Source organism: Chlorocebus sabaeus, chromosome 2 (genome assembly GCF_047675955.1).
Source record: "Chlorocebus sabaeus isolate Y175 chromosome 2, mChlSab1.0.hap1, whole genome shotgun sequence".
NCBI lineage: Eukaryota > Metazoa > Chordata > Mammalia > Primates > Cercopithecidae > Chlorocebus > Chlorocebus sabaeus.
In genome coordinates, this window is record NC_132905.1 from 73223055 (window position 1) to 73511412 (window position 288358).

At 39.1% G+C, this 288358-nt stretch overlaps 5 protein-coding genes, 1 long non-coding RNA gene and 3 pseudogenes across 20 annotated transcripts; 7 read left to right on the top strand and 2 right to left on the bottom strand.

Moving 5' to 3' along the window:
- The first annotated feature begins 212 nt into the window (after positions 1 to 212).
- On the top strand, positions 213 to 17631 carry CCT8 (chaperonin containing TCP1 subunit 8). The gene is made up of 15 exons (XM_007965666.3): positions 213 to 427; positions 3834 to 3924; positions 4661 to 4740; positions 6438 to 6587; positions 7086 to 7266; positions 7379 to 7440; positions 9056 to 9193; positions 10556 to 10734; positions 11533 to 11599; positions 11674 to 11761; positions 11846 to 11961; positions 12517 to 12588; positions 12667 to 12831; positions 13417 to 13536; positions 17404 to 17631. Exons 1-15 carry the CDS (start codon positions 368 to 370, stop codon positions 17479 to 17481), a joined length of 1647 nt encoding a protein of 548 aa, XP_007963857.1. The 5' UTR covers positions 213 to 367; the 3' UTR covers positions 17482 to 17631.
- Positions 17632 to 19059: 1428 nt separating this feature from the next.
- On the bottom strand, positions 19060 to 49637 carry USP16 (ubiquitin specific peptidase 16). 5 transcript variants are annotated; one of them, XM_007965693.3, is made up of 19 exons: positions 49489 to 49598; positions 48498 to 48560; positions 45992 to 46093; positions 43519 to 43697; positions 39374 to 39477; positions 37953 to 38056; positions 36866 to 37053; positions 35910 to 36005; positions 35188 to 35318; positions 34468 to 34555; positions 33345 to 33423; positions 31931 to 32022; positions 31514 to 31570; positions 30453 to 30629; positions 26713 to 27376; positions 25139 to 25233; positions 23821 to 23907; positions 19591 to 19747; positions 19060 to 19483 (listed from the first exon to the last, which is right to left on the bottom strand). In XM_007965693.3, the coding sequence occupies exons 3-19, from the start codon at positions 46050 to 46052 to the stop codon at positions 19362 to 19364; spliced, it is 2481 nt and encodes an 826-aa protein (XP_007963884.3). In that variant the 5' UTR covers positions 46053 to 46093; positions 48498 to 48560; positions 49489 to 49598; the 3' UTR covers positions 19060 to 19361. The 5 variants fall into 5 exon arrangements, with proteins under 5 accessions (XP_007963884.3, XP_007963889.3, XP_007963870.3 ...); XM_007965698.3 differs by lacking the exon at positions 48498 to 48560 and having other exon boundaries at positions 36866 to 37050; positions 49489 to 49637; XM_007965679.3 differs by lacking the exon at positions 48498 to 48560 and having other exon boundaries at positions 49489 to 49637.
- A 5638-nt stretch (positions 49638 to 55275) lies between these two features.
- Positions 55276 to 63306, top strand: RWDD2B (RWD domain containing 2B). Of its 2 annotated transcripts, none has more exons than XM_007965730.3 (5): positions 55276 to 55411; positions 59481 to 59707; positions 59795 to 59862; positions 59978 to 60340; positions 61437 to 63306. In XM_007965730.3, the coding sequence occupies exons 2-5, from the start codon at positions 59501 to 59503 to the stop codon at positions 61669 to 61671; spliced, it is 873 nt and encodes a 290-aa protein (XP_007963921.3). In that variant the 5' UTR covers positions 55276 to 55411; positions 59481 to 59500; the 3' UTR covers positions 61672 to 63306. The 2 variants fall into 2 exon arrangements, with proteins under 2 accessions (XP_007963921.3, XP_037846572.2); XM_037990644.2 differs by having other exon boundaries at positions 55303 to 55411; positions 59978 to 60356; positions 61437 to 61540.
- Positions 63307 to 65487: 2181 nt separating this feature from the next.
- LOC103217581 (large ribosomal subunit protein uL14 pseudogene) lies at positions 65488 to 69451 on the top strand (annotated as a pseudogene).
- Positions 69452 to 75369: 5918 nt separating this feature from the next.
- Positions 75370 to 142269, top strand: LTN1 (listerin E3 ubiquitin protein ligase 1). Of its 3 annotated transcripts, XM_007965753.3 has the most exons (30): positions 75371 to 75511; positions 81024 to 81227; positions 81719 to 81817; positions 83020 to 83250; positions 86244 to 86296; positions 87303 to 87483; positions 96763 to 96936; positions 97515 to 97705; positions 98945 to 99080; positions 101382 to 102191; positions 102661 to 102702; positions 108147 to 108336; positions 109139 to 109378; positions 110288 to 110441; positions 111352 to 111496; positions 111881 to 112067; positions 115472 to 115631; positions 116577 to 116681; positions 121254 to 121396; positions 122890 to 123025; positions 123229 to 123373; positions 124560 to 124773; positions 125259 to 125496; positions 125830 to 125904; positions 127866 to 128052; positions 133559 to 133730; positions 134623 to 134843; positions 137595 to 137789; positions 138959 to 139126; positions 139755 to 142269. In XM_007965753.3, the coding sequence occupies exons 1-30, from the start codon at positions 75470 to 75472 to the stop codon at positions 139815 to 139817; spliced, it is 5301 nt and encodes a 1766-aa protein (XP_007963944.3). In that variant the 5' UTR covers positions 75371 to 75469; the 3' UTR covers positions 139818 to 142269. The 3 variants fall into 3 exon arrangements, with proteins under 3 accessions (XP_007963953.3, XP_072866062.1, XP_007963944.3); XM_007965762.3 differs by lacking the exon at positions 102661 to 102702 and having other exon boundaries at positions 75370 to 75511; XM_073009961.1 differs by lacking the exons at positions 133559 to 133730; positions 134623 to 134843; positions 137595 to 137789; positions 138959 to 139126; positions 139755 to 142269 and adding an exon at positions 130603 to 132107 and having other exon boundaries at positions 75370 to 75511.
- LOC103217608 (uncharacterized) lies at positions 105844 to 198027 on the bottom strand. Of its 6 annotated transcripts, none has more exons than XR_012090610.1 (11): positions 197930 to 198027; positions 193469 to 193780; positions 181568 to 181836; positions 174271 to 180621; positions 166472 to 166512; positions 165221 to 165332; positions 164011 to 164106; positions 159843 to 159958; positions 156592 to 156710; positions 156187 to 156323; positions 105844 to 105931 (listed from the first exon to the last, which is right to left on the bottom strand). It is a non-coding gene; the product is annotated as an uncharacterized lncRNA (long non-coding RNA). The 6 variants fall into 6 exon arrangements; XR_012090611.1 differs by lacking the exon at positions 105844 to 105931 and adding an exon at positions 151101 to 151288; XR_012090612.1 differs by lacking the exon at positions 105844 to 105931 and having other exon boundaries at positions 154058 to 156323; positions 174271 to 179483; positions 180485 to 180621.
- LOC103217598 (THUMP domain-containing protein 1 pseudogene) lies at positions 167560 to 168325 on the top strand (annotated as a pseudogene).
- LOC103221019 (60 kDa heat shock protein, mitochondrial-like) lies at positions 180472 to 182587 on the top strand (annotated as a pseudogene).
- A 68-nt stretch (positions 198028 to 198095) lies between the features above and the next one.
- HEMK2 (HemK methyltransferase 2, ETF1 glutamine and histone H4 lysine) lies at positions 198096 to 213690 on the top strand. Of its 3 annotated transcripts, XR_491134.3 has the most exons (7): positions 198096 to 198330; positions 200457 to 200543; positions 201587 to 201677; positions 203951 to 204034; positions 207064 to 207205; positions 208905 to 209084; positions 213012 to 213690. XR_491134.3 is itself a non-coding variant. In XM_007965793.3 (6 exons), exons 1-6 carry the CDS (start codon positions 198197 to 198199, stop codon positions 209009 to 209011), a joined length of 645 nt encoding a protein of 214 aa, XP_007963984.3. In that variant the 5' UTR covers positions 198096 to 198196; the 3' UTR covers positions 209012 to 212187. The 3 variants fall into 3 exon arrangements, 2 of the variants coding, with proteins under 2 accessions (XP_007963984.3, XP_007963997.3); XM_007965793.3 differs by lacking the exon at positions 213012 to 213690 and having other exon boundaries at positions 208905 to 212187; XM_007965806.3 differs by lacking the exons at positions 203951 to 204034; positions 213012 to 213690 and having other exon boundaries at positions 208905 to 212187.
- Positions 213691 to 288358: the final 74668 nt, after the last annotated feature.

Here is a 288358-nt window from a genome sequence, read left to right on the forward strand (position 1 = left end):
TATGTGGCTTCCAGATCAAAAACCGCAGAAATCTATTAGCCCAACTACTGAGTCCGACCAGAGAGCACAGACTGGAACAAGCTCCCACGGCCTGGGCCGTCTGCGCGTGCGTGAGCCAGAAACCCGAGGCGCTCCCTGGGCGCGCCCTATGGATCGACCCGATCGGGGATCGTCAGCTTGGTTCTGGTCACAGAAGTTGCTCTTCTCGCGATGCTTCACATCTGGCGGCGGGGAAAGGGCGGGCTAACTGGAGAGCGAGGAAGAACGAGACACGGCCGCACGCTGCTTTCCCAGAAGGCTGTGCGTGCTCCTTGCTTCCTCCGCTTTCTTCCGAGTGGTCGCGTGAACGGCTTCCTGCAGCCTGGCCATGGCGCTTCACGTTCCCAAGGCTCCGGGCTTTGCCCAGATGCTCAAGGAGGGAGCGAAAGTAAGGGCTGAAGGAAAGGAATGAGGTGGGAGAGTCAGCATAGGGCTGCGGCGGCCGCGGCGAAGTAGGAGGGCCTACTAACGGGCTGAGCGTGCTGCCCTGGCACAGCGGCCGGGGGAAGAGAAGATTCCAGAAAGGGAGGTGATCTTGGAAGGACTCGGCCTTCCAAGTGTCCCGGGGCCTGCGGGCACTTCTCTTCTTCCGCGGCCGGGAGGAGGCTGAGGGGTCGGCGGCAGGATCAACATTGTACACCTTGAAGGTGGACGGACGTGAATCCGCGCGTGCGTTTTGCCTCCATCCATAAATGGGGCTAAGGCCCGTCACGCTTAAAAGGGGCTGTGAGGGTGAAATTGAATAACGTAGATGAAATTGTCTTGGGAACTGCGACGCCGATTGACACATAGCTCGCGAGTTATAGGATGGGGAAGAAAGAGAACTAGGCGATCCAGAGAAGAGAGTGTGGGAAAAAGGGCCGGGTCGTGGTTGCTTCCTTCCCAGTGAGAAACAGGGCTTTCAGCTTGGTTGACAGAAGCCATGCGTTGTAGCCAGATGAGTTCCAGTCCCAACTTATGTTAGCTGGCTTAATCTAAAACCTAACTCTCTTGGGTTTTGTTTTCTTGATCTTTAAATTATGGAGATTGGACCAAGAGGGTGGTGTCTTTGAGTTCTGACCGTGTAATCTGCAGGATAAGTGATACAGATGACACTGTTTTGTTTAATGGCCTTGTCTTGAACGTTATTTCAGTAGCAGTTTAAAAAAATATCTTACTGCACTGTTGATAAATTTGTCTCTTGTGCTATTCAAATTGGGTTCCTCTGTATGTCCTCCAGATTTTGTTAATTCAAGAAATAGATCAGTGTGGTCGAATTTAAGGTTATGCGAGGTACAGGGAGCATTAACAGTTTAATAGAACTAGGTTCATGTTTGTAGAATGCACTTTTCAAATAATGTCATTATAGTAAGTAAATGTCAGGGTTTAATGTAAATGTTGGTGGCATCATCTTTTGAAAATAATATGGGCTGATTTCCTTAAAAAAATCAGGCTGAGATATTAGCTTCCAATTTGGGTTTTTTTCACTAATACAGTTTTGGAAAACTCGTGTATCACAAAACATTATTTGTATTTCCAGTGCTAGTAGATTTTTACAGAACACTGAGCTATTTCATTCAATAAATAGGTACTGAAGGAACTGCAGTGAGACACAAGTCCCACTTCTTGTAGAGTTTATGTGCTTCTAAGGCAGATATAATGATTAAATAAAAGGAGAATTCCAAATAATGATGAAAGAAACTGTACTATAGTAGAGGATGACAGGAGGTTAAAATGTCTCTAAAAGAAGGATCAGGAATAGACAGAACACTTAGATATTTAGGGAAGAACTCTTAGCTCCGTGCTTAGTGAGAGAAGCCCCTGAGCCTGGGCTGTTTCCCCCCACCTCTTATTTAGGTGTACTTAACTAGTACAAAGACCCTGAGGAAGGAATGATTTGAACCTGTTTTTTTTCTTCTTCTTCTTCAAAAAAACAAAAAACAGGTTATAGGGCTGACGCTTACCAAAGAAGAAAAGAATGGTAAATTTAGAGGAGGAGCTATACAAGGATACACGGGCCAGGATATGTAGGGCCTTGTTTCCCTGAAGAGGGATTTGCATTTTATCCTAAGCGGGATGGGAAACTATTGAAGGGGTTTTTTTGTTGTTTGTGTTTGCTTTTTGTTTTGTTTTTTTTTTTTTGAGACGAGGTTGCGTTCTGTCGCCCAGGCTGGGATGCAGTGGCGCTATTTCCAACCTCCGCCTGCCGGGTTCACGCGATTCACCTGCCTCAGCCTCCGGAGTAGCTGGGATTACAGGCGCACGCCCGGCTAATTTTTGTGTATTTTTAGTAGAGACAAGGGTTCACTATGTTGGCCGGCCTGGTCTCAAACTCCTGACCTCGTGATCCGCTCGCCTAGGCCTCCCAAAGTGCTGAGATTACAGGCGTGAGCCACCGCGCCTGTCCTTGAAGGTCTTAAGTATGGGAATGATGGGATCTGATCAGATGGTAGTTTCTCACAGAATGGGGAGTGAGGGGAAGAAGGAAGAGTGGAAGCCAGGAGTTCAGACTTAAGTGTTATTGCTGGAATACAGTTCTTATTGCTGAAGATGCTTTTAGAGTAGTGGCTATTGGCAGGGGTAAAATACAAAAAAACTTAGCCCCTGTGGTGGCACGCGCCTCTAGTCCCAGCTTCTCAGGAGGCTGAGCCTCCAGAATTGCTTGAACCGGGAGGCCCAGGTTGCAGTGAGCTGAGATCGTGCCACCACACTCCAGCCTGAGCGATAGACACTCTCTGTCTCTCAAAAAAATGTAACAGCTATTAACCTTGGTTTTGGATCACAAAATCATGGCTTGTATTGTAAAGCAGTACTGTGTAATAGAACTTTTTGCAGTGTTGGACATACGCTGTATCAGCCTGTCCAATGTGATATTCACAAGCCACATGTAGCTACTGGGCATTTGAACTGTGTGTGGCTCCTGCAATTGAGGAACTGAATTTTTAAATTTTAATTACTTGAAAATTTATTTTAATTGTTTTCACTAGCCCCATGTAGCTAGTGGCTACTGTATTGGGCAGCACAGCTCTAAGGAAATGTTCTCGTGCACTGTAGATTAGTGAAATATATCTGAGGACCCAAGTAAACCTCAACTCTAAAAAATCTAGTGTGGACTTTGTGAGAGTTTTTAGTACTGTGAACAGTTCACTTTTTCAATACGTATACATTGGGATAATGTTGCAATTCAAAAAAAGTATTCAACAGTCTGTGTACTTCAGTCCCTAAACACTTCAGTAGCACATACTTAAAGAACTTCTGGCTTTACAAAAGCCCAGATTCTAACACAATGAGAAAAATATTCCACATTTCAACATTAGAAAATACCGATAAACTCTGGAAAGGTATTCGACTTGAAGTACCTCATTCCCATTCTCTAATTAGCCTTAGCATGGTTCCCTGTACTTTTCACTACTTTTAATAAAAAAATTATAAGTCTTACGATTTGATGTGTAAGTAGGTACCTGCAGTCCCCCAAAATGTTATACTTTTATTCATTCAGCTAGAGAGGAAATGTATGCATCATTTATGAATATCAAATGCTGTGTTTTACATAAATCTTGTTTGATTGTCTCAACAATCCTATGAGGTAGGTACTATTATAATTACCTCATTTTATAATGAAGAAATATTAAGAAAATTGCCCAAGTTAAAAAAGAGCCAGAAAGCTAAGATTTGTAACCAGCCCTCTTGTGCCGAATACCTCAGCTATGCTCCCTCTTTATTAGAAGCAAGATATAAGCGAAGATATCTTCTGTTTGAAAATTCTTGTTTCACTGTCCTAATTAGCAGGGTTTTTTGTTTGTTTGTTTTAACAGCACTTTTCAGGATTAGAAGAGGCTGTGTATAGAAATATACAAGCTTGCAAGGAGCTTGCCCAAACCACTCGTACAGCATATGGACCAAATGGTAATTTCTAAATTAATATTTGTAAAGATACAGTAGTAGAATTTTGTGTACTACCTCTTCTTTCAAACTTGTTCTGAGGATGTTATAGTATGGCTTTGGAAGTTAATTTGATAGCTCAATTAATAGTTCAAGTTTTTAGTTATTTCTAATTTTCAATCAACTCAGATCTCTAGAAAAATAGGGATCAATATATTACTTTTTATCCTGTTGAGAGGGTAGAAAAATTATAACACTTAGACTAGTAAGATAGTACCTAATGTTCGTTGTGACAAACACCGAATATAAAAGTGACATAGTTTAAGGAAGAAAATTCCCTCCTCCTTCTTGCCTTCTACCGCCAATTAAATTTAATTGATACAGTTTCATGGAATAAACCTACAACTAAATATACTAAATAGGTTATTTTGGCCTTTTTACATATTAATATCTGTTGAGCACTTGTTGCATGACAATCATGTTGCAAAAGAAGACAGAAATTGGCAAAAATGTGAGATTTGGCATGCTACGTAGTAAATATTGTAGGACATTAAAAAGGAAAGAAAGAATATGGGTCTGCGGTCAGAGAATGCCCATGGGGCTATAAGATAAACTTGAAGAATAGATAGTATGTGTTTTCTTACAAAGCTATTTTTTAAATATACAAATTTATATTTTTTTACTAGATTTTCGTGGGTATTTGGGTAAGGATTTGATTAATAATGGCTTGCTTTTTCTTTTTTTAACTGTTACTTTTGAGGAATGAACAAAATGGTTATCAACCACTTGGAGAAGTTGTTTGTGACAAATGATGCAGCAACTATTTTAAGAGAACTAGAAGTAAGTTGTTTCTTTAAAAGTCAAGAAATATTTTGGTGACATCAAAATTAAGTAGACTTTAACTAGAAGAAATCTCATTTCAGATTGGATAAGGGACTGTTTTTCCAACTTGAAAATTTATTATACAGGTTGTTCTAATTATAGAGAGTTCTCTTTAGATTGAACATTGTAACCACTGAAATCTTAAACATTTCTTAGGTTATTAATTTGTGGAGGGATTGGTTGTGATACATTGCTAATTGGGATATGAAATTGATTACCATTATCTTCATTCGATAGAGTGACTCTGAAGTGAATTATTCCACAATGCAAAAACGTATACATAAAACAGTGGTTTTTAAAAAGATCCAACCACTTGGTTTTATAAAAATAAAAACAGTCAGTTTATGGCATTCTGCTTTGTTCAGCTCCAGTTTTGCTATTAGAGTCTATAAAATAGATACTGCCTGCCAGCAAGGTTGTAAGAAAGATCTGGCACCTGAACAGGCAGAGAGAGCCATTCCTCATTCCCCACCTTGTAATTAAAGGATAACATATTCAGCCTCAGGGAATTTTCCTGCAGCTTAGCCCTTGAAAGCGCTAGAACTTAATCTTTTGTTTCAAATGAAACTATAGAAGAATCAGCATTTCTCTAACCTCTTAAAATATTTTTGGCTGGACGCGGTGGCTCACGCCTGTAATCCCACCACTTTGGGAGGTCGAGGCAGGCGGATCGCCTGAGGTCAGGGGTTCTAGACTAGCCTGGACAACATGGTGAAACCCCATCTCTACTAAAAATACAGAAAAAAAAATATTAGCCAGTTGTGGTGTTGCACACCTGTAATTCCAGCTACTCAGGAGGGCTGGGGCTGAAGAATCGCTTGAACCTGGGAGGCCGAGTTTGCAATGAGCCAAGATCATGCCACTGTACTCCAGTCTTGGCAACAGAGCAAGACTCCAACTTAAAAATATATATATGTATATATATATATTTTTTTAAGTTTAAAGTTAAATTTTAACTCCACAAAACACTTGTGCAAGGATTTGTCACTGTGAATGTTAATGTTGCACACTGATGATCTCAGGAGTTAACATCAGGAGTTATTAAAGTATAGTGGTGATACTGTCAAAATAATAAAATCACAGGGCTGACTTTTATAGTTTACTCCCTGCTTTCAGTTCTTACTCCTTGGCTTGTTTCTGTAAAGGTATCTAAAATTAAATCTTAAGAATAAAATCCACATAAAATTATGTTACATTTTAAGAAAACTTTTATACTCCCCCCCTTCTTCAAATCACAAATGATAGCCCTTAGAACAAGAATATATGGTAAAATAGATACTGAGACTCATGACCAAGTTAAGTGGTATCTATTTTAGTTCTCCTGAAGGATTTTAAAAAAATATTTAGGTTTGGTGGTTGTAATTACTTTGTTTTTTAATTTAGTGAGATATAATATGCTGAACCATATGTGTGGCACTGTATGTACAGGCCATCAAAAGAGGATGCACTTTGAAATTCTTATTTGATACATTTGTGCTGATCGGCATAAAGGGACTTGGATTTTTTCTTGTGACCACACTATAAGTAGCGTATAGCGGTGTGATCAAATGGAGTTACCTAATCTACAGGAAAATTGGAGTCTAAGAAATGGAAATGAACAATTTTATGTTGCTTTAAGAATCAGATGTTTAACTTGATATTACCTTTCCTACTAGGTACAGCATCCTGCTGCAAAAATGATTGTAATGGCTTCTCATATGCAAGAGCAAGAAGTTGGAGATGGCACAAACTTTGTTCTGGTATTTGCTGGAGCTCTCCTGGAATTAGCTGAAGAACTTCTGAGGATTGGCCTGTCAGTTTCAGAGGCAAGTGTTCATTTATAATTTACTCCTACTTAATTTTTGCTTACATGTACACCTGCTTAAAACATAAACTAAAATCATTATTATAGTAGTAGCTAACATGTACTGAGCAGTTTCTCTGTACCAGCAGCCGTTATAGTACATATGCTTCACATGCAGTATCATTTTAGTCTCACAAAAACCCTATTATTGAGGCCTTACAATCCCATTTTATCTATTTTTTCTTTTTTTTCCCCCACTTTATTTTAGATGAGAAAAGAGATTAAAATTAGAAAAATCTTGCCCAAGATCTCATAGCTAGTGAGTTAGGTAGAGTTAAGATTCAAATTTGGGCTGTCATCTAAGCCTCCATTCATAACTAGTAGAGTCTACTATATGTATTATTCCAAAGTATATTCTTTGTCATTTTATATCAAAAATAAACATCCATATGCATTCGGTTACCTAAGTAAGCTACTTTAAGTTATGTCAGAATAGGAAATGTTGTTGTTTATATTTCAGGTCATAGAAGGTTATGAAATAGCCTGCAGAAAAGCTCATGAGATTCTTCCTAATTTGGTATGTTGTTCTGCAAAAAACCTTCGAGATGTTGATGAAGTCTCATCTCTACTTCGTACCTCCATAATGAGTAAACAATATGGTAATGAAGTATTTCTGGCCAAGCTTATTGCTCAGGCATGCGGTAAGTAAATATCAGTAAATGAAAAGATCCAAAATAAAAATGTCTTTAACATGACTAGGTATTTTCTCTGTTGTCTCAAAATAATCTTTTGATATGTCTCATTTCTTAACAGTATCTATTTTTCCTGATTCCGGCCATTTCAATGTTGATAACATCAGAGTCTGTAAAATTCTGGTAAGTAGAAAATGCATTAATGCTACATATCTAGATCAGTTTCTTTGTGTTGTTTTTGTTTTTTGTGCAAAAAAAAAAAAAAAAATGTGTTCATCAAAACCTAAATGTTACTTCATGATTTTGGACACTTAGGACTTTTTTCGAGGCATTATTATTTTTTATTTATTTATTTTATTTTTTGAGATGGAGTCTTGCTCTTGTTGCCCAGGCTGGAGTGTAATGGCGCGATCTCGGCTCACCACAACCTCTGCCTCTTGGTTCAAGCGATTTTCCAGTCTCAGCCTCCCGAGTAGCTGGGATTATAGGCATGCGCCACCACACCGGCTAATTTTGTACTTTTAGTAGAGACGGGGTTTCTCCACGTTGGCAAGGCTCGTCTCGAACTCCCAACCTCAGGTGATCCGCCCGCCTCGGCCTCCCAAAGTGCTGGGATTAACAGGCGTCAGCCACTGTGCCTGGGCTTCGAGGCATTATTTTATAACATTTTGATATTGCTAAGTTGTAATAATACTACTACCTATTTTAAGTTTAAAAGGATATTGACATACTATCTCCTTATAAAGTCATTTTCTGTGATGTCTTGTGGGTTTAAGAACAATGTATAAACAAAATGCTAATTTTTTTTTTTTTTTTTTTTTGAGATAGTCTGGCTCTGTCACCTAGGTTGGAGTGCAGTGCCACGACCTTGGCTCACTGCAACCTCCACCTCCCAGTTTCAAGCGATTCTCCTGCCTCAACCTCCCGAGTAGCTGGGATTATAGGTGTGTGTCACCAAGCCCAGCTAATTTTTGTGTTTTTTAGTAGAGGCAGAGTTTTCGCCGTGTTGGCCTGGCTGGTCTTGAACTCCTGACCTCATGATCCGCCCACCTTAGCCTCCCAAAGTGCTGAGATTACGGGTGTGAGCCACCATGCCCAGCCCAAAATACTAATTTTTTTGTGTTCTTCATAATACTCTGAATTATAATAAGCTTAGAAGACCATTTTGAGTGGGGTGGAAATTGCCCTATCCCTCTTCAATGATAGAATTCACACTTTAATGTTAGTATTGAAATATTAAAGTTTATTTTTGATAAAATGTGCTTGATAGAGTAAAACCTATCAGTGGAGTGGTTTTGGTTTTGCACATTTGGCATTCTGATTGTTAATGTGAATTTAGCTTAACATAAGTACATGTGCTTTCCCTGAAGATCCTCATGTGTTCTATGTTTGCTGTCTCCCTCCACGTACTGCCAGCTTTCCCCATTAAATTGTAACCTTGTGAGGACAGAATCTTTGCCTTGTTCTGTGTTGTATTCGCAGTACTGACAGCTGTGGCTAGTATATTGGCACCAAGTACTAGGTAACTGAATGGCTAAGAGCAGTTCTCTGCCTTTGGTTCTTCCCAGTACGCTGAAGGACCTCTCCTCTCTAACAGTAGCTCATTCCCTCAGTGATTTCTGACTAGAGCAGAAGGGCGTGCTTTATGTCCACCACCCCACCCCTTATCCCAGGAATCACTGTCTTGGTTTATGACTTTATTTTAGAAAGGGAGATTTTTGGTATATGGAGAATCAACAGTTTGACCGTAATGTTATTTTCACGAGATCACTGATGCTTTTGGTATTCAATTCCTTAGGGCTCTGGTATCAGTTCCTCTTCAGTATTGCATGGCATGGTTTTTAAGAAGGAAACCGAAGGTGATGTAACATCTGTCAAAGATGCAAAAATAGCAGTGTACTCTTGTCCTTTTGATGGCACGATAACAGAAACTAAGGTATGTAGACTTCAAACCTTAAAAGTAATAATTGGGGTTGCACTTTCAGATTGTTTGAGTTAGCTCTTAAACCAGTAAGTACTTCTTAAAAAACTGAACATTGCAGGATCTTACCTATTTTTTTATGCCAGATTTATGTTCTTTGAATATCTAATTCAACTACTGAACATTAAACTTGAAATATAAAGATGGTGGCCATATTATTTATAATCTGACACACAGCCCTTCTAGTACAGCTTATAAATTCAGCAAGTGAAAGAATATGAGAATGCGAGTACTTTGTGTGCTCTTCACAAAAATAAAGTTGACATTCTGTAGCATCCTGAAACAAGATAAGCTAATGTAATTTGAAAATGGTAGGTATGTTTCTAAAAATACATGTTAGAAAGTTTGAAGTTTGTGTTTACAGTCAATAGTGACTGACTTCATCTCTAGAATTCTTGAAATCCAAGTTGTTGACAGTTTTTAAATTTTGTAGCATGAGCTGGGTGTGGTCTTTTGGTCCACATTTTATTTTATTTTATTCTTTTTTTTTTTTTTTTTTTTTTGAGATAGAGTCTTGCTTTGTCACCCAGGCTGGAGTGCATTGTTACGATCTTGGCTCACTGCAACCTCTGCCTCCTGGGTTCAAGTGATCTCTGGCTAATTTCTGTACTTTCAGTAGAGACAGTTTCACCATGTTGGCCAGACTGGTCTCCAACTCCTGACCACAAATGAGCCACCTACCTCGGCCTCGCCAAGTCCACATTTTAGAAAAAGTTTGAGAACCACAATGTTGTTTTGCTAATACTAGTTAACCTTTGTCAAAAGACAAACACCAGGACACCTACCTGACATATTTAAAATAAAAGTGCTTCTCAGCTGGGCACGGTGGCTCACGCCTATAATCCCAGCACAAGCCAAGGCAGGCAAATCACGAGGTCAGGAGATTGAGACCATCCTGGCCAACATGGTGAAACCCTGTCTCTACTAAAAATACAAAAATTAGCTAGGCATGGTGGTGCTTGCCTGTAAGCCCAGCTACTCGTGAGGCTGAGGCAGGAGAATCGCTTGAACCAGGGAGTCAGAGGTTGCGGTGAGCTGAGATCCTGCCACTGCACACCAGTATGGCGACAGAGTAAGACTGTGTCTCAAAAATAAATAACTAGAAGTACTTTTCCACCTAAGTACTTATCAAAAGCAGATGCATCTAGAAGGTTCTAGAAGCATTTAGTATTCTGCTGCTTCATAATATATGCACATTTATCTTTTTTTTTTTTTAGCCAAACCTTAAAATTATTTATCCAGTAAACTGTTATCTTACAACTTTGAACACCAGTGTAGTGAAATGATTTTAAAGGGAATGTTTACTTGTTTTGCCAGGGAACAGTGTTGATAAAGACTGCTGAAGAATTGATGAATTTTAGTAAGGGAGAAGAAAATCTCATGGATGCACAAGTCAAAGCTATTGCTGATACTGGTGCAAATGTCGTAGTAACAGGTGGCAAAGTGGCAGACATGGCTCTTCATTATGCAAACAAATATAATATCATGTTAGTGAGGTAAGAGAAAGCCGAATTCTTTTTACCTATGTCATAAATGTTTTTTTCGGTGGTGAAAACACTAAACAAAATAGACCACGATGACTGTTAATAAAGGAAAAGTATAGGTATTAGGTCAAATAGCAGAAGGACTTAGTTTGGGGAGGGGTCAGGAAACACCTCTGAGAAAACATAAATTGAAGCTGAGAGCTTGAAGAACCAATTACCAAATATCTGAAGAGGGAAAAGCATTCCAGGCAAAAGGAACAACTTGTCAAAGAGACTAGACACAAGCTTGGTGCATTGCCCATCAGAGTGTGGAGTCAGGAAGATCCCTTTTAATCCATGAACACATTTATGGTGCACACTAGACAACTTACCCATTTCTACCTACCACCATCCCTAGTACCTAATAAAATGTGCAAAATAAATCACTTCTGTTCACAGAACATTGATTGCACAAAGTAAAGCAAAAATTTTCTCTATGCTGTTGAGTTTTGTAAGAGTTTCCCTGGTGTTTTAGAACTGTAAACCACTGGCATCCTAAAGTGATTTCCATTCTCGCAATTCTAGAACAATGCCATATAACACAGACTTAAGAGGTGGTACTATTGGCCAGCTGGACTCACTCAGAGTCAGCAGCTTCCTGGCCTCAGTGTTCATTGCAATCCAGACGTGTTCTGAGTTAAAATCCACTGTCAAAAGAATGTGACGTGGGGGCTGGTATACAGGTTCCTCTTTAATTTGAAGTTTATATGCTATCTGAAATTAAAATCAAATGGATTAAAACTTTTATTAAGGTCTTTGTGTTTTTTAAAGGCTAAACTCAAAATGGGATCTCCGAAGACTGTGTAAAACAGTTGGTGCTACAGCTCTTCCTAGATTGGTATGTATTTTGGAAAACACTAAAAGATAGTTGAACATGATGGAATTTTTATTACAACAGTCACTTTCTTACAGACACCTCCTGTCCTTGAAGAAATGGGACATTGTGACAGTGTTTGCCTCTCAGAAGTTGGAGATACTCAGGTGGTGGTTTTTAAGCATGGTATGTAGGAATGGTAAAACATGTTTAAGTACAGGGCTTTAGCTTCTTGTATTTAATCACCAAATATATTTAATTTTTTGATAGAAAAGGAAGATGGCGCCATTTCTACCATAGTACTTCGAGGCTCTACAGACAATCTGATGGATGACATAGAAAGGGCAGTAGACGATGGTGTTAATACTTTCAAAGTTCTTACAAGGGTCGGTATTAGCAATAATCTTAGGAGTTTGTAAGGTCTGAGTACTTTGTATGTTCTTAAAAGTACAGTTGGCAGACTCATGCACATCACGAGTACTTCAGAATGAGTGGTTTATATGCAATGAAGCACCTGTTTTTGTTTTTACCTAAGTGTCCACTGCTATTGAATATGATAGTTTCCAAAAAGGATTGTACAGAGGAGTTAACAGCAACGCAGAGCTTTTAAAAACATTGCTTATGGTAGTTTTCCATTGTAATGTACTTTGAGTTGCTAAAGCAGTTCTTAGTGCTATATCTGTGGATATGCAAAAATGATACGGTGCTATTCCCATTCTTCACTTTGGTCCTTTTCATACACCAGACACTGTGCACTAAGAAAATCTGCTCCACCCACTCACTTTTACCAAATTTGTAATATGTATTTTAGTAACAATGACTGATAAAAACTCCTGTTTGGTGGGGTTACTGGAATGTGAAAAGATGAGAAAAACTGCAAACTGCTTTTAGTGAATTTTTGTGTGTGTGTTTTTTTTTTTTGGTGGGGGGACTATGTACAGGATAAACGTCTTGTACCTGGAGGTGGAGCAACAGAAATTGAATTAGCCAAACAGATCACATCATACGGAGAGGTACAGCTTTTTCTGTATAAATTGACTTTCTTTCCATTGCTTGAATAAAAGGCAATAATTAACACATTTTTGTTGTAGACATGTCCTGGACTTGAACAGTACGCTATTAAGAAGTTTGCTGAGGCATTTGAAGCTATTCCCCGCGCACTGGCAGAAAACTCTGGAGTTAAGGCCAATGAAGTAATCTCTAAACTTTATGCAGTACATCAAGAAGGAAATAAAAATGTTGGATTAGATATTGAGGTATTTGAAAAAATACTGAACTTAAATTGCTTTATTTGGGGAATGCACAACCTAAAAATAGTGTGAGTTTAAAAGAAGTATCAATGAGAAACTGTTCTGATTTAGGAGCAGATTATTTTCTTAGTTTTTACATAGTTTGTCTGATAGAGGAATGTTTCATTTTCCTTGTTTTATTGATAGCCTTCTGTTCTGTAGTGTGTAATCAGCCCAGTTCTATAGCCACTGATTCAACCAACCACAGATTGAAATATTTGGAAAAACTAAAGACATTTAAAAATACAGTATAACAACTATTTACACTGTTATATAATTTAATCTGGAGACGATTTAAAGTATATACGAGGATGCACATAGATATCCAAACACCATGCCATTTTATATAATGGATTTGAGCATCCACGGATTTTGGCATCCTTGGGGGTCCTGGAACCAATCCTCACATACTAAAGGATGACTCTGTAAGGTAGTACTGTGCTTGGTTACTTTCCATTACTATTTAAGGAGCTATGTGGGGCTTTTTGTTAGGTATAAACATTTTCACATAAGAGGATTTTAAATGAAAGGATGAAAATTGTGTTTTGACAGGCTGAAGTCCCTGCTGTAAAGGACATGTTGGAAGCTGGTATTCTAGATACTTACCTGGGAAAATATTGGGCTATCAAACTCGCTACTAATGCTGCAGTCACTGTACTTAGAGTGGATCAGGTGAGCAAAGTGAAATTTTGATCTTTAAAAATACTCATTTGCATATGGTTTAATAGTATATTTTCCTAGAACTAGAACATAGCATAGTTCTAATTCAAAGGATTCTTAGTCCTCACTCCTCACATATTAGAGACACTATGTGCCCCACTCTGATTTTTTTTCTTCTATTATAAATTGTATTGAATATATTACAACTAATTTAAAATGGACATCTTTTCACTGAAAGAATCCTTTGCCATTTTAAGTTGGAATCAGTGGAACAAATGTAATTTAAATATAACTTTCAAACTTTTAGCCTTAGAACCCCTTTGTACAAATAATTTAGAGAGTAAATTTAATGTATAATACTAACATGGAATTTGGAAGGACCATAAAGCCCTCGAGCAGACATTGCAGACCACCAACTTGAAGGAAAATGGAGTCTCTAGCTGTCTGCAGATAAGAGGACTGGGCATTGAAAATTTTTTCTGCTATGACAAATTATAGCTTGAGGTACTAAAAGATGTTAAAGGTGTTTAAAAATCATATTTCTACTTTTTTTTTTGAACTGTGGTAGACTGTTCTATATATAGAAGTAAACTTGAAATCATAATTATTTTTCCAAAAGGCATTTTCTGGCAAACTTAATACATTTCCCCACAAAATTCCAGAAGTAATTAATAAGCAATGACTATTTATAAGTACTTAATAGAAAATTTTAATTTGCTAGAGGGACAGTATAAATCCATTAGGTAAAAGTCATGTCATATTAAAGTTGGAGTAAGTCCTAAGTAGAAATCAGTGGAAAGACAATTCAACTTTTAAGTACAGTAAGGACCAGTTGGTTTTAATTATAACAAATTTATTAGAAAAACTATGATAGCAAGAGATGACCAAAAAGAACTGGATATTTAGTTTCAAGTCACTGGAAATAAGCAGAAACTAGATGTTTGGGTACCAGATTAACAGGGGTTTTTCTATCAGTTTATTAGGTGGTGTTCAATGGAAGAATATGTTTGAGTTTTTAAATAAATAGAGACCTAAGGAAATATTTTCTAGAAATTAGAATGTGGCTAAGAATAAAAGGGGAAACCAAAAATAGCAGGGACGGAAGAAGCTAAGTAGACTGCAGCATAAGATACACAAAAATTCCAACTGTGTTAGTTAGGAACTGAATGTCAATTATCCAAACAAGACAATAACAACCACCCTTGGTCACAAAGGCACTTTGAATTTTGGCTTTAAACTAGGAACTCTGCTTTATCTTATGGTAGGGGAAGTTGTTGGTTGATCTGTTCCCCCAGTCTTTGCACTCTGTGTAAAGTATGTATTTAAAGAACCCATCCAACTATACTAACCAGTTTGGGTATATAGTGTATAGTATAATGAACCTCAATTTGTATAGTATATATTCTAGAAAAGGAATTGCACATCAAGCTTTAAGCATTGGATAGTGTAGTACGGGCTGGATTAATCTTTGTTTGAATGTCTATTTCACTAGTTCTCAAAGTATGGTCCCAAAATAGCATCAACATCACCTGAGAACTTGTTAGAATGACAGATTCTCAGCCAGGTATGGTGGCTCACACCTGTAATCCCAGTTATGCAGGAGGCTGAGGTGGGAGGATCACTTGAGCCTGGGAGTTGAAGGCTGCAATGAGCTATGATCAGATCATGGCACTCCAGCCTGGTTGACAGAGTGATACTCCATCTTTTAAAAAACTAAAAATAAATAAGAAATATAGATTCTCAGAGGCCGGGCGTGATGGCTGACGCCTGTAATCCCAGCACTTTGGGAGGCTGAGGCAGTCGGATCACGAGGTCAGGAGATCGAGACCATCCTGGCTAACATGGTGAAACCCCATCTCTACTAAAAAAACAAAAAATTAGCTGGGTGTGGTGGCAGATGCCTGTAGACCCAGCTACTTGGGAGACTGAGGCAGGAGAATGGCGTGAACCTGGGAGGCAAAGCTTGCAGTAAGCATAGATGGCGCCACTGCACTCCAGCCTGGGCAACAGAGCAAGACTCCGTTTCAAAAAAAGAAGAAATACAGATTCTCGGATGTCACTACAGACCCACTGATATCAGAAATGCTGGAAGAGGCCTAGCAGTCTGTTTTAATGAGCACTCTGTCTGATTATGGTGCCCACTAAAATTTGTGAACTACTTGTTTTAGTTTTTTATTTGTTTATTTTTTATTTATTATTTTGAGATGGAGTCTCGCTCTGTTGCCAGGCTGGAGTGCAGTGGCGTGATCTCAGCTCACTGCAACCTCCGCCTCCCTGGTTCAAGCGATTCTCCTGCCTCAGCCTCCCGAGTAGCTGGGACTACAGGTGCATGCCACCACGCCCACCTAATTTTTTTTGTAATTTTAGTACAAATGGGGTTTCAACCATGTTGGCCAGGATGGTGTCGATCTCTTGACCTCGTGATCCGCCCGCCTCAGCTGCCCAAAGTGCTGGGATTACAGGTGTAAGCCACCACACCCAGCTTTTACTTACTTTTTAAAATCATGGTGCAGTTAGGTTCTAAAATTACGCTTAATGCCTTTAATTCAATCTGAAATTTCTGAAATTACCCTCAATCAGTAAGTAACATGTTACTCTGAGAATTTCAGGTTTAGGTATCTTTGTTGTTGTTGTTATAAGGTCTTACTCTATCACCCAGGTTGGAGTACAGTGGCACAATCATAATAAGCTTACCACAACCTCAAAATCCTGAGTTCCAGTGATTCTCCTGCCTTAGCATCCTGAATAGCTGGGACTGTAGGCAGGTGCTGTCACGGTTGGCTGATTTTATATGTGTATATATATGTGTATATATTTTATATATATTTTTTTAGTTTTTGTAGACTAGGTCTCTTTGTTGCCAAGGCTGGTCTCAAACTCCTGGCCTCAAACCTTGGCCTCCCAAAGTGTTAGGATTACAGGCCTGCGCCACTGTGCACAGCTTATGTTTGCAGATGGTAATTAAGATGTTTTCTGGCCGAGCACAGTGGCTCAGGCCTGTAATCCCAACACTTTGGGAGGCCAAGGCGGGTGGATCATGCAGGAGTTTGAGACCAGCCTGGCCAACATGGTGAAACCCCATCTGTATTAAAAATAAAAAATTAGCCGGGCATGGTGGCAGGCATCTGTAATCTCAGTTACTTGGGAGGCTGAGGCAGGAGAATTGCTTGAACCCAGGAGGTAGAGGTTGCACTGAGGTGAGATTGCGCCACTGCACTCTCTAGCCTGGGCAACAGAGCAAGACTCTGTCTCAAAAAAAAAAAAAACTAAAACCCATTTATTTTAGATAAAGTAAGGTGAGGTTTGTGGCACTTTTTTTTAAGTTGGGAACTAAGGGCTTAGATTTTTGTTTATGAAAACTGGATGCTTGGATGGTTCTCATTTACAGGTTTTAGAAAATTTCAGTGTTAAACTTTGTTTATATTTATGTATCAACTACTTTAGATTATAATGGCAAAGCTGGCAGGTGGACCTAAAGCTCCTAAACCGCAAGGAAATTGGGACAGAGATGGTTGGCAAGATGAATCTCACATATAAATAGCAAATCAGGTGCCAAACTGACTGACCGACTTATACTAGTGATGCATGCACATATTTTCACTTTCAGCTTTTCGAGTTATTGAAGTGCATGTCTTGGAATATTCACTAATCTGTGTGGATCTTGTTGCAGTTATCCACAAAAGCAGTAAACTTCATGCTGCTGAAAGTTTACAACTGAATTTCTAACAAGGGAGCTAGCAAACTGCTATAGTGTTTTATATGCAGTACATAATTATATCAAGAAGACTGCTTAATCTTAAATCATGCTAGTAGAAGCATTCTTTTCATCCTAAAAGTTGAGTTTATAAGCATACTTTTGTGTGATTCTTTTTTATGCAGATCATCATGGCAAAACCAGCTGGTGGGCCCAAGCCTCCAAGTGGGAAGAAAGACTGGGATGATGACCAAAATGATTGAAATTGGCTTAATTTTTACTGTAGGTGAAGGCTGTATTTGTAGTAGTACTCTAAGAATTGCCTGATGTTTTCTTATTCTCCTTAAATTAAGAGGTATTTTGTGTTTGTATTCTTGGCTGGATGTTATAATAAACATATTGTTACTGTCAAAGCCTTATTGTCTAATGACCACGGTTATTGGCTCTAAATGACTTGTGTTCCTCTCAACCTTGTTAATCACATCAGCTGTGGGACTTAAGGCAAGTCACTTATATAAGTAGAGGCCTATTACCCATGTATATCTGGTCCACTGCCTGTGTAAGTAAGTTATTGGAAAACAGCCATGCTCATACCGTTACTTATTGTCTGTAGTTGCTTTCTACCAAGGGAGTGGCAGAGTTAAGTATTTTTAACAGAGACCAAATGGGCCTACAAAGCCTAAAATATTTACTATCTGGCCCTCTACAGGAAAGGTCTGTCAACACCTGGACTAGATTTCCAGAGTGCTTTTGTCACAGCTGTGGAATGCCTTACTCAAGGTGACTTGTTTCAATAGCAATTAATAATTTGTTGAATGGAAGACACTCTACTTAGCAAAGTACCAAAAAATGCTTATAACTGAAAATAGATCTCCTGACATGTACAAAATTAAGTCAGTTTTCATAAAGCAGATCCTATTTTGTTACAATCAGTAAGGAGTGTTGAAAAAGCCAAGAACATTATAAATAAATTATTATAAATAATTATACTGAATTTTATAGGACATGTGCTACTATACATGTTGGTTATATAAGGTCCTCAATACTGTTTGAAATTGTGTGTGTATGTATTTTTCCTTGAGATGGAGTGCAGTGGTGAAAGCTCAGATGACTGCAACCTCCGCTCCTGGGCTCAGGCAATCCACCCATCTCAGCCTCCTGAAAAGGGTCTGACTGTGTTACCCAGGCTGGTCTCAAACTCCCGGCTCCAGGTTTCTACTGCCTTGACCTCCCAGAGTGCTATTACAAGCATAAGCCACCATGCCAGCCTGTTTTTAGTATTCTTTCCAAGAGATTTTAGAAGCAATATGACTGACTGGGTCTTACATAAACTCAACAGGTGCTAGGAATGATACAACTCTCATTACTGCCACAGCAGGTTAGAAGTGTTCATTGTATGTCGAAGTCATCCTCATATAGAACCTTTCAAGAAGTTAAGAGAGGCTTGGTGTCCCTAAGCTCTTTGCATTGCATGTAACTCAAACACTGGCTGACTTGGGACAGTTCGCAGGCTTTCTCTGGTATGCTGGTATTAAGGGGTTTGGTACCCAATTATACTCATAGGAGTGACACTAGTTTGTCTTACGTCTGTCCCAGATCAGCTGACCACTGGCACAGAGCAAATACAGAGTAAGGCCTTATGTACCCCAGCTTATGCACACTGGCATCAGGATTACAAAGAAACATTCCTCCCATTTATATTCTGCTGTCAGTATAGATTCTTGTAAAATGAACAGACTTGTAATGAAGCTTCATTAGCCCATCTGATGAAACATTTTTTAAAGTGTTACCTAGTAGGGTGAGTCAGTAGAAGTTAAAATCTCCTCAGTAATAAAACAAGATTTTAGGTAAGTCAGTTTATTGATGTGTTGTGATCCATCACCCAGACATTAAACACAGAGGACTTAAGTAATTCAGGATTTGCTTTCCAGAAACGAAGGAGGAATAAAAACCACCATGACAATACAAAACCTTTGTAAATTTTTAGGTATTTTTCCCTTCAATATTTAAATAAACATGATTTCTTCTGGCATGTATTTAATGTTAAGTGAACATGATTTTAATTAGTCTTTACTTTTTTATTGTTATTTCAGCCATTATAAAAGCCATAAACGTGTTACCAGAAAAAGTACTTTTGATACTATTACAGTATTCTCTCATAAAATAGGAGGTATGCTTGTGAGTTTAGTACTTTAGTTGTAGGCACAGCTTGCACATGTGTGTCGCTGATGTGAAACCACTGCCCTTTTGATTCCATTTCAAAATCTGTCAAGAGGAAATGAAAAATCAAATATAAATGGAAAGATTCAAGTTGGTTACTTTTTGGTTTTGCCATAATCTGCTGAGTGCCTGAATTTTCCAAGACATCTTACCTTGTGGAATATCACCGTGAAGAACAAGATTAGAGAGATGACTATTTGCAGTTCTTGCCTTGGCATAGGCAGTGTAATGCCCCGACCTCATAGTACCACTGTGTTCAACAACTCCATATAAGGAATAAAGTACCCTTGTATTTTCTTCTGCAACATTCTTTAAAAATGAGTAGAATCCAAAAGTTAGTTCTAGTTCCGTTTACACAGATGTCATTGGCAAGGCAAGTTTACACCATGTAAAGGGTCTTTAACCATTACTTTGAGAGTGCAGAAATCACTCCTGAGTCTACTCTTCTCCATACCTCTTCTCAGCCTGAGACACTTCCGGTTTTATAAATTTACCATCGTTCCCCTGCTAGAAAAGCCATAAGCCATAGGCCACTTGATGCAGTTACCTGGTTCAGATACCAAATAAGTTAATTCAACTTGCCAGTTTCTTTAGGAGCCTGAGGATAATTCCAAAATACCTTAACAACCCTAGCTATTAACAACCCTGAATACCCTGTTTAAAAGACAAGCCCTGAACAGGAACAGGACAGCATTTTAGGTTGTGCCAAAAATTACCCCTTACATCTTTAAATGTCCCCAAGGGAGTTGGTGAGAAGCACATTCAATCTCTCAAGTGTTCACTTTCCCCACTAGAGAGTGCAGTCTGCTTATTCTTTCAGGACTCCATATGCCATAGGGCTGGCAATAGGAACAGGCATTCTGTGGGCCAGGAGCCACTTTTCAGACAACTATTTATGTTCTCATGTAAAAAGTTCGTAACATGCATCACTGCCCTTCAGTAGTACTGTCTCTATACTCAGCTTCCCAATCTGTGCCTCCATATTCACTGAAGAACTTAGTACTTCTCCATCCATCTATGATCCTCACAGGACTTTAAATGCCATTCCATTTTAGCCAGCCACAACCAGGACTAAAGTCTAGGCTTGTCATCACTCAGAATTGTTCAACTTCATAAAATTTTTTTTGAGACAGGGTCTCACTCTGTCACCCAGACTGGAGTGCAGTGGTATGATATCGGCTCAATGCAACCTCTGCCTCCTGGGCTCAAGTGATCCTTCAACTTCATAAAATCCTTTTTGAGACAGGGTCTCACTCTATTACCCAGGCTGTAGTGCAGTGGTGTGATCTCGGCTCAATGCAACCTCTGCCTCCTGGGCTCACGTGATCCTCCCGCCTCAGCCTCTGGAATAGCTGGGACTACAGGTGCACACCACCATGACCTGCTAAATTAATTTTTTGTAGAGACGGGGTTTCAGCATATTGCCCAGGTTGGTCTCAAAGTCCTAAGCTCAAGGGACATAAATCTTATTTTTAGTCTTAGTCTACAAGTCTTCTATTTATTCAACTCTCATCTCACCTATTCTGTACTCTTTAACCTAACAGGATCTCCAATGCTCATATTCTCCTTGCTTATGAAGACTTCTGGCTTCATTCCTGATACGGTTTGGCTATGTCCCCACCTAAATCTCATCTTGAGTTGTAGCTCCCATAATTCCCACATGTGTGGGGGGGACCTGTTGGGAGGTAACTGAATCATGGGAGCAGGTCTTCCCCATGCTTATTCTTGATAATGAATAAGCCTCACAAGATCTGATGGTTTCATAAGAGGGAGTTTCCCTGCACATGCTCTTGCTTTGCCTGCTGCCATCCATGTAAGAGTGACTTGCTCCTCCTTGCCTTCTGTCATGATTGTGAGGCCTCCCCAGCCATGTGGAACTGTAAGTCCAATAAACCTCTTTCTTTTGTAAATTGCCCAGTCTTGGGTATATCTTTATCGCAGCATGGAAACTGACTAATGCAATTCCCCATATGTAGTCTAGACCATCACTATTCAAACTGTGGTCCATGAACGGCTAGTATCACATCACCTGACAGTTTATATTAAAGATGCAGAATTTAGGCCAGGCGCGGTGGCTCAAGCCTGTAATCCCAGCACTTTGGGAGGCCGAGGCGGGCGGATCACGAGGTCAGGAGATCGAGGCCATCCTGGCTAACCCGGTGAAACCCCGTCTCTACTAAAAATTACAAAAAAACTAGCCGGGCGAGGGTGGTGGGCGCCTGTAGTCCCAGCTGCTTGGGAGGCTGAGGCAAGAGAATGGCGTGAACCCGGGAGGCGGAGCTTGCAGTGAGCTGAGATCCGGCCACTGCACTCCAGCCTGGGCGACAGAGCGAGACTCTGTCTCGGAAAAAAAAAAAAAAAAAAAAAAAAGATGCAGAATTTTTGAGCCCATGCCAGACCTACAGAATCAAAATTTGTAGGTATGATTCCTACATACACATTAAAATTTGGGAACTTCAACCACATGTATCACTTACAAATATCCTCCCAATACTCACCACCAGCTTTGCCACCATTATCCAATTCATTACAAAACCTCACCCTGAATCCTATAATGTACCTGCCATGGCCCCAAACCCAGACAGCCGCTACTGCTAAGAAACAAAACTATAACATATGATCATGTACGTTGTCATAGTCCTCAATGTGACTATAATCTTATAAATTGTCCTTAGCTGCCTCTTCCATTATGCCCTTCACAGCTACTGGCCCAGCCTTTTTTTTTTTTTGAGAGTTCTTGCTCTGTCACCTAGGCAGGAGTGCAGTGACGCAATCTCAGCTCACTGCAGCTCTGCCTCCCCGGGTTCCAGCGATTCTCCTGCCTCAGCCTCCCGAGTAGCTGGGATTACAGGTGCACACCACCATGCCTGGCTAATTTTTATATTTTCAGTAGAGACAGGGTTTCACCATGTTGGCCAGGCTGGTCTCGAACTCCTGACCTCAAGTGAGTCAACTGCCTTGGTCTCCCAAAGTGTTGGCATTACAGGCGTGCGCCATCACGCCCAGCCCCAAATTCTTCAACATGGAGATTCTTTGAGATTGTTTGTGGCGTCCTCACTTTCTACCCCTGCCTATTCCACTCAGATACTTAGGAGGGTCCTGTCATTAGCCATCTCCTCTTTCTCTCTTCAGACACTATACACAAGGGATCCCATCTTCTCATATTTTAAACCACCACATATGTACTAATTGCTCAATCTTTGCCCTGGGCCCGTCCTAACCTCTCTGCTGTAGGTCCTCAGAGATGTATATCCAAATGTTTCTAGACTAAGCACATTGATTTCTCAAAGATATCTGACACTCAAATGTATCTAACACTCAAGTTTTTATCCTTTTTCTACCTGCTTTTCTCAACCTGCTTTTCTCCCTATATTTCCTACCTCAATTTACAGCACTCCCATCCGTCTAGCCAGGCCTCAGGAATCATCCTCAACCCTTTCTCTGACACCCTCAGCATCCATTTACAAAAGGCATCTGCCTCACCTTCCAGGGCCAATCAGTCATTAAGTCTGGTTAATTCTACCTCCTGAAGTAGTCTTTCTATCTCCCCCATCTCCTGCCAACTTTAAGCCCTCATCAACTACTGGCTGAATTAATGCAACAGCCACCTAACTCATTTCCCCACCTCTAGTCTTTCCCTCCTAAAATCCAGCCTCCATATGTCAATAAGTAACCTATGTCATATGCAGATCTGACCATGCCACCCAATGTTTTAAACTCCTCAGGGCTCCCCACTGTATACCTAATGAAGTCCAAGTTCCACACCATGGGAACCCTCCAAACCTTCATACCTATCTCAACTTCTCCGGCTTCATTTCTCAACTCCCCCATACCTTGTACTGTAAACTCTAGAACTACATACATTACCAGTCCCTGGCACTCAACCATCTATTTTACCCTGTTGCCTTTACTCCTGCTGTTCTTTCTGCCTGAAAAACTCATTTCATCTTGATTCATCATACTTTTACTCCTTCTTTAAATATAGTTGAGGCACGGTTTACTTTAAAAAGCCATTCCTGAACCACCAACATCGTGGGTTAAGTGTATACCACCCCTGATCTATGTTCACCAGCCTTAATATTCAACCACATTAAACTGAGATTATTCATTAATAGATGTGCTCACCTTTAGTTTTATGCCTTCAGCTCACAAGACAATGTGTGCCATAATAAAGGGGATTCTAAACGTTGAACTGAAATAACCCATTCTTCAAAATGATTCATCACTAATCTTCAAATTATAAGGTACAATGATGAAAGACCCAGCTCTACTCAGTAATTGTTATCAACTTCATACTTAAGTGAGTTGCTACTAGAGCATTAGGTAAGTAAGCTATGATTTGACTTTAAAGGACTTTCCTGAAAAAGACCACTTTCACTTACCTTACATTTAAGGGTGCAAAAAGGAGCCAAATCTAAGATTTCCGGAAACTTTATGTGTTTGTTAACTTTGCGTAGGTTAAAGCCAGCCTAAAAGAGAAGTATAACAGATTGACTTATTTTCCTGGAAAAGCAATACAGGTTAAGTAAACCAAAGTCCCCTCTGATGTCCAAAAGAGTATCAACATTAAGTCCTAGTTCAATTTTCTTTGGAGACTCAATTCTTTCTGACCACTAACTGGTTCCAAGTTGGTTTGCTTTTGCTAAGTGCACATGTATCACACAAAAAAGACACACCAACACATTAAGAAAGCTATTCCCAGCTGGGCACGATGGCACATGCCTGTAATTCCAGCACTTTGGGAAGCTGAGGCAGGAGGATCACTTGAGCCCCGGAGTTCGAGACCAGCCTGAGCAACACAGTGAGACTCTGCCTCTACAAGAAAATTAAAAAATTAGCTGGACATGGTGGTAGCCACCTACGATAGAGGCTGAGGTGGGAGGATTGCTTGAGACCGGGAGGTCAAAGCTTCAGTGAGCCATGATCGTGTCATTGCATACCAGCCTGGATGACAGAGCAAGACTGTTTCAAAAAGAAGAAAAAGAAAAAAAACTGTTCTTGTGAGAAAATTCTCAATGTTTCTGCTTCAGCCATCCAGAAATGCCAGATTAGACCAGAGGTTCCGAGTGCTTAAAACTCAACGATAGCATAATACTTTTCTGTGAAACATGCACTCTCAGCCTCATGCTCGAACCAAGCTTAGTGAATTGCTAATAAAGGCCCACCCAATTACTCAAGCCCATACCAACCACAAGGGAAAAAAGGTTCTGAAGATACTGAAAGTACTTTCGGAATTTGGAACACAGTTTAGAAGTTATACAGCTATAGCAAAAGTTTTCCAGAAAAGATGAGGTCACCAAAATGATGACAATCCGAGGCACCACTGTCTTTTCATCAAGGGTCCATAAAAATAAGATGCCACACACAAAACAGAAAAGATAAGCTAATATTCCTAAGCATGAGATATATGTAATACACCAGTCTTTTATTTTATTTAACCTGAAATAAAAGTAAGATGCCAATCTTACTAAAAAGAAGAACATGAGTTCTAGGAAATCTGAGGAGATTGTGCCTCCACCTTCACATGCGCCTCTGCCTAGCCCCTATTTTTTTCCCTTTCTGACTTCATTGACATTAGAGTTGAGAAACAACAGAAAACCAAAGAAACACAGTAATATGTTGAGACAGTACTGAATAAAATAGGTAATAAACAAAATAGGTGTTACATATTTAAAACAAATTTTGGGTAACAAGGAGTACCTGCTGAAATCTCTTTAAATGAAGAGTAAGAACAGGAGGAGCAAGAGAAATTAGCATCTGCTTTTTGGCATTGGTATAAACATGCTTCCTTTCGCCTAAAGAAAAGAAGAAATTTTTAACAGGGTGAAAATCATTTTGGACCCCTACAGCATTCAGGTTTGCTATAAAATCATTTCAAACATCTAAAGCAAGGATCAGTAAACTTTTTCTATGAAGGACCAGATAACAAACACTGTAGAATTTGTGGAGTAAGAGGCAAAATCAAAGATATTTCATAGGTACTTATACGAGATAAAAATGTCCATAAATTCTTACTGATGAAATCAAAATACTGTAATAACTGAGAATGATTACAATCAAAGAGAAAAGTGGAATTACTGTGGAGAGACACAATATTTTGGTTAATGAGGTTCAAAGTTTACTATATTCCATCATATCAAATAATTTGCAAATGTTCACCTACAAAAAATATTTTTTAGGCTGGGTGCGATGGCTCACACCTGTAATCCCAAGACTTTGGGAGACCTAGGCGGGCAAATCACTTGAGGTTAGGAGTTCGAGACCAGGCTGGCCAATGTGGTGAAACCCTATCTCTACCAAAAATACAAAAATTAGCCAGGTGTGGTGGCGGGCGCCTGTAGTTCCAGCTACTTGGGAGGCTGAGGCAGGAGAATCTCTTGAACCCGGGAGGCAGAGACTGCAGTGAGCTGAGATTGGCCACTGCACTTTAGCCTGGGAGACAGGGCAAGACTCTGTCTCAAAAAAAAAATATATATATATACACACACACACACACACACACACACCCCACACACACACACACATATATATGTATGGTCTCTGAGCTGATAATATATATATACACACAAAAAGTAAGCCTATTCTTGTATGGTCTCTGAGCTGATATATATCTATATACATACACATACACACATATAAGATTTATATATACACATACACACACACACACACAAAAACAGCCTTTTTGTCTCTACATATAAATAAATAAAATTTTACTTACAATTTTAAAATGTTTCAACAATTCTAGTAAAAATCCTTAGGAATCCATGGCCCCTCCACATCCTATTTACCCAAACTCAAAAAAAAAAAGGCAGTGGGGAGATAATGGAAATTGTCAGTATGTTTCTTTTTCCCATTTGAGGAAGACTGTAAGAAAGCACTGTCTTCCCAGTGCTTTGCACTGGGCATGTCACATTAGTTCACTGATAAATTCAAATGTGGCATACTGGGTGCAAAGGAGGTAAAGGTGGTAAAAAATAGCCACTGTGTGTCAGCATGCTGTGGTGACTGTATTCCAAGGGGATAATTTACCCACAGGGAGAGATGTCAGGGAGAAAACTGTCCCATTTAACTGCTGCTGGGATGTCATAGTGTATTAGCCACTTCAATAAAGTCCTACTTCTTCCATCCTTCTATTAAAATATTTACACAGAAGAGGACACTTATTCATGCCATCCAAATCCCAATACAATTAGAATAGGAGCACTCTACCTATGCAGGGCAAAATCTGTCCCTGAATATTAATTTTACTTACAGTGAGAGCATTAACATACCTTTCATATTTGCCTTTGGTCCATTACACTGTCTCCGTGTGCATACTTCACAAAGCAGTTTATTTGCATCTCGAAGTTTCTCGTTACGGGTGAACTGATATAAACAATGTTGGATTGAACACTCATCAGTATTGAAAACTTCCCTGTTTGCAAGAGTACAGAAAGCAGTTTCTGGATCTTCATTTATAACCTCATACACCTTTGTTCCAGGAGTATGACTGTCATTCAGAATCTCTATATTTATTTCATCAGGATGAAGAGCAGCATTCAAATTTAGGTTTTGGAAACCATTGGAAATGTCCACTTCTCCATTGCTCGCTTCCGTTAGGTAGGCACCATTTAAATTCCTAGTACATTCAGTGGGAGAAGATGTTAAAACCTCCAGATCATTATCCATGTTGATATTTTTCATATCGACTTCCTCTGTGGATTTTTGATTGTCAGTTACACTTTCTATCATTTTTTCTTGGCCATTCAAATCTTTCTGGTTGACACAATATTCTTTATGCATAACACCCTCTTGTGAAATATGGTTGGATTTAATATTTACTTCTCCTTGAAGTGACATTTCAGCTTCATATTCATTATCTTCAGGATGGTCAATAGTACAAATATCATTTAAATGAAGAACTTTTCCTTGAATTTTTTGTTGTCTTCGTTGGTTCTGGGTAAAAAGTATAAGGTATTAAAAAAGAAAGAAATAAAAAAAAAGAAAGAGAGGGAGAAAAGGAAGAAGAGAGACAAAGGAAGAAAGAGAAAGCACACACATGTACTATATCCAGTTTTGTTGCCTATCGATCAAAAATAATTTCCTAAGGAAGAGTTCACTCTCACAATCTGATCCTAAAAAGTTCCTTTACTACCACAGATCGAATAAATTGTGAAGAAATTGGCTGGGCATGGTGGCTAACACCTGTAATCCTAGCACTGTGGAAGGCCAAAGCAAAAGGATCACAAGAGACCACTTGAGGAGTTTGGGACAAGCCTGGGCAACATACTGAGACCCCATCTCTAAAAAAAATAAAAATAAAAATTAGCCGGGCACGTTGGTGTGCACCTGTAGTCCCAGCTACTCAGCAGGTTGAGGCGGGAGGATCACTTGAGCCCAGGAGTTCAAGATTACTGTGAGCTATGATCATGCACACCATACTCCAGCCTGGGTGGCAGAGCAAGACTCTGTCTCAAAAAAATAAATAAATAAATTATGAAGAAAAGTTATATAGGTCAGGTGCAGTGGCTCACACCTGTAATCCCAACACTTTGGGAGGCTGAAGAGGGCGTCTCACTTGAGGTGAGGAGTTTGAAACCAGCCTGGCCTACATGGTGAAACCCCATCTCTACTAAAAATACAAAAATTAGCCAGGCGTGCCTGTAATGCATGCATGGGTGGTGCGTGTCTGTTGTCCCAGCTACTCAGGAGACTGAGAAAAGAGAATCGCTTGAACATGGGAGGTGGGGTTGCAGTGAGCCGAGACCACACCACTGTACTCCAGCCTGGGCAACAGAGTGACTCTTCCCAAAAAAAAAGAAAGAAAAAGTTATTTAAATGAAATCAGGAATAAACCATCACCAATCATCAAAAAAGCACCCTATTGCAGAAATAAAAATATGCAAGACATGGTCTCTGTGCTAAGAGAAGTAATCCAGGCAGAGTAGTAAGACTGTTAAACCCAGGCAGTCAAATGTTATACCATACGGTGGGTCTGACTACACACCTAACAGAAATAAACGTACCCATATGAGTTATTGGGTCAAGGTTTCACTGAGATTAAAAAAAAAACAAAAAACTGAAAGAAAACTCAAGGATGTACAAGTACAGGGCAGATTGGTCAGAGGAATGGACAAAAGTATTCTGAGAAAAAAATGGCCTGAAGTTAACAAAGCAGCAAGGTAGCCACATTTACAGAAGAGAGTAAAGAACTTTTCCCTTTAAATCACTCTTGCCACTTGCAACCTACTTCCAAACAGAGAGGAAAAGAAGGCATTTCATCAAGATTCCTGTTACTGAAATGCCTAAAAACCCAAAGGGGTTAGCATTTCTGGTTGTAACTGAAAGAACAACCCGCGTGACGCTACTCTGTAATACCAGAAGAATGAAGGGCAGCCAAAAGGATGGGACCCAAACATTTTCTGATGTTTCTGTAAAAACAGAGGAACACATGAATAAAAAATGAGAAAGGAATATAAGCAAAAACTTCAAAGAAAATGAAACACAAATGGCTCTGAAACATAAAATATGCTTAATTTATATCAAAATAAATGCAAAATAAAACTGCATTGAGATAATATTTCCCATCTAACACACCAATCAAAATATGGAACTTTGATAACACACAGCTGTCAAGGGTCAGGAGCAACCTTTGTGAAGGACAATTAGTATCAACCAAAACTACAAATGCAATCTCTCTTCTCAAAATTTACCCTACAGATGACATATGTGTAGGGTTATTCACTAGAGCATTGACCATTACAGCAAAAGACTAGAAACAACCTAAATCAATAGAGAAATGGCTAAATGAATTATGGCACATCCATAAAACAGAATCATGTAACTGTGGAAAAAAAAAAAAAAAAGAAAGAAAGAAAGAAAGAATGGGCCAGGAACGGAGTCTCACATCTGTAATCCCAGCATTTTGGGAGGCTGAAGTGGGCAGGTTATCTGAGGTCAGGAGTTAAGAGACCAGCCTGACCAACATGGCGAAACCTGTCTTTACTAAAAATACAAAAATTAGCCAGACATGGTGGCACATGCCTGTAATCCCAGCTACTTGAGAGACTGAGGCAGGAGAATTACTTGAACCCGGGAGGCAGTTCAAGATCTCGCCATGTGCACTCCAGCCTGGGCGACAAAGCGAGACAAAGTGAGACTCCATCTCAAAAAAGAAAGAAAACAAAATGAACAAGTTTTATATACTAAAATGGAAAGGACTCCAAGAATCTAAGTATAAACAAACAATACAATCCAGAATGGTGTGTATGGTAAGAAAGGGTGGAAAAAACCAAGACTGCATATTTGTATTTGCTCATATTTTCCAAAAGAAACTCCAGAAGGATACGTAAGAAGAAACGAAAATGTTTATCTTTGTCATAAAAGGAAAGTGGTGGTCGGCCAGGCGCAGTGGCTCACACCTGTAATCCCAGCACTTTGGGAGGCCGAGGCGGGCGGATCACTTGAGGTCAGGAGTTTGAGACCAGCCTGGCCAATAATGGTGAAACCCTGTCTCTACTAAAAATATAAAAATTAGCTATGATTGGTGGCATGCGCCTGTAGTCCTGACTGCTCAGGAGGCTGAGGCACGAGAATTGCTTGAACCTGGGAGACAGAGGTTGCAGTGAGCACAGATCGTGCCACTGCACTCTGGCCTGGGTGATAGCAAGACTCCGTCTTGGTGGCAGGGGGGCAAAAAAAAACACTGGTGGAAGGGGGATTTATTGTTTATCTTTATATATTTTTAAATTTGTGAGCATCAATATACTAACTCAAAAAATTAAGTTAATTAAATTTACTACAAATACTTGTTACAAGCAATGCAGGATTTTTTTAAAAAAGCACGTTTTCTTCACATATAGTCAAAGCAATTTCCCTGCAGAGAATACTAAATGAGCTAAATTCTGCAACTGCCAAATGAAAGTGCTGTATCTAAAATAACAGACATGTCTAACCAACATCATTCAGACTACACACTCAATAGTTCAAAATATAAAATTAGAAGCATATGATTTTCCTACTAATTACCCACCTTGGCTTGCTTTTTGGCTTGTTTCTTTGCTTTTTTCTGTAAGTGCTTACTTGTTCCAGAAGGAATATCACTTCTCTCTTTTATGTAACTGTCGTTATCTTTTTCTTCCTCGCTATCTTGATCTTCATCCTCCATTGTCTTTTTCAGATTTTTGTCATTGACACTTTTCTTACCACTCTTAAAATATAGATAACATAGGTCAAAAACAAAATTTTACAACTACCATTTGGTGAAAAAAATCTGTGCTATGTAAATATTTTTCTACTTCTATTATATACTGGTTTTATTTTCCACAATATTTGAAAATAGACGAGACAAAATTCATTTATCTCATATACTAGAAAGCAATCTTCACATAATGAGAAAACAAGCAAACCAACAAAACAGCAAAAGGCAATGCCACATGCAAGTGTAATAGAAATACAATGAATTTTATTAGATACATGCTGTGTCACACTGTAAATATGTCCATTTCCAAATACATTTTCTAAGTGACTTACATAAGTCACCACAGTGTATTCTTTTTAATTCTTTTCTTTCTTTGCATGCATATGACAGTTTTAGAAAAAGAGAAAATAAAGTTTGGTGAGACTAATTGCCAAGTAACAAGCCAAAGGTCTCATAATTCATACGAAGTTGAATAATGATTTATCCAATACTCATAACATCTTTTTTCCTACTACAACTTAAAAGGAACCAAATTAAAATGAAATAATACTCTTTAACATTTATGAACTTAGGTGTGCAAGGGATTCGTGGTTAGTCTTAAATACCAAAAATAAGTATTAATTTTAATATAAGGAAAACACTTCCCTGTATGGAAACCAATCAAAGTAATTACTTGTACAGAATTCTGAATACATCGTCTTTTCCTCATCCTTGTTTTTAAAAGTAGTTACCCTGTTCTTTATTCAAATCCTAAAAATTATTCTACCTCAAATTAAGAAAAATTTCTGCATGTGCCAGTAATATACAAACTTAAAAAGAGTAACAGGGCTTCCCCCAGTAAAATCTTACAGGAAAATAAATCTATTTGAATAAAATAAACTCAATAGTCTTACCTGATCATCTAAAACTGGGAGAGACAAATCAAGGAAAGATTCATGAACCAAGGAGACCTTAACCAATCAAAAAAGACAATGTAAAAATGTAAATACTGTAAATGTTACATAGTAAGCTACTCCCTGCCCTGTGGGATGGGGGGTAGGGGGAGGGTTTTAAAATAAACAAAGGCTTAAGAAAATTTGAAATGAAAAATTACACAACACTGAGGACTTTGGGTTGGGGAAAATAAATCAAAATGTTTAACTTCTTCAAGATTTAAGGAGTGCTGACATTTCCCACAAAGAATCATGCACATCTGAATAGTTTAAAAAGATATCCTATGAAGGTAGAGATTTCTGTTTTTGAAATAAACAATAGATAAACTACTCTATGAATATTAGTGAATAAACCCAGTACACATCACATCTACTTACAGTTCTGCATTGATCACACATGATCGTACTAGTTAGTTCACCACCAAAGATGCGGTCAACAAAACTGGGTATTGATTTTTTCTTCTCATAGTCTAAGGAGAAAAAAAAAGTTTATCAATTACCAATTACCTTTATATAATTAATTAAACAAGAAAAACTAAAACTACTTACCTATCTAACTCTAAAATTTTATTTTAAATTTCCTGTCCCACAGACTTCTTCCTCCATTCATAATCACCATTATTTCATTTTTATGCGATAGAAGTCAGTATTATAAATTCCACCTCTGAGCATAACATAATTGAACACAATCACCTTTTAGGAATAAGACAAAAAAGTCCTTATCCAAGACCTAGTCAGTGGGCAGTAAACTGTGCAAGTCAGTGAGACTTCTATGTCTCTCTCTCTGTTAGTATAAAATGAACAGCTCGGACTAAGCTGAATGACAGTCTAGCTCCTCAGTTTTAGCTCTAACATTCTAACATTCAAGACTGATAAAAGATACCACAGTAGCAAACTGGGAGAGAAAATGCATGTAACTTGTTTTGTGAACTCTTAAGACCGAACTCCTTTGATATTTTAAAAACAAAAGAAAAACCTCAGGAAAATGTTTCAAACAAAATCTTCCTTTTATTTTCCTATGTTTCTAGAAATAATCTTGATAAGTTTAATCTAACTAAAAGCCCTAATTTTACTACTTGGGCAGCCAATTTTCCAAATACGTGAAGCCTATAAGCATTATTCAAATGACAATTTATGCAGAACCACACTTTTACGACAGAAAATGCCAGCGGGGATAATTCTCTTCATTACTGGCCAGGCTCTAAAGGGCACCAAGGAGGCAAAGAGTTGCTATGAGTTGATTCAAATCTGTGCTTTATAATACAGTAGCCCTTAGTCATTTGTGGCTATGTAAATTTAATTACAATTAAAAAATAAAAATGTAGTTCCTCAGTTTCACCAGTCACATTTCAGGCGACACACGTGCCTAGTTGCTTCTATACGGGACAGCAAAGATACAGAAGAGTTCCGTCAACACAGGAAGTTCTACTGGGCAGATCTGTCCTAAATCTTTACATGCCAAATAAGAACTAAGTTGGCTCCATGATTAATACCAACTACTGACAACTCACAGTAACAAATACAATTCATGTATTACTGCTAATTATAATTTTAAGCTTTTGAAAAGTAAAACTGTAATTCATCTTAGCTCTATCTTTAATACATAAAAAGAATACACCATAGGTTAAAATTGTCCACTTTTGGAATACTGAATAATTTTTACTAATCAATGTTGATAAAGAGAAATTATACATTAATAATTGTGGACTTGGAAATACATGTGCCAGCAATCTTGTCCTAAGATACAGAGGATTTCAACTATAGTGTTTTAGTTCAAAAAGTCAGACATTACCTTTAACTTTATTTTTTAGTTCTTCATCCAATTTTTCAGTAGAATTACCAAATGCTTTAAGTATTCCTTTACTCACTCTCTAAAAGTAATAAAATGAATATATATATACTATTAAATTTTAAATTTTATTTTCCTTAGAAAATTGTAATCAAGTCAAGAAAGTGATCAGGATACAGCTCCCCATTTTTACTAAATAATTCCAAAATCACATTTTCAAAATTAATTCAAGGACCTAAAAAAGAATTATGCCGCAAAGCAATCACTAACCATTGAATAAAGGTATTATCTTATCACTTCAAGATCTTAAACCTTTTCAAACCACAGCTTATCAGAACATGCCCGCCTCCTTTGAAAAGAAACTGAAATAGCTTGTCCTACAAGCAGAATGATTACGTGAGGGCCACAGGGGCTGACACCAGTGCTTAAAGCCCAGCTTCATTATTTCTGGGGGACCTTAAACTATGTATTGAACTTCTCCACAGCCTAGATTCTCTATCTATGGAATAGGAAAAAAATCACAGTATCCACCTCGCAGAAACTTCGTGAGAACGAAGTAAGGGAATTAATACAAAACACTGAAAACAGTGATTGGCATAAAATAAGTGCAAAATAAATATTAGTTATTATCACTATTATGAGTACTCATTAATTCATATCCCCAAATACATTATTTTATATCCTGGCAAATAACAAAAATTTTAAAATGCAACAAATGTTACCTGACTCCTACAAAATGAAAATACTTTCTAGATTCAAAAAACAGTGTTAAATCAGACTCAGAATAAGAGTAAGGGTATGCTGCACCTGGGAACTATTTTGGGAGAAACATTTTCCAATATTTGGCAGCTCTTCTCATAGGTTAGTACAATAGAACCTTTAAAGAACATTAATGCTGTAAACATCAACTAAACTTAAGCCATCAAGAGAAAGAGAATCACTGCTAATTCTCTGGATTCATTCTAATGGTGAAAACATACTAGTTGAAAAAGCTGGTGTAAGAAAAAATTTAAAAGTATGATGGCCTTAATATCTAGCTTTCATTGTTTTAACTCGTAAGATATCAAATGAGACAGACAGCTTATGAAGATAAGATTATAAAATACAATGGTCATAACATGCTAACTTGGTGTTCTTCTGCTCTCATCCCATCCAATAAATAGCGAAGCAGCTCCTGGCTGTCTTGCTGCTGATAGCCTTTAAACCGCACTGCTCTGGAGAAAAACAAAAAGACAGAAAAGCAATCTTCAGTCTACTAAGATCTGAAGCTATTTTTAGAAAATCTTAGGATCATATTCCAAACCTCAGAGAGTTCTAGTTTCTTTTCTTTTTTTTTTTTTTTTTGAGACGGAGTCTCGCTCTGTTGCCCAGGCTGGAGTGCAGTGGGGCAATCTCGGCTCACTGCAAGTTCCAACTCCCGGGTTCTCGCCATTCTCCCGCCTCAGCTTCCCGAGTAGCTAGGACTACAGGCACCCGCCACCACACCCAGATAATTTTTTGTATTTTTAGTAGAGACAGGGTTTCACTGTGTTAGCCAGGATGGTTTTGATCTCCTGACCTTGTGATCCGCCCGCCTCACCCTCCCAAAATGCTGGGATTACAGGCGTGAGCCACCGCAACCGACCAGAGAGTTCTAGTTTCTACAAATTTCTGTTTAGTCCATTAACACCCTTGGGAGATATAACTATCACATAAAATATATTTTAAAATCCAAATGAAAAAAAACTATGCATTTTGTATACAGAGGGTTGACTAAATGTAATGCTATTAATATTTTTATATTTTTATATTAATATGATTTCTCAGCATCTGAGGCACTGAAAGCACAATCAAAGTGGATACTCACTTTTTACAGACCTGAGAAAAGAGTTCTTTAGGTGTCACAATCCCCTTTTTGGTCTCTTGCATCTCATTAAGAAACTGGCTCATGGCTAAAGTAAGAGGGCCTGGAGGCTCAAGGTTTATTTCTAACGGTTCCTGAATATGGGAAAAGAAATTACTTTCTTCAGTCAAATTTTGGAATCACTGACTTTACTAAAATCTAATTAGTTAACATGTACTGTCAATGTTCCTGACAGAACTGCCCCATTTAAAAGTTTAAAATGTACATCAAAAGATACAGAAACTGTTTGGTCACAGACTGTCTTATGCAGAATTCAGCTCTACTATTTTAGTTTTAGATTATCTGGAACACTTACTACCTAAGAATTGAAAGAGCCAAAGCAAAATGTAAATAATAAAAATGGATAAGGCAATATTTATTTGATTACACAGTTCTTAAGTCACCTTAAAGATGTTAAAAATAATAAGGTAAGCCTAAGGCTTCACAAACATATACACGTTCCCAAGAAGGAAGCTTAACACTCGAGCACAGAAAATCAGAGTACACACAGAGCAAACAGATGTAAAGGCTCCTTAAAACTTCTATTAGCCTGAAACTGTTTAACTTAGTAGCCTAAAGTAAAACAAAACGAAAACGGTGGACATGAGTGTCAATTATTTAAAATAATTTAGAAAACAGACATTCAGAGAGGAAAGTTACAGATTAGAAAAGTTTAAAGAACATACTGTTAATGCCAAATCTGGTGGTTCAATTTTTACAATTGTTCCAGACATTTTCACTTCTTTTAGTAGTTCTCTAAGCACTGGTGTTTGTGACAAGTTCTAGCATGTAGGGTGAAAAAAAAAGAGAAAAATTATTTAAAGGCAAATCAACTTAAACACTTTAAGTATCTATTCTATCAAAAAAGAAAATCATGACCAACACTAAAATCTCTATTGTATCTGTACTCGGAAAATGAAAAGTTACAGACGCTTCTCTCCCAACTCTATTTGGGTCATAACTACTTCATTTCTGAACTCATTCATCACCTCAGTGGGGCATTCTCCCACCACCCAATCAGAAGTAGCTATCCCCAATCCTCTACCATGATTCTCTCACAACCACTTACCACCACCTGTAGCTACATATTTGCTTCTGTACGAGGTTATCCTGTGTTTCCACCACCCAAGTGCAAGCTCCATGAAAGAAGCAGCAATATTTGTTTCAAACCCACTGCACCCGAGCGCTCACCAAACTGTCTTACTGTTACGTAATAAAACTTTCCTTAAGTTTTCTTTGGCCAGGCGAGTTGGCTCATGCCTGTAATCTAAACATTTTGGGTGGCCAAAGTGGGTGGACTGCTTGAGCCCAGAAGTTCAAGACTAGCCTAGGCAACATGGCGAAACCCCATCTCTACAAAAGATACAAAAACTAGCTGGGAGTGGTGGCACATGCCTATAGTCCTAGTTACTCTGGAGGTTAAGGTAGGAGGATTGCTTGAGCCCAAGAGGCAGAGGCTGCAGTGAACCGAGATCGTGCCATTGCACTCCAGCTGAGTGACAGAGTGAGACCCTGTCTCAAAAAAAAAAAAAAAAGTTTTCTTTGGATACATAGAAATAAATTACGTAGGGGGGAATTAAGTAGCAGATTCTATAAGTAAAAGGATGTGTTTTTTTTTAAAGGGAAAAAAATGACAATGTACCTGCATAACTGCATTGAAGAAACACGTGTTTCCCAAATTACTGAGTCCTTTCACAGTTATCTGGGAAGGAGAATTCATGGGAGGATTCTCTTTAGCCATGTTTTCCTTCTTTTCTCTCTCTTGTTCATTTTTACTCTCTTTTTCTAATTTTTTATTTTCAAGTTCAATATTTCCATTATCTTTCTCTGCTTTAAAAAAAGAAGAAAAAAACATTTAGCAAAATGTGTAATATGGTCATATCGAACACAGACGTATACTTGGGAAACAGTATTAGAGTCCGTGAGTTTACCTAAAGACATTATTTCCTACCCACCCACCCATTTGATTTTAAATAAATACAGGTAAATTGCCATGCAAAAAAACCCCAAAAAACAAAAAAAAACAATAAACAACAAATACTCAGACCTAAAGTAAGCAATAGTTTGACAAATGAAACCAAACAGTATGTGCTTTGGTATAAATCTCCCTTTTTTACTGCATAAAAATTCTTTACAAATGAACAGATCTTACCTTGTGAAATTAAGAATATAAAACAATCAAGAACGTGGACATAAAATAAATTTTTTAATGATTCCTTGGGTCAAAAATCAATCCTAAAGTAAAAAACAAGTAATTCTGGCTCTGACAAAGATACTTGTGACAATAAAAACTTAAAAAACATGCTTAAAGCAAATGCTGTATATCAGTCAATTAATTTAATTATGCATGGAAAGAACCTAAGAAATATCTGACCATTAGAAGGAATCACAAATGCTTTACTTTTATGTTATCCCAGCAAACAGACAGAAATCTTGCTATTACAAAATTACGACAGTAAGAACAGTGTAAGGCAGGTCTATAGTAAGCCTGGCTAGGGTTATGGGAACAGGTCTATTGGTCATTACCTTAGTCTATGGCCTTCAACACATCTGACTAGACCATTTATTACATCCCTTCTAATACCTGAAACTAAAAAGTTTCATAGTTTGAAATCAACCATAACTAATGTTACTCAGCTGTATGTAACACTAGGTAGTATAACAAATCTAAGTATCAGCAGATACACAAATCAACGTTTGGTATATATTAAAGAAACAAATTATTTTACCTGGCTTTGGAGTTGTAATGCCGGCTTGTTTTCTAACATAATCAACCACTTGACCCAATTGGTTTGAACTACAATACTGGACCTCATTATCACATATGTAACACCTGTGTCCCAAAAAATCACAGAAAGAAAAATGACAAACTGACAACTAAAAAGGGGGAGATAAATAATAATTCCTGGAATCCAAAGTGTGTAATGCCAACTTATTCTATTAAAGAAACTGAACATAAAAATTCTGTTTTCCTGAAGAAGACAGTGCATATTTACTCTGGTTTATTATTAACAAGATTTGCCAGAATTATAGCTGCATGTAAGTAGTACGATGAAATACCCCAAATATTTTACTTTACTGGTTATAACATTGAAGTCAAAAGATTTTTCTACATATATTTTAAAATACAGAACTACACTAACAAAAATAACAACTTCTTTTTTGTTTTTTGAGACAGAGTCTCGCTCTGTCGCCCAGGCTGGAGTGCAGTGGCACCATCTACGCTCACTGCAAGCTCTGCCTCCTGGGTTCATGCCACCCTCCTGCTTCAGTCTCCTGAATAGCTGGGACTACAGGTGCCCACCACCACGCCCGGCTAATTGTTTTTTTGATATTTTTAGTAGAGATGGGGTTTCACTGTGTTAGCCAGACAAAAGTAACAACATTTACAATTGAAAGATGTCATTCAAGCTAGGCACAGTGGCTCATGCCTGTAATTCCAGCACTCTGGGAGGCCGAGGCATGCGAATCACGAGAGGATCACAAGGTTAGGAGTTTGAGACCAGCCTGACCAACATGGTGAAACCCTGTCTCTACTAAAAATACAAAAATTAGCTGGGCATGGCGGTACATGCCTGTAATCCCATCTACTCGGGAGGCTGAGGTAGGAGAATTGCTTGAACCCGGGAGGCGGAGGTTGTGGTGAGCCGAGATCGCGCCACTGTACTCCAGCCTGGGCGACAGAAAGAGATTCCATCCCAAAAAAAAGATGTCATTCAGTGAAGACTACTGTGAAAATGATTTTTAAGAGGTAAAAATCTGTTTTAATGATGTTACGATGCAGCATCTGTAACATACCAGCCTGATATTTATTTTCACGCAAATTCATAGCCAAAATTTTATTACAATCTTGTTTATCTGAAATTTGTTCTCAGCGTCCCTATCTCCACTATATGCCTTATAATATCACAAGGAAGAAAAACAAAGGGGTAAAGATTCTTAAGTCTTCTATGTTACAATTTTTCTGTTTGTGCAAACGTCCAAGTAGAAGCTTCTCATAACACCACATTCTTTAGCTTTGTGAAAGTGATGGTATTTTAAAACATACTACAAAAATTTTAAATTGTTTTCTTCTTAAACATATTTAAACATTTCTATTCTCCAATATTTCAAATAATTTCCACCAACCGGCAGAGGAACTGAAACTCACCATACACTCCAGTTGTCCAAACTAAGAACCAGACAGTGAGGTTCAGATCTTGGTGTGAGATAGTGCTTCATGGCATGCTGCTCCTGAGAATTTCTGCCACAGCCCTAAAAAAATCATAATCATAAACCTCAAGGCCATAAAAATTCAGCAGGAGGGGAAAATGCAAAATCTATCATAAACAAGGAAGTGGCTCATGAAACTCTGCCACTCTTAACAATCTTGAAAAGAAAATGTTAGACTCCGGAATCAGTATTTTGTTAAAACTTAAATATGCACAGGCAACTGAGAACATTTAAATCAAAAAGTATTTAGAAAACCATGCACTCGCTGGGCGCGGTGGCTCATACCTGTAATCCCAGTATTTTGGGGGGCTGAGGTCGGGGGATCACCTGAGGTCAGGAGTTCGAGACCAGCCTGACCAACATGGTGAAACCCTGTCTCTACTAAAAATACAAAAATTAGCCAGGCGTGGTGGCACACATCTGTAATCCCAGCTAATTAGGAGGCTGAGACAGAGAATTGCTTGAACCTAGGAGGCAGAGGTTGCAGTGAGCCAATATCATACCACTGCACTCCAGCCTGGGCAACAAGAGCGAAAACGCCATCTCCAAAAAAAAAAAAAAAAAAGAAAAAAAAAGAAAACCATGCATTCAAAGTACTCTTGCTCTCCAACTTTCCAGCCCAAATTAAACCACACTAACACAGTCACTCATGAAGTCTGGTTTGGATTCCTTAACAGTCTCCTAAACATTCCCCTAACTTCAGCCTCCTCCTTCACATGCATATTCTTTCAGTTTAATGTTCCTAAAACAAAGCTCTATTTATACACAATTCAAAAATTATGAATTGCTCTCTTAAACCCCTAATAAACAAGCTTGACATTCTCTGACCCCAACATATCTCTCCAGTGTTAACTCCCACATTCTCTTATTCACATACCAATGACCAGCTAAAAACACACTCAGCACTTTTCACAACTATGCAATTTTGTTCACATTATTCTATTTATCCAGAATCCTTTATGAACACTGCTACCTAACAAAATCCCACCGACTCTTAAAGATCTTGCTCAAAAGCCACCTCCTCCCAGAAGCCTATACTTATCTCCCAGATGAGAAAATACTGTCTCCTTCCTTTAAACAAATTCTGTAAAACATGGTGTAAATCCCTAGTGGCATTCCTTATTTTCTACCTTGTACTAACGTTACTGATATTTATATCCATTCTCCCCTGAACTATAAATCCCAAAGGCTCAAAGCAATAGACTTAATATATTATCAAATATTCTAGAACACAGGAGGTGGTCAAAAAGCACTATTTAAACAAGCAAATGGGAGACTTTTACCTAAAAGATGTATAGGCTTATTCATGAAAGAACATGACCAAAACTCCTGCTTCCAGCTAGTCAGATCACTGCTAAGAAACATACCTTCACTGTGTATCTACTGGAACCAATCTATCAACTTTTGGACCACAGTACAACAACCGGTCCTATTTCTACTGCAGCGAGATATATACTCTGGAGAAGGAATATACATTGGTAGTTTCTAATTCCTTAACTATGTACCAAACACTATTGGCTTAATTTATCCCATTCAACATTTAATTCCAAAATAAATGAATTAACATTTGATATTATTTTTGAAAATTACAACATCATTTGAGAACATTTGAAACATATAGTTGTCTTGACACAAGAGTTAAGAATCATTAGCTAACAGTGCCAAAAAGTATCTCGTGGGAAAAAAGTTAATACTGACATGTCTTACTCTTATGAATTAAAAAGGTAGCAAGTAAACTTTGTAACACAAAATATATTCTAAAAAATCGAAATAGCGAAGTATATTCATACTCACCATATGTATTTAAAAGGTTACAATTAAACCTTTCAAATATAAGTAAACAACATTATTTTCTAACATACAGATTTTTTTAACTGACCACAATGAGATATCAGTATACAACTCTCACAACGGCTAAAATAAAAAACTGTGACAATTGTAAATGCTGACAAAAATGAAGAAAAAGTGAATCATTCATACAGTGCTAGTAAGAATACAAAAAGTAGTGTCACTGTGAAAAAATAGTTCGGCAGTTTCTTAAAAAACTAAACATTAAATTGCCATAGGACCCAGGAAGTGCACTCTTGCACATTTATCCTAGAGAAATGAAATCTAAGTTCACACAAAAACCTGTACACAAATGTTAATAGCGGCTTTATTTAATCACCAAAAAATGGGATCAGCCCAGATGTTGTCATTCGACAGGTAAACAGTAAAAACAAGCCGTGGTACATATATACCATAAAATACATTCGGTGATTAAAAAAAGAATAAACTTGATAGACACAGCTTTGATAAATCTTCAGGTGATTATGCTGAGTGAAAAAGCCAATCCTGGCTGGGCATTGTGGCTCACACCTATCATCTTAGCACTTTGGGAGGCCCAGGTGGGCGGATCACTTGAGTCTAAGAGTTTAAGACCAGCCTGGGCAGTATACTGAAACCACATCTCTACAAAAACTACAAAAATTAGCCATGAATAGTGGCATGCAGGTGTAGCCCCTGCACTCGGGAGGCTGAGGTGGGAGGATCACTTGAGCCTGCGAGGTGAAGGCTGCCGTGAGCCATGATTATATCACTGAACTCCAGCCTGGGTGAGAGAGTGAGGCCCTGTCTCGAAAAAAGAAAAAAGAAAAAGCCAATCCCAAAATGTTGCACACTGTATGACTGACTCCATTTACATAACCTTTCTGATGAAGTGACTAAATTTAGAAATACAGAATAGAATGGTGGTTGCCAGGGGCTGGAGAGAGTGGTAGCAGTAGGGAGGTGGGTATGAGCGATCCCTGTGATGCTCAACTATTTAGTATCATGACTGTGGTGGTGAATAATCTACACAGGTGACAAAAGTGTACAGAATGTAATACACATGTACACATACACATGCACAAAAGAGAAGTCAAACTCAGGAGATCTGATTGAGATTGGTGTGTTGTATCAATCTCAATATCCTGGTTGTGATATTATACTCATTTTGTAAAATGTTACCATCTGAGCAAAACGCGTAGGGATTTCTCTGTATTATTTATTAGATCTGCACATGGATCTATAACAACCTCAATAAGATTTTCAACTTGAAAACATGTAATGAAAAAAAAAAAAATCCTGACTGGGCGCAGTGGCTCACGCCTGTATTCCTAGCACTTTGAGCGAGCCAAGGTTAGTAGATCACTTGAAATCAGGAGTTTGAGACCAGCCTGGCCAACACGGCAAAACCCCATCTCTACTAAAAATACAAAAATCAGCCGGGCGTGGTGGCGCACACCTGTAATTCCAGCTACTTGGAGACTGAGGCAGGAAAGCTGCTTGAACCTGGGAGGTAGAGGCTGCCGTGAGCCAAGATTGCACCACTGCACTCCAGCCTGGGTGACAGAGTAAGACCTCATCTCAAAAAAAAAAATACAAAAAAAAACCTGGCTATCTGCCTCATGTTGAAGCCTCATGACTTCATGACTACTGCCTAGTAGCCCAATTTCCTAACATATAAGCTTAACTTGCCACCACTAAGGGTAACTGAGAGGCCCTGACTTTAGTACCATGGTAGTAACTGTGAGCTGGTAGAGCAGACACTATGATGTGCCAGCCAGACATGCCCTCACTCCCAAAGATCAAGGTACTACTTATTCCCCCGTGTGCTGAGAATGTGGCCGGCTGAGAGCTCACAGTCTAGTCCATCCATCCCCAGGAATCAGTCTCAACAAAAGGGAGCTGCCTTGCCCGACGTTACTTCCTGCTCTAGGGACAGGCCATATCCAGTGACTGGTCTACACACAGATAGAAAGGTCTAGCTCCTTGCCTCAATTCAGGCAGAGATCACTGTGGGATTGGATGAGACCCCATTGTCACTGCCTCTTCATTCAACTTCTCCCTGTGCTTAATCTTGCTTCCCTTACTTTTATTGGTGTGGTACCAGAAAACACTCCACCACCTATACACAGACTTCAGACTCAGAACTGGTTCCCCAGAGAACACGATCTATGTTACTAGTATCCTTTTATCCATACTGTACTTCCAAGTAATACCTTCTAAAGTAAGTTCAAAGAGTTTTCTAAAATCTCATATTGATCTTAAAAGTAAGCATACCTGATGGCCACATTTAAGACATAACCAAACTGAAGGCTTTTCTTCTGTTTCTTCTTCAGCTTTATCTTTCACTTTATTGTCAGTCTTACAGTCTTGGCAAATATTCCATTCCACATTCACTAAAGCCTTTTTCAAGTTACCTTGTTCCAATCCTTTTCTAATGTGTCTGCACATAGGCTCTATTAAAACAAATAATAGAGAAGGAATATATAAGGTCAAAAATGACTTTCTTCAGTTAATCTCAAAACTTAACCTTGATTCACATTTCAAAAATGAAATTTACTCTATAAAGTAACTGTTAGATATTCTGAACTTAAAATTGTTTGATGTTTGAATAATACGAGATGAATATGTGAGAAACAGATTTGATACAAATTTGTGAAGTTTCGCTTTCTTAAAGTCCTAAATATAACCACCACTGACCCCACTACAAATTCATTTCAATTTATTTGGCTATTTCCTTTAAATTAAGGACCTTTATCATATTTATGATTCTCTTTATCTTTAAAGATTTGTAGAAAACATCCTTCATTCAGTCAATGGTACACCTACTACAGGGCAGGCACTGTGCTAGACGCTCAGGAGCCCAAAACTGACCAAGTCACAGCTCTTTTCTTGGAGTAGCTCACATTCCGGAAGGAAAGGCAGCTAAATAAATTAATGTATAAAAATCTCTGAAACATGGTGTAGCAGCAAAAGAAGAGAAGGCTAAAGTCACCAAAAGTGTCACGGGGAGGTAATATCTGTGCAATCCTAGAAGATAATAATAGTAATAAAAATTGCTGATATTAATTAAATATGTTCTATGAACTTTGTTAAATGTTTTGCATACATTATCTCATTTAATCCTTACAATCACCCTAGAAGACAGTATTATTCCCAATGACAAATGAGAAAACTAAGATTTACTGCCCACATAACTACTGAGTATCTATGCCAGAATTTAGACTCAAATCTTTCTGACTTCATGGCTCACACTTTAAACTGTGACCTCAGGGAGTGAAGGGCAATCTGAAAATGCCAATGCCAAGAATAAAAACATGTAAAAGTGCATGCTGTCTCCCCAGATGATGGAGTTACACAATGTGTAAAAATGAGCAGTTGAACCTGAGGCTGAAAACTCTGTTGGGGCCAAGATAAGTAAAGAGCTTTGCAAATCACTCTAAAGTGCTGAGTTGTTTCAGGAACATTGGAGGTTTAGAAACCAGTCAAGTGGCATAATTAGCTTTATGTCCAATGATCTTGCACCAAGGAAAGAAATATAAATGCAACTGAGATCAAGTGGAAAAACTACCAAATCTCAGTACTCAAAGAAATACAAACTGGAAAAAGAAGGTACCCTTTTTAAACTATCAAATCAGCACAGATTTTTACAGATGATACCAACCAGTGCTGATGAAGGTTCAGGGAAATGGGCACTTTTCTATGCTGCTAGGGGGCCTGGAAATTAGTAAAACATTTCTGGATGGCAACTTAGCAACAGAATCAAAAGAGCCTTGAAAATGTTGATACCCTTCGATTAAAAAATTATATATGTGTATTAGGAAAATATTTAAATATACACAGAGATTTAGCTATAAAAGTTGTTTACTACTGAGCCATTCATAATACTAAAAAGTTAAAGATTACCTAAACCTGTAACAGTAGAAAATTATTTAAATAAATTATGAAATACCCATGGTCTTTGGTCAATGCAATAATATGCCATTAAAAATGTTGTTGAAGGTCCGGTACAGTGGCTCATGCCTGTAATTCCAGAACTTTGAGAGGCTGAGGCAAGTGGATCACTTGAGGTCAGGAGTTCAAGACCAGCCTGGCTAACACGGTGAAACCCCAACTCTACTAAAAATACAAAAATTAGCTGGGTGTGGTGGAACACACCAGTAATCCCAACTACTCATGAGGCTGAGACAGGAGAATTGCTTGAACCCGCGAGGCAGAGGCTGCAGTGAGCTGAGATCATGCTACCGCACTCCAGTCTGGGCAACAGAGCCAGACTCCATCTCAGAGAAAAAAATAAAATAAAATGTTGTAGCAGGTTGGGCGCAGTGACTCTCATGTGTAATCCCAGCACTTTTGGAGGCCGAGGCAGGCAGATCACTTGAGGCCAGGAGTTCAAGATCAGCCTGACCAACATAGGGAAACATCGTCTCTATTTAAAAAAAAAAAAATTAGCTGGCTGTGGTGGGATATGTCTGTAATCCCAGTTACTCGGAGGCTGAGGCACAAGAGAATCGTTTGAACCTGGGAGGCGGAAGTTGTAGTGAGCTGAGATTGCACCACTGCACTCCAGCCTGGGTGACAGAGCGGGACTCTTTCTCAAAAAAAAAGGAGAAGACTGTTAAATGACATATAGATTATAAACATTACATTAAAATGAAAATAACAATAATGTGCAGTTTTATACCATTTTCATATTTTAAAACATTCATTTAGAGATATAAACATTAAAGATTCAGTCAATTAAATATACCTAAAGTTTCAGAGGAATCATCAATTGGAACAGTTTTTCCCTTTGTCCGTTTCTTTCCCATGCTGGCACTTTATGGATTACTTACTGACACAAAATAATAATCTAGAAAGCAAGATAAAGTTAGCTTGAACAAAAAAGAAAGTATGTCTTATATTTCTCTAGGAGACAGTAAAATAATGAAGGCACATATATTATGCGTGTCTATCACACTGTAATTTATAAAGACCAATCACATATAATCATCTAATTTTCAATAGGAACTCAAGTAGATAGAATAGTTATCTCCCCTGTTTTTCACAGCGTAGGAAACTGATTCTTAGCAAGCTTAAGAGGTTTTCAATACATGTAAAAGGTCAGGAGAGAACCCTGGTCTTCTTAAACAGGTCGTGAACAGTCTCAGAACTTGACACTCTTAGGAAGCTGACTCCTCACTACGTACATGTGAAATAATGGTGGCACTTTAATTAGAAAACTGATTTCCTTTCCTTCTAAGCTACCTTTCTTAGCTCTGCAGTCTAAGCAAATTAAATTGATAATTTCTCTAATAAAAATTAAAAATAATTCTGACAACAACCTCCTGAAGGGAGTTAGAAATTTTCCAAAACAGCTTCAAAGCTAAATACAAAAAGTGATACACTGTTGTGCCTTTTCAACACCAGGATTTCCTATGCACATCAGCTAAATGGAAATTGATTACAACTGCATTCTTGACTATTTACATTATTACATTATTGCCAAAACCACTTTGGAAGGCTATTGACAAATCTAGCTGCACATCACATCTTCACCTTTTTAGTCAACAATTCAAACTTAGAAAACAAGAAAAGTGCGGCCGGGCGCGGTGGCTCAAGCCTGTAATCCCAGCACTTTGGGAGGTCGAGACGGGCGGATCACGAGGTCAGGAGATCGAGACCAGCCTGGCTAACATGGTGAAACCCCGTCTCTACTAAAAAATACAAAAAAACTAGCCGGGCGAGGTGGCAGGCGCCTGTAGTCCCAGCTACTCGGGAGGCTGAGGCAGGAGAATGGCGTAAACCCGGGAGGCGGAGCTTGCAGTGAGCTGAGATCCGTCCACTGCACCCCAGCCTGGGCCACAGAGCCAGACTCAGACTCCCTCTCAAAAAAAAAAAAAAAAAAAAAAAAAAAAAGAAAACAAGAAAAGTGCTAAAAGTACATACAGGTCTACCTATCTAGAATTATAGATTTTAGAAATAAATACAAAAAATAGCACCCAAGTTCTTGCTTCCAATCCAACTCACTCTAATCGGGGTGGAAGGTCAGTACTACATTCATCTTCCAGTTATGCCATTTTTATCATATCATTCTCTTGATTGAAAGCATTTAACAGTTTCCCAGACCACACTCCCTAAACTTTAGCCTTTATAAATAGGGCCCATAGGCCTTTATAAATTTGGCCCCAATGCTCAGCTAATCCTGACTCTCTATTATGCCTCGACAACAAAAACAACAACAAAAAACCCACTAAAATTATAATTATATAGTACTTTTGCTCTTCAAAATCCTTTCACAAACATTATCACATCGGATTTTCATAACAACACTTTAAATGGAGACATTTCAGTCAAGGAGAAGAAAACTCAGGGAAAAAAATGGTGAAAGATCACACAGGGTAACAAAAATGAGCTAAAAGGCAGGTGTTGTCTGGATGCGGTGGCTCACGCCTATAATCCCAACACTTTCGGAGGTCGAGGTGGGAGGATCGCTTGAGGCCAGAAGTTCAAGACTAGCCTGGGCAACAAAAAAGCGACACTATCTCTACAAAAAAAAAAAAGGTAAAACGCAGATGTTTGGGTTTCAAGACCACCACTTTTTACCTGCCAATCAAGTCAGTCTCTTTTTGTTTTTTTTTGAGACAGAGTCTTGCTCTGCCGCCCAGGTTCAAATGCTTCTTCTACCTCAGACTCCCGAATAGCTACGATTACAGAGCCCACCACCACGCCCGCCTAATTTTTGTATTTTTAGTAGATACGGGGGTTTGAACTCTGGGCCAGGCTAGTCTGAACTCCTGACCTCGTGATCTGCCCGCCTCGGCCTCCTAAAGTGCTGGGATTAAAGACGTGAGCCACCACGCCTGGCCAAGTCTGTCTCTTGTACTCCACTCCAAAACACTTTGTACCCTCTGCGCCTTGATGTCTTTGATTTCTAGCCGTAATGTTCTATCTATCTAAATCTTACCAATCTTGCAAGCTCTCCATTTCAAGGAAGCCTTAGACAATCATCCTACTCTAAATTAACCTCTCCACTGAACTTCTCCAGTATTTACAGTATGCTCCAGTCATCTTGTCCCCTTATCAGATATTCTAGTGAATTTTTTAAATCTTTATCTGGGTTTATCTTATTTCTCTAAGCAGAACCTAAAGTTCTTAGAAAAATAAATGGTTTCAGGCATAGCTTTGGAACTGCCTATAATATCTAGCATAATGTTAGTACATAGTAGGTCCTGAAGAAATACTTCTTGCATTTAAATAGAAAAAAAGAATAGTACCTGAGGCATAAAGGATGATTACAAGGTGCAAAGGTAGGTACATAAGAATGAAGCAAACAAGTTCTGGTGAAAAAGAAAAGAGTGAAGAATAAGAAGTCAGAAGTCTGCAGCAGTGAAGACAGACAGCACTAGTAAATCTGGTTTTAGGATTGCAGCAGCTCAGACTCCATAGGAAACTTGAAAGACGAATTGTTAATTGCTGCAGGCAGAGGACATAGAGGCGTCACTCCAGTGCTGCGGAAAGAGCCCCAGTAAATTTCTGACAACTATAAAGGCAACTAAGGAGTCATGAGGAGAGAATACTGTGACTCCCATCAGCTCTAAAACATCAATAAACTTACTACACTTTTCAAGTAGTGTCATCGGATGAGTATTAGCGTCCTAGTGAAATGACACTTTGCAGGACTCCGTACAAAATCTAAATCAAAGATAGTCTTGCCGGCTCTCATATTATTCCAAGTCTCTTCTCTCTCTGCCCTCCCAGTCGTCCCCTGCCTACTCGGTTCCATTAAAAATGTAAGTGTGTGGAAAACTTTGTCAGCAGGTCTTAACGTGGCTTTCAAGTTTTGCGTAGATCAGTCCTCTCCTAGGTGTAGTCAACTGGATAGGTGACAGATCCTGCTTTTTCCCACCAGCAGTAAGAACACGGCTGCAAACCCAGCCCCAACCCATAGGGGCCACTCGCCACCCACCCACTTGCTCCGCGCCTGCCACACCTCCCCTCTCCTCCTCTTCTAACTGCTCCGATCCCACCGGGGAACCTCGGGGTCCACGGGGTCAAGAAGGGCGCCAGCAGCGGCATTTCATTGGCCAGCTTCTGGAACTGACAAGACACGCAGCCAATGAGATCGCAGTCCCGGAAGTAGCCGGGTTACGTGCTTAAAGAGTGGGGCCTTCAAGAAGAGAACGAAGTTGGGGCTGAAAACAGGGGCTCTCCCAGCGCAGGAAGTCAGGCGAGCGACGACTGCCAGGCAGTGGGACCAGAACTCACCCACGGCGACAGAGCCCATAACTGCATCCCCTCATGGGCCTTTGGGCTGAGTAGCCAGCTCCGTCTTCCTCCTGGTGACGAATTGAGAGCGACGGAGCAGAAGCCAGAGTGACCCCTAGAAAGCAACAACTTCCGGAACGCGGCATTATGGGAAGTGGCTAGGCCACCACCTCCCCACCCCTACCTCCCGTGACCATGGGCTCTGACGCTAGTAAATCTGCGCCTGCGTGCGGCTTGCACCGGAAGTCCGGGCTTAGGGGTTGGTTGTCAATGGGTTTTCTGGTCTCTGACGTAACCATGAAGTTATACAAATGCCTCTGAAGTGTGGGCATCTGGTGGTAGTCTGAGCCTTGGAGTTTCCCAGATGGTTACCTTTCTGGAACACATTACATTTGGAGGCTAAGAGGGGGAGCGCTTAAATTTCTGTTTCCGTAATTCTGTCCTCTCGACTTCTAAAACTGAGTACGTAAGTTGTCTTGAATTTACCTTCCTGCGCCATGTCAGAATACAAAACGCAGCGAGGTAATTTTTTTTTTTTTTTTTGAGACAGAATATCCCTCTGTCGCCCAGGTTGGAGTGCATTCTTCTGCCTCAGCCTTCCGAGTAGCTGGGACTACAGGCGCACGCCACCACACCCGGCTAACTTTTGTATTTTTTGGTGGAGACAGGGTTTCACCATATTGGCCAGGCTGGTCTCGAACTCCTGACCTTGTGATCCGCCCTTCTCGGCCTCCCAAAGTGCTGGGATTACAGGCGTGAGCCACCGCGCCCGGCCGCGAGAGTGAATTTTTAAAGCAGAACTGAAAGACAGTGTCAAACATAAATTGCGGGAGAGGAGGGAATTTTCAATATTTACTGTTCATTCTTTGAAAATTTGTAAGTGCGAGGCCGGGCGCGGTGGCTCATGCCTGTAATCCCAACACTGGGAGGCCGAGGCGGGTGGATGACCTGAGGGCAGGAGTTCGAGACCAGCCTGGCCAACATGGTGAAGTCCCGTCTCTACTAAAAATACAAAAAATTAGTCAGGCATGGTGGCGAGCGCCTGTAATCCCAGCTACTCGGGAGGCCAAGGAAGGAGAGTCGCTTGAACTCTGGAAGCAGAGGTTGCAGTGAGCTGAGATCACTCCATTGCACTCCAGCCTGGGCAACAAGAGTGAAACTCTGTCTCAAAAAAAGAAAATATGTAAGGGTACACTTTGTGCCAAGCCTTCCCTCAAATGAATTAAACATAGGCCTCTCTGCCCTGGAGTCTTAGTTTAGTAGAGAAAATAGTAATCCCTACCAAGGGTGCGAGGGTGGGGGGGTTGCAGATATCTATAGAAAAATAGTCAAAGAATGTAAACAGGTAATTCACCATAAAAAAAACAATTGGTCATAAAATAAATGTCTATTGTTACTAATCAGATAAAAGGAGTTTAAGATGGTGGCATACTAACTACCAGAGTAACATTTGGTTAAATTTGGAGGAAAACTAGCTCTCTTGCTTTTTACTGCTGAGATAAATTTTTTTGTTTGTTTGTTTTCTTTTGTTTTGAGACTGGCTTGCACTCTGCTGCCCAGGCTGGAGTACAGTGGCATGATCTCAGCTCACTGCAACCTCCACCTTCCAGGTTGAAGCCATTCTCCTGCCTCTGCCTCCTGAGTGGCTGGGATTACAGGCACATGCCACCCCACCGCACCCAGCTAACTTTTGTAGTTTTTGGTAGAGGTGGGGTTTCAGCATGTTGGCCAGGCTGGTCTTGAACTCCTGGCCTCAAGTGATCCACCTGCCTCAGCCTCCCAAAGTGCTGAATTACAGGTGTAAGCCACCGCACCCAGCTTAGTTTCATCTTTCACTTTATTCTGACAACATTATGACATTAAAGTCCAAGAGATATTGGGCTTGTCCTTGTTTGGTCTCTGGTGATTTAGATGAGGCAGGACTGAGCCCCCACGAATGTATTATCTCAAAAAGTTAGTAGCAGCTATTATGCAAAGTTCCAAGGCTCAAGTCAAATCCTGGGCATATCCACGGATGTGTGGTAGGGCATAGGCTCCAGCTCTCATGCAAGAAAGAACAGGAGTGGGATGAGATAATTTTTTAAAGCTTTATTCTCCAAGCTCCAGAAATGCAGGCTTTTTGCCCCCACCCATTTTAAAACAGAGCCTTAAGGTCATTGTACCACGTGCTTCCTGTCTGAAAGGCTCTTCCCCTTCATCTTCCGGGGTTGGTATCTTATTGTCATTCTGTTCACACCTTATTTTTAATTTACTTATTTTAGAGACAGGATCTGGCTTTGTAGCCCAGACTGAAGTGCAATCATAGTTCACTGTAACCTTGAATTCCTGTGCTCAAGTGATCCTCACGCCTCAGCCTCCCGTAGCTGGTAATGCAAGTGTGTGCCACCCCATCAGCTAACTTTTTGATTTTTTGAAGTCACCATGTCTCTGCAAAAGCTTGCTGCCCAGGCTGGTCTCAAACTCCTGACCTCAAGCGATACTCCAGCCTCAGTCTCCCAAAGCACTAGGATTCCAGGTGTGAGTCACTGCATCCAGCCTCTATACATGCCTTAAAAGTCACTTCCTTCCAGTTACAGGGCAATCTAGGTAACACAGTTATCTGATCACTCACATCACCTTACTTTACTTCTCTGTCCAGCAATTATCCACTATTTGGTAATTTTCTTTTTCTTTTTTTTTGAAACAGAGTCTCACTCTGTTGCCCAGGCTGGAGTGCAGTAGTGCAGTTACAGCTCACTGCAGCCTCAGTCTCCCAGGCTCAAGCAATTCTCCTACCTCAGCCTCCTGAGTAGCTGGGACTACAGGCCTACAGGCACAGGACCCCACATCTGGCTAATTTTTGTATTTTTTGTAGAGACAGGGGTCTCTCTCTGTTGCCCAAACTGGTCTCAAACCCTGGGCTCAAGTGATCCTCCTTGGTCTCCCAAAGTGCTGGGATTATAGGCATGAGCTATTATGCCTGGCCATAATTTTCTTCTCTTTTTTTTTTTTTTTTTTTTTTTTTTTTGAGACTGAGTTTTGCTCTTGTTGCCCAGGCTGGAGTGCAATGGCGTGATCTCAGCTCACAGCAACCTCTGCGTCCTGGGTTCAAGCGATTCTCCTGCCTCAGCCTCCCCAGTAGTTGGGATTACAGGCATGTGCCACCATGTCCAGCTAAGTTTTGTATTTTTAGTAGAGACCGGGTTTCTCCATGTTGGTCAGGCTGGTCTCGAACTCCCAACCTCAAGTGATCTGCCTGCCTTGGCCTCCCAAAGTGCTGGGATTACAGGTGTGAGCCACCGTGCCCGGCCCATAATTTTCTTTTATTTTTACCTTTATGTTTAGCCCTCTTCATCCATACACAGAAATGTGCAAATATAAGGTCTTTGAGAGATGCAACATCTTTGTGTTGTTCATGGCTATAATTAGTACCTGGAAGTGCCTGGAATATAGTAAGTGCTCGATAAATATTTATTGAAAAGAAATAGTCATGAGAAATAAAATGCTGTACAAGAATGTTCGCAGCTGCTTTATTTATAATAGCCAAAAAACTGAAGATAGCCCAGGTTTCTATCAAAACAAGAATGGAACTGGTATATTCATATGATGGAATACTACTGAGCAATCAAAAGAAACTGATACACATGATAACAGATGAAAATATTTCCCTGAGTGAAAGAACCCTTACACAAAAATATCTATTGCATGACTCCAACCATATGAAGTTCTAGAACAAGAAAAATAAGTATGGTGGGGGAAAAAAATCAGAACAGTGGTTACCTTTGGGGAGAACTGGGTAGGGACTAAGGGCATGAAAGAACTTTATGGGGTGATGGTAATGTTCTATACGTTAATATGGCTTGAGTTCCATAGGTGTATGCATTTAAAAACTTATGTGTATTTAAGGTATACATTTCATTTTTACCTTTAAAACCCTTAATTTGGGCCGGGCGCGGTGGCTCATGCCTGTAATCTCAGCACTTTGGGAGGCCGAGGTGGGTGGATCATGAGGTCAGGAGATCGAGACCATCTTGGCTAACACTGTGAAACCCTGTCTCTACTAAAAATACAAAAAATTAGCTGGGCGTGGTGGCGGGCGCCTGTAGTCCCAGCTACTTGGGAGGCTGAGGCAGGAGAATGGCGTGAACCCAGGAGGCAGAGGTTGCAGTGAGCTGGGATGGCGCCACTGCACTCCAGCCTGGGCGACAGAGCGAGACTCCGTCTCAAAAACAAAACAAAACAAAAACTAATTTGAATGATGTACATTAGAGATACTTAGAAGCTACTGTCTGCAGTTTACTTTGAAATGTATGAAAACAGATGGATTGATGAGATATGTGACAAAGCTGGTAGAGTAAAATTCTATACTCTCCAGGTCAGTGTTTTTCAACCTCAACACTATCAGAATTTTGAACCAGCAAATTTATTATTGTCAGGGGATGTCCTGTTCATTGTAGGAAGTTGAGGAGCATCCCTGGGCTCTACCTACTCCATGCCAATAGCATCCTTCCAGTTGTGACAACCCAAAATGTCTTCAGACACTGCTAAATAGAGGGGAAATCCTTCCTTCCCCTTCTCTTGAGATCTGCTCCACTGTAAAATTCTCTCGACTTTGCTTTACACTTGAATTTTTTCATAATAAATGTTGGAGGAAAAAATAAATTATGACATTGAAAAATGCTCATGAAACACCATGCAGAAGATGTAGTTTATGAACACCTACAATACATACTGTCGTCTTTTTGTTTAAAAAAAAAAAGCGGCAGGGGTCGGGGGGAGAGCTAGCAGTGATATTTAGTATTGCTAAATGTCAGTGTTTACAAATCGTATCTATGACACTTCTAAAATGAATATTATAAGGTGTATTCCATATAGTTGGATTGGGAAGAAAAACATTTCCAATTACCCTCCTGTCAGCATCTCCTTCAAACTACCCTTTTATTAAGAGGGATAAATATGCATTCACACGGTTCCTCCCAGCTTGGTTAATGGGGGAGAACACCTAAGATAGCTAAGGCCACCAGGCATCCAGGCTCAGATCTCCCTAATTGCCCTCCTCCTCCATGATTCAGGGACAAGGAGGATCACCACTGTGTGGGAAGATACTAGAAATGCAAAATTTGGACCCCCGCCCCTACCTACCGAATCTTGATCTGCATTTCAACAGGAAACCCGAACTATTCCTGGACACGTTGGAGTTTGAGGAGCATTAATAGACCAATTCTTTGTCCCTGAAAAGTGCCCACTATATAGACTGACAGTGGTGGCCGCTGGGAAATGACAACGGGATTGGCATGGAGAGTTATTAAGAAGAAAAACCAGCCGGGCGCGGTGGCTCAGGCCTGTAATCCCAGCACTTTGGGAGGCCAGGGGTGGCGGATCGCCTGAGGTCAGGAGTTCGAGACCAGCCTAGCTAACATGGTGAAACCCCCGTCTCTACTAAAAAATACAAAAATTATCTGAGCATGGTGGTGGGCGCCTGTAATCCTTGCTACTCGGGAGGCCGAGGCAGGAGAATCGCTTGAACCCGAACCCGGGAGGTGGAGGCTGCTGTGAGCCGAGATCGCGCCACTGCACTCCAGCTTGGGGGACAGAGCGAGACTCCGTCTCAAAAAAAAAAAAAAAAAAAAAAGGAGAAGAAGAAGAAGAAAACTCTGCGACTGAGAAGTACCTAGCAGGGACAAAGCATTCCCTTAGTCGTTCCAGCTGCGTACACAAACACTGGCCGACCCGGCGCCCGACAGGCCAGCTCTAGCTTCCGGCCGCGGCCCTGCGCGCGCATGCGCCGCGCGCCCTGTTTTTTTCTGATAGGCCGCTAGGTGAGGCGGTTTGTGAGTTTTGGGTCGCAGTATACTAGAATTTTGAGGTTTCCTTCCGGTGAAAATTGAGCTGTTCGTGCAGCCATGGGACCCGGGTTACAGCAGTGAGGGGGCCGCGACTCAAGGTTAGTCTCGCCTCAGCGCCAGTGGCGAGCGCCACGGGGGTTTCCCACGCTGCAGCGCCGGGCGCAACTCTTAGGGAACGTTCCCGGCATGGCTGCCGGCCTCCCCTCACTGCAGGCGCCCATCGGTCGGTTTGGACCTCCGCGTTGCTTCCCGGCTTCAGCAGCCCCGCTCCAGCCAGGGACCTCGCCCCGAGGGCAGTCAGGGTGCGAGGGCGGCTGCGTGCTGGGCATTCTTCCTGAGAGCTTCGTGGCTTGGGTCGCGGGGTACCGTGCTCTGTTTTTCAAAAACAAAAAAAAATCTGCAAGGAAAAGATATTATTCCACTCAGAAATACCAAGTTTCAGTCTACGTTCTCTTAAATATATATATATATTTTTTTATTTTTTATTTTTTATTTTTTTTTAAAATAATAGTAAAGGCGAGGTCTCCCTGTGTTAGCCAGGCTGGTCTTGAACAATTGGGCTTAAGCAATCCCCCTTTCTCCCGAAGTGCTGGGATTACAGGCGTGAGCCACCGCGCCCGGCTGCAGTCTGTTTCCTTACAGCATTCGCTGAAATCTTGAGTCATAAAATTATCTTGAGGGTTTTTTGGAAGGACTGAAATCTCTTAAGCAAAAATAATTTGGCAGATAAATGACCTGTGACATCACTCCCGTAGTTATCCATTCAAGAGTCCCTCCGTCCCGTACTTCTTTGCTATTCCATTTCATCTTCGCTACCTGCAATTCGATAGGACCCTCTCCCGACTTTGCTCACTCCCTGGGAAACTTTAAACAAATACATAGCTTCAATAAGTGTTGACTTCCAAAATTATATCTGTAGCTCAGTCTCTCGTAGACTCCAAAACTGTATATCTAACTGCATGCTAGACATCTCTATTTAACAGGTGTCTTAGTAGGCGCTTCATTACTTCAGCTCTCCATGAAGCTCTCCTGAAGCTCTCCATGACCACACCGTCCAAATAAATGGCACATCCATACTTTCAGTAGCTTAAAGCCTTGGAGTCATTCTTCCGTGTCTCATGTAATTCATCTGTAAATCCTGTTGCTTCTGTTCTCTCCACGTATCCAGAACCTGAAGTTTACCAACTTGACCACTATAATCCTATCCAAGCCACCATCCTCTCTCCCTAGTAATTGCGGTGTCTATCTGGTTACCCCACTTTTCCTTTCACTTTTCTCCGTAGCAGCAAGTGTGGGGATCTTCGTAAGTCAAACCTCTCTTGTAGCTCTTACGTATCAGTCGGGATAAAATTCAAAATTCTGGCCATGCTTTACTAGTCCCAACATAAACTGCCCCACATTTCCTTACTAAACTCTTTGATTTCCCCTGTCCCCAGCTCACTGTGCGCTGGCCAGCTGCTCTAGCACCCTCCTACCTCAAGGCATTTGAATATGCTGTTCACTTTCCCTCGAACACTCTTGGCCAAGAAAAACACATGGCATCCTTTTTCAGTTCCTTAAAGTCTCTTCCCTACAGTCACCTTAGGAGAAAGGCCTTTCCTGACAACCCCTTGTGCAGTCTCACCCCCTGCTGCCTTATTGTTTCCCTTGTCCTTGTTTTCTTCAGGTTTCTTCACAGCAGTTATTTACTGGATATAAAAATTCTTTTTTGTTTTTTTTTTAAACAGTCTCACATGTTGCCCAGGCTGGAGTGCAGTAGTGTGATCTTAGCTCACTGCAACCTCTGCCTCCTCAGTTCAAGTGATTCTCCTGCCTCAGCCTCCCTAGTAGCTGGGACTACAGGCGTGTGCGATCACACCTGGCTAATTTTTGTATTTTTAGTAGAGATGGGGTTTCATCATGTTGGCCAGGCTGGTCTCAAACTCCTGACCTCAGGTAATCCGCCCATCTCATCCTCCCGAAGTGCTGTGATTACAGGCGTGAGCCACCGCACCTGGGCTGGGCATATAAATTTGTTTTTGATGTCATGGTATCCTCCCACCAGTAGAGTTGTTTTATTACTTTCATTCATTGTTATCTTAGTGCCAATGCTTGAACGTAAGTGCTTTAGAAACATTTGTTGAAATGATGACCAGGCCGGGCTTGGTGGCTCACGCCTGTAATCCCAGCACTTTGGGATGCCGAGACGGATGGATCACAAGGTAAAGGAGATCGAGACCATCCTGGCTAACACAGTGAAACCCCATCTCTACCAAAACTGCAAAAAATTAGCCGGGCATGGTAGCGGGCACCTGTAGTTCCAGCTACTTGGGAGGCTGAGCCAGGAGAATGGCGTGAACCCAGGAGGCGGAGCTTGCAGTGAGCCGAGATTGTGCCACTGCACTCCGGCCTGGGTGACAGAGCAAGACTACGTCTCAAAAACAAACAAAAAAAAGAAATGATGACCAATAATAATAATAGTAATAAGCGGCCCGACACCGTGGCTCATGCCTGTAATCCCAGCACTTTGGGAGGCCAAGGCGGGTGGATCACAAGGGTAGCAGTTCGAGACCAGCCTGGCCAATGTGGTAAAACCCCATCTCTACTAAAAAACCCAGAAAGCAGAGGTTGTAGTGAACCAACTCTGCACCCTGGCCTGGGTGACAGAGCTAGACCTTGTCTCAAAAAAAAAAAAAGGTTTTTAAATTAATAATAATAGTAGCAAGCACACATAAAATTTACTCTGTTGCCAGGCACTTTCCACAAATTCTCATCTAATCATCACAGCAACCCTCTCATCCCAGTTACGGAGTTGGGGAGACTAAAGCACAGATAAATTAAGCCACTTGCCTAAGGTCGTGCAGTTGGTAAGTGGCAGAGCCTGGAGTTGCACCTTGGCAATCTGGTAATAGAATCCAAACACTGGTAACAGAGCCACTCCAACAAAAAACAAAGTAAATGCACTTCCTCTAATAACCACCCAAGAAGTTGTTTTCTGTGTTTCTCAACTCCAAAACAGACTAGCAAATATGTCTATGGAATTCCAATAAGTCCAGGGATTTTAAGTATGTATGAGGATTTAGTTTAAAAAAAAAAAAAAAAAGGGCTGGGTGTGGTGGCTCACACCTGTAATTCCAGCACTTTGGGAGGGGGAGGCAGAGGCGGGCGGATCATGAGGTCAGGAGATCTCAACCATCCTGGCTAACATGGTGAAACCCCGTCTCTACAAAAAATAAAAAAATAAAAAAAATAGCTGGGCGTGGTGGCGGGCACCTGTAGTCCCAGCTACTCGGGAGGCTGAGGCAGGAGAATGGCATGAACCCGGGAGGCGGAGCTTGCAGTGAGCCGAGATCGTGCCACTAAACTCCAGCCTGGGCGACAGAGCAAGACTCTGTCTCAAAAAAAAAAAAAAAGAAAGAAAGAAAAACTAATAAATGCCATGCACAGTGGCTCATACCTGTAATGCTAGCACTTGGGGAGGCCAAGACAGGAGGATTGCTTGAGCCCAGGAGGTTGAGACCAGGCTGAGCAACATAGCAAGACCTTGTTTCTACAAATAAAAAATGAAGCCAGGCGTGGCAGTGCATACCTGTGGTCCTAGCTACTCAGAAGTCTGAGGTGGGAGGATTGCTTGGGCGTGGGAGGTTGAGGTTGCAGTGAGTGGGGATCATGCCACTGCACTCCAGCTGGGGTGACAGAGCTAGACCCTGTCTCAAAAAAAACTAATAAACAATATTTACTTAAGAAACTGACCATTCAGATAATCAAACTCTCTGACTTATTCTGTACATTCTAGGTTTCCAGTGTAACCAGTCATATCCTCTCTTCTGGCTACATTATTGATACAGCTTTTTGACTACATAATTGGTTTACTTTGATGAAATTGCCCATTTATGGTAGCTCAAAATGTCCGCTCAACTATCTAGACACAGAAGAATGTGGTGTCTACTTACTATTAAAAGTTTTTTGTGTTTGTTTTTTTATAGATGGTCTCAGTATGTTGCCCAGGCTGGTCTTAGCATAGGACTTAGTATATTATATCTGAAAGTAGAGTAATGGGGAAGAGACTAATTAAATTGTACAATTTACGAAGAAATCAAATACAATTTTAGTAAGTACCCTTGTTGATGTATTCATTTCTTCTAAGATTGCATATGTAAATTGTTTCTCTTGTCTTTACCTCCTTAGAAACTTACACATGTCCAAAAATGATTGAGATAGAGCAGGCGGAGGCCCAGCTTGCTGAGTTAGACCTGCTAGCCAGTATGTTCCCTGGTGAGAATGAGCTCATAGTAAATGACCAACTGGCTGTAGCAGAACTGAAAGATTGTATTGAAAAGAAGACAATGGAGGGGCGATCTTCAAAAGTTTACTTTACTATCAATATGAACCTGGATGTATCTGAGGAAGCAATGGTAATTCAGTTTTGCTTTTGGAAGGATTGAAACATGTTGAGACTTAAAACATTGGTTAGTGCACTTTTTCTTCTTCTCTTTAATCAGGCGATGTTTTCTCTGGCCTGTATTCTTCCTTTTAAATACCCAGCAGTTCTGCCTGAAATTACTGTCAGGTACGTTACAGAAGTTCTGGCCAACTTTAGAGGTCAAATTAATCTGAGAATAAAAGCAACTCTTGAATTTGTTTTCTGTTCCAAGACAATTGTTTTCTTATATCTTTTCTGTTAGATCAGTAATATTGAGTAGATCCCAGCAGACTCAGCTGAACACAGATCTGACTGCATTCCTGCAAAAACATTGTCATGGAGATGTTTGTATACTGAATGCCACGGAGTGGGTTAGAGAACACGCGTCTGGCTATGTCAGCAGAGATACTTCATCTTCACCCACCACAGGAAGCACAGTCCAGTCAGTTGACCTCATCTTCACAAGACTCTGGATCTACAGCCATCATATCTACAACAAATGCAAAAGAAAGAATATTCTAGAGTGGGCAAAGGAGCTTTCCCTGTCTGGGTTTAGCATGCCTGGAAAACCTGGTGTTGTTTGTGTGGAAGGCCCACAAAGTGCCTGTGAAGAATTCTGGTCAAGGTTTGCTTTCACATATGTATGTGAAGTCATGTCAAAAATTTTAATAGTAAACAAGATACAGTCATGTGCTGCCTAGTAATATTTTGCTCAACAGTGGACCACACATAAAACAGTGGTGCCATAGGATTATAATGGAGCACATATACAAACCTGATACATGGCATTTGATCTTCCCACTATTGAATATCAGAGTGATATTCAGTAATCGTGCTGGGACATTTGCTTTTCTATATGAAAAAATATAAATACAAAAAAAGTACCATCTAGGTTTGTGTAAGTACACTCTATTGTGGTGGTACAATGACAAAATAACCTGAAGATACATTTCTCAGAATGTGTCCCCATTGTTAAGCAACACATGACTATTAGAGATGTGGAGATAAGTATGTCCCAGGGGTTGTATCTTTATGGGGATTCAATCTCAAGTTGATAGATATGGCAGAAATCGCATGTAGTCAGCATTTTCCCCCTCACCTGACAAGTGCATATAGGAGACATTCTGTAAATATGCTGAATGAATTGAGCTCCTGCCCAAGACACTATGACCCCATCCACTTTCATGGATCTGATCCTTCCCTTATCTTAGTGATGCTGCAAACTGTATACCCTATGAAGTAAGGGGCTTTCTAGAAGCACTAGAGTTGCCACTAGTCTTCTCATTTCTCTACTGATATCCTAAATGAATTTCTGAGAAGATCCATTAATAGTTTGGGATTCAGTAATTCCTACATTTCTAAACTACTAATACAAGGCCGTAGTAAGGGCAACAAATGAGTTTGGGGATGGGATTATGACCAGAATCATATTTCATTAAAATCCCTCTGAGATAAAAGTAGATTTCTTGGGTGGGGTGTGATGACTCACACCTGTAATCCCAGCACTGTGGGTGGCTGAGGCAGCATATCAATTGCAGCCAGGAGTTTGAAACCAGCATGAGCAACATAGCAAGACCTGTCTCTACTAAATAAACAAAAGTTATAAAAATTTTAAAAAGTAGACTACTACTAGGAAAAGGCATTGATAAGTCTGTTTTATAACTTCTGTTTTATGTGCTCTATACATTTTGAAAATGTTTACTTTGGAAATTTCTTTTCAGACTCAGAAAATTAAACTGGAAGAGAATTTTAATCCGCCATCGAGAAGACGTTCCTTTTGATGGTACAAATGATGAAATGCAAAGACAAAGGAAATTTTCCATTTTTGAAGAAAAAGTGTTCAGTGTTAATGGAGCCAGGGGAAACCACATGGACTTTGGTCAGCTCTATCAGTTCTTAAATGCCAAAGGATGTGGGGATGTTTTCCAGATGTTTTTTGGTGTAGAAGGACAATGACAGTAAGAGTAGTTGAAAGTATCTTGTCACTGTTGGCCTTTTGATTTTTTTTTCCCACTTTTTCTTGAAAGATTAAGTAATTTTATTTTAGTTCCATTCTAGAATGTTGGGGAGTGGGGGACAAGAAAAAATAGTATAGCTGAAATGCATCTGTTAAAAATGTCATGATTGAAAGCAGAACTGAGTTTTAAATTACAACCTTAAAATTGTTGTTAGGTATTTCTTCACCTATCAGCTGCCCATTTTGAAAAAGAAATGATCCACAAAGGTGATGTTGGTGCTCCAATTTGCCAGCCATTCCCAACCCCCTTCTCCCTTACCTGCCTTCACTAAAGAACCCAGAAAAGCTAATTGCTCCCCTTTCAGCCTCTGTTGCAACTAACAACTCTCAGTGGCCTCAGGACACACCTTTGGCCTTGGGAATTCTGGGAAAACTTTTGCTTCCTGATTAAAGAAACATATGCAGCTAGGCCACCTCCTCCCCCTCTTACTTTTATAAACGCCAAAGTGATGGCTGGAGCTGGAGGGGTTATTTGAACTATGACAGAAGGAAGGACTAAGAGAACCACGAAGATGCCAGTTGCCACATTGTTGAGCTGCTGACCCAACACCAGCCGCTGCCTATCTCTAGACGTCTTATGAAATAAAACCAGGTTTGTTTAATTTCTAGGCTTTTTTTTTTTTTTTTTTAATAGACAGAGTCTTGCTCTGTCACCCAGGCTGGAGTGCAATGGTGTGATCTCGGCTCACTGCAACCTCCGCCTCCCAAGTTCAAGCGATTCTCCTGCCTCGGCCTCCCGAGTAGCTGAGATTACAGGGGCCTGCCACTATGCCTGGCTAATTTTTGTGTTTTTAGTAGAGACGGGGTTTCACCATGTTGGCCAGGCTGGTCTCGAACTCCTGACCTCAGGTGATCGCCCGCCTTGGCCTCCCAATGTGCTGGGATTACAGGCGTGAGCCACCACGCCCAGCCAATTTCTAGGCTTTTTACTGGCAGTTGAAAGCTAGTTTGTCAAATAGAGTTTTTCAGAGCTTTCGTTTTGCATTTACGCCAGCCTTTTGATACATAAATAGGTGAAGTTTTTCTGAAGTGGAGTTTGCAGTTCGTCTCGTTTTGTATACTCACGCTCTGCCCCTGTTCCTGGGCTTGCCTCAGACAAGGCTGAGGCACGAGTAGGGCTTAAACTTTTTTAACAAGCGTCAACAATTCATCAAATTAGTAATTTAGAAGATTTGTTTGGCAAATTGTATTCTGACATTTTTTTGTTCTGGAAATGGCTTTCTGTATATTTCTTTTTGCCAAATTTTGACCTACCATTAAACACACCACCCAGTTTTTGAGGACCTCCATAAATTGGTTCCAAAAGCATTTATTATTTATTAATTTGCTAGCACGCAGGTTGATACCAGGTGTTGGATATTTCTTGACCAGTCAGACTTGGTTGAGGAATAGAGTTGGGGTGAGAAACAATGCATTAAGTTAGTAAAAAGTTGGAGGCAAACTATGCTTATCACAAAATGAATCAGTAACTGAAAGATAGCATATATTATGTAATACAATGTAGAAATCTGAAGGAATAAAATGGAAGAAGGCTATGTGGATAAATCTTAAATATAAAGGTTATTAAACATAAATGAGGGTCAGAATGGTATTTAAAGCACAGTGCTTCTATTGGACCTAAACCTTATGTACCTCCCCAGATTTCCTCCCTGCTGCCCATTCCTATTGCCCTGTCAGTTGCCCTGGAAATCCCAGTTCCTCTGCTGCCACCAGACAGCCAGATGAACCAGTTGTGTGTCTAGTTTCTGATTCCTCCAGTGACTAACAGATTTGTATGAAATACCCTACAGAGAATGGAATCTGACATTTCTACCACCAAAGGGGGCAGATGATGCATATATTACTTTAAGCAGCTAAAGTGGCAGCTAAACCGCTAAAACTTTTTCAGTCTCTGTACATTATATTAAAAACCAGATTGCTATGCATAATATGCAGATCTCAAATGTCACATAAACACATAGAATGCAACAGAGTAGTTTTACAAATTTTCTTTCCTGGGACATCAGTCAAATTTAGACGTTTATGATTAAGTCATACTAAGCCAGGGAAGTACAGATTTTCCAATCTTGTGATGAGAAAGTTCCTTTGAGAATGGATAAATGTAGTGAAATGTTAGAAATGTTAAGAGTATAAGCAATATAGCTTTCTTAGGTTTCTTTTTTTTTTTTTTTTTTTTTTCTGGAGACAAACTCTGTCTGGATCTGTCACCCGGGCTGGAGTGCAGTAGTGCAATCCTGGCTTACTGCAACCTCCGCCGCCTGGGGTTCAAGTGATTCTCCCACGTCATTCTCCCAAGTAGCCGAGATTACAGGTGCGTGCTACCACGCTCGCTACTTTTTGGATTTTTAGTAGAGACGGGGATTGACTATGTTGGCCATGCTGGTCTTGAACTCTCGACCTCAGATGATCCACCTGCCTCAGCCTCTCAAAGTGCTGGAATTACAGGCGTGAGCCACTGCGCCCTGCCCAGTTTCTACCAATGATTATATACTTGATATATAAACATCCTTAAATATAAAATGTTCTGTATGATTGCACATAAAAAAATTTGTTCAGCAATGATGATTTATCAACATATTAATGTAATAACTATTTTGAACTGGAATCACCTATAAAAAATGATAAATCCTGAAAAGAAACGGTTTCAAGTCAAATTATGTTTAAAAGTTACATTTTCTAAAGAAAACAAGTACTGGCAGGGAATATTGGCCACATGCTTTGTTTTATTTTGTTTTTGTTTGTTTGACGACGAAGTCTCGCTCTGTAGCCCAGGCTGGAGTGTGAGTGCAGTGGCGTGATCTCGGCTCACCGCAACCTCTGCCTCCCAGGTTCAAGCAATTCTGCCTCAGCCTCCCCAGTAGATGGGATTACAGGCGCGCGCCACTGCACCCGACTAATTTTTTGTATTTTTAGTAGAGATGGGGGTTTCACCATGTTAGCCAGGCTGGTCTTGAACTCCGGACCTCAGGTAATCCGTCCGCCTTGGCCTTCCAAAGTGCTATTTATTTTGTTATTAAGAAAGATGTGTATCAGGGAAACTAAAAAATAACAGACCATTGGTGAAATTCCATAAAAGCGACAATGCAGCCAAGGTTTAAAGGTATTTAAGGGCAGACGCAGAAATTACGTTCCCGCCCCACCCCCCTACCCCCAGCGATTATTAGAACTACTTGAGAAAACTGAGTCCATAAAAACTCAGCAAAGGGGCACCACAAGCATTCCACTTAAACACAGTCTACCCATCTGAAGCCATCAGATCGGGGAAGGGATGTAGGTCGTAAAGTTCTTTGCCATCCCTGTGAGGGGCAGAGTCGGGCGAGGGAAGATTCCAGATCAGCGTGGAAGTGTCTGCTGGCTGCCTACAGACACCCGGGTATCGCAAGGCTCCCAGGCGCTCTGGGGCTGTCATCGACAGCTAGGCTTTCTCTTGTGACCCCGGCAACTACCGAGCACTCGCAGGCCCCACAGGCAGCCTCAGAGCGCGGAGTGAAGCTCGCCATACTTCGAGCGTGCGCCTTCCTGGGCCGACGTGGCCCGGAAGCACTTGGCGTGGGTTTCCGGGATGCTGTGAGCACCAGGACTTATGGGCGGGGCGGGTCACTGCAGCTGCGAGCGCTGCCTTTCGGCTCTCGGCTATAGCTTCCGAACACCGGCTTGAGTCCTAAGCTGCGGACTCGCCTGCTGAGTGGGCATCTCGCAGGCCAGCCAGATGCTGCTTTGGGGCCGAGTTGGACTTCTTGTTTATTTTTTGTTGTTGACGCTTACTATCTTCGGAAAAAGAGGCATCGATTCCCATTCTCGGGACTTCCCAGATGTTGCTGCAACTGGGGGATTAGAGGAATGGTGCACCCTGGGACCCAGGTAGTGCCTTTGAAGTCCAAGGTGTTCCTCGATTTTAACCAGGGAATTACGGAAATCGAGGCTTTTTTCCCCACTGGGGCATTTGGTTTTTCGCATTTTGAAAACCTGCTCTCCCTCGTTCCTCCCGCCAACAAATTATATATATTATTTATATGTTATATATAACGTATTAAACATATGTATTACATATATGATTACACATATATCATAGGAAGAGTAGAAATAGCTGGATTTTAAAGTCACCCACAATCCCATGTCCAAAAAGACAATATTAAATTTTGGTTTTACATTTTATTTTCTAGTATCCTATTTTTGCATGTATGTATATGTGGGGTTTTCTTTAAAAAGAAAAAAAAAAAAAATTAGGGCCGGGCGTGGTGGCTCACGCCTGTAATCCCAGCTACTCCGGAGGCTGAGGCAGGAGAATGGTGTGAATCCGGGAGGCGGAGCCGTGAGCCGAGATCGCGCGGCTGCACTCCAGCCTGGGCAACAGAACTAGACTGCATCTCAAATAATAATAATAATAATAATAAATTAATTAAAATTTAAAAAATAAAAAAATTAGGCCGGGTGTGGTGGCTCACGCCTGTAATCGCACCACTTTGGGAGGCCAAGGTGGGTGGATCACCTGAGGTCAGGAGTTCGAGACCAGCCTGGCCAACATGGTGAAACCCTGCCTCTACTAAAAATACAAAAAATTAGCCAGGTGTGGTGGCAGGCGCCTGTAATCCCAGCTACTCAGGAGGCTGAGGCAGGAGAATCGCTTGAACCCGGAAGGCGGAGGTTGCAGGGAGCTGAGATCACACCACTGAACTGAAGCCCGGGTGACAGAGCGAGACTCCTTGTCAAAAAAAAAAAAAAAAAAAAGGAAGAAAAAGAAAAGAAATGGTGCAGCAATGACTAGCCTTGTGCATTCATTCCCCCCCCACCCCACCACCACTCCAGTCTTTTAATACTTCTTTTTTTAGCAGAATTATGGAGGACCATAGTTGAAGATGCAAGGAAAGTTCATGGGAAGGGATGATACTCAACGCAGTTAACAACCAACATGACCTGATCACCATCCACTGGACTAGCCACATGTCTAGGGCTGGAATGGGGTTTTGGAAGACTGATAAATCAACAATTAACACTTTAGCCAGGAATCAAGGGAAGGTCAGAGAAGTCCTAGGGAAATGGCAAGGGCAATGAAAGAACATTTCAGGGGTATCAGAGAATTTTACTATTTTAACAACCATTTAAGTTAAACGGTGTATAATAATCATCAGTCCAATTTATATGTTTGCTGTTGGAAAGATAAGGATTATCTGATTATCTTGTCCTGTGAAATTGGAGAAAAACTCATCTGTTGAAGTCAAGGAGGAAGATAGAATGGTCAGAGTTTTGAAGAAGTGTTCAAATAATTACTGGGAGTCCTAGAAAATTACAGAAGTGTGGTACATTTGTTGGGCTGTAATGAAGACACAACTAAGGCATGGGATCATTAATTCTTAGTGGTCTAAAGCTTCTGTTGACTACATTGTTAGTTTTCCAGGCAGTGTTCACCTTTTCTCTGGAAAAAAAAAAAAAAAAAAAGCTGAAAACAAATAATTGGCTTTGTGTAGTGTTTGGTTTCTCCAGATGAATAGGCTGAAGGAGCAGATGTACAAGAGACTTTGTGGTATTGGCAAGAGAGTGACTGATACAAAAGATCATGAAATCTAAAGTCAACAATGAAGGGAGTAAAGAGAAAAGAGTCCTTAGTGTTAGGGAGAAAATATAAGGGCCAATGCAAGGTCAAGATTTCCTTGAAGAATGTCTAGGTGGAAACAGTTAAATGAGGAATCTGGCAAGAGGGGATCGTGACCCAAGAGTGGGGTGAAATTGGGAAAATGTAAGTAGTAATATCAGGATGTGACTGTGGAGTGGCAGATGAAGTTGAATAGAGGAAAAGGATATGAGAGATGAAGATTTTTATAACTGAGAGGCCAAGCAGTGGACAGATATGCCACATGAACCTAATCAGGACTTTAAAAAGACCATCCAGGATGATGTTTGGAATGAGGGTGGAGAGCCAAGTGTTAAGTGTTTAGAGACTAAAAGGGTATGACCAGGAGGCTGGTAAGAGGACAGATGTCAGAAGGTGTCTTCTGTTGACAGCAGCCTGAAAAGAATGATTTATTGTTTTAAGGAAAGTAGAAGCAAAGAGGATCCTATTCTTATCTGCAGACCCCTGAGGTAGGTGGGATTTTAAATGATAAACAGCACTCATGAGATGCTGCTGTGGAAGCACTGTCATTAGCCAACCTGTGAACAAGTGTTGAGGGTGAATACTGGCTAATCACGGAGCTACAATTCCAAAGAATATGTGGGAAGGAAGGGCTTTGTAGGGCAGATGGGAGTAGGGGTTAGACCAGCAAGAAAGGACACAGTTTTATGTGGTAGGGAAATATATATACATGTACCTGTATCTCCTTCCTGCCTTCTTGACTTCCTGAGTCCAGACTCAGTATTACAGTTTCCTTCTAGATTCTGAAAATCTGTTTTTCATCAGTTTTAGTTTTAGTCATGCTGTTTCTGTCTTCTTCAATGTTTTCATCAATTTGTGTGTGTGTGTGTTTGTGTGTGTGTGTGAATTTGGGAGAGGCTGCTAGTAGATGCTATTTTGAACTGGAAATCCACCTATATATTCTTCTAGTACTATTATGGTTCTTTTTTTTTTTTTTTTTTTTTTTTTTTTGAGACGGAGTCTCGCTCTGTTGCCCAGGCTGGAGTGCAGTGGCCGGATCTCAGCTCACTGCAAGCTCCGCCTCCCGGGTTTACGCCATTCTCCTGCCTCAGCCTCCTGAGTAGCTGGGACTACAGGCACCCGCCACCTCGCCCGGCTAGTTTTTTGTATTTTTTAGTAGAGACGGGGTTTCACTGTGTTCGCCAGGATGGTCTTGATCTCCTGACCTCGTGATCCGCCCGTCTCGGCCTCCCAAAGTGCTGGGATTACAGGCTTGAGCCACCGTGCCCGGCCGATCTTCTTTTCTTTTAAATCCCTCTAATATAGTTTGGATATTTGTCCCCACCCAAATCTCGTGTTAAATTGTGGTGAGTTATAGCCGATATATACTGAAATTATTCTTATTGTGCATTTATTTTGTAATGTTAGCAAACTATTATATCTTGTTTTCTCAATTGACTCTCTAGGGATCCCAGTTGACAAACAAATGCTCTCCTGGCATATACTACCTATGTAGTGTTGCTGCTATTTAAATACGAAGTTTGCTTTAAAAAATTTGAAAATACTTTTTTCCTTCTTTCCAGTGTTCAAGATGTCAAAGCGAGGACGTGGTAGGTCCTCTGGTGTGAAATTCCGGATTTCCTTGGGTCTTCCAGTAGGAGCTGTGATCAACTGTGCTGATAACACAGGAGCCAAAAACCTGAATATCATCTCCATGAAGGGGATCAAGGGATGGCTGAACAGACTTTCCACTGCTGGTGTCGGTGACATGGTGATGGCCACAGTCAAGAAAGGCAAACCAGAGCTCAGAAAAATGGTACATCCAGCAGCAGTCATTCGACAATGAAAGTCATACCGAAGAAAAGATGGTGTGTTTATTTCAGAGATAATGCAGGGGTCATAGTGAGTAATAAAGGCGAAATGAAAGGTTCTGCCATTACAGGACCAGTAGCAAAGGAGAGTGCAGACTTGTGGCGCCTGATTGTGCATTGCGTGATTCTCCAGTATATAAAAAAAAAAAAAAAAAGAAAGAAAGAAAAACTTTAAAGCCATTAAAAAAAGTCATTAAAAAGTATTCGTCCCCCCCAAAAAAATACATCTTAATAACAGTTGAAGGTAAAGTACCACCAAGTTTAATAAAGACTAATTAATGCTGAGTTTTATCAGCATTTTTTATGACTGTCACTGGATTTCACTATATTTCTTATCTTGGTAAAGTATATCTGAAAGTAGAATAAAGGGGAAATCCTATCTGTGATTAATTTTGGTAATCAGATACATTTTCTCTAGTTGCCACATTTCTTTGTTTTTTTTTTTTTTTTTCTGATACAGGGTCTCACTCTGTTGCCCAAGTGGGAGTGCAGTGGTATGATCATGGTTCACTGCAGCCATGACCTCCCGGGCTCAAATGATCCTCGTGCCTCAGCCTCCCTGAGTAGCTGGGACCACAGGCATGTGCCACCATGCCTGCCACCGTGCTGTGTTTCCCAGGCTGGAAGTAGCCATATGGCTGGAAGTGGCTGAATTTCTATCCCATTGGGTTCTCCCAAGTTTGTGGGTATAAATTCTCTTGCCCTTGCCTCTCTAGAAACTTGTGAATTATAGCTGGGCATAGTGGCTCACACCTGTAATCGTAGCACTTTGGGAGGCCGAGGCAAGTGGATCACCTGAGACCAGGAGTTCGAGACCAGCCTGGCCAACATTGCGGAACCCTGTCTCTACTGAAAATACAAAAATTAGCCAGACATGGTGGCTTGCTCCTGTAATCCCAGCTACACAGGAGGCTGAGGCAGAAGAATCACTTCAACCTGTGCTGGGGGTGGGGGTGGTTGGAGTGAGCTGAGATCACCCCACTTCACTCCAGCCTGGGCAAAAGAGTGAAACTGTCTTTAAAAAAAAAAAGAGAGAAGAAGGAAGGAAGGGGGGAGTAAGGGAGGGAGGGAAGGAAGGAAGGAAGGAAGGAAGGAAGGAAGGAAGGAAGGAAGGAAGGAAGGAAGGAAGGAAGGGAGGGAGGGAGGGAAGGAACGAATGAACCTGTGAATTATCACAGAATGACTGAGATTGTCTGAGTTAGAACTGCTGGCTAGTATGTTTGCCGGTTAGAAAAAGTTCACTGTGAATGACAAGGTGGCTACAGAAGAAGTGAAAGATTGTATTGAAAAGGGGACCATGGAGCTGAGATCTTCAAAAGTTTCCTGTGACTATAAACCAGGAGATGTCACATATAGCTATGGTACTTTATTTTGCAGTTTTTAGAAAAAAAGAAAATCTATTATGTGTAGAGGAAAAATTATTGAGTACTCTGCTATATTTTCAGGTAACACTTTCTCTGACTTCTGCATTCCCTTTTAAATATCATGAAGATCTACCTGAAATTACTGTCAAGTGTGTTACAGAAATTCTCTGCCCAGTCCTATCTATATTTTTGGGCATATAAAAATGACTTGTGTGTGTTTTTTGAAGGACCTAGGAAAGCAATATGTTCTTATCAGGTCAAAGTCCTTAAAACAATCCCAGCAGACCCTACTGAACACAGATTTGAGTGTGCACTTGCAGAGTGATTGTTGTGGTGAAGTCTGTACACTGAATGCTAGAGGATGGGTTACAGAACATGCCTCTGAATATATCAGCAGGGATCCCACAACTTCCATCTCCCAAGAAAGTACAGCACAACACCCAGATCCCATTCTCACCAGGCTGTGGAGCTCTAGCCAACATAAAAGAAAGAACATTGTGAAACTAGCAAAGGAGCTTTTCCTATCTCGGTGTAGCATGGTGGGAAACCTGGTGTCATTTGTGTGGAAGGCTTACAGAGCACATGTGAACAATTCTGTGGATTAGGTTTGCTTTTTAATTTTCTTTCCTTTTTCTGTACTATGCAGCCTGTTTAGTACAAACTGAGGTTGTAATAGATGGGAAAGCAAGTGATTATACGTTCAGGCCACGGAGCCAAAAGTGATTTTTCCATTGTAATGGCAACAATGGACTGAGAGTCAGTGCCTTTTGGTTCTAGGACTGTTATTGTGGAGCTTACGCCAGTTGCTTAGCTGTTTCTAGACATAGGCTCTTAATAGGTCAAGAGCTTGGAAAGTGTTTGATAAATGTTACATTGATTTCTAAAGCTACTAGATGGTTTCTGAGATATAGTTTGATTCCAAAATATGACTCATCATCTTAGCTTATGTTTTGAATCCCATAAAAAGGGACTTTCACAGAAGTTTTGTGGTTAAAGTCCCGTTGAGAGTGACAACCCAACCATCACAAATCTGGGGTCTCCTTTCCTGAAACTGATGGATTAAGAAGTTCAGCCATTTCCACTCTTCCAAACTTTTGAGGGAAATGAGGACAAAACAAATGAGTCTGGAATGAGATATGAACTGGATAATATTGGGCAATAAAATGTGTTTGTATGAAATAAAAATAGATTTCTATTTTATTAGCATTGGTGGGTTAAAAATCAAACTACTTTTAATATTTCTGAACACATCTTACTTTTAAAATGTCTACTCTGAAAATTTATTTTCCTCTGGGTGCGGTGGCTCATGCCTATAATTCCCAGCACTGTGGGAGGCCGAGGTGGGCGGATCATGAGGTCAAGAGATCGAGACCATCCTGGCTAATACGGTGAAACCCCGTCTCTACTAAAAATACAAAAAATCAGCCGGGTGTAGTGGCGGGCGCCTGTAGTCCCAGCTACTTGGGAGGCTGAGGCAGGAGAACGGCGTGAACCCGGGAGGCGGAGCTTGCCACTGCACTGCAGCCTGGGTGACAGAGCAAGACTCCATCTCAAAAAAAAAAAAAAAAAAAAATTATTTTCCAACTCAGACGAATAACCTGGAAGAAAATTTTAATTCACCATCAAGAAGACATTCTTTTTGGTGGCACTCTTGATAGAAGAGCAAAGAAAATTTTCAATTTTAGAAAAAAACATTTGATATGATTAGACTCAGGAGGTCATGTGAATTTCAGCCAACTGTGCCATTTTTTAAAGCCACAGGATATGGTGATGTTTTTCAAATGTACTTGGGTATGGAGGGTCAATAAATAAATAAAATAGAATGTGGAAATATATTTTTAAGTGCTTGATGTCTGATTTTCCTCCTCAGAAACTTGTCTGGATGGATAAGATTATTCTAACATTGGGCATCTGTAAGTCATGCCCAATATTTACTTAGGGAAAAAAGGCTATAATTCCGTTGTATAACTCTTAATCTGTGAAAACAATAATTTATAATATTAATAATCATGAATGAAGAAGGGAGAGTTTCAAATCTTGTTTTTTTTTTTTTAACTCCCAACCTGATTTCTGAAGAGTTTCTAATCTTAGCCTTAAAAGTATTGACATTTCTTTTTTCTTTTTTTCTTTTGAGACAGTGTCTTGCTCTGTTGCTCAGGCTGGAATGCAGTGGTGTCACCTCAGCTCAGTACAACCTCTGCCTCTTGGGTTCAGGTGATTCTCCTGCCTCAGCCTCCCAAGTAGCTGGGATTACAGGTGCACACCACCGTGCCTAGCTAGTTTTTGTATTTTTGGTAGAGACCGGCTTTCACCATGTTGGCCAGGCTGGTCTTGAACTCTTGACCTCAGGTGATCCACCCACCTTGGCCTCCCAAAGTGCTGGGATTATAGGCATCAGTCATCTTGCCCAGCCTGAGTTGATTTTTAATTACATAATTAATACAGGAGTATGTTGTCCTTGTATAAAATAAAATCTTACAGATAAGGTTTAATTTCTTTTGACTGTAACTCATAACCCTGATCTCTTTTCTTGCCACTTTTTCCCACAAAAATTAACTACAATGATCACACTGGTATGTTTTCTTGAAGATCTTTATTCTCTGTATTATTATTATTATTATTATTATTATTATTATTATTATTATTTGAGATGGAGTCTCACTTTGTTGCCCAGGCTGAAGTGCAGAGGCGCGATCTTGGCTCACTGTAACCTCCATCTCCTGGGTTCAAGCAATTCTCCTGCCTCAGCCTCCCTAGTAGCTGGAATTAGAGCCGCTTGCCACTATGCCCAGCTAATTTTTGTATTTTAGTGGTGACAGGTTTTCACCATGTTGGCCCGGCTGGTCTTGAACTCCTGATGTAATCCACCCACCTCAGCCTCCCTAAGTGCTGGGATTACAGGTGTGAGCCACCACACCCGGCCTATTCTCTGTATTTATATTATATATATGCATAAATATATATATATTATTGTGTTGTGGGTTTTAAAAACACAAATGATATCATACTGTATGTATTACTTGGTATTTGCTTTTTACTTAAGAATGTGTTTTATAATTCTTCCTATATATGTACAGATAAACCTTATTCTTCTTAAATGCTGCCTAATAGCCTATTGAATACATATAATTTATTTAGCCATTCTCCAATATATAAGCATAGGTTGCTTACAATTATCTTCCTATTATAAAGTTTTTGTGAACATCCATCTCTGTGTGTGACTTTTTTTTTTTTTTGAGACAGAGTCTGCTCTGTCACCCAGGCTGGAGTGCAGTGGCACGATCTCAGCTCACTGCAACATTCACCTCCCGGGTTCGAGAGATTCTTGTGCCTCAGCCTCCCAAGTAGCTGGGATTACAGGAGCCTGCCATCAGGCCCAGCTAATTTTTGTATTTTTAGTAGAGACGGGGTTTTGCCATGTTGGCCAGGCTGGTCTCGAACACCTGACATCAGGCGATCCACCTGCCTCGGCCTCCCAAAGTGCTAGGATTACAGACGTGAGCCACTACACCCGACTTTTGTGTGCATTTTAAAATTAGGGTCCAGTCGGGAAAACAGAAATCACATTAGTTATTAAGAAGTATTTTAATATGGGAAATTGGTCAAAAGGAATTATAAAAGGTAACAGGTAATCACTGGAGGTAGCAGCTACCATTCTTAGAGCTAGGAAAGGATGAACAAAAGAAGTGGTTGGAGTCATCAGAACCTAAAAGCTTGGAGGAGGGTCCTGAACACCTTAGTTCAGGCCTATGAAGAATGTAGAGAGGGTAATGGCTGGCTGTTGCTGGATCTCTGGAGCTCAAAGAAGGGATCCCACGGTGTTGGGGCTCAAACTCCTGAGGAGGTGGCTCAAACATTGGCTATCTCAGGAGCTCAAGGGAGGGGCTCCATGAAGGTAGAATTCAGATCTCCGAGGAGAGCACTGACTGCTGCTGTGATCGGTAAGGGGTGCAATAAGGCTGATTTGTGATTGTTGGAAAAAGGATGGAGATTAAAACCACCTGCTGGCTAAAGCAATTGCTCCTGCCACGGTAAAAGGCAGCTGCTGCTGGCATGACGCTCACAGAATGGAGCAAGTCCCTTCTTCCTCTTGCCTTTGTTTCCCTCTAGTTCGCCCTGTTGGTGAAGTCTAGCAGAAGCGCCCCAGTAACATGGAGTGAGTATAAAAGGGTGACTGCGTGGACAAGAAACAATAATCAGCACACATTTACTTGTTTCTCTAGTGCGATTCTGAGTCGCACAATCTCTAGGTTACAGGATTCGTACATTTCAAATTTTAATAGAGATTTCCACATTATACTCTTTTAAACTGCACGTAACAGTTTCAATATGAATAAAAGGGGACGGGGGGGTAGATTTACAGAGAATATTGCCTAGAGCAGTAATCAAATTTTAACAAGACTTGGGAATACCGTCAAAATTCAGGGTCTGATTCAGGAGTTCCGAGGGGCCCGAGCTGGCCTAGTCTAACAAACGCCCAGGTGATACTGATGATTGCATCATGTTGGAAGTCTAACACATTCCCATCTTCCCACAGCCTCTACCATGACATTCTATTGCTACCCTTATGTGAACCGCCCCTCTGGTAATTCATGCTAGTTTCCTACCCGCTAAGCAAGGAACAAACCTAGCCTCTGAAAGTGGGGAAGACAGGAATTGGCGCCACGGGTCCAATGCTTGGCTTGCTATTGGCCAGGAATGACATCACTCAGACAGGCGTGGCTTTAACTGTGACGTGTCCGGCGGCGGATGGTCAGGGACACAGCGGGAGGCGGGAGCGGAAGTGGGGCAGCAAATGGACAGAGTGGGTGGTGGAAAAGGGCCCGGGGGAAGTTATTACAGGGAGTCCTCTTCCGGCGCCAGAGGCCGGAAGTTGTGTCCCGGACGAGTCAACTGGGGTCTGAGAGCTCAGAATACAGGTGCAACCGCGACCATGGGCGGGAAGAACAAGCAGCGAACTAAAGGGAACCTGAGGGTGAGTGGGGGGTGGCTCGGTCGACCCGGGAGCCTCGCTTCGAGGCGGCTGGCACCGCCCAGCGCGTTGCTGGAGGGTGTGTGGAGCGCCGCTGTGGGGAGGCGTGCTTTTGCGTGTCGAGTGTGACCTCTCTGTTGTGTGTGCGTCCCTGAGGGCGGTTTGGGTTATCTCTGAGCAGACTGGGGAATCGTGAGAGAAAAGATGTACCATGCCAGAGCTGTCCCCATCCGAGCACACACCCACAATATTCATGAAGAAATGATAATGTGTCAGGTTCACTGGAAGGTGATCTGGCCGAGGTAGAGGCTTGGTTGGGGGAGGGCGGCGCTAGGAAGAAGGAGAGTTGGGAGGATGTTAAAGTGAACCCACTGTGGAGGTTACCGCTGATTGTGCCTCTCCTTTGGGCTTCTCCTAAGCTAAAGCTCTTAGGATGGTATATTTGGTTTCTGGACTGCCTGTTACCCCTTTCCATCTGCAGTACCATCTTCAACTCCCTCCTCTTGGCTTACTTCATCCAGCCACACTGATCTCTTCACTGTGCCTTGACCTTACCTGGCCGGCTCCCAACGCTCTGGAGGCTCCAAACTTTGCTCTCGACACCTCAGTGAGGTTTTCCATGATCACCGTTTTGCAGCCCTTCCCCACTCCCTGTTCTTCCTACTTTGTTTTAAACGCCATTGTATTTATGACATTTATTGTCTTAGTTTACTAGGATGTAAGTATTTTGAAAGTAAATGTTTTTATCCTCGGAGCCTAGAACAGAGACTGGCACCTAATAGGCGCTCACTAAGTACTTGTTTAAAGACGACCTTAAAGTGGATTCGTGTAAAACTACACGATGAGGGGTTTTGTAATGGTATTTTTTTTATGGTGTTGGATTTATTATAGCACAGTCCAATTTTATGAGAATGCTTTTTTTCCTGTTTCTGATATAGTTAATTCTAGTGATTTCAATGTCACATTTTCTTAGATCTGTCACTTAATCTGTTTTGGAAGATAATAACAGTATTAGCAATTATAGCAACCTATTGTGTTACTGTTCTAAGCACTTTACTTGCATGCTCATTTAATATTTTTTATTTAAATTTTCTCAATGTTTTATATTTGAAAAGTTCTTATGAGGAAAAGTTGCGAGAATGTTAGAGTGACATCCCATATACTCTACCTAGATTCACCAGTTGCTAATACTTAGTTGCATTTGCTTTCTTTCTGTTAATTTATATATTTTGCTGAACTGTATGAGAGTTAGCTGCAGAAGTCGGGACTCTTAACTCCTAAATACATCAGCATGTATCTTCTAAAAACAATGCCATTTTTCTAGCCTGCAGCAATTATAATAATGGTTATAGCATGCAGAAACTGTGACTTTTGTGTAATACTGTAATCCAGGATACAGCCTTGTATTTAGACTTCTGTAGTTATCCCAATAATGTTCTCTCTTTTTTTTCTTTTCTTTTTTTTTTTGTAAGACAGGGTTGCTCTGTCTCCAAACCTGGAGTGCGGTGGTATGATCACGGCCCACTGCAGTGTCAACTTCTTGGGCCCAAGAGATCGATCCTCCCACCTCAGCCTCCTTAATAGCTAGGACTCTTGGCTAATTTTTTTTTTTTTTTTTTCAGGACAAAGTCTTGCTGTGTTACCCAGGCTGGAGTGCAGAGGCGTGAACGGGGCTCACTGCAATCTCCACCTCTCGGGTTCAAGTGATCCTCCTAGCTTAGCCTTTCCAGTAGCTAGGACTACAGGCACAGGCCATCATGGCTAGCTAATTTTTGTATTTTTTGTAGGGACAGTTTCGCTATGTTGCCCAGGCTGGTACTTTTTTTAAAAAAGATAAACCATTTTAACATTTGAGATCCAGTCAAGGATCACTCATTCCATTTAGTTACCATTTGGGTTTCTTTGATCTGGACAGTTTCTCAGTACTGTTTAAGCGGGGAGAGGAGTGTCTTTTTTAACAACATTTGGAAGAGCCTGGGCCATTTGTTTGATTAATTCAGATTCATCTAGTAGTTTCCTTATGATTAGATTCAGGCTAAACAATTTTTAGAAGGAATTCTTCATAGATGATGAGACTTTCTCAGTGCATCACACCGGGGCACTTCGTACCCGTTTGTCCCCTTATTGGTGGTATTTGTTTAATTACTTGGTTAAGGTGTTGTCTGTTATAAAGTTATCTTTTTCCATTGGCCAATAACAAATAATATGTTAGTTTGAAACTGTGAAATGTCCTGTTCTTCCACAAACTTTCACCTAATGGTTTGAGCACTCTTTGATTCTTGCTGGAATCAGTTATTACGATGGTGATTTAAAAACTTATGCTTAATTATGAAAACAATCCAAGTAATGAATTAATTACTCATATCTCATTTTAAGTGTGATGAAACTGAGGTTTAGAGAAATTAGCTTGCCTAAGCTCATGTAGACAGGAAGTTGTGGAGTTGGAATGTTAACTTTAATGTGGCAAAGTCTTCAGTAGAAGACTTTGATACTGGATTTCAGGTGTTCAGAGATAATAGACAGATGTCCGCTGTTCTTGAACTATTAGTTTGATGATACAGACACATATGTAAGCAAATATTATAATATATTAAAGAATTATGATGCAGGTATTAGAAGAAAGAATGTGGGAGAATGGAAGAGACTGGAGGAAGGCAAGTGTTGCAAACATGAGTTTGAAAGATGAGTAGGAGTTTGTCAGGCAATGAAAAGAAAGGAAGACTTTTCAGGTAGAGAGAAAAGATTATATAAAGATCGAATTGCGAAAGGCCATCACATAGATAACTTTTTTTTTTTTGAGACAGAGTCTCGGATCACTGCAACCTCCACTTCCCAGGTTCAAGCAATTTTCTTGCCTCAGCCTCTCAAGTAGCTGGGATTACAGGCGTGTACCATCACACCCGGCTAATTTTTTGTATTTTTAGTAGAGACAGGGTTTTGCTATGTTGGCCAGACTGGTCTCGAACTCCTGGCCTGAAGTGATCCGCCCAGCTGTCCGCTCGGCCTCCCAAAGTGCTGGGATTACAGGTGTGAGCCACCATGCCTTGCCTCAGAGAACTTCGAATTTGATTTGGTACTAGGGCATGAATGATGACAGCATAATTTGGAGAAGGGAGAAGGAAGTGGGGCAAGGGAAGGAAAGAGCGGCAGGAGATAAGACTGGGAAAAGTTGAGGTTAGATGGTGAAAGATTTTGTAAGTCTTCCTTGGTTTGGTTTTTAAACTGTAGACTCAGGATTGCCACCACAAATACCTCCAGAAGGTAGGCATGAAAGAATATAGACAAAAGTAGGCATAGTCCCAAAAAAAAAAAAAGTGCCATAAATAGAATTGTTTCTTAATTTTTATTGAACTATGGGTGTAGCTTTTAACATACAAAGATCATAAGAGTAACTATATTTTAAATTTAAAGTAGACATTTAAAAAAGTGCATTTAAAAGTAACAAGTTACTTAAATTGGAGCCTGGAAATTTGATACCTTCTCTTTTGTCCCTAGTTATCACTTTTAATTCTGTTATTTCAGCCTCAACTCCTTTAGATTTTAGCAATAATTAGTTTTTTATTGTGTTTTGTAATAAAACTGTTTACACATGAGACTGTAGAAAATTCTGATATCCAAGAGTCATCATATTTAGTTTTTAGAATTATAATTCACTAACTACTTCCTTTGTGGCTCTTTATTCATGTACCAATATTGAAAAAGGTGAATTGAATAATTAATTCATTTTAATAAACTTAACAAATAGAGAACAGCTGCTTTGCCTGTGGAGTAGCCATTCTTTTATTCTTTTATTTATTTATTTTTTAAATGGAATTTCATTCTTTTTGCTGAGGCTGGAGTGCAGTGGTGCGATCTCGACTCACTGCAACCTCTGCCTCCCGGGTTCAACCAATTCTCCTGCCTCAGCCTCCCAAGTAGCTGGGATTAAAGGCATGTGCCACTACGCCTGGCTAATTTTGTATTTTTAGTAGACACAGGGTTTCACCATGTTGGCCAGGCTGGTCTTGAACTCCTGACCTCAGGTGATCTACCCTCCTCTGCCTCCCAAAGTGCTGGGATTACAGGCATGAACTACCATGCCTGACCTGTTTTCTTAGTAAACTTACTTTCACTTAAAAAAAAAATAGAGAACCTTTTTTGGAATTAGTCTTAAATGCTACAGATTGAAAAAAAATGTAATGCAGGCCATCATTTTCTTTCTTGTTCACTCAATTCAGTTTAGGAAGTAGACCAGATTATTCCTTGTCAAGTGAGTTTTCCAAACACACTTTTGCTAGGTATTAGCAATTTTTTTTTTTTTTTTTTTTTTTTTTTGAGACAGAGTCTTGCTCTGTTGCCCTGGGTGGAGTCTTGGCTCACTGCAACATCAGTCTCCAGGTTCAAGCGATTCTCATGACTCAGCCTCCTGAGTGCTGGGATTACAGGCACACACTACCACGCCTGGCTAATTTTTGTGTTTTTAGTAGAGACAAGGTTTTGCCATATCGCCATATCGCCCAGGCTGGTTTCGAACTCCAGGGCTCAAGTGATCCACACGCCTTGGCCTTCCAAAGTGTTGGGATTACAGGCATGAGCCACCTTGCCTGGCCGGTATGAGCAATTTGAATCACACATTTGGATAACTGTTGGCAAGCATCCTTATAGAGAAATAAGAAATAGATGAGTTTAGATGGGTTGTGATGTCAGCTTGGTGGTCAAACTGAAGCATTTTCTGTTTAGCTGACAGTAAGTTAATTTCTTTCAGCAGTTCAAATATTTTCTTTCTCTGTATCAACTAACCTCCTTTTAGTAGAAGACTACTATATTGTGTATCAGTCAAACAAAGCACTGACTGTGATTGAAAACAAAGGAGTCTGTATTATAGATTGACCATTGTATTGATTTTTATGGTTGTAATAATGTAATTTTAGCCCAAAGAGTTTAGGCTAGGCTTTGGAATATATGGAAATGAGTGTGTCCACCCTCAAGGAACTCCCAGTCTAGAGGCAGCTATCATTAGACCTGGGCCATTGTGATTGCTTAATAAATATTTGTTCAATTAATGGGTGAATGAAAGGATGGGTTCTATTTATGAGTTAATTTTACATCTTTACATAGTATACATATGTGTATACATACTATTTATATGAAAGTTGGAAATAAAAAAATTCATAAAACAGCATTTATGAAAATTTTGCTACTTGTGATACATTCTGATTTTAAAAGTTTTAGTCAATTTCTTTAAAATTCTGTCACGGTCCATTATATTGATATCATGAGCCACTAATGGATTGTATCTATGGTTTACAAAACATTCTAACGTTTAGGAAACAGAATAATTTCTAGGATCGGTATTGATGGATTCTTGGGAACAAAACCATTAATCTTTGGGGAATTTTGCAATAGATGAAATTTTAGGCTAGGAAAAAATAAAATAAAAGCTCATTCTGACCATGGGAATAGCCAAGGAATTATAAAGTTAAGTTTTGAACCCTTCCTGGACTCTGACTTTTTTCCTCCGTAATTTTCTTATCAGCCATCAAACAGTGGCCGAGCTGCAGAACTCCTTGCCAAAGAACAGGGAACAGTGCCTGGATTTATTGGTTTTGGAACATCTCAGAGTGACCTAGGCTATGTTCCTGCTATTCAAGGAGCTGAAGAAATTGACAGTCTTGTAGATTCTGATTTCCGAATGGTGCTGCGGAAGCTTTCAAAGAAAGATGTCACCACAAAATTAAAAGCAAGTTTTCTTGTTTTCATAAAAATTATCAAGAAAATCCCTTTGCTAAAACAAAAGTCATTAGCATGTTTTATGTAAAGAAAAATGAACAATTGCTAAGTTCTTTTATAATTGTACTTTTTTCTGTCACACAGTCTTAAACTTAGTTGATATTTATTTTCTAGGTTGTAAATTAGTTTGTTACACTGAACTTTTTAAAACTGCTTTAGAATTTTGGCTGTATAATTTTTCCCGTTAGGAAATGTAACTTTGACCTTGTAACTTTAAATGAGGTATTTTTTGTTTGTAGATGTTTTATTTTTTAAAAAACAACTGAAGAGTTTCTACCATAGTAGTCTGTGAAGGAGCTCTTCAAACTAGTCTCATATGGCATAAACAGAAATAGTGTATTCTCCTATTACATAAAATAGACAAAGCTTCCAGAACAGAATAATTAATAGCCAGTATTATGGTTGTTAATCCTAATGAGGTTAATAATGACTTACTTTTAGGCTATGCAGGAATTTGGAACCATGTGTACAGAGAGAGACACAGAAACTGTGAAAGGAGTTCTTCCATATTGGCCAAGAATTTTTTGCAAAATTTCACTTGTAAGTATTAAAACTTTGCTAGTTTATTTCTGTTGTATATTTTTTGGTTGGAGTCATGGAGACTCTCAAATTTATAATGTTGATTTTTTGGTGAGGGTTATTAAATGTTATGTCAGCATTGTTTTGCAGATTGAATTGTTAACACTTCAGAAGAGTGTGGATATAAAAAAAGAGGTTGGGGCCTGGTATGGTGGCTCATGTGTGTAATCCCAGCACTTTGGGAGGCTAAGATGGGCAGATCACTTGAGGTCAGGAGTTCGAGACCAGCCTGCCCAACATGGTGAAACCCTGTCTCTACTAAAAATACAAAAATTAGCCGAGTGTGGTGGTGGATGCCTGTAATCCTAGCTACTTGGGAGGCTGAGGCAGAAGAATCGCTTGAACCCGGGGACGGAGGTTGCAGTGAGCTAAGATTGAACCACTGCACTCCAGCCTGGATAATAGAGCAATACAACATCTTTAAAAAAAAAAAAAAAAGATTGGATTGTGTCAGGTTAAGAAGAACATTTAGGAAGTCTGTTTTCAGAAATTAGATTGTTACTAGAGAATTACCCTGGTGCTTTCCAGTTTTAATAAATTTTGATGATTTTATTCTTTGTATATTTGCTGCAGAAGAATGAGAGTGAGTTGTTTAATTATTCAAGACCCAACTTTTTTTTTTTTTTTAATTGAGATGGAGTCTCATTCTGTCACTCAGGCTGGAGTGCAGTGGCGCGATCTCTGTTCACTGCAACCTTGTCTCCTGGGTTCAAGTGATTCTCCTGCCTCAGGCTCCTGAGTAGCTGGGATTACAGGTGTGTGCCACCATGCCCTGCTAATTTTTTGTATTTTTAGTAGAGACAGGGTTTCACCATGTTGCCCAGGCTGGTCTTGAACTCCTGATTGCAAATAATCCACCTGCCTCGGCCACCGAAAGTACTGGGATTATAGGCGTGAACCACCAGGCTCGGCCTCAAGGCCCAACTTTGAATCTGTCTTGAATACAATCCTATCTCATTGGGAGAAGGGGAGAAAGAAAAATTAATTATTTTATATAGTTTCTGATTTAAAAACCTCGAAGTTATTGATTTAAAAAAATGATTTCAGTTTAGCTTAACGCATAGGTGAATTCTTGATAATGGGTCATTATAGCATATCCAGAAGTGTCTGTGATTGTTTTTATGGGCTAGAGCTATTTTAAATCACATTTATATTTTTAATAGGATCATGACCGTCGGGTCCGAGAAGCCACACAACAAGCTTTTGAAAAACTTATCCTTAAAGTAAAGAAACAGTTGGCTCCCTACTTAAAAAGTTTAATGGGATATTGGCTAATGGCTCAATGTGATACTTATACACCGGCTGCGTTTGCAGCAAAAGATGCATTTGAAGCGGCTTTTCCTCCAAGCAAGCAACCTGAAGCCATAGCATTTTGTAAGGATGAAATTACAAGTGTAAGTTCTGGAATTATTCTGAATCTTTTTTTTTTTATTTTAAGTATTTAACGGTTATAAGCATAATGACAGCTTTTTTACTTGGGATTGTAGGGGAATGAGTAAGTATAATATTTCCAACTGAAGGCTGAGCACAGTGGCTCACGCCTGTGATCCCAGCACTTTGGGAGGGTGAGGTGGGAGGATCACGAGGTCAGGAGATCGAGACCATCCTGGTTAACACAGTGAAACCCCGTCTTTACTAAAAATACAAAAAAATTAGCCAGGCGTGGTGGTGGGTGCCTGTAGTCCCAGCTACTTGGGAGGCTGAGGCAGGAGAATGGTGTGAACCCAGGAGGCGAAGCTTGTAGTGAGCCAAGATCGTGCCACTGCAGTCCATCCAGCCTGGGTGACAGAGCAAGACTCCATCTCAAAAAAAATAATTAAAATAAAATAAAATAAATATTTCCAACTGAAGATTGCCATTTTAAAATTCTGTTTAGTAAAATTGACCATTTTGGATCTTTAACAAAATTAACATTTTGGATTGGATCTTTCTACAGTATTTAAATTTTCCATTTTAATTTTGAAGTCTTAATTACATTTTTAAAAAGTAGACATGTTTTATATAATCTAAACAAATAATATATCTAAAAATAAATCTAAAATTACTTTCTCTCATGTTTCCATGATCAATATATATATATAGATCTACCTTAGTGTCTTTTTATTGGATCTCTGGTATTACTATACATGGATGTACTATAGTTTATTTAACTCTTTTTATATTAAAGTACATTTGGATTTTTTTTCCAATTTTTATCATAACAAATGCTACTTCAGTAAACATTTTTAAGTAGATCTCTTCATACCTTTGTGGGAGTAATACTTACTAGAACTTCTAGTAAGCATATGTTGGGCCAAAGTATAAGAACATTAAAAATTTTTATAGATAATGATAAATGGCCCTTCAAGGCCAAGTAAATTTATACTCCCATTATCAGATGAAGTTTCTCCACACTGGGCCAATGCTTTTGCCATAACTTTCTCATAAAAAGTTATCAGCCATACCTGTTTGTGGCTTTCAGTGTGTCTGTTTCTAGTAGTGTCTCATTTCTTCCCCCTTCATTTGGTATTCCCGGTATATGCACTAGAAAAACCAGACAACAAAGTTGTTAGAATTATATTGAGAAATAAAAGCAGATGAAGTAGGAGTGAGGAGGGAATTGATAATTTTTAAATCTTTGCTTGCATTTATTCCCTTATTTAGTACTCCTATGTTTCCACAACACCCTGTGTATAACCCTGCTTAAACATGTCCTTCTGACCCTCTCTCCCCACTTTCCTTTTTCCTTTCAATTAGCCGTCCTCCCTGTGGCTCACCATTACAATTTAAGTTCAGATTTCTTGTCTTGACATACAAGGCTCTGCATGATCAGGTCCCTGCTTACCTATCTAATCTCTTCACCCAGCATCCCCCAACATGTTACTTTTTTTTTTTTTTTTTTTGAGATGGAGTCTCTCTGCTGCCCAGGTTGGAGTGCAATGGTGCAATCTCGGCTCACTGCAACCTCTGCCTCCCGGATTCAAGTGATTCTCCTGCCGTGCCTTAGCCTCCTGAGTAGCTGGGATTACAGGCGCCCACCACCACGCCCGATTGATTTTTGTATTTTTAGTAGAGACGGGGTTTCACTACGTTGGCCAGGCTGGTCTCGAACTCCTGACCTCATGATCCACCCGCCTCGGCCTCCCAAAGTGCTGGGATTACAGGCGTGAACCACCACGTCCAGCCTCCCGACACATTACTTGATTCTAGTACCCCATTTAGGTTCTTCCATTCTTCATTTCTCAGGTGTACCAAGTGTATTTTTCTAGGGAGAGGGTTTGTAGCTTTAATCATATGCTCAAATGGAGTTCTCTAACCCATCTGTAACTTAAGAATCATTGGTTGATTTAAAATGCCAAGTCATAAATGTTACAAGAGTGAAGTGTCATGAGTTTGGACACTAAGAGCTTTAGGAAATGAATTTTGAGACAACTAATTTGGCTCTTCATGGGCTTTAAAAAATAAATTTGTTCTTGGCTTTGTCATGGATGGATAACTGATTATTGAACATATGGGTTATTTCTTCCATTTTAGTTTCCCTTTAGTTGGCTATGTCACAGTTTGTTATGGCTATTGGCGTTGAACTGTCTCAAATTCCAAACCCATGTATTAGAGAGGAGTTAGGCAAATGAAAATAAAAATGTCAGCATTATAGATAGTATATCGTACTGTCTATAAGACATGGGCTCTGGGTCACACCATTAGTTCTAGTCCCACTCTGCCATCAGCTAGCAACTAGGTGTGTGACCTTGGGCAAGTTTCTGTGCCTTCATTTCGTAATCTATAAAGCAGGAATTAACTTGTACTTCATGGAGTTAAGAGGATTAATTTAGTTAATGCCTAAAATGTGCTCAAAGCTATACCTGGCACATGCAAAAGCTCAATAAGTGTTAGTTATTGTTACTGCACTTATTTATGCTGATAAAGCAGTTCCTGGAACAATGGACTCTCTTGCATTACATCCCAGGAGGAAACAGACTTCTCCACATTTGAAAACCTCATACCTTCCTCTGTGATGGAGCAGAGCACAATGTATGGCGTTCTTTGTGGGCAAGCAGGCTTACAGAAAGAGGGGAGGGGAAAGCAGAGCCTAATTTCTCTCCCAGATTCACATTCACTTCATTGCTGTGTGCAAGATAATTGGAGGAACAAGTGGTCAGGAGTATTTATAGTTGCGTGGGGAAGAGGTATCTATCCTTTTTATTCCAACAGCAGCTAACCTTGGGAATTGATAGGGAAAGAAAAATTGGTAAAATTCATACCTTTCAGTTTTGCTATTTGATTCTTCTCTTAGGTAAGATGAGGTTTATGGGGATTTTTAAAATGGATTTTATTTAACTAGGCTCTGTCTGTTCACCATTGACAATTCAATAAAACCAAAGGCTTTGGTATTTTACCCCCTTTGTAGGTGCTGCAGGATCATCTTATAAAAGAAACACCTGATACACTCAGTGACCCGCAGTAAGTTGTATTATTTCATTGTAACTCATGTTAAGGATTTATTTCACTCATAAGTAATCAGATGATTTCAATGTGACTTTTTTTTTTGAGACAGAGTCTCACCCTGTCACCCAGGCTGCATTGCAGTGATTCAATCTCAGCTCACTGCAACCTCCGTCTTCTGGGTTCAAGTGATTCTCATGCCTCAGTCTCCCGAGTAGCTGGGATTACAGGCATGCACCACTGCACCTGGCTAATTTTTTTGTATTTTTCATAGAGTCGGGGTTTTACCTTGTTGGTCAGGCTAGTCTTGTACTTGTGGCCTCAAGTGATCCGCCTGCCTTGGCCTCCCAAAGTGTTGGGATTACAAGCATGAGCCACTGGACCCGGCCCAATGTGACATTTTTAAAAAGAAGGAATAATATATGTAGAGATGAAAATAATATAATGCTATATGTGAGATGCTGTATTAAGTGCTTTTACTTGCAAGCTGTCCTGCTATTTAACTTGAATTATCTGGGAGCTACACATTTGGTTGTATTAGAAAGAGATATTTGTATATGTTTCCTGCATTTACTTTTTGACAGTTGTAAGAGGAAGTAGTTTAAGGTCTGGTTGAACATAGTTGAAGAATATAAATAGTTCTGTTGAAAGAGTAGTAAAGTATTTTGTTTACTTTTGTATTCTAATTAAAGTTTTAAGAGTCCTTGAGGGAAAATAGTCTTAGATGGCTTGATATCCATTCCCTGGGATCACCCTTGTACATGCTACTAAGAACAGTATACTTTCTCACTTATCGCAAGCCTTGGCTTTTCATCTACTTTCACTTTGTATTAGTAGTAAAGTATGTGATTAAATTTCTTTGTATGTTTACATTTTGAGGGTCATTAGCACAGGGGAAATAGAAGATAGAAATAAAGCACCTTTGGTACATACTTAATGATAAAATGTTTTAAAATGGAACTACCAGATATATAGTTTGGCTTATTCTAAATTTGTTAATATATTTATTTTGTTTTATATCAAGAACTGTTCCAGAGGAAGAAAGAGAAGCTAAATTCTACCGGGTTGTAACTTGTTCCTTATTGGCATTAAAGAAACTGCTTTGCCTTTTACCTGATAATGAACTTGATTCTCTGGAGGAGAAATTTAAGTCTCTTTTATCACAGAATAAGTTTTGGAAGTATGGAAAGCACAGCGTACCTCAGGTATATTAATCTTTTTTATCTTAAGACATTTCTCTGATTCCTTAGCCCCATCTTCTTAGTTTATGTTTTATGTTTATTGTTTATATTTAGAACTCTGCAAGCGCATCTCTGTGGTAGGCCATTCATTTGCTGAATTACTTCTCTTACTAGAATGTTACTCTGTTTTTACTTTTTTATTTAGTTTGGGCCTCAGATTCAGAATTATCAGTATGAATTACCATACTCCTTTGTTCATAGCACCTTAAAATTGGTGTGTGCAAGTCTCTTCTCATTTAATGTATTTATTTTTTCCCTTTTGTCCATCTCTCCATTCTCTACTTTCACTGGCTGACTGCTCTACTATGTTTAATATATGTGCTTTTGTTTGTGCAGTTGATTCTCGTCATTCGTAGTAGTTACGTTCTATAAACTCATCATGAATACTGACTCAGTCAATACTGAGGCATTGCCCTTACGGCAAATACAAGGTTAGGTTATTGTGAGCCTCTATTCACAGCATTTTTGTCAGTTGATAACTGATATAACCAGTACGTAACCTTGTTTTATGTGTGTTTCTGTTTAAAGCCACCTTTTTTCATAGCTGTTATTGATTCATTATCATTGAACTCACGGCCAAGAGCACTAAAACTCATGCCTGGATAAAGCATATCTAACACATATTTTCTTTGGAAGGCACATCACAGCATTCTTGTGCTTAGATACAATAGACAGCACTTCAGTTCTGCTGCTTGGAGGCCATTTAAAACATGAAATCACCAATCAAAAGCACAAAAATTTGAGAAAATACTGTGAAAAGGACACTTTTTTACAGTATGAGAACTGAAATAAGGGAATGTTGCCTTGTTCAGCCTCAGCTGGGAATGTGCACGTGGGTGACTCAGATTTTCTGCCATTCTATGCATGTCCACAAATGACTGCAAGACACTGCAAGTTTTTGTTGTTGTTGTTGTTGTTTTTGTTTTTCCAGACAGAGTTTCGCTCTTGTCACCCAGGCTGGAGTACAATGGCGCAATCTAGGCTCACTGCAACCTCCGCCTCCTGGGTTCAAGTGATTCTCCTGCCTCAGCCTCCCAAGTAGCTGGGATTACAGGCGCCTGCCACCATGCCTGGCTAATTTTTTAATATTTTTAGTAGAGACGGAGTTTCACCTTGTTGGCCAGGCTGGTCTCAAAACTCCTAACCTCAGATGATCCACCCGCCATGGCCCCCCAAAGTGCTGGGATTACAGGCGTGAGCCACCACACCCGGCCTAAGACACTGCAAGTTTTGATTTTGGGGTTACAAATACATTTTAGCAAGTAGGTGAATTGGCAAATATGGGATTTGTGAGGATTGACTGTATTTTTTAAAAATGTGCTTTTGTGTGTGCTTGAGTTTTTAATTCACATAAATAGTACTGTGTTATATTTTATTCCATTTATTTTTATTTATTGCTTTTAAAAAACGATCCCTCATGTTCCTATATGTACAACTGATCCATGACTTCTACCTGCCTTGTAGTATTCAGAAGTTTGCATGTACCTATGTGTTTAGCCTGCCCATTCCTCCAGTGATTGATCCTGATTGCCTCCAACTCTTTGCCTTCACGAGTAATGCAGCAATGAACATCTTCATTCATGTGTCCTTGGATCTTAAGAAACTGTCGGAATTGCTGAGTCAGTAAAGTGTGTGCATACCTAATTTCCTAAAATAGCGCCAGATTGCTCTCCTGAATGGCTGCGTTACTCTGGACTCAACCATCATACATGATGACTCCTATACTGCATAATCTTATCTTCTAGCCTTTACTAGGCAACATTCAGCTGCTTAATTTTTCATTAGCCTAATAGGAATTCAGGTGATACCTCTCTTTAATTGGAATTACTTTCCTTATTGGTGATTCTGCATCTCTTCAAGAATTTTTAGCATGTTTTCGTTTTTGTGTTTCTTGTTCATTTTTCCTTTTTGGAGTTCTTTTTTTCTTTTTATGCAGGAAGTCCTTTTATAATCTAAATATTAGTCTTTTTGTCTTTTTTAAAAATTCCAATCTCATGACAGATTATCTTTTGTCATTTTTAGGCAATGCAAAAAAGCTCCCATTCTGTCACCTCTGCCATGTGTCTTATGTCAGAAAGAAATCTTAATTTTGAGGTGATCAAAGTCACTGATTTTTGCCTTATGAAGGCTATTCCCACCTTTAAGTCATATTCTTATATTTTTAATTTTTTTAGCTTTATAGTTGTAGGCTTTATATTGCAGTTTTAGCTTTCTTATAAAATCTTTACTTCATTAGTAATCTACCTTTTCATTTGGTGTTAAGTATGGATCTAGTTACATTTTTCTTCATATATGGTGAGTCAGTTTTCCTAACATTACCTAGTAAACTGTTTATTCCCTGTTCATCTGTGGTCATGTCATTACAAGACATTAAGTTCTTAGATACTGCTGGGCACAGTAGCTTATGCCAGTAATCCCAGAACTTTGGGAGGCCAAGGCAGGTGGATCACTTGAGCCCAGGAGTTCAAAACCAGCCTGGACTACATGACAAGATCCTGTCTCTACAAAAAAATAATTAAAAAGTTAGCCAGGTGTGGCAGCATACTCCTATTGTCCCAGCTACTCAGAGACTGAGGCAGGAGGATCACTTGATCCCAGTAAGTCATGGCTGCAACCAGCCTTGATTGTGCACTCCAGCCTGGGGGAAGAGCAAGAACCTATTTAAAAAAAAAATCATACATTCAGAAATTTGCCTCTAACTATGTTTTTATGCATTGGTCTCTGTTTCTTCTTATACTGGTGCCACTGTCAGTATGACATTATGATACGTCTTTTTTTTTTTTTTTGAGACAGAGTATTACTCTGTCACCCAGGCTGGAGTGCAGTGGCATGATCTCAGCTCACTGCAACCTCTGCCTCCCAGGTTCAAGCCATTCTCCTGCCTCAGCCTCCCAAGTAGCTGGGATTATAGGTGCCCGCCACCTTGCCTGACTAATTTTTGTATTTTTAGTAGAGACGGGTTTTGGCCTGTTGGCCAGGCTGTTTTCTTGAGACGGAGTTTCACTCGGTTAGTCGGGCTGGAGTATAGTGGCACAATCTTGACTCACTGGAACCTCCACCTCCCAGGTTCAAGTCATTCTGCCTCAGCCTCCCAAGTAGCTGGGATTAGAGGCACCTGCCACCATGCCTAGATAATTTTTGTATTTTTACTAGAAATGGAGTTTCACCATGTTGGTCAGGTTGGTCTCGAACTCCTGACCTCAGGTGATCTGCCCACCTCAGCCTCCCAAATGGGATTACAGGCATGAGTCACTGCGCCTGGCCTTGTGATATGTCCTAATACCTGCCCAAGTTAGTCACATTTTTTGGGTTGTGTTCTTTTTTTTTGAGATGGAGTCTCACTTTGTTGCCCAGGCTGGAATGCAGTGGCACGATCTCAACTCACTGCAACCTCCGCCTCCTGGGTTCAAGCGATTCTCCTGCCTCAGCCTCTCGAGTAGCTGGGATTACAGGCACCCGCCACCAGGCCCAGCTAATTTTTGTATTTTTAGTAAAGACAGGGTTTTGCCATTTTGGCCAGGCTGGTCGCAAACTCCTGACCTCAGGTGATCCACCTGCCTTGGCCTCCCAAAGTGCTGGGATTACATGTATGAGCCACTGTGCCTGGCCAGTTTATTCTTTCATAAAATTTTCAGTAAAGTTGGGCTGGAAGTGGTGGCTCACGCCTGTAATTCCAGACCTTTGGGAGGCCAAGGCGGGAGGATGACTTGAGGTCAGGAGTTTGAGACCAAGCTGCACAACATAGACTCCATCTAAAAAATGTAAAAACATTAGCTGGGCACAGTGGGGAGTGCTGGTAGTCCTAAGTACTTGGGAAGTTGTCGTGGTAGGATCACTTGGGCCTGGGAGATTGAGGCTGCAGTGAGCTTTGATTGTGCTGCCACTGCACTCCAGCCTAGGCAATAGAGTGAGATCCTGTCTTCACAAAACAAATTCCAGTACATTTATTGAATTTCTAAAAAAAGTCTAACTAGATTTTTAATTGGGATTGTACTCAATTTATAGACCAATATGGAGAGACTTGCTTTCTTTATGTTATTGAGTCTTCCTATCCATGAACTTCTCATCTCTTTCAATTTTTATTTTTTTATTTTTTTTTTGAGACAGTCTCACTCTGTTGCCCATGCTGGAGTGCCGTGGTGTGATCTTGGCTCACTGCAACCTCTGCCTCCTGGGTTCAAGTGATTCTCCTGCCTCAGCCTCCCAAGTAGCTGGAATTACAAGCATGTGCCACCATGCCCGGCTAATTTTTGTACTTTTAGTAGAGACAGGGTCTCACTGTGTTGACAAACTGATCTTGAACTCCTGACCTCAAATGATCCACCAGCCTTGGCCTCCCAAAGTGCTGGGAATACAGGTGTGAGCCACCATGCCCAGCCTCTCAGTTTATTTGGGTACTTAAAAATATCCTACAATAATTCTAAAAAAATCAACTTTATTGAAGTATAATTTGCACACAATCCTGTAAAATGCAGCCGTTTTTACAGTTAAGTTTTGACAGATGTATACACCCATCTACATGTATATATACCCATATAACCACTACAATAAAGAAATAGAACTTTTTTTTTTTTTTTACCCAAAATGCGTTCCTTTTGTCCATCCAAGTCATCCTCTGCCTTTATCCCAGGCAGTCATTGATTTGCCTTCCATCACTACAGATTAGGTTTGTCTTTTCTATGCTTTCATATAAATGGAGCTAGACATTACTGTCTATGTAGCTTCTTTTGCTTAGTGTAATGTTTTAAGGTTCATTCATGTTGTTGCATATATCAGTCCATTTTATTATTTAGTTTCATATAGTTTTCATGTGAACATATGTTTTTATCTTTCTTGAGTAAGGAGGGGAATTGATATGTCATATGGTAAGTATATCTTTATAGGAAGCTACCAAGATGTTTTCTAAAGTTGTAGTACTCTTACCAGCAGTGTGTGAGATTTTTAGTTGCTCCATATCCTCATGTTTCATATTGTCAGCCGTTTTAGTTTAGGTCATTCTCCTGGGTATGAGATCAGGGATTGCAATAGCTCGTGTGTCAAATCTGGCATATCTGTTTTTGTTTTTTTCATCCCCATCCCCATGGACACGAGGGAAACATCTATTTTTGTAAATAGTTTTATGTATTATCTATGGCTCCTTTACTTCTACAAAGCAGAGGTAAGTAGTTGCAACAGTGACGACATGGCCGGCAAACCCTAATATATTTCTGTCTCTTTGTAGAAGATGTTTACTGACCTCTGGAATAGAGGTTTCTCATTGTGGTTTTACTTTGCATTTCCCTGATGACTAATGATGTTGAACATCTTTTAATGTGTTTATGGGCCAATTGTGTATCTTCTTTTTGGAGGTGTCTGTTCTAATCTTTTGCTTATTTTTTATTTCATATATTTTTTATTCCTAGAACTTCTACTTGGTTTTTTATATTTTCTGTTTCTTAGATGAAATTGTCTATGTTTTCCCCATTGATCCTCATCGTATTTTCCTTTACTTTATTGAGTATAGTTTTAATAGCTTTTTAAAATCCATGTCTGATAACATCTGGGTCATCTTGGGGTTGACATCAGTTAACTGTCTTATCCCTTGTGATGAGACCACATTTTACTGGCTCTTGGTATGTTGAGTAATTTAAGATTGTATACTGGACATTGTGAATGTTATGTTTTGGAGACTGGATTATTTTATATTTATCCAAAGGGTATTGTTTTTGTTAGCAGGCAGTTAACTCGATTAGACCCATTCCAAACCATTATGCCTGTGGTGGGAAATGGCTTAGCTCTCAGTTCATTTCTTGTTTTAGCTTTAAACTGCTTCTAGTTTACTTGAAGCCAGGAGTTCAGGACCAGCCTGTGCAACATAGTTAGACTCATCTCTCTAAAAAAAATTTAAAAATTAGCTGGGCATGGTGGAGTTAGCTGAACATACATAGTTCAGAGATAAGCTGTAGATTTAGGCTGTTAAAATACAGAATATAGAGGTTCCCTTCTGTGGTCCTTTCCTTTGTAGAGTCCCCTACCATTTTCCTGCATCGTCCCATGTTATCCTGGCCTTCTTTCCTGGTTCTTCTAGTTCCTCTAGCCAGAAAGATGTCAGTCTTTCAACTGAAGTTGTAGCTGGTCCTTTGCCTTTGTGATGGTGACCACAGTCACATGTGGGCAAGGCTGCCAAAATTGGGATGTCAATCTACATGGATCACTTACTCCCAGTTTGATTCTCTTCTAAAATGCATCTGTATTTCAGTCTCCAGAGCCCTCAGGTAGTTGTTTTTTTTGTGTGTGTTTTGTCCACAGAGCCTCCTTTTAGGATATTGGGCTCTTACTCATCTATATTTTTTGGTCCATTTTAAAATTGCAGTTTGGTTATTTTTGAGTTGCAAGTGTGCTGTATTTATCCTGAGTAGAAATATTTGTCAGATAAAAGTAGGATGAATGGTTTCTTCCATTATGTGGCTTGCCTTTTAATTTCATTCATGTTTTTGAAGAGTAGATGTTTTGATTTTGATGAAGTTTAATTGATCATTTTTTTTTTATGGTTGTGCTTTTGATGTCTTATTTTTTATTTTTATTATTTGAATGGCCAGTTACTAGATTGATGTCTTATCTAAGAAATCTTTGCCTAAGTTTGCAAAGATTTTCTATGTTTTATTTTAGAAGTTTTATAGGTTAGCTCCATGTAGTGGATTTAGAGTTATTTTTTGCATATACACTGAAGGTGAGAGTCAAAATTAAGTTTTTGGTTATGTAGTATTCAGTTGGTGAAAGACTATCCCATCCTTACTCTGACACCTTTGTCAGAATTCACTTGCCCGTATATGTACAACTTTAATTTTAGACTCTGTTCTGCTCCATTGATCTGTATGTCTATCCTTACACCCAATATCATGCACTCGGTTATTAATGTTTTATACTGTGTTGAAAACTTCCAACTTTGTTCTTTTTCAAAATTCTTTTGGTTATCTTAGGTCTTTTGCATTCTAGAATAATGTTTTACAGTCTGCTCAGTCCTTATGGTTTTTGTTCGTTTCATGAATGAGTGCTTGATTTCAAAGCAAAGCAAAATTTTCTTGATTTTTCTGATGTTTTATGATCAAAGTTTTTCAGCATAGCTAGAAGTTTGCTGTCTTTGTAAATGTCATGTCTTTGAAAATACTTTTATAACTTTGATTTGGTAATATTTTATATAAAATATACATAAAATATTTTGTGGGGTTAAATATGTATTTTTAAATCTCACAAAATATTATACTCTCAATCTGTGTTTAGATTTGCCTATATATTTGTTGCTTTGTGTCAGAAGGTATTTTTATTTCGCCCACTTTCCTTTTTTTTTTTTTTTTTGAGACGGAGTCTCGCTTTGTTACCCAGGCTGGAGTGCAATGGTACAATCTTGGCTCATTGCAACCTCCACCTTCCAGATTCAAGTAATTTTTGTGCCTCAGCCTCCCAAATCCTGGGATTACAAGCATGTGCCACCATGCCTGGTAATTTTTCTATTTTTAGTAGAGATGGGGTTTTGCTATGTTGGCCAGCCCGGTCTTGAACTCCTGGCCTCAAGAGATCTGCCCACCTCAGCCTCCCAAAGTTCTGGGATTACAGACATGAGCCACCATGCCCGGCCTTCACCCTCATTCTTGAAAGATATATTTGCTGAGTACAGGATTGTACGTTGGTAGTTATTTTTGTGTTGAAGATACCATTCCATGTCTTCTGATTAAATTATTGCTGTCAAAATTAACTATCAGTTTTATTGTCCTTCTTTTGAAGGTAGTTTATCTTTCCTCTTGGGCTACTTTTAAGTTTTTCTCCTTGTGTTTTTCCAGTTGCATCATAATGTGTCTTTGTGTGGATTTCCTTTATGTATCCTGCTTGGGATTTGTTGGGCTTTTTGAATCTTTGACTTGGTACATTTCATTGGCTCTGTAAAATTCTCAGCTATTATCTCTAGGTATTTCCTTTGCCTCATTCTTCTCTTGTTTTGGGATTCTGATTAAATAGATATTAAACCTCACTGTATCCTTTATGTCTGTTATGTTTTCTTTGTTGTTTTTCGTTTTTTTGTCTCTCCATGCTGCTTTGTGGATAATTTCTTTTGCTCAGTCTTCTAGTTCACTGATTCTCTCTTATTTGTATCTAACCTCCAGCTGCCTTAGTCCATTCAGGCTATTTTAACAAAATACAGTCAGTCCTCCATATCTGCAGGTTCTGCATATGTGGATTCAATCAACTGTAGATGAGGAACCCGTGGGTACGGAGGGTCGACTGTATTACGCCATTTGATGTCAGGGACATTTTATATAATTCCTGGGAATTTGGCATATGTGTGGGGGTGGGAGGGTGGGGTGTCGTTGAACCAATCCCCTGCAGGTACCAAGGGATGAACTGTACCTTAGATGGAGTAATTTGTAAATAATAAACATTTATTTCTCATGGTTCTATAGGCTGGACATTTCAAGATCAAGGTGCCAGCAGATTCAGTGTCTGGTGAGGGTTGCTTTCTCTCTTTCAAAGATGGCTGCTTTTTGCTGTGTCCTCACATGGCAGAAGGAGTAAACGTAGTCTCTCACCCTTTTATAAGGGCACTCTGATCCTATTCATGAGGGTAGTGCTCTGAAGACCTAATCATCTCCTAAAGTCCTCGCTTCTTAATACTATCACACTGGTGATTAAGTTTCAACATATTAATTTTGGAGGGAGACATTCAGACCATTGCACTGTTCTTAAACTATGAGTTGAGCTTTAAATTTTAATTATTTTTAGTTTAGTAATTGTGCTTGATCTTTTTCAGATCTGCTCTGTTTTTTCCAGGATCCTTTTTCCTATAAGTTTTTAAAAACTTTTGTTCCTTTAAATGTAATAAGCATCATATTATAAAATTTGTGACTGATCATTCTAAGATTTAAAGTCTCAGATCTTTTATTTCTCCTGATTGTGGCTCATGGTGTCTTATTTTCTGTTTGTTTGGCTATAATGGAGGCCCCAAATAAAGGCCTCTGTTACTAAGGAGGATTTGTATTTGCTTCAGTCAAAGAAAGAGAAAGTTGAATTAATTCTTTCAGCCTTCACTTTTGCCTTGGTAATTCCTTATGCCTTTTCAGCCATTTCATATTCTAAGATTTTAAAAGTATTTTTTCTAGCTACTTTAGTTTTCTTAAGGGGAGGGTTAGTGTGAATAATCTATTACTATAAATTAAAAATCTTATCAAGTTTTACTAGGTTTTAATTTAATTCAGCTTTGCTTTCTTTTAGATTCGCTCAGCTTATTTTGAGTTAGTTTCTGCGTTGTGCCAGCGCATTCCACAGCTGATGAAAGAGGAAGCATCCAAAGTGAGCCCATCGGTTCTACTTAGCATTGATGACAGTGACCCAATTGTCTGCCCAGCTCTCTGGGAGGCTGTACTCTATACACTTACAACTATTGAGGTATGTAAGAAAGGCACATTTAGTACACTGTGGAATACTTGTCTTTTAGCTGCATTTTAGAACCCTTGGGTATCATATGACTGCGAACCTATGAGATAAGAATATCTAAAACTTATTGGGAAAATGCTTTCTTGGAAATAAAATAATCTAAACTTGGCATAAATCTTAAAGTGACTAAAAATGGCATAGAGTTTTTATTTTATTTCGTTTAGTCAGTATTAATTATTTCTTTAAACCTTATGTGGCCTAGTGCAGTCACCATATCTGAATTTTATATTTAGAATGAAATATAATTAAGATTGAAATATAATTGTCCCTTTTAGAAAGCAGCTTTTATAGAAATAGAAGTTAAATAATTATTTCTAATCAATACTATCTTGTATGCATGTCGAATATATGATCATTATATGTACTACATTTATAATTTCAGTTTTAGTTTTTAATGGTGGTGAGAGATTTTAGCTTTTTTTAGGTAAAATACTGGGTTTTTCTTTTTGAGAGCCTATATGTTTTCTCTTTTAATTGAGAAAAGTATGTTTATGATGTCTAATTACTACTATAATCTTTTCTTTGGTTAGGACTGTTGGCTTCATGTAAACGCAAAAAAGAGTGTGTTTCCCAAGCTATCAACTGTGATTCGTGAAGGTGGTCGGGGTCTAGCTACTGTCATATATCCTTACCTTCTGCCATTCATCAGCAAGCTCCCACAGTCCATCACAAATCCAAAGTTGGATTTTTTCAGAAATTTCCTCACGTCTCTAGTTGCTGGGTAAGAAATTTAAATTTTTTATTTTTAAAACAGATTTTCCTGGTTTTATATTCATTATTTTCTTTTTTTTTTTTTTTTTTTTTTGAGACGGAGTCTGGCTCTGTCGCCCAGGCTGGAATGCAGTGGCGCGATCTCAGCTCACTGCAAGCTCCGCCTCCCGGGTTTAGGCCATTCTCCTGCCTCAGCCTCCTGATGTAGCTGGGACTACAGGCGCCGCCACCACACCCGGCTAGTTTTTTTTGTATTTTTTAGTAGAGACGGGTTTCACCGGGTTAGCCAGGATGGTCTCGATCTCCTGACCTCGTGATCCGCCCGTCTCGGCCTCCCAAAGTGCTGGGATTACAGGCTTGAGCTACCGCGCCTGGCCCATTATTTTCTTTCTTAAATTTCTCCAAGTTGTTTTACTATTCATTAAATACTTTTAAAGTTTTCAGAGAATTACAGTTGGTATTTTTTTCTTGAGTACGTTCAAGACTTCAGTAGTAGCACACAGCAGAAAGTTATATGGTAAAGCTCCTAGTTAGAAATAGGTCAACTAGGCTATTTTTCAAATTAGCCATTTTTTTAACGGCAGAATGCGCTAACCAACTGCACCACAGAGACATGTAACCATTTTTTATTTTTTATATTGATAAACACAAATGCCTAAATGCAGAAAATTAGCCAGTGAAATTTTTAAAACTTCCACAAATTACTATAGATGTTTAAATTCACACTTAACCATTTCAGTACATTTGTTGAACTTGAAGATACATGATTTTATTAATGATTATAAATTTTTTTTACTACACTATTATCTTTATTTGGTTAATAAGTTATCTCGAATTTGCAGGTGGATTGGTTCCATGAATAGAAAATTAATATCTCGGCTGGGCGTGGTGCTAGCACAAGCCGAAGTGGGAAGATTGCTTGAGGCCAGGAATTCAAGACCAGTCTGGTCAAGATAGTAAGACACTATTTCTGAAAAAAAAAAAAAAAAAAAAAAAAAAAAAGAAGAAGAAAAAGGAAATATTGTCTTATTTTTAACTGATCATTTTTTGCAAAACTTTTTCAAAGTTTTTTAAGTTCATATTCTCATTGGGCTATATGTATTTTCATTGGTATTTAATTTGTAGTTTAAGAAACTGCTTTAAAAATGTTTCTTCTGTCATGATGCCTTTTTGAGGTCTTTATTTTGATAATTCTGAGTTCTTATTTCTTCTTCACAAAAGAGTAATCCAGTTATTAATTATTTCTTAGGCTGTCAACAGAGAGAACTAAAACCAGCTCTTCAGAGTCCTTGGCAGTAATATCTGCTTTTTTTGAATGCTTACGTTTTATAATGCAGCAAAACTTAGGTGAGGAAGAAATTGAACAGATGCTCATCAATGATCAGGTATCTAGTAAAAGTCGTCAGTGTCTTTGCATACTGATTATATAGAATCAACCTCATTGTGTCTTGTTGCCATTTTCAGTAATAAGCCTTCCTTGTAAAAATTTTATTTTTATAATTTACCAATTGAGTAATGTGTATTTCTGACCAGAGAAGTAAAAATTCCCTACTCTCAGTTGCTAGCATAGTATGATACCTAAGAAACTAATCAGTGTCTGGATGCAGAAACCCGGTTTTTTTTTTTTTTTTTTTTGAGATGGAGTTTTGCTCTTTGTTGCCCAGGCTGGAGTACAATGGCATGATCTCGGCTCACTGCGACCTCTGCCTCTTGGGTTCAAGCGATTCTTCTGCCTCAGCCTCCCAAGTAGCTGGGATTACAGGTACCTGCCACCACACCCAGCTAATTTTTGTATTTTTACTAGAGATGGCGTTTCACCATGTTGGTCAGACTGGTCGAGAACTCCTGACCTCAGGTGATCCACCCGCCTCGGCCTCACAAAGTACTGGAATTACAGGTGTGAGCCACTGCGCCCAGCCTGTAAAAACCCTGTTTTAGAAAGATGTAATGCAGGCTGGGCGTCGTGGCTCACGCCTGTAATCCCAGCACTTCGGGAGGCCGAGGTAGGTGGATCACCTGAGGTTGGGGCTTCAAGACCAGCCTGACCAACATGGAGAAACCCCATCTCTACTAAAAATACAAAATTAGCCAGCTGTGGTGGTGCATGCCTGTAATCCCAGCTACTCAGGAGGTTGGATAATTGCTTGAACTGGGGGGCGGAAGTTGCAGTGAGCCAAAATCGTGTCATTGCACTCTAGTCTGGGTAACGAGTGAAACTCCATCTCAAAAAAAAAAAAAAGATGTAATGCAAAGCAGAATTTTGAAGATGCTATTTATGATCTTTTGTAGTAAGTTTAAATAAATCATGAAGCAATCATCTTGTTAATTCTAAAATACTCAAATTATGCTTTGTGAAAGTTTGGCTTGACTTTTAGAACCAGAGATGAGAGAAGGTTATGGAATATGGTTCTTTACAGTAGGAGATTAATGAGATTATAGAAGCCCAGATCCTAGGATTTCTCTAACTACCCTTATTTTTGTAATTTAGGAAATAGGATACCACACTCTGTGGGTTCTAGGTATCTTTCATATTGGCTTATAGTCTCACATCTTAGATTTGCCTGTAGTTAAGGCAGAAAAGCAAAACACTTAAGTCCAGAAGATGCAAAGAAAACTAGATTGTTAGTGACCAAGAATCCCAGTCAGTTTTATCACGAAAAAGGAATAATTGAGGTGAAGTCATTCAGCTCTTTTATGATATGAAAGAGATCTTCAGGTTAACTTTTTCAGAGTTCTAGGGGAAAATTTATGTTTTTCAGTTATTAAATATGAAATTTTATAGTGTTTTACAAATACTTTGTTTAAATTTTATTTCTCTTGAAAATTGAACTTCTCTATTTTTTACCTTCTGTGAGTGGAAAAAACAGTTTTTCCTCTACTCTCACACCATAGTAATCAACACAGAAGACTTCTGTGACCAAATATGTGGGGATTTCTCCCCACCCAGCAAGCAGTCCGTTCTGCAGCGGACACCAGCTGTGTGTCCTTCAATTCAATTCTGACTCTCTACCTGGAGACAGTGTCAGCTCTCACTGGCTTAGGACTCAGTCCCACAAGACTGCTCCCCACTTCTGATGCCAATCGCAAGCCCCAGGCTGTTATACCTGAGCTTCTGACCAACCAGCTATACATCTTAATCAGGGATCCCATGACCCCCTCCTGGGGTTTGCTTAATTTGCTAGACTGGCTCACAGAACTCAGAGAAACAATTTATCAGCTTATTATAAATGATATTACAAAGGATACAGATGAAGAAATGTACAGGGTGAGACACAGGAAGGGGTGAAGAACTTCCACACCCTGCCTGGGTGCGCTACCCTTCAGGAACCTCCACAAGTTCAGCTATCTGGAAGCTCCCTGAATGCTGTCTTTCTTGCATTTTTATGGAGGCTTCATTACTAGACATGAATGATTAAGTAATTGCCACTGGTGATCAGCTTAACCTTTAGCTGCCCTTGTATCCCTGGAGGTTGGGGAGGTATTGAAAGTTCTAGTCCTTTAATCCTGCCTTGGTCTTTCTGGTGATCAGCCCCCATCCTGCTATATAGGTGCTGCCAGCCATCAGTCAACCCATTAGCTTACAAAATGATATCACTTTGGAGATTCCAAGGATTTTAGAGTTGTGTGTCAGGAGATGGGGTTGAAGACCAAATATATATTTTATGATATTATACCTTTTCTTTCAGTTGATCCCTTTTATTGATGCAGTTCTCAAAGACCCAGGGTTGCAACATGGGCAGCTATTTAACCATTTAGCAGAAACTCTAAGTTCCTGGGAAGCCAAAGCAGACACGGAAGAAGATGAAAAAGCAGCTCACAACTTGGAGAACGTACTGATACATTTCTGGGAAAGACTGTCGGAGATCTGTGTGGCAAAAATCAATGAGCCAGAAGCTGATGTTGAGTCCATTTTGGGTGTATCTAACCTATTACAGGTGCTTCAGAAGCCGAATAGCTCATTGAAGTCAAATAAAAAAAAAATTGGTAAGGTTAGATTTGCTGATGAGATACCTGAAAGCAATAAGGAGAATGAAAAATGTGTATCTTCAGAAGGAGAGAACATTGAAGGCTGGGAATTAACAACTGAACCTTCTCTCACTCATAATTCTTCAGGCCTTTTGTCTCCGCTAAGGAAAAAACCTTTGGAAGACTTAGTCTGTAAACTCGCAGATATAAGTATTAATTATGTCAATGAACAAAAGTCAGAGCAACATCTAAGGTTTCTTTCTACTCTGCTTGACTCCTTTTCTTCAAGCCGAGTATTTAAAATGCTACTTGGTGATGAAAAACAGAGTATTGTCCAAGCCAAACCTCTTGAAATAGCCAAGCTTGCACAAAAAAATCCTGCGGTGCAGTTTTTATACCAGAAACTGATAGGCTGGCTAAATGAAGATCAAAGGAAGGATTTTGGTTTCCTGGTGGACATTTTGTACAGTGCTCTCCGGTGCTGTGACAATGATATGGAAAGAAAAAAAGTCTTGGATGATCTAACCAAGGTATTCCTGTTGTATATCTTTTCAAATTATTTTAATAATAGATGACTAGAATGAGCCTGCATATTGTTTTCTGGTTGTTTCTTCACTGTGAATGTCAATTTTAGGACAAGCAGTATATTCTTGATCATGATTTGGGAAGTATCTAAGGCTGCTGGGTAGATGTTCAGCAGTACCAGGGTGACAAATACTTGTAATTAAAAGGTGAATTCTTTCAATCTATACATTTAAAAGGTTGGATAAGAACATTTTAGTTTTGTTTTGGTTTCATGGGTACTTCATTTACTTTTCAAAAGTTTTAGCTGGGCATGTTGGTGCATGCCTGTAGTCCCAGCTAGCTACTCAGGAGGTTGAGGTGAGACAATTGGCTTGAGCCCAGGAGTTCTAGACTAACCTGGGCAACATAGCAAAACCCCATCTCAAACAAAAAGTTGTTCTAGCAGATTGTTTATAACTCTTTTTCTTTTTTCAGGTGGACCTGAAATGGAATTCTCTTCTTAAGATTATTGAAAAGGTATCTTAGGGATTTTTTTTTTTTTTTTTTAGTACTTATGGGAATAGAAATATTACAACCATAGTCCTATTCACACAATAAATATGGTCAGATAGTCAGGTTCTGTGTTAGAGAACTTCCTCATTATTGTAACTTTCTTCCTACAATGTGGGAAGATATGTGTTCTTTTCCTTTCCTGTAGTATTTTTCTGGTTAGTAACATTAGGGAAAAATGAACAGGCTCTGGAAAATCCAGTGTTTCTTTCCTAGAAGGTAACAAAGGCAGATTTAAACATTTTATTATCTTTTAATTAAGGCTACAACTTTCTGCTCTTATCCTAGTTACTTTTTCTACTGTAGAAATGGATTGGTGGTTCTAGCTTTGGCTAGAACACATGAGAAAATTAAGTTTTCTCTACTCTGGAACACTATGTAGGTAAATAAAAATCTTCCAGTTTTTGTATGATTGCCACTAAGAAAATTAGTGGTAAGAATAATGAAAAGAAATGAAAGAACATAAACCATTTACAAATTTTCAAAATGGCTTAAGTATTCTTTCCTAATGAGGATGTAAATGTTGTAACTAACACTTTTCCAACTGTAGAGATGTTATGACTAGCTACCTAAAATTCGTACTCCTTTTTAAAGCATTTTCAAATTATTTTTCTATTTTCATAGCTAACTCCAATTTGCAAGTTTTTTTCTATTTTTTAAATTATAGTAAAAAAACACATAGCATGAAATTTACCATCTTAACCATTTCTAAATGTACAGTTCAGTAGCATCAAGTATATTTATATTGTTGTGCAGTTTCCAAAACTTAATTCGTCTTGCAAAACTGAAACCCTGTATCCATTAAACACTAACTCCCCATTTTCCGTGTGGTTTTATTTTTACAAAATAAATACAGAATATTTATTATTTTTCAATGAGGAATATGACTTATCAGGCACACTGTTTGCTTTAGTTTATCTAGTGCCTTCTCTCCCTATAGCCAAGTTACATGAAGAGCTAAATTATCAGAAAGCTCCTTGATAAGCCTTGAATCAGAGCAGGGGGTGTAAATAATTTGGTAAGAGTAGACGAATGTATCCATTTCCAACCTAGGAATGTACCTGCCATGAAGTGCAAATACTCACATCTGTGTGGAAGAATATCCTCTTCCTGAGCAGTGATTGGAAGTTCCTAGCCAGTGTTTGCTGCCTGCGCTTCCATGACTCACTAGCCTCCTCATCTCCTTACAGCTAGGCAGCTTTCATTAGATATGTTCATACTGGCATATCTCAGAGACATCGTAAGTTCAGTTCCAGACCACAGCAATAAAGCAAGTTACACAAATATTTTGGATTGCCAGTGCATATAAAAGTTATGTGTACACTATAGTCTATTAAGTGCAATAACATTATATCTGAAAACCAATGTACTTATCTTAATTTAAAATTACTTTATTGCTAAGTGCTAATGATCATCTAAGCCTTCAGCGAGTTGTAATCATTTTGCTGATGGAGAGTCTTGCCTCGATGTTCATGGCTGCTGACTGACCAGGGTGGTGGTATCTGAAGGCTGGATTGGCTGTGGCAATTTCTTAAAATAAGGACAACAGTGCAGTTTACTGCATTGATTGACTCTTCCTTTCATGAAAGATTTCTCTGAAGCATATGATGCTGTTTGATAGCATTTTACCCAAAGAAGAACTTCTTTCAGAATTGGAGTAAATCCTTTCAAACCCTGCCACTGCTATATTATCTAAGTTTATGTAATATTCTAAATCCTTTGTGGTCATGTCAACGATGTTCATGCGTTTTCACCAGGAGTAGATTCCACCTCAAGAAACCACTTTCTTATCTGTAAGAGGGAACTCCTCACCCATCCACATTTTATTATGAGATTACAGCATTTCAGTCACACCTTCAGGCTTCATGTCTCATTCTAGTTCTTTGCCTCTTTCCTCCACATCTGCAGTTACTTCCTAAAGTCTTGAACCTCCCAAAGTCATCCATGAGGGTTGGAATCAACTTCTCAACTCCTATTAATGTTGCTATTTTAGCCTTTTCCCATGGTTCATGAATGTCTTAATGACATCTAAAATGGTGAGTTTTTTCCAGAAGGGTTTCAATGGACTTTGCCCAGATCCATCAGAGGAATTACTGTCTCTGGCTGCTATTGCTTAATGAAATGTATTTCTTATTAATACATTTGAAAGTTAAAATTACTCTTTGATGCATGGGCTGCAGAATGGATGTTGTGTTAGCAGGCGTGAAAACAACATTAATTTCCTTGTACATCTCCATCAGGGGTCTTGGGTTAACCAGGTGCATTGTCAATGAGCAGTAATACTTTGAAAGGATTTTTTTTTCTTTTTTTCCTTCGTTTTTCCCACAGTGGGCTTAAGATATTCAATCAACCACACTATAAACATGTGCCGTAATTTAGTCCTTGTTATTCCACTTATAGAGCACAGGCAAAGTAGATTTAGCATAAGCTTAAGAGCCCTAGGATTTTAAAAATGAGAAATGAGCATTGGCTTCAACTTAAAGTTACCAGCTGTATTAGCCCCTAACAAGAGTCAGCCTGTTCTTTGAAACTTGGAAGCCAGGCATTGACTTTTTGCTAGCTATGAGAGTCCTAGATGGCATTTTCTTCTAATATGTGACTGTTTTACCTCCACTGAAAATGTGTTTAGTGTAGCCACCTTCATTATTGATCTTGGCTAGATCTTCTATATAACATGCTGCAGCTTCTACATCAGCACTTGCTGCTTCACCTTGTACTTTTGTATTGTGGAGATGGTTTCTTCCTTTAAACCTCATGAACCACCCTTTGCTAGCGTCAGACTTTTCTTTTGCAGCTTCCTCACCTCTCAGCCTTCATAGAATTAAAGAGAATTAGGGCCTTGCTCTGGATTAGGTTTTGGCTTAAGAGAATGTTGTGGCTTGTTTGATCTTCTGTCTGGACCACTAAAACTTTGTCCATATCAGCAGTAAGTCTGTGTGACTTTCTGTTACTCTTGGGCTCACAGGAGTGGCACTTTTAATTTCCTTCAATAACTTTTCCTTTGCATTCACAACTTGGCTGTTTGGCACAAGAGGCCAGCTTTCCACCTCTCTTGGCTTGCAACGTGCCATCCTTGCTAAGCTTCATCATTTCCAGCTTTTGATTTAAAGTGAGAGATGTGTGACTCTTCTTTCCACTTGAACATTTAGAGGCCATTGTAGTGTTATTAATTGGCCCAATTTCAGCATTGTCATGTCTAAGGGAATAGGGAGGCCCAAGGACAGAGAAGAGAGATTAGAGAACGGTCAGTCAGCAAGGCAGTCAGAACACACACATGACATTTGTTAATTAAGTTTGCCCTCTTACATGGCAGTGGTTTGTGGCACCCCCAAACATTACAATCGTAACATCAAAAGTTACGGATTGCAGATCACTGTAACAGATATAATAATGAAAAGTTTGAAATATTGTGCGAATTACCAAAATATGACACAGAGACACAAAATGAGCATATATTGTTGTTAAATGGTGCTAATAAACTTGCTCAATGCAGGGTTGCCACAAATCTTCAAGTTTTAAAATTGCAGCATTTACAAAGCACAATAAATATAAGCCCAATAAAACGAGGTATGCCTGTACATTATGTTGAACTTTTTATCTTGCTAACTCGAGAGGCATTTTATTCAGAAGTTTATTTTGTTTACCAGGATTCTGCAGAATAGATTGGTTTTACTTGGCAAACTACACTGGGAAAGCAGGTATCACAGCCATCTAAATTCTAAAGTAGTTTTTCTTGTTTTATGGAACCTTAATACTTTATGAGCAGTCTTAAAATCATCTTTTTTGAGATAGTCTCGCTCTGTTGCCCAGCAGGCTGGAGTGCAATTTCACGGTCTCGGCTTACTGCAGCTTCTGCCTCCCAGGTTCAAGCGATTCTCCTGCCTCAGCCTCCTGAGTAGCTGGGATTATAGGCACCTGCCACCATGCCCAGCTAATTTTTGAATTTTTAGTAGAGACAAGATTTCACCGTGTTGGTTGGTCAGGCTGGTCTTAAAGTCATCTTTTAAAAAAACAATCAATTAAAAAACAGAGTTGAGTTTTGGAACCATAAAAGGACCTTAGAGATTTTCTAAGTTAATCTTTCCAACTTTCAAATTAGGAGATAGGCCCACGTTTATTAAAAGATTTGTCCAAGGTTGTAGGCTAGTTAGTGATAAAGCTTGGACTAAAATATAAGCTCTGGTTACCTACAATTTTTAAATAAAAGGATAAAGTTTTCCAAGCACTACCCAATCTGCACTTGGATTTTTTTTTTTCTTCCAGATTGCTTTGAAATGAACCAAGTTGCAAATTCCTTTCTTCTCAGCCCTTAAAGCAAAAGAAGCTCTGGGAACATGGATCAGCATGCTTTAGGGGTGGATTTACAGTTTTTTTTTTCTTGCTTCCCCACCTCATGAAAATAAACAAGTTGCTGTCAGATATCTGGCCCTAGTAACTCCATCAGAGAATTTGGGGAAATAAATCCCATTGTTCATATTGAAGTTATTTACCATTATTATACATTAATTGTTCTTTAATTTTAGCAAAATTAATGAACAAAAATTTATAGAGCATTTATAAATCTATCTTCAAAGTTTATTCATGATTTATTGAACATATCTACAGTGTTGATAGCAGGTATCAAAGAAGTTTAAGACAGTCTTTACTCTCAAGGAACTTACAATCTCATTGGAAAGACAAGATATACACAGATGAAACATTTAAATAATTATACAATCCAGTAAGTGCTTTAGAAATTCAGAGAAGGCCGGGCGCGGTGGCTCAAGCCTGTAATCCCAGCACTTTGGGAGGCCGAGACGGGCGGATCACGAGGTCAGGAGATCGAGACCATCCTGGCTAACATGGTGAAACCCCGTCTCTACTAAAAAATACAAAAAACTAGCCGGGCGTGGTGGCGGGCGCCTGTAGTCCCAGCTACTCGGGAGGCTGAGGCAGGAGAATGGCGGGAACCCGGGAGGCGGAGCTTGCAGTGAGCCGAGATCGCGCCACTGTACTCCAGCCTGGGCGACAGAGCGAGACTCCGTCTCAAAAAAAAAAAAAAAAAAAAAGAAATTCAGAGAAAAGCAGTGATCATTGTGGGCTGGAGTGGATGGGGAGACTCCATAAAGTAGGTGGGATTTGTACTGATTTTCAAAGAATGGATGAGATTTTAAGTAAAAAAAAAAAAAGGTGTGGGGGGGAATATTTATGGCTGGGAAGGTAGCATGAGCAAAGCATGGAAGTGAACATCATCCAGGCTTAGTGGGAAACAGGGAGGATACCAGTCTTCCTAGAACTTCAGGAGGGAGGAGGAGGGGGGATAGAATTGGAGCCATCAAAACGAAGGGATAGTAATATGGTACAAGTAATATTTTGGACAGAGAGAGTATTTGATCTTGCTGTTGATCTTTGCTTTAATTTTATGGTTTTAGGCATGTTCTAGTTCAGATAAACATGCTTTAGTAACTCCTTGGCTAAAAGGCAATATCCTTGGTGAGAAATTGGTCAACTTGGCAGACTGTCTTTGTAATGAGGACTTGGAATCCAGGGTATCTTCAGAACCTTACTTCTCAGAAAGATGGACTCTTCTAAGCTTGGTATTATCCCAACATGTTAAAAATGGTAGGATTTTTGTTTTCTAATAGGGGATAATCCATTTCACCTTTGTGGGGGATTCCATGGGGCTCAGCTTACGTGTTATTGGTTGAAAATAACAGGACTTATTCAAAAAATTTTTTTTTCTTTTTTTTTTTGTGAGACTGAGTCTCCCTCTGTCATCTAGGCTGGAGTGCAGTGGTGTGATCTTGGCTTACAACATCTGGGTTCAAGTGATTCTTGTGCCTCAGCTTCCCAAGTAGTTGGGACTACAGGTGCATGCCACCATACCTGGCTAAATTTTGTATTTTTAGTAGAGATGGGGTTTTGCTGTGTTGGCCCGGCTGGTCTCAAACTCCTGACCTCAGGTGATCTGCCTGCCTCAGCCTCCCAAAGTGCTGGGATTACAGGCGTGAGCCGCTGCACCCAGCTCATTTATGTATCTTAATATTGTAAGCACCCTAATTGTTTATTAATCTTCATACCATGACTTGGAAGATATTTAATATTTTTAGTTCTATATCGTAAAGGTTTTTTTTTTTTTAACTCATAAAGTTGACTCATGACTTAAAGAGTTTTCAGTGTAGCAAAGTTGCTCACCCTAACTGTGTAAACTATTTCTGTTTTCTATTAATTTAAAATTGCCTTTTTTACCTGAGGGCCTTTATGTGTGAGAGAATGTGTTGATTTGTTGATAAAATTTTGTCTAATACATAAACACTGTTTTAAAATCCAGGAAAGACCCACAGAATTATTAATCCAAAGTAAGATATTTAAAAATACATGTTAATATTTTTATTTTTTGTCTGTTTGAACCTTTTTTCTCTAGATTACTTGATTGGAGATGTATACGTTGAAAGAATTATTGTTAAACTTCATGAAACTTTATTCAAAACAAAGGAATCATCAGAAGCTGAAAATAGTGACTCATCAGTGTCTTTTATCTGTGATGTGGCCTATAACTATTTCAGCTCAGCGAAAGGATGCTTGCTAATGCCATCATCTGAAGATTTATTATTAACTCTCTTTCAGTTATGTGCTCAGAGCAAAGAAAAAACACATTTGCCAGGTAATAGCCTACTGCTCAAATGTTTTGTTGGGAATCTCCGGCTCTGACCTTCATAGTGAGTGTAAGTGCCCAGGCTTTATTAATTGAATCATAATGTGTTTGAAAGTTTAAAGCATTTTGAGTAAAGGGCTACAGTCTTAAACACTTTCAGCTTTAGAAACCAAGTTAAAGATGTGTGTAGATGTTATTTCTAAAGATCTCACTTGATATTCAAAGAAGTTTGGAATGAGCCATAATTGATTAGGTAGAATCTTAGTCCATTGAGCAGTTCTGGCATGTTCCTTAATTTCTTGATGCCTTAGTTTCCTCATTTGTAAAAGGGGGATAATAATATCCCTTTATTATAGTAAAAACATTCAATCTTTGGTGTATATCAAAATAGAATTGAGATTATCTTTTTAAGGACTAGATTCTTGCCTTATATGCTAATTCAGACTTATTTGTGAAAGGAACATACAACAATACGATCTATAGAGAGCTCTCCTCCAACCCTTCATTGTTTCTTTTTTTCTTTCCTCCTTCCTCTTTCTCTCTCTCTTTTTTTCTGCCCATCATTATCTACCAACCCTGTCTTAAATACTAACTTCTGTATTTGGAAAAGGTGTAATAATTTTTTTTTAATGTCTCCAAAAGGACAATTCTTGTAAATAAGTTCAAGCATAAAAAATGTAACTTTAAATATCTTACCATTTTATATTTATATGATACGAGCTAGCTTGTGTGATTGCATGTTTATGACATAGTTGCTTTGTTTGGCAATTGAATTTTGAATGGCAATTGAATTTAAAATTTTTCTTTTTTAAATGGTATTTAAAAAAATCTCAGATCTCTAGAGTTGCTTCAAACATTTCGTGCTGATTAGAGTTAATTCAGTGAGATTACAAATTCCTGTTGACATCTTGATTTTAGATTTTCTTATCTGTAAACTGAAAAATACTTGGCTGTCCGGTATAAATTTATTGGTTCATCAAACTGACAGTTCACATAAAGAGAGTACCTTCCTCCATTTGTCTGCTGTGTGGCTGAAGAACCAAGTTCAGGCTTCATCTTTGGATATCAACAGGTAACCTTTTTTGAGCTTGGTTTCAGTGTCTTTTTTATACTTGGTCAGTGTCCTTAAATAAGATTCCGTGATCAGTGTGAATGCCTATGAAAAATAACTTGTAGGGCTTGCACCTATAATCCCAGCTACTCAGTAGGCTGAGGTGGGAGGGTCAGTTGAGGCCTCCAGGAGTTCGAGACCAGCCTGAGCAACATAGTGAGATGCCATCTCTTAAAAAAAAGAAAAATGAAAATGACTTGTTAGGTAACAAATCTATGGGACTCTAAGAAAAGATCCAAGCAAATTTTTTCCAAAACCATTTTGTTTCAGTGACCATCCATTTAAACTGCCAATTAATTGAAGCATAATTTACTATAACATACCTGCTGGACTCATAACTTACAGACAGTAAAGTGATGGTAATACTATCCTTTGTCATACGCCGGTGTGCACTGTAGCCTCTGATGGTCACCACATGTACTGATTGTCCTTGGTTATTTATTTTTGGGGGACAGGTAGGCACTGTTTTAAGGTGTTGAATTGCAAGTATATTTTACATCTCATACCTACATCCATATAATAAAGGAGAAGAGAGAATGCATTTAGAGGATATTGGGGTTAGGTAAAATAATGCTGAATTTCATAAGGTAGCTATATTTCTGAAATACCTGGTCTGAAATAGGTCAGGTCCTCTTCATTCTGAGATAGATAGGAAACAACACTAGATTTCAGATGATAAATATTGGATTACCTCCCCAGTTTGACTGTGTTATGTTGGTGTGTTGTCGGTGGGGGAGCATCACTTACCTCTTTTTATTTTCATCATTTCTTTTTGTTCAGGTAAGCTATTATAGGGTATTTAATATGTACTGGGGTATTCAAACTAGTCATAGCATAACTACAACAGTTAAGTTTTTTGCATTATTTTTAGTCTCCAAGTCCTCTTGTCTGCTGTTGATGATTTACTAAATACACTTCTAGAGAGTGAAGATTCTTATCTTATGGGAGCTTATATTGGAAGTGTAATGCCGAATGACAGTGAATGGGAAAAGATGAGGCAGTCTCTTCCTATGCAGGTATTTTTGAAATTGAAGAGTACGTATCTCATTCTGAAGTTTGGGTTTCATGCAAGCTTGAATATTTTTTATTTTGGGGAAGAAAAACATAAATAAAATGAATATTTTGCTTTGCTTTGATGTCTTTGTACACTCATATACTGGATGTTTGCTTTTTGCAAGACACCATTTGACAGTGGCAGTGGCCGTGGTACAAAGACTTAAGACCTAGTTCTGTACTTAAGGAGTCTTAAAGAAATACACATGTTGATAATTTCCTGTAATAGAAAACAAACTTCTAGGTTTCTGTGGTTTTGGTAATAAATATTCTCACAACTTCATTTTTGTTCAGTCTTAATTGCTTAGGTAATAAATATTTTTGTATATAATGTACTCTTTTCACAGTGGTTACATAGACCTCTTTTAGAGGGAAGATTGAGTTTGAATTATGAATGTTTCAAAACAGATTTTAAGGAACAGGACATAAAGACACTTCCCAGCCATTTGTGTACTTCAGCATTATTGAGCAAAATGGTCTTAATTGCACTGAGAAAGGAAATAGTCTTAGAAAATAATGAGCTTGAGAAAATAAGTAAGTATATATGAGCATTTACATATAACATAATGCATGAATAAATATAATCTTGAAATAATCTTGATTATACTGCAATTTAAATCTTTAATTCAAGAATCTTCAGCTTCCTTTTTCCTATTTTAATGATGAGAACCTTGAAGTTTCTTAAGTGATGAATATTAAATTGCAAACCTTGAAGTTACTTAAGTGATGAATATTAAATTGCAAATTAGATGCAAATATATTGGAACCTTGCCATAATCTTGTTAACTGTGGATCATAATTTGGTGTTAGCTACTCAGACTGTCATGACATCAATATAAAAAGATCCTATGACACATACCCTAAAGAAAATGGGTGAGGCTTTGGTGTTTTATCAAGGATTCAGAATTTTCTGTTGATTAAAAAAAATTGATATCTGATAATTGTACATATTTATGGGTTACATGTGATATTTTGATACATACATAGAATGTGTAGTGATCAAATCAGGCTAAGTAGGATATTCATCACCTCAAACACTTATCATTTCTTTATGTTGAGAATATTTCAAATCTTCTAATTTTTTTTAAATATAAATCATTGTTAACTATGGTCATCCTACTGTGTTATTGTATACTAGGTCTTTTATCTTCTCTCTAACTGTATTTTGGTACCCATTCACCCACCTCTCTTCATCCCCTGCTCTCCTTGACCCTTCTCAGGGTAACCATCAATCTACTTTACTACTCTATTTTCATGAGATGCACTTTTTTAGCTCCCATATACAAATAAGAACATGCGATGTTTGTCTTTCCATGCGTGGTTTATTTCATTTAGCATGATGATGTCCAGTTTCATCCGTGTTGCTGCAAATGACAGGATTTCATTTTTTTTTTTTTTTTTTTTTTTTTGAGACAGAGTCTTGCTCTGTTGCCCAGGCTGGAGTGCAGTGGTGTGATCTCGGCTTGCCACAACCTCCACCTCCCAGGCTCAAGTGATTCTCCTGCCTCAGCTTCCCAAGTAGATGGGACTACAGGTGCACGCCACCATGCCTGGCTAATTTTTGTATTTTTAGTAGAGACAGGGTTTCACTATGTTGGCCAGGCTGGTCTCGAACTCCTGACCTGTGATCTGCCTGTCTCAGCCTCCCAAAGTGCTGGGATTATAGAAGTGAGCCACTGTGCCCGGCCTCGTTCTTTTTTTAATGGCTGAATAGTATTCCTTATATGTACCACATTTTATGTATCCATTCATTCATTGACGGACACTTAGGTTGATTTCATCTCTCTCAGCTATTGTGAATAGTGCTGCAGTAAATATGGGGGTGCAGATATACTGGTTTTCTAAATACTCAGTGGGATTGCTGGATTGTATGATAGTTCTATTTTTAGTTTTTCGAGACACTTACATATCATTTTCCAAAATGGCTGTACTAATTTGCATTCCTACCAACAGTATATAAGTTCCTATTTCTCTGCATTCTTGCCAACATTTGTTATGTTTTGTCTTTTTTTTTTTTTTTTTTTTAGAGATGGGGTGTTACTATGTTCCCAGACTGGTCTTTATCCTGGGCTCAAGCAATCCTCTTGCCTTAGCCTCCCACAGTGCTGTGATTACAGGCAGTGCCACCATGCCCAGCTTATTTCTTACCTTTTTGACAACAGCCATTCTAACTGGGGTTTTGATTAGCATTTCCCTGACGATTACTAATATTGAGCATGGGATTTTTTTTTTTCCTTTCTTGTTGTTGAGTTGTTTGAATTCCTTATATATTCTGTATGTTAGCCCCTTGTTGGATGAATAGTTTGCAAATAGTTTCTCCCGTTCTACAGATTGTCTCTTCACTTCGATTGTTTCTTTTGCTGTGCAGAAAGCTTTTAGTTTAATATAGTCCTGTTTGCCTATTTTTGTTGCCTTCGCTTTTGAAGTCTTAGCCATAAAAATATTTGCCTAGACCAATGTCCTGTAGTGTTCGTTGATGCTTTCTAGTTGTTTTATATAGTTTGAGTTCTTATGTTTAAGTCTTTAATCCATTTCGAGTTGTTCTTTTTAGATGGTGAAAGATAGAGGTCTATTTTCACTTTTCTACATATGAATATTCAGTTTTCCTAGCACGATTTCTTGAAGAGGATGTCCTTTCCCCAATATATGTTCTTGGCATTTTTGTTGAAGACTTTGTCAGTTGGCTGCAAATACGTGGATTTATTTCTGGGTTCTCTAGTACTGTTCCATTGGTCTGTGTCTGTCTGTTTTTATACAGATACCATGCTGTTTTGATTCCAGTGGTTTTGAATACTTTTATATTTCATCAGGCTCTAATTTTTTTTTCTGGCAAGTGGACGTTCAAATGTTGAACCCTAAGAGGACTTAGGACCTCAGCAAATTTCCCTGTTTCAATAAATGGTTTAGAATTATAGGTGGTGGTGTGACTTTTACCAGATGGTATTAAAGGTAGAGGATTTGCAGAAACCCTGTATCAGTCTTGTTTGTAAGCCCTCAGCTGAAACACAGTTACTAGAAGGGGGAATATATGCTCTGTGGAAGAAAGTTGAAACACCTCTTTTGGGCAGCCAGCTTCACATTCAGTTAAGGGAAAGGAAATAAGCCTGTAGTTTACATTGCTCACAGAGTAAATCTGGGCAACCCCAAAACTAGTAAGTAGAGTAATAATTTTTTGTTACTAATTACAAACGCAATATTATTTCTTTAATTTTATCGAGCTCATTGGTCAGATATTATCATTGTTTATGTTACCATGTCTTGATTAGAGTTGCTTAGCTGTTAAGTGTAGGATTAGATTTTGAACCAGGTCGCAACGCTTCTCACTCCAAAATCTATACATGGCTTTATAAAAGGGAGTTGTGACTGTGTATTAGAAACCTATGAGATGCCAGGCTTCATGATAGATACTTGTCCATTTAATTCTCACTGCAGTCCTGTGAGTTAGTTTGTATATCCTTATTGATAACTATTGATATAGCTTGAGAGAGAGATGCAGATTTTAATCCACCCCAATCTGTAGCTGAGGCCCCATGTCCTTTTACTGTATCATACTGTCTGCTATCTCTCCCATTTGCCATGGACTTCTCACCTCAGGTCTTGGGTCCCTTAGTTTTTCCTGTCTGGAACTTTTTACCAATTGTGCCAAAATGGTAGGAAGATTCTTTCAGTATCTCTAGTAACTTAGGTTCTTGTCATATTCTTAACTAATTAGAAAAAGGACCAAGTAAAATTTGGGAAAAGGGTGATATTTTGTATCAGACAAATATTCTCAGTTTTCATTATCCTTGAACATGTCAAAGCAGATTTGAAAATCAGTTAATAGGTGTTTTGAGATGAGTGGGCACAACAGTGGTAGAAAACAAGGCGGAGAAGTGAAAATAATTGAAGGGTTTGTTCACAAAGTACTTTTGATAATTTGGTGCTGTCTCTTCTCTTAGTTGCGGAACTGCTTTATTCGCTGCAGTGGTGTGAAGAATTAGATAACCCACCTATTTTTCTAACTGGATTTTGTGAAATGCTTCAAAAAATGAATATTACGTATGATCACTTACGAGTACTTGGTAATACTTCTGGCCTTTTGCAGCAGTTATTTAATAGGTAACAATCTCTTTCAATTTTTGTTTTTAAAATGACTATGCTACTTCTTTATGGCTTTGCCTTCTATAAGAGGTAACCCTACTTCATGCTAATGTTTCAGTCAGAGGATTGATCTAAATAATTCCTATTCTTAATGATAAATAGTGTATGAATTCTAAATACTTGATTTAACCTTCTCAGGGGAAGATATTTGTATTCTACATGTCTTATTAAATCAATAAATACATTCAGGGATCAGATGACAAAAAAGAAGTAGAAGCTTGTAGAAGTTGTTTTGATTTATCTGTGACTCATCCTCCCAGTTCTTTCAGATTCATCCTTTATCTTACATGTTGTTATAGGTGTGTCTTAATGTTATGACCACAAAGCCCTCTCCCCTAGATTAGGAAGGCAGGTATGAAAACAGTCCTTGTAGAGGTTATAGTAATAAGATATTTAGCTTTTTGAAATTACCATGTTGAACTGCTTTAAGAGTTTAACACTTGCCGATAGTATTTTGAGCATGCTTTGCTGTGTCAGAGGACCCAGGCTTCCTTTCCAATCCCATTCTACTTAGTTGACACAACTTTCCTCAGAACCAAAGAACCTCTTTGATGGTTCAACTTAAGGCAGCCTAGGTGTCCTCTGGGAGATGTCTTTTTCCCAGCTATAGCCTCTGGTTTTCAAGCCTAATCTCTAAGATCATCTCCCCTATTGGGACTGAAGAGACTGTGGAGTTTCCTAGGGATGAGAGCTCAATACCAACTGTGAAGGAGTGTTGAAAGCTAAACTCCCGGTTCTTTGGATAATTACTGGCAGTTGCTTGGGTACAAAGTCTTAGGTGAATTGATGCCATCACAAGGTGCCTTATTTAATTCTGTAAAAGGAATCCAGCTAGCCAGTGTTTAAACATTTTATTCAGTACACTTTCAAAATGGAATATAATTTTTTTCTTTCCTTTTTTAGATCCAGAGAACATGGCACACTGTGGTCTCTTATTATTGCTAAGTTGATCTTTTCCCGAAGCATTTCATCTGATGAAGTAAAACCACATTATAAGAGAAAAGAAAGGTATTCTTATTTAAAATGTTTTTACTTTGTAATTTACTGTAAATGGTCACTTTGGCAGCCCCTAATTAATGAATAATCTCTAGTGAATCAAGAAAACAGGTTTAGGAAATGAGGAAATTAAAGACTTCAAGGCAAATTAAATTGTTTTAGGTTAGGGACATACCTTTTTATTTATTTACTTATTTTTGAGATAGGGTCTCACTCTGTTGCCCAGGCTGGAGTTCAGTGGTGCGAACATGGCTCACTGTAGCCTCAACCTCCCGTGGTCAAGTGATCCTCCCACCACACCCTCCTGAGTAACTGGGACCACAGGTGTGCATCAGCACACATGGCTAATTTTGTAATTTTGTAGGAATGGGGTCTCTCGCCATGTTGCCCAGGCTGGTCTCAAACTCCCGGGCTTAAGCAGTCCTGCTGCCTCAGCCTCCCAAAGGTCTGGAATTACAGGTGTAAGCCACCATGTCTGGCCCACACCTTTTTTTTAAAGTAAGTAGTTTTAACTCCATAGCCTTTTGTTGTAGAATTTTATACGGTACTTTTTTTTTTTTTTTAAGCCAACAGCATTTCATGAACTTGTTTTCTTTTCCCCAGAAATCTTTCTGATAGAAATATTTTCTTTTGCCCTTTCCTAATACTCTTTTTCCATCACTTTATTTGCTATATGGAAATGACAGGGAAAGTTACTCTTCTCTTAAATAACATCATCCTATTGAAGTATGTTCTAGAAAAGTAACAAATATGTTCTGTTCTTCAGACAAAGAGGTAGATTGTGGGTTTGAGTGTGCTGGTGAAGCTCAGCATTCAAATTAATACTTAGCTGAGATTTACCAAGAGCCACTCTGAATTTCCTGATTTACCAAGAAGAATTCTGAAATGATAGATACGTGTTTGGGCATAGTAGAATTCTAAATTAAATTTTGATCATTTTTTATCTTAAAAGTTTTAAAAAACTTTCTATTTTGAGGTAATTGTATATGCACATGAATGTGTAAGAAGTAATACAAAGAATAAAAATCATATATCTACCCAGTGGTACTGTTTTGCATAACTTTAGCATAGTATTATAACCAAGGAAAAGGTGTTGATACAGTCAGTTGACTTAGTTTACATGCACATGTTTGTGTATGTTTGTGTGTGTGAGAGATAGAGTGTGTATGTGTTCTATGTAGCTCACATCTGTGACCACCACCACAGTCAACTACAGAACAGTTTCATTATCAGGATCCCTTAGGTTATCCATATATAGCCTCAGCCACCTCCCTTCCCATTGTCCTGATCCCTAGCAACCACTAATCTGTTCTCTATGTTTGTAATTATGTCATTTAAGAATATTATATAAATGGAATTGGCCAGGTGCAGAGGCTCATGCCTGTAATCCCAGCACTTTGGAAGGCTGAGGTGAGAGGACAGCTTAAGCCCAGGAGTTCGAGAGCAGCCTGGGCAACATGGCAAAACCCCATCTCTACAAAAAATACAAAAATTAGCTAGGTGTGTTGGTGTGCACCTGTAGTTTCAGCTACTCATCAAGCTGAGGTGGGAGGATCACTTGAGCTCAGGAGGCGGAGGTTGCAGTAAAGGCGGAGGTTGCAGAGAGCAGAGATCACACCACTGCACTCCAGCCTGGGCAACAGAGTGAGACCCAGTCTCAAAACAAAACAAAACAAGACAAAAAACAATATTATATAAATGGAATCATACTGTATGTAACTTTTTGACATTAGCTTTTGTAGCATAATTAAAATTTTTTTCTGATTATAAAAGTAATATGAAATTAGCTAAAGAACTATTGGAACTAATTACTAAGGAGATGGATGTATACCACACAAAAATGAATAACTTTTTTATTCACCCATAGTAATAAATTTTAAAAATGGTATGGGAAAAAAAGATTCCATTCACAATGACAACAAAAACTATAAATACTTAGAAATAAATTTAACAAAAAAATTACAATTGTAAAACTTGAATAAAGATCTCAAAAGAAGATGGGAAGATTAATTGTAAAAATGATTGTGTCAACCTATAATTTCAGTGCGATCTCAATCAATTTCAGCAGTTTTTGAAAAACTTAGTAAACTGTTCTGAACATAGTATACATTTGAAGGAAAAAGTTATCAAAAATAAGAAATTTTTGAGAAAAGTGAAAGAAACTGCATGCCAAATATAAAATATAATATTGAATTATAGTAATTAAGCAGTATGAAATTGAGGAGTAGACAAATCAGTGGATACAGTCCAGGAACCTATTCACACATATATGTGAATTTAGTTTTTAATATAGGTGGCATTTCAAATCAGTGTGGTGAATAAATAATAATGATATGAAAATTGGTCATGTGTTTGGAAGAAAAATACTGAGACCTTCTCCTTTACATTATATGTAAAAAAAAAAATATATATATATATATATATTTGATTTTGCAAAAATGAAAACTTCTTGCAACCTAAGTGCCCATCAGTGGATAAATGGATAGATAAAAGTGTGATATAACCATATAATGGAATATTATTCAGCCTTAAAAGGGAAAGAAATTCGGACATGCTACAGTCTGTATGAACCTTGAGGACATTATGCTGAGTGAAATAAGCCAGTTACAAAAAGACGGATACTCTATGATTCCTTTTATAGAGTAGTCAGATTCATAGGGATAAAAAGTAGAAGGTGGTTGCCTGGGGCCGACGGTGAGAGAGGAATGCAGCATTCGTGTTTAGTGGGTAGAGTTTCAGTTTTGCAGAATGAAGAGGTCTGGAGATTAGTTGCACAATAGTCTGAATGGACTTAACACTGCAGAACTCTACACTTAAAAATGGCTAATACATTAAATACATGTGTATTTTATGACAGTTAAAATTTTGTATATAGTATTTATGAAAGATGAAAACTGCGACAAAAATATAAAGATTACAGGGACAAATGACAATGGGAGAGGACATTTGCAAATCAACAAAAAGTATCTGTAATATGTAGATAGTTTATATAAATCAGTAAAACCCTCCAAATTGAAAAATTTATCAAAGACTTAAAGAGGCAACTCATAGACGAAATGGTCAAAGGTAGGTCAATACTGAAATGTGAAATATGAAAGGATTTGCCTTACTAATAATGACAGAAGTACAAATGAAAAGCAATGGTTTTATCCACTATATTGCCAAGAATCAAAAAGATTCATTAAGTGTGCAGCTAAACAGTCACACCTGTGCATTTTCGGTGACAGTGTAAATTGATCATGAGTTTTCAGAAGCAATTTGAAATTGCCAACATATAATACATTCAAACCTTTGAGCTTTCAATTCCACTTCTAGGAATTTAGCCCGAAGAGGTATTTATACATTTGCAGAATAATATCTTCTTAAGGATATTTATTGCAGCATTATGTGTGAGGGCAAAAATTTGGGGGGGAAAGAAACCTAATGTTCATGGATAGGGAAATAGTTATGACACATCCATAGTACAGAGTGTTAGGTAGATTTTATTTTTGTTATATAGCTTTAAAACAGAATAATTTATACATTCTGACAGAAAGTATATATAAGTGGTAAATGATAGAACAATATGTTTAGTGTCATCCCTTTTATATGAATAAAACCCAACTATATATATGCACAAATATGAGTATCAGTTCGAAGAAAGGACACACAGGCCTGTAATCCCAGCACTTTGTGGGGCCGAGGCGGGTGGATCACCTGAGGTCAGGAGTTCGCGACCAGCCTGACTAACATGGTGAAACCCTGTCTCTACTAAATACAAAAAAAATTAGCCAGACGTGGTGGTGCATGCCTGTAATCCGAGCTACTTGGGAGGCTGAGACAGGAGAATCACTTGTACCTGGGAGGCGGAGGTTGCATTGAGCTGAGATCATGCATTGTACCCCATCCTGGGCAACAAGAGTGAAACTCCGTCTCAAAAAAAAAAAAAAAAAAAAAAAGAGAAAGGACACACAACTGGTACTATTTATTTAAGTTGAATCAATTGACTCTTTTTTTTTTTTTTCTTTTTTTTGAGATGGAGTCTTGCACCGTCGCCAGGGCTGGAGTGCAGTGGCGCGATCTCAGCTCACTGCAACCTCCGCCTCCCAGGTGCAAGCGATTCTCCTGCCTCAGCATCCTGAGTAGCTGGGATTATAGGCACCCGCCACCACACCCGGCTAATTTTTTGTATATTTAGTAGAGATGGGGTTTCACTACGTTCGCCAGGCTGGTCTCAAATGCCTGACTTCATGATCTACCCTCCTCAGCCTCCCAAAGTGTTGGGATTACAGGCGTGAGCCACTGTGCCTGGCAGTTGACTCTTTTTTTTAAAAAGAGAACATAATGTCATGTGGCTAGTGTAATTTTTAAAAATCATACATGGGGAAATGTTATATATGCTCATTTTAAAAATTTATGCAGAAAAAAGGAGCAAACAAAAAAATTTCAAGTCAGCACTTGTTAAAACCTATCATAGTTTCTTTTTACGTAATTATATGTGATAGAATTATTCATCTTTTTCAATAGTCCCAAATAAAAGGAATATATGAAATAACTGTATGTTTGGAAGAAATCTAACTTGTGCTTTTTCTTTTCTTTAAACAGTTTTTTCCCACTAACTGAAGGCAATTTGCATACCATTCAAAGTCTATGTCCATTTTTGTCAAAAGAAGAAAAGAAAGAATTTAGTGCTCAATGTATACCTGCTCTTTTGGGCTGGACTAAGAAAGATCTTTGGAGTACTAATGGTTAGTTGCTTGATAATAAATATTTCATTAATTTAATTATTGCTTGAGATGAAGAACTGTTTCTCATATATAAGACCATATCTATTAGAGGTAAATTGAATTACAGCTGATTTGTTCTGAGATTATATGAATGAGTGTCATTAGACAATGGCTGTTACCATTTTACAGTACAAAAATGCTGGGCCTTGAGGGAAGACTTACACCCAGAAATACCTTCTAACTATTTCTTTTCTATCTACAGCTTTTTAAAGCTGTGCCTCATTTCTCCCTAGCCAACCAATGACTGAATATATAAAGGCAAAAATAGCCTCTGTTGTATTTAAAACACTGCACTTTTCATTTGTTTATAAATTTTTTTTTTTTTTTTTTTTTTGAGACGGGGTCTCACTCTGTCGCCCAGGCTGGAGTGCAGTGGCGCGATCTCGGCTCACTGCAAGCTCCGCCTCCCAGGTTCATGCTGTTCTCCTGCCTCAGCCTCCTGAGTAGCTGGGACTACAGGCGCCCGCCACCACGCCTGGCTAATTTTTTGTATTTTTTTGGTAGAGATGTGGTTTCATCATGTTGGCCAGGATGGTCTTAATCTCCTGACCTCATGATCCGCCTGCCTTGGCCTCCCAAAGTGTTGGGATGACAGGCGTGAGCCACTGCGCCCGGCCTGTTTATTAATTTAATCAACACTTATGAGCACCCACTACATGGTAGTTCCTGTTGTAGAGAAGACAAACATGAAGTTGTATCATGTGATAACTGATGTAGCAAAAAGATGTATTATGTATACAAGTGGCAGAAAGGAAGGAGTTTCCACTCTGCTTTGAGGGTGTTAGTGGCGATTTCATAAAGAGAAATATTTCTACTGGGTGTTGAAGGATAAATCGTTTTCCATATGGACATAGCAGGGGAAGGGCATTCCAGGTACACAAACATACAAGAGTACAGACTGTTCATTTTGGCTGGTATGTAAGATAGAAGGTTGGGGACAGAGGGTGTTAAGATACATCAGTGGATGGATTTTGAGGAATGGTAGAGATTCTAAAGAGAGGGTCCACATCAGAGTTTACCACATATACTAGCTGCTATTGAGTGAATGAATGTGTAAATTATGAAACACTATGATCTCTTTTCCATTTGCTGTTTCCAGCTACTCTGTAGCTGTAGGTTTTTTTTTTTTTTATTTGAATGATGAGTTTGCTGAATATGTCCTGCACTTAAGAAACCAAAACAAAAGCAGCATAAGTCCATTTAAATTACAGTATCATTCCCTTACTTTCCCCTCCCCCAAACTCTCTATTGTGTGCTAGGTGCTGGGTATGGAGACAGAGTCTCTGTCCTTTGGAGCTTATAAGCTCATTTGTGGACACTTACATAAAAGCCATTTGTAGAGTTCTTAACCTGAGCACTTCTCAAGAAAGTTTTTTACTTCTCAAAGTGGACTTTTTAAATATAGCCGTATAGTTCTTAAAAATTTTTAATTTTCATTTTGAATTTTACTTCAGGAGGTTTTGGACATCTTGCCATTTTCAATTCTTGTTTGCAAACCAAAAGTATAGATGATGGAGAGCTATTACATGGAATATTGAAAATCATAATATCCTGGAAGAAAGAGCATGAAGATATTTTTCTTTTCAGTTGGTAGGTGATGCTTTATACTATGTTTTTCCTTCAGTATACAATTCAGACAAAGATGACGTATTTGTGTCACAGTTTTGTAGAGTAATTATGGTAGACATTTAAGTCAGTTATTTATGAGTATATAAGATTTAAATAACATATTTTCTAATTGAATGTCAATATAATTATTATTTTGTTGTCATTTGTTTTTATCTTCATCACAGTAATCTATCAGAAGCAAGTCCAGAGGTACTGGGTGTAAATATAGAAATAATCCGGTTTCTTTCCCTATTTCTGAAATATTGCTCATCCCCTTTGGCAGAGAGTGAGTGGGACTTCATCATGTGCTCCATGTTGGCTTGGTTGGAGGTAAATTAACCTGATATGTCATCACCTCTTGTGGGTCTTTGTACATACTTTTGCATCAGAACTATCTACCAATCTCATTCTTTAAGTGATGATTGTAATTGGTTCCTTTGCATAATTTAAAACACTTTATAGATGTTGTTCTTACCAGCTACGATTTGACAGAATAGTAAGATGATAGATTTTTAATGACTACCAGCATCATTCAGTGACCAAATCTCCTGTTATTAAAATGCTTTCTCCATTAGCTTATTATAATATTTGCAGCACAGCCCTTTTAGGTTTTATCTGTTAATGACAATTATTTTGGTCTTTTTTGGTTTTAATTAGATTGTTTCTAAAACATACTGTATGAATATTGTGAGAGTAATGCATTAAATAGCAAATTCAGAGGGAATTAGTATAATTTTATGACCCAGAGCAACCAGAAGTATATTACTTGTGGGCTCCAAGGCAGCAAGTCGGTCAGGGTCGAATTGGTCTCCATCTCTGCTTTGCCTGCTATTAGCTATGTGACTTCGAGTTTTAAACTTAAACTCAGCTTTCTTTCTTTCTTTTTCTTTTCTTTTTTTTTTTTTTTTAATTTGAGAGGAGTCTCGCTCTGTTGCTTAGGCTGGAGTGTGGTGGCGCAATCTTGGCTCACTGCAACCTCCGTCTTCTGGGTTCAAGCAATTCTTGCGCCTCAGCCTCCCAAATAGCAGGATTACAGACACCCACCAGCATGCCTGACTAATTTTTATATTTTTAGTAGAGATGTAGTTTCACCATTTTGACCAGGCTGGTCTCAAACTCCTGCCCTCATGTGACCCACCCGCCTCAGCCTCTGAGCCACTGTGCCTGGCCGATTTTCTTATTTTAAAATAATAACTTACAACTTGTAGGGCTACTGAGAAGATTAGAAATGTGTATTTTATGTATCTGACTTAGTGTTTTCTTCCATAGTTTAGAAATTAAAAAGGGCATTTGAGAATAAATTATTTGTTAATGATTCTAATTCATGGTATTTAATTTTGAAGAAAAAAGTTATTTTGATGTAAAATTGTTTTATTTCTCCTGAGACTACATACTTCAACTGCTTTTCATTTTAAAATTCAAAGAAATGAAAGAAAGGCTTTTCTTTATATTGGCTTTATTTGTAGTGTTCTGGTAGAAGTCTGTTTACCTATTTCATTTTTATTGTTTTTTTCAGACAACAAGTGAGAATCAGGCATTGTATTCTATTCCACTTGTGCAACTGTTTGCCTGCGTCAGCTGTGATTTAGCCTGTGACCTCAGTGCTTTCTTTGATTCCACAACTCTGGATACCGTTGGCAATCTTCCTGTAAATCTAATCAGTGAATGGAAAGAATTTTTTTCCCAAGGCATCCACAGTTTGCTTTTACCTATTTTGGTGACTGTTACAGGCAAGTGAAAAAGGGAATGATAATGAGATTGATTCATTGGAAATGACTTACTGAAAAATTCAAAACCAAAAATTTTGATGTTTAAATCAAATAATACTAAATAATGAAAGAAAAAGCCAGAAAAGAAAGCTTGGCTTCTCAGAAGCATCATATATGCTTCTACTTTACAGACAAAAATTGAAAAATGGCAAGGTATCCAATGACTGTTGCAAATTAAAATAATAGTAATTCAGATAACATGAATGGATCACGTGAATAGAACCTGTTGAACATTTGCTTTCTTTTTAGATGAGGATCAGATAAAAGTCATGAAAACAGTTGAGATTAACTGGAATATATATTCAGGTCATGTTTCTAGTTAAGAGTGCTTTATTGTTGATGTCTAGTTTTTATTTCATTTTCTTAAATGATACTTGATTGTGAATCAGTTAAGCTATACTAACTTTCTTTTGGGACGGGCATGTTTCTTTCCTTTTTGTCATTAGGAGAAAACAAAGATGTGTCTGAAACATCCTTTCAGAATGCAATGCTGAAACCCATGTGTGAAACATTAACATATATCTCAAAGGAACAGCTATTGAGTCACAAACTTCCTGCAAGATTAGTTGCTGACCAAAAAACAAACTTACCAGAATATCTCCAGACTTTGTTAAATACATTGGCCCCATTACTTCTCTTCAGAGCTAGGCCTGTGCAAATTGCTGTTTATCATATGCTATACAAGTAAGAATTCATCCAATTGAATCAATGTTACAATGGTCTAAAAAAATAGAATATATGCTTAGTTTTTACTTTTAATCATTTAAAAAAGTAAAAGTTTTAAAAGCAGGAGATCTGACTGCTTCACTTATAGGGACACTAAGTTGCCTGATCTTTTAGGTTATTGTTTTCTATACACAATTTATATTTCAATAGTCCTGGCTATAGTAGTTATTTTAGAGAAAACTCATTAAAACATTTACTTATTATAAAATAAGTATTGGTCTTTCTGCTCTTGAGCATGACTTAATAAACAGTTTAATATCACATATTTTAAAATAATGTTCTAATTTCTAGATTGATGCCTGAATTACCGCAATATGATCAGGATAATCTAAAGTCATATGGAGATGAAGAAGAAGAGCCAGCCCTGTAAGGTTTTTTAAAATAATTTGTTTTATTAAATTCTTATAATCCATCTCACTTATAATGTCTTTAGAGGACTGGAGCAGCACAGAAGCTATAAATTAGAGTTATATTCATTCTACTATAAATTAGAGTTATATTCATATCTGTAAGATATAAATGAAATCTAGATTTCACCCAAAAGATTGTTTCGCTCTCTTAATTGTTCTTAAATCATATTTTCCGTTTGCTACTGTTCGGTAAAACTATCTTTGGCCATATGGTGGCTGTGGAAAGAGTGTATCAGTTCAAATATCTATTGAGCATCCACTTTGTGCAGAGTATTAATTAAATGCTGAAGGGAGTATGCAGTGTTTAGTGAGCACTTTCTTTTTCTTAAGGAATTTATCTGATACAGATGATACCGTAGCCTTATAGAAAATATAGTATATGATAAGTGCTAAGAAGGAGGATAGATAACATTTTTTAAAATATCATTTAGGCCTACAGAAGATAGCATGTGATGAGGGCACAATTAATGTACATCAGGAAGGGAAGACTTTCTTGAGGAAGAGGCATTTAAACTGGTCCTTTAAGGTTAGGTAGCATTTCTGCAGGACAGGAAAGACAATATACATTAAGAGAACATCATGTACAAAGGCACTGAGTCATGAATGTGAGGATGTGCTTGGGCAATATTGAGTAGTTCCCACTTAATGTATACTTTTATTGACAGTGTCTTTCTTTCCTGGAATTTAAGTTCTGTGAGGGCAGGAATTTCTGTCTCTCATTTCAGAATGCTTCCTGGCCTATAGCAGACATCATGAGTAGTATGTTGAATGAAAGAATAAATGAACCAGTGTGAATAGCGTAGGCAGGGTATAGTGGAAGATAAAGCTGGAAGGGTAGTTAAGGAGGCCCGATAATGAATGGCCTTAAAAATGACTTTTTTTGGGGGGGGATTTGGGCATCATTTGGTAGGACACAGGGCGCCATCAGCTGATTCTGACACTAGTGTAGTGTGAAACATGAATTGTAAAAAGAAGCAAGCAGAGGTGGAGGTCATTCCAGAAGTTAAATAACAATGCATGGAGGGCAATGTGAAAAGTGGAGAGATTTTGGAGCTGGTGTTTTATAAGATCTAGTGACTATCAATATGGAATATAGAAGGCTGGGTATGTGAGATGGAGGGGTTGAAGGAAAAGACCTAAGAGCAGAAGTTTGGAGAAGGCCTATGCTTGTGGGCTGGGAGAAGGAAGCCACAAGGGAAGAACGATCACAGCAGTGAAAGGAGAGAACCAGGCTAGAGTATCATAGAGAAGAGAGTTAAGCATTTTACTTTTTGAGAATCTCATAAGTTCACCTGAAAGTATAAATGAATAGAGTAGTTCAATAAAGAAGAAAATTAACTTACATTGTTGTGAAGTAATCTGAATGGTACATTTATTTTCCTAAAAAGATACAATCATGATTTTTTAAATAGGCACATAATGATTTTCTGTGTTTATCATTCTGATTAATAGTACCATTGTGATATTTCTTAATAGTGCTAAGTAGATAATATGCAGTAAAGTAGAAACTAGAATGAAGTGACAAAGTTCGAAGTCTTAATCTTCACTTTGTCTTTTATAGGATGATAAAAGGCCTGGTAGGATTTAGAATCCCTAACAGTTTCCCCTACTAACTGAAAGACTTTGGACTAATCATTTGGCTTCTCTGGGTGTGTGATTTTTTTTTCACTTATAAAACAGAAAATTGAAATAGATGTTTTCTAAAAATGTCTTTCCTTCAAGTGCTATAATATGTCTTTTTGATTTTACTGTTACGTGAGATTAGGAGTTAAAATTGGATCAATAGAGGAGAATTTTTAAAACGTTTTTTGGAAAATAGAGAAATTTTTCTAAAATGTTTGAAGTTTACAAGTACTGTCAGTTTGTTAAGGGATGAGTTATAAAGAAAACTTGTGGTGTTTAATCATTGATTCTTAGGTCACCACCAGCCGCACTGATGTCTCTTCTTAGCACTCAAGAGGACTTACTAGAAAATGTTTTGGGGTGTGTTCCTGTTGGACAGATAGTTACTATTAAACCACTGAGTGAAGACTTCTGTTATGTTCTGGGATACCTTCTCACTTGGAAATTAATACTCACTTTCTTCAAAGCTGCATCATCACAGGTAAATAAATATGTGACAACTTTCGATAGTTCTGTCCTAATATGCTTCTGATACTGTTCTAAATACCTTCCTTCCCTTCAGTTTAATAAAAGGGAAATCCTTATGTTTTAATCTCATCCTTTTTTTTTTTTTGTATTTGAGACAGGGTCTCACTCTGTTGCCCATGCTGGAATGCAGTGGCACGATCTCGGCTGACTGCAGCCTCTGCCTCCTAGGCTCAAGCGATCTTCTCACCAAGTAGCTGGGACTACAGGTGCAAGCCACCATGCCTGGCTAATTTTTATATTTTTTGTAGAGATGGGGTTTCACCATGTTGCCCAGACTGGTCTCATACTCCTGCGCTCAAGTGATCCACCCTCGTTGGCCTCCCAAAATGCTGGGATTACAGGCAGGAACCATGGTGCCCAGCCTAATCTCATTTTATCCAGCTAACTTCAGACAATCTGCTTAATAAGTTTACTCCTGTCCCTTATACCTTACCCCTCCAAGCAAAAGTAATTACTCTGATATGTGGCCAGATCAACTTTTTTTCTAACTGAATGTAGTCACCAGGTTCTTTTATATCAAGAAATAATGTTTATATAATTTAATTGTGTACTATCATAGTAATTATTTCAAAAGAATTGGATCTTGTGTTTTTTCTGATTTTTTGGGGGGGTCAGTTTTTCACTCTGTTGTGGAGATTTCACTTAATACATCATTGGCAATTTACCTTACTTGAAAATCACTGTTTGGAGAAAAATCTGTGAAACATTACCTATGTAATAATTCCAACTGTTACCTAAATGGTAAAAATACCTGAAATATTTTGCCCAAATTATTCTAGCAGCCACTAGATGTCTCTGTTGCCTCATGTTTAGGAAGTAAGACCTTGTCCAAGAAGAAACTGGAAAGATCTCTCTAGTTTTTATTTCTTTTAGAAAGATCCCCACTTGAGGATAGTTTGAGCCCGGGAAGCGGAGGTTGCAGTGAGATGAGATCATGCCACTGCACTCAAGCCTGGGTGACAGTGCCAGACCCTGTCTCAAAAAGAACAAGGAAGATCCAAATCTCTGTCAATCTTTGATTGAATTAACCTAGTAAAATATGTGCCTTGTTTGACAGGTCAATACAAAAAGACTTAGTTTATCACTTAGTGTGATTAAGTATCCATGGCATTCGTTTCCAATGTGACTTTTTGGAATTTTTAAATTATAATTTATGTTGTTGCTCATAACCTATACCTTGGTACAAAGATATCAATTTTTGCATCTTCGCATTTGTACATCTAAGGGGAAAAATCAAATCACAGAAGTAGCATTGATCCAGTTGTTAAATAGATTAGTTTTCTCTTTAGGCCTGTCACGTATTTTTGTGACTTAAGCTGGTTTTATTTGCTGATGGTATATTTCAAGAGCTCCTTATTGGGCTTTTACATCAATTTCTTAAAATATCGTTGATCTCTAAAAAATAGCAGCAGATTGAGGCTTTTGTGTGTAAGAATTTTGTTCTCATTTTATATTCAGAAATTAGGAAAATGGCCATGCATCACCTTTTTTATTAGGCTGGGATTGGGTTAGGGTGCAAAATTATACAGCAGCATTTATTATTATTGAGTCTGAAAAACTTGAACTGAGCTGTAGGCAGATAAACCAGAATAACCCACTAAATAATACTAATTATTAGGTAGGTTATTCTGGTTTATCTGCCTACCTAATAATTAGGTGAATCCTGAAATAAACAATTTTTCTTCAGAAAACTTTAAATATTCCTAAATCATGTGTTAACTTTTTTCTCAAAAAAACTCCTAGCAAATCAGATTGAACTAGAAAAAGTTGTATATGTACATGTGTATGTTTGTCTGTTTTATAAAGCTTTACTGAGATATTGCACATACCATAAAATTTACCCACTTAGCATACACAGTTTGGTGTTTTTTAAAATTTTTTTTTTTTTTTTTTTGAGATGGAGTCTCGCTCTTGGCCCCCAGACTGGAGTGCAATGGCGCGATCTTGGCTCACTGCAACCTCCACCACCTGGGTTCAAGTGATTCTCCTGCCTCAGCCTCCTGAGTAGCTGGGATTATAGGCACCTACCACCATGCCTGGCTAATTTTTCTATTTTTAGTATAGACGGGGTTTCACCATGTTGGCCAGGCTGGTCTCAAACTCCTGACCTCAGGTGTTCCGCCCACCTTGGCCTCCCAACGTGCTGGGATTACAGGCGTGAGCCACTGCACCTGGCCATACAGTTTGGTGTTTTTAGTGTATAGTCATCCCTTGATATCTGCAGGGGATTGTTTCCAGGCTCCCTCCCATGGCCCCCAACCCAGTGAATACTCACGTTCCTTATATAAAATGGCATAGTATTTGCATCTAACCTATGCACGTCCTCCTGTATACTAGTTAAAATCATCTCTAGATTAGTTATTACCGATACAATGTAAATGCTATTGAAATAGTTGCTATACTGTATTTTTAACATTTGTAGTATTTTTATTGTATTGGGTTTTTAAAAATCACTTTTTTTGCCCCTCAAATATTTTCTATCTGCGATTGGTTGAATTCTCAGATGTGGAACCCGTGGATGTGGAGGGCTGACTGTATTCACAGACTTGTGCAACTGTTACCACTATCTAATTTTAGAACATTGTCAACATCCCATTGTATTTGATAGCAATCACTTCCCATTTCCTCTCAAACCCTACAGCTCCTGACAGCCATTAAACTGTGTTCTGTCTCTATGCATCTGCCTGTTCTGGACTTTCCACACATGTGGTCTTTTGTGTCTGGCTTTTATCTTAGTATATTGTTTTTAAGATTTATCAGATTGTAGCATGTATCATAAGTATTGCATTTCTTTTTGTGGCTGAATAATACTCCATTTTATAGATATCACATTTTGTTTATCTGCTTATCTGTTAGTGGACATTTAGGCTGTTTCTGGTTTTTTTGACCATTGTAAATAAAGCTGCTGTGAACATTCATGTATAAACTTTTGTGTTGAAATGTGTTTTCATTTCACTTGTGTTGTATACTTCATTGGGATTGCTGGGTCATATATGTGTGTTTTTTAAAGTCCATTGATATTGCTGATTAATTTTTAAAATATCTACAACTTTTTATTTTGAAAAAAAATTAAACAACAACGTTGGAAGAATAATTCAATGAAAAGTCACATACTCTTTTAGATTAACCCATTTTTAACACACGGCCACATTTGCATGTACTGTCTCTGTGTGTACTCTTTTTCTGCTCATCTGCTTGAAACTAACTTGCAGACATTATGATGCTTTACCAAAAGCACTTAAACATGTATCTCCTAAGATGAAGGACGTGTTTCTACATAAGCAGAATATAATTTTTATATTCAAATTTAATTTTGATGCAGTAGTACCTAATTTTTATTTAGATACTCTCAGTTGTCCCAGTAATATCTTTATAGTTTTATTTTCTTCTTTGTTGAAGATCCAGTCAAGAACCATGTTTGTATTTGTTTGCCATATTTCTTTAGTTTCTTTAACCTGTAATTCCTATACCTTTCTTTTCTTTCTTGTCATTGTTTTGGCCAGCTGTTTTTAGCTTGTCATACAGTTTGAATTTGTCTGATCATTTCCTCATTAGATTGTGGTTAATTTTCAGCAAGAGTACTTACTGCACAAGTTGTTACATGTTCTCAGAGTCTTACCTCAGGAGCCATATAATGTCATTGTGTTCTTTTACAGGTGGAGTATTCCTTATCCAAAATGCTTGGGACCAGTAGTGTTTCTGATTTCAGATTTTTTCAGATTCTGAAATATTTTTGTTACACGTACTGGTTAAGCATCCCAGATCCGAAAACCTGAAATGCTCCAGGAGCATTTCCTTTAAGCATCATGTTGGTGCTCAACAAGTTTGAGATGACGAAGCATTTTGGATTTTCAGATTTGGGATGTTCGTCCTTCATTAGTGATGTTAAGTTTGATGATAAGAGCACTTTGGTCAACATATTTTAAAAATCAATTCCAAATCCTATTGATCCTTGTAAGTATTCATAGTGTTTAGAAAATAAAAAGGACGGGCACGGTGGCTAAAGCCTGTAATCCCAGCACCTTGGGAGGCCGAGGCGGGCGGATCACGAGGTCAGGAGATCGAGACCATCCTGGCTAACATGGTGAAACCCCGTCTCTACTAAAAAAAATACAAAAAACTAGCCGGGCGAGGTGGCGGGCTCCTGTAGTCCCAGCTACTCGGGAGGCTGAGGCAGGAGAATGGCGTAAACCCAGGAGGCGGAGCTTGCAGTGAGCTCAGATCTGGCCACTGCACTCCAGCCTGGGCCACAGAGCGAGATTCTGTCTCAAAAAAAAAAAAAAAAAAAAAAAAAAAGGAAAAGAAAATGTTGTATTTTACACAAAGAAAGGATAAATGCTTGAGGTGATGAATACCCCACTTACCCTATTACATATTATATGCCTATAAAATACCTTATGTGCCCCATAAATATCTACTGTGTACCCACAAAAACTAAAAATACAAAATTTTTAAAAAGGAAAAAGAAAATGGTATCTTTGTACTATGAGGAGATATGTGATATAGTAGAAGAATTATCTTAAAACCAATACAGATACCAAAGAACTGCAAAGTCAATGTGGAAAATGGAAGCTGTGTTATTGAGGGAAAGCAGGAGTTGTGAAGCACAGGGCTGACACAGATGCCTGCAGTGCCCCCAGTGGTGGCTCGTTTTTCTGTTTTTAAAACAGAAACCAGAAATCCATATTTTTATGTGAAATCTCCTGATTGAGAAAACAACTCTGAGAAGACCCCCAAGACATCTTGGACTACTAGTTTGTGCTGTCTGTCGTAAAGGAATGTCGGAGTTTTTGATACAGGATGAGGTCAGCCATAAAAATGGGATTAGTTTTGAGCAGGAATTTGAAAGGTTAAGGACAATGGTGTGGAAGGAATGTATGGAAGACTTGGGAGGAGAGTGAGAGAGTCATCTGTGGGAATGGTGAATAGATTTTTTTTTTTTTTTTTTTTTTTTTTGAGGCGGAGTCTCGCTCTGCCGCCCAGGCTGGAGTGCAGTGGCCGGATCTCAGCTCACTGCAAGCTCCGCCTCCCGGGTTCACGCCATTCTCCTGCCTCGAGACTCCCGAGTAGCTGGGACTACAGGCGCCCGCCACCTCGCCCGGCTAGATTTTTGTATTTTTTTTAGTAGAGACGGGGTTTCACCGGGTTAGCCAGGATGGTCTTGATCTCCTGACCTCGTGATCCGCCCGTCTCGGCCTCCCAAAGTGCTGGGATTACAGGCTTGAGCCACCGCGCCCGGCCGAATAGATTTTTTTATCTCAGACACTGTAAGCCAACGTGAGTGTATTCTAACACAGGAAGACAATTTGAGAAAGATATTAGAAACTTGTTCTAATAATGAGGGGATAGAATGTCTGCTAGTTGATGAGGAAAGGAAATTTGTTATACTTTGAGTTGCTCTTTTATACCAGTTGTCTTGGTGTATTTGGTTTACTAACAAATTCTGTGCTCTCCACCAGCTTCGGGCTCTGTATTCAATGTATCTTCGGAAAACAAAGAGTTTGAATAAATTGCTCTATCACCTGTTCAGGCTTATGCCAGAAAATCCAACCTATGCAGAGACCGCAATTGAGGTCCCAAATAAGGACCCTAAAACATTCTTTACTGAGGAGCTCCAGCTGAGTATTCGAGGTCAGTAAGATATGCGTTTATGATCTTTCTTGGACGCTAGATTCACACTAGGTTGAATTAAACTTTTCCCTGGGAATGTGGAGAATAACCCCAAAGGTAGGTCCTGGCTATGAGAATGTTGAACTTGACCATTTTCCACATTTCTCTAAATAGGATGAATAATTCGATTTTACCCTAAAATAAAGGACTGTGAGGAATTTAATATATTTTTGAAGCTTAGTGTGGTGGGACTATTAACTTTTGACTCTGTAAACAAACATTTCTTATGTGATAACATTTTATAGGCATATAAATAAGGGGAAATAAAGTTGAATAAAATGTATTTCATTCTGGGAGCTCGCATATGAGCAGAGAGGATAGATATGCATATATGTGGTTGTACCACAGTATTGGAAACAATTTACTAAGAATATGCATTTTTTAAATGCCTTGGAGATCTGAGGATGGACTGCATCTTGTGAGTATTGAGTTGGGTGTTCTAAGACTCTGCACAGCAGCACAGCGAGCTCTGGGGAAAGTAAAGGAGGCCAAACTCCTTTTCATAATTTATAACACCAAGCATCGTTAATTTTTCCTTCTTTTTAAAATATGTATATTTTATTTTATTTGTGGTCTTTCATGTTAAATATAGAATTCTGTTTCTAGGTAGATTTTTTCAGCGTCAATTGGGATTTTCACTGTAAAAAAAAATTATTTTGCCATTCTTATGGTTCATTTTGAATGTGTGGAAAGATGCTCATACTCCAGAGTTCTGGTTTCTCTGGTATGTTTGATGAGCTATAGCACTATCGTTGAGGAATTAAGGATCACTTTCTAAAGAAAATACTAATATTAGTCTGTTATTCTATATAAGAAATACATGTGACTAATCAGGAATTTGTTTTTTCCTCAGAAACAGCAACTCTTCCATACCACATTCCACACTTGGCTTGCTCAGTCTATCATATGACATTAAAAGACTTGCCTGCCATGGTTAGGTTGTGGTGGAATAGCAGTGAGAAGCGTGTTTTCAATATTGTAGATAGATTTACAAGCAAGTATGTCAGCAGTGTTCTTTCTTTTCAAGAAATATCTTCTGTACAAACAAGTACACAACTATTTAATGGCATGACGGTTAGTATTGTCTTGACTTTCTCTAGAAAAGTTGTTTTAATATTGGGTATGTCTGTCATTGTTAATATCAAAACAGACCGTAGCTCTTGGCTCAGAATTTATAGAAACTGGTGGCCACGAGTTGTGGCTCATGCCTGTAATCCCAACGCTTTGGGATGCCAAGGTGGGAGGATCACTTGAGCCCAGGAGTTCAAGACCAGCCTATTTTGTTTTCTAATTTGTGTGTCAAATCTCAATATTACTTCATGTATGGATTGAAACAGTGGTATAATTTTCATTCACACATTGTATTGGTCTATTCTCACATTTCTATAAATGCCTGAGACTGGGTAATTTATAAAGAAAAGAGGTTTAGGCCGGGTGCAGTGGCTCATGCCTGCAATCCCAGGACTTTGGGAAGCCGAGGTGGGTGGATCACTTGAGGTCAGGAATTTGAAACCAGCCTGGGCAACATGGTAAAACCCCATCTCTACTAAAAAAATACAAAAATTAGCCATGCGTGGTGGCGGGCGCCAGTAATCCCAGCTACTCAGAAACTTACAATCGTGGCGGAAGGCAAATGGGAGTCAGCACCTCACATGGCCAGAGCAGGAGGGAGAGAGGCGGGGAGGTGTCACACACTTTTAAACAACCAGATCTCATGAGAACTCACTATCATGAGACTAGCACCCATGGGAAATCCGCCCCCATGATCCAGTCACTTCCCACTAGGCCCCACTTCCAACATTTGGGATTACAATTCAGCATGAGATTCAGGCGGGGATATAGATCCAAACCATTTCACCCAGCAAATAGTTTTTGAGCATTCATTAGTTCATTCATAATCTATATTGGAATACTTACAGATGCCAAGCATTGTGTCCCAGTCACCGAGGATATGAACAGTTTAGTAGGACTAGACTCTTGTCCTGTAATAACATACAGTCTAATAAAGGGAAAAGAGCGATACTGATAATGATTTTTGCATTGGAAAGTAGCATGTTGAGAGAAAGAGTTCCTCATGATCTGAGTGGGAAAGATTCATCTGGCTGAGGGGATTAAGTGAGATTTTATGGAAGAAAATCACTTGGAGGTGGGCAGGATTTTGTTATGGGGAAAATGAAGGGAAAGGCATTTACTATAGAGAAAATAGGCCAGGTGCAGTGGTTCATACCTGTAATCCCAACACTTGGGAGGCCGAGGCGGGCTGATCACCTGAGGTCGGGAGCTCGAGACCAGCCTGACCAACATGGAGAAACCCCGTCTCTACTAAAAATACAAAATTAGCCGGGTGTGGTGGCACATGCCTGTAATCCCAGCTACTCGGGAGGCTGAGGTAGGAGAATCGCTTGAACCTGGGAGGCGGAGGTTGCGGTAAGCTGAGATCACGCCATTGCACTCCAGCCTGGGCAACAAGAGTGAAACTAAAAAAAAAAAAAAAAGAGAGAAAAAATACTATCGCAAAAGCAAAAAGCACAAAAGTGAGAATGTCATTTCAGTTGTTGCCCAAGAAATGATAAATAACGCAGTACTGCAACCCAAATAATGAGTAGGAGTCCCAAAGGTGAATAGACGACTCAACAGTGAATTAGAGGTATATTGGGAAGGGCCTCAAATAACAATCCAAAGTGGTACAATTCAGCCACTGAACATTTTTCATTCAGGCAGTAGCATGGTCAGAGTTATGATCTTTGAAATTGCTCTGACCATAGTCTATAGCATGATCTATTGGCAAACAGTTTGGATTCAGATGAATGGTTAGAGGAGACTATTGGGGTAGACATTATGAGAAAAGGACTAGGGCATGGGTGAGGCAGTATCAGTGGGAATATAAAAGAGTAGGGATGTGAGAGATGTGCTAGTGATTTAGTTAATATCTAGGATGAGGTAGAAGCAGAAATTTAAAATGGTGCTCTGATGATTTTTTAGCCTGGAAGTAGGAAATTCAGAAGATGAAGTTTGTAAAGGATGATAATGTGTGCATTTGATGTTGAGTTTGCAATGTGGGTTTGAAAACCAAACAAATAACTATAAATGTTCTGGCAGTTGATGGTTGGCTCCAAAGCTCAGGAGGATAACATGGTAGAGGAAGACTTATTAGACGTAGAAGTGATATTTGATACTCGGTATGGAAGAGAAGGGATAATAACCCATTCTGTCACTTATCTATTCAAGGTTTATTGAACTATTATGTGACAAGCCTAACATAATAAAACCTTTTTTTATGAGCAATTAATGTCTTTTAAAACAAACTTTGAATATCACAAAATCACTGTAAAAATATACCAGGCAGGTATTTAAACCTATTTCTCTTTTTTTTAATTTTTATTTTTTTGAGATGGAGTCTTGCTCTGTCACCCAGGCTGGAGTGCAGTTGCACAATCTCGGCTCACTGCAAGCTCTGCCTCCAGGTTCACGCCATTCTCCTGCCTCAGCCTCCCGAGTAGCTAGGACTACAGGTGCCCGCCACCTCACCCGGCTAATTTTTTGTATTTTTAGTCAAGACGGGGTTTCACCGTATTAGCCAGGATGGTCTCGATCTCCTGACCTCGTGATCCGCCCACCTTGGCCTCCCAAAGAGCTGAGATTACAGGTGTGAGTCAGTGTGCCCAGCCTAAACCTATTTTTAATTATCTTATGTTACATAAGTGAATGTGTTTACTTGCATTGTCCTTGAATGAAGCCTTTAGATTTTCATAGTCACCCTTTCAAAATGTTTTCTGGATGAAAGAAAGGAATCTGGCAAACAAAATATCCTTTGTTGTATTGCAGGTTAAAGCTCGAGCTACTACTCGAGAGGTAATGGCTACTTATACTATTGAGGACATAGTTATTGAACTTATAATACAGCTGCCTTCAAATTATCCACTGGGTTCAATAACAGTAGAAAGTGGCAAAAGAGTAGGAGTGGCTGTTCAGCAGTGGCGGAACTGGATGCTGCAGTTAAGCACTTACCTCACCCATCAGGTAAGTTTCTGTTTATACATTTGGCTTTACAAACTTGAAAAAGATGATCTATTTAAAAGGGCATTTAAACATAAAATACATCTTTTCTGCTTAAGGTAAAAATAGATATTAAACTTCCTTGGATAAATACAGATATATGCCTAAATGGATTAAACCTGCCTTTCTGTTTTAATTTTTAAGGTTCTGTAATTTATTTTCTGGTGTTTGCGAGGGATTGACTTTATTCATTAACATTGTAGAAGATGTGGAACAGTACATGGCATTAAGGAAAGTGTTTCAGAGAGGATCTTTTGAAAGATGCTGGATGGATGAATGCCTTCTGAGCTACTTTCACTTTTATTCTTACATTTCAACTCCTCTTTGGTTAAAGAAGTCCCAGTACTCTCAAAGACCTTTGACCTCTAACCACATTTTAAATCTTCAGTTCTGTTTGCACACTGTGTATCTTAGGCATTCTACAGTAAGGAAAAACTTTTTTTTTTTCCCAAGACGGAGTTTTGCTCTTGTTGCCCAGGCTGAAGTGCAATGGCACAATCTCGGCTCACTGCAACCTCTGCCTCCCGGTTCAAGCGATTCTGCTGCCTTAGCTTTCAGAATAACTGGGATTACAGGCACCCACCACCACACCTGGCTAATTTTTTGTATTTTTAGTAGAGATGGAGTTTCACCATGTTGGCTATGGTGGTCAACAAACTCCTGACCTCAAGTGATCTACCCACCTTGGCTTCCCGAAGTGCTGGGATTATAGGCGTGAGCTACAGTGCCCGGCCAAGAAAAACTATTTTAAACAAATATGCTTACCAATATTGTAGAGCTGGAGCAAATAATTTGAGATAATTTCCTCATTTTCAGTTAAACATTAGAACTAACCTAAATGATTTAATTATTAAGAGAGTTTTATCAAGCAATAAGCTTGGACTATTAACACTTTAAGTATTGGTCCAGAAGCCTTTAAAGTCTGACTTTAATGGAGAAAAATAACATCTGGTTCTGAAAACTTGGGAGGTTATTTTAAAAACCAACATTCATAAAAGTTAGGAGATATGAACATAGCCAAGCAGACTGTCTTCTTTCAGAATTGTAATTCAACTTTAAAATTTGTGAAATTGAATAAAAATAAAATTGGTGGTCATCAGTGTGTTGTGACTTACTTTTCTTCTTGTTAACAGAATGGAAGTATTATGGAAGGCTTAGCTTTATGGAAAAATAATGTAGACAAACGTTTTGAGGGTGTTGAAGATTGCATGATCTGTTTCTCAGTCATTCATGGTTTCAACTATTCCCTTCCCAAAAAAGCCTGTAGAACATGCAAGAAAAAATTTCATTCAGCTTGCTTGGTAAGTCTAAAGAGAAATTAACTTACTTATATTTTATGTATTTTATGCACAGAAACACATGCGCGCGCACACACACACACAATGTTTACCTTTGGAAGAGAAAATGTATGTTAAACTTTAAATGTAGCTAATGGGAGATATATTAAAAAGTGATTTTTAAAAAATCTGCGAAAGATAATTAGCAGTTTACCAAGACTGGTAGAATCAAGGCCCTCTAATAAATGGGTGTTTCCAGTGACCTTTTACCGCTCAAGAAGTAGAAGGTCTTCTGAGATCTAGACCATGAAGGAGACTACAGGAGTCGGTGCTGGAAGCCATCTGGCATCGGAGCCCTATGCTCTTTTTAAACATACTGAAAAAGAAGTCACCATTTGTTCCTTTGTTTCACAGGAGATTTCTCCTATCTTAGTGGTTGTGTGCATGAGCCTAAGTAGAAAGAACTTAGTGTAGCCATCGGAAGTATACTCATTTGTGTTGATTTTGGAGATACAGAAAGAGCAAATATTTTAGTATTCTTCCCTTTTCACTTTATCATTTGAAGGTTACTTTAGATGTATATGTACTTTATGATATATGTAAGAGGAGAGCTTTAAAAAGCTTTTGATATTTAAAACCTTTTCTTTTTCAGTACAAATGGTTTACATCTAGCAACAAATCCACTTGTCCACTGTGTCGTGAGACGTTTTTCTGAGGTTTTCTTCACTGGAAGGGATCCCTGAAGTACATCAAGCAAAGGCATTGGATTTGGATGCATCTTAAAATGTGGATGTGGGGAAGCCAGTGAGCATTACTTTTAAATAGGACCTTCTCTGGAAAATTATTTTGGTTAATGTAATAATCCTAAAATCAGGTTTACTTAACTTTAGATTGCTTTGTAAATGTTTGGAAACTTCCTTTTACAAAAGAATATTACATATTTGAGAGAAAATATTTCTATTAATGGTTTAATCTCTTTGTATATTTAAAAATAAATATGAAAAACCCTAAATTACAGAATTGGAATTTGTGAAAAGATTGTACAACTATATTATTGATAAACCCGTTCCATTTGTCGATCTGTATTTTAGAATAGTCCAAGTGAAGCAAAATGAATGGAGAGAGCTGATTTACATCTATAAATATTTTAAGTCTTATTTATTAGTCATGACAATAAATTAGTAGTATTCTGATATTTGTAGATTATTTTAATGATAAAAATGACACTAAGCTATTAATATGGCTTGTCTTAAGATATTTGGAAGCATGCTCTGAAATCCTATATAAAAGAGTTTCAACTGAACTTCAAGGTGCCTCCATTTATCAAGGGTTATGAAACTCAGAAAATTAAATTCTTGATGCTGACCTTTTTGCTTGTGGAAGAATTATTTCTACATATTAGTGAAATTTGAATTGTAAACATGTCAGTGAATTTATTACTCCGTTTGAGCGAGTATCTAGAGGGTGAGAATTTGAAATAATAATTTGATTATTTCATTCATGAAGCAGAGTGCTAGTTATCTTTCTGTTGAGAGGGAAGAAATAAATGAGTATTACTGAAACTTAAAGATCAGTGGAGAAAGAAACATTTAAAAATGTTGTAGGAGACTTTCAATTTTGGAAGCAAACTTAGCTATTCTTACCAGCCAAAGTTATACTAAATAAGAGACTTGGGGGAGCAAATGTTTTTCAGCCTTCAGAAATGGAAAGTTAAGGATTTTAGCACTGAGTAAAATTCCGTATAATAGGCTGAAGTGGAGTAAGTGAAAACCTGCCTTTTGCCACTCTTAAAAATTGTGCCCACAATATAAAAGTATGGAAGTTTAGAACTTGGAACAATTTTATTGCAGTCTTCCATTACGTGGAAATAGCATATCTAATATCTAGGTTACTTGAGAGACCAGCTAATCATCTCTGTTGCACATGTTAATTGGCAAAAAGCAATCCATGATAAATAAAATTACTGCTTTCCATCTACTGGGTAAAATGACTATTGAAATAGTATGAATGTGGTCAGAGGATTATAGTTGAGAGTGAAGTACTATGTGTGGATTATAGATCTCTCAAATTATATTTATAGATGCAGTGTCCTGCCCAGTTTTGTTTGCTTCCTACATTTTTCTGTAAAATATTTATTGTTTTCTAGCCTTGAGACTCTGAAGGTCAGTAAGTGAAGTATAGATAGCAAAATTTTACTACCTCGTTAACCCTTTTCTTAAAATATTCTCTATCTTTCTATGTCTCTCTGACATAGTAATCCCAAAGGATTGTGTTACTCCGCTGTGAAAGTTACTACTTTTCCTTTAAAAATGGTTTTGTAATAAGACTGTTTAAAACCTTTCCAGTATTGGTACATCTTGGCTTCTGGCCCAAACCCAAGCAGAAAAGAAAATGGAATAATGGAGCATTGTTTTTCCACGTTAGTATTAGGGCATCAGATTCTTGGTAAAACACTATAATTAAGTAGTTATAATTAAATAACTGTTCTTCATACTTAGGACTCGTAATACGTTTCTTTAAGACTTGTAAGTATAATTGTAAAGCTTGTTAACTGTTTATATATTAAAGAAGAAGCTTTACAAAATAAGACTGAAATTCAGGATACCACATTAAAGTTTTATCTGTACAGCGTTGACAACTCTAACAAAAAGGATAGCAGCCCTTAAAATTTTAGCTTAAGGACATTTTAAAATTGCATGAGATTAGCAAAATTATTAATTTAAAGCCTCAAAGTAAATTGCAAATTTTAAAATTTATTTTTGACTCTTTTATCACATGCTCTAATGTATGTACATAAGTTTCTGTGGCTAAAATAATATGTTGTTATTTGATACATTTTTCTGGTGCAAGTAATTAATGTTATTATTTGATTGTTATACCATATGTGCCCATTAAAATTCTTTTTAATTACAACTATTTCAAATATACAGAAAAATAATAATATAAATGCCCTTGTACCCTTCACATACTATTTTGCCATATTTGCTTCTGATTTTTAAATAAATAAAATGTTACTCTTTTGTACTTCTCCCTGGCGCCATTCTCCTCCTTCTCTCCCTAGAGCTAACCTACTATTCTGAAGTTGGTGTGACTCCTTCCTATTTAAGATTTTATACTTTACCATGTGTTTTTATCCAAAAACAATATATAATAGTTAACAAAAATTATGTTAATGATGTTTTACTGTATGTAATCTTTTGTAACCTGATTTTCCACTTAACATAATATGCTGTTTAGTGTCATGTCAGTTTACTTACCAATTCCCTTACTAATGGTTGTTTAAATTGTTACTTTTTTGCCATTTTGAACAGTGCTACAAATGTACATTCTTGATCATGTCACCTCATGCAGATGTGCTAGATATTCTGGACATATGTCTAAAAATGGAATTTTAGCCCAGCGCAGTGGCTCACACCTGTAATCCCAGCACTTTGGGAAGCCGAGGTGGGAGGATCACCTGAGGTCAGGAGTTCGAGACCAGCCTGGCCAACATGGTGAAACCCCGTCTCTACTAAAGGTAAAAAAAAAATTAGCCAGGCATGGTGGTGCGCACCTGTAATCCCAGCTACTTCGGGAGGCTGAGGCAGGAGAATTGCTTGAACCTGGGAAGCGGAGGTTGCAGTGAGCCCAGATCATGCTACTGCACTCTAGCTTGAGCAACAGAGCAAGACTCAGTCTGAAAAAATATATATATATATATATATATTAAAAAAATAAATAAATATGGAATTTCAGGTAGTAGGATGTGTATATTTTGTCACTTTAGATGTTATCAAATTGCTTTCTAAAGTGATATGCAAATTTGCTTTCCCAACTGCAGTTTAAGAGAATTCTGGTTTTCCTATCTTGTCACCAACACTTAGTCTTATCAGAATTTTTAAGTTCTGCAGTCTGAAAGCTGTGAGGTAGTAGCTCTTTGTTTTAACTTATATTTCCTTAAGAAGCCTAGTTTCATTTCATATATTTATTGGTCATTATTTGACAGATTTTCGTCCATAATCTATGCCTATTTTTCTGCTAGGTTACTTCTATTCTTACGGATCATAATGCTTTATCTCATAGGACTTCTAATATGTGGCTTGTCTTTAACATTTTCTGTGACTATCTTTAATATCACAGAATTTTTCAGTTAAATTTAATCAGATCTTTTTTTTTACTTTTATGACTGAGACTTTTTTATGTTAGGTTTTAAAAATTTGTTACTTAACTGAGGTTTAAAAAATTCCATTATATTTTGTTAAAAGTTTTAAATTTCAAAATGTGCCTAATTTACCTGGAATTATTATTTTTTTTTTAATTTTACTTTAAGTTCTGGGATACATGTGCAGAACATGCAGGTTCGTTACATAGGCATACATGTGCCATGGTGGTTTGCTGCACCTGTCTACACATCATCTCGGTTTTAAGCCCCACATGCATTAGGTATTTTTCCTAATGCTGTCCCTCCCCTTGCCCCCTGCCCACAACAGGCCCCAGTGTGTGATGTTCCCCTCCCTGTGTCCATGTCTTCTCATTGTTCAATTCCCACTTATAAGTGAGAACATGCGGTGTTTAGTTTTCTGTTCCTGTGTTAGTTTGCTGAGAATGGTGGCTTCCAGCTTCATCCATGTCCCTGCAAAGGACATGAACTCATTCTTTTTTATGGCTGCATTGTATTCTATGGTGTATATGTGCCACATTTTCTTTATCCAGTCTATCATTGATGGGCATTTGGGTTGGTTCCAAGTCTTTGCTATTGTAAATAGTGCTGCAGTAAACATATGTGTGCATGTGTCTTTATAGTAGAATGATTTATAATCCTTTGGGTATGTACCCAGTAATGGGATTGCTTGGTCAAATGGTGTTTCTGGTTCTACATCCTTGAGGAATCACCACACTATTTTCCACAGTGGTTGAGCTAATTTACATTCCCACCAACAGTGTAAAGGCATTCCTATTTCTCCATAGCCTTCCTATCTTCTATTGTTTCTTGACTTTTTTAATAATCGCTATCTGATTGGCATGAGATGGTATCTCATTATGGTTTTGATTTGCATTTCTCTAATGATCAGTGATGTTGAGCTTTTTTTTCAAATGTTTATTGGCCACATAAATGTCTTCTTTTGAGAAGTGTCTGTTCATATCCTTTGCCCACTTTTTGATGGAATTGTTTTTTCTTGTAAATTTAAATTTCTTGTAGATTCTGGATATCAGACCTTTGTCAGATAGGTAGCTTGCAAAAATTTTCTCCCATTCTGTAGGTTGCTTGTTAACTCTGATGACAGTATCTTTTGTGTGCAGAAGCTCTTTGATTTAATTAGATCCCATTTGTCAATTTTGGCTTCTGTTGCTGTTGCTTTTGGTGTTTTCGTCATGAAGTCTTTGTGCATGCCTATGTCCTGAATGGTATTGCCTAGCTTTTCTTCCAGCGTTTTTATGGTTTTGGGTTTTACATTTAAATCTTTAATCGATCTTGAGTTAATTTTTGTATAAGGAAGGGATTCAGTTTCAGTTTTCTGCATATGGCTGGCCAGTTCTTCCAGCACCATTTATTAAATAGGGAATCCTTTCCCCATTGCTTGTTTTTGTCCTGTTTGTCAAAGATCAGATGGTTATAGATGTGTGGTGTTATTTCTGAGGTCTCTGTTCTGTTCCATCGAAGACTACAATTTTCTAAAGTATGTCTTTAAAATGTACAATCATTTCTATCCAGTGTGATAACTTTTCATCTTAACTGTAACATTTAGTTCATTTATATAATGTAATTACTAAGATAGTTTATAATTAGTTTTCTAATTTTTCCATCTGTTTTGTATTCTATTTCTTTTTTATTTCTATTTTCCCCTCCTACTAGTTTCTTTTACATCATAAAATATATTAACTTATTATTTAAGATTATCCCAGAGATTCCAACATTAATACCTGACTTATCAACATCTCATATTATAAGTTCTTTTTGTCACTTCCTGGAAAATTCAAAGCACACATCCTTAATCCCAGCCCTTTGGGAGATCAAGGCAGGAGGATCACTTGAACTCGAGTTCAAGACCAGGTTGGGCAATGTGGTGAAACCCCATCTCTACAAAAGAAAATACAAAAATTAGCCAGGCATGGTGGTGTGCACCAGTAGTCCCAATTACTTGGGAGACTGAGATGGGAGGATTGCTTGAGTCTGGGAGGTCAAGGCTGCAGTGAGATGAGATCATGCCACTGCACTCCAGCCTGGGTGACAGTGGGAGACAGTCTCAAAACCAAAAAATTCAAGGACCTTAGAATAACTTCAGTACTATCATTATCATTATTATTATTATCATATTTTGTGATGAAGTCTCACTCTGTCACCTAGGCTGGAGTGCAGTGGGATGAACTCGGCTCACTGCAACCTCCACTTCCTAGGTTCAAGTGATTCTCTTGCCTCAACCTCCCAAGTAGCTGGGATTACAGGCGTGTGCTACCACGTCCAGCTAATTTTTGTATTTTTAGTAGAGACAGGGTTTTGCCATGTTGGCCAGGCTGGTCTCGAACTCCTGACCTCAAGTGATCCTCCTGCCTTGGCCTCCGAAAGTTCTGGGATTACAGGCATGAACCACGATGCCTGCCCCAGTACTTTTTTTTTAATACTATTGTTTAAATGCCACAGGACATTATTGTTGTTTTATGAATCTATATATTCATTTATATTTTTCTTCACATTTACCCTTTGTATATTTCTTCATTCCATTTTGCATCTGGTAATTCTTTCATCACCTTGGAAGTATTACTCCTTTGTCTTTCGGAGTTCTATTGTTTCTGTTACAAAGTCATCTCTGAGTCTTCTTCCTTTTAAGAAAATGTGTACCCTACCCCACTCTACCCCCAGCTGCTTTTATTTTCCCTTTGTTTTGGGTTTTGAACAGTTTTACTATGATGTCTCTAGGGAAATCTGTGATTTGGTGTCTTTCATTATTTTTGGAAAATTCTCAGGCATAATCTCTTCTTATATCACTTTTGCCCCAATTCTCTCTTTCCTCGCCTACTCAGTTAGGGCTTTTCACCATTAGCCATACGTGTGTTAGATTCTTTTCTGTTTTGTTGTTTTATTTGTTTTTTCTCTTCATGCTCATTCTGGATTTTTATTGACCTATTTTGTAATTCACTGAACTTCTCTTCAGCTATGTCTAAGCTGTCATTTAACTCATTTACTGCATTCTTAATTTCAGTTCTATTATTTTCAATTTCTACAAGTTCCATATAATTATTTTTACTGATTTGGACCCTCTGCTGAAATTCATCAGCAGAGTATTTTGTATGTTGTATCTTTTCTAGAGCATATTAATTACAGTTACTTAGAAGTAATTTCAAGCCCATGCTTGATAATTCTTAATGCAGTTTCCACTTTTCTCTCTATTTTCAGTCATTTGGTCTTATCTTTTAGTATGGTCAGTAATTTTTGTGTGAATGAAAAATTATTGAGTTGATTATTGATTAACTCTTGATGCTATCTTTTTTTCATAGACAGTTTACTTTTTGCTTCTGGCAAACAGTTTGGATAAGAGCAGATCAGTGTGGCAGTTAGCTAATTAAATAGCTGAGCTTTAGTCCTTTTGAGGGTTGGTATATTTACTTTTCACCTTGATTGACCCTGAACTTGTTTTTGTATTCCCAGACATGTAAGACAGCCTAAAGTTCTGCTCACCTTTTCAACCTCCGGGCCTCTGTTTTCAGCTCATTATTTCCCACCATTTAGCTTCTTAGCCTTAGGCTACTGCTTATGAATTGGCAGTTGCCTCAAGGGGAAAACAGGTGCTAAATGTCATTCTCACCTTTGCACTTCGCTTTTGGACATGGTCTTGACCCTTCAATTTCTTACTGCCTTGGTGACTCTCTTGTTTAAGCAGATATCCTCATCTGTGTTTCTGTATCTGTAAGTATATCTAATTTTTGAGTAGAGTGACTGGCCTGATAAAAGTACATTCTAGCCAAAATAAGAGAAGTCCCCACAATCTGTTTAATGACAAAAGCTCCACTAGAGAGAAGCAGTTACCTAGATAAGTCTTAGAATGTCAGTTCCATCCTTTCTCTTTGCTTTTTATGGATAATTTATAACCTTTATAGCAATCATATGTGCACATACAATGTTTTGGTATCCCTGCTTGAGCACTTTTGGGAAACCTTTACCATCTATGCCTTAAATCCATGTAGAGCTTGTGAACACAAAATATCTGAGACAGGTCTCAGTCAATTTAGGAAGTTTATTTTGCCAAAGTTAAGGATGTGCCCATGGCACAGCCTCAGGAAGTCCTGAGACACGTGCCCAAGGTGTTTGGGGGTACAGTTTGCTTTTATACATTTTAGGGAGACATGAGACATCAATCAGTAGGTGTAAGATGTACATTAGTTCAGTCCAGTAAGGCAGGACAACTCGAAGTGGGGGCTTCCACGTTAGAAGTAGATAAGAGGCAAAAGGTTGCCTTCTTTTAAGTCCTAGATCAGCCTTCCACTGAATACACAATTTAGTCTGGTTCAGTGGATCTGCATTTTCACATAAACAATAGGAGAGAGGAAGGAATCAGATACGCATTTGTCTCAGGTGAGCCTCAGAGGGGTGACTGAATAGAGTGGGAGGCAGGTTTGCCCTAAACAGTTCCTAGCTTGACTTTTCCCTTTAGCTTAGTGATTTGGGGGGTCCCAAGATTGATTTTGCTTTCAGGAGCTTTTGTATGCATTCACCAGCTCAAGCTTAGCTGGACAGAGGCTGGGATGTGAAAGCACTGGTCGAGTCAGCTGTGGATCGCACATGCCCTTTCTGTCTGATCTCTTCAAACCAGGATGCCATCTGGCTTGGTTCAGAAACTTTCACTGTATACTTTAGTTTGAATTTAACTTTTTTTTTTTCCTTTTTTTACCTTGGATACTTTGGCAGACTTTATGGCTATTTTATTTTATTTTATTTTATTTATTTTTTTTTTTTTTTTGAGACGGAGTCTCGGTCTGCCGCCCAGGCTGGAGTACAGTGGCCGGATCTCAGCTCACTGCAAGCTCCGCCTCCCGGGTTCCCGCCATTCTCCTGTCTCAGCCTCCCGAGTAGCTGGGACTACAGGCGCCCGCCGCCTCGCCCGGCTAGTTTTTTTTTTTTTGTATTTTTAGTAGAGACGGGGTTTCACCGTGTTAGCCAGGATGGCCTCGATTTCCTGACCTCGTGATCCGCCCGTCTCGGCCTCCCAAAGTGCTGGGATTACAGGCTTGAGCCACCGCGCCCGGCCGGCTATTTTAATTCACAGAAGAGACTCACCTTAAGAGACATTATAACATTCAATTTATTGCAGGGTAAGAAAACATAAACAAGTCAATCTGTGGGTTAAAGTTTTTCGTTGGCCAAATCCTCACCATCGTCTTTATTGTTAAGACTAGGACACCCTTTAAAAGGGCTTCCTGACTAATGATTGCCTTTCACTTCACTGTACACCCCTCCATTCTCCAGATAAGTTCATCAGTTTAACTTCAGCCAGTATGCACAAGTGAATACACCTTAATTCATTAGCAGAAATACTAACTGATACACATTTATTTTTAAATCCTAGATGCAGTATGTACCCTTATATGTAAAATGGGTTAGCACAATAGTGCACACAAAGACATTTCAAGAGGTACTTGTGCAAGGAGAATTTTAACCCCTTTTCATTTCCTCCACTTCCTCGGTACTCTTTCCAAAATTTGATCTTCTCATGTATATACCTGTCTCAGATGGTTCTTTTCCCACCTGCCCCTTTCACGTGTGTCCTTCTTTTTTAAAAGAAAGGCATAATTTTCACCCATCTTTCTCAGTTTCACCATTGTCAAGGTGGGATGGGAAAAGCAAAACAAACAAACAGAAAAAACCCTTGGAGTCTATACAGGTCATTTGAAAATGGGTTGAGAAAGAGATTCCAATAATGGCTAACCCTTTTTTGCAACTCACTGGTTTTCAGTTATTTGCTTTCAATAAAATTAGAGAAAAGCCTACGCAGGCTGTCAGCCATTAAATCATTAAAATTTGTTTCATCGTTGACATATTACTAAAAAAACTGATGGATGCAGTGGCACCGAGTGACAAATAATTGAGTTATTACAAATCCCCATTCTCTGGATAAAGAAAATGTACTTGCACACAGTGGATGGAACTGGATGTTGTTATGCTAACTGAAATAAGCCAGGTACAGAAAGGCAAACATTGCATGTTCTCACTTATTTGTGGGATCTAAAAATCAAAACAACTGGACTCATGGACCTAGGGAGTAGAAGGATGGTTACCAGAGACTGAGAAGGGTAATGGCACAGGGGCGGGGTGGGGGGTGGAGGTGGGGATGATTAATGGCTACAAAAAATAGAATGAACAAAACCTAGTATTTGATAGCACAACAAGGTGACTATAGTCAGTAATACAATTGTACAAGTTAAAATAACTGGAGGAATATAATTGGATTGTTTGTAACACAAAGGATAAATGCTTGTGGGGATGGATACCCCACTTGACATGACGTGATGATTACACATTGCTTGCCTGTATCAACATCTCATGTACCCCATAAATATCTACACCCATGTACCCATGAAAATTAAAAACAGAACAAAACTACATTCTCATCTATTTGTTTTACATTAAAAGTGATCTCATCTATAGATAGGAAAAATGGGAATATCATTTATGTTGACTGCTATGTCATTCTAGTTATATGTAATATATACCCACAGAAAAATGAACTAAAAAAAACAGAAGAACACTACACATTGGTCTTGATTATCAGATGAATTTCCAGTAAGATTTTTAATGTTTTATGTTTAATACTTATGTGTGAAAATATTCATGTTTGTGATATTATCTACTGTGTTCTAGTAGTTATTGTAATACTTTAGAAAAAAGTTATTTTTAATACAACCTTTTAGTAACACGAAATTTTTAAAATTTCAATTTATATTCATTGCAGAGAAATACCTTAGAAGATAAATATTTTAAGTAGTGAAATATACTATAATTCTGTGAGGAAAGCAAAATATAAACAAAGATCCGGTGAATGATGTTTAATGTCTCACTGTTGAAGAGCTTGCTTATGTATTATGTTGATAATGGTGGGAATCAAATTGCTGTGGTACTTAGATTCTGTGAGATACATTTAAAAGAATGACAAAAGTTTTTATTTTTGAAAATGTAAATATTTACAGTATACCCCTGGAAATTACCTTATTTGCACTTACTTAAATTTATGATGATAGGCCGGGTGCGGTGGCTCACATCTGTAATCCCAGCACTTTGGGAGGCCGAGGCGGGTGGATCACGAGGTCAGGAGTTCGAGACCACCCTGGCTAACATGGTGAAACCCCGTCTCTACTAAAATCACAAAAAATTAGCCGGGCGTGGTGGCGTGCGCCTGTAGTCCCAGCTACTTGGGAAACTGAGGCAGGAGAATGGCGTGAACCCGGGAGGCGGAGCGGAGCTTGCAGTGAGCCGAGATTGTGCCACTGCACTCCAGCCTGGGTGACAGAGCGAGACTCCGTCTCAAAAAAAAAAAAAAAATTATGATGATAAATGTTAGTTATCAACTTAAAAATACATGAAAGTGTATGTACTTTCTAAATTTTATTTAGAGGTATGTAGATGATAAAGTTTGAAGATACTCTTCTGGCAAATATGGCAAGTGAAAGTTTAGCGGGTTCCCAGACCAGAGTTAAACACACCAGCAGATCTTTATTGACCATCTTACATAATTTTTTTTTTTTTTTGGAGACAGAGTCTCACTCTTATCCCCCAGGCTGGAGTGCAGTGGTGCGATCTCGGCTCACTGCAACCTCTGCCTCTCGGGTTGAAGCGATTCTCTTGCCTCGGCCTCCCAAGTAACTGGGATTACAGGTGCCCGCCACCATGCCCGGCTAATTTTTGTATTTTTAGTAGAGATTGGGGTATCACCATGTTGGTCAGGCTGGTCTGGAACTCCTGACCTCAGGTGATCCTCCTGCCTTAGCCTCCCAAAGTGCTGGGATTACAGTCGTGAGCCACTGTGCCCGGCCCATCTTATAGAAATTTAAAAATATCTCTCAACTTTAGATTTGGTGTTAGGGAATCTATCATGAATAGCATCTCACACTGTCTTGCAAGTGAGCCAACCAAGTCCTAATGCTGGAAATGTTGAAAAAACTGCCTTACTCCTTGGGTGAGATCTTCCAGAAACTCTGTTGCTAGGAATCTAGCCGCTGCTGGAAAAAAGGGAGAAATGAAATAGAAATTCTATGTAATCAAAGCCCAGTTCTTCCCTAGTAATAGAACTGACGGCTTTTACAAAGTGAAAAGATTACATTTTCTATCACGGAAAGAATGTATTATTAAAAATGGTTTTGTAGTTGTTTGTCACAAGATTATAATTAAGTAGGAACATTTTTGGAAAGCACTTCCCTTCATTTAACATCCCCTTATCCCAATACATAATCCCTCTCATGCCTTCATAACATGAGCTTTGTCATGGTCTGCTTGACAGTAGTTTTGAAGACAGTGCCTATGAATTTCACATCTTATTTTGTTTTCTTAGCTGGGAAGACTTCTTAGTAAGCAGTTACCTTTGTCTTTTGATCGACTTTAAGATGGAATATTTTAAGTCATTAAATGTGATATACCCCAGCTTTGAGCTACTTCCACTATATTAGGTTAGGAAGTTTCTATTTGCGTATATTTTTAAGTCCTGAGTGGATGAGTTTTATAAAATGCTTTTCCTACATCTATTAAGATGGCAAATGTTTTCCCCCCCTTCCCCCCTCTCCCTATTATGGTTGATTACATAATTTTGAACCATCCTTGCATTCTGGGATAAACCCAAATTGGTCATGATCAGTCGTATTACTAATAATATACTTGCGGATTTAAAATATTTTATTTTTCAAATTTTGAATCTTCATTTACAAATAAACTATAATTTTTCTTGCTCTGTATATTCATAAGTGAGATTAATTTTCAATTAATTATATTTATAATTTGGTTTTTGTCATTTTTGTTTTCATTTTTTGAAATAAATGTCTACATGTACTTCATGTGGTTATTGTTTTCTCCCTTCCATACTCTATTCCTTGGAAATGAACCACTAAGTCCAGCTCACACTCAAGTGCTAGAGAAGTAGACTTCACTTTTTGGACAGAGAGGTGTCAAAGAATGTGTGGACATGCTTAAAATCCCAACAATGCAGGTAATGAATGCATGTACAGATTATATGCTAAATATGGTGTTCTTTCTAACTTAAGAAAGCTATGATGCCAAAATGAATTTGAAATTGATTGTGATGTCTATATAATTTATGATTTTATCCAAAGTCTGATACTCTATCAAAAATAGCTTTGTAGTTATCAATTTACACACAGATATTTCATACTAACGGAGCTACAGAACACTTAAAACAAGCTGGTATTCAAACAAAAAATATACTTCAGCAAAGCAACACATTCTTTTTCTCTTTGCTGCTTGTCATAAATTAGATTTTAAATATAGTTGAGCCTTTTTGAACCTGTGTTGTAATTGACTGTAAGTATCCTGTGACAACATCAAACCTTTTCCAACAAGTCCTAAGTTTTGGTTTCATTTTGTCTAAACTCAACTGAAAATCTTTAATGAAAGAAAATGACATTTACTATATATCAGGGGAAGGAGCCAGGGAGATATCAGTACTTAGCAAATTTTGCAAAATAAGCAGTCTCATCTACTTCAAAAATTTGTAATTATTCGAAGATGACTGTGCTCAAAGTGATTTATCACGTGCTACTACAAAAGGTACATTTGCATATCATGGTGAAGCATGATTTTTCACTAAGATGATTCTAAAATTATTTTCTAACAATTTTATTTCACATACGAAAAGCAATTACTGTTGATGCATTTAATTAGCAGAATTTTAGTTACTTGATGCCAGTTTTATATCAATGTTGTCAGATATGTCAAAAGAAATCAATTTTTTCATCCAATTCAAGGAAGAAATAAACCCTTTGAAAATTTTATTTTGAAAGTGAAACATCTGACTATATTATGCCCCATGTTACAAGTTAAAAGCCCAATATTAACTGGCCATTTCTAATGGTTGTATTAATTATCTATTACTGTGTAACAAATCACCAGACAGAAGCTATTGACCTTGAAGAAGTCATTGACCCCCTGGTACTTTTTGGGAAAATAGGAGTAATAACCTTCCACTCCAGAAAAATATTATACATTCTGATGACATGAGGAAAATAAAGAATATATAAAAGAAGGAATGGGCCTGTGATGTAAGTTAAAATTATAGCTTACATTTTAAGTTCTCACTAAATTACCTTTTTAGCCATGAGTATTAGGCTAGGTGATCTCTAAGTTCTCTTCTAATTACATAATTTCTCTTTATATTAGGCCAGGCATGGTGGTTCATGCCTGTAATCCCTACTTTGGTAGGCCTAGGTGGGTGGATCACTTGAGGTCAGGAGTGCAAGACCAGCCTGGCCAACATGGTGAAACTCCATTTCTACTAAAAATATAAAGAGAAAAAAAATTAGGCCCACATGGTGGTGCATGCCTATAATTCCAGCTACTCATGTGGCTGAGGCAGGAGAATCATTTGAACTCAGAGGTTGCAGTGAACTGAGTTCACGCCACTGCAATTCATCCAGCCTGGGTGACAGAGTGAGACGACTCCATCTCAAAAAAAAAAAAAACCAAAACAAAAACTTCCTCTATTTTATTCCAGCTCTAAAATTCTGGTATTTCTGAATCAAATATTGCTTTCTAAATCAAACTATGAAGTCTTTGGAAACCATAGCTGTGCCTCAGACATGCCTTCACCTCCCATAGAATCTATGTTTCTTTGCACAGAAGGTTTTGTCATACACAGAGTAGACACTGACACACTGATTGATCGCTCAGTATTTTGGTCTCTGGATTTCTCTATATTCACTTAATTATTTCAATAATTGACATTACCCACAACCGACCAAAGGTGATACTTCTGGCAAGTGGAAGCATGAGAGTGCTATTTCTTACCGACATTCATTTACCCCTTTACATATAAACCATTCCTTTATCCTCTTCATTTGTTGAGCACTGGAGCGCCATCTATTTTACATGACTTTTTGCAGTTATTACACCTATTCATAATTATTCCTGGCATATGTTGCTTAATGATGGAGATATGTTCTGAGAAATGTGACATTAGACCATTTTGTCACTGTGCAAATATCATAGAGTATATTTACACAAACATTGATGGTATATGTATACATATATATTTAATTTATACATATTTTTCATGTGGAAAGCCAAATGTCTCAGAACCTTAACTGAATTATCAGTCATTCCCCTACTTATTCTGCAGAGCCAATATCAAGTGTTACATATCAGGTTTCTATTTATGTTCCATTATAATCTTACGGGACCACTGTCTTACATGCGGTCATTGTTGGCTGAAACATCGTTATGCGGCACATGACTGTACTTGTGTTAAATAATTATTTTGGCTATAAGACTTGGCGCAGAGGAATTTCTGGGGAATAATAATCAACTGCAGGAAATTGGTGACCCAAAACAAGCTGGTCATTAATTTTGTTGAAATGTCAAAAGCTCATATCTGAAAAGGGTGGGCAAAATAAGCAAATAGGTAATTTTAATACGTAGCACACTGTTACTGCTGCTCACATGAAGACGCTAATAAATGTTCACAATCCAACCACAATAGCTTCTTAGCATTCCATCCAATAGAGCAAGGAATCTTTATTAACTCTGAGAAGCTCTCACATCCAGAAATTATTTGAAGTGTTTCTACCTGATTTAGGGTTTAATTAGGTTTTTTAATTTAGTTTTTTTGTGTTAGTTTCTTGGGGGGTTTTGGGATTTTGGTTTTTGGGTTTGTTTGGTTTTTCTTTGGTTTTGGTGTCACGTAAGTATTTCAATTTTGCACGACAATGTTATGGACTAGAAAGGGAATCTGCAACAGATGATTTAAGTTATAGTCTTGGTAATTCCAGACAGAAGCTATTGACCTTGAAGAAGTCACTGACCCCCTGGTACTTTTTGGGAAAATAGGAGTGATAACCTTCCACTCCAGAAAAATATTATACATTCTGATGACATGAAGAATGTTTACATATTTGTCTTCCTCGGAATACACCCTGTAAAGGCATAATCTTATATCTAAAAACTGTATTTTTAGTGACAAAGTCTTGCACTTAAGTTACCAATTAAGTCTCTGAGGATAATTAAGTTTGTTATAAATATACTGGTAGAGACAAAGGCTACTAAGATTCTAGTGAAGTCACAGATGCAAATCAAAAACTGTGGACAGCAAGTTAATGATTAGAGTGCTGGTGTGTACAGCATAAGGTTTGATGGATAAGTTTAACTTCTACAAGAAACATATTCTAACAAATATAATTTTTCTTAACCAACATAATAAGAAAATATACTTTTTTAAACCAACAAACAAGGATGGCAAGCACACAGGTTGCTTTACACAGCCACATTTAAAGTCAGAACATCCAAAATTAAGTCAGTGGTCTTTGGAACTATTAAATCTCTTATGATTACAGCAAAGCTCTTTTCCATTTGTAACAAACAAACTTGGAAAAAACTCAATTATATTACAAATAGAAACTAGCTACGGATAGATATAATTTAAATGTTATGACAACTAGTTCTTTATTAAACTGCTGCCACTTGCAGCTGCTAGATTCAGTTATAATTTCGAATTAGGGCTGAATTAAGTATGAGGGTTATAATTTTCTTTCTTTTTTTTTAGAGGGGGGGTTATAATTTTCTATTGCCAACCTGTATGCCAATAATAATAATTATTATAACAACAACGATAATAGCAGAAGTAGGTAACATTTACAGAGTGCTTACAATGTGCCAAGATTTTAACTAAATATTTTACTTAATCCCCAGAACTACCCTATGAGGTGGGTACTATTGTGATATTCATTCAACAAATGAGAAAATGACAGTTTAAAGACATTAAGGGCCAGGCATGGTGACTCACCCCTGTAATTCCAGCATTTCGGAAGGCTGAGGCAGAGGATCACCTAAGTCCAGGAATCGGAGACCAGCCTAGGCAACATAGTGAGTCCTTGTCTCTACAAAAAAATTTTAAAATTACCTGGGCATGGCAGTGGCTTGCCTATAGTTCCAGCTACTCTGGAGGTTGAGGTGTGAGGATGTCTTGAACGCAGGAGTTCAAGGCTGGGGTAAGCGATGATCAAGCCACTGCACTTCAGCCTGGGTAACAGTAAGACCCTGTCTCAAAAAAAAAAAAAAAAAAAAAGGTAAGGCCACAGAGCTAGGAAGAGGTAGACTCTTATCCAACTCATACCCTTAAGGGCCAAACCAAGTCACAGGGCCAGGCATGGTAGCTCACACCTGTAATTCCAGCACATTGAGAAGCTGAGGCAGGAGGATTGCTTGAACTCAGAAGTTCAAGATCAGCCTGGGCAACATAGTGAGACCTCGTCCCTACAAAAAATATTAAAAATTAGCCAAACATGGTGATGCGTGCCTGTAGTACCGTTTACTCGGGAGGCTGAGGCAAGAGGATTGCTTGACCACAGGAAGTTGAGGCTTCAGTGAGCTGTGATTGTGCCACTGCACTCCAGCCTGGACAACACTGGGCAACACAGCAAGACCCTGTCTCAAACAAACAAACACAAAACAAAGGGTACAAAGTTTCAGTCAGATAGTATGAGTAAGTTCTGGATATCTGTTCAACAGCATGGTGATTATAGTTAGTCATGATGTATTGTAGACTTGAAATTTGCTAAGACAGTAGATAAGTGTTCTCACCACACACACATAAAATAACTGTGAAGTGATGGATATGTTAGTTTGATTCAATAATTTCACAATGTATACATATACCAAAATACCACATTGTATACCATTTAAAATATTAAATAAGACAAAAACTAAATATATAAATACAATTTAACCAATAAAGCAAATGAGTTAAAGCACTTGTACCTCTCATCATTCTATAGCCTGATGTTCCTGAAATGCTCTCTCTTCATAACAGAATTTCATGTGATGGTGTTTTTAATGGAGCATTCTGCCTACTTGATACGGGGTCATCACATGTTTCTTTCCACAAAATACTACTTTCTGATCTCTTTCTCATCACCATACTGCCTTCCTTTATCTCTCTTTCCTTTATTGCTTTTATCTATTATTTCTTTCCTTAACCTATCCCCATTTTCCCAACTTTTATCCCATTTTCCTCGTCCATGCAATTAGCTTGTCAGGAACATGCAGCATATCCCAAAACTCCAGAAAGGTGATTCTCAGGGCTCCAGAGGGTGGTAGTCCTCGAGTCAGAAATGAGAGACCAGGAACAGAGGCTGGGAAAACAGAACTGTTTCCCCTCCTGCTTATTTTATTTTGAAAATTGCTTCTAGCTCCCATTTATCTTAGTGTTTCTATCAAAATAAGAATAGCACCTGTTTCACATAAAATTAATGGGTTATGTCTAAATTTATTTGCATTTGGGGGTAGAATATTCTGAAAAAAATAGAAATTGAGATCAAATGGTCATTTATTTTGGCTCTTACCTTTTAGGAGGTAAGTGGTTATGATCTCATTTAAGCTTAATTACTTCCTTAGAGGCCCATCTCCAAATATAGACACATTGAAGGTGTTAGGGCTTCTGGGTATGAATTTTGGAGGGATACATTCAGTTCATAACACACAACTTAATTTTTTTTAAAGAGTGAAATCATTTTTTAAAATGATGGAAAAAGCTAAAATATGCTAAATATAAATCTAAAAAAACTTAGTTTTACGGACTGAATTTGTCCCTGCAAAATTCATATGTTGAAATCCTCGCCCCCAGTGTGATGGTAGTAGGAGGTGGGGTCTTTCGTAGGTAATTTAGCACAACAAGGTGGAATCCTCATGAAGAGAATGTTTGCCTTTACAAAGGGATCCAAGAGACCTCTCCAGCTCTCTTGTAAGAGAGCTGTAACCTGTAAGAGAGCCCTGTAACCTGGAAGAGAGCCCTCACTCCAACCCAACCATGCTGGCACCCTGAACTCAGACTTCCAGCCTCCAGAACTACAAAGAGTAAATTTCTGTTGCTTAGAGGCCACTCAGTCTATGGTTCTTTGTTACAGCAGACAAAACTGACTCAGACACCTGCTATACCTATACTAACGTCACACAAAATAGGTGTTCAGGTAAAAAGTTTTACTAAAGACAAAAAGGAACATTTCCACAATGATAAAAATTCAATTCACCAGGAAGATATAATTATTTTAAATTTGGTCACCTACTAGTATAAGTTTGAACTCTATAATGCAAAAATTGAAACAGCTAAAAAAAAAAAAAAAAAAAAAAAAAAAAGAATTATCCACAATCATAGTGGGAGACTTCAACACACCTCTCTTTGTAACTGACAGAACAAGCAGACAAAATAGATAAGTAAGGGCATAGAAATTTCAAACAATGTGGAAGTCATCTTTAAAGGGCTAAGACCAAAACAAAGAAAAAGATTTAAATGTCCATATATATTATAGAGGCAGTAGCTATAGTGGCATATATTATCTTTATTTTCAGTTACAATTTCATTTTATAGAAGAAGAAATCAAGGCTCAGAGAGGTAAAATAACCTTATACAGTCCAAGTGGTAGAGCCAGAAAATTCATTGTGTTTTAAAAGTTTAGTAGAACTCACCAGTGAAACCATCTAGGTGGGCTTTTTTTTTGAGAGGGGAAGTTCTTGACTATCATTTCAATTTCCCACTTTTAATTGAATAGATTGACATTTTTTCTCTGGGCTTATTTATTTTTGAGATGGAGTCTCACTCTGTTGCCGAGGCTGTAGTGCAGTGGTGTGATCTTGGCTAACTGCAACCTCTGCCTACGGGTTTCAGGCAATTCTCCTGCCTCTTTTTGTATTTTTAGTAGAGACAGAGTTTCGCCGTGTTGACCAGGCTGGTCGTGAACTCCTGACCTCAGGTGATCCACTGGCCTTGGCCTCCCAAAGTGCTGGGATTACAGGCGTGAGCCACTATACTTGGCTATATTTACTTTCTTCTATTGAGCTCTTCCATTTTTCAATACCCTTATTTCCCCGAACTAAATAATTTGGTGGGCTTTATGTCACTTCGAAATGAAATCGTAACTGAAAATAAAGTGCTTAGCACAGTGCCTGGGTAGAAAGCATCCAGTAAATACTGTCATTTCTGCTACTTTTACTACTATTATGATTGCTATGTCTACTACTATTATTTATGCATCTTTAGAGTCTCCTGAGTCCCTGACAGCTACTGACATTGGGGCAAATATAAGTCTATCAATATTTTTGAATTTGACTTATGGAAATAGATACTAGCTCTTGCAGGCATGAGAACTGTTTCTCAGCATGATGAAATCTGGAGAAAAAAGTTTGAATTAATTCCTAAGAAATCAGAAGTAATATTTGGTGGCACTGCTAATGGAGCTGAATGCATTAGAAAATGTCAGTTATAAAAACTGACTGATCTGGGTGTGAGATGAGTCCAGTTACAGTACTGCCCAGTTACAGTAAGTTAGAAAGAGGAACAGGATGGGAAGAGTTCATTCTTGTCCGTGACCTACTGGCAGGAATAACGAATGACATTGCTAACTAGGTGCCTACTCCAAGCCCCACATCTTTGCTTCTGTTTAGTACAGAGCAAATTTCAGTTGGAAGTTTGGCTTTGCATATAGTCACTGCTCAAAAAAATGTTTATCAATTTGTCAATTTTGGTCTGTCAATTTAGCAATTTCAATAGCTTTGTCAACTTACCAATTAGGTCATTCATGATCTGTCAGTCTTCTTCAGATAGCCAACATTTTCCAAATTAACTTCTTTACTAATATCAGATCCTCAGAAAGGGAAATTCACACCAGGGGTTTGTGTTCCTTATTATAAACAAATAAAAAGAAAATTTGCATTATAGTCACTCTACAAAAACATCATGACCGAACTACCTTTCCAGAAGCTTGACTTGAAAATGTAGTATTTATTGAGAACAAGAGAGATGAACACCTGAACAGGCTGGAAAACATATGAGGATACATGCCTGAGTTCACATCAAAATGTTTGGCAAGAGAAAGAATGTTAGTGTGAAATATACAGAAATTTTGGTTATAAATTTTCCCACCAAAGTTTCACTTCAAAAAACAAACAGTGCAGACTAGTCATTGTTTCAGAATGGAAAAAGAGTGTACCTTAGGAACTAGTTCAGGAGGATATTTTAGTTCTCTCGCTTTGTTTTTTCAATCAATCATGTAACTATTTTGTGTATTTCCTTTCCTTGGGGAAATATTCTAACTCCGATCCAATGTTTCTTAAAAACTCTTTCATCGTGTGCAAAATATCTTTGGTTTGTGAATTTACAAAATGTTCTTAACCTCAGAAAAAATAAATAAGTTAGAGAAAATTAAAATAAGTCCAAATCATTAAGTACATTTTTTGAAATCCCTCAAGTGTAGGAAAAATGTAGGTGGAACAGAACAACAGTCAGGCTTGGGCCAGAACCTAGGAAATCTCTGAAGATGTCAAAAATGATTTCATATGAAGAGTTGTGTTCTTTTTTACTTCAGGACTTCTTCAAAAGCAGAGGAAGGGTTGGAGAAAAGCATGAAAAAGAAAAGTCTATCTGAATTCAAGGTTTGGCATGAATACTTTCCCAAGCCCAACCAGCTTACCATCAATGATAATTCAATTTCAATCAAATCAAAGAGAAGGTGCCATGCTAGGTGCTGAGCTTGTATAGAAATATGAACAAGACTGTATGCTCACCCACACAAGCTGTTTAAGATGATGAAGCTGGGTGAAAGATGAAAGATAATAACTATTTTATGAGATTATAATATAATAACATTATCGAGAGGATTTTCAAGCCAACTTCTCCCAGAAGTCTAAGTGAGAAGAAGAGCTGTACTTCTCACCTGTTCAAATCCTTCCTATCCCTCAAGGGCAGCTTTAATCCCACATCTGGTTTAGACTCTCCAAAACTTTCCAGCCCATTGTTGTTTATATCACAGATGTGAGGCCATTATAAACACCTCTTGATTTGGGTTATAAAAACAGGTAAGGAGTGTATTTTACTCTGAGGGAGAAGACAGCATAGTATTCAGAGGCAACAGAACACAGTGGCCAAGAGAACAGATTTCAGGGCCAGCTGACTTTGCTACAAATCCTAGGATCACCACTGGGGAACACTGGAAAAGTTAATCTTTCTAAGCCTCAGTTTCCCCATCTTCAAAATGGAAACATTAATAGTTCGTACCTCATGGAATTGTGAGAATCAAAGCAACTGTACTTAAAATACTAGGGGACAAACTGGGCACGGTGGCTCACATCTGTAATCCCAGCACTTTAGGAGGCTGAAGTAGGCAGATCACTTGAGGTCAAGAGTTCAAGACCAGCCTAGCTAATATGGTGAAACCCCATCTCTACTAAAAATAACAAAAATTATCTGGGCGTGGTAGTGCACACTTGTAATCCCAGTTACTTAGGTGGCTGAGGCAGGAGAATCACTTGAACCCGGGAGGCAGAGTCTGCAGTGAGCTGTGATCGTGCCATTGCACTCCAGCCTGGGCAACAGAGCAAGGCTCCATCTAAAAAAATAAAAAATAAAAAACACTAGGGGGCACAGTCAAGCACTGTGGCACATGCCTATAATCCCACTTACTTGGAAGGCCAAGGTGGGAAGATCAGCTTAGCCCAGGAGTTTGAGTCCAGCCTGAGCAGCACAGTAAGACCCCATCTCTAAAGAAAAAAATGAGGGAGGGGGGAATAAATATTAGACATATAAATGTTTGTTGGTTATGACTAATGTTCATCCATGCATTCCACAAATGTTCCTTAGGTGCCTTTTCCCTGCAAGATGCTGTTCTAGGCACGAGATCCCAACAGTGGATAAAACAGACAAAGTTCCAGACCTCACGGAGTCTCCATTCATTTGTCAACTGGAAAATAAGCTCTATGGGGAAAGAAAGCATATAAAATATCATTTTGTATTTCCTATGGTGCTTTACACAAAATAGACAGCAAGAGTCTGTGAAGGAATTCTAAGTGGAAGAAGGAAGACGTGCTTGGAAAATCTTGCACTCCTGAGCAAAGACAAAAATTATGTGAACAAACCATCTGTATTCTACGAAGGTCTTCTAGAATCTAGTCCTTTAGTATTTCAAAAAATTCAACTCCTTGGTAATTTAAAATAGAATGAATTACACAAAGTTTCCACTGCACCATGCCATGCTTTGCTCACATGGCGGAGGAGTGCATGGCATGAAAAACATTTCTGGATTGTGACGCTCAGCCAGATGAGCTCAGGTTACTTGTGTTTCATGGCCTTTCAGTCTGGAGCTTGATTGCCAGTTGGAAGCCTTGGATTGACTCCTTGATCTCAGAGCTACAGGAGGTTAGCCATGTGGCCAGAGTGACTGCAAGAGGCCAGGGAGGCTCAGGGATGCCTAGCTAAGGAGTTTCACTTCTTTAAGACTTGTGTTACTATTAAAACACATTCCTCTAGGACAGTTAGTAATTTGGGCTATTAACAGTTATTCAGTCTTCACAGAAATAAGGACCAGATATATTCTCTTTTTAAAAAAAAAGAACTTTGGCCAGGCATGGTGGTTCACACCTGTAATCCCAGCACTTTGGGAGGCCAAGGCGGGCAGATCACTTGAGGTCAGGAGTTCGAGACCAGCCTGACCAACATAGTGAAATCCCGTCTCTAGTTAAAAAACAAACAAGAAAAATTAGCCAGGCATTGTGACACATGCCTACAGTCCCAGCTACCTAGAAGGCTGAGACAGGAGAATAGCTTGAACCCAGGAGATAGAGGTTGCAGTGACCTGAGATAGCACCACTGCACTCCAGCCTAGGTGACAGAGTGAGACTCTGTCTCAAAAAAATAAAAAAAAAAGAAATAAGAAATTCAGCCTAATAATAAAAATAGTTTTGTTCATTGTAGGCAAACTGGAAGCTATAACTTTAGCTACATCCACAGTCTTAAGAGCAAGTTTTTGGAACTGTAGAATAACTTAGAGGTAGCTTGAAAAAACACTGGCCTCGGAAGTCAAGACACCTGAGTTCTAGTTTTGACTAAGTAAGCTGACTGAACTTAAACAACGGAAATAATTCTCAAGCCCCAGTTCCCACATCTGTAAAATGAGAGTTCTTAGGTGCCCCACCATCGTTTTTTTAGTACTTATGAAATAATTATCCATCATAGACCCACCTCTTTCATACAATATTTAGAACAATGACCTTGTATGATAGTGTCTTAGTGTGTTTTGTGCTAGTACAACCAAATACCTGAAACTGGGTAATTTATAAAGAAGAGAATTTTATGTTCTCACAGTTCTAGGGATTGGGAAGTCCAAGATCAAGGCACCAGCATTTGGTGTCTGATGAGGGCTTTTTTGCTGTGTCCTTATATGGGGGACGTCAGATGGTCAAGAGAGACTAACTCCCTCCATCAAGTCCTAGTTTGATAGCATTAACCTATTTATAAGGGCAGAGCCCTCACGACCTAAACACCTCCCAAAGAGACTCACCTTTCAGCACTGCTGCACTGGGGATTAAGTTTTTAATACATGAATTTAGGGGAACACATTCAGACCATAGCAGATAGTTACATTTGGCATTGAGGAGATTAAAGCTCAAAGAAGCTCACTTATTTACCCAAGGCCATAGGCTATGGGGCAAAGGTGCGATTTAAGGTTATCTGCCAACTAAATAACATCCTCTTCTTCCCAAAGTGCAGCTGGCTTTAATTTGCTAGTATATGAAATACCTCTGAGTTTGAAAATAAAGAATAACTCTGACAAAAAAAATCTCATTGCCTACTTGACCCTTTTGCTTAAGATTCACTCCACTCTGTTACTTACCTAGTGTGTAGGGCAATTTCTTTATGTTTACATTTCTGCCGTGAATAGGTTACAAAGTTAAGTCTTACCTGGAGAGGGTATCTGAGTTTCATGGAATGGATATTCAGAAGATTTGCTCTCAAATAACAGGGATATTTATCTTCTTTCCACTTGTGTTTCAATGACTGTGAAGAAGTGTAATCAGAAAGTAAGATGGCATGCAGATCTAACTTACCCATAACAAACTCTCAAGGACTGTCAGGCATATCATTCATTATACCCTAGCAAAAAGAAGCTGTCCACCCATTCCCCTCACTGAAGGGCAGCCTTCTTAATGAACATCTTTAATTGGATTAGGAGTAAAGACCTGTCTGTCCCATCACCAGCCAATCCATAAACTAGTGATTGGGCTAAAATGTGACCTGGCCAATAAGTCTGTGCTCAAACAGGCCAGAATGCCTGTTTCAAGAGCCTGAATTGTGAAATACAGAAAACACAAGCCCTTTGGTGGACAGGGGAGCACAGAGAAGACAACAGATGCATAGTGTCTTCACATTAACACTGGGTGCTCAGAGTGAAATTAATGGACTTCTACTTCTGAGGATCCCAAACTTGTGTTGGGTTCCAAATCACTTCCCCCAGAAATTGTTCTATTACGAATCCTGTTCTTGGATTTCTAAGAGATGATCTTTCTCAAATATAAATATGTATATATATATATGTGTGTGTGTGTGTGTGTGTACCTAAGCATATGTATCATACTGATACATTAAAATTCTTTTAATTGTAGGAATTGGTGACTATTCTTTAAAAGCAAAAGAGCTGAATAAACCTCTGTACAACTATTTTGTTAAACTATATACTGTAATTCTACTCTGTCAAATAACACTGAAATTAGTAGGGATTTGGCACCTGGTCTGCCAGTTCCAAGGCCTGCTTTATAATTGCTGCATTATACCACCTGAAATTATTTTTGCTACTCCAGCTGGTTCAATTATACTCATTTAGATCAGAAGAAGAATTCAGTAGGACTTTCCAGTAAGAGATATCTAGTACCTGACTTACCTTTCATCTTAAAGACTACCATTTTCTAAGACCAATTCCATATTCTCTGGGGGGGTGAATTTTAAGCATTTGGTTTTAATCCATCTGTAACTTCTATACCACAAAGAAGCTGAAATCTTTTAAGTATGATGAAACTATATGTAAAGATATGTGGTATTGATTATTTATAAAAGCAATGACTGCTCTTCCAGTAGGGCAAACAAGCTTCTTCTCTTTAGAGGCTTCTTTGCTCACCTAATGAAGACTGGCCAGTAAAGTTGAGCCAGAGGGTGTCTAACCTCTGACTTATTGAAGGCACTCCACCTTGTTGTTTTTGCTTCCATCAACAGTAATGAGTTCTGCATGCCTTAGAAAAGAACAAAGCGCTTGGTTATTTCCCAGATTTTCACTCTCAATGTTCCTACCCCATCTAGCTCATCTGATGCTTGGAGGAATCCTTCTTCACACATTTAAATTTAATGTTAGCATTTCCTTCATTGACTCATTAACTGCCCTCTGGTGCAGGTTAACCAATGACCCTAAAAGAGGTCTCCAGTTGCTCTGCAAGGCTGATGAGCAATTCTCACCCTGCACTTCAGCCAACAAAAATGTTGTGCCATTTTACAAGCAGCAGAAATCCCAGAAGGCCACACAGTTCCATGGCCTGATACACGCAGAAGAATAATAAAAAATTTTATGGCTCTGGGGAAACCAATCAATCCCAGGAGTGCCCCAAGGCAGGTAAAGCTGGTGTGTCCTCACTCAGCCTCCTGCCTTGACAACTTTACCCGAGAACACTTAGACTTGCAGGGCATGGTCTGTAAAACATAAAAACAGCCTTGGATTTGAGATAAACATATGCACCAGATTCTGCCTATAAGCATTCATAGCTAACTGTATCTTATCTTAGAAATCAGGGGAATTGTTTATTTGAAGCATGAAACCTAAGTTAATGAATGGGATATTTTCGTATTCTTGCAAAGCCAAGAAACATACATTCTACTGCCCACTGGGAAAAAAAAACAGGATATTTGCCAATGGAAGTCCAGTTAGGATATTAGCCTCTGATAGCAGCTGACTTCTATCTTATCCAAGCGCTCTTTCAAAAGTTTTCCCTACTTTCTGATAACTTTTCTCTCTCTTTTTCCCTTTTTTTTTTTTTTTTTTGAGACAGGGTCTCACTCTGTCTCCCAGGCTGAAGTGCAGTGGCGTGACCATGGGTCACTCAATCAATCCTCCCACCTCACCTCCCGAGTAGCTGGGACTACAGGCATGCACCACCACACCCGGCTAATTTTTTTGTGATTTTTTGTAGAGACGGAGTTTTGCCATATTACCCACGCTGGTCTCAAATTCCTGGGCTCAAGCGATCTGCCTGGCCCTGATAACCTTTCTGTATATATATACATATATCAAAATGATAAATGTACATGGATTTTTCAGGAAGTGGGGAAACTTTTCAGAGGCTACTATTTCACTAAAATCCTGTAAGTGGTCAATACTTACATCAATTAGTAGACGCAGCCCCTAGATGAGTGTGGCAGCCTCTACAAAATAAAGTAAAAAACTGGTGATGGGTTGGGGGAGGGATGATCCAAGTAATTTAAAGAGAAATCCTTCCACTAATAATCATTTATGACACTTATTTACTTATTGAAATTATAAAGTTTGTACAAACTTTGTTTTTCTTTTTCTTTTCTTTTCTTTCTTTCTTTCTTTTTTTTTTTTTTGGAGGCAAAGTCTTGCTCTATCTCCCAGGCTGGAGTGCAGTGGCTCAATCTCAGCTCACTGCAACCTTCTGTCTCCTGGGCTCAAGTAATACTCCTACCTCAGCCTCCCAAGTAGCTGGGATTGCATGCATGCACTACCACACCCAGCTCATTTTTGCACTTTTAGTAGAGACAGGGTTTTGCCATGTTGGCCAGGCTGGTCTCGAACTGCTCACCTCTAGCCTCACCCACCTCAACCTCCCAAACTACTGGGATTACAGGTGCAAACCACTATGCCCAGAACACACTTTCTTAATATGTATTTTTCATGCTGAGTGTCAAACCATGAGCCTCATGTCCTAGGTGATATTTAGCATTCCCAAAATGGTATAGAGTGCCCAGAAGGCAAATGTTTTGTCTTTTACCAAACACACATCACTTTGCTTTTGCATATATATATATATATACACACACACACACACGCCTAATATACACATATATGGTTTTTTCCCACACTGAACTCTAAGTGATCGCCATGCAAAGCATAATTGCTTTCGGATCTTGTTTAGTTTCCTAAGAAGGAAGTCTCCTTCCAGGAAGCTGCATTGGCTAGATGCCTTCATGAAACACTAACAGGATTTCAAAATAAATTTGTCTCCTCGGAAAGAGAAAGATGTGTCCATGAAACCTTTGTGAGAAGACAAAAACACTTAAGTGATTAAAAACTACTCATGGTCTGCAGGTAAAAAGGCATATGTATCCCAAATGTTGAAGCCATTGTACTTCTTCTATTCACACCCCTAAACCGTGTAGAAGTTTGCCGGGAGGTGAGGACTCCAACAGCTGTGGAGAAACGTTTCTCTTTCCTCTCAGCTTGCACACATCATGGCGGTTGCCACCCAGCAGCCTCCTCAGCCTGGCAGCGGGAAGCGCAGAGGCAAGGCTCAGTATGTGCTGGCCAAGTGGGCTCGGCGCTGCGACTCTGGCGGACCCAGTCAGCTATAGCCCAGGTTATGGGGCATCCTCATCACCTGCAACATGAACCAGGGCAAGTGTGTGGAGGAGGCCTACACCCTGCTCAACGAATATGGCGACGACACGTATGGGCTGGAAAAGTTTACAGACAAGGATCAGAAGCCCCCTGGAAGTGAGGGAGAAGATGATGATGTGGAGGCTGCCTTGAAGAAAGAAGTTGGTGACATGAAGGCATCTACAGAGATGAGCCTAAGAAGATTCCAGTTAGTGGAAAGTGGAGCAAATAACATTGTCTTCATCAGGACACTCGGGATAGAACCTGATAAATTGGTGCATCATATTCTCCAGAATATGTACAAAACCAAGAAGACTCAAGTTATTCTACGAATGTTACCCATCTCAGGCAAATGCAAGGCTTTTTTAGAAGATATGAAAAAATATGCAGAAACATTTTTGGAACCCTGGTTTAAAGCTCCAAGCAAAGGGACGTTTCAGATTGTGTACAAATCTCAAAATAGCAGTCACGAGAAGTGAACCCAACTGGACTTCCTGGGTCGAGTGGGGACTTGGAGAACTAGTCTGTCTTACAAGAGGATTGTAAAATGCACCAATCAGCGCTCTGTAGCTAGCAAGAGGTTTGTAAAATGCACCAATCAACACTCTGTAAAAATGCACCAATCAGTGCTCTGTAGCTAGCAAGAGGTGTGTAAAATGGACCAATCAGCAGGATTCTAAAAGTAACCAATCATTGTGAGGATTGAGAAAAGGGCATTCTGATAGGACAGAAACAGGACATGGGAGGGGACAAATAAGGGAATAAAAGTTGACCACCCCAGCCAGCAGTGGCAACCCACTTGGTCTCCTCACATGCTGTGGAAGCTTTGTTCTTTCACTCTTCACAATAAAATCTTGCTGCTGCTCACTCTTTGGGTCCGTGCCACCTTTAAGGGCTGTAACACTCACCGGGAAGGCCTGCGGCTTCATTCTTGAAGTCAGTGAGACCACGAACCCACCAGAAGGAACCAACTCTGGACACAGTCACATGAATAGAGAAGTTATCAAATAATTGGGAGGAATAGTGTGTACCCTCAATTCAGAAAATAAACTGGATCTCACCAATCCACAGTACATGGTGGTAGTAGAAATCATCAAAGCTGTGTTGCCTGAGTGTCCTGAAAGATTACACGTTGTTTAGAAAATACAATTTCTGGTTGGGCACGGTGGCTCATGCCTGTAATCCCAACACTTTGGGAGGCCAAGGAGGTGGGCAGATCACGAGGACAAGAGATCAAGACCATCCTGGCCAACACAGTGAAACCCCATCTCCACTAAAAATTAAAAAATTAGCTGGGCATGGTGGTGCGGGCCTGTAGTCTTAGCTACTTGGGCGGAGGCTGAGGCAGGAGAATTGCTTGAACCCGGGGGGCATAGGCTGCAGTGAGCTGAGGTGGGAGATGGTGCCATTGCACTCCAGCCTGGCAACAGAGCATTCAAAAAAAAGAAAGAAAAAGAAAATTCAATCTCTAGGAGGTGATAGAGAGCTCTAAGGATCCATCACAGCTTAACTCAAAGCAGGGAAATGGGAAAGAAGGTAAACTGGAAGCTGCTGACAAGTCAGATCGAAACAACACAGCAGAAGGGAGAAATAACCAGCAGGTACCAGAGAATACTGAGGTGCTGGGGCAGACGAAACCGTCTAATCCGCAGGTGGTAAATGAGGGAGGAGCCAAACCTGAACTTGCAAGTCAAGCCACAGAAGGGTCCAAATCAAATGAAAATGATCTCTCATAGGAGGCCATTTGGTGCTGGAGGTGGGTTTCTCAACTGGCGCTCTATGAGATGTTGCTGGGGTTCCACCTTGAATTGTGACTGAAAACAGTTTTTTATTTGTGTGCTGCATTATGCTGTTCTCACAGTAGTGAACAATGATTGCACAGCCCTGTTAATCATTTTGTTAGGGATCTTTCAGCCCTTATGGAATGATGTAGAGGCAGACCCATGTGCCACACTATTGCAAAGAGGGGAGGATGGGAGGGGAGGTGGATGCTGGCCTGTCCCAGGCTCCTCTTATGCAGTGCCAGCTGACTTACTGTAGTGAACTGACTGTAAAGTAGAAAATCAGAGGGGAGTTTTCATTCGAAGGAAGGAGTTTTTACATGCCACAGCTCAGCTGTCCCCCTGCCACTTTGTTGTAAACATTGCAAGAATGTGGAACATGTAGGTTAGAAGTGAATTGTTTGGTGAAGTTTTTGTACTTTTGTGATTTTCTTGTTTGGCTACGTCTGTTTTTATATTTTATTAACATTTGTGTGTAACAAAGCTGACAGTTCAGTGCTGCAATTTGGGAAGGCAAGATGTGAGAAAGAAGAGAGCCATTTTAGGCACAGAGCTACAGACATTTCTGAAAAGGTTGGTGATGAAGAATTTTAGTCTTCTGAGTATACTTCAGTATTCTAGTGCAACAAGGGAGACAAAGAAATTCTGTCTTTATAATGAAAGTTAGTCCTCAAGGGTTTTATATGAACTCAGTCTAAGCTGTCCTATCCCATTGTGCATAGTCTGTGGCATGCAACTTACAAAACTAGAAATTGTAACTATAAGTCACAGCCACTTGACAAGAAAGAATATTCATTATTTTCAAATTGCTTTTGGACTATCAAAACAGTAAGGCTTTTGTTCAAAAATCACATTTAATCAAAAGGTTTAGGAAGCGAATTATCTAGTAGCAGAACTTATCTCAGGAAAGGAAAATATGCATAGTTGATGAGAATCTAATAACATTACAATGCTGGGGCAGGATGCAGTACAAGATTGAAAAGACTTTATTCTCAATAAGTCTGATATCTCAAATGATGCTAAAAAGGTTTTGTGTCATTAACTGAAAAGCAGCAGCTTCTCTATCCAGGATGATGAGTCAACAGGTTTCACAAATATTTGTCATGCTGTAGCATTTGTAAGATTTGTAAATGATGAAATTCAAAGAAAACTTCTTCTATTTCTAGGCTACCAAAACAAAGGCCAATATATAATGTTGTGACATCATATCTGGTAACCAGAGGTCTGTTATCTACCCTCCTGGTGCCCCATCAGTGGTTGTCTCCGTAAGTAATTTTGCGTCATTAAAAAAAAAAAAAGAAAGAAATCCTGATGTTGACGTTATAGCACACTGCTTTCTTCAGAGAGATGTTGATATCAAAAAATCTGAAGATACAGTGACATTCTGAATAATGCTACAAAACTGGTTACCTGTATCAAAGACCCATTTATGCAAAAATGTTAAAAAAATTAGAACACCCAAAACAAAAACCTGGACAAACAGCACATAAACCTCCTGCACCATCAGACATCCAGTGACTTATCAGAGGAAGAGTTCTCCACAGGACATTTGAGTCGAAAGGTGAATTGCCAAGTACTTACAAGAAAACAGCCAGCTTTTGCTGAGTGCTTTGGAAAAGAAAAATGGCTACAGAAACTAGCCTATTTAGCAGACGATTTTCATCACATGAACAAATGAACAAGTCTCTGAAAGGTTCTGGGGAAAAATTTTTTTCTTAAAGTGACAAGAGTCTTAGATCTAAAAGGAAACTGATTTGCTACCTTGCCAGGGGAATTCTTGAAATATTTCTGCAGCCACTTGGACTTGAAAATGAAGAGTACAACTCTCAAATCTTTCTAGAACCCACCTGGAGGAACCGCAAAACCCAATTAAGTAGTATTTTCTCTCTTTTTCCCAGCATTAGTATATGACTGTATGGGGAACCCTTTCTGCAAACCTGCTCAGCTTGAAATTTTGTCTCTGAAAGAAGAGAATGAACTCAGCTCTCATCTGACAGTCCTACATTTCTGTGAAATAAGAGTATTCAACTTAGTGCTCACACTCACACACCATGAGGGTTCCCTGCGGGGGTTTCCTGAATTTGAAAGTTTTTTCATGGCCTATTTTTTGGGTAAAATAATTGAAAAAGGCAGACACCAACAAAGTCTGCAAAGTAAACTGTCCAGATTAAGAATATTAAGGAGCTATAAAGTTAGCTTGTGGAAATGGGCTTATCCTTAAGTTTTAAAAAGTTAGGAAGTAGTAAAAATGTTAGGCTTCCTGCACAAGTGGCTATGTTTATTTAATGGCTAGTGAACATGGGAATATATTTTTATCCTCCTAGCTAGTGGTTCTGTTTGGTAAACCAGACTAGAATGATTTGAGAGGGGCAAAGAGAATAGGCACGACCTTCCTTCTATAGCTTTACATATTTAGAATGTTAATTCTTAATGGTGTTGAAGTTACCTTGAAAAGATTGATAAGAGGTTTATTAATATTATTTAGGGGAATAGGGAGGATAGAATTTTGGTGCCTTCTTCAGCAGACATACTCCATGACAAAGATTCTTTTATTTTGATAGTGCATGACAAAAGGACGTGGAAAAAAATTGACCATATGCCTACAGAATATGCAACTCTGTGGAACTAAGTTGTTTTTACTTTGTGAAAGTTGCCACTGTACATAAAGATTTTGATTTTATAGTTTGTTTTTAGTTGCCTTTTATATTTATTTGTATTTGGTAAGGCTCAGTTGTTATATAAGCTGTTCCTTCCCAGCTACAAAATCCTCTGTTTGGTTGTAACCTGAACTCATTAAAAGATTTGTTTTCAGGTTTATCAACTGTTTATTTTCACTGACATTTGAGCATGTTATTTTATAAATGATGAGATTCCAGGGTAGGAGGTGAGTGCTTTTTAATTCCCCTTTAGTTTTTTCTTCTAAAAATTACGTCAGTTAAAAACAAAACAAAACAAAACAAAAAAAAAACCCTGCAGTCTTGTGGTTTAGAAAACTTGTTTAGCTCTATAGAGAAAAGAATGTTAAACTTTGTATTTTAAAACATGTTTCTCTAAGGTTAAACATGGTTTTCAAATGCTATTTTTAGTTGTACTTTGCTTTTGGTACAGCCAAATATCAATCTTGTTTTTCAGTTCCTGATATTTTCAGAAAAATCAAAATAAATTTGTTCCCTAAAAAAAAAAAAAAAAAAAAACTAGTTTGCCAGTGGTCTAGGAAGCTCTAACCTCATCATTCTACTGGTAGCATAGTCTATTCCTAACCAGACACACATGTGTTAATGGAGCCACAAGGTTTAGGTCTTTCCTAATGGCTTCAATTGGGTGATTTTTATCCAAGCAATCTGCCTCCTCTTTTTAATTCTGTCTTCCCTGTAAGCATTCCTACACTCAAAGGAAAAAATACGTTTTTCATTTTACCAAAAAAAAATTACCTAAATTAAGGAATTAAGGTTTTTATAGTAACAATGTCTTCATAGTTATGGACTACCTTTCCTTCCTTTAAAAAAAAAAAAAAAAAAAAAAAGGCAACAAAACATCCACAAAGGTCACTTTCATCCAACACAGAAAACCCTACCTCCTGCCATCCAAAAATGCCACCTTTGAGCTGCCAACAGGATTTCTCACTATTCCTTAGGCATTCCTCCAGATAGTTTTTTCAAAGTCTGACTTAACTCAGCACAATTTAACCTGAGATTTGTAGAGGTCAGACTCTAGCAAAATATGACTACAAAAAATGGAGATACTAGTTTTAAACTGCATAAATATATATATAAATAAATCCATCAACTCTCTCAACTGCAGCAGTCTAATCATTAATCAATAATCTATCAATTGACATAAGTAACCTACATGATATTAATTACATCATTACATAGAATTCATCTGTGTAGAGCAACACTGTCCAATAGAAATAAAATATGACTTATATGTGCAATGTAAGTTTTCTTGTAGCAGCATTCATTAAGTTAAAACAAGTTAAAATTAAATTTAATAATATATTTTATTTAACCCAATATATCCAAACTAGTATCATTTCAACATGTGATCAATATTTTAAAATTATTGCCAGGCACAGTGGCTCACACCTGTAATTCCAGCACTTTGGGAGGCTGAGGCAGGTGGATCACTTGAGGTCAGGAGTTTGTACCAGCCTGGGCAACATAGGGAAACCCCGTCTCTACTAAAAATATAAAAATTAGCCAGGCATGGTGGCACGTGCCTGTAGTTCCAGCTACTCGGGAGACTGAGGCAGGAGAATTGCTTAAACCCAGGAGGAGGAGGTTGCAGTGAGCCACCATTGTGTCACTACACTCTAGCCTGGATGACAGAACAAGACTATCTCAAAAACAAAACAAAGCAAAAATCATCAAGGTATTTTTGTACTCTTCTTTACAAAATCCATAGTGTATCTTAGACTTCCTGCACATCTCATTACATTCTAGATACAATTCCAGGGCACAGTAGCTCCAGGTGGGGTGGACGGTACGGGTCTAGAGGGTGCTGGATTAAAGGGTTGGACAAACACTGCGTGAACACTACCAGTTCTCCCAGTCTTCAATGTGCCCATAGATGTCAGAAGATTAGTCTCTTATATCCACTTACATTTGTCTCTTTAGAGAATTTGACAACTAGTGTGTAAAGTTTAAATTGCTTTTAAGTTGGTATTAGTTGCACCATGTTAAGAAAATAAAATCAGTGTTGATTTGCTGTATTCTTCTCCTATTGCTACTATAACAAATTATCACAAATTTATTGGCTTAAAACAACACATATTTATTATCTTACAGTTCAGGAGATCAGAAGTCTAAAACGGGTTGGCATGGTTGTGTTCCTTCCGGAGGCTCTTGGGGGAATCCATTTCCTTGCCTTTTCCAGCTTCTAGAGGTGGCCTGCATTCCTTGGCTCAGGGCCCCTTCGTTCATCTTCAAAACAAAACCAGCAGCATATCATCCTCAAATCTCTCTGTCTATTTCTCTCTCCTCTGCTCAAACATCATATCTCCTACTCTTATTTCTGACTTTCTTCCTCCCTCATAGGATGGAAGTTGAACCCACCTGGTTAATCCAGGATAATCTTTCCATATCAAGATCTTTAACTTAATCATGTGTACAAACTCCCTTTTGCCATGTAAGGTATCATATTTACAGATTCTGGGGATTAGGATGTGAATATCTTTGGAGGACCACGGCAGACAGAATTGTCTACCACAGTGAAATAGGCTCATATGCTCAACTCAGATCTACAGGTGAGATTTTGTCTCAACACATCTAGTTATGACATAGCTATGGCAAAAACTAGCTATGCCCTAGATCAGTGGTCTCCAGCCTTTTTAGCACCAAGGACCAGTTTCGTGAAAGACAAGTTTTTCCATGGCCAGGAGGCAGAGGGGATAGTTTCAGGATAAAACTGTTCCACCTCAAATCATCAGGCATTAATTAGAGTCTCATAAGAAGCACACCACCTGGATCCCTTGCACGTGCAGTTCACCATAGGGTTCTTATGAGAATCTAACGCCGCCGCCGATCTCACTAATGCTCATTTACTTGCCACTCACTTCCTGCTGTGCAGCCCAGTTACGAACAGGCCACAGATGAATACCAGTCCATGGTCCAGGGGTTCGGGACCTCTGTCCTGGGTGACTATTTGTTCCAAGCAGTATTTTATACAACTAAAAATGTAGTGTAATAAGTATTAGACACATGCTTGGCTTTAATAAGTGAATGTGGCGGTTTCTAGAATTTAAATATATATGCTTAGGGAAAGGCAAGATAGTAGGTATATGAGTTGAATCTGGAAAGAAAGACTCTTCAGCTGTGTAGTACCTATTTTTTAAGCCGTTGTTCCAAATTTGCCAGGAAAAATCTTCACCTTCACACTCAAGTAATTAGTACCACATTTAGCATGGAGTATGCTTTGTCACAAGGATATGATAAAATTCTTTTATAAGAATTTACTCTTTGCTAAATACATGTGATGAAGTAAAAAACATCTTAAATCAACAAATATTTAATAAGAATATTATGAGGAAGGCACAGTGCCCAGTACAAAATATACCATAACTTAAACTATAAATTTAACTTTCTTAAGAATAACGACTACTTTAAAAATTTTCCTTCCTTAGCAAGTCAGTGCAAGGAAACTGTTCATGGATTCCACTGGAATACTGCCCTTTAATACTTTCTCTTCAATTTAATCTTATTTGGAGGTTCTATTTACACACTGAAAGAGAAAATTGAGGCAATAGTTCCAATTTTAAAACATGTGTTCCTGAACTGCCTGGATCAACATCCGAGTTTGCACCATCCCTGTGTGCTCAGGCTCCAAGTCTCTTGTCCTTGGGGGATGGACAGATACACCTTGACTTGTGATGGGGTTATGTCACAATAAACTAATTATAAATTGAAAATATCTTAAGTTTAAAATGCATTTAATACACCGAATCTACAGAATATCGTGGCTTAGCCTAAACTTCTTGAAACATGCTCAGAATACTTACATCAGCCTACAGATGGGCAACATCACCTAACACAAAGCCTATTTTATAAGGTGTGGAATATCTCATGTAATTTTTTCAGTACTATACTGAAAGTAAAAACCAGGATGACCGTATGGGCACTCCAATTAGAGTTTCTACTGAATGCTTTTCACTTTTGTACCATCATAAAGTCAAAAAAGCATAAGCGGAACCATTGTTAGGTTGGGGGCCAATTCCAATCCTCAGCTCATGCTGCAGTAACAAAATACCATAGACTGAGTGGCTCAACAACAGACATTTATTTCCACAGTTATGGAGGCCAGAAGTCTTCATGCACCAGCATGGTTGGAGCTAGATCCCTCTTTCTGGCTTGCAGATGGCCGCCTTCTCCCTGTGTCCTCACAATGGCAGAAAAAGAGACACACAGCAAGCTCTCTGGTGCCACTTCTTTTAACAGTACTAATCCCATGGTGAGGCCATGGCCTCATGACCTTGTCTAAACTTAATTATCTCCCAAAGGCCCCATCTCCAAATACCATGACATTGGGGGTTAAGGCTTCAAAATACGAATTTTACAGGGACGTAATTCAGTCCATAGCATGGAATATGCAGGACCTAGGCAAAAAAGGGCCTCAGGGTGATGGACCTATTCTGGCAAACTGGATCAGACTCAGCCCTTCAGTCATCCTCCAGCGTTCCTGGTGGAGGATGTTCTTCCAGACACCCCAGGCTGTGGGGAGAAGAGTAAATGTGATTACTGCTGAAAGCTCATTTCTCAGGTTCTCTAAATATGGGTTCAATGTGCAACCCTCAAAGGGAATTTTCTACCCAAAACTATAGCTTTGCAGCTAAACAATTATATTCTTGAAATGATGTCTAGGGAGACTGAGTTTTCTTAAATAACAAATCTAAGGAGAAACCAAATGCCTAGCTAGCAAGACAATTTTCTTGCCTAATTTTACTTTTTAAAATGTTTTTTACTTTTCTTGAAATAGAAATAAATAGGGTGAAGTTCTATAAGCCAGGGAAAAGATTCACTTACCGATTCTTGAACTAAAATATTACTGTACTGAAAAGAGAAGTAGATGATGAGTATATATATGACAATCACTTTCATGAAAACTCAGTTCTAGAAAGACACTAAATTTCATTTATTGTTTGTCTAAAGAGAAGGTGCATGCATAGTAATTAACGGACAAGATGGTCAAAAAGTAACTGTTCTAGTGCTTTATTCTGGATAGATGCAGTGTAATTATGATTCTTGTGAATTTCAGTAAAGCATGATTTAATACTACAGCAAGGGTGCCATTAAAGTGTGGGTATTAACTTTCCAATAATTTCTAGAAATTGAAATGGAATGTGTTTGGCAATAACATGACATTTTGACACCAATGAAAATATTTTATGTAGTTATGTAAGTGATAAAAATAAATGCTTTATAAAAACTTATCCAGAAGGACTTATAACTAGGAAAAACAATCATAATTAACAAGATTTTGTGAAGCGTGCAGCAGCCAAAGACAACTTTTAGACCAGCTGAAGGTGATGAGGTCATTTCTGGTCCTAAGTTCATAGAATGTGACCACCTGTAGAGGTTTTTTTTAACGCACTTAAAGGAATTAATTTTCCAAATATGGAGAAACTGAGAGAGTCTCCGTCTTTTACGTGACTTTCTATTGTGCCAATGTAATGGAATCAAATACACACTTCAGCTTTTTAAGCAGCTGTTCCTATGGTGCAGGAGTAAATGTGTAAACTCTACCAGTACCAGCTGGAAAAAAAGAACATGAATCTATTATTTCCGAATGTATTATGAAACCTAGATTTTGTTTCCAGGATAGAATGTGTCCAAAGCAACCAAATTAAGAGGAGGATTGTGAAATTATCCAGTGGATAAGGAACCACCTTGACATTTTGACTGGCTGATACAAACAAAGCTATATGGGCAGGTGACCCTGCCTCCTGTTGCATTTACTGTGCAGAGTCCACCACAATACTGAAGAGATTCGTTTTACTATTAACTGAGATCATTACAGCACAAGACTCTTAACCATAGTAACATCAAAAGAACAAGAAGCAATTTTATCCTTGAAAAATTGAAAATGAAAAAGACACAAAAGCGATTTATATGTCTTTTTCAAAATGAACATTACTGATCTCTAAATTCATAATGTCTACTGAGGATTTCTAAGTCAAATAATAATAACTATGATGATAGTAATAATAATAGAAGATATTTCACTAAAACATGCATATCTTTTGACTCTACGTTTAAATATAATTTTAATAAAATTCTATTTGTAAGCATTACCAAATAAGGACAAAAAAGTTTTAGTGTATGATGGTGTTTTTCAAAATAAAATTTATCTTTTAGAGAAGTTTTAGGTTCACAGCAAAATTGAGTACAAAGTACGGAGAGCTCCCGTCTATACCCTGCACCCCCTGACACACACATGTAGACAACTATCAGTCTCCTACAAGAAAGTGGTACATTTGTTACAATCAACAAACCTACATTTATACTACATTTATACGTGTTTATCATCCAAAATCCATAGCTTATTGACGTTTTATATTCTATGGCTTTGGACATGTATCCACCATTTTAGTATCATAAACAATAGTTTCACTGTTGTAAAAAATCCTCCATGTTCCATCTACTTATCTCTCATTCCTCCTTAACCCCTGGCAAGTACGGTTCTTTTTACTGTCTCTATAGTTTTGCATTTTCCAGAATGTCATATAGTTAGAATCATACAGTACATAGCCTTTTAAGATTGGCTTCTTTCACTTAGCAATATGCATTTAAGTTTTCCCCATGTCTTTTCATGGCTTGATAGCCAATTTCATTTTAGTTTTGAATAATCTTCTGTTTTCTGGATGTACCACAATTTATTTACCCATTCACCCAGAGAAAGACATCTTGATTGCTTCTAAATTTTGGCAATTATGAACAAAGCTGTTATAAATATCAGTGTGCAGGTTTTTGTGTAGACACAGGTTTTCAACTCCTTTGAGTAAATACCAAAGAGCACTATTGTTGGAGTGTATGGTAAAAGTATGTTTAGCTTTTGTAAGAAATTGCCCAGCTGTCTTCCAAAGTAGCTGTACCATTTTGCATTCCCATCAGCAATGAATGAGAGTTCCTATTGTTGCACATTCTCATCAACATTTGTTGTCAGTGTTTTAGATTTTGGCCATTATAATAAGTGTGTAACAATATCTCATTGTGGCATTAATTTGCAATTTCCTAATGCAATATCATTTTCAGGATCCTTACACATGCATATTTGCCATCCACATATCTTCTTTGGTGAGGTGTCTATCCAGGTCCTTTGTCTATTTTTTAGTGGGGTTGTTCCTTTGGTCCTTTGCCTGTTTTTTAGTGGGGTTGTTGCTTTTCTTATTGTTGAGTTCTAATACTTTGCATATTTCGGATAGCTGTCCTTTATCAGATATGTCTTTTGCAAATATTTTCTCCTACTCTATGTCATAGTGTTTTAAGTGTTGGTCAACCTTGAGCCTTTATAGAAACAAAAAACAATTTGAACAAATTACATGGTTGTAAAGCTTTAGAACCATTCTTGAAGATGAATTTAAAATGATCTATTGGCTGGGTGCAATGGCTCAAGCCTGTAATGCTAGCAGTTTTGGAGGCCAAGACGGGAGAATTGCATGAGCCCAGGAGTTTGAAATCAACCTGGGCAACATAGGGAGACTCAATCTCTACAAAAAAATTAAAAAATTAACCAGGTGCAGTGGCACATGCCAGTAGTCCCAGCTACTTGGGAGGCTGAGATGGGAGGATCGCTTGAGCCCAGGAGGTCAAGGCTGGAGTGAGCCATGATGGCATCACTGCACTCCAGCCTAGGTGACAGAATGAGACCCCGTCTCAGAAGAAAAAAATAGAAATAATGAAAAAAATTATCTATCTTAGATTATTATTTCAGTAACTACTGTGAAAGTTGTCAGAATCAAAATGGAGTCACTAATGTTAAACATACACACACACACACAAACCTGACATACCAAAACCAGACAAGAACACAATAAAAAAAAAAAGAAAACTACAGGCCAATATCCTTGATGAACATAGATGCAAAAATCCTCAATGGAATATTAGCAAACTGAATGCAACAACACATTACAAAGGTCATTTACCATGATCAAGTGGGATTCATCCCGGGGATACAAGGATGGTTCAGCATGTATAAATCAATAACAAGTGTGATACATCATGTCAACAGAATCAAGAACAAAAGGCATGTAATCATTTCAATAGATGCTGAAAAAGCATTCAATAAAATTCAACGTTCCCTTATGATAAAAAATGCTCAACACGTTGTGGGTAAAAATACACACAAACTGGGTATATATGACAAACCCACAGCTAACATCATACTCAACGAGGAAAAGCTGAAAGCCTTTCCTTTAAGAAATAGAACAAGCTCCCTCACTCACCACCGACAGCCCGTGTCAGCGTGTGCAAGCCCTGCCACCACCCTGCAGAAATGCTTCAATTACCTGCAGTCTTTCGTCAGATGAGAGCAGTGCCGAGGGTTCTGGCTCCTCATCTCACTTGGGTTTATGCCAAAGATGTAAAATTCTTGGTGCAGATGCCTGAGTCTTAATGCTTCAAAGTGTAGACCTTTTACCCACTGCTGTAGCCATTACAATGGGGCCAAAGGGAAAAACAGTGATTATTGAGCAGAACTGGGGAAGTCCCAAAGTAACAAAAGATGGTATGACTGTTGCAAAGTCCATTGACTTAAAGGATAAATATAAGAATATCGGAGCTAAACTTGTTCAAGATGTTGCCAATAACACAAATGAAGAGGCTGGGGATGGCACTACCACTGCTACTGTTGCCAAGAAAGGCTTCAAGAAGTTTAGCAAAGGTGCTAATCCAGTGGAAATCAAGAGAAGTGTGATGTTAGCTGTTGATGCTGTAACTGCTGAACTTAAAAAGCAGTCTAAACCTGTGACCACCCCTGAAGAAATTGCTCAGGTTGCTACAATGTCTGTAAATGGAGACAAAGAAATTGGCAACCTAATTTCTGATGCAATGAAAAAACTCAAAAGAAAGGGTTTCATCACAGTAAAGATGGAAAAACACTACTGATGAATTAGAAATTATTGAAGGCACGAGGCCAGGTGCGGTGGCTCACGCCTGTAATCCTAGCACTTTGGGAGGCGGAGGCGGGCAGATCATGAGGTCAGGAGATTGAGACCACCCTGGCTAACACGGTGAAACCCCGTCTCTACTAAAAATACAAAAAATTAGCCGGATGTGGTGGCATGCGCCTGTAGTCCCAGCTACTCGGGAGGCTGAGGCAGGAGAATCGCTTGAACCCAGGAGGCAGAGGTTGCAGTGAGCTGAGATTGTGCCACTGCACTCTAGCGTGGGTGACAGAGCGAGACTCCATCTAAAAAAAAAGAAAAAAAATTATTGAAGGCATGAAAGTTTGAGGATGTATTTCTCCATACTTTATTAATATATCAAAAGGTTAGAAATGTGAATTCCAGGATGCTTATGTTCTACTGAGTGAAAAGAAAATTTCTAGCGTCCAGCCCATTGTACCTGCTCTTGAAATTGCCCATGCTCACCATAAGCCTTTGGTCATAATTGCTGAAAATGTTGATGGAGAAACTCTAAGTACACTCATTTTGAATAGGCTGAAAGTTGGTCTTCAGGTTGTAGCAGTCAAAGCTTCAAGGTTTGGTGACAGTAGAAAGAACCAGCTTAACAGTATAACTATTGCTGCTGGTGGCGCACTGTTTGAAGAAGAGGAGTTGACTTTAAATCTCGAAGATGTTCAGCCTCATGTCTTAGGAGAAGTTGAAGAGGTCACTGTGATCAAAGATGATCTTATGTTCTTAAAAGGAAAAGGTGACAAGGCTCAAATTGAAAAACGAATTCAAGGAATCATTGAGCAGTTGGATGTCACAACTAGTGAATATGAAAAGGAAAAACTGAATGAACGGCTGGCAAAACTTTCAGATAGAGTAGCTGTGCTGAAGGTTGGTGGGACAAGTGATGTTGAAGTGAATGAAAAGAAAGACAGAGTTACAGATGCCCTTAATGCTACAAGAGCTGTTGTGGAAGAAGGCATTGTTCTGGGAGGGGGTTGTACCCTACTTTGGTGCATTGGTGCCTTGGACTCATTGACTCCAGCTAATGAAGATCAAAAAATTGGTACAGAAATTATTAAGAGAACACTCAAAATTCCTGAAATGACCATTGCTAAAAATGCAGGTGTTGAAGGATCTTTGATAGTTGAGAAAATTATGTAGTTCCTCAGAAGTTGGTTATGATGCCATGGTCAGAGATTTTGTGAATATGGTGGAAAAAGGAATTACTGAAACAACAAAGGTTGTGAGAAGTGCTTTACTGGATGCTGCTGGGGTGGCCTCTCTGTTAACTACAGCAGAAGTTGTAGTCACAGAAATCCCTAAAAAAGGAGAAGGACCCTGTAATGGGTACAATGGGTAGAATGGGAGATGTTATGGGAGGTGGCAAGTTCTAATTATTAGAATAGTGCTTTACTTCAATTAATGAACTATGGCAGGAAGTCCAAGGCAGTGTTCCTTACCAATAACTTCAGAGAAGCTGGAGAAAATGACTGAAGAAAAGGCTAGCTGATGTTCAGGAAATCACTATAATGATCAGTTACTGGTTTCAAGTGACAAATATATAATGTTTGACTGCTGTCATTGTCTATGCCTACAGATAATTTATTTGTATTTTTGGATAAAAAGACATTTGTATATTCCTAATACTGGGTGCAAAAGCCATGTACCAATGTACTGCTTTCAACTTAAATCACTGAGGCATTTTTAATACTATTCTGTTAAAATCGGGATTTTAGGGCTTGCCACCACCAGAGGAGAATTTAAGCAGCCTTTCTGTGGAGAGTGAGAATAACTGTGTACAAAGTAGAGAAATATCCAATTGTGTGACAACCTTAGTGTAATAAAAATTTGTTTAAAGTTAAAAAAAAAAAAAAAAAAAGAACTGGAACAAGACAAAGATGTCCGCAGTCGCCATCCCTATTCAACACAGTACTGGAATTCCTAGCCAGTACAATTAGAAAACAGAAATAAATTAAGGGCATCCAAATCAGAAAGGAAGAAGTCAAATTATCCTTGTTCACAGACAACACGAGTGTATAATTAGAAAACCCTAAAGACTCCACAAAAAAATGTTGGAACTGATAAATGAATTTAGTTGGAACTGAAAAATGAATTCTAAGTAGAGTTGCAGGATACAAAATAATCATACAAAAATCAATAGTATTTATATACACTAACAGCACATGCTCTGAAAAAGAAATCAAGAAGGCAAACCCATTCACAATAGCTACATGAATTATAAAATACCTAGAATACATTTAACCAAATAAGTGAAAGATCTATCTTAGAAAAGCTACAACACACTGATGAAAGAAATTGAAGAGGACATTTTAAAAATGGAAAGGGTTCATGACCAGACTGGCCAACATGGTGAAACCGTGTCTCCACTTAAAAAAAAAAGGACAAAACGCTTGAACCTGGGAGGCAGAGGTTACAGTGAGCTGAGATTCCACCATTGCACTCTAGCCTGACTGACAGAGTGAGACTCCATATAAAAAAAAAAAAAAAAAAGGAAAGATATTGTATGCTCATGGATTAGAATTAATATTGTCAAAATGTCAATACTACCCAGAGCAATCTACAGATTTAATGAAATTCCTATCAAAATACCAATGACATTCTTCACAGAAATAGAAAAAACAGTCCCCAAATTTACATGAAACCACAAAAGACTCTGAATAGCCAAAGGAATCCTGAGCAAAATGAACAAAGCTGGAGGCATCACACTACATGACTTCAAAACATGTTATAAACCAATGGTAACCAAAGTAGCATGGTACTTGGGGAAAAACAGACACATAAGGCTAGGTGCAGTGGCTCACGACTGTATTCTCAGCACTTTGGGAGGCTGAGGTGGGAAGATCACTTGAGGCCAGGAGTTTGAGACCAGCCTTAGCAACATACTGAGACCCTATGTCTACAAAAAAGAAAAAAAAATAGCTGGGCATGGTGGCGTGTACTAGTTGTCCCTAGCTGCTCAGGAGGCTGAGGCTGGAGGACTGCTTGAGCCTAGGAGTTAGAGGCTGCAGTGAGCTATGATCACGCCACTGCACTCTAGTGTGGGTGACAAGGTGTGATCCTGTCAGAAAGAAAAAAAGACAGAGAGAGAGAGAGAGAGAGAGATGAAGGAAGGAAGGAAGGAAGGACACACAGAACAATGCAACAGAATCGAGAACCCAGAAATAAATCCATGTATTCACAACCAACTCATTTCTACAAAGGTGCCAAGAACAAACACTGGGAAAAAGACAGTGTCTTCAACAAACGGTGCTGAAAAACTAGATAACCCCATGCAGAAGAATGAAACTAGACCCCTATCTCTAAGCACATAGAAAAAGCAAATCAAAATGGATCAACGACTTAAATCCAAAACCTTAAACTATGAAACTACTAGAAGAAAACAATGAGGAAATGCTTCAGGACATCAGTCTGGGCAAAGGTTCTTGAGTAAGATCTCAAAAGCACAGGCTACAAAAGCAAAAACAGACAAATAGGATTACATCAAGTGAAAAAGCCTTTGCACAGCAGTGACAATCAACAAAGAGAAGAGACAGCCCATCTACTGGGAGAAATTATTTGCAAATTATCCAACTGACAAGGAATTAATTACCAGAATATATGAGGAGCTCAAACAACTCGACAGCAGAAAAACAAATAATCCAATTAAAAATGAGAAAAATATCTGAGTAGATATTTTTCAAAAGAAGACAAATGGCCAACAGGTATAAAATAAAATGCTCAACATCACTAATTATGGAAAAAATGCAAATCAAAACCACAACGAGATATCCTCTCACCCTAGTTAAAATGGCTTTTATTAAAAAGACAAAGAGGCCGGGTGTGGTGGCTCAAGCCTGTAATCCCAGCACGTTGGGAGGCTGAGGTAGGTGGATCATCTAAGGTCAGGAGTTTGAAACCAGCATGGCTAACATGATGAAACCCCGTCTCTACTAAATATACAAAAATTAGTTGGGCATAGTGGTGGGCGCCTGTAATCTCATCTACTCTGGAGGTTGAGGTGGGAGAATCACTTGAACCTGGGAGGCGGAGGTTGCAGTGAGCCGAGGTTGTGCCACTGTACTCCAGGCTGGGTGACTGAGTGAGACTCCATCCCAAAAAAAAAAAAAAAAAAAAGAAAAGAAAAAAAAGACAAAGAATAATGAGTGCTGGCAAGGATGTGGAGAAAGGGGAACCCTCATACACTGTTGGTGGGAATGTAAATTAGTACAGTCACTATGGAGAACAGTTTAGAGGTTCCTCAGAAAACTAAAAATAGAGCTACCATAGAAGACAGCAATCCCACTACTGGGTATATACCAAAAAAACCAACGCATCAAAGAAATATCTGTGCTCACATGTTTATTGTAGCATTAGTCACGATAGCCAAAATATGGAATCAACCTAAGTACCTATCAATGCATGAAGAAACTGTGGTATGTATACACAATAGAATATTATTCAGCCACAAAAAAGAATGAAATCCTGTCATTTGCAGCAACATGGGCAGAACTGGGGGTCACTATGTTATGTGAAATAAGCCAGGCACAGAAAGACACATATTGCATGTTCTCATTCATACGTGGGAGCTAAAAAAGTGGATCTCATGGAGGTAGAGAGGAGAAGAATGGTTACCAGAGACTGAGAAGGATGGGGGAAGAGGGAATAAAGAGAGGTTGACTAATGGGCACAAAAATATAGTTAGATAGAAGATACAATACATAGTGTTTGGTAAGTCAGTAAGGTTGTCAGGGAAGCAGGAGCCCAGGATGACACCATCTTAAGTTCCACTTCATTTTGAGACTAACCAGGCACCTTCCTTGCCAGCCATGACCCATGGTCATAAGATGTTTACAGTTGAGGAAAACCTACAAGGACGCACTCCTACGACAGCAGAGTCTAGATGTCCCAATACTCATAACAATGTATGGTTTCAAAATAATTATAGTTATGCTTTACTTACACACTAAAATGTCAAGAATCATTTTCCTTAAATCAACAGTATAATAAATTTTGTCATGCTGTCTGCTCACCCACATGTAGGCACAGCTTAGTTTGGCCTTTACATAGACAAGACCCCTACATAAGAAAAACTTAAAGACAGTACATGCCTCTGCTTGCTTTCTGAGGATGCCCTACTCTATAATGAAGTAGCTTTCCATAAACTGTATCTTCTCACTGTACAACCTTAGACTGGTGCTACATTTGTTATTGATTTTCGTAGCTAAGGATAATCATTTCAAAACATTTACATAATCCTCCTCATTTTTACTTTAAAAACTTTTCTTTCTTTCTCTCCCTGAATACATACAGTTTACTGTGGTATGCAAATTCATGTAGCAATGCTCTATTCCCAAATAAGCATTGTTTTCTTTTAGAGAGCCTAGAAACTTTCTGTTTGTTATTTATCTTAACAACACAAACCAACTTGAAATTAACTGGACTCCCTACAGAATCCTGATATATCTAAGAAAGACTTGGAATCTAGTCAAGGTCGGTACTAACCCTGAATATCGTGAAGAGAGCTGCAACTCATAGTTTCTATTAAAATGCAAACCAGGTGCTAAATGTTTCTCACTAGACAAAAAAGGAGGCATATTCTCTCTCACACTGAAAGAGGCTTGGACCAAAGCCTTCTTAAAAGCAGAAATATCCCTTATTATGTTATGTTATTATGTTACTAGGCTCTATTACCTCTAAGAAACATTAAGTCTCACTAGAAAGATGAAAGTAAAATGACTGACTGAGCACATGCTCCTACCATCATAGCACCAAAAACCACAAGCAAGCATGGAACCAAATGACCTCAAAATAATTCATTTGAAACATCTCTTCAATAAGAAGTCATGACTGTAACATACTAGAAAATGCAGGGAATCCACATGTACCAGAGAGGGTTCCATTGCATACAACAGAATCTACGCTAGTTAGTTTAATCTAAAGGGAATTTATTACAGCAGAGGTTCCCCAACTCCAAGGCCATGGACTGGTACCTCCTGTCAGATCAGCGGCGGCATTAGATTCTCATAGAAGCGCAAACCCCATTGTGAACTGCACAGGTGAGGGATCTAGGTTGTGCACTCCTTATGAGAAACTCATGCCTGATGATCTGTCACTCAAATCACTCCCTAATGGGATCCTCTAGTTGCAGGAAAACAAGCTCTGGGCTCCCACTGATTCTACATTATGGTGAGGGTATAATTATTTCATTATATATTATAATGTAATAAATGAAGTGCACAATGAATGTAATGTGGCCGGGCGCGGTGGCTCACACCTGTAATCCCAGCACTTTGGGAGGCCGAGGCAGGTGGATCACTTGAGGTCAGGAGTTCGAGACCAGCCCAGCCAACGTAGTGAAATCCCACCTCTACTAAAAACACAAAAATTTGCCAGGCATGGTGGTGCGTGCCTGTAGTCTCAGCTACTAGGGAGGCTGAGGCAGGAGAATCGCTTGAACTGGGAGGCAGATGTTGCAGTGAGCTGAGATCATGCCACTGCACTCCAGCCTGGATGACAAAGCGAGACTCCATCTCAAAAACAAATAATAAATAAATAAATAAGTAAAATTAATTAAATAAATGAAATGGGCTTGAATCATCACAAAATCAACCCCCCTCCCCATGGTCTGTGGAAAAACTGTCTTCCACAAACCAGTCCCTGATGCCAAAAAGGTTGGGGGCCGCTATATTACAGCAAAGCCAAAGTGTCTCACAATCACTGAGAGGTCTAAAGAAGACCTACTTTGGGCTATACTTTCAAGAACATTTCCTAAAGCCACGCTGCAGAACTGAGCTTCTGGCCCTGCCACAGTCAGGAAACTGTGGAATCAGGTATCAGCTGCTGCACTACAAGCTCCAGACCAAAGCCACTTACACCACCCGCCATCCACAGCTGCAAAATGAAGGAGCTGCGTGCAGGGGATTCTCCTAATTGGATCTTGCCTCAGATTTCCTTTTGAATACAAATTTAAATTTCTCATACCAGAAACAGAGCTCGGTCACCCTTGACACAGTTTTCAGTTCTACAACACACCTGAATGGCTCAGCCAGTGGCCAGTGACAACAACTTAGAGACATCCCTCCCACCTAGCTGACCGGGCCCCTGTTCTCCCATTGTTTCCTTTAAATGGACCGTTCAGACATCAGTTTGTGAACTTAAAGTGGCCCATACCCCATTTCCTTATGTATACGGCTGATAACCACATGCTTCTCTCTTTTGCCTGACTCTTCATTCTGGCCTTGCATGACCCAGGGATGGAAGAACCCTCGTGACTCACTACACCCTCCTTGCCCAGGTTTTCTATGTAAAAATCTTTGAACTTGTTTCTTATTGTGGTGGTGTATTAAACTTGTGCATTCCAGGGCTGGGCATGGTGGCTCATGCCTAAAATCCCAGCACTTTGGGAGGTGAGTGGATCACTTCAGGTCAAGAGTTCGAAAGCAGCCTGGCCAACATGGTGAAACCCCATCTCTACCAAAAATGCAAAAATTAGCCCGGCCTGGTGGCGGGTGCTAGTTGGGAGACTGAGACACGAGAATTACTTGAACCTGGGAGGTGGAGGTTGCAGTGAGCCGAGATCATGCCACTGCACTCCAGCCTGGGTGACAAAGAGAGGCTCTATCTCAAAAAAGAAAAAAAAGATGAATTTGTGCCTTCCATCTGAAGAAGTAGGAGCTGCCCTGGGCTGGGATATTTCTGGAATGCAGGGGAAAACATAAGGTCAGGCTCCCAGTGCCAGAGCCATGGCCAGGGAGGTGTAAACTGGACATGGGTCAGACATGAGCCACCAGGGCATGTGCCAATACAAACAAGCATCCTCTGTAAGGGATTCCCTGGTCAAGGGTCAGACAGCCAGGCATTAGGCTATTTGCCGGGTAAAGGAATTATCCTGAGAAAGGCACACACTGTAAACACCACATCTGGCTCCCTCCATTTCTGGTTAGGGCAGGGTTGCTAGCCACTCTGGTACCAGAACCCCAGTTTAACTGGGAGTTTTCAAAGCAGTATGCCCTGCCTCTCAACACTCATGAAGCCAGAGACCCAGCACTGAGGAGTCTCAACACCACAGCTCTTTCAGAAAAACCAACTCTGTCGGCAGAAATAGTGGAGGCAAAAGAAGTCAGCCTCTACCCGCAGTGTTCCGCCTCTGCCTTCCAAAACCCATGTGGCTGCAAAGGATAGGTGGGACCCTAAATCCCATCTAACAGCAGAGCTTCAAGGGCATGTCAAAAATGTAGTTTTCCAGCCTCAGTAATTTCGGCAGGCATACGTAGAAGGAGGGTAGAAAAGATACTGAGTGAGGTTACATAGGCTCCCACCCATCCTGAAAAAAGAGCAGAAAGGATATGACTATCAGAGGAAAGCGAGGAGTGATTCCAGGAGAACTCCAAGTGTCAAGGCCTGTGGACACCAGGGTCTCGAGGTAGTCCTGGAGTAACCACCAGGGTGACTGTCTCCATCAACATTACAGCGGTAGGTAGGCTGCCCGAACTCCCCTCTTTGAGTGGAGAACAAAGACAGAACGGAAGAATTGGTTATGAGTGTTGGGTCAGAGCCATGCTTAGGAGGAACAGAAACTCTCCTTCTCTAAGAGAAGTTGCTGGTATGTCTTACATGGCAGCACAATGCCCCCTTGTCTGAAATCACTGGAAGCTGACTGTGGTATGCAACCACCTTCATATTCAGGCCAACACAGCCTCAATGACGAAGATGAACATGCAGCCAGGAGTTAAACATCTGAAGTGGACAAACACCATGAAAGAGAGGTATACAGCTTAATGAACAAAGGAAATCACTTAACACATTAGAATTTATGCAGCAGACAAATGAAAACTTTGAAAATTTATAAAAACTTAGAGATATGAGAATAGATATTGCATCCATGAAACAAGATGATGATGATGATGATTATTATTTTTTGAGACCGAGTCTCGCTGTGTCACCCAGGCTGGAGTGCAGTGGTGCGATCTTGGCTCACTGCAACCTGTGCCTTCTGCATTCAAGTGATTCTCCTGCCTCAGCCTCCCCAGTCGCTGGGACTACAGGCATGTGCCACCATGCCCGGCTAATTTTTTGTAGTTTTAGCAGAGATGGGGTTTCATCGTGTTAGCCAGGTTGGTCTCAATCTCCTGACCTCATGATCTGCCCACCTCGGCCTCCCAAAGTGCTGGGATTACAGGTGTGGGCCACCGTGCCCAGCCTATTTTTTTTTAAATATTAGAAAAAAAATGTACTTACCAAATAAAAATCCCAATAAATAACCCACAAAGTAGAGTATACTCAGTTGATGAGATGACGTGCTAGCTAGAAGCCTGAATTTCCCTCAAAATGAAAGAGAGGGTAGTGGGTGCAGTGGTGTGCTACCCAGATCCCCTTGTAGGGACCAAGGCACTCACTCTACCATATATTGGCTGTTGACAGGTCACAGCTAACTCCCTCTCTAGGTATTCTCCTCAGGAAAGAAAGCTTCTTTGCCCAGGTAATATCCCCTCCCAAAAGTACACAAGACACTTCACTTGGATTTAGGACAATCTGAAGTGTCAGCCCAAGCCCAAAGCTCCCAGCAGGGTCAGGCGAGGTCGTTGTTGCAATTAGATCTCAGCTCAACTTCTCCCTGTACCCTGCCCCGCTTCTCTCTCCACTGGCTGCATGCAAATCTCCACCTGAGAGTCTGTTTCTGGGTAGCCCATCCATCTAAGATAGACAGAAAGAACGAAAACAGAAGACATCTAGGTATTTGTCCTTCTGTCTAATCGGATTTCTAAGAGACAAGAACAGAGAATGGAGGGAAGGGAAAATCAAATAAAACTATCAAAGTAGATTTTCCATCAATAAAAGAGACTGATCAGATGAAACAGGCCCACCAACTGTTGGATAAGATGAAAAGAAAAAATACATGTATGCATATACGTGTTATATTAGCGTTCTCCAGAAAAACAGAACCAACAGGATGTGTGTATACACAGAAAGAGATTTATTTTAAGGAACTGGCTAAGGTGATTACGGAGGCTGACAGGTCTCAAGATTTTCAGGGTGGGCCCGCAGGATGGGGGCCCAGGAAAAGCCAATGTTGCAGTTCAAACCCAAAGGCCATCTGCTGCAGAATTCCCGAGGTCAGGAGATCAAGGTCATTCTTTGGTTCTACCTAGGCCTCAAAGTGATTGGATGAGGCCCTCTCACATTATAGAGTGCAATCTGCTTTAAAGCTCACGAATGTAAATGTTAATCTCATGTAAAAACACCCTCACTAAAATATCCAGAGTGTCTGACCACATGTCTAAGTGATGTGGCCCAATCAAGGTGATACATAAAATTAAGCATCACACATATACATATACATCTACTATGAGACTTTCAGAAGACCAAAAATAAACACTTCCAGGGTGGAAAAAAAACAAAAAAAAAGATAAATTATCTACAAAGGAATAAGACTGAATTGGCATGATATCTCATTGATACGGAAGGGCTGGGCTCCTGGCTAAAGCTCGCCCTTAAGCCTGGAACGTGGCCCTAAGTGAAAGCAGCTGACCTCGTTTTCAAATGCCCAAGTGTTGCCTTTTTGGCCTGCCACACCCCTATCTTGTGCCCATAAAAGCCTTTAGTTGGCAGAGCAACACAGGCAGCTGAGTAGCAGGGATACAAGTGGCTGAGTGGCGAACAGAGAAGCAACGGAGTGTTGGAGACTACAGATAGATGTGGCTAACTGCAGACAGTGTGGCTTCAGGGAAAGATCTACAGGTAGATGCCGCTAACTTCAGACAGTGCAGCTTCAGGGAAAGATCACCTTCTTCCCAGTCATTCCTTTTCCAATTTCCCGTCCCGCCCCCCATCCGAGAGCCATTTCCATCGTCCAATAAAATCCTCCACATACACTACCCTTCAATCTGTTCATGTGACCTGATTCTTAGACAAGAACCCGGGTGCCAAAAAGGCAGGGGCTTGGATGCTGCTGCAGGGCCTGCACAGAGCCTACTCTTGCCACAGAGGAGCCACCAGCCAGTTCCAGTGTTCACTCCCTCCGGTTCCCACACCCGCTTGCTTGCATGCTCCCTCTTGCAAGGAGTGGCCAGCAGCATGCTGAATGAAACAAGCCATTCCAGTTCCTGCCCATAAAGGGGGTCAAGGGAACTATCTCGTCTTCTCATCAACAGCAACACTGAATGTTAGGAAGACACTGGAGAATTACCTTCAAAGTTCTGAGGGAATATTATTTTCAACCTAGAATCCTTAATACACAAAAACTGTTTTTTAGGTTGAGGACTTAAATAAAGACATTTGGGATATTACTCTCAGAAACAACTAGCAGAGTATGTATTCCAAACCAATATAAGTCATAAGAAAAAATATGGCATACTATAAAACTGTGGATCAGAGAACTATTAAAATAGGTATATATTTTTAAAAAGCCAGGTGCATTGGCTCATGCCCATAATTCAGGAGACTTGGGAGGCTGAGAGGGGAGAATCAGTTGAGGCAAAGACTTCGAGACCAGCCTAGGCAACATAGCAAGACCCCATCTCTAAAAAAATAAAAGAATAAAATAACATACGTAGTTAAATTAAATTAGTTAGTTGTTTTTAAAAATTAATAAGCATCTCCAAAATTTTCAGATGATCTCAACCTGGAAGGGGGGGTTAGGGGACATTGGAAAAAAAAGAGAAATAAAAACATGCCAGAATTTTTATCTTTATTAGGAGAAGATGTGATGCTGACCAATGGCAACACTAAGAAAAATGTGTGTGTGTTTCAAAGTTTAAGTGTGACTGACAGTGAAAAAAAGACAAAGGCAGATTAGGAAAATGGAAACAAAAAGAAGGCAAGATTGTATCCTTAATTTCAAGCAAATTAATTTCAGGCAAACTGAATACACAATACAAACACAAAGGCAGATACTTCATAGTAGGCATAATCTTCAGTCAACATGTATCAATCACTCCAACTGGCATAGCATTGAAATTAAAAAACCCAAAATCTATCGAGAAATATAAGTAGACAAACTCTCTAGTATGAAAAGACTTTTATTATAATTATTATAAAAAGTTAATTCACCTTATTCAGGCCATAAAGATCAAATAGATACAAAAATAAACAGAATTCTAGAAGACCTAAAATCCTAAGTAATAAGGTAAACCCAATTACTAAAGTCTATACTTTGAAACCAGAAACCAGAAAATAAACTTTTTTTTCAATGGCAGAGAGTAGGAAAGATATTTCTAAGAACAATACAAGAATGATAAACAAACACAATAAAGTAGATTGAATAAATATTTCCACCAAAAAAGGTTAATATCTGAAAAACTGTTAATATCTGGTGGAAAATACTGTAAATATAACCAAAAGATAACATACTGGAGGAAAATAATTACCAATACTTACATGAGAAATTTCCATGTAGCAGAAATTGTGTGTTTATTGCCTGGCATCCACACCAGCAACACAGTTTTGCTTGGAAACATCATGCTGGCGATGCAGCTAAAGTGAGACCTCAGTCTCAGCCCTGAGTGGGGCAGATCATTTCATCTCCTTAGCCACAGGATTGATCCACACATGAGCACATGACTCATCTGGGGCCAGTAAGAAAGAGTAAATGGCAGGACTTGCTGCAAGCAATGGTAAGACTCTTCCATTGAATTCGGTGGTGTGAGGATATGAAGATGCAGCCATCTTGCTACCACAAGGAGAGCCAGCCTGAAGGTAAAACAGCAAAGAATAAGTAAATCCAAGAAATAAACACCAGAGACATGTTTCAGTGCCTAAGTAAATTGGATAGAAATAATCAGAACGCTCAATGTCTTTAAATGTATTGGTGGAGAGGGGGTGGTAACAATTGGAAGAGACTTTGAGGCTGATTTGCGATATATTAGAAAACTAAGCAAATGAAAAAGTAGCTATTACTAGATCATTGTGGGTTGAGTTGTATTTCCTGAAGAGACATTTTGAAGTCCTAACCACCTTCTCTACCACCACCACCACCACCACCACCCTCAAAACTGTGAATGTGATCTTAAATATAGTAGGGTCTTTGCAGATGTAATCAAGCTGAGATGCTACTGGATTAGGGTGCCTCCTAACTGCACCCTAATGCTTGTAAGGATACCAAGGAGAGAGAGATCCTTACAAGGAGAGAGAGTCTTGGAGACACAAAGACACAGGGGGTAAGGCCAAAGAAAGATAAAGGCAGAGATGGGAGCTCCGCTGCCACAAGCCAAAGGCGGCCAGGATTGCTGGCAACCAACAGAAGCTGGAAGACGAAAGGAAGGATTCTTCTCTTCATCAAGGGGCACGGTCAGGCCAACACCTTGATTTCAGATTTCTAATCTACAGGACCAGGAATAAATGTCTTTATTTGTTTACCCAGTTTGTGATAAGTTGTTATGGCATCCCAAGAAACTAATAATTATTAACTTCAAGGAAAAGCAAAAAGTTGTGCAAGAAAGCAAACGTAACTGGTGTAACACATGGGGGTCAGATTTCAGTAGCATTTATATAGGCAAAATAATGTTTTAAAAATAATACAATTTTTTTTTTCTCACTCTGTCATCCAGGCTGGAGTGCAGTGGTGTGAACTTGGCTCACTGCAAACTCCACCTCCTGGGTTCAAGCAATTATCATGCCTCAGCCTCCTGAGTAGCTGGGATTACAGGTACCCACCACCACACCAGACTAATTTTTGTATTTTTAGTGAGACGGGGTTTCACCATGTTGGCTAGACAGGTCTTGAATTTCTGACCTTAAGTGATCCACCCTCCTTGGACTCCAAATGTGCTGGGATTACAGGTGTGAGCCACCATGCCCGGCTGAGAAATTTTTTTTTTCTTTTTTTCTTTTTTTTTTGAGACAGAGTCTCACTCTGCAGCCCAGGCTGGAGTGCAGTGGCGCGATCTCAACTCACTGCAAGCTCCGCCTCCCGGGTTCCCGCCATTCTCCTGCCTCAGCCTCCTGAGTAGCTGGGACTACAGGCGCCGACCACCAGGCCAGGCTATTTTTTTTTGTATTTTTAGTAAAGACGCGGTTTTACCGTGTTAGCCAGGATGGTCTCGATCTCCCGACCTTGTGATCCACCTGCCTTTGCCTCCCAAAGTGCTGGGATTACAGGTGTGAGCCACCGCACCCAGCTGAGAAATTTTTTAGAAAACCATGGTATCACATTGTGAAGAAAGGGAGAGGAGACTGGCAACATATTGGTCTGCTGGATTCAAGAGAATTATTCTTACTTCCAGTCATAGAAATTCTATAGATAATGCTTAATGTTTGAAAACGAAGTATTATTACAAGCTTAGTATACAGAGATATGGAAATGAATGGCAAAAGACACAGCTAAAAGTTGAAGGTGGTCCCCTCTGAAGAATGAGACATGAGAAATTGGATGTTGAGTGCTAGAAAATACTGCTTTTTCATAATAAATTTTGTAGAACTGTTTGCCCTATTAAACTATGTATGTATCAACTTTGACAAAAAATAAAGGCAAAACTTAAGGTAAAATAAGCAAAAATGAATAATTTACAAAGGAAGAAACAAAGGAACACATGCCCAACATCAGTTAGCTATGAGATCAATTTAAAATAAACAAAAATAAGTTTTATAATATTAAATATCAAATCTGCAATCAAGAGGTAGGAGTATAAATAAGTAAAATGAGTTTGTAGAAATACCGAAAATCTGCATACACTAAAACCCAGCTCATCCACTTCTAGGTTGACACTTAGGAAACTTGTACAACATCAGGAGAAACTATATATAAGAAAGTTAATCATGGCCCAGCGCAGTGGCTCATGCCTGTAATCCCAGCACTTTGGGAGGACGAGGCTGTCAGATCACCTGAGGTCAGGAGTTCGAGACCAGCCTCACCAACATGGTGAAACCCCATTTCTACTAAAAATACAAAAATTAGCAGGGCATGGTAGTGCGTGCCTGTAATTCCAGTTACTCGGGAGGCTAAGGTAGGAGAATCGCTTGAATCTGGAAGGTGGAGGTTGCAATGAGTTGAGATCATGCCACTGCATTCCAGCCTGGGCAACAGAGCGAGACTCCATCTCAAAAAAAAAAAAAAGAAAGAAAGAAAGTTAATCACCACGTTGTTCATAATAGTGAAAACCTGAAAAGAAGAAAATCTTTACCAGTAGACATTTATCCAACCCAGATAAAAGATACTTTAGGCACAGTGGCTCATGTCTGTAATCCTAGCATTTTGGGAGGCTTAGGCTGGAGGACTGCTTGAGCTCAGGAGTTTGAGAACAGCTTAGGAAACGTGGTGAGACCCCCATCTCTAAAAAGAAAAATTAAATATTAGCTGGGAGTTACTAGGGAGGCTGAGATACGAGATTAGCTTGAATCCGGAGGCAGAAGTTGCAGTGAGCCAAGATCACACCAATGCACTCCAGCCTCGGTGACAGAGCGAGATTCCATCTCAAAAAATAAATAAAATAAAATAAGCTGGGAGTGGTGGCATGCGCCTATGGTTCCAGCTACTCAGGAGGCTGAGGCAGGAGGATCGTTTGAACCCAGGAGATCAAGTACAACTCTATCTCTCTCTCTTTCTCGCTCTGTTTTCTATATATATATATATTTCATATTTTTATATAATAAAATTCTATATGGTAGTTAAGAGGAGTAACCTAACTTTATATATCAAAACATAAATCTCGTATGCTGACTGAAAAAGAAATTTGAAAAACATGTCCAACCTAGTACCAGTTACGTAAATTTTAAAACACACCACATGTTGCTTATAAAGATATGACTGTTTATAAACGTATAAATGCAAGATCCGTGTTTTTACATGGGTTAGATGGACATACACTAAATCCATAAGAGCCTTGGAGAGAAGGTTACACAATTAAACTAAAGGTAAGTAGAGAAAGAACATCCATCTCATTTGTAATATTTTAGTTCTTGTATTTAAAAAATATTTTAAGGAAACGTGAGAAAATACTGTCATTTCTGGGTTTAAAACTTGGAGTTTTTAAATTTGTAACCCAGCCACGTGTGTTACGGGCTCACACCTGTAATCCCAGCACTTTGGGAGCCTGAAGCGGGTGGATCACCTGAGGTCAGCAGTTTGAGACCAGCCTGGTCAACATGGGGGAAATCCGTCTCTACTAAAAATACAGATTAGGCGGCTGCGGCGGCAGGTGCCTGTAATCCCATCTACTCCGGAGACTGAGGCAGGAGAATCGCTTGAACCTGGGAGGCAGAGGTTGCACTTAGCCTAGATCGCGCCACTGCCCTCCAGCATGGGGGATACAGCGAGACTCTGTCTCCAAAAAAAAAAAAAAAGAGAAATAAAATAAAATTTGTAACTCAAATACTTTTCTGTATTTTTATTTTTCAAATTTAAAAAAAGAGCTGTAAAAATGTTTCGTTGGGAAACAAATTTCAGAAATCGACTCAAAAAGAATGCAAGTACTTGAACAGTCTAATAACTTATAAATGTTCCAAAACATCAAAGATCCATCTACTCAAAAAGGCACCAAGCCCAGCCAGTTTTAAGGTTTTCTACCTAATGTTCCAGAAACAGTGTCCTAACTCATACAATGAGGGTAGCGTAATCTTGGTAAAAAACAGAGCCAGATTATTAGCCCCCCAAATTCAGCAGTGTATTAAACCGCATCATCTCGCTTAAGGTTTATAAAAAGAGTGCATTCATGATTCATCAGGAAAGCAATTTATAAAGTACAGTAAAAAAAATCAAACGAGAAAAGTCTTCATCTTTATAGCGTAAAGCTTAAAGTTCAGCTAACAAAAAAATAGTAAAATTTATTATGTATTTTTTTCAAATCCTTGCAAACTAGGAGTAAAACAGAATTTCTAAATATTAGTAGAATGAAGAACATTTACCTTAGTTAAAAACAACTCAGAATGCCCACTATCAGGTTCTAGTTAACAGAATAAAATTTAAATGTTCCAAAGGAGAAAGTAAATGTCAATAGTCACGGATTATACAACTGCCTACTTAGAAATTTCAAGGAGGTCCCCAGACAAATTTAGATATAAGACCGAAGAACACTCCGGTCGCCCGGAACTCCAGCCCCACCCCAAGACCGGCCCTTGAGGGGATGCGCATGCGCGCGCCCTGCGCAGGCGCGCAGAACGCAGTGAAGGACGATGGCGAGCCAGCGTTTCCCTACGCCGTTCCACGGGCACGTGGGCCGCGGCGCCTTCAGCGACGTGTACGAGCCCGCGGAGGACACGTTTCTGCTTCTGGACGCGCTCGAGGCAGCAGCTGCCGAGCTGGCGGGGTGCGAGGAGGGGAGGGGCTCTGACGGGAAAGAGCCGAGGCGTTCTGAAGAAGTGCAGTGGCGGAGGGCCGGGACGGTGGCTATCACCGCCCTGAGCCGGAGGAGGCGGGGTCCACTTGCAGATGATTGACAGCCAGGACGCCGTAATTGAGAATTTTCCTGTACTGACAAGTAATGAGTGTGCCGGGGACACATCTCCTTTGCCAGGGGCTGCTCTGTCTCATGAGCTTCCTGACTGCTTACCATGCAAAGGCGTCTCTTTACCTGTCACCTGTTAATCTGAAGAACACATGTCCCTGAGAGATGCGATAGTATAACACGTTTGGAAACAAAATATTCCGGAAACGTTGATTATTAATTTTTAAAGTATTAAATATTAAAATTGCGTGGTATTATTTGATTTACTCAGCACATAGCACCCTTAACAAACATGAAAGAAAGTTGTGTTACTGGAGGGGGGAAATATTTTTAAACCCACTGGATAGCATACTGTAGCACCAGCCAGTCCTCACTTGTGGCTACAGAGGACTTGAAATGTGGCTAGTGCTACTGAGGAACTGAATTTTTCATTTAATTGTTACAAAATAGAAAGTTACATGCAGCTAGCAGACAATAGTCTACCCTAGCACTTCATTTAAATGGATTTGTTGAAGTGATCGCCATCAATTTTAAATTAATAGAAAGAATGAATACTGACATTGTGATTTTTAAATATAAGGAATTTGTGTTGTTAGATTTGTTTGAAGATGAGGTGAACTGGGTTTTCTCAGGATGGAACAAACAGCTGTCAGATTTCAAAGATCTATATTGTATTTATCCCTCTTAAACTTGGTCATATTTTTCCACGTATAAAATGCCCCAGCTCTTATTAAACTAGTCTTTCATTGTAGATGATGGAACTTTTGGATTTACTGGAGTATAGAGTGGAACAGTACTGTTTTATAACTTGTCTTTTCTCAAGATAGCCCAGAAAGATTTACAAGCACAAATTGCACTGCAAAGTATGCTGTAAAAGGAGCTGATTTTGTTATAAAGTCTTGGGTTATTTCTAGTTTGGAATTCTAATTATTTATGAGACCGTGATAGTTATTTTCAAAGAGAAGCCACCTGGTGAGATTCACAGACCTTACTACCACCTAATAAAGACTTGTCAGATGTGTAGACTGGTTCCAAAAGTTTAAAACCTCTGGAGCTTGTCACTGGGTAGTTGTTTTGGGAGTTTAGTGCTAAAAATTTCCCTAAATGCCATCAAGCTGATCTTTGTGACAGGGATAATTTATGCTTTTGATGCATGTGTAACATTATAGAGGCCTGGCACTGTGGTTTATTACTGTAGTCCTAACTACTTGGGAGGCTGAGGTGGGAGATCACTTGAGCCCAGGAGTTAAAGGCTGCGGTGAGCTATGGTGGCACCACTGCACTGTAGCCTAGGTGACAGAGCAAGAGCACGGATCTAAAAAAGAACTTCCAAGATTATAGGCAAGAAAATAAATTTAATGGAAAGATAAAGTACGGTAGAATGAAGATTTTAATAGTTAACAGCATTCTCGGATGGCTGACATTAGAAGATCAGATACTATTATCTGAATTAGCTTATAGCTGTACAGAAAAGGAATTTTTGTCCTGCTCTATTACTGAGGGACCTTTTAATTCTCTAGGATATACTGATGGCTCTATGAATGTTAGGTGTTAAAAATGATAGAGGAACCTTTTATCAAAAATAAGTTTAGTAATAATACAAACCTTATCATTTTAGGAAATACTAAGCTAGGAGCTCCTTGTGCGAAGGAATGGTATCTTTCACATTAAGATTTCCAACCCTGGATTAATGTTTTTCCATACTTTTTAATGTAATGGTTTGTCAAAATTAACTGAAAGCCATGTTTGGTAATATATAACTTTTGTGGACTTAAAATATATTACATACCCAAAATATTAGTAATTTTGAGTTATGCAGTATTAAGTATGAAGTAGTTGTCAGAAATTACAAATTTCTATTTTCATATATTTGCAGGTTAGTGATGATGCTAGAGAAATATACGTGCTAGAAATAAAGCTAGCATGAGAGTTTTCTGTGAAAAGTATTTTGATTCTACTGTACTAATATTTATTTTGTTTTTTTTTAGAGTGGAAATATGCCTAGAAGTAGGGGCAGGGTCTGGTGTAGTATCTGCATTCCTAGCCTCTATGATAGGTCCTCAGGCTTTGTACATGTAAGTATATCATATTCATCTAGATCTTCCACTGACAGGTTAACCATGACAACTCTAATGAAATAATTTTTAAATAGACAGTATGTAATTATAGTATTTAAGCATAGCAAAAACTCAGATTACAAACTATGCTTCCCTAAAAATTATTCATGTTCAAACTGCTCCATCATACTGCATAATTGTAGAAGCAGCATAATTTTAGATCGTCTCTAAATTTGATTTATTTCTTAGGTAAATAATTTGATATAAGAAATTTAAAGTTGCTTAAATTTATAGAAAATTGGAGAATATAGAAAAGTATAAAGAAGAAAATCAAAATCACCTATAAATTTTACCATACATGGTCCAACTGAGTTTGCTTCTGTTTTTTTCTTTTTTTCAATTCCTGTGTGTTTTTTTTTTTTTTTTTTTTTTGAGACAAAGTCTCGCTCTGTCACCCAGCATGGAGTGCAGTGGCGTGATCTTGGCTCACTGCAACCTCGGCCTCCTGGGTTCTTGCCTCAGCCTCCTGAGTAGCTGGGACTACAGGCACCTGCCACCATACCCAGCTAATTTTTTTTTTGTATTTTTAGTAGAGATAGGGTTTCACCATGTTAGGCAGGATGGTCTCGATCTCCTGACCTGGTGATCCGCCTGCCTTGGCCTCCCAAAGTGCTGGGATTACAGGCATGAACCACCGCGCCTGGCCCATTTCCTGTGTTTTTAATTTAATTTTGTCTCATAAACATTTTCCTATCAAAAATTCCCTTTAAATTTCATTTTTGGTGGCTGCATAGTACTCCTTCATTGGATGTATCATAATTTCATAAATTCCTTCAGATGTGTGTGCATGTATGTGTATTCTACTCTTGGACATTGTATCACTATAACAGTCTTTTTCATCAGTAGAACAAATCCTTGTTCTCATTTGCCATTATTGAATACATTCTAATTTTATTTTCTAAATCTGTTCTGTGTAGAATTAATGGAACATTCCTTGAAATTACTCAGAAACAGATTTGCCTTATAGACATAGGATAGTTTCCTTCCATTTCTGTTTATAGGTGCACTGATATCAACCCTGAGGCAGCAGCTTGTACCCTAGAGACAGCACGCTGTAACAAAGTCCACGTTCAACCAGTTGTTACAGATTTGGTAAGCTAATCTTTGTCCAATAATAATTTTCTTTTCAAATAAGGTTAAGATGTTTTAGGTCAAAGAAACTTTGGTAAGTAATTGACTTTTGACCCACTAAGCAGTATACCCTATACAAAGTAAATTCTTTGTTGATGTAATCCATCTTTTCCACAATTCAAAAGGAATTTATATTAACTTATATAGATCAGACCTCTTTCAGTCAGAAGTTATAGTGAACCCTGTTCAAACTGGCTTAAATTTAAAAAGTTAGTCCAGTTAGTGCAAAGGCTAAAGTTAGTGTGTGCAAAGGCTCACACCTTTAGTCCCAGTACTCTGGGATGCCAAGGCAGGATGATTGCTTCAGCCCAGGAGTTCGAGACCAGCTTGTAAGATATAGTGAGACTTCGTCTCTATAAAAAATAAAAATTAAAAAAAAAAATAGCTGGATGTGGTTGTGCACACCTGTGGTGCCAGCTACTTGGGAGGCTGAGGTGGGAGGATTGCTTGACCCTGGGAGGTTGAGGCTGCCTTGAGCCATGATCGTGCCACTGCACTCCAGCCTGGGGAACAGAACAAGGCCCTGTCTCAAAAAACAAAACAAAAAAACAAAACAAAAATTTGATGGCTTCAGCACAGCTACTTCCAGGAACTCTAAGAATGTTATAGACGTCTTTTTCTTATCTCTGAACTTCTCTCTGGTGGCTCTGTTCCTAGGCAGTCTTTCCCTTCATGGTAACAGGATGTTTGCATATCTGTATCTTATTTCTCAACACCTTCCCGAGGAAAGAGGCCCTTTCTATTCAATTACTGTAGAAGAGGCCCCAGAATGAGTATTATCGGGATCAACTTGGGTTATGTGCCTATCTGTCAACCTTTTGCTGTGGTCAGAGGAGATTTGAATATGGAGATGATTGGCTTCAACCTGGCTCCTAGTCCCATCCCAGGAGCTGAGTTGGGATAAACCCTACTCAGGCCACTTAGATAGAGAATGATGGGAGGTAGAGCTTCCCTAACAAAAGTCAAGGAAGTTAAATCAGAAGAAAGGGGCAGTGGGTCCTCAGTAGGTAAAAACAACAAATGACAACTGCACAACCATTGTTTTAAGAAGTTAACAGCACACATTTTCAAGTGGCAGTTTTATGTACGTGAAATACCTTTTTATAGGCAAAAATAATAATAGCATGCACTAGGTAGAAATATGAAATACAAAATACTTCTGTACTCCTTAACCTACACTTTTCTTACGCTGATGAGCGTAGGTAGCTTTCCTGTTTGCTTTTTTTTTTTAATTTGTAAATGATTTTGTAGCTTAGAAGGAATTAAGTCAAAGAGATAAGAAATTATTTTCATATTATTAGAAGTTGTTACTGCTAATAAAAGCTAGGGTATCAAGAAAGGTACTCCGATAATTTGCATGAGATCAATGTGGTGATTTTTTTTTTGTATTTTAAAAATTTCTTTCTTTTTTTCTTTCTCTTTTTTTCTTTTTTTTTTTTTTTGAGACAGAGTCTCACTCTGTCGCCCAGGCTGGAGTGTAGTGGTGCAGTCTTGGCTCGCTGCAAACTCCGCCTCCTGGATTCAAGCAATTATCCTGCCTCAGCCTCCCGGGTAGCTGGGATTACAGGCACCCACCACTGTGCCTGGCTAGTTTTTTGTATTTTTAGTAGAGACTGGGTTTCATCATGTTGTCCATGGGTTGGCCAGGCTAGTCTCGAACTCCTCACCTCAGGTGATCTGCCTGCCTCGGCCTCCCAAAGTGCTGGGATAACAGGCATGAGCCACCATGTCTGGCCTAAAAATTTCTTTAATGTTTCCATAATTAGTGTTAAGTATTTTTGATAGAATGGTGAAACACCAGAGATAGAAGAAACTATAGAACAGTATCCAGTAAATGATGGTAGGTATCTGTACAGATATGGGAAAAATTGTGAAAATGTTAGCAAATATAGTTGTAAACTTACATCCAAGTCTATACAGATTATACAGAATTAGAATTTGCTTTCTTATTTCATTTTCTAAAAGTGAACCCAGAATATAAATATATGTGCTGTTGAGGAGTACAGGCTTTTTAATATTCATTCTGATAGTTTAATTTCCTTATTTTTATTTAATGGCCTATATTATTTTTCTGAATGAAAACGTAAAAATACTTAACTTCGTTTCTCTCTACAAGTGCAGGCCCTAACACATTATTTTCCCAAAAACTTGGAAGATTATTTTTAAAGATTGATTTGTCATTTATTTAATTCAGAGTTTAATGTAAAATTCTCACTATTGTTGAATACATTTAGGTCAAAGGCTTGCTACCAAGATTGAAGGAAAAAGTTGATCTTCTGGTGTTCAATCCCCCCTATGTAGTGACTCCACCTGAAGAGGTAAAACATACCACAAAATTTAATTATTAATATTTTCAGTTATTTTGTTTGTAAATTCAAATGAATGTCACCCTATGACATCGATCAGCTGCTGCTATCACAGACTACTCTGATTTTACTCCTAATTGTCAGTAATCGAGTCCTATTAATAGACCTAGGAAAGGAACCTTAAATGATGGAAATACAAACCGTGACACATATCTGTCACTAAAAATCACGTTCGTATCAGGCCATGGTGTTTATATTCATATATTCGAATATACATGTACATATATATTACACATATCCTTTATCATGAATAAAAAATTTGCAGAACAAAATGTTTTAACCTGCCCGGCACAGTGGCCCACGCCTGTAATCCCAGCACTTTGGGAGGCCGAGGCGGCAGATTACTGAGGTCAAGGGTTCAAGACCAGCCTGGCCAACATGGTGAAACCCCGTCTCTACTAAAAATACAAAAATTAGCCGGGCCTGGTGGCACACACCTGTAATCCCAGCTATTTGGGAGACTGTCACTAAAAATACAAAAATTAGCCGGGCCTGGTGGCACACACCTGTAATCCCAGCTATTTGGGAGACTGTCACAGGAGAATTGCTTGAGCCTGGAAGACAGAGGTTGCAATGAGCCGAGATCGGCCAGTGTACTCCAGCCTGGCTGACAGAGTGAGACTCTGTCTCAAAAAAAAAAAAAAAAAAATTTTTTTTTAACCAATCTTAAATTCACATAGGAATTCCTTCTCAAAGTTTCTGGTTTCCTCCTTTCACAAGTATTTCCAAAAAGTGAAAGAGTGGAACCAATTCTCATTTCAGATAGGGAAAACAAATAATCTTGAAGTATATTATTTTTTAAAATCTCAGTAATGAAAAGGTAAATCGCGTTAACCTTTTCCCAGGAATGGTCAAAGTTTAATAATGGGCTAAGACTAGCTTTCCTTTAATTATTATACTTTTTTATTCTTTGATAATTATTCTCTGGCAAGGCTGGTAAAAAATACATTCACCTCAGCGCCAAGATGGGAAGGATCCATTTGGCTGCTGTTGCTACTAATGGCAGTTAAACAGCGGAAAAGCTATTGCTCTGCTGACATATGAACTCATATGACGGGGAAGTCAGAAGGTGAACAGCCCTTGAGGGAAATGCAGTTTCATAAAGCTGTTTAGGAAAGCACTATCCAACTAGTGAGAAGACTAATCAATGAAAAGGAGATTCTGGGAACATGGTGACCTGAATGGGTTTCCTTTCTTCATGTTTCTAGCCCTAAGCCACATGCTTCTGAGCCTTACAGCTGCTGGGATGTATAGATGATTGAGTGCAGGCAATGCCTTGGGCTATTTTGCTTTCCCAACGGAAAGAAAACCTGTCGTATTCTCATGAGCTGGGCAATTAGCTAGAAAGCAGGATAAAATACAACACAACGAAGATGTCTTGGAGCTTAAAAATACGTTTTACACGGTAAAACATCAGGCAGTGAATTAAAAGAGAATGTGGTCACTGTCAAGACCTGAATCAGTTATCTGGAAACCAGTGAAAAAAAGATTTCAGTGCACAGAGCATAAAGATATGGAGAAGAATTCACAAAGGTAAAAGAGAAGAGACTCAGAGATTAGATCCAGGAAACATAATATACAAATAATAGGAGTTTGTATTTATAATAAGCTGTGGGTATACTTACTGATATATCCAGAAACATGAATTAAGATGTTGGTTTGTGCCAACAGCACAAATGGGGAGTATAACCCAGGAGAAAAGTAGAGAGAATGCCAGGAAAAGGAAGTCTCCAGGAGGAAAGTCTTAAAAACAGAGGAAATGTTAATATGATTAACAGGCATGGTTGTTTGCGCCTGTAGTCCTAGACACTTGGGAAGCTGAAGTCGGAGGATCACTTGAGCACAGGAGGTGGAAGCTGCAGTGAGCCATGATTACATGACTGCACTCCAGTCTAGGTGACAGAAGGAGGCCCTGTCTCAAAAAAAAGAAAGTGAAAAAAGGAAACAATATACAATGATAAGGATCTAAAGATTTTTTAATACTATATAAACTCTCAGGCGTATTGTTTCTAAAATATAGATTGTTAGAGGAAACATGCTTCAGTATGCCTTTATATAATATATAATAAATGGGTTCCTTAGAAAAGGTCTATGTGTTTCACACTTTAATCTACAAGAGGGCCAGATGCACTGGGACATTTTGAAACTTTGTTTCTGTACAGTATGTATCTTATAATACAAGCTCCTCCTCCTAGCTTCTTTCTATAGTAAGTATAAAAGCTACCCACGTCTCTCAATTTAAGCATTGTACTAATAGTAAGAACTATTATTAAGCCCTTGATATATGCAGAGCAATGTTCTCAAAACTTTAAATATACTTCCTCATTTATTCCTAACAGTAGATAAAAATTTTTTTTATTATTACAAAAACATTTTTTATCCAGTTATTATTTTTCTAATTGTACATATGGAACTATCCTTTTCCTAATTTTACAGATAAAGGAGGAAAGTAATTCACAAACAAGATTACTAATTTACCCAAGGTTACACACTAGAAAACGATGAAACTTAGATTCAACTTTACTGCTCCTTCGTCAGCAGTAAAAAATGCAAAATATTTACTTGTTTGGTGATAATACTTCTCAAAAAGATTCGGTTTGTGATCTAAATCAAACTTGAGTTAAAAGAAAACATTCGGCCGGGCGCCGTGGCTCACGCCTGTAATCCCAGCGCTCTGGGAGGCCGAGGCGGGCGGATCACAAGGTCAGGAGATCGAGACCATCCTGGCTAACAGGGTGAAACCCCGTCTCTACTAAAAATACAAAAAAGCCGGGTGTGGTGGCGCCGCCTGTAGTCCCAGCTACTCGGGAGGCTGAGGCAGGAGAATGGCGTGAACCCGGAAGGCGGAGCTTGCAGTGAGCGGAGATCGCGCCACTGCACTCCAGCCTGGGCGACAGAGCGAGACTCCGTCTCAAAAAAAAAAAAAAAAAAAAAAAAAAAAAAAAAAAAAAAAAGAAAACATTCTTTCTAATTGTTCACAGGTAGGAAGTCACGGAATAGAGGCAGCTTGGGCTGGTGGCAGAAATGGTCGGGAAGTGATGGACAGGTTTTTCCCCCTGGTTCCAGATCTCCTTTCACCAAGAGGATTATTCTATTTAGTTACCATTAAAGAAAACAACCCAGGTAATACAGACCAATTTATTGTTTAAGCATTTATATTGCTGAAATCAAAAGTTAATAATGTAAAATGCTATAATTTATAAGATAACCTGGCATGTTAATGAATCACTTAAAACAATCACTGACAATAGCTAATAAAGGCATAAATTCATGTTGAAAGAGAAAAGAGGTTTTCAGGGGTAAATTTTTCTTATTTTAAAAAGTGTTATCTTCTCTTTTCCCCATTTATAACCTAATATTCAAGTACAAAGATCGCTAATGTTTTCTTCTAACACCTCACCCTCAGTGTTATGAATTTTCTCTCTACCCTCTAGTCTTCATGCCCTTGACAATTGTGCTGTACTCTTCAGTTCGTCTGGAGTTCTATCATGAAAGTTATTTTATTGTATAGATTTTTATATCTTTGTTTTCAGATTGCTTTATAACTAAATTGAACATAATCTTTCTTCTCTTTTTCTGTACACTTCAAGTTTGATTTTTAGCTTGTACTAAAAATCCTCAGCCCTTCAAATCACGTGATTGCTAATTTTCTCTTGCCTTGCTTTCCTTTCCTTTCCTTTCTTTTCCTTCTTTCTTTTTCTTTCTCTCTTTTCTCTTCTTTTTTTCCTTCCTTCCATCCATCTTTCTTTCTTTTCCCTTCCTTCCTTCCTTCCTTCCTTCTCTCTCTCTCTCTTCCTTTCTTTCTCCTTCCCTCCCTTCCTCCCTCCTTCCTTCCTCCCTTCCTTCCCTTCGCTTCCCTTCCCTTATTTTCTTTTCTTTTTTCTTTTCTTTCTTTCTCTTCTCTTCTTTCCCTTCCTTCCATCCATCGGTCCTTCCTTCTTTCTCTCTCTTTCTTTCCTTCTTCTTCTTCCTTACCTTCTTTTCTTCTTTCTTTCTCTTTTTCTCTTTTCTCTTTTTTCCTTCTGTCTGTCTTTCTTTTCTTTTTTTCTTTCTTTCTTTCTTTTCTTTTTCTCTCTTTTCTCTTCTCTTATTTTTTCCTCCCTTTGTCTTTCTCTCTCTCTCTTTCTTTCCTTCCTTCCTTCCTTCTTCCTTCCTTCCTTTCCTTCTCTTCTTTCTTTCTTTCTTTCTTTCTTTTTTTCTTTCTTTCTTCTCTCTCTCTCTTTTCTCTCCTTTTTTTCCTTCCTTCCGTTCATCCTTCCTTCTTTCTCTCTCTTTTCTTTTCCTTACCTTTCCTTTTCTTTTTTTCTTTCTTCTCCATTTTCTTAGTTCAGTCTTCTTAGTTTTATTTATTTATAAGGAAGGTTTTCTTTTCTCAATATGCCTGAAAGAAATAAGCTACTTCTTCCACTCTCACTGTGCAATGTCACTATTCAGTTTGTCCCACACCATCATTGGCTCTTGTCATCCAAAGAGAAAGACATAGGGCAGAGATTGGAGCCAAGCAACTAAAAAACTGATCACTTGCTATAATAATAAGGACAATTAATGTTTCTGCTGAGCCTAAAGTAGGCTGTGACTGCAAAGCAAGCCATTCATTCTGATTAGAATCACCAGCAACACTTTGAAAATACGAAGGGCTCCTGTTTAGCTGAAGACTAAGTTCACTTTAATAGACATTTATTTGATATACATTGTTTTGTATATCAAATAAATTGATGAATACAATTTATAAATCATCTGTGTTTAACTTTATTAAATTGCTTATTGATCATGCACACTACCAAATGGCTTAATGGATTTTACCTTTTGATTTTTATTTTAGAAGAAATTTTGAAAATAATGAAGACAAAAGGTCTGCAAGGAACCACTGCACTTTCCAGACAAGCAGGCCAAGAAACTCTTTCAGTCCTCAAGTTCACCAAGTCCTAGCATACAGTGTGTGCCCAGAGCTACTGGAAACTGAATGCATTTAGCATATCTTGAAACTGAAGTCATTCATTAGGTAACAAGGAATTTTATCAGAAATTTGTCATTAAAAAATGGCAGGAAGGTGGAACATTCCCTTCCAGTCAGGCCTATATAATTATTTGCAAAAGTACAGGTAAATATGTATATTATATTTATAATTTGCATTTTAAATATAAAAGTTATGTATGAAATATTTATTTCACCATTATTTGGTGAGGCAATGGAATTTATCTGGCAAATGTCTTTTTTTTCATACCAGTCCACAAAGGCAGTTTGCTTTCAGATGGCAGGGCCCCCGACACACCTTCATTGTTGTATATCCGGTGTATATCAGCTCTCCAACTCTATGTCATAATTCAGTTCATGGGGCTCTTGATTACCTTTCCCTTCCACAAAATATTACACTAATTCATATAATTGATGACATTATGCTGATTTGACCTAGTAGCAAGAAGTAGAAACTACACTAGACTTAGTGGAAAGACATTTGCATCAGAGGGTAGGAAATAAATATGACTGCATTTCAAATAAATATGACTGCATTTCAAGGACCTTCTACCTTAGTGAAATTGGTAGGGATACAGTGACATGGGGCATGTTGAGATATTTCTTCTAAGGTGAAGGATAAGTACTTGCAGCTTGCTGCTCTTACAACCCAGAAAGAGGCACAATACTTCGTGGGCCTCTTTGGGTTTTGGAGGCAACATTTTCCAATTTCATTATGTTACTTCAGCCCATTTACCAATTGACTCAAAAAGCTGCTAGTTTTGAGTAGGGCCCAGAACAAGAAAAGTCTCTGTAACGGGTCCAGGCTGCTGTTAAAGCTGCTCCGCCACTTGGGTCTTATGATCCAGCAGATCCAATGGTGTTTAAGTGGCAGTGGCAGATAGGGATGCTGTTTGAAGCTTCTGGCAGGTCCCTGTAGGTGAATCTTGGTTTAGGATTTTAGAGCAAAGTCCTGCCATTACCAACAAATAGCTAGTCTCTTTCTGAGAAACAGCTCTTGGCCTGCTACTAGGCCTTAGTAGAGACGGATACTTCTTGAGCCACCAAGTTACCATGCAACCTGAGCTGCCTGTCATGAACTGGATGTTATCTGAGCCACCAATGCACAAAGTTGGATATGCCCAGCAACACTCCGTCATCAGATGGAAATGGCATACACGTGATTGGGCCTGAGCAGGCCCTGAAGGCACAAGGAAGTTACATGAAGAAGTAGGCCAAATTTCCATAGTCCCCACTTCTGCTACCTGCCTTCTCTCTTCCAGCCTGCATCTGTGGCTTCATGGGGACTTCCTTACAACCAGCTGACAGAGAAAGAGAAGACTTAGGCCTGGTTTACAGAGGCTTCTATATGATATGCAGGTACCACCCAAAAGTGGACAGCTGTAGCACTCAGCTCACCTCTGGGCTACCTTGAAGGACGGTGGTGAAGGGAAGTCCTCCCAGTGGAAAGAACTTTGAGCAGTCCCCCTTGTTGACTTTGCTTAGAAGGAAAAATGGCCAGATATTCAATTATATGCCAATTTGTAGGCTGTGGCCAGTGGTTTGGCAGGATCGTCAGGGAGTTCAACATAACTGGAAAATTGGTGACAAAGAAATTTGGAGATGAAGTATATGGATAGACACTGAATGGGCAAAAAGGGCGAAGATATTTGTGCCCCATGTGAATGCTCACCAAAGGGTTAGCACAGAAGGATTTTAATAAAGTAGACAAGATAACCTGTTCTGTGGATACTAGTAGGCCTCTTTCTTCAGCCACCCGTGTCATCACCCAATTGTTTCATGAACAAAGTAGCCATGGTAACAAGAGTAGAGATTATGCATGGGCTCAGCAACGTGGACTTCTACTCACCAAGGCTGACCTGGCCAAGGCTATCTCTGAGTGCCCAGTCTGCCAGCAGCAGAGACCAACACTGAGCCCCTGATATGACACCATTTCCCAGAGTCAGCAGTCAGCTGCCTAGTGGCAGGTTAATTACATTGATCCACCTCCATCGTTGAAGGGATAGTGTTTTGTCCTTACTGAAATAGATCTTACTCTGGATACAGATTCACTTCCCCTTCGCACAGTGCTTCTACTAAAACTACCATCCATGGACTTACAGAATCTCTCATCTATGACCATGGTATTCCACACAGCATTACAAGGAACTCAGTTCACAGCAAAAGTGTGGGAGTGGGCCCATGCTCATGGAATTTTCTTACAATGTTCCCTACTATCCTGAATCAACTGGCTACATAGAGCAGTGGAATGGTATTTTGAAGACAGTAATAGCACCAGCTATACGGCAGTGCCTTGTAGGGCTGGGACAAGGTTCTGTGGAAGGCTGTCTACTCTCTGAGTCAGCATCTAGTATATGGTGCATTTCTCTTATGATGGATTCACAGATCCAGGAATCAAGGGGTCAAAATAGGAGGGACACTGTTCGCTATTAGCCCTAGTGACCCACTAGCAAAATTTTTGCTTCCTGTTGTCATGACTTATGCTCTGCTGGCCTAGAGGTCTTACATAGGGTGGCATGTTTTCCACTGAGAGGTACAATCATGATTTATTTGAACTGGAAGTTTAAGACTGCTCCTCAGCCACTTCGGGCTTCTCATGCCTCTAACTCAATAGACAAATGAGTTACAGTGCTGGCTGGGTGATTGTTCCCGACTACCAAGTAGAAACTGGACTACCCCCAAATGGTGGTAAGGAAAAGTATGTTGGGAATATGTGAGATTCCTTAGGGCTTCTCTTAGTGTTACCATGCCCTGTGATTAAGGTCAGTGGAAAACTACAACTTAATTCAGACAGGACCACTAATGACCTAGACCTTTCAGCAATAAAGGTTTGGGTCACCACCAGGTAAGTGCCATGACCAGATGAAGTGCTTGCTGAAGGCAAAGGGAATACAGAATAAGTGGTGGAAGAAATACTGACTTTGATCATATGACCAGTTACAGAAACATAGACTGTGATTGTCATAAGTATGTCCTCCATATTTTGCTATGACTCCATGTTGTGTGTGTGTAGCTTTCTTTCTTCTCATTTCCTTATTCTGTAACATAAGATGCATTGATTTTATTATAGTGATGTATTATAGATTTGTTATAGATACATTGTTTAAATATAGTTAATTTTTTAAACTGGCTCCAATGTTCAACCTTGATTAATTTTACATCATGGTATTTAAGTTATGGGATATCAAGGAGAGAGTAAACATCACATGAAGACTTTACCTCCTCTTCTGGGAAATGGGTTAGCGTGTTTCTGGTAGAATGCTCAATTGTTAATTGTGTTAGATGGAATTATGACCTTGCTGTTGTCTTTTTTTTTTTTTTTTTTTTGAGACGGAGTCTCGCCCTGTTGCCCAGGCAGGAGTGCAGTGGTGCGATCTGGGCTCACTGCAAGCTCTGCCTCCTGGGTTCATGCCATTCTCCTGCCTCAGCCTCCCAGTGGCTGGGATTACAGGCGCTCGCCACCATGCCCGGCTAATTTTTTGTATTTTTAGTAGAGACGGGGTTTCACCGTGTTAGCCAGGATGGTCTCGATCTCCTGACCTCGTGATCCGCCCGCCTCGGCCTCCCAAAGTGCTGGGATTACAGGCGTGAGCCACCGCGCCCGGCCGCTGTTGTCTTTATGTGGCAGTTAAGTATGGTTTAAGGAGATGCGTATGGGTGCCAAGTTGACAAGGGTAAACTTGCGATGGTTAATTTTATATGTCAACTTGAATAGGCCACGGGGTCCCAGATGTCTGTTTAAACATTATTCTGGAGTGTCTTGAGTGTGTTTACAGAGGAGATTCGAATTTGAATTGGGGGATTCAGTAAAGGAGATGGCCATCCCCAAGGTGGGTGGACATCATCCAATTTGTTGAGGGTGTAAATAAAAGGCTGAGGAAGGAAGAATTCACCCCCGCTTTTTTTTCCTGCCTCATTGTTTGAGCTGTGACATCTCATCTTCTCCTGTCCTCAGATGAATTTACATCACTGACTCCCCTGGTTCTCAAGCCTTTGGACTCAGACTGAATTATACCACAGGCCTTCCTGGGTCTCCAGCTTATAGATGACAGATCATGGGACCTCTTAGCCTCCATAATCATGTAAGCCATTTTCTTGTAGTATTGGTAAAACATATATTAGACCAATCTATAAAACAGATAGCTATGAAAGAAAAGGGAGACAGGCACATGCCTAGGCAAATACGGAAGGGTCCCTGAAGAACCTCCGACTTGCCCAGGTCATTGTGCACAGATGGCTTGCCTGAACATGCCCACTGTGAAAAATTCCATTTCTCAACACACGTGCAGTAAGGGAGATAAATCAATGTAACTTAGACCAAGTGCCCGTACATGGGGTGGAGCCACACGGAGTTTGCACCTTATGCAGGAGAGAAGCCATGCCCCTTCAGCTCGTGTGTGGTGGCCTGGCATTCAATTTGTGAGGTGGAAAACCTGCATGAGGGACCCCTCCTTTTGTGGAGAGATTTCCTTTCGCTTAATAAATTCTGCCCTCCTTGCCTTTCAGTGTATACATGTGCCTTATTTTTTTCTGGTTGTGTGATAACTCAAATTTAACTGAATTAAGGAACAGAAAATTCTGCATCAGCTACATTAATAGCTGTTTGTACTGGATTGAGTAGTGTCCCCCCCCCCCCCCGACAAAATTAGTGTTCAACTGAAACCTGTGAATATGATCCTATTTGGAATTAGGAACTTTGCAGATGTAATCAAGTTAAGACAAGGTCATACTGGATTAGGGTGGACGCTAAACCCAATATCCCTTGTGTCCTTGTAAGAACAGGAAAATCTGAACACAGAGACATAGGGAGGATGCCATATGAAGACAGAGGCAGAGGTTGGAGTGATGAGTCAACAAGTAAAGGAATGCAGGGGTTGCTAGCAACTACCAGAGGCTAGAAGAGGCAGGAAGGATTCTTCTTTCAAGACTTCAGAGGGAGCATGGTCCAGCCCACACCTTTATTTTAGACTTCTAGCCTCAAGAACTGTGAGAGAATGCATTTGTTTTAAGCTACCCAATTGGTGGCACTGTTACAGTAACTCTCAGAAATTCATATGCTGAGTGCAAAATTAAAAGCATGATTAGGAATAGACGTGGACACTGATATGGTTTGGATTTGTGTCCCCACTCAAATCTCATGTTGAATTTTAATCCCTAATATTGGAAGAGGGGCCTGGTGAGAGGTGATTGGATCATGGGGGCAGACTTCCTCCTTGCTGTTCTCATGATAGTGAGTTCTTAACGAGATCTGGTTGTTTAAAAGTGTGTAGCACTCCCTCTTCGCTCTCTTCCTCCTGCTCCAACCATGTGGACATGCCTCCTTCCTTTTTGCCTTCTGCCATGATTTCAAGCTTCCTCAGGCCTCCCCAGCCATGCTTCCTGTACAACCTGTGGAACCGTGAGCCAATTAAGCCTCTTTTCTTTACCCAGTCTCAGGTAATTCTTTGTAGCAATGTGAGAACAGACTAAAACAGACACTAAAGAATGATAAAGGGCGCCGGGCGCGGTGGCTTACGCCTGTAATTCCAGCACTTTGGGAGGCCGAGGCGGGCGGATCACGAGGTCAGGAGATCGAGACCATCCTGGCAAACATGGTGAAACCCCGTCTCTACTAAAAATACAAAAAAATTAGCCAGGCGTGGTGGCGGGTGCCTATAGTCCCAGCTTCTAGGGAGGCTGAGGCAGGGGAATGGCATGAACCCGGGAGGTGGCGGAGCTTGCAGTGAGTGGAGATCGGGGCACTGCACTCCAGCCTGGGCGACAGAGTGAAACTCCGTCTCAAAAAAAAAAAAAAAAAAAAGTTATAAAGGGTTTACACTTTCTGAGACGGAGTCTTGCTCTTGTTTCCCAGGCTGGAGTGTAATGCCGTGATCTCAGCTCACTGCCATCTCTGCCTCTCAAGCTCAAGCAGTTCTCCTGCCTCAACCTCCTGAGTAGATGGGATTACAGGCGCGTGCCACCACATCAAGGAGACCAAAAAGGCGAAGAGATTTGAAAAATAGTAGTGAGTTTGATATCACAGACTAATATAGAACTCTGAAACTAACAATCAGGGAATGCATATTCTTTCTCAAGCAATCATGGGATGTTTACCAACATGATTACATATTAGACCAAAAGTAAGTCCCTATAAAATTCAAAGAATCAACATGATATAGCTAATCTTCTCTGACTATAAAGTGTTTAGGTTATAAATTGATAACAAAAATAAAATTTAAAAGTCCCCATACATTTACAAAATTTAAAACATGCTTCTAAACAATTCATATGTCAAGGAAGAAATAATGACATTTTAGGCTGGGCATGATGGCTCACTCCTGTAATCCCACCACTTTTGGAGGCCGAGACAGGCAGGTCACCTGATGTTAGGAGTTTGGGACCAGCCTGGCCAACATGATGAAACCCCATCTCCACTAAAAATAAAAAAATTAGCTGGGCATGGTGGCATGTGCCTGTAATCCCATCTACTCGGGAGGCTGAGGCAGGAGAATAGCTTGAGCTTGAGAGGCAGAGATGACAGTGAGCTGAGATCATGCCATTGCACTCCAGCCTGGGCAACAAGAGCAAGACTCTGTTTCAAAAAAAAAAAAAAAAAAGGAAATGACATTTTGAAAATTACTGAACAGAGAGTGAACCCTAATATAAACTGTGAACTTTAGTTAGTAATAATATATCAATATTGGTTCATCAGTTGTAACAGATGCACCACACTAATGCAAGATGCAAATAATTGGGGGGAACTGTGCTTGTGTTTGTGCAGTCCGGGAGAGGTTTGTGCAAACTCTGTACTTTTTTTTGTTTTTTAACCTGTGTCTACAACAAAACTCTGTACCTCGTTATCAGTTTTCCTGTAAAGCTAAAACTGTTCTAAAAAACATTTAAAAGGTCTTTTAGTGTAAGAGAAAACCAAAACCAAACAAACAAAAAGGCAACATAATGATAAACAAAAAATTCAGGTTAGCGCTAACCAGTGGGATGAGAGGAGGTAAGGATGACTGGGAGAAAGGCTAGAGGAGAACCAGGCACCCAGATAAACACCGTAAAGGGACTGGCAGTGTTCCAGTTCTGAAGTTGGATAGAGAGTTTCTTGGATATACATTTTATTATTTTAAATTCGTGTGAACTGGGCCATGATCTTACAGTCTGTGTTATTCTCATATGCAGAGGTTCAACTGGTTTACCAAGTTCTTTATTAGTGACACACTAAAAATTTATTGCTTATGCATTTTATAATCTAATGTGCTTTGTCCAGGGCATAGAAAGTGTTCTATTCCATTTAGTCATTCAGAGACTCAGGATCCCTCTATTTTGTGTCACCATCACATTCAGCGTGTAACCTCTGTCAGCATGGATACGGAAAAAAGAGGAAGATCGTGCATGAGAGATTTTTGAGCCAGTCCTGGAAGTAGCATAAGTGACTTGGAATTCCAGTGGCCAGGACTCATTCAGACGATTCCAGTATAGTTGAACTGTATGCCCAAGAAGAAGTGATTCTTGTAATTCTTCCCCCTAAATAATTGTGTTAGACAAAACTTTGATAACAAAACCAGATAAGGGTTATATAAGAAAGGAAACTGACAGGCCAACCACATTCACATAGAGGAAAAAAAGAATAAAACTTCAACAAGCTAAATCTAGCAGTATATATAAAACAGATGATACACTATGACCAAGTTGAGTTTATCCCAGGAATGTAACCATGGTTTAATAGAAAAATCTATAAATTCCATTTATCATTCTAAAAGGTTAAAGGGAAGAAAAATAGCACATTATCACCTCAACAGATGTGGACACACATTTGTTGAAATTCAATACACTTGGCAAACTAGGAAGAGAAGGAACTTTCTTAACCCAGTATGGTCTGTATACAAAAAACTCTGGCAAATATTCTGCAAGTAGAAATACTGAAAGCATTCCCTATAAAAATCAGAAATGAGAAAATTGCCACCTATTACCACTCCTATTCAACATTTTCACTGGAAGTCCTAGCCAGCAAAATAAGAAAAGAAAAAAAGATGAAAGGGAAAAGGATAGGAAAATATGAACAAAATTGTTGTCATTAACAGATGATATTATTTACCAGGAAAACATTTAAAGAAGCACTGACTTATTATGATAAGAGGGCTTAGGAAAGTGGTTGTCTGTAATAATAATATTCAGAAATAATTTATATTTCTATATAATATATATTTCCCCAAAGCAGGAAAACATATTTTAATAATACCACTAAAAATGATAAATAAGGCACCATGGAATAAATATAATGAGTACAGGACTAACATGCAATTTGATTAAAATACTTTTTTTTTTTTTTTTTTTTGAGACAAGGTCTTGTTCTGTCACCCAGGCTGGAGTGCAGTGGCGTGAACTTGGCTCACTGCAACCTCCACCCCACGAGCTTAGGCCATCCTCCCACCTCAGCCTCTTGAGTTGCTGGGACCACAGGTATGCACCACCACAATCAGCTAATTTTTCATATTTTTAGTAGAGATGGGGGTCTCACCATGTTGCTCAGGCTGGTCTTGAATGCCAGAGCTCAAGCAATCCTCCCACCTCGGCCTCCCAAAGTGCTGAGATTACAGGCATGAGCCACCACACACAGCCTAAAAGACATTTTAAATGAGTAAATGGAAATGGAAAATTATTTCGTGTTTGACTAGGAAGACTCACTATTATAAAGATACCAATTGTTCCTATACTTACAGTAAAATTCCAGTCAAAAACCCAAAAGTGTTTTTCGTAAAACCTGAACAAATGACCAAGAACAGCCTAGACACTCCTAGAAAATAGGAGGAGCATGAGAGAGCTTGAACTACTCAGATGCCAAATGCTTATTATTAAACAATAGTAATTAAGACAGTTTTATATTGACCCAAAGATAAATAAACTGAAACAGAATGGAAAGTCCATAAAGAAACATGTACATATATAGAAATGTGTACATGATGAAATGGAACTGCAGAACAAATGGCATAGTACTGTATAAGTGATTATACACAAAAGGAAACAGTGAAATTAGATTCTTACCTCACACCATATACAGAAGTCCACTAAAATGGATTAAGTTGTAAATAAAAAGGTTGAATTTTAAATTTGGAAAAAATATAGGAGAATATTTTTATGACAATAGAATGGGAAAGTGTATCTATAAAATAAAAAAGAATCACAGACCCTAAAAGACTGATAAATTCAGTTACAGTAAAGAGTTTTGTTCATCAAAGGCATTATAAAGGAAATTGAGGCTGGGCATATTGTAATCCCTGTACTGAGGGAGGCCAAGGAGGTCGGATCCATCTGGGCCCATCCATGTTGCCCCCATAAGACTTGAGGCAAGGGGAAACTGATGAAATATACTGTTGCTTATGCTAATTGTTGTATTAATACTGTGAGTAATAAAGTTCCTTGTCTCTGACCCAAAAGCCTTGTTTTTTTCCTGCCAACAGTGAAACTGTGGCAGACTAATTTGTTAGGTAGCAAATGGAGTAAAATCTCAGATCCTTTACATTTCTCAACAGTCCAGTGTGCTGCAATTTTCCCTTGTTAGAACTTCCTTTAATTCTGCCTTACTGGAGCCAACAGTTTTTCACTTGCCCTTGGTGATGGCACGTTGGGATTTTTTTTATAGATTATAAAAAGATTTTTATAAATGTCCCACATTGAGTTTTCTGCTTAATATTTTTGTGCAACTTCTCCATGTTGATGAGTTGTTCACTCATCAACTATTATATTATATATTCCACTATTCATTTGTTCATACTTTGGTCATTGAATTTTAGGTTGTTTCCAGTTTTCCCTATTATGAATAATGTCACTATAAACATCTCTGTACATGTCTGTTGGTGCTCTAGTCCATACCTAGAAGTGGAATTTCTGAATCATACAGTATAATTACGTTTCATTTTACCTGATAATGCCAAATTGTTTTCCAGAAAGGTGCCAGTTTACTTGCCAGTAGTGTATATGAGTTTCTGTAGCACCATATCTTCACCAATATTTGGGACTGTTAAACTTCTTAGATTTTGCCAGTCTAGTAGGTCTAATATAATATTGATTTGTATTTTCCTAATGAATAGTATGGTTGAAATTTTCATATGTCTATTATCCATTTAGATAGTTTTGCTCTATTGTCATTTAAGCATTTTTGTATCAGATTTCTGTTGTCTTTTTACTTGTTGATTTGTAAGAACCAATTATTCATATATTCTGGCTACTAGTCTACATTTTGCAAACATTTTCTACTCAATTGTCTCAATTTTCTTTCTTTTTTTGTTTTTTGAGCCAGCATCTCGTTCTGTCACCCAGGCTGGAGTGCAGTAGTGCAACCTTGGGTCACTGCAACCTGTGCCTCCAGATTTCAAGCAATTCTCATGCCTCAGCCTCCCAAGGAGCTAGGATTATAGGCATATGCCCCCACATAAGCCTCTGGAGTATCTGGGACCACAGATGTGCACCACCCGGCTATTTCTTGTATTTTAAGTAGAGATGGGAGTTTCACCATGTGAAACTAATGCTTATTAGACTGTAGAGAAGATTGTGTGCTCTTTATTTATTCATTTTTTTGAGACGGAGTCTCACTGTTGTGCAGGCTGGAGTGCAGTGACATGATCTTGGCTCACTGCAGCCTCTGCCTCCTGGGTTTAAGCAGTTCTCCTGATTCAGCCTCCGAAGTAGCTAAGATCACTCTGTTGCCTAGGCTGGAGTGCAGTGACATGATCTCGGCTCACTGCAGCCTCTGCCTCCTGGGTTTAAGCGGTTCTCCTGATTCAGCCTCCAAAGTAGCTAAGATCGCTCTGTTGCCCAGGCTGGAGTGCAGTGGTGTGATCTCGGCTGACTGCAGACTTGACCTCCTGGGCTCAAGTGATCCTCTCACTCAGTTTCCCTAGTAGCTGGGATTATAGGTATGGGCCACTATGCCTGGCTAATTTAGTGTGTGTGTGTGTGTGTGTTTTTTTTTTTTCTCTGTAGAGAAGGGGTTTTGCCATACCATGTTGCCCAGGCCGGTCTCCAATTCCTGGACTCAAGCGATCCACGCCTGCCTTGGCCTCCCAAAGTGCTGGAAGTACAGGCATGAGCCACTGCACCTGCCAAAATTTTGACTATTCTTATTGGCTAATAAAAGGACAGTGAACTGTGATTGTGCCACTGCTCTCTAGCCCAGGTGACAGAGTGAGACCCTGTTTCAAAAAAGAAAAGAAAAGGACAACTGTAGAATTTCAGAAGCCTGAAACAGTGGGGATACGTGGCTACAGTTTGATGACAGAGGAACGCACAGAGAGTTTTGGAGACTGTGAAGTCAATACATCCTGTACATCCTGTAATTGATAATGGCTAAGTTGAGTCTAGAAAGGAGAATGGGATTCAGGCAAGTGCAGAAGAAGTGAGATGGCATTCAGCAGAGGGAAGAGTGCATGGAAAGGCCTAGAGACTTCAGAGTCAGAGTCCAGCATATTCAGGGAATTGCAAGTAACTCAGTCTGGCTAGGTCCAGGGTTCAGGTGGAGGACTGGTCAAAGAGGAGTCTAGGATACAACAGGAAACAGCATTCAGTGCTCACAAATTATGGGAAAGGATGTAGTCGTTATTCTGAAGACATGCTTCTAAGCAAGGAGTCAACAAAATCAAACGTGTTTTCAAAATATCATTCTGGGCTGGGCACAGTGGCTCACGCCTGTAATCCCAGCATGTTGGGAGGCCAAGGTGGGCAGATCACTTGAGGCCAGGAGTCCGAGACCCAGCCTGGCCAACAAGATGAAACCACATCTCTACCAAAAATACAAAAATTTGCCAGGCGTTCTGGTACACACCTGTAATCTCAGCTACTCGGGAGGCTGAGGGAGGAGAAGCACTTGAACCCAGGAGGTAAAGCTTGCAGTGAGTGGAGATTATGCCACTGCACTCCAGCCTGGGCAAGAGAGCAAAATTCCATCTCGAAAACAAAACCAAAAACAAAACAAAAGAAAAACTAAAAGATCACTCTGGCCCTGGGGAATGGACTAGAGGCAGGTTAATCAGGAGATGGAGGACCCACTTGAGACTGCTGTGGTTAAATGAAGAGATGGTAATGGCCTGAACTGAGGTTGAGGCTGTGGGAATGGGAAGAGGGAGCATATTTGCATAGGGTAAAGAAAGGACAGCACTTGGTAACTGATTGAATACCTGTATCTATAGATTCTGTCTGTCTGTGTGTCTGTCTGTCTCTCTCTCTCTCTCTCTCTCTATATATATATATATCTATCTATCTGTATCTACCTATTATCTATCTATCTATCTATCTATCTATCTATCTGTCTGTCTGTCTGTCTGTCTGTCTGTCTGTCTGTCTGTCTGAGAGAGAGGTAGGAGTTGAGGTGATTTGTGGGTTTTTAACTTGGGCAGCTGAGAGAATAATACTGCCATTCCCACGAATGGAAACCAGAAGGGGAAAGCTTTATGGAGGGAGAGTAAAATGGAATAGGGGGAAGATGATAAGGACAACATGGGGACGAGTTAGGATTGAAGTGAAACTTTTTAAGTGGACATGTCCAAATGTTTATGCACATGGGTCTGGGTTGAGGAGAGAGGAAATGAACTAGAGTTACTGAAATTGGAGCTATTATCATGTGAGGAGTGTTTGAAGTCATGTGATTGAATGAGCTCATCAAAGGAGAGTCTTCATGGGATAACAGTTTTCAGGAAGGATTAAGCTGGTGCAATGCTCTTTTAGGACCTACATCTTAAATGATAATGTAAGATGCCTAGGGGTCCAATTAATACACTTTTTAAAGTGCCTAATATTTGAAGCTGTAGAAATCTTTTTAGCTATTTACCAAAGGTGTCTTTTGCTTTAGAGGGCCTTTGGTTTTATAGCTCTCTCTCTCGTCTCTAGATTTATGCAAAAGGAGGTGAGTGGCTAAAGTTCTAGCTTGGGAATGCCAGCTCTTAGGGTGCCATAGCTTATAATCCTTTCATCCAGCCAAGGGGAGGATTCTGTTCAAAATGAACATTAAGACTGCTTCTGGGGGCCAGGCGCGGTGGCTCATGCCTGTATCTCCAGCACTTTGGGAGGCCAAGGTGGGTGGATCGCTTCAGGTCAGAAGCTCTAGACTACCCTGGCCAACATGGTGAAACCCTCCCTCTACTAAAAAAATACAAAAAATAAGACAGGCATGGTGGTACATGCCTGTAGTCCCGGCTAGTCGGGAGGCTGAGGCAGGAGAATTGCTTGAATCTCAGAGGTGGAGGTTACAGTGAGCCAAGATCATGCCACTGTACTCCAGCCTGGGCGACAGAGCAAGACTCTGTCTCAAAAAGTAAATAAATTATAGAAAAGACTGTTTCTGGCACCAGAGCAGCAAGTGTTCAATGAGACCAAGGAATAAGAACAGTTTCAATGGTCCTGATAATCTTAATCTGAAAAACAGAGAAATGACAGTCTCTCCTTGGTAGTCTCTTAATCTGAAGTTTATGGACTTCCAGAAACCTGGCTACCCTCTGTGTATATGTAAGGGCTTTTTCCTTCTAGAGAAAGTATGTCTAGCTTTGTTTAGGTTTTCACCAGTATCTGTGATCCCCTGTAAGTTAACACCACTTACCATTTTCTCAAAGCCTTGTAGTAGAACAGAGTAAAATGGAATCTTGGTGTATTAGTGTTCTTTAGAGGGACAGAACTAATGGAATAGCTACATATATATATATATAAAGGGAGTTTAATAAGTATTAACTCACACAATCGCAAGGTCCCACAATAAGCCGTCTGCAGGCTGAGGAGCAAGGAGAGCCAGTCTAAGTTCCAAAACTGAGGAACTGGGAGTCCTGTGTTCATGGGCAGGAAGCATCCAGCATGGGAGAAAGATATAGGCTGGGAGGCTAGGCCAGTCTCTCTTTTTACATTTTTCTGCCGCTTATATTCTAGCTGTGCTGGCAGCTGATTAGATTGTGCTTACCCAGGTTAAAGGTGGGTCTGCCTTTCCCAGGCCACTGACTCAAATGTTAATCTCCTTTGGCAGCACCTTCAGAGAGACACCCAGGGTCAATCCTTTGTATCCTTCGATCCAAACAAGTTGACACTCAGTATTAACCATCACAAGTCCACCCCTTGTCAACTTGAGCCTATACACATTTGCTGAGATCATGCATAATCTTCAAATAAAGACAATAAGGTCATAATGACACCTAACATAACACAACTATACTTCATACAACCAGAAACGCACCAATCCCCAACCCAAATACATAAAGTTAACAGTACTTAAATGCTGATGTGAAGTCAGTAAATCTTATGTCACAAGATAAAGGAGAAAGGAAATAAAATGAAGATATTTTCTTAGTACAAGTGTATACATGCAAAAACATGTTTTTAACAAAAGGAGGAAATATTCATGACAATTACAGTCATTTCTGCAATTGGTCATGTGGTCGTAGCTGGTACTGATGACTACCTTGTTATACTACTCATTCTGTATTCCCTTTGCCTTCAGCAGGCATCTCAGCAGGTCGTGGTTTTTTTTTCCTGGTGGAGTAACCCAAATCTTCATTTCTGAAGGGTCTGGGTCATTTGTAGTCCTGCCTGGATTGGGCTGTTGTAGCTTCCTATTGACCTTAATCACAGGGCATGGTAATAATAAGAGACACCCTAATGGATCACCTATATTCCATGCAAACTCTTCCTTACCTCCTTTGTGAAATAGTAGACTGATTTCATCTTGAAAGTCCAGGTCAGTCACCCCAAGCAACACTGTAACTCCATTCTTAGCATGTTGACTTAAAGGTAGGAGAAGCCCGAAGTGTCAGGTGGCAGTCTTCCAGTTTTGTGGAATTGTTGTGTCTCCTGGTGGCAACTAAGACCTCTAGGCCAGCACAATGTAATGTGGTGGGAACAGGAAGCAAAAAATTTGCTAGCTGATTACTAAGGGCGATGGTGAGTGGTGCCACTTCCACTTCTACCCCTTGATTCCTGGACCTGTGAATCCTGGCTATGAGAGAAATAGTACCATATATTGGATGCTAATTCTCAGCATACACAGCCTTCTGGAGAACTTTGCCCCAGCCTTGCGAAGTATTGTCACCTAGTTGGCTTTGGAATTGTGACTTTGAAAGGCTAATCCACCATTCTATCAATCCAGCTGCTTCAGGATAATGGGGAACATGGTAAGACCAGTGAATTCCATGACCATGGCATCTCCTTGGGAAAGGATGGGAGAATCACTGCATAAAGTGTCGGTAATGTGGTGGGGTCCTTCCTCAAGGGGAAGTAAACCGTAAACTGGCTCAAGTCTGGAAATTGATTGAGGGGCTGTGATTCTCTGTATTTGTAATTCAAATTAGTCTTTTGTCCATTCGACCTAGAAGTTTTCTGCTTATATAAATTAAGAATGCAGTAGGCTTCCTATCAATTTCACTTCTAGGAACACCATGATTAATTAGCCAATGCCAGAGCTCAACATGAGTCGGACTATTCTGATTGCTGCTTTGCTTCTGCTGTCTATTACAGTAGCTATACCCACCTTGCCTTTGAGAGTTGAGTGCCATCACTTGGCCCCTGCCATCTCGCGATCCAGTTACTCCCATTGTATTTTAATTTTGTAGTTGAGTGTCTGCAGTTCTCACTGTTAGATCTGACATACAGACAAGAGCAATTACAAGGCTCTTCAAAGATGCAGGTGCTGCCCTCACGAATCTGTTTCGCAAGACATTGGTTAGGGGTATAATTCTGGACCTTCCCAGCTGGGATGAATAGGTCTAAAATGACTAATTCATTCCACCATGCCAATTTCCCTAAGCCTTTGGATCCCTTTCTCTACGTTAAGGAAGATCAGGCATTTCCAGCTAATTCACAGTGGGCCATCTTTTAACCCATATTTCAGCCAATCGAGCAAATAAACTATTAGAACCTTTTTTAACTCTCTGAGTTGCAACATTAAATGCAGAGTCCCTACTTGGTGGGCCCAAATCAATAAATTCAGCCTTATTCAACTCCATGTTCCTTCCACCACTATCCCACACTTTTAATATCCATTCCCACACCTGTTCTCCAGATTTCTGTTTATATAAATTAGAAAACTCAAGCAATTCTTGTGTCTGTTTTTTCACAGTTTCAACTGTTTCTCAACAGTAGATGAGACTCTCAGGGCAATCTTAGCAGATTTGAGGCTAATATACTATATATAGAGTATATATAATATATGTAAGTACAGTATATATATTATATATAAATGTATATATAAATATATATACTATATATAGAATATATAGTATATATAATATATGTAATATATATACCCTATATGTCATATACATATTTTGTATACATAAAGGTGAGTTTATTAAGTATTAACTCATACAATCACAAGGTCCCATAATAGGCTATCTGCAGGCTGAGGGGCAAGGAGAGCCAAGTCTGAGTTCCAAAACTGAAGAACTGGGAGTCCAGTGTTTCAGGACAGGAAGCATCCAGCATAGGAGAAAGATGTAGGCTGGGAGGCTAGGCCCGTCTCTCTTTTTATTTTTCTGCTGCTTCTTTTCTAGGCACGCTGGGAGCTGAGTAGATTGTGCCCACCCAGATTAAGGGTGGGTCTGCCTTTCTCAGCCCACTGACTCAAATGTTAACCTCCTTTGGCAACACCCTCAGAGACACACCCAGCATCAATCCTTTGTATCCTTCAATCCAATCAAGTTGACACTCTGTATTAACCATCACACTCAGTATATCTTGTTTCCAGAAATGAAGCTCAAATAGTTCATTTATTCATTAATTAAAGACAAATATTGGGGAAAAGGATGAACAGTATCATTTTTGGGGACATGGTGACCTAAATTTGGTTACTTTTCTGTCTATGTGGAGAGCCAGGGAAGGGGATGTGAGCCTGAGGTTTCCACACTCAGGTCTGGGATGGTGAGGTCAGCTGCTGCTTCTCCCTCCAGCATCCATGGGAGTCCAGCCATTCAGAATTCTCCACAACACATCTGAGGTCCCTGTAACTATCAGAGATAAATAACCACAAATATGAGGGTACGGTAGATGAGAGATGAAAATATCAGCCAAAAATTAGAGCACAAACCTAGTGAAAGAGAATTGTTAGAAGAGTAGAAGAAGAATGGCTGAATTGAAAAAAAGTAACTGCATTTAAGGCAGCGGATAAAAGACTTCTTTGACTTTAATGCCACGATTTCTCAGATAACTCAGTAGATACATTTAAGACAAGGATGGTCATTATTGACATCTGAATCGGTAAACTGGATGATCAGGTTCAAGGAATAGCTCAAAGCACAAATGAAAATGTAGGCAACTTGAATGCAAGATTTGAGGATCCCTACCATAAAAATAATTGGAGATTCTTAAGGAGAAAAAAAGAGCAGATGGAAGATAGGCAATCACTAAACAAATACTAGTTATCTAAAGTAAATACAGTTTTGAGACTGTAGAGTATAAGAGCTTTCCGAATTGCAGGCTTTACTGATGATAAGAAATGCACACCAGATGTGTCCTGAGGGAATCCTGGAACTTTAATAATGAAGATAATATTATAGGCTTCTGGGTGGAAATAACAAACAACCAACAAAGGAATATATGAACAAAGCATTGGGCAATGGAATCTTCTGTTATTTTTTAATTAATTTACTGAAAGCTGGCTGATAGTGAAATAGCATCAATTAAAAAATTGGAACCCAAAGTATTATCAAATAAGATAATTGACTGTCAGAGTGACAGAGATATGTGAGGATAAATAAAAATTCAGAGTATGTCAGCCATGTACCCCTTTTATTTTATTTTGTTTTGTTGTTATGTTTTAGAGAGTTGCTCAGACACCCAGGCTGGAGTGCAGTGGTGCGATCATAGCTCCCTGTGACATTGAACTCCTGGCATGGTCCCTTTAAAGAAATTTCTTGAGAAAATACTCTGAGCAATAAATGAACCACAGCAGAAACCTTAGGATGGAGAAAATAAAGAGGCAAGGCAACAAGGCCACAGTGGTGAGCAGCAATACTTGTCCTTCCCTCCTTCTTTCCCCAATTCCCTCCTTTCCTCCCTCCTTCCCTCCTTCCCTCCTCTCTTCCTCCCTTCCTTCCTCTCTCCCTCACCTCCTCCTTTCCTCCCTTCCTCCCTCCCTCCCTTCCTCCTTTCCTTCCTCCCTCCCTCCCTCCCTTCCTCCTTTCCTTCCTCCTTCCTGTTTTCATCTATACATCTATCTGAATAAGAATATAGTATCTCAAAATGTGATCCATAAAGCAAGTCTCTTGAGACAGAAAGGATAAGACATTTCTAAAATGTACTACCCAAATTCAGAAAACTGAGGAGCTGGTGATTGTGGTAACAATGGAAAGTAGAAGCATCCCAAGGTTTTAACTGGTGCAGAGAATGAAGTTGGCGAGGAGAGAGGAGAAGCGAAGGTAGTCTATGGGCTTCAACTTATTTTTATTTTTTATTTTTTATTTTTATTTTTTGAGATGGAGTCTTGGTCTGTCGCCCAGGCTGGAGCTTAGTGGCCGGATCTCAGCTCACTGCAAGCTCTGCCTCCTGGGTTTACGCCATTCTCCTGCCTCAGCCTCCTGAGTAGCTGGGACTGCAGGTGTCCGCCACCATGCCCGGCTAGTTTTTTGTAATTTTTAGTAGAGACGGGGTTTCACCGTGTTAGCCAGGATGGTCTCTATCTCCTGACCTCATGATCTGCCTGGCTTGGCCTCCCAAAGTGCTGGGATTACAGGCTTGAGCCACCACGCCTGGCCTGGGCTTCAACTTATTGGGGTTAAGGAAGAAGTAGAGGTGAAGTAGGACATACTGATGGGAGAAAACAGTGGTTAGGGATGTAGCTGACAGATTGTAGACTAGGGTGCAAACAAATCATAGCTATTTGCTGTGTACAAGAAAATAAAACCTCGCTTAAGCAGTGTTAACAGCTTAAGTTGAGAATTGAGCGAAGAGATAAGAGACATATTCAAATAAAAAGAAAGGAGCATGTGGTGGAACCTTGCAGCTGTTTTGTTGTTCAGTCACATAAAGATAAGACCAAGGATAGAAGATCTGTATTGTAGGATTGTAGGCTAAGTGGGTCAGCATGACCTATGAAACAAGAGGCCTGTTCCTGTTGAAAAGTCAAAGCCAGCCACAACACCTGACACAATCTGGATAGTGTTTGTATGAACAGTGGACTGTGCAGAAACCCTGTTCTTAGAACATATATAGCTTTGTGACATAAGTGTATGCTAGTTAAACAGTATAAAGACTTAACATAGAGAGTAGCTCATATAATCTCTTTCCCTAAAGGTGGGAAATCTTTGGTTATTCTTAATAAGACCCAGAACATCTATGTTCTGACAGGCTTGCAATTAATTTTACATAACAAATGGCAATATTAATAACAGACAAGATTAAATGTAAGGTTAAATACACTGAAGAGGTATGTTATATAATAATGAAAGTAACAGTTTATGAAGAGTATATTACATTTATAAATCTGTATTAAATGACACAGCAGCTAACTACATGAGGAAAAAATTTGGGAAAATAAAACTATCACGAGAGACAAATTATTTCTTTTTCAGAATTACACAGGTCTAGTTAAAAGCAAACCAAAAAGAAGTCATACAGAAAAGAATCATGCAATCAATAAAGTTTATTTAATAGATGTACATTAAACCTTAAATCCTTCCAACAAAGAATCTTTCTTGTATATGTTCGTTGAACATTTATAAAATAGGTTTTGTACTTGTATGGTGCTTGGTTTCAGGAAAACCTCTACAATTTTAAGGTAGAAATTTTGTAGTTTGTAAGTTTTTTTTTTGATCAAATTCAATAAAATTAAAGAGCAAATTCAATAAAATAAAGAACTTTATACAAAGTTTGCTAAAAAGTTTAATCTCCTTGGAAATTAATAAGCATGCTTCTAGGTAACTCTTCGATCAAAACAAATTTACAAGGGAAACTATAAACTATGTGTAAAACACAATGGTCATCTTGGTCAATCTCCAGCCTGCTGGGGCTGCTGGCTGGCTGGAATTTCCAAACCAGTGGGTCTTAACTTGTGAGGTGCTGTGGGGGTGGGGCCCATTGAGTGATGCCACTTGGCTCCCTGGCTTCCGCCACTTTCCTAGGAGAATGAACAGATCTCCTGCCTCACTGGAATTCCTGGGGCTGGAGTATGCAAAAACTCCTGTGTCTCCATGCATGCCTGAGCAGCTGCTGGAAGTCTACACAGCTCAGTGCTTCAGACCCGAAACCCTGGTAGCATGGACTCACGAGGGGATCTCCTGATATACAGGATGCAAAGATTCATGGGAAAAGTATGGTTTCCTTGGCAGGGTTGCACAATCACTGCATCCCTTGGTTGGGGGTGGGGGATCCCTGGCGCTGTGCTGCTCCTGGGTGGACTGTTGCCTAACCCTGCTTTTCCTCACTCTTTGTGGGTTGTGCCAGTTGCCTAGTCAGTCACAATGTGAGAACCTGGATACCTCAATTGAAGGTATAGAATTTACTCGATATTTTCATTCTCTGTGAGAGGTGCGAACTGCAGCTGCTTCTAATTGGCCATCTTGGACCACCAGAATTTTCATTCATCAAATGGATTTTATCAAGCCAAAATAACCTTAATAATAATAATAATAATAATAATAATAATGATTCTTCTTCTTCTTCTTCCTCCTCCTCCTCCTCTTCTTCTTCCTCTTCCTCCTTTTCTTCCTCCTCTTCTTTCTTCATTCTTCTTTGATGGAGTCTTGCTCTGTCAATCCAGGTTGGAGTCCTGTGGCACGATCTCAGCTCACTGCAACCTCTGCCTCCCAGGTTGAAGTAATTCTCCTGCTTCAGCCTCCCAAGTAGCTGGGATTACAGGAACCTACCACCACTTCTGGCTAATTTTTGTGTTTTTAGTAGAGACAGAGTTTCACCATGTTGGTCAGGCTGGTCTCAAATTCCTGCCCTCAAGTGATCCACCCTCCTCGGCCCCCCAGAGTGCTGGGATTACAGGCACAAGCTACTGTGCCCAGCCCAAAATAACTTTAAAAAAAGCTGCCAAAAGTGTCCAACAAATAAAACAATGTATCACTCTAACAAAGGAATATAGAGGATAATTCTTAATACATTTTACCTAATAATATCTGCAATGTATTTTAAAAACACATTGTTTTTTGTCTTCTGCTAGTTTGATTTGGTCTTGTTTCTCTAGCTCCTCTAGGTGTAATGTTAGGTTGTTAATTTGAGATCTTTCTAATTTTTTGATGTGGGTGGCTAACACTGTCAACTTCCCTCTTAACACTGCTTTAGCTGTGTCCCAGAGATTCTGGTACATTGTATGTTTGTTCTCATTAGTTTCAAATAATTTCTTGATTTCTGCCTTGATTTCATTGCTTACCCAAAAGTCATTCAGAAGCAGGTTGTTTAATTTTCATGTAATTGCATGGTTTTATATGATTTTCTTAGTATTGATTTCTGTTTTCATTGGACTGTGGGCTGAGAGTGTGTTCAATGTAATTTTACTTTCCATTTTTTGAATTTGCTGAGGGTTGTTTTCTGATTGTGTGGTTTATTTTAGAGTATGTGCCATGTGCAAATGAGAAGAATGTATATTCTGTTGTTTTAGGGTGGAAGAGTTCTATTAGGCCTGTTTGGTCAAGTGGTGAGTTCAGGTCCCGACACTTATAATTAATATCTTGGTTAGTTTTCTGCCTTAATGGTCTGGCTAACACTGTCGGTAGGGTGTAGAAGTCTCCCACTATCATTGTGTGGGAGTCTAAGTACTCTTTGAAGGTCTCTGAGAACTTGCTTTATAATCTGTGTGCTCCTGTGTTGGATGCATGTTTATTTAGAACAATTAGCTCTTCTTGTTGACTTCAATCCTTTACCCTTATGTAATTCTTTTCGTAGTTCTTTTCTTTGTCTCTTTAGAATGTTGTTGGTTTAAAGACTGTTTTGTCTGAAATTAGAATAGCAACTCCTGCTTTTTTTTTTTTTTTTTTTACTGTTTGCTTGGTATATTTTTCTCCATCTGTTTACTTTGAGCCTGCAGGTGTTATTGTATAAGAAATAGTCTCTGGAAGACAGCATACAGTTGGGTCTGCTTCTTTATTCATCTTGCCACTTTATGCCTTTTAATTGAGACATTTAGCGAATTTACATTCAAAGTTAGTGTTGGTATGTGTGAATTTGTTGCTGTCATAATGTTGTTAGCTAGTTATTATGCAGACTTGATGATGTGGTTGCTTTATAGTGTCAATGATTGCAATGGTTAATATTGAGTATCAACTTGATTGGATTGAAGGATGCAAAGTATTATTTCTGGGTGTGTCTGTGAGGACGTTGCCAAAGGAGATTAACATTAGAGTCAGTGGACTGAGAAAGGCAGACCCAACCCCAATCCGGGTGGGCACAATGTAATCAGCTGCCAGTGTGACTAGAATATACGCGGACAGAAAAATGTGAGAAGAGAGACTGGCCTAGCCTCCCAGCCTACATCTTTCTCCCATACTGGATGCTTCCTGCCCTCGAACATCGGACTCCAGGTTCTTCCGTTTTGGAACTCAGACTGGCTCTCCTTGCTCCTCAGCCTGCAGATGGCCTATTGTGGTACCTTATGATTGTGTGAGTTAATACTTAGTAAATCCCCTTTATATATCTCTATCTCTATCCCTGTATCTCTATATCTATGTATATCTATAGATTTAGATATATAGATATATCTATTCCATTAGTTCTATACCTCTAGAGAATCCTTACTAATACAGGTTTTGGTACCAGGAGTGGTTCTAGAGGAACAAAATACTAAGGTTGGAGTTCTTTCATTGCTTTTAGGGTTTCTAGACTTGGCTGCTTAGTATGATTAGACCCCAAAATGTTAAGGACTTTACTTCTAATAGTATGGAGAACACCTATAATCCTTGGCATGAACTGTATAGAAAGTTATGCAAAATAAATGCATTTGACATTCCTGATTCATTGGTTATGAGAGGCAAGGAACTTAGCGACTCTATACATAATACCTTTGATCGTATGTGGAGAACCAAGGAAAATAATGAAGCTGGTTGGTTGCTCCTAAGTTCAGTGGACAAAATGATGAAAAAAAATGATGAACTCAGGGATTCTATCTCCTGGCTTCAGAAGCAGATACTGAGCCTCAAATGTGCTAAGAGAGCCCTGAGTGAGAGTCCTATCTCCTATCGAGAAAGAGCTGAAATTGTGGGAAAGGCAGACACAAGCTCTTATTATGTGCATGGCTGACCTGCAGTGAAAGGTGCATGCACAGCCTCACCAGGGGTCTGCTGTTAAAGTGAGGGCATTGATTGGAAAAGAATAGGACCCTGCAACTTGGAATGGGGATGTGTGAGAGGGCCCTGATGAAGCTGGGGACATTGAGCTTGTAAACTCTGATAAACCTTTTTTGCCTGAAGAAACAGCTTCCTCAGCTCCAATAGTGGCAACATCCCCTCCCCAACCCATGCTGCCATCATCCTTTCCACCTTTGTCTGAGGAGATAATGCCCTACGTTGCCTGAGGCAACAGTAATGGCCTCCACTGAGGCAGTTGCCAGGCAAGATAATGTTGATTCTCCTTAGGAGCCACCCCCAACACTCCTGTTTGGTCCTAGACCTATAACTAAAGTCCCAGTGGGCCCCTAGAAGTGACGATGAGAGTGTGACCCATGAGGGAGTGCACTACACCTAAAAATAACTGCTTGAGTTTTCTAATTTATATAAACAGAAATCTGAACAACAATCATGGGAATGGAGATTAAGGGTATGGATAATTGTGGAAAAAAACATAGAGTTGGATCAGGTTGAATTCATTGATTTGGGCCCACTAAGCAGGGATTCTGCATTTAATGTTGTAGCTTGGGGAGATAAAAGAGGTTCTAATAGTTTATTTGCTTGGTTAGCTGAAAATATGATTAAAAGATGGCCCACTCTGAGTGAGCTGGAAATGCCGGGGTTTAATGTAGAGAAAGGGATCCAAAGGCTCAGGGAGATTGGGATGGTGGAGTGGATTAGTCATTTTAGACCTACTCATCCCAGCTGGGAGGGTCCAGCAGATATACCCTTGACCAATACTTTGTGAAATAGATTTGTGAGGGCAGCACCTGCCGTCTTTGAAGAGCTCTGTGATTGCTCTTCTCTATATGCCAGATCTAACAGTGGAAACTGCAGTCATTCAACTGCAAATCTTAAATGCAATGGGAAAAATTGGATCCCGAGGTGGCAGGGGCCAAGTGGTGGCACTCAACCATCAAAGGCAAGGTGGGTGTAGCTAACAGAATGGACGGCAGAGGCAAAGTCACAATCAGAATAGTGTGACTTATGTAGAGCTCTGACATTGGCTAATTAATCATGGTGTTCCTAGAAGTTAAATTGATAGGAAACCTACTGCATTCTTACTTAATTTATATAAGCAGAGAACTTCCAGATTGAGTAGACAAAAGACTAATCTGAATTACAAGTACAGAGAATCACGGCCCCTCAATCAATTTCCGTACTTGAACCAGTTTACAGACCTAGAATCCTTTGAATGAAGGAGAGGCTGGGTCTTGTGGAAGGACCCCACTACACTACCAACAATTTATGCTGTTAATTCTTTCTCCAGTCATTTCCCAAAGAGACCTCTAGCCTCTACCAGGGTAACTGTGGATTGGGGAAATGGAAAGGATCAGATATTTCGGGGACTACTGGACACTGGCTCTGAGCTGACATTGACTCCAGGGGACATAAAATGTCATTGTCATTCTCTAATTTAAGTAGGGGCTTATGGAGGTCAGGTAATTAATGAAGTTTTAGCCCAGATCTGACTTAAAGTGGGTTCAGTGGGTCCCCAGACTCATCCTGTGGTCATTTCTCCAGTGCCAGAAAGCATAATTGGCATAGACATACTTAGCAGCTGGCAGAACCCACACATTGGCTCCCTGACTGATAGGGTGAGGGCTATTATGGTGGAAAAGGCCAAATGGAAGTCATTAGAGCTGCCTTTACCTAGAAAAATAATAAATCAAAAACAATATCTCATCCCTGGAGGGATTGCAGAGATTAGTGCCACCAGCAAGGACTTGAAAGATGCAGGGATGGTGATCCCCACCACATCCTCTTTGAACTCTCCCATTTGGGCTGTGCAGGGGACAGATAGATCTTGGAAAATGACAGTGGATTATCGTAAGCTTAACCAAGTGGTGACTGCAAGTGCAGCTGCTGTACCAGATGTGGTTTCATTGCCTGAGAAAATTACCACTTCTTCTGGTACCTGGTATGCAGTCATTGACTTGGCAAATAACTTTTTCTCCATTCCTGTCCATAAGGCCAACCAGAAGCAATTTCCCTTCAGCTGGCAAGGCCAGCAATATACCTTTACTGTCCTATATTAGGGTGTATTAGCTCTCTGGCTTTGTGTCATTATCTTATTTGGAGAGACCTTGATCACTTTTCCCTTCCATAAGATACAACACTGGTATATTACATTGATGACATTATGCTGATTGGATCCAGTGAGTGAGAAGTAGTGAACACACTGGACTTATTGGTGAGACATTTGCATGCCAGAGGATGGAAAATAAATCCAACTAAAATTTAGGGACTTTCTACTTCAGTAAAATTTCTAAGGGTTCAGTGATGTGGGGCCTGTCAAGATATTCCTTCTAAGGTAAAAGAGAAATTGCTGCATTTGGCCCCTCTGACAACCAAGAAAAAGGCACAACTCCTAGTGGGCCGGTTTGGATTTTGAAGACAACACCTCCCTTATTTGAGTGTGTTACTCTGGCTGACTTATCCAGTGACCTGAAAGGCTGCCATTTTTCAGTGGGATCCTGAACTAGAGAAGGCTCTGCAACAGGTCCAGGCTGCTGTGCAAGCTGTTCTTCCACTTGGGCCATATGACCCATCAGATCCAATGGTGCTTGAGGTGTCAGTGGCAGATGGGAATGCTGTTTGGAGCCTTTGGCAGACCCCTGTAGGTGAAACACAGTGGGGGCCTCTAGGATTTGGAGTAAGGCCTTGCCATCTTCTACAGATAACTACTCTTCTTTTGAGAAACAGCTCTTGGCCTGTTACTGGGCTTTGGTAGAAATTGAATGTCAGACTATGGGTCATTAAGTCACCATGCGACCTGAACTGCCTATCATGAACTGGGTGTTTTCTGACCCATCTAGCCATAGGTGGGGTATGCACAGCAGCATTCCATTATCAAATGGAAGTGGTATATACGTGACTGGGCTCAAGCAGGTCCAGAGGGCACAAGTAAGTTACAAGAGGAAGTGACTCAAATGCCCATGGTCTCCACTCCTGCTACCCTTCCTTCTCTCCTTTTCTGTCCCCCAGCCTGCACCGATAGCTTCATCAAGAGTTCACGATAATCAATTGATAGAGGAAGAGATGACAAGGGCCTGGTTAGTAAACTCCCCTTAGTAAACTCCCTTTTATATACATATCTATCCTATAGTTCTGTCCCTCTAGAGAACCCTAACACAGTGGTCTATATACTTAAGTGTGTTTTTGTGGTGGCCAGTAACGGTCTTTTGTTCCAATATTTAGCCCTCCCTTAAGGACCTTTTGTAAGGCAGGTCTGGTGGTAAGAAATTACCTTAGCATTTGCTTGTTTGAAAAGGAGTTTATTTCCCCTTCACCTATGAAGCTTAGCTTGGCTTGATGTAAAATTCTTGGTTGAAATTTCTTTTCCTTAAGAATGCTGTATATAGGTATCCCGTCTCTTCTGGCTTGTGGGGTTTCTGCTGAAAAGCCAGCTGTTCACCTGACAGGATTTCCTCTGTAGGTGACCTGCCCCTTCTCTCTAGCTGTCTTTAACATTTTTTCTTTCATTTTGACCTTGAAGAATTTGATGACTACATGTCCTGGGGATCATTGTCTTGCATAGTATCTCACAGGGGTTCTGTGCCTTTCCTTAATTTGAATGTTTCCTCTCCAGTTATGTTAGGAAAATTTTCATGGATGATAGCCTTGAATATGTTTTCCAAGTTGCTTGCTTTCTCTCTCTCTCTTTCAGGGATGCCAATGAGTCATAGATTTGGTTCCTTTACATAATCCCATATTCCTGGGAGGTTTTATTTATCCTTCTCTATTGTTTCTTTATTTTTGTCTAAGTAATTTTGGAGAACTGGTCTTCAATATCTGAGATTCTTTCATCACCTTGGTTTATTGTTTCTTTATTTTTGTCTGACTAAGTAATTTCGGAGAACTGGTCTTCAATATCTGAGATTCTTTTGTCAGCTTGTTTTATTCTGCTATCAGTACTTACTATTGTATTATGATATTCTTGGAGTGAGTTTTTCAGCTGTATCAGATCAGTTTCTTTTTTTCTTAAAGTGGCCATTTCATGCTTTATCTCTCATATCATTTTATTGAATTCCTTAGATTCCTTGGATTGGATTTTGACTGTCTCTTGGATGTCAGTGATCTTTGTTCCTAACCATATTTGGAATTGTATTTCTGTCAACCATTTAGGCCTGGTTAAGAATTACTGCTAGGGAACTAGTGCAGACATTTGGAGGTGAGAAGACACTCTGGCTTTTTGAGTTTGCCGAGTTCTTGCTCTGGTTCTTTCTCATCTGTGTGGCCTGATGTTCCTTCAGTCTTTGAAGCTGATGTTCTTTGGATGGGTTTTCTTTTTTTTTTTTCTTTTATCTTTTTTGATGCTCTGGGAGTTTGATTGTGGTATAATGTGGGTTCAGTTGACTGGGTTTTTTTTCTGGAAGATACCAGGGAGCCAAACTTCAGCTCAGCACTCCTGGTCTATATACTGTAACTCTCAGGGACTGTTACTGGGCCCCTGGCTTTTGTTCTCTGGCCCCTCAAAGTTGGGAACCTTCTGTGCTGGAGGGACTGAGGTTTTCCCAGTCCACTGGCCACAACACTCTGATGGGTGGTCCTGGCCAAAGCACGTTGTCAGGGTGGTGGCTGTAGGATCTGTGTAACTTACACATGCCAGTAACTGGGGCAGCACAGTGGGGTGCATGTGTGTCAGCTGGGGTGGGGTACTGGCGGGAGTGGGAGTGGGGCTGCAGAGTTCCTACGTGCACTCATACCAGTGGCAGGGCACAGGCAGGGGCAGGGTTGCTGGTGTCTGTGCTTGCACTCACACTGGCAGTGACCAGGGTGGGGTGCTGATGGGTGTGAGACTGCTGGCCTCCATGTGTGTATTCATAGTTGGTGGTGGCGGCACAGTAGTGGGTGGAAAAATGCATTTCACAGAGCAGGTTTTTCTTTTAGATTTTCAGTTATTGAATGTTAGGAAATTTTATAAACATCATCTATTATAACAACACATTAAAGGAAAACTGTAATTTTCTAAATAGATGCCTAAAGGAGTTTGAAAGAAATGAATCATTTCTGATAACATTGCTAAGTAAAAGAGAATATAATAAAATTAGAAAACATAAAGTCATTCAGAAAATACTTTAAATTGTAAAATGCTAAAACTATTTAAATTAAATTAGTTACCAGAGGAGGACACTCATTATCATTCTATTTAACATTACCTCAGAAGGGCTACTGAATGCAGTAAGATAAGAAAATTAAAAAAAAATAAACTGATATAAACTTAAAAAAAAATCAAATGATCTCTTTTTGTTGATAGTATTATATGCCTAGAAAATTCAAGAAGCCATGGTAAATATTACTAGATTTAAAAATAAGATTTTTCTACAGTGAGAATTACAAAACATGGCTAAAAGAAATCAGAGACCACACAAACAAATGAAAAAACATTCCATGCTCATGGATAGGAAGGATCAATATTGTTAAAATGGCCATACTACTGAAAGAAATGTATAGAATGAATGCGATTCCTGTCAAACTATCAATGACATTTTCCACAGAATTGGAAAAAACTGTTCTAAAATTCATTTGGAACCAAATAAGAGCTTGAATAACCAAAGCAATCCTAAGCAAAAAGAACAAAGCTGGAAGCATCACACTACCTGACTTCAAACTGTACTATAAGGCTACAGTAACTGAGACAGCATGGTACTAGTACAAAAGCATACACACAGACCAACGGAACAGTTAGAGAACCCAGAAGTAAGGTTTCACATCTACGACTATCTGATCTTTGACAAAGTCAACAGTAGCAAGCAATGGGGAAAGGACTCTCTCTCTTCTGTAAATGGTGCTGGGGTAACTGGCTAGCCACATGCGGAAACTGAAACTGGAACCCTAGCTTTTACCATACACAAAAATCAAGTCAAGGTGGATTAAAGACTTAAATGTAAAACCTAAAACTATAAAAATCCTAGAAGGAAATCCAGAAAATCGCATTCTTCCCATTGGCCATGGCAAAGTCTTCGTGATGAAGATGCCAAAAGCAATTGCAACAAAAACAAATATTGATAAATGGGACCTAATTAGATGAAAGAGCTTCTGCACAGCAAAAGAAACTATTAACAGAGTAAATAACCTACTGAATAGGAGAAAATATTAGCAAACTATGCATCCGAAAAATATCTAATATCCAGAATTTATAAGGAAATTAAATTAACAAGCAAAAAGCAAACTACTTTGTTAAAAGGCAGATAAAGAACATGAACAGACACTTTTCAGAAGAAGACATACCTATGGCCAAAAAGCATATGAATATATGCTCAACATCACTAATCATTAGGGAAATGCAAATCAAAATCATGATGACATGCCATCTCGCATCAGGCAGAATGGATATTATTAAATGTCAAGAAATAAATGATGCTGGTGAAGTTGCAGAGAAAAGGGAATGCTTATACATTGCTGGTAGGAATATAAATTAATTCAGCCGCCGTGGAAAGCAGTCTGAAGATTTCTCAAAGAACTTAAACAGAAATACCAATCCCATTCCTGGTTATATACCTAAAGTAATATAAATTGTTTAGCCATAAAAATACATGCATACATATGTTCATCACGGCATTATTCACAATAGCAAAGACATGGAATCAACCTAGGTGCCAATCAGTGGTGGACTTGATGAAGAAAATGTGTTACATATATACCATGGAATACTACACAGCCATAAAAAAGAACAAGATAATATTTGCAGCAACATGCATGGAGTTGGAGGCCGTTATTCTAAGTGAACTAATGCAGGAACAGAAAAACAAATACCACATATTCTTGCTTATAAGTGGGAGCTAACATTGAGTACACATGGACACAAAGATGGGAACAAGAGACACTGGAGCTTACTTGAGGGTAGATGGTGGGAGGAGGCCAAGGATTGAAAAATTACCTATCAGATACTATGCTTATTACTGGGTGATGAAATAATCTGGATACCAAACCCCTGTAACACACAATTTACCTATATAACAAACCTGCACATGTACCCCTGGACCTAAAATAAAAGTTAAAAAAAATTGACAAAGGGCATGAACAGACACTTTTTAAGAGAATACATGCATGTGGCCAACAAACATATGAAAAAATACTCAATATTACTAATCATTAGGGAAATGCAAATTGAAACCCCAACAAGATACCATCTCACACTAGTTAGAACGGCTATTGTTAAAAAGTCAAAAAAAAAAAAAAAACCGGCTATTGTTAAAAAGCCAACAGATGCTGGCAAGGTTGCAGAGAAAAGGAACACACATATTGCTGGTGGGAGTGTAAATTAGTTCAGCCACTGTGGAAAGCAATGTGGAGATTTCTCAAAGAATTTAAAACAGAACCACCAGTTGACCCAGCAATCCCATTACTGGATATGTATCCAAAGGAATAGAAATCATGTCTACCATAAAGGCACATGCATGCATATGTTCATTGTGGCACTTTTCACAATAGCAAAGACATGGAATCAACCTAGACGCCCATCAGTGGTAGACTGGATAAAGAAAATGTGGAACATGAACATCATGGAATACTATGCAGCCGTAAAAAAGAATAAGATTATGTTCTTTGCAGCAACATGGATGGAGCTGGAGGCCATTGTCTGAAGCAAACTAATGTAAGGACAGAAAACTAAATACTACATATTCTCACTTATAAGTGGGAGTTAAACATTGAGTCCACACTGACACAGTGGAGGGAACAGTAAACACTGGGCCTACTTGAGGGTAGAGGGTGGGAGGAGGGTTTGGATTCCAAAACTACCTATTGGGTATTATGCTGACTATCTGGGTGACAAAATTATCTATACATGAAACCACTATGACACACAATTTACCCATGTAACAAATCTGCACATATACCCCTTGAACTTAAAATCAAAATGTAAAAGAAAGAGAAGAATTTGGTGAGGAGATGAATAGAAGATTTTTTTTGAGACAGAGTCTTGCTCTGTCACCCAGGCTGGAGTGCAGTGTGGTGTGATCTCGGCTCACTGCAAGCTCCGCCTCCCGGGTTCACGCCATTCCCCGGCCTCAGCCTCCTGAGTAGCTGGGACTACAGGTGCCTGCCACCACACCCAGCTAATTTTTTGTATTTTTAGTAGAGACGGGGTTTCACTGTCTTAGCCAGGATGGTCTCAATCTCCTGGCCTCGTGGTCCACCTGCCTTGGCCTCCCAGAAGATAAATTTTTAAAAAGCGTTAGTTTATCTCTGTGTTAACAAAATACTTAGAAGTGAGAAAAAAATTTCTACTTACAATTATTGGAAAAATATAAAATACTTAGGAATAAATCAAACAAGAAAAGTATATAAAAATTATAAAATCTTACTGAAAGAAAAGATTTGAACAAATGGAAAGGCATAATCACGTTGAATAGAAATACTTAACAGAAGCATTAAATACACACACCTAATGAGTGTATAAACATAAGGCAGTAAAATTAGAGTTGGCATTCTTTGGAGGGACGATTGGCCAAAGAGTTAAAGGTTAAAGTTTATACTGAAGAGTAAATGCTTCAGAATAGCTAAGAAACTATGCAAAGGGGAAATAGTGAGAGGTCTTATTTTGCTGGATATTAGTATAAATAATAAAACTACTGCATCATCATCGTGTGGTATTGGGAAGGAATAAAAATTGAAGAAATAGAACCCAGTATAGATGAGTTCAATATATTTCAAAAGTAGTAATTCATTTTAGTGGGAAATGAGTCAATTATTTAATAAATGATGTTTGGACAACTGATTATCCATCTGGAAGAAAAGAAAAGAGGATCACCATTTTATTTTACCTTTAAATATAAATTCCAGATGGCTGAGAAACTTACATGGTCAAAATAAAATTGTAAAAGCCTTGCAAGAAGATCTAGAAAATTGAATGTATAAAAATGTAGGAACTGAGAGCATCTTTTCCAGAAGCTATAAAAGAAAAGATAGACATATTTGAACCTTGATGTCACAAAAGATATCATAAATAAAATAGACAGACATTCAATATACAAGAAATATTTGTAACTGATTTTTTTCAAATAGCTGAACATTTGGCCAAAAGTAACACAATTCAATTAAAAAATGGGCAAAGAATTATGAATCCAAATGTTCAAAAAAATATATGGAAGGATTCTCAAGTTTGTTACTAGTAGGGAAAATGCAAATTAAAGTAAAAGAAAGTGTCATTTTACATCAATCAGATGACAAAAATTGAAGAGTTATAATAAATATTACTGGTGGTGATTTAGGGAAAGGATTAGTCTCATGGCTGTGAAAAATATGAGGTGTTATAGGTTTTGGGAAAGCCATTTGCCAACATCTATTAAATTTTAAAATATATGTGTGCTGCTTGGCCCAGCAATTCCAGTTCTTGGACTCTATTCCATAGAAAGATATTCACATGTAAGGCCATGTGTTTGTAGTGGCAAAAATCTCATTAAAAATAATGATTAGTGCTATCCCTATTGACCTGTAGATCACTATGAGGAGATCAGTATGAGGAGACAAGCTATAGAAATTGTAAGATCCTTTTTTGTAAAATAAGCAATAATACTCATGTATGTAGACTCACATGCACATTTCTATATGGGATTACCTGGTCAGGGAGAGAAGTATGGAATTGGGCTAATGTAAAGAGTGGAGAAAAAAGCAGGTGGATAGCTTCTCTGCTTTGAAAGAATGACCATCAGCCACTGTTGATGATATTTAAAATCAGATGCTATTGACTATGAATAAAATTCCTAATGAGGAATTCAAACAATTAAAGCTTACCAAATTGACCACTATGGAGGATATACATGCTTGATATTTGTGTACATAGATATGTATTATGTTTAAATGTGTATATATGTATATAATTCCTTTGTCATTTTTCTTATTGCTTCACATATTGGAAGTGGGTATTATATAACCCATAAATAAGCAATAGATTATTAAAACTTTGACTTAAAAACAATCACACCTATAATACCCTCTAATACTGTATATAAATATATGTGGTTTTTTTTGGCATTTTAAAATTCAGATTCCCTTAAAATTTCTTAAAAACACTAATTTCAGATTATACAGTTTCCCAGTCCTGAATTATACATTTTACTACTATGTGAAGCTGGATGCCCTTCGGAGAAATTGGCAAAGGATAACGACATGTAAAATAGCGTTCATTTCTCATTTCCCAACCATGAAGAGTAATATCCACAGTATAAACATAAAATATACTCCTCAGAGTTCACGTCTGCAGAACTGGCTTATTTGCACAGAAAATTTCATGTTTAATCAAGAAGATCTGTAACCTGAAAGGAGACCATGACATGCTTTAAAAGAGTAAAGAATTTTCTGTTTCTATCTTCCTACCTTTGTTTACAAAAATAATTGGGTTTTGATTGAAGTTTGTTATTACCGAATATGTCTTTTTTGGAAGAAGATCATTAAGTTTGAATTGCACATGTGCTACCTTTTCAGAATTCTCAGGTAAGGACTTAGTATGGGTTTGGATTGTAATCTGAATTGTAATCACCACATGTCAAGGGAGGGACCTGGTGGGAGGTAATTGGATCACAGGGGTTGTTTCCCCTATGCTGTTCTAGGATAGCGAGTGAGTTCTCATGATGTGTCTGATGCTTCCCTCTTTCCTCTCTCTCCTGCCACCGTAAGAAGATTGCCTTGCTTCCCCTTCACCTTTTGCCATGATTGTAAGTTTCCTGAGGCCTCCTCAGCCATGCAGAACTGTGAGTCAAGTAAGCCTCTTTCCTTTACAAATTGCCCAGTCTCAGGTAGTATCTTTATAGTGATGTGAAAATGGACTAATCAGGGCTGTGCATAATTTGTCTTTACAAAACACATGTTGAAACTGCATGTGTTTCAAGTTCTTGAGGATACTATTAGTCTCATGTAAGAGAAGACTCAGCCAATAGTGACTAGACAAAATGAACATTTACTTTTCTTATTTAAAGGAAGTCTAAATATAAGTAGTTACAAAGTTATAGTTCAACAATTTTATCAAGACCAAATTGTCTATCTTCCCATTCTTCCATCTCCAGTAATTTGATGCTATCTCCCATCATAGACATGGGATAACAACTGCACATTTAGCAGCAGGTTTTTACATATCCATCTCCAAAGTTAGGCAACAAGAGGAGCAAAGGGACCCTCCTATTATCTACCTGATTCTCTGTATACAGTCAGAGGATGAAATCTTCCCAGTTGCTTCCTGGGTCCTGGGATATTCTACCTTTGTCTCATAATTCTTAACCAGGTCCCATGATCACTTAAAATAAATCATTGGCAAAAGGAAATGCAACTACTAGTGCTAGCTTGGACTAGCCAAGATTTATCCTGTGGGACTGGGCACATTGTTGCTGAACAAAACTCAGCTTCTGTTAGGCAGGGAGAAGGAGTAATGGCTTTGGGTAGGCAATCAACAGTGACTGCCACATGAGCAAATACTTTCCAGGTATTGTCTGGTTCTACCCCTCTACAAGTCATCAGGAAGGAACAGTAGAAAGCACAATCAAATACTATCAGGCCAATTGCTAACAAGCATCCAGTTATTTAATGGCATCTGTTGATAGTCTGAGAAGTGAGGATATTAGTTCATGTGTTCAGTAGAAATATAGCCAAATCAACAAAGAGTGAGAGAGGTAAATGTTTAAGGAAAAATAAAGAATTTTCTCAATCTTTTATTAAGAGTGCATAGAAAACTGAGCTATGTAGTTATATATGTGATGTAATAAGATATGAGTTTATATGAATAAATAATGTAATATATAATAATGATACCAATAACACCCACTGAACACTTTAGGCTAGGCATTATGTTAAGTGCTTGATATGCATATTGCTGTTTAATCTTCATAATTATCCTTTGAGATAGTGTATCAGGCATCTATTCCTAAGACCACCCCAGGTTCAGTGACTTTCTAGAAGGACTCATAGAACTCAGAAGTTGTAATAGTTACAATTACAGTTTATTGTTGTGAAAGGATATACAGCAAAATCAGCAAAGGGAATAGGCACATGGAACTAAATCCAAAGGAAAGCAGCCTCAAGCTTCCAAGAGTCCTCTCCCAGTGGAGTTGCACAGAATGTGCCTAATTCCTCCAGCAATGAGTTGAGACAAGTGTGAAATGTTGTCTTTCAGCAGGGCTCTCCTAGCCTAGGAGTCTAAGGGTTTTTGTTTTTATTTTTTATTTTTCCATAAATTATTGGGGTACAGGTGGTATTTGGTTACATGAGTAAGTTCTTTAGTGGTGATTTGTGGGATTTTGGTGCACCCATCACCTGAGCAGCATACACTGCACCATATTTGTAGTTTTTTGTCCCTCATCCCCTCCCACTCTTCCCCGCAGCTCCCCAAAGTCCATCGTATAATTCTTATGCCTTTGTGTCCTCATATCTTAGCTCCCACATGTCAGTGAGAATATACAATGCTTGATTTTTCATTCCTGAGTTACTTCACTTAGAATAACAGTCTCTAATCTCATCCAGGTCACTGCAGATACTGTTACTTCATTCCTTTTTATGGCTGTGTAGTATTCCATCATATATATATCATATATATTATATATAAAATGTACACATATATAATATATAATATGTAAAATGTACATATATAATATATATTATATATTATGAATATAAATTTTGGAATTTTTTTTAATTCTGTGAATTAGAAATATATATATATAAAAATATGTATCTATCACAGTGTCTTTATCCATTCGTTGATTGATGGACATTTGGGTTAGTTTCATGATTTTGCAATCGTAAATTGTGCTGCTATAAACATGCTTGTGCAAGTGTCTTTTGAATAATGACTTATTTTGCTCTGGGTAGATACTCAGTAGTGGAACTGCTGGATCAAATGGTAGTTCCACTTTTAGTTCCTTCAGGAATCTCCATGTTGTTTTCCATAGCAGCTGTACTAGTTTACATTCCCACCAACAGTGTAGAAGTGTTCCCTGTTCACCGCATCCATACTAACATCTACTGTTTTTTGATTTTTTGATTATGGCCATTCTTGCAGGAGTGAGGTGGTATCCCATTGTGGTTTTGATTCGCATTTCCCTGATCGTTAGTAATGTTGAGGATTTTTTCACGTTTGTTGGCCGTTTGTGTATCTTCTTTTGAGAATTGTCTATTCATGTCTTCATCCCACTTTTTGATAAGATTTTTTTTTTCCTTAGTGATTTGTTTGAATTCGTTGTATATTCTGGATATTAGTCCTTTGTCAGATGTATAGATTGTGAAGATTTTCTCTCACTTGTGAGTTGTCTATTTACTCTGCTGACTGTTCTGTTTGCCACGCAAAGCTCTTTAGTTTAATTAGGTCCCAGCTATTTATGTTTGTTTTTATTGTATTTGCTTTTGGGTTCTAGGTTATGAAACCCTTGCCTAAGAAAATGTCTAGAAGGGGTTTTCCAATGTTATCTTCTAGAATTTTTATAGTTTCAGGTCTTAGGTTTAAGTACTTAATCCAATTTGAGTTGCTTTTGCATAAGGTGAGAGATGAGAATCCAGTTTCATTCGCCTACATGTGGCTAGCCAATTATCCCAGCACCATTTGTTGAAAGAATGTCCTTTCCCCACTTTATGTTTGTGTTTACTTTGTCAAAGATCATTTGGCTGTAAGTATCTGGGTTTGTTTCTGGGTTCTGTCTTCTGTTCCATTGGTCTTTGTGCCTATTTTTATACCAGTACCATGTTGTTTTGGTAACTATGGCCTTACAGTATAGTTTGAAACCAGATAGTGTGATGCCTCCAGATTTGTTCTTTTTGCTTGGTCTTGCTTTGGCTCTGCAGGCTCTTTTTTGGTTCCATATGAATTTTGGAATTGTTTTTCTAATTCTGTTAAGAATGATGGTGGTATTTTGATGGGGATTGCATTGAATTTGTAGATTGCTTTTGGCAGTATGGTCATTTTCACAAAATTGATTCTGTCTATCCATGAGCATGGGATATGTTTCCATTTGTTGATGTTGTCTATGATTTCTTTCAGTAGTGTTTTATAGTTTTCCTTATAGAGGTCTTTTGACTCCTTTGTTAGGTATATTCCTAAGTATTTTATTGTATTTTTTTGCAGCTATTGTAAAAGGAGTTGTGATCTTGATTTGATTCTCTGCTTGGTTACTTTTGGTGTATGGAAGAGCTACTGATTTGTGTACATTAATCTTGTGTCTGGAAACTTTGCTGAATTATTTTATCAGTTCTAGGAGCTTTCTGGAGGAGTCTTTAGGGTTTTCAAGGTAAACGATCATATTGTTAGCAAACAGTGACAATTTGACTTCCTCTTTACTACTTCAAATGCCCTTTCTTTCTTTCTCTTGTCTGATAGCTCTGGTCAGGACATCCAGTACTATGTTGAAGAGAAGTGGTGAGAGTGGGCATCCTTGCCTTGTTTCCATTCTCAGAGGGAGTGCTTTCAACTTTTACCATTCAGTATTAAGTTGGCTGTGAGTTTGTTGTAGATGGCTTTTATTACATTAAGGTATGTCCCTTGTATGCTGATTTTGTTGAGAGTTTTAACCATAAAGGGATGCTAGATTTTGTTGAATGCTTTTTCTGCATCTATTGAAATGATCATCTAAGTTTGGTTTTTAATTCTGTTTATCTGTTGTATCAGATTCATTGACTCACCTATGTTAAACCATCCCTGCATCCCTCGTATGAAACCCACTTTATCATGGCAGATTATCTTCTTTTTTTTTTGATGCGGAGTTTCACTCTTGTTGCCTAGGCTGGAGTGCAATGGCATGTCTCGGCTCACCACAACCTCCACCTCCCGGGTTCAAGCGATTCTTCTGCCTCAGCCTCCTGAGTAGCTGAGATTACAGGCATGCACCAACATGCCAATACAAAATAAATAATTTTGTATTTTTAGTAGAGATGGGGTTTCTCCATGTTGGTCAGGCTGGTCTCGAACTACCGACCTTAGGTAATCCACCCACCTCGGCCTCCCAAAGTACTGGGATTGCAAGTGTGAGCCACTGTGCCTGGCCCTAGATCTTTTTTATATATTGTTGGATTCAGTTAGCTAGTATTTTGTTAAGGATTTTAGCATCTATGTTCATCAAGGATGTCGGTCTGTAGTTTTCTTTCTTTCCTGTTTTTTTTTTTTTTTTTTTTTTTTTTGAGACAGAGTCTCGCTCTGTCGCCCAAGCTGGAGTGCAGTGGCGCTATCTTGGCTCACTGCAAGCTCTGCCTACTGGGTTCATGCCATTCTCCTGCCTCAGCCTCCTGAGTAGCTGAGACTACAGGTGCCCGCCACCACGCCTGGCTATTTTTTTGTATTTTTAGTAGAGATGGGGTTTCACCGTGTTAGCCAGGATGGTCTTGATCTCCTGACCTTGTGATCCACCCGCCTTGGCCTCCCAAAGTGCTGGGATTACAGGTGTGAGCCACCGCGCCCAGCCTGTAGTTTCCTTTTTTGGTTATGTCCTTTCCTAGTTTTTGCATTAGGGTAATGCTGACTTTATAGAATGAATTAGGGATGGTTCCTTCTTTCTTTATCTTGTGAAATAGTATCAAAAGGATTGGGGACAATTTTTCTTTAAATGTCTGTAAATGTCTGATTCCTGCTGTGAATCTGTCAGGTCGTGGGCTATTTTTTTGTTGGCAATTTTAAAATTGCCATTTCAATCTTGCTGCTCGCTACTGGTCTGTTCAAGGTATGTAATTCTTCCTAATTTAAGTTAGGAGGGTTGTATTTTTCCAGAAATGTATCCATCTATTCTAGGTTTTCTAGTTTATGTGTGTAAAAGTGTTCATAGTGGCCTTGAACGATCTTTTGTATTTCAATGATGTCAGTTGTAATATCTCCTGTTTTGTTTCTTAGTGAGGTTATTTGGATTTTCTTTCTTCTTTACTTGGTTAATCTTGCTAATGGTCTATCAATTGTATTTATCTTTTCAAAGAACCAGCTTTTTGATTCATTTATCTTTTGTATTTTGTTTATTTGTTTGTTTCGATTTCCTTTAGCTCTGCTTTGATCTTGGTTATTTCCTTTCTTTGCTGGGTTTGAATTTGGTTTGTTCTGTTTCTCTAGTTTCTTGAGGTGTGACCTTAGAGTGTCAGTTTGTGCTCTTTCAGTCTTTTTGATGTATGTGTTTAGGGATATGAACTTTCCACTTAGCACTGCCTTTGTTGTATCCCAGAGGTTTTGATAAGTGGTATCATTATTGTCATTCAGTTCAAAGAATTTTTAAATTTCCATCTTAATATCATTTTTGACCCAGTGCTCATTAAGGAGCAGGCTATTTAATTTCCATGTATTTCCTGGCTTCTTTGAAGATTCCTTTTGGAGTTGATTTCCAGTTTTATTCCACTGTGGTCTGAGAGAGTGCTTGATATAATTTTAATTTTCTTAAATTTATTGAGGCTCATTTTATGGCCTATGATATGGTCTATCTTGGAGAAAGTTTTATGCGTTGTTGAATAGAATGTGTATTTTGCAGTTGTTGGATGAACTGTTCTCTATATATCTGTTAAGTCCATTTGTTCCAAGGTATAGTTTAAATTCATTGCTTCTTTGTTGACTTTCTGTCTTGATGACCTGTCTAGTGCTGTCAGTGGAATATTGACATCCCCCACTATTGTGGTGTTGTCTGTCTCATTTCTTAGGTCTATTAGTAATTGCTTTATAAATTTTGGAGCTCCAGTGTTAGGTGCATATATTTTCAGATTTATGATTGTGGTATTTAGGGTTTAGGATTGTGATATTTTCCTGTTGGATAAGGCGTTTTACCATTATATAATGTTTCTCTTTGTCTCTTTTAACTGCTGTTGCTTTTAAGTTTGTTTTGTCTGATATAAGAATATTTACACTTGCTTACTTTTGTTGTCCATTTGCATGAAATGCCTTTTTTTTTTACCTCTTTACTTTAAGTTTATGTGAGTCCTTATGTGTTAGCTGAGTCCCCTGAAGGCAGCAGATGGTTGGTTGGTGAGTTCTTATCCATTCTGTGGTTCTGTATCTTTTAAGTGGAGCATTTACATCATTTACGTTCAATGTTAGTATTGAAATGTGAGGCACCATTGCATTCATTGTGTTCTTTGTTGCCTGTATGCTTTGGTGTTTTTTGTTTTTGCTTTTTAGCTTGTATTTTCGTTTTATAGGTCCTATGTGATTTGTGCTTTAAAAAGGTTCTGTTTTGATGTGTTTCCAGGATTTTTTTCAAGATTTAGAGCTCCTTTTAGCAGTTCTTATAGTGGTGACTTGGTAATGGCAAATTCTCTCAGGATTTGTTTGTCTAAAAAAAAGACTATCTTTCCTTCATATGTGATGCTTAGTTTTTCTGGATACAAAATTCTTGACTGATAATTGTTTTGTTTGAGGAGGCTGAAGATAGGGCACCAATCCCTTCTAGCTTGTAGGGTTTCTGTTGAGAAATCTGCTGTTAATCTGATAGGTTTTCCTTTATAGGTTACCTGGTGCTTCTGTCTCACAGCTCTTAAGATTCTTTCCTTCGTCTTAACTTTGGATAACCTGATGACAATGTGCCTAGGTGAAGATCTTTTTGTGATGAATTTCCCAGGTGTTCTTTGTGCTTCTTGTATTTGCATGTCTATGTCTCTAGCAAGGCTGAGGAAGTTTTCCTCAATTATTACCCAAAATTTGTTTCCCAAGCTTTTAGAATTGTCTTCTTCCTCAAGAACACTGATTATTGTTACGTTTGGTTGTTTAGTATAATCTCAGACTTCTTGGAGGCTTTGTTCATATTTTCTCATTTTTTTTCTTTGTCTTTGTTGGACTGGGTTAATTTGACTACCAGTCATTGAGCTCTGAATTTCTTTCTTCTACTTGTTCAATTCTATTGCTGAGATTTTCCAGAGCATTTTGCATTTCTAAAAGTGTGTCCAAAATTTCCTGAATTTTTGATTGTTTTTCTTTAAACCATCTATTTCCTTGAATATTTCTCTCTTCACTTCCTGTTTCATTTTTTGGATTTCCTGGCATTGCAGTTTGCCTTTCTCTGGTCCCTCCCTGATTAGCTTAATAACTAATCTCCGAATTCTTATTCAGGTAAATTAGGGATTTCTTCTTGGTTTGGATCCATTGCTGGTGAACTAATGTTATTTTTTGGGGGTGTTGAAGAGCCTTGTTTTGTCATATTACCTGGGTTGGTTTTCTGGTTCCTTCTCATTTGGGTAGGAATGTCTAGGACTGAAGGCTATTGTTCAGATTCTCCCACGGGTTGTTCCCTTCATGTAGTACTCGCCCCCTTTTCCTATGGATGTGGCTTCCTGTCAGACGAACTGCAGTGATTGTTGTCTGTCTTCTGGGTCTAGCCACCTGCTAAATCTACGCAGTTCTGGGCTGGTACTGGGGGTTTTCTGCACAGTGTCCTGTTATGTGAACCATCTATGGGTCTCTCAGCCATGGATACCAGTCCCTGTTCTGGTGGAGGGGGCGGGGGGTGCAATGGACTCCATGAGGGTCCTTTGCTTTGGTGGTTCAATGCTGTTTTTGTGCTGGTTGGCCTTCTGCCAGGAGGTGGCATTTTCCAGAGAGCATCAGTTGTGGTAGTATGGGGAGGAACTGGTGGTGGGTGGGGCCCTAGAACTCTCAAGATTATATGCCCGTTGTCTTCCACGACCAGGGTGGGTAGGGAAGGACCATCAGGTGGGAGCTGGGCTAGGCATATCTGAGTTCAGGCTCTCCTTGGGTGGGTCTTGCTGCAGCTACTGTCGGGGATGGGGGTGAGATTCCCAGGCCACTGGAATATGTACCTAGGAGGATTATGGCTGCCTCTGCTGAGTCATGCAGGTTGCCTGGGAAGTAGGGGAGAGTCAGCAGTTACAGGCTTCACCCAGCTCCCATGCAAACTGAAGGTTCTATCTCATTTCCCCCCATGCCCCTACCATGAGATCCCCACTCATTTCCAGGTGGAGAGCAATATGGGTTTGAAAACCTGCCTCAGGCTACCCACCTCCACGCTGGGAAAGAAAGGGGCTTGGATCTTCCCTTGCCTTTGGAGTCTGCACACCGGATTTGTACCCCCCCCACCCCGGAGTTCTGGCCAGGAGGCTTCTCACCCTGTTCTAATTGTTACAAAGTTCAACTAGAGATTTCCTTCTCCCTGTGTAGTTTTATCCGCTGCTCCTCTCCTGTTGGATCCTTGTGGTGACAGGCAGGAATGGCCTGCTAGGGGACCCAGCGAGCTCCTAGAGCCTTTCTGCTACTTCCTCTGCCCCTGAATTTCACTCAGCCCTCCAGATTGACTGAGCTGCAGGTAAAGTAAGAAACTTCTCCTGCAAGCAGACCTTCAGGTTCTCCAGTCGGAGTGTGAGTTCAGGAAAGGAGGGTCTCCCTTTTCCCCTTCCAAGGTTAGGGCACTCACAGTTTTGGGGGGTCTCCCAGGTCCTGTAGGAGCTGTCTGTTTTCTTCAGAGGGTCTGTGGGTCCTCTCGGGATTGCTGGTTTGTTCTTGCAGTTGATCTGGAGCTAAAATTCACAACGCAAGCCCTTGCACACTGCTCTATCTGGAGCTGCAATCTAGTCCTGCCTCCCATCTGCCATGATTGAATGAATCTAGGGTTTTTATTGGGGATCTTTCACATAGGCACATGACTTGTGCCATCGAAGCTCCAGGCTCCCAGAAGCAAGCATAAACCACGTTGTACAAGTATCCAGACAAACTGGTATAGTAGCCTCAAGAACCCATGTGAGAAAAATACTCTTAGTTCTTGGAAAATTCTAACAGTTTAATTCCCAGAAGCTGGTCAAAGAGCAGTCATGAAAACAGGCCTTTCTTGGGAATGTGCAAGGTTTGAACAATTCAGCCCTGCTGAGTTAACACTTTTCTGCACAGGTAGATGTTGTTGCTATACCCATTTTACAGATGAGGGAGCAGAGACTTAAAAAAGTTTAGTGACTTATTGCAAATGTAGTGAGAAAATGATAGAGGCAGGATTCAGTCCAACCTTGCCTGGCCTTGTCCAAACCTGAGCTTGTAACTCCAAAGTCTATACTTTTCCCTAAACATGGGCATATGTGGCCTCTTTCCATAAATTTAGAAAAACATTTTTGAGTTAAAAAACCTCATGAAGTTAGAAATTTCAAAATGGTAGAGCCAAAAAAGAGGGATAATGTGATTTATGTTTGTTTAGTTGAAAAATAGTTTCTGTTTTGTTAAAGCACTGGCATGTACTTGGTAAGTCATTCTTGGTCTTGGACATGTTCTTAGAGTCATTAGAAAGATCTTGAGATTATGTAACAGCCATTACTGGATTTGTCACGTCTATCTGTTTATGTTTATGTTTCTACCGTAAAATTATTAGGGTACAGTACTTCTAGGAATGAAAAGATGTGATATCACCTGCCACTTGGCACATCTCCACATCACATCTCTGGAGTCTGTGGTTGCTTGACCTTGTGTGGGCAAAGCTGTCAGCCCATAGACATAGCTGGCTAAAATTCTATGTGGTTTTATTTCTTTCTAATAAAACTATAAGTGGCTTTGTTTCTTTCTGATCAGATATTCGTTTACATAGAGGAGGATAGTTAAAGCATGGACATAAGACAGACAATATTACCAATTGGAAAGAGCCAGAGAGAAGACTCAGTTTTCAAGCCAGTTTTAAGTCTTGACTAATTTTATGACTTCAGGCAAGTCACTTACCTTTTCTAAGTGTGAGGTTCCTATCTATAAAATAAAAAATGCTAATGCCTACCTACTAGGTTGTTACAAAGACTAAATGAGATAATGTGTTAAAGTAACTAGTTCAATACCCAGCACATGATAGGCACCTACATAAGACAAAGGCTTTAGCTCAGTACCTAGTACATGGGTGTTACGCCAGAAATATCAGCTGAATCTGAATTTGAGTTCCTTCAGAGCAGGCACTCAATTCATCATTGCTGTTTGAACATACGCATCGATAAATGAATGGTTATGGTTAACTTAGTAGTCTGTATGTAGGGCAACACTTATATGTTAAATCCTCTAGTAATAGATACGTGAGATAAGCCAAATATTTAAAGTATGAGTATTTGTCACACAGGTTGTGAGAATGGGAGAGTTAATGGTTCTTAGGTGGAACATGATGTTTAGAGAGAGTTTTAACTCTGAATGTAGGAGGAGCTAGATCAGAACAATCTTCTCAATTTATATCATAATACAAGTTCTTTGTTGCAGCAGAATCTACCCTCAATTCAATGGTTCATTTGTTAGTTTACTACTGCTATTAAATTTGTGTTCAAAAGAACTCACGTATTTCAACATTGTAGCTTCCGGCTCTTATTACTAATTATTTACATCAGTGGTAATGGAGACTCTTGGAGAGGTAGAGAGAAGAACAAGAAGACTCCAGGTAATGGAGAAACACTCAAGAGAGCTCCTGATTGTTATGTCCTCTCTCAACCCAGCTTTGTGATTGTATCACCTTTGGCTAAAACCACATCCTGAAACATGACTGTGCCTCTTTGTATTGCTTCAAGCATGTTTGCCCTACAATGTGAGATCTTTTGCCCTTTCCAGGGAAGGATACTTAAGTCCAGTCCTGATAATAAGGCAGAGTGACTCCAGGTAAAAATGCCTGGTGTCTGGTCTCTGCTCTGTTGGGTTTATGACGAAAAACTGCAAATCAAAAAGTTTTATGTACAATAATGGTGCTTTTAAAGTCTGAGAGTGCTACATAAATATACATTCCTTGTTAAAAAAAAATAGTAAATTATCTTTAGCAGTTTGCTAGTATATTAAACTTTCCACCTCCTACAAATATGATATTTTAGTAAACAGTTATAGTATATACATTACAAAATCTGAATTAAACAGTGTTTTTTGTTTTCTGTCTTGTGTACATATAGTAAAAACGACCCAAAATACAAACAGCTACAGAACATGAGTGTGACAATACTCAGCATGTAGGTATTAGGGACCCATCACTGTTTGAAAGGTGATAGTGGGTGACACTGTTCTTTCCTTCTTTCGTTTTTTTTTTTTTTTTTTTTTTTTTGAGAAAGAGTGAGTCTCGCCCGGTCACCCAGGCTGGAGTACAGTGGCATGATCTCAGCTCACTGCAACCTCTGCCTCCCAGGTTCAAATGATTCTCCTGCCTCAGCCTCCTGAGTAGCTGGGATTACAGGTGCCGGCTACTATGCCCAGCTAATTTTTATATTTTTAGTAGAGATGGGGGTTTCGCCATCTTGGCCAGGCTGGTCTCGAATTCCTGGCCTCAAGTGATCCACCCACTTGGGCCTCCCAAAGTGCTGGGATTATAAGCATGAGCCGTAGCTCCCAGCCAATACTGTTCTTCTTTGTGACTTTGAATCACTAAGTTTCTTCTGTTTGTGTAGCTATGACACATGGCATCCCTCCTGCCCCTACAAATTGATTTCTACTCCTTTACTGAATACCAGTGGTCCTGGACTCATAAATCTACAAAGCGGAATCCAGAAGAAATCAGAATAAAAGATAATACCTATTTTTTAAAAATTTCCACAGGTGAATAGAATACTAATTTTCCATTTCCTCTCTGCCTTTCACCCTCTATTCTTTTCTTTCTGCTACTCACACTTTTTTTGGTTTTGTTTTGTTTTGAGATGGAGTCTTGCTCTGTCACCCAGGCTGGAGTGCAGTGGCACGAACTCAGCTCACTGCAACTTCCTCCTCCCAGGTTCAAGTGATTCTCCTGCCTCAGCCTCCCGAGTAGCTGGGATTACATGCACCCGCCACCATGCCCGGCTAATTTTTTGTATTTTTAGTAAAGACAGTTTTTCACTGTGTTAGCCAGAATGGTCTCGATCTCCTGACCTCATGATCTGCCCACCTCGGCCTCCCAAAGTGCTGAGATTACACGCGTGAGCCACCACCCACCCGGCCCCCATCCATATTTTTTTTTTAAATAAAAAAGATTTTGAAGATATTATAGAGTCTGTTCTCACACTGCTGTAAAGAACTACCTGACCTGGATAATTTATGAAGAAAGAGGTTTGATTGACTCACAGTCCATAGGCTGTACAGGAAGCATGGCTGGAAGGTCTCAGGAAACTTACAGTCATGGCAGAAGGTAAAGGGGAAGCAAGCACGTCTCACCATGGTGGAATGAGAGACAGAGTGAAGTAGGGGAAGTGCCACTCGCCCTTAAACATTTATCAGATCTCATGAGAACTTACTATCACAAGAGCAAGGGAGAAATCTGCCCCTGTGATCCAATTACCTCCCACCAGATCCCTTCTCTAACACTGGGGATTACAATTTGACATGAGATTTGAGTGGGAACACAGAGCCAAGCTGTATCAGATATTTTCTGTTGTAAATGTCTGCGTGTACCATACCCAGGGTTCTCAGTTTTAGATAACATAATTGACTCCAGTTAACTCAGGTTAAAAAAAAGAACCTGTATGAGATAACTCTCAGCCTGGAGGACTAGTCTGTGGCAAGAATTCAGGGAGACAAAATGTGGCTAAGATCTTCGTGTGGGAAGAGTCCACCCTTCTCTGGGAGCAGACAGATCTTCTGCCCTTAGGATACCATATTGGGAGTTGGAACCTGTGCCTACCATCTTTCCAGGAATTTTCTCCAAGTGAGCAGGACATTTCATATCTGTTTGCCAAAATGAAACATGTTCATTATAATGGATATCAATGAAACTTTCACTCTGATATGAACCACATCTTTGTTTTCCAAAGTTTTAGAAACAGAGAGTGTATGTTCTTGTAAACTAATTGGTCTAGGGAAAATACCTCTTTGAGAGGACATAATTAATTCTCTGTACCCAGATGTCTTAAAATCCATGGAGGTTTGTCTTAAAAAGAATTGCTGCAGCTAAGAATAGGATACTGTCTTAGTCTGTTTTGTGCAACTGTAACAGAATACCTGAGATTGGATAATTTATAATGAACAGAAATTTATTGGTTCATAGTTCTTGAGTTGGGAAGTCCCAGATTGAGCCACTGGTATCTATCAGGGACCTTCTTGCTGTGTCATCTCATGGTGGAAGGCATCGGATATCAGAGGGGCAAAAAGAGGATGGGAGAGAGGAAAGGTGGCTGACCTTGTTCTTTTATAAGGAACCTACTTCCGCATTGATAGCATTAATCTATTCATAAGCGCAGAGCCCTCATGTCCTAATTACCTCTCATTAGGACCTACCTCCCAACAAACACTGTTGCATTAAAGGTTAAGTTTCCAACATATACTTTCTGAGGGGTACATTCAAACCTTAGCAGATACCAAGGGGCAACTCACAACTAACAAGACTTGGATAATGGTAGATGCCTAAGTGCTTACTGTGTAATTAGCAATTTCACTTGTTCTAAAGAAGCATTTCTCAAGAGGCAGCTGCAGTCCATCTTCATCAAAATCATTAAAAATGAAGATTGTTGAGGATCCCTCCAGGCCTTCAGAATTAGAAATTTTGAGAGGACCTCTTGAAGTCAACAATTTTTATAAATCCCCAGATGAACTTTAAACCCACTAAAGTTTGAGAAACACCAGGAATGTAAAGGAATGCAGGTCTATTAAAAATTGCTAAAGCTCTTGTTAAAATCACTTATTTTCAGCCTGTCCTTTCCCTGCTTAACATAATCACTGTATGCATTTTTAATAAATATTGCATTTATAATTTACAAGGAAAGATGCTATTCTAAGGCTTAATGAATTAAAAAAAAAAAAAAACCGGTTGTTGCAGCTGAGTGGGTTTCTTTACAGAGGTGGATATTTGTAAAGTGTTAGGTGGCTGTTTGGGTGAAAGATCAACAAGCACCCTGGAAACTTTTGGAAGGTGAGCAGGCATGGAATTTCTGGAAGAAAGGGAACATTTTCTGACAGTGGTTGGTCAATGCAGAACTTTCAGATAATGATGGATTGGCAATCCAAGGGCTACCTAAGCTAAGTGTCACCAAAGTGCCTTTGGCCTGTTTGACTTGCTTAGTGTATAGTAGCTTCTCAGTTTGGAAAAAACTGAAGACTGCTTCAATTTATTTACAAATGTGTTGTTCAGAACTGGTGGCACTATTGTGAGTGTTCACCTAGTAGTTCTTAGAGCCTCATTGGTATCAGAGTTACCTACATTCTCTACTTCTTGCTGGTACATGAAGCATTAAAATGAGGGCTTCAAGGTCACTTTAGAGGAGAAAATCCACTCAAATCAACTCCCCTCTTTCCGTAGCTTGAAATCTCTCAGTATGAGCCCAAGATGTACATCTAAATCCTGCTCCTCCACCCCCTCTTCCCTGCTTACTATGTCATGGGGTTTTAAACCCTTGGAGTTGGGCACACCTGCACACAAACCCTGTTTCCATCACCTGTGGTCTGCAGGGTTGGCTCAGTTTTTGTGGGTCTTAAGCTTATACAAGTTTTGAAATACTCTTTAAAAAATAGATAAGAAAATGTATGCCTACGCAAACATGTTTCTAAGAACCCTTTCTAGAACCTTGGAAAAGCCTATGCTAGTGGAGGACCTGTAGCCTAAGCTACCAGGGGTAAGTTACCTGATACTCTACATTATAGATACATATATAAAAATATAAGTATACATGCATACCTACATACATACCCCTTAGAGAACTATGGGAATTGACAGAGATGATATATACCGGCTTAGAGCAAGTTTTCAATAAATTTCAGCTATTGTGGTTAAGGCCCACAGAGATTGGTTCAAATAAAATGGTTGAAAATTATCAACTCAAATAAGGAAGTATTAAAAGCAGCATGCAATTTCTTGTAAGAACTCATAAGCAAAAACTAGATGCATGCAATTATAACAGTAGAATACAAATAATCAATATAGACATTCTAATAGTTCACTACATAAGTGATTTCAACATAGTGGTTAAGATCTTGAACATGAAGTGGACTATCTGTGTTCACTTCCTGGCCCCGTCATTGACAGACCCAGGATAAACTAGTTAATCCCACTGTGATTCATTTCCCCTTGATTTCTAAAGAGGAGAGAGCATGCTGCTTGTCATGCAGGGCTGAGGATTGACTGGAGTAATGTGTGCAGAACATTCAGTGTAGTGCCTGGCACATAGTAAGTGTTCACTAAGTGGTAGCTGTTGGCAGTCTTAGAATCACAATAACATTTGATGATACTCTGATCTCTCGGAAAAGCAGTAATTATTTTTTTCCCAAAAGTGACTCAAATAAGAAGTTTCTGAGAAGGAAGAGCTTAACTCTGGTATCAAAAACAGTTAGTTGCACTGAGAATGATAAAAGGTTGGGGAAAATTCTCTCTTTTCTGTGGTTCTCTGAGGTTGCATATATCCTTTTATTACAAAATGTCTTAGAGGTACTGCAATTACCTGTTATTTTATCTGCTTGCCCTGTTTGATTACAAATACCTAGAAAGCAGTTCCATTAGACTTTGTAGCTTTTCTGCCTAGCATGGAGTCTGGCATTGAGATGGCACATCATAACTATCTGTTGAATGAAAGATTGAATGGATGGTCAAATTCCTGTTTCTTCTGGCATTTTCTCCCAGGTTTTCTGGGAGATTTTCAATCTTCTCCACTCTGCTCTGAACTCCCACTTCAGCTCTGGGAGAGTCTCCTTGTCAGATGCATCTGTTTCAGCCTACTTACTGGATGACATGGTTCATTCCAGAAGGACATAGGGTACTTGCGTTTTGAAGATGCTGGTTATGCCAGATTCTCCTTGATCATGAAGACTCAGCATATTGGGACAGTCAATCCACTGACGCTAAAGTTCATTATCATAGTGAATATTTTAAGTGTGATTGAGAAGATTATTTCTACATAAGCAGCACTTTGCAGGAGTTAGTTACTGGGAGGATGGATTAGTTCAGTGTTTGCCTTTGGATTTTGTGATGGTTTGGGTACTTTCCCTGGTGATGATCCTTGTTACTGTTAAACGTTTTCTGTTATTTTTATGCAGTCTGTGGATAATGTTAGTGAAGAACATCTTAAACTTCTGTCATAATTAGTAGTCTGTGTTCCTGTCAATAGTGGCCCTCATGCTCCCCATTCTGGTGGAATATTAATATTTGATTATGAAAGAGATTTGAAATAACTCTGGCATGCTGGGAATGGCACTAAGGATCTTAGGTGAAATCCACATTCCCAACAGAGAGATTCTTTTCCCAGATTTAAATGTCCTTTAATGTTTTAGTCATTTTTAACTGTGTGTTCATTCCACTTAGCTTATTTTTGTGTGTGAAGGAAACCAAAAGAATATGGGAGACTCTGCTAATATTTACAAATGGGTTTTAGTTCCCCTACTGGTGTGTACTTATCAGGGCTCTTTAAGGCTATACTTACAATGAGATCTTAAGTGTGTGTGATGATTGTCAAAAGGCAGTGAGAGAGACTTCCATCTATGGGGTGTCTGGATGGTTCCGTTTATGCTGAACTTTTCCACTTTCATGAGTTTAGAAAAACGGCAGGCCTGTGGAGTCATTTAACGTGTTTTGCCCATTTAAAGCAAATACATTTCAGCATTTATAGACAATATTTCTGGGTGCCCTTTTATCCTCTCTTGAAGGCTATAGGTTGCAATGAGCATCTTGGCTCTCTGCCTCATTTTCCAACTGACCCCTCCTCTTCTCATGTGTGCTTTCTTTTCTTATGGCTGGAGCCAGCTGACCCAGAGATGTAGGTGAATCTAGGCTCTAGTCTCTTAAGAGTACAATTAGGGTGACCAGATGTTTTAGGACTGAGGGGTTTCTAGGCCCTGAACTTTCAGTGCTAAAGTCGGGAAATTCCTGGGAAAACTAGGATAGTTGGTCACCCAACTTTTATGGTTGTCAGGGGATCTTAAAAATTCCTAATTCAGGAATTAATCCACTCTAGTGACTGGCCATTAAGTCTGTGGTCCTGAATGATTGCTTACACATTGAATTTTGCCTTGTTCCTAAGGCCAACACCTCACCTTGCACCCACATCCAGTAGAAAGGTTTTGGTCGTACTTCTTGAAGATGGAGCTCCTCTTTTGTTTATCTGCCTAGTACTCCAGATCCTCTTAGCCTGGTCCTGCCATGTTAGCTCACATTTGCTCAGTGCTTTGAGTCCTGCCTTTGGTCCCTAGCTTATATCTCTGCCTAATGTGGCCTGCTAGCTCCCTGGTGCCAAGATATCACCTTCAAACCTATTACTTATGCTCAACTAAAGTCTAGACTAGCACCCAGAGCAGTGGTTCTCAAGGTGTGATCCTGGGACCAACAGCATCAGCATCACATGGGAATGTGTTAGAAATGCAAATTCTAGACCCCTCTCTAGACCTACTGAATCAGGAACTCTGGAGGTGGTGCCCAGCAATTTGTGTTTTAACAAGCCATCCAGGGGTTGTAATACACACTCAAGTTTGAGAGCCTCTTGCTAGGTCATGTACTGTGCCTCCCCAGCTAGACTTCAAAGCCTGAAGCCAAGCCTACCCACCTTCATGGATCTTTATTGTCTCACTCCCTGCTGACCTGGCCGATCTTCCTAACCAACCTGAAACTCCCATTCTTATGTAGATTTTCAAAGCACTGTTTATTGCCACTGCTGATAGGGAGTGTCCAGGTTTGCCCAAGACAAGGGTTAACTGGGCACAGGGCTTTCAGTACTAAAACTGAGAACATTCTGGGCAAACTGGGAGGAATTAAAAACCCTAACTGAGCAAGCCTATTAATACATTCAGTGATGTTGCCTTATGGAGACAGAAAAATGGAGAAATAGAAAGAGGATTATTGACCTTTTAGGATATTCCCTTCTTTATAATAACAACACCACAAAAGCCAAGAGGAAAACTGTCCATTATGGAGTGTGGATGGACTACTTATTTGAATAATTTTTAGTATTGAATAGGCTACATTTCAACTAGGACTGTTCAAAGACTCTCTATCTATCTCTTTTTAATTTCTGGGAAGCAACTCCAGTGAAGTCAGAATTTTAGAATGAACTTGGTCTGTGATCTCAGGCCAAGTACCAATCTTTTGCTTTATCTATAATTGGAATACTAATAACTTTTCTTCTAATCATTACAGCAGATGAATTGAAGAGAAATGAAATTATGTGCTGTCTATAAAAATTGTTTCTTGGATGAGTGCTGTATAAATATGTAATTTTCAAAACAATAACAAACTCATACACACACACTTTTCAAAGAGAACGTGAAGTCTTTTGCAAGATCTAAGAGGAAATCAAAGGTAGTATCTGACCACTTCAGATAGAAGTGATTTCTCCCTGTCATAAGTTCTGATAGGGCCTAAAGTCTAGAACCATGGTTCACAGACTTGGATGCCCATTCGAGTCACATGGGGACTTAACAACAACAACAGCAACAACAGCAACAACAATAACAACGACAGATGCTCAGGCTCCCCCTTACCCCAGAGGGTCTGATTTAGTTGGTCTGCTGTGGTACTACGTCACTGGTGGTCTTAACTTCACCAGGTGATTCAAATGTGCAGCCAGGTTTGAGAATCATGAATCTAGAATAGTTCTCAAACATTACTCATAAGCATCATTTGGGAGAAGCTTATAAAAAATGCATAGTTAGCCCCCTCCTTTGATCAAGTAGATCTGGGGTGGGATTCAGGAATCTGCTTAATACACAAGCTTACCTGAGGGTTCTGATGGAGATGACTGGTAGATCAGGTAACTTTTAGAAACCTTCTAGAAACCTTCAACGGTGGCTTTTTTTTTTTCACAGTATGTAACACATGGTTAGTAGAGGGTTAACATATGACAAGTACTTAACATGTGCTGAATGAAGTTTGCTGATTTATGTCCAAGAGACAATGATTTTAGCTCTTAGATTGTAGGGCAGTAGGTCCTAGGATTTGCGGGCTACTTTTTTAACTTATCTGTGTCTCAGTTAAGTCTGATATAGACAGGGTAATATAAGAACTCAGTATACATCTCTGTAGTGCTCAAATCCTTACCCAGTTGGAAAGTGCCCCAACAGTAGGAAGATAACCCCGCATTGTGGATTAGGTTGTAACCCAGCTTTGTGTTTCAGTGTCTGAGATGGTTCAGTGGAAACAGAGATTCCATGTAAACTTTAAACAAAAAAAAGCACCAGCCAAAAGAAATTAGCAGAGCACACTGTGATATCCAAATCTATGTTTTTATACAATGATTTTTCTTTCTCTTAGAACCTAGTTTTTAGGCTCGGATTCAGCAAACAATGATCCATTGAGTTTTCTAAGTGTTATCATGGACTCAGAGATGAAAATCCCCAAAGCACTTTGAGCTTTCCTGTTGAAAAATCACAACAGAAAAGCAAAGCCTTGGATATAAAATTGTCAAAAGCCTTTGGATATAAAGTTGTCGACTTGGCAGTTTAACAAGGCCCACCCTGTTTGCAGCAAAAGGCCAAAAGTCCAAGACAAGCAAAGGCCTATAGCAATCACTTAACAGAATTAACCCTGCTGCCCTGTTCACGTTACAGTGCATTTGTCAAGCTTGATAGCCATCTCTCTTCGTGGAGGAACCCACTTTTTTTAAAGTTGACTTTTGTTTTCTGAGCCATGCCAACATTCCAGCCACATGAGAGAGCCCGAAGAGATTTAAGCCCCAAATTCAAAAATGCAAAGTACTATTTGTACTACAAACATATTACAGTCGTCAGCAAGCAGTACACAAACACATTAGAAGGGGTGAATGGAAATTGAATGGACATTAATATCTGGGATTAGCCATCAGGTGGAATGCTACATTTCAGAAGGTCTATCTGAATTGTAATGGGCTTCCCAAAAGTTTATACATCAAGAATTATGGCACAGAGCTTTGTTGATGCTAATTACAGCAGCTCAGCTAGATAATGAAATATAACCTTCAGTAATAATTGGGGAAAGGAATGGCTCCAGTTGGAGTTCCTCAGCTTTTTCATAGCAAAGCTAGTCTAGCAATCTAACAATTATGAGGGCTCAGGGACATATATATGTATACGCGTGTGTGTGTGTGTGTGTGTGTGTGTGTGTGTGTATATGCATTGTAGCCACTTTTATGGTGTGGCTCATTTAAGTAAATAAACTAGGGAAATTCCTTACATATTTTATTCCACACATGTTCTATAAATTTTTTGTTGCAATTGGTCTCCTACAATATCTTTTTAGAACATGAGCCAAGAAATTCAGCATTTTTAAAGCAAATTACTATTTCATATGATGTGTGATTTAAATTGTGGTATCTTAATATTGTAATAGGACTTGGACCACAATTGCCAAATGATTAAAATAGTCGAACCTTATATTCTGCTCCATTTGGAATGATATCATTAGGTAAATTTGTAACTGCTAAGGAAATGAAAAAATACTTTATTTTCTTTGTCCCAGATGGTATATAAGATACCTCCCTGAGTGCTTCTAAACCCATTGGCTCCACTACAAGTCAAAAAGGAAAATGACTTTTCAGAGTGTAGCTAAACTAGTGACTGGAATTCTGTAGCAGAATAAAATGTCCATAAAAGGGGAAGAGAGAATGTTAATATTCTACATGATTGAGTATCTGTCTTCTTTGCAGTTGTTTGTCCATATTGCCTCATTCAATTATGCTAATATTTCTGTTTATCTCACTTTTTGGTCTTCCAGGAGGTATTACTGAAGTGAGCTTCCAGTATCCGGATCCAAAGAGGTGGATGGTGAAAGTAACCGGAACTAGTAAGTGTTGCCATCAACAAGTGGAGAAAGGGCCAGGTCTTAAAATACCTTCTGATGTGTAAAAGAAATCTTCTAAATTATACTTTAATTTGAATATATTTGATTACATTAAATTTTTCTTTGAGGATTGAGCCACCAATGTATTCTAGCAGCAAACAGATGTCAGAATTGTTTTTATTATTAGCGATTGGGAGCGGGGCACTGGAAATTCTTGGGAAGAGTATTCTTGGGTTTTGTGAGACTGGAAATTTGGCAGAAGTCTACTGATTTTTTCAGATAAACATTTTAGCCTCTTTGGTACTCTGCCATTGAACTTTCATTTAGATTGTTAAGATAAAGGGGTGCGGTGGAAAAGTGGTATGAGTTTATAGACAACAATCGTCGTTATTCTTCCTTCCAAATTCCCCAAACTAGGACAGAGAGACTAGAATTTACTAATTATCTATTAAAAGTCAGTTTCTTTCACATAGGTCAACTCATTTAAATATTTCCAGAAGATTACCCAGTTTTGCTGTTATCTCCACTTTTACAGATAAAGGAATAGAGACTCGGAGAGGTTAAGAATCCCTCAGTGGGGCAGCAGAGATTCAGACTGAGGTAGCTGATTCTGGAGCCCACGCCCTCTCCCTCTGTGGTGCATTGTCGTTAGTGCTAGACACTGGAATAGGTTTTGGAAGGTGTCAGTGAACCAAATGGAGGGGGCTGGGGTTGGGTGATGGTGGGTGGAGTGGAAGGTTGGCAGGAAAAATCTTCAGAGAAAACTGAACAACGGAATAAGTCCAAAGTCAGACAAAAACTGCATTTCCAGGCATTGATTGTTTATGCTTTACTATCTTTATTAAGAGTCACAGAATTGTAAATATAAGAAATGAAAACATTTGGTTTATGGAAAAGTAAGAAGAGGAAAAGAATACACTGATAGGTAGGGGAGAATGCTCAGACAACTGGGATACCTTTGGAATTTAGCCCTTAATGTATGCGTTGAGAAACCACTTTGCTTGTGTATTTCCCATAGAAGGTAAAACAAAAACATATGATTGCTTCAGATTCCCTGCATTTCAGCTTCCCCACATTTTTATAAGACAAAGAAAACCCCCTATGGAAGACATTCACAAAATAAGAGCCAGAAATACAGTAACCCAAAAGTTACACAGTTTTTATGGGTGAAGGGAAAACTTGGAAGGTTTACTAAAAAATCAACTCACAAAAATGTAGATTAATAAAAGAAAAGGCACAGAGATTTATTACTATTATGTGCATGAAGGGAATCTCAGAGTGATTGTCCAATATTCCAGCGGGATACAGGTGTTTATATACTCTACTTCTTAGGGGGAATGGAGATGGGGAAGTGTGGATAATTTTAGGAGGACAGTAAATGATTTTTAGGGGAAATCAGTGGGCTTGAAGAACTTACAGTGGTCTCTTAGGTCCACAGAGCAGTCAAGAATTTGTGACAAAAGTCTGTCGAGGTCTGTTGACAGACTTTAGTCTTCCTTCTTGCAATATGGGTTCAGTTAATGAAAACTCAGGGAAGGGACCACAGGTCATTGTTTTCTTCTTTGGTAGGTCCCGACTTTAGGCAGATGAGGGAACTTCACACTGTGTTTGGGAGAGGCAGAGGATTGAGAGTCAAGAGGTAGGGGAGGAAAACAATTCTTCTCTTAATGGGTCTGTCTGGTCTTTATGTAGATAGGGAAAAAGTCTCTTCTAAAATCTGTTGATCTCTAAAGGCCTTTAGTTCAAAATACTTATTATACCAGGGAGCCATATTTTGGGGTCAAGTTCCCTGAACTCCTTCACTTTAAAGCATTTGTATATCATGATGAAATCTGGAGATTTTCTTGTACATTTAACTTTGTATGAAAGACATAAATTGTCAACCCGTGAATTCATATCACTTAATAGATTGACAGCTAGAATGATATTTCTGAGACATTTTTACAATAAGGACTCATTGGTTAAAAAGTCATGTACCTTAAGTGAGAGAAAGCTTCTAAGTAAAGGACCTGGGAAGACTTGGTAAAGAAATCGTTAGAAAATAAAGGTGGAGCCAGGCGCAGTGGCTCACGCCTGTAATCTCAGCACTTTGGGAGGCCGAGGCAGGTGGATCACGAGGTCAAAAGATTGAGACCATCCTGGTCAACATGGTGAAATTCTGTCTCTACTAAAAATATAAAAAATTAGCCAGGTGTGGTGGCGCCCGCGTTTGTGGTCCCAGCTACCCGGGAGGCTGAGGCAGGAGAATCGCTTGAGCCTGGGAGGTGGAGGTTGCAGTGAGCTGAGATCGCGCCACTGCACTCCAGCCTGGTGACAGAGTAAGACTCTGTCTCAAAAAAAAAAAAAAAAAAAAAAAAAAAAAAAAAAAAAAAAAAAAAAAGAAAGAAAGAAAGAAAAGAAACTAAAAGTGGAAAGCTGGAGGAACTCTTTGGGAAATCCTCCACTAACTAGAAATTCAATAGGCCAAAAGATTGCCCAAATGTTCTCATGTATTTGAGTTAATCGAATTTTTTGGTTATATAACTTTTAGCTATGCTTAAATAATAAGTTAAAAAACTTCCTATGTAAAGCATATAAAAATATGTATAAGCACGTGAATGGCATAGATTAAAATGACCAGGGCCTTTTTTTTTTTTTTTTTGAGCTAATAAAATGCGTGGTGGTTGTGTAGTTTAGATGGCACATTTTGACTCAGCAACATAAAACACTTTGTGTATCCTTACATCATGGGTATCCAACAATACCCATCTAGTTTTACTTGAGGGTTTTCTATACCCTATTATTTGTTGGCTTTTCCTTGAGCAACTACCAGAGTTTCGAGAATTTCCAGCTTCTTTAAGTATTCACTAACTGAGGGTAAGGAAAACATTAATGACTGATTATAGATAACCCACAGTTCTTAGGCTTGGAAATGGTAAAGACAGGACATGTGAGGAAGAACATTGAAAACAAAACAGCAAATATAGGTCTTAGGTCAACAGACCAAAAAGCAACTTTTAAATTAGCCAGAACATTCCTCTGTAATTATGTTACTTCTGGCACTAAGAAATGAATCCTAGTTTCTTTCTTTCTGGTCCACTTTTTTGTAGGAATGATCCGACATGATTTGGGGAGGCCGTGAAAACCATAGTTCTTTGCCTCAATGTGGTAGCAGTTAATGGTGAAGCTAAGCTGATGCTGAAAGAGCTTATTATGGAGCCCCATGGACTGTGATGCAGTCCCTGTGAGGCTCCCGGGAAACTGCAGTGGGGTCCAACTGGGGCAAGCCCATCAGGTCAGCTTCTCCTTGCAGCTTTCTCAGAGTGTGGATTGGCTGAAAATTCCTAAGGAGAGGGTGGGCAAAGAAGGGGAAGGAGAGAAAAACACAAGGTGCTTTGGAGGTGAGGAGGGTTTCAGCCTCTGTCTAGACATTGCTCTGTATTCCTGTCTGTATTAGTCAGGGTTCTCTAGAGGGACAGAACTAATAGGATATATATGTATATATATATGAGTTTATTAATGAGTATTAACTTACACGATCATAAGGTGAGGTCCCACAATAGGCCATCTGCAAGCTGAGGAGCAAGGAAGCCAGTCCAAGTCTCAAAAGCTCAAAAGTAGGGAAGCCAACAGTGCAGCCTTCAATCTGTGGTCGAAGGCCCAAGAGTGTCAAAGCAGACGAACTTGGAGTCTGATGTTTGAGGGCAGGAAGCATCCAGCATGGGAGAAAGATGGAGGCCAGAAGACTCAGCCAGTCTAGTCCTTTCACGTTCTTCTGCCTGCTTTTTATTCTGGCCACATGGCTGCTGATTACATTATGCCCACCCAGATTGAGGGTGGATCTCCTTTTCCCAGTTTACTGACTCAAATGTTAATCTCCTTTGGCAACACCCTCACAGACACACCTAGGAACAATACTTTGCATCCTTCAGTCTAGTTAAGTTGACACTCAGTATTAACCATCACACTATCCTTACATGCAGATGGTTGGTCACCAAGGGAGGCTTGACTTATTTATCTACACAGCAATTTTACAAGATTTTATTAATTTCACTTTAACAATGGATGCACCAGAGCTCCAAGATAGTAACTGTCATGAGTAAGGACATACGGCTAGTGAATGGGAAGCTGGGACCTGAGCCCTATCTATGTTTTTGATTACTGCACTGTCTCCCAACACTAATGGCCAAGGGATAGAAGGGGCAATTGAGAAGGGTCATTGCTCCCTGCTAGTTTTATAGACAAATTTTCTTCACTCCATCAGACCTTTATTAGCAGTTACGTGGTACAATTACTACTCTCAAGGAAATCCTTCATTTCCCTTTCCTTAATGACTTTCAAAGTGTATATATTTCTCAAAAATGAATACTTATGCTTATGTTTGTCAGCTGAAATCTTGAGTTAGTAAACAGGATCCCCAAATAAGAGAAGAGTGATCCCATTTTTGCCCTCTTTGCCCAACCCTACTACCTGTCATGGAGAGATTACTTGTGATTTTGTTTATAAAAGATTATTAAATAAAAATAATACATCAATAACTTTTGCAATAGCTTTTTTCTTTGTTTTCTACAATTTATTGTATTCCATATCTTCCTCTTCATTATATTTTATCTTTAATTTTTTTGGACTATATCCTTGAGAAACTGTTTCAGAAAGGATAAACAAGTAAGCTTTCTGAGTCCTTGCATATCTGAAAATGTCTTTATTTTATGTTTGAAATTGGGCTGGAAATGGGATTCTAGGTTCAATGTGAATTTTTCTTGAGAATTTTGAATATAATATTTCAACATTTCTTAGCACCCAGTGTTGCTGTTGTGATTACAGACAGTAATCTAATTTTCATTCATTAGTTTATATACCCCCCCCGCCCCGTAGTTGGAAGTGTTTAGCATTTTCTTTTTCATTGGAGTTTGAAGTTTCATGTGAATGTATTTTACTGTGGTTCTTTTATTCACTCTGCATGACATTTGATGGTCCATGTGAATGAAAAGATTCACGTGTTTCTTCAGCTCTGAGGAAATTTCTTCAGTGACTTCTAAGTTACCAGCTCATATCTTCTGTTATCTCTGTTTTCACTCTGGAACACTTACCAGGCAGCTGCTGAAGCTCCTGATGCATCCTTCATGCCTTCTAGCTCTTCCTTCGTGCTTTCGACTTCACTTTTCTTTGCACACCATTTTAGGAGAATTGCTTAGCTTCATCTCCCAGCTCACTAATTCATTCTTCGGCTGTATCTCTTCTCTTACGTAAATTTTAGTTTTTTTAAGAGGCAAGGCTCACTCTGACTCCTAGACTGTTCTGCAGTGGTGTGCTTATATTTCAGTGCAACCTCCAACTCCTGGGCTCAAGCGATCCTCCTGCCTCAGCCTCCCAAGCAGCTGGGACTACAACCATGTGCCTGGGTAATTTTTCATTTTCATTTTTGTTTTTTGTAGAGACAGTGTCTTGCCTTGTGGCCCAGGCCGCTCTTGAATTCCTGGCTTCAAATGATCTTCCAACCTCAGCCTTTCAAAGTGCTGGGATTACAGGCATGAGCCACTATGCATACCAGCTGGATAACTTTTAAAAATTATCATTTTTTATTTCCCTAGGATATAGATCCTGACACAAATTAATTTTAATAATCATATTCTAAATTTCCAAACTATTTAGTTTGTTTTTCCTGGTAGTAGTATTCTCCTGACTTCTTTCTGAGAATATCGCTATTGTATTAGTTTGCTAGGAACGAAGTAGCACAGACTGAGTGGCTGAAATAACAGACATTTATTTTCTCACAGTTTGAAAGGCTGGAAGCCCAAGATCAAGGTGCCAGCACAATTAATTTCTTCTGAGGCCTCTCTTCTTGGCTTCAGATGCCATCTCTTGCTGCCTTTTCACTTGATCTTCCCTCTGGGTGTGCACATGTCTGGTGTCTCTTTGTGTACCCTAGTCTTCAGTCAGATTGGGTTACAGCCCACACTAACAGCCTCATTTTACCTTACTTTAAAGGCCTCTTTTACCCTCTTTAGAGGCCCTATTTCAAAATAGAATCATAATTTTGAGGTACTAGGGGTTACAGCTTCAATATATAAATTCACAGGGACATAATAATGCAGTCCATAACAACTGTATGTATGTTTTACTGTAAAGACCTTCCTCCCTCAATGCTTCTATGAATTCTGTTTTCTCAGATGTTAGTTATTTAGTTGGTTGGATTTGGTGCCATTTTTTGATGCTGTTGCTTTTACTCAAATATTTGGTAATTTTCATTTTTGTTTTGCTCATCTTTGTCTTTGTCACCTGCTTGAAGATGCTGTTTGTGATAACTGTAGCTCTCCTTCAGTGAATGTGTTGGAGGCATGGAATGCCCTGTTGGTGAAAGGTGCTATGTAAGGTGGCACCCTGTTCCTCCCTGGGTCGGTTTTTACCCAGACACCACCTGTGTTTTGGGGGCCCTGGAGCTGATATTGGTGCTTTACTTCAATTGCCATTTTTTTCCTGGCAGCTATTTAGTAGGATGTGGGAGAGACTAGCCAGCTTAGCATCTTCAAGGCTGCCTTCAGACCTTCCCCTATTTTTTTTTTTTTTGGGATGGAGTCTTGCTCTGTTGCCCAGGCTGGAGTGCAATGGTATGATCTTGGCTCACTGAAACCTCCACTTCCCAGATTCAAGTGATTCTCCTGCCTCAGCCTCCCAAGTAGCTGGGACTACAGGTGTATGCCATTATGCCTGGCTAATTTTTATATTTTTAGTAGAGACGGGATTTCACCATGTTGATCAGACTGGTTGTGAACTCCTGACTTCAGGTGATCTGCCTGCCTTGGCCCTCCAAAGTGCTGGGATAACAGGAGTGAGCCACCGCGCCTGGTCCCTTCCCTATTTAAAAAAAGTATGTATTGACTCTGGGACTTCCGAAGCTGCAAGTAGCTTTCTCCTGCATGTGTTTTATGCTGAGGCTTTTTCAGTTTTGTGATTCTGAAGATAAAAGTCTGTTTTCTCACTACCTTTCAGAAATTCCTGAAGATGTCTTCAGATTTCTTTTTTTCCAACATGGTGCTACAGTTTTTTTGGCTTTTCATGGAATTTGGGATAGGAATTTGGGATATATATAATATAAAAATTTTAAAGGGGTAAATATATATTTATATATAATATATAATTATTAATATATGTGTAATAAATAATTATTAATATATTTATAATAAATATATTTATGTGCTCCTTTAAAAATTTTATATCTATATATTTTTTATTATACTTTAAGTTCTGGGATACAGGTGCGGAATGTGCAGGTTTGTTACATAGGTATACACGTGCCATGTTGGTTTGCTGCACCCATCAATCTATCATCTACATTAGGAATTTCTCCTAGTGCTATCCCTCCCCTAACCCCTCATCCCCCGACAGGCCCCGGTATGTGATGTTCCCCTCCCCATGTCCATGTGTTCTCATTGTTCTACTCCCATTTCTGAGTGAGAATATATGCTGTTTGGTTTTCTGTTCTTGTGTTAGTTTGCTGAGAATGATGGTTTCCAGCTTTATCCATGTCCCTGCAAAGGACATGAACTCATCCTTTTTTATAACTGCATAGTATTCCATGGTGTATATATGCCACATTTTCTTTATCCAGTCTATCGTTGATGGGCATTTGGGTTGGTTCCAAGTGTTTGCTATTGTGAATAGTGCTGCAGTAAACATATGTGTGCATGTGTCTTTATAGTAGAATGATTTATAATCCTTTGGGTAATGGGATTGCTGGATCAAATGGTGTTTCTGGTTCTAGATCCTTGAGAAATTGCCACACTGTCTTCCACAATGGTTGAACTAATTTATACTCCCACCAACAGCATAAAAACCTTTCTATTTCTCTACATCCTCTACAGCACCTGACTTTTTAATGATCGCCATTCTAACTGGCATGAGATGATATCTCACTGTGGTTTTGATTTGTATTTCTTTAATGACCATTGATGATGAGCATTTTTTCATATGTTTGTTGGCTGCATAAATGTCTTCTTTCGAGACATGTCTATTCATATCCTTTGTCCACTTTTTGATGGGGTTGTTTGTTTTTTTCTTGTAAATTTGTTTAAGTTCCTTGTAGATTCTGGATATTAGCCCTTTGTCAGATGAATAGATTGCAAAATTTTTCTCCCATTTTGTAGGTCACCTGTTCACTCTGATGATAGTTTCTTTTGCTGTGCAGAAGCTCTTTAGTTTAATTAGATCCCATTTGTCAATTTTGGCTTTTGTTGCTATTGCTTTTGGTATTTTAGTCATGAAGTCTGCCCATGCCTATGCCCTGAATGGTTTTGTCCAGGTTTTCTTCTAGGGTTTTTATGGTTTTAGGTCTTACATTTAAGTCTTTTTTTTTTTTTTGAGATGGAGTCTCGCTGTGTCACCCAGGCTGGAGTGCAGTGGCACGATCTCGGCTCACTGCAACCTTTGCCTCCTGGGTTCAAGATACTCTCCTGCCTCAGCCTCTCAAGTAGCTGGGACTACAGGTGTGTTCCACCACACACAGCTAATTTTTTGTATTTTTAGTAGAGATGGGGTTTCACCATGTTGGCCAGGATGGTCTCGATTTCCTGACCTCATGATCCACTCACCTTAGTTGCCCAAAGTGCCGTGATTACAAGTGTGAGCCACTGTGCCCGGCCCATGTTTAAGTCTTTAATCCATCTTGAGTTAATTTTTGTTTAAGGTGTAAGGAAGGGATCCAGTTTCAGTTATCTGCATATGGCTAGCCAGTTTTCCCAACACTGTTTATTAAATTGGGAATCCTTTCCCCATTGCTTGTTTTTGTCAGATTTGTCAAAGATCAGATAATTGTAGATGTGTGGTGTTATTTCTGAGGCCTCTGTTCTTTTCCATTGGTCTATAAATCTGTTTTGGTACCAGTACCATGCTGTTTTGGTTACTGTAGCCTTGTAGTGTAGTTTGAAGTCAGATAATGTGATGCCTCCAGCTTTGTTCTTTTGCTTAGGATTGTCATGGCTATAAGGCTCTTTTTTGGTTCCATATGAAATGTAAAGTAGTTTTTTTCTAATTCTCTGAAGAAAGTCAGTGGTAGCTTGATAGGGATAGCATTAAATCTATAAATTACTTTGGGCAGTATGGCCATTTTTGCAATATTGAGTCTTCCTATCTATGAGCATGGAATGTTTTTCCATTTGTTTGTGTCCTCTCTTATTTCGTTGAGCAGTGATTCACATCCCTTGTAAGTTGTATTCCTAGGTATTTTATTCTCTTTGTAGCAATTGTAAATGGGAGTTCCCTCATGATTTGACTCTCTGACTATTATTGGTGTATAGGAATGCTTGTGATTTCTGCATATTGATTTTGTATCCTGGGACTTTGCTGAAGTTGCTTATCAGCTTAAGGAGATTTGGGGCTGAGACGATGGGTTTTCTAAATATACACTCATGTCATCTGAAAACAGAGACAATTTGACTTCCTCTCTTCCTATTTGAATATGCTTTAATTCCTTCTCTTTCCTGATTGCCCTGACTGGAACTTCCCATACTATGTTGAATAGGAGTGGTGAGAGAGGCCATCCTTGTCTTGTGCCAGTTTTCAAAAAGAGAGAAGAATCAAAAAGACACAATAAAAAATGATAAAGGGGATATCACCACTGATCCCACAGAAATACAAACTACTGTGAGAGAATACTATAAACACCTCTACGCAAATAAACTAGAAAATCTAGAAGAAATGGAAAAATTCCTGGACACATACCTCCCTCCCAAGACTAAACCAGGAAGAAGTAGAATCCCTAAATAGACCAATAACAACTTCTGAAACTAAGGCAGTAATTAATAGCCTACCAACCAAAAAAAGCCCGGGACCAGACAGATTCTCAGCCGAATTCTACCCGAGGTACAAAGAGGAGCTGGTACTATTCCTTCTGAAACTATTTCAAACAAAAAGAGGGACTCCGCCCTAACTCATTTTGTGAGGCCAGCATCATCCTGATATGAAAACCTGGCAGAGAAACAACCAAAAAAAAAAAAAAAAAAAAAAAATTCAGGCCAGTATCCCTGATGAACATCAATGTGAAAATCCTCAATAAAATACTGGCAAACCGAATCCAGCAGCACATCAAAAAGCTTATCCAACACAATCAAGTCGGCTTCATCCCTGGGATGCAAGGCTGGTTCAACATACCAAATAAATAAATGTAATTCATCTTATAAACAGAACCAATGACAGAAACCACATTATTATCTCAATAGATGCAGAAAAGACCTTCAATAAAATTCAGCGCCCCTTCATGCTTTAAAAACATTCAATAAACTAGGTATTGATGGAATGTATCTCAAAATAATAAGAGCTATTTATGACCAACCCACAGCCAATATCATACTAAATGGGCAAAAGCTTGAATTTTATATCAATATTAAATAACTCTGGGAGTGCCATTATACTTTAAAAATGCCATTAATACCTCTGGCTAGACCACAAATACTTGCTGTCTAATGCCCAGCAATTTTCATTTCTATCTTCCTAAAGATATTTACTCCTACTGTTGTTATCTCCACATCTCTTCCTAAATGTTTTCAGTAGTCATGTGGATCTGTAGGACATCTGGCCCTTAGGATTCTTCCACCTTTCTGATGAACCACATTATTAAAAACCACTACTAACCTCTTAAGGGGAGAAAGTTTTAAAGAACAGACTATTTTTATTTTAGATATGTGGTGTATGAATGGCTAAGCAATATATTCGTAGGAACATAAAGCAACCAGTTGGAGATGTGGTAGAAAACTTTTCAAGCTCCATCTTACCATTCCATTTATTCATGAAAATCCTACTATGTAACTGGCATCATATTATGTAGCAGATTCCTATGTAATTGACATCATATTATGTAGCAGAGATACAAGCTTAGCAAAGTACCTACAACCCAGTGAGAGAGTCAGACACATGAATATTCAGACACATACAGAATTATTATAAAGCTGGTATGTTGAAAGGGTATGGGAGGATGAGTGGGAATAGTGAGGATAAGCTACTCCCAAATATCTATCTGCTCTGTGGATTCTCTTTGGGTTGGAATATGCCAAAGTATATTAAATATAAATGTTAAGATTATTATTCATAATAAGAATGTTAAATGTGTATCAGCCTTCTTGGCTTGCTTTCTCTCTCTCTCTCTCTCTCTCCCCCCCTGCTTCCTTCCTTCCCTGCTTCCCTCCTTCCCTCCTTCCCTTTCCTTTCCTTTCCCTTCCCTTCCCTTTCTCTTTCCCTTTCATTTTCCCTTTCCCTTTCCCTTTCCCTTCCCCCATCCCTTCCCCCGTCCCTTCCCCCATCCCTTCCCCCGTTCCTTCCCTTTCCCTTCCCTTTCCCTTTCCCCTTCCCTTCCCCCGTCCCTTCCCCCGTCCCTTCCCCCGTCCCTTCCCTTTCCCTTCCCTTTCCCTTTCCCCTTCCCTTCCCCCGTCCCTTCCCCCGTCCCTTCCCCCGTCCCTTCCCTTTCCCTTCCCTTTCCCTTTCCCCTTCCCTTCCCCCGTCCCTTCCCCCGTCCCTTCCCCCGTCCCTTCCCTTTCCCTTCCCTTTCCCTTTCCCCTTCCCTTCCCCCGTCCCTTCCCCCGTCCCTTCCCTTTTCCTTCCCTTTCCCTTTCCCCTTCCCTTCCCCCGTCCCTTCCCTCGTCCCTTCCCCCGTCCCTTCCCCTCCCTTCCCTTCCCTTCCCTTCTTTCTTTTTCTCTCTCTCTCTCTCCTTCCCTCCCTCCTTCTCCCTCCTTCCTTCCTTCTCTTTCTTTCTTTCTTTCTTTCTTTCTTTCTTTCTTTCTTTCTTTCTTTCTTTCTTTCTTTCTTTCTTTCTTTCTTTCTTTCTTTCTTTCTTTCTTTCTTTCTTTCTTTCTTTCTTTCTTTCTTTCTTTCTTTCTTTCTTTCTTTCTTTCTTTCTTTCTTTCTTTCTTTCTTTCTTTCTTTCTTTCTTTCTTTCTTTCTTTCTTTCTCTCTCTCTCTCTCCTTCCCTCCCTCCCTCTCTCTCCTTCCTTCCTTCTTTCTTTCTTTCTTTCTTTCTTTCTTTCTTTCTTTCTTTCTTTCTTTCTTTCTTTCTCTTTCTTTCTTTCTTTCTCTCTCTCTTTCTCTCTCTCTCTCTCTCTCTTTTCTCTCTCTCTCTCTCTGTCTTTCTTTCTCTCTCTCTCTCTCCTTCCTCTTTCTCCATTTATCTCTTTCCCTCTTTCTCTCTTTAGAGATGAGATCTCAATTTGTTGGCTAATCTTGAATTCCTGGTGTCAAGAAATCCTCCTGCCTTGGCCTCCTAAAGTGCTGGGATTTCAGGCATGAGCCGTTGTGCCTGGCCTATGTCTGGATTTTCTGGACATAGTTGGTTTTCTGTACATAGGCTGGTTCACTGAAATACTGTTCAGTGTGTATCATACAATTTAGCCTTTTCATGTTAGGGACTTAATCTTGGGCTTAATGAAAGTCTCACCACATGATTCCTTCTCCATCTTTGAACCTGCAATAACACATACACTATTATTCAAACTCTGGAAAAAGTGTCCCTTTGGAAGATCACATGTGGAGGATGCTGGTTTCCATCGGGGAGCAGACATGCTTATGAGAAGGACTGACAGAACACAGAATGCAAAAGGAAGAAGACTGAACTGAGTCTCTGAAGGGAAATCACCACAGTGAGAATACTGTGGAAGAATGAGTCTTTATTTTTTGGGAGTGGTTTTGGCTATGAGTTATGAGGTAAAGAAAGATGTGCTTGATATTGTCTATTAGTTTTCAGCAATATCCTTGCCCTTCTAAGTACCACCCTGCATTGTAGGGCTGGAATGCTAAAAATTAAATTCCCAGTTTACCTCATCAGCAAGATCCCATCTAGATTATCCCAATGTGAGGCACATATGTGAATCTGGAAAAACAGAAAAGGAGGAGCCACTGATCTTTAGTTGCACCAGCAGGCAGGTGACGGAAGTGAGGTTTGCATATGGTTGCTGGGTGAGCTCCTGAGAGTCAACCACAGTGGTACTAGTGGATATTTCTTTAAATTCATGCCGTTTTTGATTTATTGACTGTAAATGAAAGCTCCCATGACTGTTGCTCTCTCAGCCCTTTTAACAGTTTTGTATGTCCCTAAGTCCTTCTATTAAATTATTACTGGTTGAAATACCTAGAGTGACTTCCGTTTTCCTGATGGAAAGCTGAATGACCAAATGGAAATGATTGCTTCTTGAATGGGTGGGAAAAATTTGTGTCCTATTGGGGGAACCTAATCTAGCACTGTACCAGAGATAGTTTCCCCTAGAGCTAAAGATATAAATACTGTTGAATAGAGAGAAGCACACTTTTGGCAGAGCAGTGCGTTGGCACTGGGCTGAGGGAATCTACGGATACTCCATGGCCATGTGGCTCTAGGCATTCAGACTAGTATGGTTTTGTTTTATACCATTGCAATAGCCTTGTAGACCATGACATTATATAGAAGAGTAAGACAATGAAAGAATACAAGGAAATTTGTGCCCAGAAATTGGTAATCTTACAAGGTTTGGATCAACTGGTACTCATTCCTTGAAGCATTTCCTTGAGTATTTTAAAGGTGATACTCTCTTTGGATGGCATTCAAGATAGATACAACTGTCTATGAATTCTACTCTGTAATTAATATATTTGTTTTGAGTTTTTAGCACTATATATCAAAGCGTTTTAAAAAACATTAGAATGCAAGATTTTTTTGTCTCAGATAATTTCATCCACAAAGCAGAAATTGCTTCCTCATTTCAGAATGTTAACTATGTATCAGCCTTATATAAGCCATTCTTATAGGATTTGACATGGGGATTTGTAGCTGTTGCTTTTTAAATGAAGTTCATAGCCTGTCTTCAAGAACATAAATTATTTATTTGGCTTTGCAAAAACACTGGTGTGGAAAAACTGTTCAGCTCTTACAGGAGCTGTTAGCTGTACAAGTATTATCTATGATCTCCTCTCAGATCTCAAGCTTTCTTTGGCTATGGTCTACTTGGAAGATTTCCTTTTGTAATTCTTCACTACTTAAAAACCTTTTGCATAAGTAGACCGTAAAATCCAAACTCAGTAGCCTATCATTTGAGACCTCCTGTTATTATGTATCAGTATTTCTCATAACAATCTGATTTGTTCTCTGCCTCAATATTTGGAACTTGTTTTGTTAATTTCTCCCTCTACCTTTGCTTACTTTACTTTAGGCCTGTATCTTCTTACTACTAATTTGACTGTCTAAACTTTCTTCAAAGGCTAGCTTAGATATCTTGTTCTCCAAAAGTTTTCTTCCGTTCATACTACTAATCAGCAATCCCTCTCATAATTTGAAATGATGGTGAATATATCACCTCTATAGAGCAATTGTGAATTCCTCTAGCACAATTCATTAAAGACAAAATTTTATTTTGCTTTATTTCCACTCTTTATGCACAAACTAGCAAAAGAGTAAAATCTGATAACTGAAATGACAGTTTTAATCTGTTGTTCTTACGTGCTTTGAAAAATGAGTTATCTTGATAAACATTAATAATACCATTCTCTTAATTAAAACTATTAAATTTGAATAAGTTGAAATGCTTTTTGTTAAATACTAATATAAAAAGATAGGAAAAAGTAAAATTGTCTTTATTAGCAAATGACATGGTTGTTTACATAAATAATTCCAAGAGATCTACAACTACTAGAACGCATAAGTGAATTTAGCAAAATCATGGTATACAAGGTTAATATAAAAGATCAATTTTATTTCATATACTAGCAGTACATAATTGAAAAATGAAATAAAAGAACAACTGCATTTATAATAACATAAAAATATAATGTGTTTGTAAATAAATATATAAGCTCTACACTGAAAACCACAAACCAGTGCTGAAGGAAGTTAAACAAGACCGAAATAAAAGGAGATATACCATGTTCATGGATTGAAACATTCAATATTGTTGAGATGTTATTTCTCACAAATTGATCTACTGACTCAATGCAATCCTCATCATGTTTCCAGCAGGCTTTTTTTTTGGAAGGGTAGAATTTGACAAAGTAATTTTAAAAATATGGAAATGCAAGGGATCTAGAACATTCCAAAAATATTGGAAAAGAGAAATGAAGTTGGATGAATTACATTACATTACCTGACTTCAAGACTTTCTATAAAGTTACAGTAAACAAGGTAATGTGGTCCTGAAATGAGGTTTGAAAAACAAACAGCACTGGAACAGTACTCCTCACAGGAGTTTTTGTTGAGATGTTTGCGCTTGTCCCTGTCCATGCAGCCCAATTTAGATTCTGCCCTATGACTTCTCTGTTATCATCTTCCTTGTGTCTCCTTTTTCTTCATCTTGGGGGCAATCTTGTTTCAGGGTTTTTGGGGAGGCACTGTACTCTCTTCAAGTCCTTTGCTCTAGCTCTCTGTGTCTCTCAAACGTTCTTTATAAACCTAAAGTTTTCTTAGCATTCCAGAAAGATCCAGCTGATGGAAATGCATTCTAGAAGACTCTTTCACATCATCTCCTGAAATTAAAAACACGGAAAGACTGGCTGAGTGGGAAAATGGAGGGGATGGACAGGAAAAAAATTAATCATTAGTTTTCCTGAATTTTCACAGGTATTTACTTTTACAGGATTTAGCTGGTCAGGATATTTCTTCTTTCTCTTTTAGTATAGCAGATGCTGTGGTATGCTATCCAGATCTTTTTTCTGAATCAAGGTACTTATTACCTTAGCTGTTGAAAAATTTGGAGGTTGATGGCTCTCCACTAAGGACTTTCTCCAGGAATTGCTCTCTGCCAAAAAGAACCATGTCAGCCAAGGCCACATTGCCTTATCAGGGATGACCTGCACCCACTGGTCAGTGGAGTAGGGGTAAAGATGACTCAAGATAGGGGCCCTCACAGCTCCAGAGTTCTTTGTAGGATGAACTGAGGTCTTTGTGGTGACTGCGTTGCAGTTCAGCTTCTCCCTCTGTCTATGGATGTTGATTCTGAGGGCAATCCCTAATAACAATTCTGCATGCTAATCTCCACTTCAGAGTGTGTATCCCAGGAAACTGACCCAGGCATAGAATTTAGAAGGCACACAGATGGATTAGATATGGTGTGTAGGCACGAAGGTATGAGGATGACTTCTGGGTTTTTCTTTAAATAGCTTAGTAGATGGTGATGTCTTTACTTAGATGTAGTAGACTAGGGGAAGTACGGGCGGGCAATGAATTCAAAGTCCTGCTTTGGTTGTGCTAATTTTGAGATGCTATTAGGCAAGAGAAGCTACCCATAGGGTAGTTGCAGATTTGATTTTGGAGTTCAGGAAGTGGCAATGATGGTAGATAATACCTTTGGAAGTCATATGATATAAATGGTGTTTAAAGTCCTGTGCTGAATAAATTTACTTAAGCAGGAACTTCAGTTTAGTTCTGCCTGCCTCTGACATTTTCCAGCTGAAAGTACCTTCAAGGGCTCTGTATTTGTTTCCTAGAGCTGCCATAAAGAAATGCCACAAACCGAGTTGCTTAAGAACAGCAGAAATTTAGTCTCACAGTTATGGAGGCTAGAGGTCTGAAATCAAGGGGTTAGTAAGGCCATGGTCACTCTGAAGCATCTGGGGAGCATTCTTCCTTGTCCTTTCCTAGCTTTTGGTGAACCCAGGCAGTCTTTGGTGTGTGGCAGCATAATTTGAATCTCTGCTTCGATCTTCATTCGTCCATCTTCTCCCTGAATGTCTCTTCACATAACCTTTTCTCTCTGCATGTTTATGTCTGTCCCAATTTCCCTTTTTAATTTTATTTTTTTGTCTTTTGCAGACCAGGAAAGATGCACCAGCCAGGCAGTGCAGCCTCTGTGGGACTGCCCAATACCTCCTTTTTACAAGTCCACCAGTCATATTGGATTAGGATTCATTCGTGACCTCATCTTAACTAATTACATCTGTAATTACCCTAATTACATTCTAAGTTACTGTGGGTTAGGACTTCAACATATTTTTTTGGAGAGAACACAGTTTAAGCCATATCAGGTTCATACGAGGATTTTCTACCAAGTTCACTGAGTTAAAAGAATATCACAGGCTGATCAGGCAGTCATGTGGGGGCACTGGAGACGTAATTCCTGGAAAACACACTCAGATTCCATGAATACGGTACTTTACCAAATTTGTATATAATAGTTGAACAGCTGACTCATGTTTCTGGATTTTTGGAAAACAGACACTACGCCATGGGACATACTGATGTGTGTACTCAAAAACAAACAAGGGAAAAGAAATCACAAAACTGCTGAAAAATCAGAGTAGGCAGAAACACTATGTACTGGCTGAGTTTTTGGACAATCTCAATTTCAACTTCCGTCAAGGTTTTGCTTGTTTCAGTGTTACATCAATTTTCACAGTTGTGCACTTTTAAAGCATGTAGCACCTATAAATACACTAGTTTCAGAGAAAAAGAAAGCAAAGCTTTTAAATAAAACAATGTAAAATCGTACAGAAGTGTCTACCCAGTCGAAATAATCAGGGACTCAAAAAATACTCTGAGACTGCTTTGTTTGAGAAGCAACTCAGCTGATGGCAGACTCCAAATTTCTGGCAAGTTGTATCGATTAGGAATAGCTTGTTGTAATTCCCAAACGTTTTGGTTTCAATCAACTCTTCTTACTTTATAGAGGTATAGTTTGAGACAATTAGAAAATAGGATATGATTCTCATTTGTTTGTTTTCCTGCTCAAGTTGCAATGCAACATTTTATCATATAATAACCAATAATATAATTCAAGAGCCTATACGGTGCTGGATTTTATGGGTGGGTGGTGGAAGGGAAAACAGGCAGAGAGAAGCTAGAGCTGCTATAGATGGGGAACTGAAGCTATTATTCCAGTCACAGAGTACAAATGGAGTTTTACTGGGCTGTGGCATGGCCCAGTGATAAGGTCGGCTTTAGAGCCAATGTACTTGAGATTGAATATCCAGCTCTCCCTGTGTCATCTGGGTGCCCTGATAAATTGTTTAATTCTCTCAGTTTCCTTGCTTCTGCAAGACAGAAACAAGGAAAATAATTTTACAGCATTGCAATGCAGAATACATTTTGTTAAAACACAGATTCCTGGGCCCCAACCTGGCCCAACTGAATCAGAATTTTCAGGGCTGGAGCCTGCTAAGCTGTATATTTAATGACAACCCAGGTTTCTGTAGATTTAAAAAACTCTCAGGGTACTTTGAGAAACATGAATTAAAAATAGTATGTCAAATGACTAGAATAGGATATGTAGCATAATTACCACTCAATGAATGCTGGTTTTCTTCCCAGCCCTTCCCATATTGTGTGTGCAGGAATGAAAGAAATGTGTGCATGCCATGTGGTCTGTCTAATGTTAGATTATCAAGTGTTTTGAGTGATGAAGCTTTTGGATAGGATTTCGGTTTATGATCCATCAGCCTACCAAGTGTCATTATCTCTTTACCACAGGGTAGATCGTTTTAGGGGCATATGTATTACCATTAAAAATGATTTCAATGTTTATTTATTTATTATTTTATTTTATTTTTAAGTGATTTGTAGAGATGGGGGTCTCCTTATGGTGCCCAGGCTAGTCTTGAACTGCTGGGCTCAAACGATCCTCTTGCCTCAACCTCCCAAAGTGCTGAGATTACAGGCATGAGCCACTACGCTCAGCCTCAACATTTAATTATATGAGATATTCAAACTGATTGCTGGAATTTTTCTGTTGACAGCTAAAAAGAAAATCTGGCTGTTCTTATCTTTATTTTGAATTACAAAATGTTCAAGTCTTGTTTTGCATTTTTTAAAGAAATGGAGCAACTCTAGATAAACATAAGCAGTACCAAAGTCACAGATAGTAACTCTTGGGCTAGTTGAAACAGCACAGAAAATGAAGTAAATTTGTCTGAACTTCCTGATTGTAGAAGAGATGGAAAAAAAACTTTTTCATAAGAAGATAGCCTTTCTCTTTTGGAGATAAAGCTAATAAATACCATATGTTAATTGAACAAGATTATTTAGAATGTTGGCTTCATTTTTTAGACACTGATAGAGGACTTGTGCTTCATTTCTTCATTCCAAAACAATTGTCAGTTATGAATTTCCTAAGCAATATGCTACAGTCGTTTTGGAAGAAATTCTATTAGCAGTACAATGTTGATAATTGCAACTGTAACAAGGACAGAAATTATTTGTGAGTATGCATAACTTGTTGCCCTTCTCTTGCCCATGAAAGATAATTCTGGCATTGCTCTGAAGTTCTGCCTCCCCCAACCCAACCCTTATAATTCAGACAATTACTCTAATTCGGGTACCCAAGAAATAGAAATGGATGATTCACATTTGAACAAGTGAGAAGAGGGAAGAGTAATAGAGGTAGAAATAAATGAGATAAGGAACAGAAAATCTATGTGGGTGAAGATGAGGTGGGGTGAAGATGAGGTGTAAATTGGAGGAGAGAGTTTTGGGAAGCAGCTACTATTAATAGCTTTATGGAGGAGCCTAATAGAGTTTGTGATGAGAGAGAATTTGAAATGTGTTTTTCTGGGCATTAAGAATATATTTCCTTTGTTGGCATTTTCTTAAGAAGCTGAAAAAGAAAACCTTGGAAGTTTCTTTCACTACTTTCTGGCTGCTAAGCTATGATTATTTGACTGTAGCAGTAGGCTGAGATTGGACCACAGTGGGCTCCAGTAGGCTCAGATTGGACCACACTGGGCTCCAGGATTTATTTGGGTTTCACAATTTAATTGAATGCAGTAAAATAAAAACTTATTATTTCAGAAAACTGACTATGTATACAAAGACCATTTCTTAAGATTCTGTTATTTTGCTTGATCACAAATTTGTGATCTAAGATGGTTAGTCTCCAAAGCTTGAGGTTTTAGGATGTGTATGTTAATCCCTTGGGATCAACACACATATATATTCAGGTTAATTGCTTAGGAACCAACAGAACATGAAGTATATGTGAAATCGAGGGAAATGATTTTTTCCAAGACTGCTTCTGCCTGGGTTTTTGAGAAGCCAGTTGCTTCCCTTTGGGAATGACATTAGTATTCTGATATTCTGATGAGTACAGTTGTGTGCAACCAGGGCTAACTTCACAGGTGCCCGACCCATTCTTAGAAGGGCCCCAGTGATTGGTTTAATGGTCTGCTGCTGCCATCTTGAAGTTCTTAAAAAGTTTATAAAAAGGGGCCTCATATTTTAATTTTCTCCAAGTCCCACAACTTATGTAGATGATCTAGCATATAAATGATACAAACAAACATCTACTCCAAATCCTTTACTGATCAGTCATAGGACTCAACTATTTATTTTTAAGTTAAAATTGTTTTGAATAGATAATGCATTCACCTGGTTCAAAATGCTTAAATTATTAAAAGGTCGACAAGAAAATATATTTGTTATTTCTTTTTAAATTTTTTATTTATTTTCTTTTGAGATGGAGTCTCACTCTGTCGCCCAGGCTGCAGTGCAGTGATATGATCTCAGCTCACTGCAACCTCCCCTTCCTGGGTTCAAGTGATTCCCCTGCCTCTGCCTCCCGAGTAGCTGGGACTACAGGCTTACACCACTATGCCCAGCTAATTTTTGTATTTTTTTTAGTAGAGATGGGGTTTCACTGTTTTGTCCAGGCTGGTCTTGAACTCCTGACCTTAGGTATTCCACCCGCCTTGGCCTCCCAAAGTGCTGAGATTACAGGCCTGAGCCACCACATCTGGCCTATCTGCCATTTCTGTTCCCCATTCCAGCTCCCTCTCCATTTAACTGGTATTATAAGTTTTTTATGTTGTATCCTTCCAGAATTTCTTTATGCATAGAAAAGAAATATGAATGTAGAGACTTATTTCTCTCCCGTTTATTTTAAACAGAGGGTATTTAATTTTTCCACTTAATATTTCTTGGAGATCTTACAGATATGTCTGTACATAAGAAACTTCCCCTTACTTTTTTACAAGCTGTATAGAAAGTCATTGTACCAATGACTCATGTTTTTGACTGGTCCCTATTGCTGGGGACTTGTTTATGTATTCCCATTCTTTTGCTATTATAAACAAGACTGAAATGAGTAACTTTGTACTTTCATCATTTTGCTCACGTATATATACAGGATACATTCTCCAAAGTAGAATTGCTTAGCCAAAAGCATATATATATATATATATATATGTGTGTGTGTGTATATATATATGTGTGTGTGTGTGTGTATATGTAATTTCAATAGATATACCAAATTGGCCCCCAAAGATAAGTTATACCAATGATGTGTGAAAGCCTCTGTTTCCCCACAGCTCACCAAATAGTGAGTTTCCAAATTTTTGGATTTTTTTTTTGTTAATCCGACAGTGATGTTCTAATTTGGCTTTCTCTTCTTACAAGTGTTATTGAATATTCTTTCATATGTTTCATAACTATTTGTTTAAATCATTTGAAATGGCCAATTTTCAAACATTTTTAACAATCAATTTCATGTGATTTAATCTAATCTTATACTCTTTTTCTCTAAACTTTTCTCTTTGCTGTATTGTGTTCGTCTTTTTCTTGTTGCTTTCTAGGTGATCTTTGTATATCAGGGAGAGTAGCCTTTTGTGATATAAATTTCAAATAGATTTTTTCAAATTTTCCTGTTGATTGGCTTTTAATGTTTCTGTCCATGAAGAAGTTTATCATCAAATTATCATTTTTTCTTTTATTATTTATATATTTTGAATTATGTTTAGAAAGATCTTCCCTAATCCAAAATTATAATTTATTTTTATAATCCAGGATTATAAAAAAGTTATCCCTTTTTAAAAGAGAATATTTATAGTTTTATTTTTTACTATAAAACATTTGATCCATTTGTAATTTGTCCTGGTATAAAATGCGAGGTACGAATCCAGTTTTATTTTATTCTTTCTAGTTGGCTCCCACTTGTCCCCAAACCATTTATTGAGTAGCACCTTTCCTCCATGGTTTGATATGCCACCTTCGTCATACCCTAAATCCCTGTCAACATACCTCTCTGTGCATTTGGTTAATAAATGTTTAGAGGATACCTCATGTGCTCAGAATACTTTGACAAAGCTCCCCTGAGGCACAAGTAGGAAGCTGGTGCGCTTTTTCTTCTACAGTGTGTTCTTTTCCTCTTTCCTGGTATCTGTCCTAACCCTGGTACCCTGTCCTGCCCCATAAATCTCTGTCTGTGCACCCTTTCTCCCTACTGTTCTTATGCTGCTGCTTCATTTTTATTAGGAAGAGGCTGTATGAGATGAGTAAAAAGGCTACTTAGTCAATGATGGTCCCACAGGTCATTTTATTTAGGACACCATTTATTCTGCTTTTCTTTTGGCTACTTTTGAAGGCTGAGATTGTTACTGAATAACATGAGCTACCTGAAATCATTGAAAATTGGCCTTTTCTAAAAGAGTATTAACCCAGGAATTGACATTATTACTCTATATGTTGAAAAATAGCTCCTTAAAAAAAAAAATACAGGCATTGTTTGATACTTTGCCAATCTTGTGAGGTCTCACAATCCTCCACTACATACACACATATACCTAGGTTTACGGATATATACACACATAGGCATACACATACACACCTATATATTTACATACACACAGATATGTCTATACACATACAACATACATACTTATGATAAATATACATTTCTATATAATGTGTATAAGCATATATATGTACATGCATTTACAATTACCCTTTTAATATAATGGGTACAGATCTGGACCTGCCAAATGCGGAGAAACATAGGGTATGGTCTGAAAGGGTCCTGAACACAGAGCTTACATATCCTCTCCTCAATTCCACTACATTAAAAAAAAAAGATTACATTAAAGTATTGTTTTAACTGGATTTCTTAGTGATTGGGTTGGTTTTTTTGTTACAACATGAAGCAATCCAAGATTGTGTAGTGCGAGAATTTCACATGTACGTAAGCATGAGATGAGTCTGTCTGGTGTTTAAGCACCACTGCTTTAAAACAAAGGGCCCCACTTGGAAGCAAGAGACAGATAATTCAGTCATGGTGACAGTGTTTTGATTTCCCAACCAATGTAGGTCTGGACTGACGGGTGCAGCCATTAGGAGTTGCCCTGTCTTGGAAAGCACGTTTGCACATAAACTGCAGCATCACGTGCATAAAACAGGATTGCCAAAGCTACAATGTGAGTTTCAGAGTGTATACTGCTAGACTTGAGTGTTCTTGGAAAATGCTCTTACTTGGAGAAATAAAAAATGGGTATCTGGTTATGTGCTTGAAGCTGGGCCTTCTCATCACTGAGCTACACAGAAAACAAAACCATAAAAGAAGATTCCAAATTTGGACATGCCAAACATTTTACCTGACCAAAATCATGGATAGTTTTGCATAAATAAAGATACAGATAGAAGGTTGAGAGGATACGTTAAAAATAATATTTCGTATTCACATAGGGAGCATTTTTGAAAATCTCATAGGGCTTTCCAAACCTTCAGGAGTTATGCACCAATATAGTTTATGAAATCCTGCAGAGGATTTAAAATTGTGATTTTGTAGGAGGAAACCAAGTTTAGTGCACTGGCTTTCGCAGTCATTTGAAAACTGTGAGCTCTTTGTCTACAAAGTTTTCTCAATGAGGTGATGAGGAGAGGACAATGTAGAAACAGATGAATGCAGACTCACTCTGGGTGAAGAGGGTTTGAGTCTTGGAACCTAATAGGGTTTGGCTGTGTCCCCACCCAAATCTCAAATCTCATCTTGAATTATAGCTCCCACAATTCCTACATGTTGTGGGAGGGACCCAGTGGGAGGGACCCGGTGGGAGGTAATTGAATCATGGTGGTGGGCCTTTCCTGTGCTGTTTTCATGATAGGGAATAAGTCTCACAAGATCTGATGATTTCAAAAAGGGGAGTTCCCCTGCACAAGCTCTCTTCTCTTGTTTGCCACCATGTGAGACATGCCTTTCACCTTCCACCATGATTGTGAGGCCTCCCCAGCCACTTGGAACTGTAAGTCCATTAAACCTCTTTCTTTTGTAAATTGCCCAGTCTTAGGCATGTTTTTATCACCAGCATAAGAATGGACTAATACAGAACCCAAATTGTTGATCATGCCACCAGCCCTGGCAATCCTAGGGAGGTGCTGTGGAATTTGGAAATCTCTGTGATGTGCACAGTGTGGTTGGAAAACCACCAGTTCAGTGTCAGTTTACATTCTTAGGACAGCACTCAAATTAGGATTCCAGCAGGTTGAAAGAGCATCCTGAAAGATCCTTAGGAAGGCACAGACATCTCAAATTACTGGTGAGGGATAGGGATGCCTTTTGCTGCAGGAGATATAACCGCCCCAAGGCCGCACATATATATCTCTACCTTTAAGAGTAGTGGCAATGAGCAATGCATAGAGATTTGTGTCCTTCGCACAGTCCTTGGCACAAACCCATCACAAAATATGAGCTGTTTTACCTATTACCACAGCTTCTACTACTGGTGACACAATTCCTACTATGACCCCCACCACGACTACTATTCATCTCTGTTAATTGACAGCTCTGGTGCTACCATTTCTTTTCCTGTCCAGGCCCCCAAAGAATACAGGACAGGGATGAAA

Bases quoted from the DNA above. Each gene is read 5' to 3' on its own strand.
- LTN1 (XM_007965753.3), top strand. From the start codon at position 75,470: ATGGGCGGGAAGAACAAGCAGCGAACTAAAGGGAACCTGAGG. The intron at 75,512-81,023 runs GTGAGTGGGGGG...TTTTCTTATCAG, and splicing joins GAACTAAAGGGAACCTGAGG to CCATCAAACAGTGGCCGAGC. The intron at 116,682-121,253 runs GTATTCTTATTT...TTCTTTAAACAG, and splicing joins CATTATAAGAGAAAAGAAAG to TTTTTTCCCACTAACTGAAG.
- CCT8 (XM_007965666.3), top strand. From the start codon at position 368: ATGGCGCTTCACGTTCCCAAGGCTCCGGGCTTTGCCCAGATGCTCAAG. The intron at 9,194-10,555 runs GTATGTAGACTT...TTGTTTTGCCAG, and splicing joins GCACGATAACAGAAACTAAG to GGAACAGTGTTGATAAAGAC. The intron at 13,537-17,403 runs GTGAGCAAAGTG...TTTTTTATGCAG, and splicing joins CTGTACTTAGAGTGGATCAG to ATCATCATGGCAAAACCAGC.
- HEMK2 (XM_007965793.3), top strand. From the start codon at position 198,197: ATGGCGAGCCAGCGTTTCCCTACGCCGTTCCACGGGCACGTGGGCCGC. The intron at 201,678-203,950 runs GTAAGCTAATCT...GAATACATTTAG, and splicing joins AACCAGTTGTTACAGATTTG to GTCAAAGGCTTGCTACCAAG. The intron at 204,035-207,063 runs GTAAAACATACC...AATTGTTCACAG, and splicing joins TAGTGACTCCACCTGAAGAG to GTAGGAAGTCACGGAATAGA.
- RWDD2B (XM_007965730.3), top strand. From the start codon at position 59,501: ATGATTGAGATAGAGCAGGCGGAGGCCCAGCTTGCTGAGTTAGACCTG. The intron at 59,863-59,977 runs GTACGTTACAGA...CTTTTCTGTTAG, and splicing joins CTGCCTGAAATTACTGTCAG to ATCAGTAATATTGAGTAGAT. The intron at 60,341-61,436 runs GTTTGCTTTCAC...ATTTCTTTTCAG, and splicing joins TGTGAAGAATTCTGGTCAAG to ACTCAGAAAATTAAACTGGA.
- USP16 (XM_007965679.3), bottom strand. From the start codon at position 46,052: ATGGGAAAGAAACGGACAAAGGGAAAAACTGTTCCAATTGATGATTCC. The intron at 31,571-31,930 runs GTAAGTAGATGT...TGATTGGTTAAG, and splicing joins TGTGTGATCAATGCAGAACT to GTCTCCTTGGTTCATGAATC. The intron at 19,748-23,820 runs GTAAGTGAAAGT...TCATTTTTAAAG, and splicing joins TTTGCACCCTTAAATGTAAG to AATGTTGCAGAAGAAAATAC.